This window comes from Hyla sarda, chromosome 6 (genome assembly GCF_029499605.1).
Source record: "Hyla sarda isolate aHylSar1 chromosome 6, aHylSar1.hap1, whole genome shotgun sequence".
Taxonomy (NCBI): Eukaryota; Metazoa; Chordata; class Amphibia; order Anura; family Hylidae; genus Hyla; species Hyla sarda.
Genome location: NC_079194.1, coordinates 262,593,376 through 262,881,733, shown reverse-complemented (window position 1 = coordinate 262,881,733; position 288,358 = coordinate 262,593,376). Strand labels below are relative to the sequence as shown.

Sequence of the window (288,358 nt, the reverse complement as noted above, 5' to 3'; positions counted from 1 at the left end):
CTGTGTCCCTCTAGCAGCTGATCAACCAGTTGTTGGAAAGTGGCTGGGGCATTTTTCATCCCAAAGGGCATGACACAGCACTCAAACAACCCAAAGGGAGTGATAAAGGCTGACCGCTCCTGGGCCTCTGGGGTCATAGGGATCTGCCAGTACCCTCTGCTTAAATCCATGATAGTCACATATTAAGAACCTGCTAGCTGATCAAGTAGTTCATCTATTCTGGGCATGGGGTAAGCATCAAATGTAGTCACGGCATTTAACCTTCGGTAGTCCACACAGAACCTAGTGGATTTGTCTTTTTTGGGCACCAGCACTACTTGGGAGGCCCAGGGGCTTTTTGACTTCTTAATTACCCCCAGCTCTAACATGTCCTCTATCTCTTTCTGTATATGGGCCTTTACCTCTGGGGATACCCAGTAGGCTACCTGTTTTAGTGGTGGCTGGTCCCCCGTATCAACATGGTGGGTGGCTAGAGTAGTTCGCCCTGGCCTCCCCGTAAAGGTGGCACTGAAGGGGCCTAGTACCTGATTAAGCTGCCTCCTCCTTTCATCTGAGAGCTGTGGATTGATCTCCACATCCTGAAGGGATCCCTGGCTCTTAGCTTCCTCCACTAGATCAAGTAAGGGATCACTACCCAGCTCTTCCTCTGGTGCACTACATACACTGAGTACCACCTCCTCAGGGTCATAGTATGCCTTTAGCATATAAATGTGGTACTGCCTCTGACCTTTCTCATCAAGGGCTACTACATATGTGGTGGGTTCTAGGCACTGTAAAATGGTAAAGGGACCCTCCCAGGCAGCCTGAAACTTATTCTGCCTAATGGGGTTCAGAACCATTACCTTCTGTCCCACTTCATAGACCCGGTCCCTTGCATTGCGATCATACCAGTACTTCTGCCTGGACTGTGCTGCTGTGAGGTTGTCATGTACCAGCCCAGTCAATGTCTGCATCCTGTCCCTGAATCTCAGAACATACTCCACCACAAAAGTCTCAGCGGCATGTAGCCCCCCTTCCCATTCTCCCCTAACTAAATCTAGGGGTCCCCGCACTTTGCGACCATACAATAACTCAAAGGGCGAGAAACCTGTAGACTCTTGGGGTACCTCCCTGTAAGCAAATAACAGATGGGGTAAATACTTTTCCTCTGCCCTCCGATTCTACTAATGTTTTTAGCATTTGTTTCAAGGTGCCATTGAACCTCTCGCAGAGACCATTTGTTTGGGGGTGGTATGGGCTTGCTACCAAGTGCTGTACATTCACCTTTTTACAGAGACTTTGCATGAGATTGGACATGAACTGGGTGCCCTGATCAGTGAGCATTTCTTTGGGGAACCCCACCCTGCAGAATATACTGATCAGTGCATCTGCCACCTTATCTGCCCGGACAGAGGATAAGGCAACAGCTTCAGGGTACCTAGTTGCATAATCCACCACAGTGAGAATAAATAGTTTCCCTGTGCTGCTGGGTATAGCTAGAGGTCCCACAATGTCCACTGCCACTCATTCAAAGGGTACAGATATGACTGGTAGGGGAACACGAGTAACATCCCCAGACTTACCCAGCCTCTGGCAGACACGACAAGATCTACAATAATTGGCAACAGCAGTACCCATACCCGGCCAGTAGAAATTGTGTGCCAACCTGGACTTTGTCTTGGCCACTCCCAAATGTCCTGCCAGGGGGGGGTCTCATGGGTTTACCTCAGCAGCTCTTTCCTGTACTGCCTAGGAACCACTAACTGCCTTTCTCTCTTGGAAAGGGACTCCCAGTACAAGATATCATTCTCCCAATATATCCGATGCCCATCTGTGTCAACACCTGTATGTTCAGCACGTTGTCTCAACCCTTCAAGGGAAGGGTCACTGCGCAGAGCTTCCCGGAAATGCTCATTTCCCTCCTCCCATCTCGTGGTATCAGGGAGCACATTTCCCCCAGGTGAACTAGCATCTCCACCTTCCTCTGCTGGGGCTTGCAAGTAACACAGCTTGCCCCTTGCATCACCATCCTCCCTTCCTTTTAAAGCTGCAGCCCTGGCATGCTACTGACGTGTTACCACTGCCACCATTGGTATACCTCCCTGGGGTTTACATTCCTCCCCCTCAGTTCCAGACATAGCAATACAGGCATCATACACAGGGCTATCACTCCTTCCCTCCTCCTCCTTAGGCTCACAGGATTAGGACATATCACTCACTGCTGCTCCCTCATCCTTACATGTCACCAGGGGCACACCAACCCCTCCCCCTAGCCCATTTGCACTAGGTTTTGGCATTGGCAATGCATTGTCCCCACATTTTACAATACACCCCATTCCACTTTTGGAAAAAATTACTGGTTCAGTCACAGGTAAACAATTATCAATCCCCTGCACTCCCTCCCAGTTACCACGTTTCACAATACACCCCATTCCACTTTTGGAAAACATTACTGGTTCAGTCACAGGTAAACAATTATCAATCCCCTGCACTCCCTCCCAGTTACCACGTTTCACAATACACCCCATTCCACTTTTGGAAAACATTACTGGTTCAGTCACAGGTAAACAATTATCAATCCCCTGCACTCCCTCCCAGTTACCACATTTCGCAGTGTCTCCCAAAGTCTCGCACAGTACCTCAGAATGAACAGGGCTCTCTCCTAGCCCATCCGGTGTGCAGTTAGTGTCCTCTGGAGCATAATGACAGAGCATCCGACCCAAATCATTCCCCAGCAGAACATTAACAGGGATGTCCTCAGAGACCCCCACCTCCCGCAAACCTTGGCCTGTACCCCTATCCAGGTACACACGGGCCATGGGCACAGCAGGCCGCACACCTCCAATTCCTTTTAAAGCCATGATTCTTCCAGGGATGATGTCCTCTGTATCCACCACTTCAGGCCGCACCAAGGTAAAGGAGGCTCCAGAATCTCGCAAACCCACTGTCACCCAGTCACCCACAGTTACACTCTGCAGGTTATCCGCTCTTTTCTCCACCGCTCCGGACACCAGAAGAATGGCTGTGTGTCCTCCAGCTACTGGTGTAGAATTCTTTTTGTTGGGGCAAGTTGCACTCAGGTGCCCAATATTGTTGCATCTATAACATCGGCGGGTGTCCCCCTGACCCAATGTGGCTCCTGTTGATTTTGGGAATAATGGAAAGAATTTCCCGGCTGACCTGGTGGTGCTTTGTGGTTGTGTGGCTCCCCTCCAGGTACTTGCTCCAGCTTGTGCAGATCCACGATTTGCTGCTGGCGCCCGGTTGTTGGCAAAGTCATTTCCTAGTTCTGCTGCTTCCATGGCTGTCTTGGGCTTGCGGTCCAAAATCCACTCTCTGGCTTCAAAGCTCCGTGTTTGGAGAAACTGATCCAGGACCATCAAGTCCCCCAGGGCCTCATAGGTAGTGACTTTTAGGCCCCCAGTCCATTGCCTGAATGCAGTCCTTAGCTGACCTGCATGTTGAGTGCAGCTTTCTGTGGCACTTTGTTGCAAAGTCCAAAACTTTTTCCGATAAGCCTCTGGAGTCAGATTAAAACTTGTTAGCAGGGCAGATTTTATTGCCTCATAGTCCTGGTCACTCTCAGAGGGAAGCAAAGCAAACACATCCAGAGCTTTCCCTCGCAGCCGTGGGGTTAGATATCGTCCCCACTGTTCCTTAGGTAGATGGAACTGCCGGCAAACCTTTTCAAATTCTCTCAGGAACACATCCAGATCACCATCTTTCTCCAACATGGGGAAATGTTCCAAGCGAGGTTTGTGGTCTCCTTGATCCTACACATCACTCAGTGCGGATGAAGCATCCCCTCTCAGCCTCAGAACCTCCAGTTCATGCCTCCGCTGGGCCTCTCTTTCTGCCGCCTCTCTCTCTGCAGCTCATATCTGTGCCAATCTCTCTGCTGCTCGTGCCTGTGCTTCTCTCTCTGCAGCTCGTATCTGTGCCTCTCTCTCTGCGGTTTGGTACTGGAGAAGCAGTTTGGAGTTTCATATTGGCATCCACATTCCCAAGGTGTTGTAAGGCAGTCCGCATATAAGAGCCCAAGGCTTCATGTGGAGTACTGTCCTGATGGGGAGTAATGTTGTATTCCCCAGGAGATATCAGTCCTCGGATGGCAGTTCCAGCTGTAGGACTTGGTCTCATGTCACTCAGCTCTTCTGCACGGGCATCATACTCCACAAGATCAGCAATAATTTGTTCCTTGTTCTTTCCTGCAGTAGGGATGTCCTTTTCTTGGCACATTAGCTCCAGTGCAGGCTTGGACTGCTTGCAATATGCCTCCATATTTCCGAGATGAGACAGAGGAGGTAAAACAGGAGATGGGGAGGACAGAACTGTCTTGCACTCTTTTTGTATGTCTTTTAAACCAGCACTGAGCTCTGTCTTTGGGATTTACACACAAGAAGATGTATGCAATTTCTTTTTAGTGCTAAGATTTCCTTACAGGTAAAATCCAGCAAGCACTAAAAATCTCTAAATATATCCCGACGCTGCCACCAGTTGTCACGATCACACCCTATCGGTCCAGCCAAGACGCTAGAGAGAGTGTGATGGTGCAAGGGTTAAGGCCACCAGACCTCTGAGTATCCACTACTAGTCCCAGAAAGTCACCAAATTAACCCTTAGATAAACATGTTTCACCCAGAGCTGCCTTCAGAAAGGTAAGCTCATATATTTAGAGATCAAAGACCAGAGCTGATTAATTAAACATTTAATCTGATAAAAGGTATCACAGTGCTGACTATATAAAAATACAGAAACAAATGACATACAGGTATAAAAATATATAAAAGAGTTTTGCAAGGCAAGTTCAGAAAACAAAAGGTGAAGTTCTTACAGCATGATGGTATAGCCGTCCTTGTCAGTGAGAGTCCAGTTCTTGTCAGCTTTTTGCACAGCCTCGAACACCCAACTTTGAGTTTAGCATTGTTTTAAATATCATATTTGCTTTCTTGGGATGGAGACTCCATTCCCCCCTCCCCTCTGATCCCACCAGGGGGTCTTCTCTCTTCCTGGCCCCCTTATCGTTGTGATTATATGATGGGACCAGAGTGCCCCTTACATCCTGCTGCTTCAAAAAAGCCTTTGACTTCAAAGGAGATGTAAACAAACAGCCAGATCCCCAATAAAATACAATACACAAAAGGATGCACCGTCTGAATGACCTCTGACCCATGTCTTGGATAATACATCACACACAGTCATAATTTACAATACACATATAGGATTTTAATAATCAGGCCTTGGGCCTGACAATGGGTCTCAGTCAAAACACCATTATGTTAGAAACATTGAAGTCAATGGGGCCCTTACCTTTGCATGCATATATTGGTATCCGATTTTGTCTGTATTAATGTTTGCCTATATGTGCAGTCTGTCAGCAAAATATGATATGAAAGTGGCCTTGATATTGGACCCTTAACCCTTAACCCATAAATCAGCTTGCAATCTGCTCGTGAAAAAAAGACCTTGGAATGATGCCAGATGGACCAAGATGAGATGTCAGAAAACTAAATATTTGAAGAGGATACAGATTGTATAGAAGGACAAGGATCTGAGATTTTCCAGTATGAGAGCGAGGGGGCTGCATAAATGAACTTTGGCCAAGAAAGAAATGGATGCTAAATGTGCTAATATATACAGAGATAGAGCTCAAATAACCAATCAAAATGTAACATGATGATTTTGACATCATAACTAAACCTCCCTTTTTTGTCAAATGTAAAAACAATGTACTTCCATATAATTAAATAGAACTCCTTAGGCAGTATACTGAGAAGGAGATATGATACCAACATTCTGTCTGTTGTGTATTCCTTGTGCCAGCACTCAGCAGTATATAGTGGCAGTCACTCACATTTTAATGCCTCACCTCAAGACATCCTTGACAGTTGGTGTCAGAAGTGGGAATTCCATTCCCTGGACCACACTCGAGGGAAGAGCCAAGTCTGCTGGACCGACACTTTCCCAGCCGTCCCGGGGTTGACCAGAACTGCCCAAACTAGGAGTTAAAATTTCCACAAGAACACTGTAAGTCTGCTGATTACTTTATGAAACTGTAGCTTATTGGTGTCTTTTGGGCAGGCCTGGGAGCCTGGGAAATGGCTTCTGTCGACCCGCTATGACTAGCAATAGCGACTGGGAATCTTACCCCTGTGTTTAAATCTAAGTCCACAATTTAGCAAATCGGGAAAAGTTGTGAGAGAACCAGTAAAATGTTAACATCGAAAATACACTACATAATAAGATTTCCTTTTCATTTTTTTTGGAGCTTTAGGGAATTAAAAGTGCCAGACATTTTCGATTCAGAACTTAATAAGATTTCTTTGGGATTTTAGAGCTTTAGGGAATCTTGACAGACATTTTCGATTCGGGAAAACGTTCTGCTTGGATTTAGATTTTTGAGTATCCTTAATCTACTCAGTGGATACGGTCAAGGGAATTAAAAGTGCCGTAGATTAAAAAAATTATATATATATTTTTTTTTATCTCTGGTAAATAGTGATGTATTCTCTGATAACTTTTGTGTAAATATGTACTTCTGCTAATTTAAAAAAAAAAAATTATCAGTCAAGTAACTTTTGTGTAAAATCATGCTGCTGGTAGAAACCCAGTCCAGTATCGTACTGCTCGTAACTTTTGTGTGAAAAATTGTCTGATATCAGTTGTATGTACGAGTTCAGAATTTGTATCAGAGAATAACTTTTGTGTGAAATCGTATTGCTTGCAACTTTTGGGGTATAAGACTAATCTGAGTAATTGTGCCAGTCCAGTATCTTTTTTATCAAGTGATATCTTTTGTGTATCATATTGCTGGTAGATTCCAGTCAGTATCTTTTTAGTATACTGCTGATATCATGTATCAGTCCAGTATCTCTTGTACCAGAAGATTAGTATCAGGAGACAAATGTTGGCTGTACATATACGCACCCTTTTTGTTTGTACGGAGTCCTAATCTTTGTACGGCCGATATATCCTCTGAGAGATCTTGTTAATAGGGTATTTACACGGTCCTCACTACTCCCAAAAAATTCCTTAAAAACTTTGAAATGGTTAAACTTTGATAGATGTGAACAGTCTGCATCCAGACTTAGATGAAAAGGTAGAATTGTATTTAAATGTGTTGTGTTAATTGAGCCCTAAGGTTTTATCTCTATAGAAATGGGTGACTGAGTTGTGCAAAGGAAAGAAGTTTCAAAACTGTGTCTGTGTTTTAAATTAAGTTTTTGAGTAGGATTGATTGTCTCATTATCTCCTAAAGAAAGTTCCTTGGTGGTTTTGGGATATGGTAGTTTGAGTGGACAAATGGCTGTATGCATTGTGTTAAGGAAATTGGTAGGTTTGGTCCGGGAGTGCAAGTGGTGAGACAGCTGAGGTAGGAGCAGATTGTTGTAAGTAGCTTGATAGGATTAGAAAGATGGTGTCAGAAATAGAGACTCAATGTTTTGATGGAAAAGCATGTGATTAGTGAAGGGAAAAGCAAGTGACTATTAAGGCAGTTGAAAGTTTGGAATATACTGATGGTTAATGGACAGAAGTATTCATATACAGCAGTGTTAAAGGTGTCAGTTAAGAGGATGGGAAACAGTATGTTACAGAATGCGCAGAGGAATGTAGGGTTAGCAGAGTTGAAAGTGTTCATGTAAGTGATATTATGGTACAAGAATGTAGAAGAGGCCAAAAAGTTTGTTGAAAGTGTAAAAAGTTTTAATCTTTTGTTCAGGAATGTTTGGTGCTGTCGAATGCTGATGGTGTGCTAGATCTCTGGGAAAGCTGTGTGTATGTAGTCACGTGATTATGTTCATAGAATGGTTCTTGTGATATAAAGTATGCTGTATATGCGTGATGTATATTAATGAATCAGGAATGTATGGAATATAACCAGTGAATGTTTTTTCTGTGAAGCTGTTTTGTGTTGTAATGGACCTTTTTTAGATTGGTATAGAACAAAAGAAAATCCACATGGTATTAATTGAACCTATTTAATGGTATTTTATTAATTTCCTAAATAAGTTTTGATTTTACAGATTGCACAGGATGGATGCCAAAAAATGAAATGTATCAGGAAATGCAATTAATTGTATGATTATATTACAGGAGTAACGAGAAGTTTTTAAAATAAGATAAAAAGGAAGTGCTCACTATTTAATTGATAAATATTACCTTAATATTTAAAATCAGCAAAATTTTTCCCCCCGAAAGAGCTCTATATATTTTTTATTCTTTTGCATTCTTGGTGAGAATGTGGGCCCTGTGTGTTGTATGTCAGTATTGTTACATGTTACATGTGTCTTGTATGTCTCTTGATGTAAAGTAACACAGAAGTCCAGTCAGACACTGGACATTCAAATTTTGTTGAAGACTGACCTAGCTTGAGGGAAAGCAGAGGGCCAGCCTCAAAGGGGTGGTGACTGGTGACATAGGGGATTGGGATGAGAAAGGGGGGGGGGCATCCTTGAAAGGTGGGGCCATATAGCGTGAATGACAACCTCCTCTTCTGAAATACAAAAATCACACTTGAATAAAATGTGTGTGTGTGTGTGTATATATATATATATATATATATATATATACACAATGTGATATACCTATACATTCTACATTGCATTTATTTGAATAATACCAATTTTTAAGTGAATAACCATGTAATGATAATTTTTTTTTCTCTTTCTCCTTATTCCCCTTTTGGTAGCTTTGCTACTCTCAGATTATGATTTAAATTGTTTAGAATTTATGAGGTTAAGGATTCAAGAGCCATGATAAAATATCAAAGAATCCATGGTTGATGCTGAATTATAAATATAAGCTTTTTCCAAGTAATGTAAAGATGTAGTACATAAGACAGGATATATGGTGACCACACGCAGAATGAAGTTCTACTGCAATTAACCACTCGATCTGAGCTGGTGGTTCAGTGAGAAGAATTGAAGGTATTCACTGAGATGTGTAAGATATCTGAAGGTATGACACAATGCGTATGGGTACACTTTTATTACCGCCCACAAGTATGGGCCTAGTGAAGTAAAGGTTTTCTTGAATCCTGGGACAAACCAATCTGTAGTTGGCAATTCAAGTGTTCAAAGTCCGAGAGCGGCCAGAGAAAGTGGCCATCATAAAGATCAGAGCCACATGAAGGAAACAGCCCGAGAAGCCAAGGGTACTGAATGATGAAGGGGGCTGCCAGGCTGCAGTGCTCCTGTCCTCCCACAGTTATAGTACAGAGTGTACAGGTGGATTTGTTTGTTTAAGTCTCTTGCAGGAACTGGCAATGCATGCTGAGAGAGATCAATGGAAGAAGACCGTGGTGGTACAGGGCAAAGACGGCATCTAAAAAGTTGGTAAGAAACAGTGTGTGCCAGCAGTCTTGTACCCCGTGTTAACATACGTGGCCTCATACGCTAAACAGAAGGGAGCTATGTGTGTAGTAATGTCCATATATTGGGTGGCATCAGGATTCAACAAGGCAAAATGAGAGTTTATACAGACTTAATTATCTACATCTGTTATGACGTATTCCAGAACATCTTACCTGTTTAAGAGAATATTAGTAGACAATCTAACTGCCTAAGGTGGGTGTAACACTCACATTTCCTGAAGACAGGAACCCCAGTGGATGTGGATCCGCTGGACCTGTGTGGCAGATGACTCGGACCATACCAGGGAGCGGAGTCTAAGAAGCCGCTGGTTTTCACCAGAGCCCGCCGCAAAGTAGGATGGACTTGCTGCTGCAGGCGACACCCAGGTCGCTACCCCTGGCACGGCTCGACCACACAGGCAGCTGAGGAGATGCGAGGCACAGGAGGGATAAGGCAGCTCGTAGTCTGGATAGCAAAAGGTCAGGGCAGGTGGCACAGTAGCGTAGTCTAGACATTGCAGGAGGTCAGTAGGCAGGCGGCAGAGGAGCAAGGTCGAGTCACAAAGCAAGAGATCAGATACACGGCAAGGCAATAACAGGAATGCTTTCTCTCAGGCTCAAGGCAACAAAGATCCGGCAGGAAACTGAGGAGGGTGGAGGAATTTATAAATGATTCACAGGTGGATTACACAACTGAGCGTACTGGCCCTTAAAATCTTAAAGCTCCCGTGCACGCGCCCTAGGGGATGGGGACTCACACACACCCTAGGGGATGGGGACGCGCACGCCGGAGCAGAGAAGCAGAGGCGGAGAAACTGGGGCTACAGCAGGTAAGGGGACCATGCGCTCCACACATGGGGTATTTACATACTCAGAAGAAATGGGGTTACAAATTTTGGGGGGCAGTTTCTCCCATTACCTTTTGCAAAAATGGGAAATTTGGGGAAAAAACTGCACTTTAGTGAACATTTTTTTTTTTCATTTACACCATCGATTTTAACGAAAAGTCGTCAAACACCTGTGGGGTCTTAAGGCTAACTGGACCCCTTGTTACGTGCCTTGAGGGGTGTAGTTTCCAAAATGGTATGCCATGTGGGGTTTTCTGCTGTTCTGGCACCATAGGGGCTTCCTAAATGTGACATGCCTCCCAAAACCATTTCAGTAAAATTCACTCTCCAAAATCCCATTGTTGCTCCTTCCCTTCTGAGCCCTCTACTGCGCCCTCCGAACATTTGACATACACATATTAGGTATCTCCTTACTCGAAGGAAATTGGGTTACAAATTTTGGGGGGCTTTTTCTCATATTACCACTTGTAAAAATTCAAAAACTGGGTCTACAAGAACATGCGAGTGTAAAAAATGAAGATTTTGAATTTTCTTCTTCACTTTGCTGCTATTCCTGTGAAACACCTAAAGGGTTAACACACTTACTGAATGTCATTTTGGATACTTTGAGGGGTGCAGTTTTTATAATAGGGTCATTTGTGGGGTATTTCTAATATGAAGGCCCTTCAAATCCACTTCAAAACTGAACTGGTCCCTGAAAAATTCTGATTTTGAAAATGTTGTGAAAAATTGGGAAAATGCTGCTGAACTTTGAAGCCCTCTGATGTCTTCCAAATGTAAAAACATGTCAGCTTTATGATGCAAACCTAAAGTAGACATATTAGCCCTCATTTACTAATGTCAACCCGACTTTTTTTGTCGGGTTGTGCGACCAAATTTGTGTCGCATAGCCCATGCGACACAAATTTGGCGCACAACCCGACAAAATATATCATCACTCAGATGTGTTTTTTAAACCTGTCAAAATGGGCGCGGTTATCCCAAAAAGGGGCGTGTTCCCGACAAAAAAGAAAAAACACTCGGAGTATGATGAAAAACTCACAGGAAAACCTGTGAATTTTTCTTCACTAAAACCCGACAGCTCTGTCGGGAAATTACTGAAAACCGAGTGAATCCTACCCCCATCATGGAACAGGGTCTGTTCCATGTAGTACAGGGGCTAAGGGGTTGATCACATCGGGTCTCACTTCTGAGACCCGATCCGATCAAAAGTTATTAAGCAGGGGAGCGGGCGGCATGCTCCGCTCCCCAGAGATGTACAATGTACTTTTACTTTCATTTTCAAATTACCCGCCGGGATCCTTGAATGGCCGGTACTGAAGAGCCATTCAGGGATCCCTGCGAGCTGCGGTGGGGAAAGATATATAGAATCGCTGGGGGTTTTGTATATGTCCCCACAGCTTCTATATATCTTGTCCCCTGCGTCGCCATGTCTTGTCCCCCGCTGCAGCGCATGTGTACATACATATATATATACACCCTGCACAGCGCTATCAGATACCCGTGTATATATATATATATATATATATATATATATATATATACCCCCCGCACAGCGCTATCATATACCCCCCCCCCCCCGCAGCGCATGTAGATATGTATTATATATGCCCCCCGCACAGCGCATCTATATACATATGCCTCTGAAGCGCTATCAATGACTAATGCAGTGGTCTCCAACTTGCGGACCCCCAGATGTTGCAAAACTACAACTCACAGCATACACGGTCAGCCATTGGCTGTCCGGGCATTCTGGGATTTGAAGTTTTGCAACATCTGGAGGTCTGCAGGTTGGAGACCACTGGCTAATGCTTGTCAATGATAGAGCTTCAGAGGCCTATGTATATAGAAGCGAAGTGGGGACCAGACATATAGTGTTATCTGGTACCCACTTTGCTTCTATACACAATCCTCAGCAAACGCCACAGCTGCCCCATCGCCTCCCCCATCCCCGGTGTTATAATTACCTGTTCCCAGCCCTGGTCCGCGATCATTCTGGCTTCGGCGCTGTTGCTGTGGGCTGTCACTGTGCGTGATGTCACGATGTGCGTTGGGGACGTCACTCGTCAGTGCGCCCAGTTCTGGGGAAGAAAAAGTGCGTCTTATATGGCGAAAAATACGGTATTGACAAGCAGTGCAGATTTTTAATCAGGATGTCAATTTATGCTGCAGGAGGTTAGTGCAGGTTTCCCTTTGATAGAAAGTCAGAATTAGCAAGAAATCCACATTGCACAGGACTGCAGAATATGTTGGAGCTATATAAATAAATTCCTATCAGCTACCATAGAGCCAATAAAAAAGCAACACACTTTTTGGAGAAGGAAAAAATAAACTTGGCTTTTTATTATAAATGTCTGTTTTCACTCCCACTAGTGAATGATAATACACATACGTGTCCACACATTGTCACTGTCTTGGTTGCTTGTCAGTTTTTGAAAGGCTGAACAAGCAGCAGCTGTCTCTGGTGCCTTTGCCCATTTCTCCTTTGTATCCCACAGTTCCAGTACTCTACTCCGGGCCCAGTAAATGGAAGATATTTAGACATATTGCTCAGCATATGTTTATTGAATGACAGGGACAGCGCATCTGTCCATCCTCTATAGATATACAAAGAATTTAGAGGGGTAGGTAGCTTAACAATTTAGGGGGAGGGGCCAAGCAAGAACAAGTATAAAGATAAAGACTTGTTTACTGTGCATTTTCTTTGCAACTATCGGCTACAGTATCTTAAATATTGGACTGTACTATATTTCCCAAGCTATGTTATCTGGATTTAAACATCCTTGCATAAGAGTGATGTATACATTTTAGCCTTCTATATTTAATTGTAATTGGGCAAATATATTCCATTTGCATTGTAATCTCTGAAATATATTACTAAATATTTTCCTATTGAGACAACAGAGAACATCTGCAGGTAAGCTCTCACTGTTTAAAGGGGATATGCACCATAAGGTGATTTTAGTACGTACCTGGCAGGCAGTAATGGACATGCTTAGGAAGGATCTGCACTTGTCATGTTGTGAGATTACCATAATACTGTGGCTAGCTTTTTGTGAACTGGTATTTCCTGTTTCATTTTTTTTTTTTTTTACTACAAATCCCACACATCAGTCACCCATTGAAACATAAATGAGCTGCATCCATCCGGGTGCCTACAGCTGTTGCATTAGTTGCAGGCGATCACCAAGCGATCGCTCCACCCATTGAAGTAGACAGGCTCCCTGTCATCAGCTGACTAGTGAGTCAGGTCGCGGCTGCATTGCAACCTGGGAAAAATCTAAGACAACAGTCATTTTGTATGCTGATAAAAATAAATATTGGGGTGAAAATCACAGAAGAATTGTGAGAAAACCGTCACACACAGGTAAAGACACTAAATTATGAACTATATTAACTTTACAGCCACTGTAGCATAGTCAAATAAAAAAAAATTACTTTAACTTTTGTAAATGTGTTGCCGAGTGAGGGTAATGTGTATTAACCTTTTCATGATGCCTGGGCGTGGTTGACCTATACACCACCCGAGGTAGACCAGCTTCTCCTTTGCCAGGCACGGGGCAAATAATCACTCACACGCAAGGTTATGGATAACTGGCTTGCTTTACTGAGATTGGAAAGATTGTGCAATCCGTTACAGCTCAGATTAGCATGAAGGAGATGCAGGGTAAACTTTGGGAAGCTTATCGGCTTGCTGGGACTTATAGTTGATTGTGCTGTTTATGACTGACTTGCTGTATGCAACCCACGCTAGACTTTAGTTACTTGGACTTGATTAACTTGACTGACTAGACTTGAATTGATCCCCGGACTGTAGCAAGGCTTTGACTTTCACCTGGGTACTTGGGTTAACTGTTAGTAGATGCGTGGTAGCTGGACTAGGCCTCGGGCCTCCTTCAGAATCCCCTCACAGACAGACTCCACACTTCTCTCACTGTACCTCAGCATAAGACACTGCAGAACTGAACCGTGACCTCACTATATATGGGAGCAATTTAGAGAGATCCCATTGGCCGGATAAGTCACCTGGTTCACCTTTGCATACTCCCCAAACAACAAGGTTCATGACAACAGAATTCTTACAGTAATAAGTGCATAGAAAACAGCAATACATTAACCATTGCATAGCTTTGTATAATACTGGGAAATATAGAGTGTCCTGAGGAGAGTGGGCCCAAGATGGATATTAAAGCAGCATCTGTCACACAGGATGGGCAGGAGTAAAGAAGAACACGTGATTCTGTACTGGGTCACCACATAAATGTATCTATTTCTTAACAGTACAATAATAGTCTGGTTACTTACAACATACACTTTCTATTATTTACTTCATATCTACAGTATTCTAAATAGCAACATCATTTTAAATGATGATAGGTGCAAAACACCAGTCTATTCTCTATAGATGATGGGTGAGTAGCACCAATATATTTTCTATAGGTCATGGGAGCCGAACACCAGTCTATTCTCTATAGATGATGGGTGAGTAGCACCAATATATTTTCTATAGGTCATGGGAGCCGAACACCAGTCTATTCTCTATAGATGATGGGTGAGTAGCACCAATATATTTTCTATAGGTCATGGGAGCCGAACACCAGTCTATTCTCTATAGATGATGGGTGAGTAGCACCAATATATTTTCTATAGGTCATGGGAGCCGAACACCAGTCTATTCTCTATAGATGATGGGTGAGTAGCACCAATATATTTTCTATAGGTCATGGGAGCCGAACACCAGTCTATTCTCTATAGATTATGGGTGAGTAGCACCAATATATTTTCTATAGGTTATGGGAGCCGAACACCAGTCTATTCTCTATAGATGATGGGTGAGTAGCACCAATATATTTTCTATAGGTTATAGGAGCCGAACACCAGTCTATTCTCTATAGATGATGGGTGCGTAGCACCAATATATTTTCTATAGGTTATAGGAGCCGAACACCAGTCTATTCTCTATAGATGATGGGTGCGTAGCACCAATATATTTTCTATAGGTCATGGGAGCCGAACACCAGTCTATTCTCTATAGATGATGGGTGCGTAGCACCAATATATTTTCTATAGGTCATGGGAGCCGAACACCAGTCTATTCTCTATAGATGATGGGTGAGTAACACTAATATATTTTCTATAGGTTATGGGAGCTGAACACCAGTCTATTCTCTATAGATGATGGGTGAGTAGCGCCAATATATTTTCTATAGGTTATAGGAGCCAAACACCAGTCTATTCTCTATAGATTATGGGGTCCTAGCACTGGTCTATTCTCTACAGATGCTTACATTGGACTGAAGTCATTCATGCTGTTCTAGATGCAGTTTTGTTGTGCCAGTAGTGGTTACAAAGTGAATGGAAAATTAACCCTTTAACCCCTTAATGACTGAGCAGTTTTCCAGTTTTGCACTTTCCTTTTCTACTCATCACCTTTTAAAAATCATAACCCTTTAAAATGTGCACCTAAAAATCCATATGATGGCTTATTTTTTGACCCATGAATTCTACTTTGTAATGACAGCAGTCATTTTACCCAAAAATCTACGGCAAAACGGAAAAAAATCATTGTGCGACAAAATTGAAGAAGAAAAAAAACGCCATTGTGTAACTTTTGGGGGCTTCCGTTTCTACGCAGTAATTTTTTTGGTAAAAATTACACCTTCTCTTTATTCTGTAGGTCCATACGATTAAAATGATACCCTACTTATATAAGTTTTATTTTGTCGTACTTCTGGAAAAAATCATAACTACATGCATGAAAATTTTTAAATTTTAAAATGGTCGTCTTCTGACCCCTATAACTTTTTTATTTTTCCGCGTATGTGGCGGTATGAGGGCTCATTTTTTTGCGCTGTCATCTAAACTTTGTATTGATCAGACTTTTTTTATTGCTTTTTACAAATTTTTTCATGATATAAAAAGTGACCAAAATATTTTTATTTTTATTTACACCATTTTTTTTTAAATGGTAAAAGGGGGGTGATTCAAACTTTTATTAAGGAAGGGGTTAAATGATCTTCATAAAAAATAAAAAAAATCACTTTTTTTTGCAATGTTATAGTCCACATAGGGGACTATAACACTGCACACATTGATCTTTTTTTTTTTTTTTTCATTTTCAAAACTTTATTTATCAAGTTTTACAGGTATATAAAAGTACAAAACAGGCATAGCATGTAAACAAGAGACTCCATAGGGTACAATTAGAGATGAGCGAACTTACAGTAAATTCAATTCGTCATGAACTTCTCGGCTCGGCAGTTGATGTCTTTTCCTGCATAAATTAGTTCAGCTTTCTGGTGCTCCAGTGGGCTGGAAAAGGTGGATACAGTCCTAGGAGACTCTTTCCTAGGAATGTATCCACCTTTTCCAGCCCACCGGAGCACCTGAAGGCTGAACTAATTTACGCAGGAAAAGACATCAACTGCCGAGCCGAGAAGTTTGTGACGAATCGAATTTACTGTAAGTTCGCTCATCTCTAGATACAATACAGCCCATAAAACTCGGATAAGGGAGAGAGGGCGAGAGAAGATACAGACAAGGGGAGGAAGGGGGGGGGGAGAGAGAAGGTGCACAATCCCTAAAGTAAATGCTTTGGCACTTACGTCAAAATGTACAGTAGTCAAATGGTAGAGAACAATGTCAAACCCAAGGAGCATGGTTAATGGAGCAACTGATTGACATGAACCATAGTAGGGGAACACATCCAAGCAAAAATCCTAAAGTAAGGCGGTAATTGGGCATGTCCTCACTGAACGGCCAGTTGATTACGAGCAGTATACCGTAACCATTTGTCCCACAATTGAAGAAAGTCCTGTGCCTTCCCCAATCTGCGGGCTATCAATCCTGGAGTATGTCATCCTGGCCCGCAACTGGGCAAAGTCTGGAGCGTGCTTGGATTTCCATAAAGAGGCCATAAGAAGACGAGCAGCCGTAAGAATGTGAAATGCAATAGTCCTACATTGGCTAGGGAGATCAACAATGTGATTGGAGAGTAAGGCAAAGTCTGGACCCCAGGGGATAACGATGTCCAAAACATCATGGAGTAGGTGGAGTACTCTAGACCAAAAGAATGTTAAAGCACTACACGTCCACAAAATATGAAGGAAGGTCCCCACTTGAGCACCACAGCTCCAGCAGGTAGGATTCATTCCAGGGTATATCCTAGACAGGCGTTCCGGGGTATAGTACCATCGATACAAAATTTTGCGGGCAGATTCAGCATGGTTGGTACATTTAGAGAGCTTAAATGGGAGAGAATACAGGGAGAGCCATTTGTCCTCCAAGATACCACCACCCAAGTCCCTCTCCCACATTGGTTGGAAGGGATGGGTGTCAGAGGATCGCAACAATTGTAAATGCTTATATGCTTTAGACACTCCTCCCTTATTCCCCACGGTACTTGAGAAGTACAAAGTGTAGAGCGTATCACCTATACCCGAAGGCCAAGAATGGGAAGAAATGAAGTGCCTAAGCTGAAGGAACTTGTAAAAGTCAGTATGGGGTATGTGGTACTTGGGTGCAAATGTTGAAAAGGGGAGCAGAGAGGTGGAAGAGCATATATCACCCAAGCTCCCGACCCCCCTATTCAGCCAGAGAAATCAATGTAAGGAAGAAGGTGTTGTATAACAGAGAAGAGTGTAGAGGGGAGGGTACATAGGGAGAGAACACATTGATCTTTTACATTGATCTTTGTTATCTTATAGGATAACATTGATAGGTGATTCTGACGCTTGACTGCTCATGCCTGGATCTCAGGCACTGAGCAGTCATTCGGCGATTGGACACTAGGAGGAAGGTAGGGGGACCCTCCTCTTGTCCTACAGCTGTTCGGCACGCTGCGATTTCACCGTAGCGGTCCCGAACAGCGCACTGAGCTAGCCGGGAGCAGTTTAGTTTCACTTCAGACGTGACGATCAACTTTGAACACCGCGTCTAAAGGGTTAATAGCGCGGCACCGCGATCAGTACCACGCGCTATTAGCCACGAGTCCCGGCCATTGCTAGGTGCCGGGCCCAACCCGCTATGATGCGGGTTGGGCCCGTGTTATAGAAAGGGAGCAGACTCAGGGCGTACAAGTGTGTCCTTAAGGGGTTAAGGGCGCAGGGTTTTACTGTTTTTTGCATTTTCGTTTTTTCCTCCTTACCATTTAAAAGTCATAGCCCTTTTCAATTTTGCACCTACAAACTCATATGATGGCTTGTTTTTTGCGCCACCAATTGTAATTTGTATTGACATCAGTCATTGTACAAAAAAATCTACGGCGATACCAAAAAAAAAAAAAAAAACATTTGTGGGACAAAATTGTAAAAATAAACACCATTTTGTAAATTATGGGGGTTTCTGTTTGTACGCAGTGCATTTTTTCGGCAAAAATGACACCTTATCTTTATTCTGTAAGTCCATATGGTTAAAATGATACCCTATTTATATAGGTTTGATTTTGTTTTACTTCTGGTAAAAATCATAACTACATGTTTATATTTTTATTTACATAGTTGTTTTTTTTAATGGGAAAAGGGGGGTGATTCAAACTGTTATTATGGAAGGGGTTAAGTCACATTTACTCACTTTTCCCCCCACTGTTATAGCCCCCATAGGGGCTATAACATGCAATACATTCATTGCATACACTGATCAATGCTATGCCATAGCATAGCATTGATCAGCGCTATCGGCTCTCTATTGCTCCAGCCTGGATCTCAGGCATGGGGCAATCAAAGGACGATTGGACACCGAGGAGTCTATACAGCGGTGGTCCTGATCAGCCTGACTGAGTTGCTGGGAAGCATTTTTTTTTAAAACTGATTAACTGAGGGGTTAATACTGGGCTGGGCTGGGTTCACATTACATTTTTGCCATACTGTTTTCAATCAGTTTTTCTTAAAGAACTGTTTTGAAAAGTGCATATGGTTCCGTCCATTTTTATAAAAAAAAAAAAAAATGGGAGGGGTGTTGGGTGGGGACTTTAGGATGCAAATGCGCATGTGCAAAGTAAAAACCATATACGGTTTCCCATATGGTACCGTATACATGTGCGTTTCCCATTGACGTCCATGTTAAAAAAAAAAACGTATGCGGTTGCAGTACGGTTTTTAAACCGGAGACAAAACTGTGGTCAACCACGGTTTTGAGTATGGGAAAAAAACATATTGCAAGCAAACCGTACACAACCAGATGCATCCGGGTGCATAGGGTTTTCAATTGTTTGTCTATGTATACGGTTTTCAATAAGGTTCCATAGGTTTTCTATAATGAAAACATATACCGTATATACTCGAGTATAAGCCGACCCGAGTATAAGCCGAGACCCCTAATTTCAACCCAAAATCCCAGGAAAAGTTATTGACTCGAGTATAAGCCTATAGTGGGAAATACATCATCCCCCCCTGTCATCATCCAGACCCCCGTCATTAACATCCTCATCATCATCACCGCCTGTCATCATCCAGACCCTCATCATCATCACCTGTCATCATCCCCTTGTCATCATCCCACACCCCCCCTTCATCATCCCCTTGTCATCATCCCCACCCCCCTTCATCATCCCCTTGTCATCATCCCCACCCCCCTTCATCATCATCCCACACCCCCCCTTCATCATCCCCACCCCCCTTCATCATCCCCTTGTCATCATCCCCACCCCCTTCATCATCCCCTTGTAATCATCCCACACCCCCCTTCATCATCCCCTTGTCATCATCCCACACCCCCCATCATCATCCTCTTGTCATCATCCCACCGCCCCACCTTCATCATCCTCTTGTCATCATCCGCCCGCAGTGGTCTTCAACCTGCAGACCTCCAGAGGTTTCAAAACTACAACTCCCAGCAAGCCCGGGCAGCCATCGGCTGTCCGGGCTTGCTGGGAGTTGTAGTTTTGAAACCTCCGGAGGTCCGCAGGTTGAAGACCACTGCGGCCTTCGACATCATCCAGCCCCCTCTCACCCCCTTTAGTTCTGTACAGTACTCACCTCCGCTCGGCGCTGGTCCGGTGCTGCAGGACTGTCCGGTGAGGAGGTCGTCCGGTGGGATAGTGGTTCCGGGATGCTATCTTCACTGGGGGCACCTCTTCTCCGCGCTTCGGGCCCAGAATAGAGGCGTTGCCTTGACGATGACGCAGAAGTACGTTGGCAATGAACGTACCTCTGTGTCGTTGTCAAGAAAACGTGACTATTCTGGGGCCGGGCCCGAAGCGCTTAGAAGAGGCCTCCCCGGTGAAGATAGCAGCCCGGAACCACTATCCCACCAGACGACCTCCTCACCGGACAGTCCGGCAGCACCGGACCAGCGCCGAGCGGAGGTGAGTACTGTACAGAACTAAAGGGGGTGAGAGGGGGCTGGATGATGTCGAAGGCCGCAGTAGTCTTCAACCTGCGGACCTCCGGAGGTTTCAAAACTACAACTCCCAGCAAGCCCGGACAGCCGATGGCTGCCCGGGCTTGCTGGGAGTTGTAGTTTTGAAACCTCTGGAGGTCCGCAGGTTGAAGACCACTGCGGGTGGAGAGTTCACTCGAGTATAAGCCGAGGGGGGTGTTTTCAGCACAAAAAATCGTGCTGAAAAACTCGGCTTATACTCGAGTATATACGGAATACGGTTTAGTCTCAATCGGCGACACGCCTTCTTTACCTTGAGAACTGTGAACTTATGGAGCAGTCTACCTCAGGAACTGGTCATAGCAGGAAAAATTAACAGCTTTAAAACAGGATTAGATACATTCCTGGAACAAAATAACATTAATGCTTATGAAGAAATATAAAATCCCATCCCTTCCCCAATATCGCGCCACACCCCTACCCTTCAATTCCCTGGTTGAACTTGATGGACGTATGTCTTTTTTCAACCGTACTAACTATGTAACTATGTAACCGTACTTGAAAAACTTGGTGTGAACCCACCCTTAGCCACGGGTCCCGGCCGTTGTGGGCCCAACCCGCTGTAAGGTACAGGTACGCCTTTCGTCCTGCGCCGGCTCCCGTGATATGACCCCGCGTCCAGTCAGGTTGGCAATCAACAGGGTTATAGTCTATTCAGGAAAGATCGGACAAAACAGAAAGGGGGAGGATTTGGTCTTTATGTAAAGTCCAGTCTGAAGGCCGCACTGCGGGAGGATATATGGGAGGGAAACGATAATGTGGAGTCATTATGGGTAGAAATATATGGAGATAAAAATTCTGATCGGGGTTTGCTATAAGCCACCAAACAGATGCATGGTGATAGAAAAGTCATCTCAGCTGTTCTGAACAGCTGACCGATGACACTATGCAGCTGGGGACCAATCAGAATGGTCCCCAAATGCAGATCGTTGTCATTAGTCAGTCAGTTAGTGACTGACTAATGACAAGGACTTGTGGGGTTTCAGGCTGATCGGGTCTCTGGTGACCCGATAGCCCGGAAAATAGGGATGATCGGAGCTGTCAGATACAGCTCCGATCATCCTGAGGGATAGGAGCCAGGTGGCAGCTGCCACCTCGCTCCTATCCCCTGCCATTGGTTGTTAGGACTAGCCGACCAATGGCAGGAGGGGGGCAGGAGGTTAAAGTTGAAATCCCCGCTCTACCCGCCCCTGGATGTCTGGGCAGAGCGGGGGGGGGGGGGGGGGGAAGATAGCGACAGGTGCCAGGATCGGTGATTGTGGCGGGATCGGTGTCAGGCAGCGGTGGGACTGGCGGAGGCAGTAGTAAAGATCAGCGGTAAGTGATCTTCGCAGCTGCCTTCCAGGAGTTGCCAACTACAGATCCCAGCAAGCCCAGACAGCTTTATGAATTTTTGATAATTTTTTTTTTTTTTGGAATAAAATGTGACAAGAAAGCTGCAATTTAGGCCTTTTTTTTTTTTTTTTTTTTTTTTTACGATTACGCCGTTCACTGTACAGGATAATTAACAGTATATTTTAAAAGTTCAGATTTTTTGCGCATGCGGCGTTACCAAATATGTGTGTTAATTTTTTTACGCTTTTTTGGGGGTAAAATGGGAAAAACAGACTTTAACTTTTTTATTGGGGGAGGGGATTTTTCAAAATTTTTTACTTTTTAATTTTTAATTTAAATTTTTTTACACTTTTTATGTCCCCATAGGGGACTATTCATAGCAATCAGTTGATTGCTAATACTGTTCAGTGCTATGTATAGGACATAGCACTGATCAGTATTATCGGTGATCTTCTGCTCTGGTCTGCTTGATCTCAGATCAGAGCAGAAGACCCCGGGAGATGGCCAGAGCCAGTATGTATGCTCGTAGCGGTGGATTGCCACTCCGAGCAGGCACATCTGAGGCACACTGTAGGGGGTCTATCGTCGGCGGATCCGCAGCATAAAATACGCTATGGATCTGCCCGTGTGAACGAGCCCTAAGTAAGATTTTTTCAAAACCTGTGCAGAGGAAAAGGGAAGCAGTTGCTCATAGAAACCAATCAAATAGTTTCTTCTTTTTTTTCAGAGGTCTTTTTAAAAATATAAGCAGCAGCCTGGTTGCTATGTGTAATAGCTCTACTTTTTCTCTGTACATGTTTTGGAAAATCTTACCCTATATGTTTCCAGCTACTTTATTGGGGGTTGTCCACCCAACCAGGGGCGTACCTAGAGCATTTGGCACCCGGGGCGGACCCTTTGTTTGGCACCCCCCCCCCCCACACACGCACCCCCCCTTAATTACACCCCCTCCCTCCCCTCCCCCCAGGAGCGGACTGGCAACACTCGGGGCCCCCGGACCAAAAAAAGGCAAGGGCCCCTGCTAGGCTCTGCAGCTCGTCAATCTTCTGCCACGCCCCTATTCCACCCAAATCCCACACACAATAAACTAAAATTTATATAAATAAGAAACACTTTGATGTAGGTAAATTTCCATGACCAATAATACTGGTATACAAGAAGTAAATATACACCACCACATAATAACTGGATAATACCCCCATACTGTACTGAATAATACCACTATACACAGACCAGTATACTATAAAGGATCTGTATACAATATAAGTGATTATATACAGGACCATATGGCGGTAGATATCAGCTGTACACAGGATGTGTATACCATATAAGTGATTACAGTTACATTTTGGGACTCACAATTACATCTTTTCTGATCAGCGGCGTCCTCTTTCCTTTTCTTCTCTGTCCGGATAAGACCTCCATGTGGATCTCTTAACATCTGCAGGAAAAACATGTCAGACTCTGCATATTTTCAGTGCCCTCCCCTCCTCTACACAATCTTCCCATCTATAGGCCCACAAATTGTAATGATGCCCTCCTTGGTGTCCTGCACAGTAAAAGGGCAGGTAGGTAGGTAGCCAGGTAACCCCCTCTTTCCCATCGGTATATTCAGAGTTACACCCCCCCTCTTTCCCATAGGTATATGCAGAGTTACACCCCCCCCCCTTTCCCATAGGTATATGCAGAGCTACACCCCTCCTCTTTCCCATAGGTATATGCAGAGCTACACCCCCCCCCCTCTTTCCCATAGGTATATTTAGGGCTGGGCGGTATACCAGTTCATACCGAATACCACATTTTTTGGGCTGCACGATATGGATTTTCCCCCATACCGCAATACCGGTTGGGCCCCTCCCCCCCGGGAATGTATTATCAGCCTAGCACAGCGCTGTCCCCACATCGGGGAACTAATCCTATGTTCCCCGCCAGCACTGTTCTGCTCCCCCCAATTAATGATCAGCCCAGCGGGGTACTACTCACATATGTCAAGCACTGCCCTCCTCCTCTTTGTTGGGGGCCGCTGGGTGCCGGAACTCTATACTGTACGCCAGTGGTCTCCAATCTGCAGACCTCCAGATGTTGCAAAACTACAACTCCCAGCATTCCCGGACAGCCGGCGATGGAACTCTCTGTACGCCAGTGGTCTCCAACCTGCGGACCTCTAGTTGTTGCAAAACTACAACTCCCAGCATGCCCGGACAGCCGTTGGCTGGGAGTTGTAGTTTTGCAACAGCTGGAGGTCCGCAGGTTTGAGACCACTGCTGTACGCTGTATACCTATGCCCGGGCTGCAAAAGATACAGAAAATAAACTTAACTCACCCACGTCGGCCACACGCTGGGGACTGGAACGCCGGACAGCCGTTAGCCTATCACCGGCCAGAGCGATGCCCCACCCTGGCCAGTGATAGCCTGAGCCCACTGTCATGTAAGAAGCCGGCTTCTTACATGACAGTGGGCTCCGCCTATCACTGGCAGGGTCGGGGCATCGCTCTGGCCGGTGATAGGCTGACGGCTGTCCGGCGTTCCCGTCCCCAGCGTGCGGCCGACGTGGGTGAGTTAAGTTTATTTTCTGTATCTTTTGCAGCCCGGGCATAGGTATACAGCGTACAGCAGTGGTCTCAAACCTGCGGACCTCCAGATGTTGCAAAACTACTTGTAGATTCTAGAGTTGTAGTTTTGCAACAACTGGAGGTCCGCAGGTTGGAGACCACTGGCGCACAGTGAGCTCCATCGCCGGAGGCCCCCAACAAAGAGGAGGAGGGCAGTGCTTGACATATGTGAGTAGTACCCCGCTGGGCTGATCATTAATTGGGGGGAGCAGAATAGCGCTGGCGGGTCACATGATTTTGGGGGGGGGGGAATACCGTTATATACCGTGGAACCGCCGTAATTTAAAAAAAATACAAAAATATATGCAGAGCACCCCCCCTCTCCCCCTTCCCTATAGGTAAATGCACAGCACCCCCCCTCTCCCCTATAGGTAAATGCAGAGCACCCCCCCCTCTCCCCCCCTTCCCTTTAGGTAAATGCAGAGCACCCCCCCTCTCCCCCCCTTCCCTATAGGTAAATGCAGAGCACCCCCTCCCTATAGGTAAATGCAGAGCACCCCCCCTCCCCCTTCCCTATAGGTATATGCAGAGCACCCCCCCCCTTCCCTATAGGTAAATGCAGAGCCCCCCCCCCCGTCCCTCTAGGTAAATGGAGAGCACCCCCTCTCCCCCCTTCCCTTTACGTAAATGCAGAGCACCCCCCCCTCCCCCTTCCCTATAGGTAAATGCAGAGCACCCCCCTCCCTCTCCCCCCTTCCCTATAGGTAAATGCAGAGCACCCCCCTTCCCTATAGGTAAATACAGAGCACCCCCCCTCTCCCCCCTTCCCTATAGGTAAATGCAGAGCACCCCCCCTCTCCTATAGGTAAATGCAGAGCACCCCCTCTCCCCCCCTTCCCTATAGGTAAATGCAGAGCACCCCCCCCCCCTTCCCTATAGGTAAATGCAGAGCACCCCCCCTCTCCCCCCCCCTTCCCTATAGGTAAATGCAAAGCACCCCCCCTCTCCCCCCCCCTTCCCTATAGGTAAAAGCAGAGCACCCCCCCTCTCGCCCCCCCCCCTTCCCTGTAGGTATATGCAAAGAAAAAAAAAAAAAAGGATGCTCACCTGACGTCCCACGCAGCGATCTCCTCAGCTGCAGGGCCCGCATCTTCTCCCCTCCACAGTACAGGCGCCGATGAGTGACGTCACCGGCGCCTGTACTGCGTGCTGCGTGGGGACGGAGGTCACGTCTCCTCTGTGTAGCTGCAGATGCGGCTCACACAGAGGGGACGCCTTCTCCTGTATGTGCGTGTATCGCGCATACAGGAGAATGTAGCGCTGTCAGCTGGGGATCTGGGACGAGTGTCCCGGACCTCAGCAGCGGCGGCGGCGGGTCAGTCCTCCCCTGGCACCCCCCTTGAGAGTGGCACCCGGGGAGGACCGCCCCCCCCCCCCCGCCCCCCCTTGGTACGCCACTGCACCCAACTACACTTATAAAAACCACAATCCAAAGAAAGTATATGGGGAACCACTAGGACAATGTAATTTTAAGTATAGGGTTCCCGAGTCTCCCATTAGAATTGAGCATTTATCACACATGCTCACTGCTGCTCCGTTCATAAAGAAAATGGAGTACAGCGCTTTATTATCTTCAGTCCCATAGACAACAAATAGAGCAGCAGTGCACATGCACAACCACTTCTTTATTCTGATTGGGCACTTTGAATCCCTGGCTCTGGATTTTAAACACTATTGCGGACAAGGATTGATATGAGTGAGGACAATCAAATATATTCTAATGTGCAGATTATGAAAGTAGACAGTATTCCTGTTTTACTGAGCATTTCCAGAGATATAAAGCACTGTCAGGCCTTGGTTGTAATGAAGCATTTCACAGCAGTTTCTACTTAATAAATCAGAACTGTGCAGATTTTGAGTACAAATGAACCAGCCAAAATGACAGTCAAAAGCCTGATTCATATGCAAGTGTTTAGCTCCAGATCTGCCGTTAATATCTCTATGCGGGATATGACAAATCCTGTAAATCCATGCCAATAGAGCAGTCATCTATATATTTAGTGGATATGACTGCAAAAGCCTTAGGCTGGGTTCACACTACGGTTTGTAATTACGGTTCCCGTATACGGCTTGGAGGAGGGGTGGTTGATCACGTTTTTGCCTGCGGTCGGGAAACCGCATACGGCCGAAAAAGCAGCCGACCGGAGGCTGCGGTTCACTCCGGTCGGCTCATAGACATACATTAACTACGGTTCCCGAATACGGCTGAGTGCTGGCGCCGCAATTAAGCCCCGCCCACCCCTCCTCCCAGCCGTATACGGGAACCGTAAGTACAAAACGTAGTGTGAACCTAGCCTTAGCTGCAAACATTGAAGAGATATATGGCATGGCTATTCAGACTTTTTCTGGGTTCACACTACGTTTTTGCCATACTGTTTTCAATCCGTTTTTCTAAAGAAAACCGTATGGCAAAAAAACCGGATGTAACAGTATGGAAAAAAGTAAACCGTATGCGTTTTGACTCCGGTTTAAAAACCGTACTGCAACCGCATACTTTTTTTTTTTAACATGGACGTCAATGGGAAACGCACATGTATACGGTTCCATACGGGAAAAACTTATACGTTTTTACTTTGCACATGCGCATTTGAATCCTAAAGTCCCCACCCAAGACCCCTCCCTTTAAAAATGGACAAAATTTTCAAAAACGTATGGTTTTTTTTTTCTATAAAAAACTGACGGAACTGTATGCACTTTTAAAAACAGTATACTGTTTAAAAACGCATACGGTTTACTTTTTTCCATACTGTTCCATCCGTTTTTTTTGCCATACGGTTTTCTTAAGAAAAACGGATTGAAAACAGTATGGCAAAAACGTAGTGTGAACCCAAGAAATGTACAGGATGGTTATGTTGTGATCTGTGGCCATAAGGCTACACATGGTAATATTTTGGAATGATAGGAGAAGGGGTGACTGGGAAAACCATGGGGAACATAGCCAGGGCCAATAGATCATTCTGTGTATTAATGCAGACCTATCGATATAATTTAAATGCACAAAGAATAACTAATTCAATAGAGAATGATGGAAAGTGCTATTAGCAAAACAACAGGTTATTGATGTATAGAACAACACTGAATATTTCCATTAATTTGGTTGATCTATACATTCAGTCAGTGAATCAGAACTTGGCACTAGAACAACACAAACTGTTGGCTGTGTAGTCAAAGAATATATTATCAGTAGATCAAATGTGAAGCGCAACCTGCAATAAATCTGCTACTTTAATATACTGTGGTGTCCCGGTACAGGACCTTGTCCTGTCTCTATCTTAAGCCACCTCAGTTAGATTAACTCCATTCCACAGGGCTCTTCTGCAGGGTTTACCCTTTACTCGCCTCGCATAATGCATTAAAGATATAATGTATATTGGTCAATATGTATATAATTATATACAAAGTTGTATAGTATAATGTATAGGACCTTCCGGGGTCATGTGATAATGTCATGGGATGCACCCAGAGTTCTCTGGGTTCAGGACCTACAGGCTTTGCAACCAATGGGATTAGTCCAGCCCCCCTAGTATATAAGGGGCTGCAGTCACTAAATTCTCTCTCTTAGTTCCTGGCACTGAAGCAAGCACAATTAGCATATCTCAATTCATCGTACCTAGGCCAAAGCCTAAAGAACCAGCAGCCACTAAAACCGTGAGTTACCAAAGCGGTCTACAAATTCCTAGTGACTACTATTCAACTCATAATTAGTAGCACAGTGGCCTGCTTAAAGGGGTACTCCGCCCCTAGACATCTTATCCCCTATCCAAAGGATAGGGGATAAGATGTCAGATCGCCGCGGTCCCGCTGCTGGGGACCCCGGGGATCGCCGCTGCAGCACCCCGCTATCATTGCTGCACAGAGCGAGTTCGCTCTGCACGTAATGACGGGCAATACAGGGTCCGGAACATCGTTACGCCACGGCTTCGCCCCTCATGACATCACGGCCCGCCCCCCTCAATACAAGTGTATGGGAGGGGGCGTGGTGGTCATCACGCCCCCTGCCTTAGACTTGCATTAAGGGGACGGGCCGTGATGTCATGAGGGGCGGAGCCATGACGTCACGCTGCTCCGTCCCCTGTATCGCCTGTCATTACGCACAGAGCGAACTCGCTCTGTGCAGCAATGATAGCGCGGTGCCACAGCGGCGATCCCCGGGGTCCCCAGCAGCGGGACCGCAGCGATCTGACATCTTATCCCCTATCCTTTGGATAGGGGATAAGATGTCTAGGGGCGGAGTACCCCTTTAAAGTTCAAGACTATTAGTCCCAGCAAAGCCTGTGAGTAATCTGCATCCTGGTTACCTCAGGAGAAACTGTATATTTGTAAAGACTGTTTGCTCAAGAAGTTAAGTAAAAGTTTCAGTTATCTCATAAATCCTGCTGTGGACATTCCATTTATTTTTGGGCCGGTTGGCAGCAGGGCTTTCTATACTAAGCAAACCTCACCCTGGCGTCACGACAAACCAAGGGTTAATACCACCAGACCCTGTGACATCATTGAATCACCCAGACACCACAATACCCTGGTACCTTAGGGTAGGGTCACACACAGCGCATTGGCAGTCACAAGCTGACACACAGAGCTACCGGGCCACAGCAAGGAGTTGGCTCTGCAGGGTCTCTGTGCAGAGGCGGCTCTAGAATTTGTGAGGTCTTAGGTGAAACCTGAACATGAGGCTTTCGCTGCTGCGTAGCAAGATGTCTTAGTGTAGTATGGGTTGCCAGCACCCGGGGCAAGGCAAAGTATTGAATGTAATAGTATGGCAATGCATACAGTGCATGCATTGCCACTCATCAAATAAAAATAAAATATATAATAATATATTTAAAAAAAATCCTACCTACAATAAAATTTCAAATCACTCCCCTTAATTTTTAAATGAAAAAAATTATGAATTTTTGGTCATATCAAATGGAATAAAAAGTCTAACCAATGCTAATTTGATACCACAAATAATTAAGATAATGGCACACAAATTAGCCCGCATACACTACCCTAAACTGTATATAGTGATTTGTGACACTCCTTTACATTGAATCTTATAGTATGTTACCTCCCTATAGACTGTAATTACATTACTGCTATATGTAGTGCAAAGGGGTGATAACATGTAACAATATACAGTATGTAGTGATGTGTTCCCCAGTCCCCATCCTTTGAATTCTACAGTGCACAGTAGTGTCACATATTACTATATACAGTGTATGGGTCAGGGGCGGATCCAGAGTCTAGTCTTGGGAGGGGCACTATTAGAGTATTTTGTGTTTGGAGGACAGAAAATAAGGTGTTGCTTAAGATACTTACAATATTAAATGTATCATACAGTCCTAACCTTGTTTAAGACCCATAGGCCAGGTTCACACGTCAGAATTTCCAATGCGGAATTCGTCCCATTTAATTCAACAGGATTCTGCTGCGCTGTGCTCATGGCAGAATATTCATGCCAGATGTTTCCAGCACGGAAATTCCGTTTTCTTCCTGCAGACACCGCACGGAACGCTTAGCCATCTAGGAGACGGCTGTCCGCACAGAGACTTTCCCTGCGGACAGGTAGGATATATTTAAACAGATAAATCAATATTACAAAGATCATAAGACATTTTAAGCAGTTTACGTATAATATATTAGAATGTTTACATAAACAGGAATACACATAGGACACAGGGTCACACATTTAGTGGGAGATTTATCAAAACCTGTCCAGAGGAAAAGTTCACCGGTTGCCCATAGCAACCAAGGCCTTTTTACAAATGAAAGAAGCGATCTGATTGGTTGCTATGGGCAACTCAGCAACTTTTAGACTGGAAGAAAAGGAGATTTTGTCTAAGGCAAAGGAAAGGGTTTTTTACACTGAGAACAATAAGGATGTGGAATCCTCTGCCTGCAGATGCGGTTTTATTAGTCTGCACAGACGTTTAAACAGCAACTGGATGAATATTTGCAAAAACAAAACATTAAGGGATATAGGCCCTGATTTTTTTTAGCATGTTGTGATGCCCTCGCTGTAGCATGTTGTGATGCCCGCGCTGTAGCATGTTGTGATGCCCGCGCTGTAGCATGTTGTGACGCCCGCGCTGTAGCATGTTGTGATGCCCGAGCTGCAGCATGTGGTGATGCCCGCGCTGAAGCATGTCATGATGCCCACGCTGTAGCATGTCGTGATGCCCGCGCTGTAGCATGTCGTGATGCCCACGCTGTAGCATGTCGTGACGCCCGCGCTGTAACATGTCGTGATGCCCGCGCTGTAGCATGTCGTGATGCCCGCGCTGTAGCATGTCGTGATGCCCGCGCTGTAGCATGTCGTGATGCCCGCGCTGTAGCATGTCGTGATGCCCGCGCTGTAGCATGTCGTGATGCCCGCGCTGTAGCATGTCGTGATGCCCGCGCTGTAGCATGTCGTGATGCCCGCGCTGTAGCATGTCGTGACGCCCGCGCTGTAGCATGTCGTGACGCCCGCGCTGTACCATGTCGTGACGCCCGCGCTGTAGCATGTCGTGATGCCCGCGCTGTAGCATGTCGTGATGCCCGCGCTGTAGCATGTCGTGACGCCCGCGCTGTAGCATGTCGTGACGCCCGCGCTGCAGCATGTCGTGACGCCCGCGCTGTAGCATGTCGTGATGCCCGCGCTGTAGCATGTCGTGATGCCCGCGCTGTAGCATGTCGTGATGCCCGCGCTGTAGCATGTCGTGATGCCCGCGCTGTAGCATGTTGTGATGCCCGCGCTGTAGCATGTTGTGATGCCCGCGCTGTAGCATGTTGTGATGCCCGCGCTGTAGCATGTTGTGATGCCCGCGCTGTAGCATGTTGTGACGCCCGCGCTGTAGCATGTTGTGACGCCCGCGCTGTAGCATGTTGTGACGCCCGCGCTGCAGCATGTCGTGACGCCCGCGCTGAAGCATGTCGTGACGCCCGCGCTGTAGCATGTCGTGACGCCCGCGCTGAAGCATGTCGTGATGCCCGCGCTGTAGCATGTCGTGATGCCCGCGCTGTAGCATGTCGTGATGCCCGCGCTGTAGCATGTCGTGATGCCCGCGCTGTAGCATGTCGTGATGCCCGCGCTGCCCGCGCTGTAGCATGTCGTGATGCCCGCGCTGTAGCATGTTGTGATGCCCGCGCTGTAGCATGTTGTGATGCCCGCGCTGTAGCATGTTGTGATGCCCGCGCTGTAGCATGTTGTGATGCCCGCGCTGTAGCATGTTGTGATGCCCGCGCTGTAGCATGTTGTGATGCTTGCGCTGTAGCATGTTGTGATGCCCGCGCTGTAGCATGTTGTGATGCCCGCGCTGTAGCATGTTGTGATGCTCGCGCTGTAGCACGTTGTGATGCCCGCGCTGTAGCACGTTGTGATGCCCGCGCTGTAGCACGTTGTGATGCCCATGCTGTAGCATGTTGTCATGCCCCCGCTGTAGCATGTGGTCATGCCCGCGCTGTAGCAGGTTGTGATGCCCGCGCTGTAGCATGTTGTGATGCCCGCGCTGTAGCATGTTGTGATACCCGGGCTGTAGCATGTTGCAGAATTTTTTTTCCAGTATAATTAGCAAATATACCAACTGCCACAGAATGGGAAAGTGCTAAAAAAGTTTTTACCATTTAAAACTACAGCTCCCAGTATGACCTTAAGTATGTGGTAAGGTTATGCTGGGAATTTTTGTTTCACTCATCATTACTGGAGAACTTACAAGTGACTACAGCTCTGATAGGACATAGTGAGGAGAATACACAATGATATCAGTGATTACAGGTGACGTCTTCTCTATAGTCTTTCCTTATCTAATTCAGATGGTACATAATGCCGGGTCCAGCTAAATGTTCACTCAGCAGAACTTGATACCCAGATGGTTCCTATGTCAGCGGATTCTGATCCTCTATATAAAAACAGTAATTATTATAATATCGCCAAACACTGTATCGTTTGAATATTATACCGCCACACACCGTACCCTCTGTATATAAAATCGCCAAACACCGTAACCTCTGAATATATTACTACAACACACTGTACCCTCTGAATATAATACTACCACATTCTGTGCTCTCTGAATATAACCTTGCCATGCACCCTCTGAATACAATACCGTAATGTATTGTGGCCCATAAAAACCATACTACCCCAATAATTCCTTATAATATACACTATGGCCGACATGTATAATTGTCTTTAGACTGGTTTTTGTGTCTAAAAATGGTGCAAAAGAGGCGCAAGCAGGGTTTATTTGTGCCTTTTTTGCGCTTGAGTTGCAATCCACTGATTTGGGCAATACCCATGATATGGATGGAATTTATGAACTGCACCTATTTGTGAAAAGGTGCAAAAAAGGCGCAAAACCACTGAAAAGTCTCTAAAACTACACCAGCCCAGACTTAGCTTTTTGGTGTATGTGAAGAGAAAAATTTTTGAAAATGTTACCTGCACAAAATGTTTCAAATACTCTGCTACCTTTTAATAAATGTGGCGCTCCTACACATTACCAGCAAACAAAAAAAAAGTGTAGAAAATGTTTTACTTACACCTATAATGATAAATGCCACAGCTACATCATGATTGACCCCCCCCCCCTTGTGCCTCCCCTAGCAGCAGTAGGTCACTAGCAGCTCTCATGGCCACCAGTAAGGGGCCCGAGCTCCCGCTGCACCCCCCGCCCCCTGGAGCCATCTACTCCGCCATCCTTTTTTTAAATAAATCTTCAGCCAGCAGCCCTGTCACCACGCAGGGGCCGCGCTATGCAGACTGGGAAGAGCAGACAGGAAGCTCCTCCCCCTCTCTCACTCCCCTGTATGCTGGACCTTGTGGAGCAGGCCCGCTGTGTGTATACAGGCCCGGACACCACCAGTATGGAAGACTTACCTGCCCAGTGCACACTGCTCATGCTGCCCTTTTAAAGTAAGTAACTTGCTTGGGGGAGAGGGGGAAAGTTGTAGGAGACAGTGGGAGGTAGTTCAGTGTTTCCCAACCAGGGGGCCTCCAGCTATTGCAAAACTACAACTCCCAGCATTCCTTTGGCTTTATGAGCATACTGGGAGTTGTAGTTTTGCAACAGCTAGAGGCCCCCAGGTTGGGAAACACTGATCTATCTATCTATCTATTATATATCTATCATCTATCTATCTATCTATCTATCTATCTATCTATCTATCTCATATCTATCCATCCATCCATCTATCTATATCCATCTATTTATGCATCTATCTATCTATCTTTCTCATATCTATCTATCCTCATATCTATCTCATATCTATCTATCTATCTATCTATCTATCTATCTCATATCTATCTATCTATCTATCTCATATCTATCTATCTTTCTCATATCTATCTATCTATCCTCATATCTATCTCATATCTATCTATCTATCTCATATCTATCTATCTATCTAAATCCAAAGAAGCAGCAGCGACGAGGAGGTCGCAGAAACGTTGCTCTGTATGCACTGATGCAATAAAACCACAAACTTTTTTTTGCACCGTATACCTTGTGTGCTGCTGCTTCTTTGGATTTATCTATTGGGATCCCGAACCAAGGCTCCTACACAGCGTGCACCAGCTACCTGAAGTACTATTTGGTTGTGCTGCTCTCCTGGGATATTTTTATCTATCTATCTATCTATCTCATATCTATCTATCTATCTATCTCATATCTATCTATCTATCTATCTATCTCATATCTATCTAACTCAGATAGATGAGAGATAGATAGAAAAATAGATATGAGAGATAGATAGGTAGATGGATGATATATAGATAGATACATAAATATATATATATATATATATATATATATAGATATGAGATAGATAGAAAGATAGATAAATAGATGATATATAGATAGAGAGATGATATATAGAAAGATACATAAATAGATGGATAGATAGATGATAGACAGATCGATAGATAGATGATAGATACATAGATATGATATAGATAGATAGATGATAGATAGATATGATATAGACAGATAGATAGATAGATAGATAGGAGATAGATGGATATGATATAGATAGATGCATATGATATAGATACATTTATATGATATAGATAGATAGATCAGTTTCCCAACCAGGGGGCCTCCAGCTGTTGCAAAACTACAACTCCCAGCATTCCTTTGGCTTTATGAGCATACTGGGAGTTGTAGTTTTGCAACAGCTGGAGGCCCCCCTAGTTGGGAAACACTGATCTATATCAATCATCTATCTATTATCTATCTATCTATCTATCCAAAAAAAATAAAAAATCAAGAGACCAGCAGCACACAGAAAAATTAGTGCAAAAAAGGTGGAGATTTATTGCATTATCCCAGTGTACAAAAGAAGCGACGTTTCAGCGACCTCTCGTCGCCGTTCTCAAGGAGCTTGTACACTGGGATAATGCAATAAATCTCCACATTTTTTGCACTATTTTTTCTGTGTGCTGCTGGTCTCTTGCTTTTTTCTAGTACAAGTGAACCTCTCACCAAGGTCCACACCCAGCGTGCACCATTGCATTGGTTTTCTTAATTTTGTTGTGCTGCTCTTCTGGAGTTTTTTTTTTTTTATCTATCTATCCATCTATCTCCTATCTATCTATCTATCTATCTATCTATCTATCTATCTACCTATCCATCCATTTATCTATCTCATATCTATCTATCTCCTATCTATCTATCTATATCATATCTATCTATCTATCCATCTATCTATATCCATCTATTTATGTATCTATCTATCTTTCTATTTATCTATCTATCTCATATCTATCTCAGATAGATGAGAGATAGATGAAAGATAGATAGATATGAGAGATAGATAGATAAATGATATATAGATAGATATGAGATAGATAGAAAAATAGATTAATAGATGATAGATGATAGATATGATATAGATAGATAGATGATAGATAGATATGATATAGATAGATAGGAGATAGATGGATAGATAGATAGATGATTGATAGATAGAGCAGTATTTCCCAACCAGGGGGCCTCCAGCTGTTGCAAAACTACAACTCCCAGTATGCTCATAAAGCCAAAGTTGTCGTTTTGGAATAGCTAGAGGCCCCCTGGTTGGGATACACTGATCTATCTATCTATCTATCTATCTATCTCATATCTATCTATGTATCTCATATCTATTATCTATCTATCTATATATCATCTATCTATCTCATATCTATTATCTATCTATCTATCTATCTATCTCATATCTATCATCTATCTATATATCTACAAAACTGAAGATCCAGCGGCACTCCCAGATAAGGTGCAAAAACAAAGTGTTTTATTCCCCCATGTATGTGTGACGTTTCGATAGCATCCCGCCATCTTCATCATACGTACAGTTGTACATTCTGTAGTCTCTGTGACATCACTGTGCTTCATAATAAACTGTGACATCACTGTGCTTCATAATAAACTGTGACATCACTGTGCTTCATAATAAACTGAAATCACTGTGCTTCATAATAAACTGTGACATCACTGTGCTTCATAATAAACTGTGACATCACTGTGCTTCATCCTGTAATTTGATGTCACTGTGTATAACAACCCTGTAGTGACATCACAGTTTATTATTCTTGAATGCTGACTTCACTGTGTATATTTTCCCGGTACAATGACATCACTGTATAGTTACCCTCTACTGTGACAACACTGCGTTTATTAACTCTGTAGTGGCAAAACTGTTTATTGTTCCTGTACAGAGACATTACTGTTTATATTAACTCTGAACTGTGATGTCACTGTATATATTAACTCTGAACTGTGATGTCACTGTATATATTAACTCTGAACTGTGATGTCACTGTGCATATTTACCCTGTATTGTCACTCGCAGTGCAAGGTAAATATGTACAGTGGCATTAGGGTATACAGGCTTAATATATACAGTGATGTCACAGTGCAGTGTAAGTATCAACAGTGATGTTGCAGTTCAGAGATAATATACACAGTGATGTCACAGTACAGGGATAATACACACAGTGATGTCACAGTACAGGGATAATACACACAGTGATGTCACAGTACAGGGATAATACACACAGTGATGTCACAGTACAGGGATAATACACACAGTGATGTCACAGTACAGGGATAATATACAGAGTGAGGTCACAGTACAGGGATAATATACAGAGTGATGTCACAGTACAGGGATAATATACAGAGTGATGTCACAGTACAGGGATAATACACAATGATGTCACAGTACAGAGATAATACACAGTGATGTCACAGTACAGGGATAATACACAGTGATGTCACAGTACAGGGATAATACACACAGTGATGTCACAGTACAGGGATAATATACAGAGTGATGTCACAGTACAGGGATAATATACAGAGTGATGTCACAGTGCAGGGATAATACACAGTGATGTCACATTACAGGGATAATACACACAGTGATGTCACAGTACAGGGACAATACACCGTGATGTCACAGTACAGAGATAATGCACAGTGATGTCACAGTACAGGGATAATACACAGGGATGTCACAGTACAGGGATAATACACAGAGTGATGGCACAGTACAGAGATAATACACAGTGACGTCACAGTACAGGGATAATACACAGTGATGGCACAGTACAGAGTTAATACACAGTGATGGCACAGTACAGAGATAATACACAGAGTGATGGCACAGTACAGAGATAATACACAGGGATGTCACAGTATAACTATCTCACAGCCGGACCACCATGTAATTTCAGCAGAAAATAAAGCAGGGCCTCATGTTCAAGTTTCGCCTAAGGCCTCACAAAGTCTAGAGCCGCCTCTGGTCGGCCCTACCATGGGACCCGGTGGGACCATAAGTCTCAGGTGGCACTTTTTATGGGCGGCATTTTGCTGCCCCCTTTTTTTTTTTTTTTGTGCCTAGTAGGTTCATGGTAGGGTTGGCGCCGCCGCTGCTCACTGTTCTAAAGCAGCTGTGGGGTATAATAGCGCAGCGGGCACTTTAGACAGTGAGTCTGCCTCCGGCCGACCGGGGTCTGACAAGTGACGTACTTCTGCAGACCCGCTCAGGAGGACGTCAGTGACGTCACTCGTCAGGCCGCTGCTGGAGAGGAGAAGCGCTGTGCAGGGCAGGTAAGTGTGTCTCTGTGTGTGTCTGTCTGTGTGTTTGGGTTTGGCTATGGCTACATAATGTGAGGAATCTATGTTACCTAATGTGGGGAATCTGTGCTACCTAATGTGGGGAAACTATGCTACCTAATGTGGGGAAAGTATGCTACCTAATGTGGGGAAGCTATGCTACCTAATGTGGGGAAACTGTTACCTAGTGTGGGGAATTTGTGCTACCTAATGTGGGGAAACTATGCTTCCTAATGTGGGGAAACTATGCTACCTAATGTGGGGAATCTGTGCTACCTAATGTGGGGAAACTATGCTACCTAATGTGGGGAAACTATGTTACCTAATGTGGGGAATCTGTGCTACCTATTGTGGGGAAACTATGCTACCTAATGTGGGAAAACTATGCTACCTAATTTGGGCAAACTATGCTACCTAATGTGGGGAAACTGCTACCTAATGTAGGGAATCTATGCTACCTAATGAGGGGAAACGATGCTACCTAATGTGAGGAAACTATGCTACCTAATGTGGGGAATCTATGCTACCTAATGTTGGGAATCTATGCTACCTAATGTGGGGGGCTTGATCGAGCTGCGGCATATGGGAGGCCTTAATAAATAATTAGAAACTTATACAGTAAGTGACATATGGGGGTCCACCTGAGTAAGTGACCCATGAAGGGGGGTGCTGAACAATTGATGTTTTTTTTTTGGGGGGGGGGGGGGGGGGGGGGGGGGCACAGGCACATTCTTTGCACAAGGGCCCTCTGCTGTCTGTGTCCGCCCCTGGGTAGAGAATAAGGGGTAAAGTGGAACATAGAACAAATGCAGTTATTTTTTTCTTAATTTTTTTTTAATGAAGTAAACAAGATAAAGGTAAGCAATGACTTTTCCTCAGTCTGAAGCGCGGTCCTCATCGGCAGGAAGCAGTGAGGAGGAGGAGGATGACGGAGGTTCTGATTCCATCTCTGCTTCTTTTTCGTCCCTCTCTATATATAGGCCCGTGGCCATGAAGAATAGTGTTGAGCGGCATAGGCCATATTCGAATTCGCGAATATTCGCGAATATATGGACGAATATTCGTCATATATTCGCGAATATTCGCATATTCGTTATATTCTCGTTTTATTTTTCGCATATGCGAACATTCGCGTATGCGAAAATTAACATATGTGAATATTAACATATACAAAATTAGCATGCACGACAATTCGCATATGCGAACATTAGCATATGCTAATTTTCGCATATGCTAATTTTCGCATATGCGAATTTTCACGCGCCAGTCTCACACAGTAGTATTACAGCCTTCTTTACACCACACAAGCTGGAAGCAGAGAGGGATGATCACTGTGATGTGTACTGTGAAGAAAAAGAAAAAAAAAAAACGAATTTTCGTAATTACGAATATATAGCGCTATATTCGCGAAATTCGCGAATTCGCGAATATGCGATATTCGCGAATAATATTCGAATTGCGAATATTCGCGAGCAACACTAATGAAGAAGGCCCCTCCGATGACTGCCATTATGGTGCAGGTCATGAGGGCATACTCCAGGCTGCGGTATTTCAGAAGAGGGGATTTGGCATATCCTCGTTCGTAGGTGTCAGATATCAGGCCGATGAGGTACGGGCTGCCGGCGTCACCTAGGAGGTGATAGATTGTCATCTGCACGGCCAGGGCTGAAGATTTCCTCCACGGAGTTACTACTTTTAGTATAATGTCAGATATGAGGGTGAAATTTACTGACAGAAGCGTCTCTCCGATGAAGATGAAGATGTTGGTGGCAACGAGGCTGATGTTGCCAAAAGTCAATGCCAACAGAAGAAAAGGGGCGGAGAGCATCATTGCGCATCCACACACAAGCGGGTCCGCCCGTGGGTTGGATTTGCGATATCTTTTACTTATCTCCGTCCCTGCTACAACTCCCAGAATGCCGGAAACGACTGTAACCACACCAAATATTAGGATGTCGTGATAGTCACACGGTTCAGCACGGCAAGGGTCCTTCTCTTGTAGGAGTGTTCGTGCGTGGGTCAGGTATGATGGACCCCATACACCTATGGCTCCCACTATGAAGGATACAGCCGTCGATCCCATGGTGGTTAACATGAAGCTTCGATTTTTAAATAGTTTTTTCAGATCTGTCGCCCATTTGGCAAACTTCTGGGATTTGTTGTTCTTTTTCCCGTTTGTAGTCGTTCTTGGAAGCTCCTTTGTGACCAAAATCATCAAAGCCACAGCTATGAGGCCCAGGCCAGGGGTGACCCGAAATGCCCAGTGCCAATCGCCCCTTGCTGCATCAGTCACTTTGGGCCCGATGATGTATCCTAGTCCGCAGCCTACAGGTATGACGGAGTAAAACACGTTCAGCATGCGGGTCCGCTGGTCACTTGTAAAAAGGTCTGCAATGATGGAGGGGGCGATGGTGCAGAAAGTCGCCTCTCCGGCCCCAACCAGTCCACTCGTCAGCAGGAAGAGCAGGAAGTACCCGTCAGGGATGAATGACAGGGTAAGTGTCATGATCAGCCAAACGATGACTCCTGCACAAACAGTATATTTCTTATTACAGTGGTCGCCCAAATATCCGGCAATTGGTGCGACCAGCACGTAGCTTCCAATGAACAATGTATTCAATAAGCCGGACAGACTAGCATTGGTGTCATATGCTTTCTGTATATAAGGCAGCACCCCCGCCACGCTGGATCGATTTGCATAGATGAGCAAATTAACAAAGGCGAGGATCACTACGGTGATGATGGAACGTGCGGTGGACATCACACTTAGAGATGGCAGGTTCTGCCTCAGGGATATCGCCCTTTTCTACATCCATATCACTATGGTCCTCCATTGCTTCTTCCTCCTCCTTCAGCAATGGGTCTTGTGGAGAGGCCATGGTCACAGGTCAGAGCCTGAAAACACTAGAGAGAGAGAGATAAGTGAACACATTAGACAACATGTCATCATTCCTGTCATTATACAATAGATCCTTCATACAGAGCAGAAATGTCCAGCACAGAACCACAAGATAACACTAAGACCATCGCAGCCTCAGAAGAAGACGCTTCTCTATAAGTGTTTTATATGGAGACGTCTTCCCTGAGGTTACCAATGTCTGATAACCCTGAACCTGTCCGGTCCTAGTAATATCTGATAACCCTGAACCTGTCCGGTCCTAGTAATATCTGATAACCCTGAACCTGTCTGGTCCTAGTAATATCTGATAACCCTGAACCTGTCCGGTCCTAGTAATATCTGATAACCCTGAACCTGTCCGGTCCTAGTAATATCTGATAACCCTGAACCTGTCCGTCCTAGTAATATCTGATAACCCTGAACCTGTCCGGTCCTAGTAATATCTGATAACCCTGAACCTGTCCGGTCCTAGTAATATCTGATAACCCTGAACCTGTCCGGTCCTAGTAATATCTGATAACCCTGAACCTGTCCGGTCCTAGTAATATCTGATAACCCTGAACCTGTCCGGTCCTAGTAATATCTGATAACCCTGAACCTGTCCGGTCCTAGTAATATCTGATAACCCTGAACCTGTCCGGTCCTAGTAATATCTGATAACCCTGAACCTGTCCGGTCCTAGTAATATCTGATAACCCTGAACCTGTCCGGTCCTAGTAATATCTGACAACCCTGATTCTGTCCGGTCCTAGTAATATCTGATAACCCTGAACCTGTCCGGTCCTAGTAATATCTGATAACCCTGAACTTGTCCGGTCCTAGTAGTATCTGATAACCCTAAACCTGTCCAGTCCTAGTAATATCTGACAACCCTGAATCTGTCCTAGTAATGGCGGATTATAAGGGCTTGGCTGTATGGTCACTGGGCCATGTGAACTTCATACTGTAGATACAATTGGGCTATCCTGCTATATACATTTACTAATAATGAACCTACCCCACCTCATTGGGATCTATCTGTACCCTATATGACTTTCTGCCACTAGTTGATTTGAAAATGTTCCCTTTCGGAGTACCCCGAGTATTTCTATTGTTAGTACACACAGAATTCTATTATATACTATTATATTTCTGCCCTAATCTTTCTGTCATTCTTTTACTACACCACCAAATCTTTCTCATAGACTTATATCTTTTAGAACTTCATGAATTAGGACTTTTTCTTGGGGGCTTTTTTGGGCATAATTGCATTTTAGCAGTTTTGCAAGAAAAAGCTCTGGTCATGATACTATCTGTGCGTTTTATTATGTTTAATGCCTAAGCCAAGTATTGTCACAATGCTATGAGAAATATAACTTTTGTTATTTCTTTTGGAAATTAATTTCTTGTTTTTTTTTTTTTTGCTTAAAAAAAAATTGCAAAAACAATAAAAAAAAAACTGTCAAACAAAAAGCCCTGTGTATGTATGAATAGAAGAGGCTTAGACTTACCTTGTGGTTCTCTCTTCAGACAAGGAACGGTCAAAATCTTGAATTCTCTATCACAAATAGAAACTCTCTAACAAACACTTTGCACCACAGGTTGTGAATGCAAAACACACTGAAGATACTGCAGCCGGCGCGCACCTCCTTGTACAGCTTACGGTGACATCATCACAAGCATGTGTGACATCACAGGGTTCTAAACCATCTTCAGGTATGTGTATATCTGTATAGTAAATGTGAGTAGCCATATTAGTCCAGTGATGCAGATGTAATACCTTTTTTATTGAACTAACAGAATTTTGTAGAGACAAACTTTCGGGATTCCTCCCTGATAATTTATAAAGTCCTTTGATCATTAGTCCTTGTCTATTGGACTTGATAAAGGGAGGAATCCTGAAAGCTTGTCTCTACAAAATTCTGTTAGTCCAATAAAAAAGGTATTACAAGAGACTGCAACATATTTTTTGATTTGTGTGTGTATATATATATATATATATATATAGATGTCCAAAAAAAAGCTCCATTGAGGGGCTGAAACGTCGCACTGTTTGACATGTGGAATAAATAAGTTATTTTTTGGATATTTGGAGTGCCGCACCATTTTTTGAAGTTATATATATATATATATATATATATATATATATATATATATATAGTTCCAAGCGTGAGTAGGTGCCTCCAGCTAGGGTCCGTGTCCAGGATTCTGCATACGTAGTTCCAAGGAAAATGCTGTGGCACTCAAGGTATGGTGAAAAAATGGAAAAAATGAAAACTATTTATTCATCCCAAATGTGCAAAGAGCAACGTTTCAATGGTCTCACACCATCCTTATCAAGCCACTTGATAATGATGGTGTGAGACCATTGAAACGTTGCTCTTTGCACATTTGGGATGAATTAATAGTTTTCATTTTTTCACCATACCTTGAGTGCCACAGCATATTCCTTGGAACTACGTATGCAGAATCCTGGACACGGACCCTAGCTGGAGGCAGCTACTCACGCTTTAGGAGTGTATATTAATATACACCTAGAAATACATCAAGTACATAAAAACATCTTTTAGAAAAATATTTCTCCAGGCCTGCCGAGTATATCACCGTACTTCACAGTGTCTTCTTAGATTATATATTTTAATATTTTGACCTTTTAACCCCACTAGGACCAAGGGCATCCTGGGACTTAAAGGGGTATTCCAGGCCAAAACTTTTTTTTATATATCAACTGGCTCCAGAAAGTTAAACAGATTTGTAAATTACTTCTATTAAAAAATCTTAATCCTTTCAGTACTTATGACCTTCTGAAGTTAAGGTTGTTTTTTTCTGTCTAAGTCCTTTCTGATGACACCTGTCTCGAGCAACGCCCAGTTTAGAAGCAAATCCCCATAGCAAACCTCTTCTAAACTGGGCGTTTCCCGAGACAGGTGTCATCAGAGAGCACTTAGACAGAAAATAACAACATTATCTTCAGAAGCTCATAAGTACTGAAAGGGTTGAGATTTTTTAATAGAAGTAATTTACAAATCTGTTTAACTTTCTGGAGCCAGTTGATATATATAAAAAAGTTTTTGCCTGGAATACCCCTTTAAGATTGAACCGATTATTATTGATATATGTCATGAATGCATCAACGGTCAGATGGTCGGACGACCAAATGATGACCACATCGTCTACATACCTCCCATACCATGTGAGGCATGTGGAAAATGGATTGGTGTCAGAAAAAATAAACTGCTCCTCCCACCAAAAAACAAAAAGGTTAGCCCGAGCTGGTGATGACTTTGCTCCCATTGAAGCACCCGTGCGCTGCAAATAAAAATTGTTACCAAACATAAAATAATTGTGTTTTAACACAAAATCTACCACCTCAATAATGTAATGTCTCAAATCCGCAGAATATTTACAAAATCTCATCAGTATATCCGAGATTGCTGATAATGCCAGGTTTTTCGGAATACTGGAATAGAGCGATTCAATGTCGCAAGTAAGCCACGACAGAGAATCGCTCCATGTGAATTTAGTTCTTCTGACCAGGAGTTTACTGAAAATTCAGATTGTTCAGATACCAAGGACACTAGTGGGGACTCAGAAGCGCAATATGTGAACACTCACAAGAATCGCAATGCGAGAAGACAGTCAAAAAACGAGGAAGGCGCAGTGGCAGAAAACATAGGAAGAAGAGCTTTGGAGCGTAACAAGGACAAACGGAAAAAGTAATAAAAGAGGATTTTCAAGTCATCAACATTTCTGCACAAATCATTACAGATGAAGAAACCTCGGTCCTGTGGAAAGGACTGGGTTTCTCTCCTACACATCATTTTGATGTTTATCGGACAATTTTGGATATAAATAAATTTGTGAGAACTTTAACAGTTAAGAAAAAATTTTTTGTGGAAAATGCTGATGAACCATCGGACCCACCTCAACTTTCTATAAACCCTGATTTACCACTAATGCATACGTTAGCAGAACAAATTGCTTTTAGAGATCTCTGTCTCCTTGAAAATAGTGGGATATCAATTTGTGATGAAGTGAATACTGCACATACCTTCTCCACTAAAAACCTAAATTTTTACCCCATACAGACCAGACCAGCAATTTTTGATTGGTTCCAGGACCTTTATCATGAAAGATTTGGTTAATCTACAATCAAAAGTAATGTCCTAATTTGAATAAAAAGGAGGCTGCTGCCATAAAGAAATTAAAGAAAAACAAAAATTTGACGATCCGATCCGCCGATAAAGGCGGCTCGGTAGTATGTATGGACACGGGACTGTATATCAATTTAAATGAAAATCTACTATCTGATGATAAAACTTACCTTAAACTTTGTGGGGATCCCACTGAACCTTTTAAAAAAGAACTGTTGACTCTGTTGGAGGGGAAAGCCAGATCTATTTTGACCCAAAAAGAAGTGGATTATATTTTCGTGCCTGCTCCAATTATTCCTATCTTCCACTCGCTACCCAAGCTGCATAAGGACCGATTCCCGACGTCCGATCGTGGTGGGGATCAGATCCCTTAACGAGCACCTATGCGAGTGGTTGGACTCAGTACTGCAACCTCTGGTTATGCAATGCCCAAGTTATATCAAGGACACTAAGCACTTGCTAAAAATCATGATGAATTCACATGGAGCGATTCTCTGTCGTGTCTTACTTGCGACATTGAATCGCTCTATTCCAGTATTCCGCAAAACCTGGCATTATCAGCTATCTCGGATATACTGATGAGATTTTCTAAATATTCTGTGGATTTGAGACATTACATTATTGAGGTGGTAGATTTTGTGTTAAAACACAATTATTTTATGTTTGGTAACAATTTTTATTTGCAGCGCACGGGTGCTTCAATGGGAGCAAAGTCATCACCAGCTCGGGCTAAGCTTTTTGTTTTTTGATGGGAGGAGCAGTTCATTTCCATTTTCCACATGCCTCGCATGGTATGGGAGGTATGTATCCGATGTGTTCATCATTTGGTCGTCTGACCATCTGATCGTTGATGCATTCATGACATATATCAATAATAATCGGTTCAATCTTACGTTTACCCACACATGGTGTAAAAGTGAAACCCCCTTTTTGGATGTCATATTACGTGGCAACCCTGATACAAATAAAATTGAGGTTGATCCTTACAGAAAAAAGATATCAGGCAATACCATCCAAAGGGCGAATTCATGCCATTCCAAACAAACAGTAAGAGCCATACCAGTAGGTGAACTTATACGAATTAAGCGGAACAGTTCTTCCGCCGAGGTGTACCGCAGGGAAGCTGATGCAGCATGCACACGCCTGTCGAGTCGAGGTTACCCTGGATGGCTCTTGAAAAAAGCTCGGTCGAGACTGGATCGTATGGATCAAAAATCCCTTTTTACAAGTAAGCAACCAACTGAATCACAAGATTGTCCTACATTTGTCACCACGTACAGTCCAGAATTTAATGACATCAAACGCATTGTAATTAAACACTTACCTTTGCTATCAACAGATCCCACGGTAGGGGAGATTATAAAGTCAGGTGTGAGATTTGCAGCAAGGCAGGCACCTACTCTATCCAATCTCCTTGTTCCCAGTATGGTGGACACGGCTAGTGTTACCACCCAGTGGATTAGCACCAAGGGCTTCCACAGGTGCAGTAAATCGCGGTGTGTGGTATGTCCCTTTGCCGAAAAATGCCAGAAAATAGAAGGTACGGTGGATGGCAAATGCCATGTCATTCATAACAGTACAGGGATAATACACAATGATGTCACAGTACAGAGATAATACACAGTGATGTCACAGTACAGGGATAATACACACAGTGATGTCACAGTACAGGGATAATACACACAGTGATGTCACAGTACAGGGATAATATACAGAGTGATGTCACTGTACAGGGATAATATACAGAGTGATGTCACAGTGCAGGGATAATACACAGTGATGTCACATTACAGGGATAATACACACAGTGATGTCACAGTACAGGGACAATACACAGTGATGTCACAGTACAGAGATAATGCACAGTGATGTCACAGTACAGGGATAATGCACAGTAATGTCACAGTACAGGGATAATACACAGGGATGTCACAGTACAGGGATAATACACACAGTGATGTCACAGTACAGGGATAATACACAGAGTGATGGCACAGTACAGAGATAATACACAGTGATGTCACAGTACAGGGATAATACACAGAGATGGCACAGTACAGAGTTAATACACAGTGATGGCACATTACAGGGATAATACACAGAGTGATGGCACAGTACAGAGATAATACACAGTGATGTCACAGTATAACCATCTCACAGCCGGACCACCATGTAATTTCAGCAGAAAATAAAGCAGGGCCTCATGTTCAAGTTTCGCCTAAGGCCTTACAAAGTCTAGAGCCGCCTCTGGTCGGCCCTACCATGGGACCCGGTGGGACCATAAGTCCCAGGTGGCACTTTTCACGGGCGGCATTTTGCTGCCCCCTTTTTTTTTTTTTGTGCCTAGTAGGTTCATGGTAGGGTTGGCGCCGCCGCTGCTCACTGTTCTAAAGCAGCTGCGGGGTATAATAGCGCAGCGGGCACTTTAGACAGTGAGTCTGCCTCCGGCCGATCGGGGTGTGACGAGGGACGTCGCACAAGTGACGTACTTCTGCAGACGTCAGTGACGTCACTCGTCAGGCCGCTGCCGGAGAGGAGAAGCGCTGTGCAGGGCAGGTAAGTGTGTCTCTGTGTGTGTCTGTGTCTGTCTGTGTGTTTGGGGGGGCTATGGCTACCTAATGTGAGGAATCTATGCTCCCTAATGTGGGGAAACTATGTTACCTAATGTGGGGAATCTGTGCTACCTAATGTGGGGAAACTATGCTACGTAATGTGGGGAAAGTATGCTACCTCATGTGGGGAAGCTATGCTACCTAATGTGGGGAAACTATGTTACCTAATGTGGGGAATCTGTGCTACCTAATGTGGGGAATCTGTGCTACCTAATGTGGGGAATATGTGCTACCTAATGTGGGCAAACTATGCTACCTAATGTGGGGAAACTATGTTACCTAATGTGGGGAAACTATGTTACCTGATGTGGGGAATCTGTGCTACCTAATGTGGGGAAACTATGCTCTTGAATGAGCTGCGGCATATGGGAGGCCTTAATAAATAATTAGAAACTTATACAGCAAGTGACATATGGGGGTCCACCTGAGTAAGTGACACATGGAGGGGGGGTGCTGAACAATTGATGTTTTTGGGGGGGGGGGGGGCACAGGCACATTCTTTGCACAAGGGCCCTCTGCTGTCTGTGTCCGCCCCTGGGTAGAGAATAAGGGGTAAAGTGGAATATAGAACAAATGCAGTTATTTTTTTCTTAATTTTTTTTTTTAATGAAGTAGACGAGATAAAGGTAAGCAATGACTTTTCCTCAGTCTGAAGCGCGGTCCTCATCGGCAGGAAGCAGTGAGGAGGAGGAGGATGACGGAGGTTCTGATTCCATCTCTGCTTCTTTTTCGTCCCTCTCTATATATAGGGCCGTGGCCATGAAGAAGGCCCCTCCGATTACTGCCATTATGGTGCAGGTCATGAGGGCATACTCCAGGCTGCGGTATTTCAGAAGAGGGGATTTGGCATATCCTCGTTCGTAGGTGTCAGATATCAGGCCGATGAGGTACGGGCTGCCGGCGTCTCCTAGGAGGTGATAGATTGTCATCTGCATGGCCAGGGCTGAAGATCTCCTCCACGGAGTTACTACTTTTAGTATAATGTCAGATATGAGGGTGAAATTTACTGACAGAAGCGTCTCTCCGATGAAGATGAAGATGTTGGTGGCAACGAGGCTGATGTTGCCAAAAGTCAATGCCAACAGAAGAAAAGGGGCGGAGAGCATCATTGCGCATCCACACACAAGCGGGTCCGCCCGTGGGTTGGATTTGCGATATCTTTTACTTATCTCCGTCCCTGCTACAACTCCCAGAATGCCGGAAACGACTGTAACCACACCAAATATTAGGATGTCGTGATAGTCACACGGTTCAGCACGGCAAGGGTCCTTCTCTTGTAGGAGTGTTCGTGCGTGGGTCAGGTATGACGGACCCCATACACCTATGGCTCCCACTATGAAGGATACAGCCGTCGATCCCATGGTGGTTAACATGAAGCTTCGATTTTTAAATAGTTTTTTCAGATCTGTCGCCCATTTGGCAAACTTCTGGGATTTGTTGTTCTTTTTCCCGTTTGTAGTCGTTCTTGGAAGCTCCTTTGTGACCAAAATCATCAAAGCCACAGCTATGAGGCCCAGGCCAGGGGTGACCCGAAATGCCCAGTGCCAATCGCCCCTTGCTGCATCAGTCACTTTGGGCCCGATGATGTATCCTAGTCCGCAGCCTACAGGTATGACGGAGTAAAACACGTTCAGCATGCGGGTCCGCTGGTCACTTGTAAAAAGGTCTGCAATGATGGAGGGGGCGATGGTGCAGAAAGTCGCCTCTCCGGCCCCAACCAGTCCACTCGTCAGCAGGAAGAGCAGGAAGTACCCGTCAGGGATGAATGACAGGGTAAGTGTCATACTCAGCCAAACGATGACTCCTGCGCAAACAGTATATTTCTTATTACAGTGGTCGCCCAAATATCCGGCAATTGGTGCGACCAGCACGTAGCTTCCAATGAACAATGTATTCAATAAGCCGGACAGACTAGCATTGGTGTCATATGCTTTCTGTATATAAGGCAGCACCCCCGCCACGCTGGAGCGATTTGCATAGATGAGCAAATTAACAAAGGCAAGGATCACTACGGTGATGATGGAACGTGCGGTGGACATCACACTTAGAGATGGCAGGTTCTGCCTCTCAGGGATATCGCCCTTTTCTACATCCATATCACTATGGTCCTCCATTGCTTCTTCCTCCTCCTTCAGCAATGGGTCTTGTGGAGAGGCCATGGTCACAGGTCAGAGCCTGAAAACACTAGAGAGAGAGAGAGATAAGTGAACACATTAGACAACATGTCATCATTGCTGTCATTATACAATAGATCCTTCATACAGAGCAGAAATGTCCAGCACAGAACCACAAGATAACACTGAGACCATCGCAGCCTCAGAAGAAGACGCTTCTCTATAAGTGTTTTATATGGAGACGTCTTCCCTGAGGTTACCAATGTCTGATAACCCTGAACCTGTCCGGTCCTAGTAATATCTGATAACCCTGAACCTGTCCGGTCCTAGTAATATCTGATAACCCTGAACCTGTCCGGTCCTAGTAATATCTGATAACCCTGAACCTGTCCGGTCCTAGTAATATCTGATAACCCTGAACCTGTCCGGTCCTAGTAATATCTGATAACCCTGAACCTGTCCGGTCCTAGTAATATCTGATAACCCTGAACCTGTCCGGTCCTAGTAATATCTGATAACCCTGAACCTGTCCGGTCCTAGTAATATCTGATAACCCTGAACCTGTCCGGTCCTAGTAATATCTGATAACCCTGAACCTGTCCGGTCCTAGTAATATCTGATAACCCTGAACCTGTCCGGTCCTAGTAATATCTGATAACCCTGAACCTGTCCGGTCCTAGTAATATCTGATAACCCTGAACCTGTCCGGTCCTAGTAATATCTGATAACCCTGAACCTGTCTGGTCCTAGTAATATCTGATAACCCTGAACCTGTCCGGTCCTAGTAATATCTGACAACCCTGAATCTGTTCTAGTAATGGAGGATTATAAGGGCTTGGGTGTATGGTCACTGGGCCATGTGAACTTCATACTGTAGATACACCACCAAATCTTTCTCATAGACTTATATCTTTTAGAACTTCATGAATTAGGACTCTTTTTCTTGGGGGCTTTTTTGGGCATAATTGCATTTTAGCAGTTTTGCAAGAAAAAGCTCTGGTCATGATACTATCTGTGTGTTTTATTATGTTTAATGCCTAAGCCAAGTATTGTCACAATGCTATGAGAAATATAACTTTTGTTATTTCTTTTGGAAATTAATTTCTTGGGTTTTTTTGCTAAAAAAAAAAGCAACAACAATAAAAAAAAAACTGTCAAACAAAAAGCCCTGTGTATGTATGAATAGAAGAGGCTGAGACTTACCTTGTGGTTCTCTCTTCAGACAAGGAACGGTCAAAATCTTGAATTCTCTATCGCAAATAGAAACTCTCTAACAAACACTTTGCACCACAGGTTGTGAATGCAAAACACACTGAAGAGACTGCAGCCAGCGCGCACCTCCTTGTACAGCTTACGGTGACATCATCACAAGCATGTGTGACATCACAGGGTTCTAAACCATCTTCAGGTATGTGTATATCTGTATAGTAAATGTGAGTAGCCATATTAGTCCAGTGATGCAGATTGTAATACCTTTTTTATTGGACTAACAGAATTTTGTAGAGACAAACTTTTGGGATTCCTCCCTGATAATTTATAAAGTCCTTTGATCATTAGTCCTTGTCTATTGGACTTGATAGAGGGAGGAATCCTGAAAGCATGTCTCTACAAAATTCTGTTCGTCCAATAAAAAAGGTATTACAAGAGACTGCAACATATTTTTTGATTTGTGTGTGTGTGTATATATATATATATATATATATATATATATATATATATATATATATATAGTTCCAAGCGTGAGTAGGTGCCTCCAGCTAGGGTCCGTGTCCAGGATTCTGCATTCGTAGTTCCAAGGAATATGCTGTGGCACTCAAGGTATGGCGAAAAAATGAAAACTATTAATTCATCCCAAATGTGCAAAGAGCAACGTTTCAATGGTCTCACACCATCATTATCAAGCCACTTGATAATGATGGTGTGAGACCATTGAAACGTTGCTCTTTGCACATTTGGGATGAATAAATAGTTTTCATTTTTTCAATTTTTTCACCATACCTTGAGTGCCACAGCATTTTCCTTGGAACTACGTATGCAGAATCCTGGACACGGACCCTAGCTGGAGGCAGCTACTCACGCTTTAGGAGTGCTTCTTTCTTCTTTGACATATACATATATATATATATATATATATATATATATATATATATATATATATTAATATACACCTAGAAATACATCAAGTACATAAAAACATCTTTTAGAAAAATATTTCTCCAGGCCTGCCGAGTATATCCCCGTACTTCAGTGTCGTCTTAGTTTATATATTTTAATCTTTTGATCTTTTAACCCCACTAGGACCAAGGGCATCCTGGGACTTAAAGGGGTATTCCAGGCCAAAACTTTTTTTTATATATCAACTGGCTCCAGAAAGTTAAACAGATTTGTAAATTACTTCTATTAAAAAATCTTAACCCTTTCAGTACTTATGACCTTCTGAAGTTAAGGTCTCTGATGACACCTGTCTCGGGCAACGCCCAGTTTAGAAGCAAATCCCCTTAGCAAACCTCTTCTAAACTGGGTGTTTCCCGAGACAGGTGTCAGAGAGAGCACTTAGACAGAAAATAACAACCTTATCTTCAGAAGCTCATAAGTACTGAAAGGGTTAAGATTTTTTAATAGAAGTAATTTACAAATCTGTTTAACTTTCTGGAGCCAGTTGATATATATAAAAAAGTTTTTGCCTGGAATACCCCTTTAAGATTGAACCGATTATTATTGATATATGTCATGAATGCATCAACGGTCAGATGGTCGGACGACCAAATGATGACCACATCGTCTACATACCTCCCATACCATGCGAGGCATGTGGAAAATGGATTGGTGTCAGAAAAAATAAACTGCTCCTCCCACCAAAAAACAAAAAGGTTAGCCCGAGCTGGTGATGACTTTGCTCCCATTGAAGCACCCGTGCGCTGCAAATAAAAATTGTTACCAAACATAAAATAATTGTGTTTTAACACAAAATCTACCACCTCAATAATGTAATGTCTCAAATCCACAGAATATTTACAAAATCTCATCAGTATATCCGAGATAGCTGATAATGCCAGGTTTTTCGGAATACTGGAATAGAGCGATTCAATGTCGCAAGTAAGCCACGACAGAGAATCGCTCCATGTGAATTTAGTTCTTCTGACCAGGAGTTTACTGAAAATTCAGATTGTTCAGATACCACGGACACTAGCAGGGACTCAGAACCGCAATATGTGAACACTCACAAGAATCGCAATGCGAGAAGACAGTCAAAAAACGAGGAAGGCGCGGTGGCAGAAAACATAGGAAGAAGAGCTTTGGAGCGTAACAAGGACAAACGGAAAAAGTAATAAAAGAGGATTTTCAAGTCATCAACATTTCTGCACAAATCATTACAGATGAAGAAACCTCGGTCCTGTGGAAAGGACTGGGTTTCTCTCCTACACATCATTTTGATGTTTATCGGACAATTTTGGATATAAATAAATTTATGAGAACTTTAACAGTTAAGAAACATTTTTTTGTGGAAAATGCTGATGAACCATCGGACCCACCTCAACTTTCTATAAACCCTGATTTACCACTAATGCATACGTTAGCAGAACAAATTGCTTTTAGAGATCTGTCTCCTTGAAAATAGTGGGATATCAATTTGTGATGAAGTGAATACTGCACATACCTTCTCCACTAAAAATGTTTACCTCATACAGACCAGACCAGCAATTTTTGATTGGTTCCAGGACCTCATCATGAAAGATTTGGTTAATCTACAATCAAAAGTAATGTCCTAATTTGAATAAAAAGGAGGCTGCTGCCATAAAGAAATTAAAGAAAAACAAAAATTGTATGGACACGGGACTGTATATCAATTTAAATGAAAATCTAATGATGATAAAACTTACCTTAAACTTTGTGGGGATCCCACTGAACCTTTTAAAAAAGAACTGTTGACTCTGTTGGAAGAGGGGAAAGCCAGATCTATTTTGACCCAAAAAGAAGTGGATTATATTTTCGTGAGTGCTCCAATAATTCCTATCTTCCACTTGCTACCCAAGCTGCATAAGGACCGATTCCCGCCGCCGATGCGTCCGATCGTGGCGGGGATCGGATCCCTTAACGAGCACCTATGCGAGTGGTTGGACTCAGTACTGCAACCTCTGGTTATGCAATGCCCAAGTTATATCAAGGACACTAAGCACTTGCTAAAAATCATGGATGAATTCACATGGAGCGATTCTCTGTCGTGGCTTACTTGCGACATTGAATCGCTCTATTCCAGTATTCCGCAAAACCTGGCATTATCAGCTATCTCGGATATACTGATGAGATTTTCTAAATATTCTGTGGATTTGAGACATTACATTAATGAGGTGGTAGATTTTGTGTTAAAACACAATTATTTTATGTTTGGTAACAATTTTTATTTGCAGCGCACGGGTGCTTCAATGGGAGCAAAGTCATCACCAGCTCGGGCTAAGCTTTTTGTTTTTTGGTGGGAGAAGCAGTTTATTTTTTCTGACACCAATCCATTTCCACATGCCTCGCATGGTATGGGAGGTATGTATCCGATGTGTTCATCATTTGGTCGTCTGACCATCTGACCGTTGATGCATTCATGACATATATCAATAATAATCGGTTCAATCTTACGTTTACCCACACATGGTGTAAAAGTGAAAGCCCCTTTTTGGATGTCATATTACGTGGCAACCCTGATACAAATAAAATTGAGGTTGATCCTTACAGAAAAAAGATATCAGGCAATACCATCCAAAGGGCGAATTCATGCCATTCCAAACAAACAGTAAGAGCCATACCAGTAGGTGAACTTATACGAATTAAGCGGAACAGTTCTTCCGCCGAGGTGTACCGCAGGGAAGCTGATGCAGCATGCACACGCCTGGCGGCTCGAGGTTACCCTGGTTATCCTATGGATCGAAAATCCCTTTTTACAAGTAAGCAACCAACTGAATCACAAGATTGTCCTACATTTGTCAACACGTACAGTCCAGAATTTAATGACATCAAACGCATTGTAATTAAACACTTACCTTTGCTATCAACAGATCCCACGGTAGGGGAGATTATAAAGTCAGGTGTGAGATTTGCAGCGAGGCGAGCACCTACTCTATCCAATCTCCTTGTTCCCAGTATGGTGGACATGGCTAGTGTTACCACCCAGTGGATTAGCACCAAGGGCTTCCACAAGTGCAGTAAATCGCGGTGTGTGGTATGTACCTTTGCCAGAAAATGCCAGAAAATAGAAGGTACGGTGGATGGCAAATGCCATGTCATTCACAACTTTATAAACTGTGATAGCACTTTTGTTTTATCATGTGCACACAATGTCACTTAACATATGTTGGTTCCACCAAAAGGTCCCTTAAAAAACGCATGCCAGAGCACATTAGACATGCTGCTGGCCCTTTAAGCTCGAAAATTTCTAACATATCTAAACATTTTCTAATATGTCATAATTCAGACACCACTTCCCTCAGGTTCTCAGGCATTGAGAAGGTGAACCTAAATAAACGGGGAGGTGACTATATTCGATCCCTCCACAATAGGGAAATCATGTGGATTTATCTTTTGAATTGCATTCAACCCCATGGTCTAAATAGCAAAACAGATTTAATATTACATTACTGATATGTCTCCGAATAATTTATCTGTGTTTGGTCCCATGTTTTTGTTTTGGTTTTAATCACGCGCACATGTGATGTGGACCTGTCCCTCCCCTTCCTGTGGGAATGGGGAAAATGCCCTGGAGTATATAAGGGTGCCTCATTTGAGGATCTACAGGCTATGAGTAAGGATCGATAGATCAGAAACGCGTCAGCCATGCTTGGGACCCCCCTCTGTTTGTGCAATATTTCATATTTTTGATATGTTCACGGTTTGTCTGCCACCGTGAAGGCTTTTAAGGAAGAACCCTGAATAAAGACGGACGTTTTACTTCTACTTGCTGGCTTTTTTAGTATTTTATTTTAGTGTTATCCACTGTGCCAGGGATGAAAATTATTCCAAAAGAAACTAACTCAACTGTCTATGCTCCCCCGTTGCTCCAATATTGGTGTCCCGTTCTCTGTTCGCCGCCTTCTGCTTTTCCTGCAGGTCAGTGAATCACGGTGCACTCAGTGTCATCATTGTTTCAGCACCAGTTTTACAAATCAGTGTGCCTCCAGTGTTACACCAGTGTTTACAAATAAGTGTGCCTCCAGCTGTTGCAAAACTATCTTCCAGCATGCCTTGACAGCTAAAGACTGTCCGGGAATGCTGGGAGTTGTAGTTTTGGACCACCTGGAGAGACACTGTTTTGAAAACACTGCCTTAGTCAGTATTTTCCAACCTGAGGACTTCCAGCTGTTGCAAAACTACAACTCCCAGCATTCCCCTGACAGTCTTTAGCTGTCCAGGCATGCTGGGAGTTATAGTTCTGCAACAGCTGGAGACACTCAGGTTTGGTAGGTAGGTCCTTAGTCCATTGTTTTCCAACCTGGGTGCCTCCAGCTGTTGAAAAACTCTAACTCCCAGCTTAAGACTGTCCGGGCATGCTTGGAGTTGTAGTTTTGCAACAGCTGGAGGCCCCCAGGTTGGTAAACACTAACTACGGCAGTGTTTTCAAAACATTGTCTCTCCATCTGTTGCAAAACTACAACTCCCAGCATGCTCGGACAGTCTTAAGCTGGAAGTTAGAGTTTTTGCAGCAGAAGGTGGCATTTTGGTGGGTAGTTGGGCTCTTAGTCCAGTGTTTCCCAACCTGAGTGCCTCCAGCTGTTGCAAAACTACAACTCCCAGCATGCCCAAACAGCCAAAGCCTGTTTGGAAAACACTGGACTAAGGGCCTACCTACCAAATGTAACGTGGCCACCCACCTACCAACCAAACATATACCTGCCTACCTACCAACCAAACATATTACCTACCTAGCAAATGCTTTTCCTGCCTACCTAACAAACGTATACCGTTTATACTCGAGTATAAGCCGAGTTTTTCAGCACGATTTTTCGTGCTGAAAACACCCCCCTCGGCTTATACTCAAGTGAACTCTCCGCTCTCAGTGGTCTTCAACCTGCGGACCTCCAGAGGTTTCAAAACTACAACTCCCAGCAAGCCCGGGCAGCCATCGGCATGAAGGGGGAATGATGAAGGGGGGATAATGACAGGGTGATGATGACAGGGTGATGATGATGAGGGTGTTAATGACGGGGGTCTGGATGATGACAGGGGGGGATGATGTATTTCCCACCCTAGGCTTATACTCGAGTCAATAACTTTTCCTGGGATTTTGGGGTGAAATTAGGGGCCTCGGCTTATATTCGGGTCGGCTTATACTCGAGTATATACGGTAACCTACCTACCTAGTGGCAAACCTTTTACTTGCCTTCCTACCAACTGAACTTACTACCTGCCTAAATAACTTGCAAACTTACTACTTGCCTACCTACTTAGAGAATGTTCTACTTACCTAATTTACTACTTGCAAACGTACTACCTGCTTACCTAGCAAACATATTACCTGGGTGGGGGGTGGGCAGGCATATTCTTTGCACAGGGGCCCTCTGTTGTCTGTGTCCACCCCTGGTGGGGGCACATGACAGGGGGGCATTATTTATGAGGGGCACAGGACAGGGGCTATTATAAGTGATGGGCACATGACTGGGGTATTATAAGTAAGCAGCAAATGTCAGGGGGGCATTATATGTGCATTATATGGGCACATGTCAGGGGGGGCATTATTTGTGAGGGGCACAGGACATGGGGTATTATATATGAGGGACACATGACAGGGGGTCCCTGTCATTTGCCCCCACATATAATGCCCCCTGACATGTGCCCCTCACCCATCATTTACACAACCCCCCCCCCTCCCCACACCCTTCACCTTTGTCACACGCTGCGGCTGCTCCGTTCTTGCAGCCAGTGAGAGCCGCGGGGACGTAATTTCCGGGCACCAGCGCGATGATGTGATGTCATCGCGCCGGCGTAATGCTGTGGATGGCGTCCCCGCAACTCTCACTGACTGCAGGAATGGAGCAACCGCAGCGTGGGAGAAAGGTGAAGGATTGGTGGAGCGGGACAGCTGACAGCTCCTGATCCACCATGCTATAGTACGGGAGGGGTGGCAATTGCCCCATTCCCCCCCCCCCCTGGATCCGCCACTGGTATGGGTGGGGTTACATCGCTATATACTGTATATTTATCACCCTTGTACTACATATAGCTGCGTACATGGACTCAAACACTACTATATACAGGAGTGTCACATCTATTTATAAAATATATATATTTATATGTGATCCCCCCATAGAGTGATATGTGACACTCCTGTACACTGCATAATATGGGGACGGGGTCACACATCACTACATACAGTGTGCAGGAGGATGGGGTTCACATATTGGCATATACAGGCTGCCAGATGTTACAGTTGGCAGCAGGTCTTCAGGGAGGTTCTTTCTCAGCGGCATTGGTGCAAGCACTGTCTGTGCAGGGAGTGGAGCTGCGGACAGAACAGCTTAAAGGACATCTGCAGCAAAAGAGAACTTATCCCCTAGGATAAGTTCACAGGATAGGGGATAGGTGTCTGATCGCGCTGGTCCGACCGCTGGGACCCCCGTGAACTCCCGCATGGAGGGCTCTCCTGTGCAGAGGAGGCGTGATGACGCGGCCGACACACCTCCTCCATGTAGTTCTATGGGAGAGGCGGGGACAGGGCCATTTTTTCCTATAAGTTAAAAAGGCGTCACTCAGAGGTACGCATAAGCAAACGCTGCCAGGCTGGAGCGCTGAGCGTTATAGTTACGTGTGCCCCTCACTCACGGAGCAGTGTACGGCAGTCACTGTCTGTAACCCTAACCCTAAAACAACTCTGGCGGTGCTGTGCTCCTCTATCTGTCAGGAGCGCAGCACTGTCACATTACCCACTCCTTCTCCCCAGCTGGTGTGAGGTGAGATTTCGAAAACCCATGCAAAAGTCGAACCGCTCCTCTCCTCAGCTCTCTGAAGTTTTCCGAAGCTAGAGCGGGAGGAGCGAAGGCAGAGCCCGAGATCGCACGTCTGCAGGAGATAATTAAGCCACGCCCCCTAGGTTTGAAAATCTCACCTCACTCCCCCCACTCTATATTACACAAGAAGACACAACAGGGGAAGAGCGAGGACGTACACAGCTCGGTACACAGCTCCTCCCCTCCCCTTCCCCTGCTCTGTCTCCACAGGACCTAATCTAACATCGGGAGGTTGTAAGTTTGCATGGGGGAAAACACAGAGCAGGGGAGGGGAGGGGAGAGAAGACATTCGAGCACAGCTCCTTCACCTCCCCCTGCTCTGTCTTGGGAGGACATAAGTTTGCACGGTCAAAATAAGCCACAGCAGGGGAGAGAGGACATACATGCACAGCTTCTCACCAACCTAATGACTGCTATGTGTGAAGGAGGACATACTGCTCTGCACGGGCTGGGGATAAGGGTGTGGGGGACATATTGCACTGCACGGGCTGGGGATAAGGGGGGGGACGGACATACTGCACTGCACGGGCTGGGGATAAGGGGGGGACATACTGCACTGCACGGGCTGGGGATAACGGGGAGGACATACTACACTGCATGGGCTGGGGATAAGGGGGGGGGACATACTACACTACACAGGCTGGGGATAAGGGGGGGGACATACTGCACTGCACGGGCTGGGGATAAGGAGGGAACATACTGCACTGCACGGGCTGGGGATAAGGGGGGGACATACTGCACAGGCTGGGGATAAGGGGGGGGACATACTGCACTGCACGGGCTGGGGATAAGGGGGGGGATATACTGCACAGGCTAGGGATAAGGGGGGGACATACTGCACTGCATGGGCTGGGGATAAGGGGGGGACATACTGCACTGCACGGGCTGGGGATAAGGGGGGGGGACATACTGCACTGCAGGGGCTGGGGATAAGGGGGGGACATACTGCACGGGCTGGGGATAAGGGGGGAAGCATACTGCACTGCACGGGCTGGGGATAAGGGGGGACATAATGCACTGCACGGGCTGGGGATAAGGGGGGGGAACATACTGCACTGCACGGGCTGGGGATAAGGGGGGGGAACATATTGCACTGCACGGGCTGGGGATAAGGGGGGGAACATACTGCACTGCATGGGCTGGGGATAAGGGGGGACATACTGCACTGCATGGGCTGGGGATAAGGGGGGGGGACATACTGCACTGCACGGGCTTGGGGATAAGGGGGGACATACTGCACTGCACGGGCTGGGGATAAGGGGGGATATACTGCACGGGCTGGGGATAAGGGAGGGATATACTGCATGGGCTGGGGATAAGGGAGGGGAACATACTGCACGGGCTGGGGATAAGGGGGGGACATACTGCACGGGCTGGGGATAAGGGCAGGGGACATACTGCACTGCTTGGGCTGGGGATAAGGTCAGGGGACATACTGCACTGCATGGGCTGGGGATAAGGGGGGGACATACTGCACTGCACGGGCTGGGGATAAGGGGGGGACATACTGCATGGGCTGGGGATAAGGGTTGGACATACTGCATGGGCTGGGGATAAGGGGGGGACATACTGCATGGGCTGGGGATAAGGGGGGGGGGGATAATTTCTGTGTGTGAAGGGGACATATTACACGGGCTGGGGATGTATAGACTGCAGGGGAATAAATATCATACTGGGGATGATTTCTATGTGTTAGGGGCGGACTTCCGAATGACACATGCTGGGAGTTGTAGTCCATGTTATGTGTGTGTGTGTGTGTGTGTATAAGCTAGTGGTTCCCAACTAGGGAATGCTGAGAGTTGTAGTCCCTGTTATATGTGTGTATGCTAGTGGTTCCCAACCAGGGAATGCTGGCAGTTGTAGTCGCTGTTATATGTGTGTGTGTGTGTGTGTGTGTATGCTAGTGGTTCCCAACCAGGGAATGCTGGGATTTGTAGTTTTGCAACACTTGGAGGCACCCTGGTTGGGAAACACTGGTGTATGCCCTGTATCGGTATGGTGAACTACAACTCCCAGGAGACTACAGAGTCAGCATGCTGGTGTTATAACACAGACTGAAGACTCCTGAATGACACATGCTGGGAGTTGTAGTCCCTTTTGTGTGTGTGTATACCAGTGTATCCCAACCAGGGCTGAGTTATGTTAGTGTGCTGTGTATAACGCAGGTTTCCTCGGGTTGCAAGGGGGAGGACGAACTGCACAGGCTGGTTTCTGCTATTTCATGGGGTGTTCATTAGCCCCATAAAGAGGACATATAAATGAATGGGGTTTGTACAGGACATGAACATCACTGTATGAACCCTTTGCATTTCTATGTCAGCGTTCATACAGGGACATAGAAATGCACAGGGTTCATACAGGGAAGTAGAGATGCAGGGGGTCCATACAGGGAAGCAGAAATGCACGGGGTCCATACAGGGAAGCAGAAATGCACGGGGTCCATACAGGGAAGCAGAGATGCACGGGGGTTCATACAGGGAAGCAGAGATGCACGGGGTTCATACAGGGAAGCAGAGATGCACGGGGTCGATACAGGGAAGCAGAGATGCATGGGGTCCATACAGGGAAGCAGAGATGCACGGGGTTCATACAGGAAAGCAGAGATGCACGGGGTCTATACAGGGAAGCAGAGATGCACAGGGTTCATACAGGGAAGCAGAGATGCACGGGGTCTATACAGGGGAGCAGAGATGCACGGGGTTCGTACAGGGAAGCAGAGATGCACGGGGTCTATACAGGGAAGCAGAGATGCACGGGGTCTATACAGGGAAGCAGAGATGCACGGGGTTCGTACAGGGAAGCTGAGATGCACGGGGTTCATACAGAGAAGCAGAGATGCACGGGGTTCATACAGGGAAGCAGAGATGCACGGGGTTCGTACAGCGAAGCAGAGATGCATGGGGTTCATACAGGGAAGCAAAGATGCCCGGGGTCTATACAGGGAAGCAGAGATGAACGGGGTCTATACAGGGAAGCAGAGATGCACGGGGTTCATACAGGGAAGCAGAGATGCACGGGGTCTATACAGGGAAGCAGAGATGCATAGGGTTCATACAGGGAAGCAGAGATGCATGAGGTCTATACAGGGAAGCAGAGATGCACGGGGTTCGTACAGGGAAGCAGAGATGCACGGGGTCTATACAGGGACGCAGAGATGCACGGGGTTCGTACAGGGAAGCAGAGATGCACGGGGTCCATACAGGGAAGCAGAAATGCACGGGGTCCATACAGGGAAGCAGAGATGCACGGGGGTTCATACAGGGAAGCAGAGATGCACGGGGTTCATACAGGGAAGCAGAGATGCACGGGGTCGATACAGGGAAGCAGAGATGCATGGGGTCCATACAGGGAAGCAGAGATGCACGGGGTTCATACAGGAAAGCAGAGATGCACGGGGTCTATACAGGGAAGCAGAGATGCACAGGGTTCATACAGGGAAGCAGAGATGCACGGGGTCTATACAGGGGAGCAGAGATGCACGGGGTTCGTACAGGGAAGCAGAGATGCACGGGGTCTATACAGGGAAGCAGAGATGCACGGGGTCTATACAGGGAAGCAGAGATGCACGGGGTTCGTACAGGGAAGCTGAGATGCACGGGGTTCATACAGAGAAGCAGAGATGCACGGGGTTCATACAGGGAAGCAGAGATGCACGGGGTTCGTACAGCGAAGCAGAGATGCATGGGGTTCATACAGGGAAGCAAAGATGCCCGGGGTCTATACAGGGAAGCAGAGATGAACGGGGTCTATACAGGGAAGCAGAGATGCACGGGGTTCATACAGGGAAGCAGAGATGCACGGGGTCTATACAGGGAAGCAGAGATGCATAGGGTTCATACAGGGAAGCAGAGATGCATGAGGTCTATACAGGGAAGCAGAGATGCACGGGGTTCGTACAGGGAAGCAGAGATGCACGGGGTTCGTACAGGGAAGCAGAGATGCACGGGGTCTATACAGGGACGCAGAGATGCACGGGGTTCTTACAGGGAAGCAGAGATGCACGGGGTTCGTACAGCGAAGCAGAGATGCATGGGGTTCATACAGGGAAGCAAAGATGCCCGGGGTCTATACAGGGAAGCAGAGATGAACGGGGTCTATACAGGGAAGCAGAGATGCACGGGGTTCGTACAGGGAAGCAGAGATGCACGGGGTTCGTACAGGGAAGCAGAGATGCACGGGGTTCGTACGCAGAGATGCACGGGGTTCGTACAGGGAAGCAGAGATGCACGGGGTTCGTACAGGGAAGCAGAGATGCACGGGGTTCGTACAGGGAAGCAGTATGTATTTCCTGTATGGACCCCGTGCATCTCTGCTTCCCTGTATGGACCCCCTGCATCATGTACAAAAAAGAAAGCTGCAACAGCACTTTTGATCAAAAAATAGAGGCTCTTAGCGCATTTTTTGATCAAAATATTTTTGACCCCGTGCATCTCTGCTTCCTTGTACGGACCCCATGCATCTCTTCTTCCCTGTATGGACCCCATGCATCTCTGCTTCCCTGTACAAACCCAGTGCATTTCTGCTTCCCTGTACGAACCCTGTGCATCTCTGCTTCCTTGTATAGACCCCGTGCATTTCTGCTTCCCTGTATGAACCCCATGCATTTCTACGTCCCTGTATGAACCCCGTGCATTTCTGCTTCCCTGTATGAACCCCGTGCAGCTCTGCTTCCCTGTATGGACCCCGTGCATTTCTACTTCTCTGTATGGACCCCGTGCCTTTCTGCTTCCCTGTATGGACCCCGTGCATCTCTACTTCCCTGTATGAACCCTGTGCATTTCTACGTCCCTGTATGAACGCTGACATAGAAATGCATACAGTGATGTTCATGTCCTGTACAAACCCCATGCATTTCTACGTCCTCTTTATGGGGCTAATGAACACCCCATGAAATAACACAAACCAGCCCGTGCAGTTCGTCCTCCCCCTTGCAACCCGAGGAAACCTGCGTTATACACAGCACACAAATATATATATATATATATATATATATGCATTGTTTGGCTGAGCGGCAATATGACATATTGGGCCCAGGCACCAGAAGAAAGATGAGGGGCACAAGCAACAAGACATATGTTCACCTACACGCACAAGATAGATATATATATATATATGCATAAGTTAAGATTTCTCAAAACCTGTTCAGAGGAAAAGTTGGCCTCTAAAATACAAAAGAAGCAGTTGCTCTGGGCAACTGTTAAACTTTTTCTTTGCACAGGATTTAAGAAATCTCCCCCAAATTTCTCAAATCATACCACTGCCTACACAAAGTGATTAAATATTAAATATTACCTCCATACCTCACATTTTGAGTGGAATGCAGCTTCAAAAATTCCACTTGGAAAGTCTGATACATGAAGTTAACATTGTGCTGAATGGGATTTTTGCTGACCTGTGTACAACGGCGATGTTTTGTGGCAGAAAAAAGTCTAAAATCTTGATTCCACAAAAAACATATATATTTTTTTTTGGGTTGAATCCTCTTGCAAATGCATTGCTGTCAATAGAGCTGGGCTATTTTAGAATGGCCACATAAGATGTCTGCCTGGAATTTCTCTGAGCAGATATACAGTGAATAGGGTCCTTACTGAAGAAAACACACTAAACAAAGACCAATAATACCACACACCATGACCACATATTACCACCACATAGTCACTGAATAATATCACCTTCCTGGTACTGAATAAAACACAATGCTGGTGTTTCCATCATATCTCCTATGTAAAAAGCCCCTCCGTGTCAGCTGCACTGGATTTATTAAGAATCGCTGGCCTCCCAATAAACCAGGCACATCTGTGGCTTAGCTGTTAATAGAGTTAATTATATGGAAAGGCCTGCGCAGCTGGCCTGTAATTGTGGGAGGAGCGGGATGACTATAAAACCCACGGCTCTCCCCCCTTCAATGACGCCGTGGGTTCTTCGCTTGAGGGTGTCACGTGATGTCGGCAGGAGGTGGAGTCACGTTCCCACCGGTCAGCTGACTGCACGAGTCAGCTGACAGGAAGGTCGCTTCAGCCGGCATGGTGGTGGTAAGTGGCCGTGGCTGACCGGGGGTAACGCTGGCGGTTCCCGGACTCCGGAGGTGAGCCGGAGTTCAGGGAAACCCTCGGTCAGCCCGGCCCCAGGTTATCGTATTACATATCGGCATTCGGCATTCGCCGGTAGCATTTTTACGGTTTTCGGCTGTATATGATTACTTACGGCTTGCTGCGCATGTATATGGCTACTTTGTTATGCGAACAGCCTCCTGCACAAGCATATCATTACCGCACTAGGTGAACGGCTTGCTGCGCATGTATGTGTTTTCTTATGGCTTGCTTTATTATGTGATCAGCCTCCTGTACGTGCATATCATTACCGCACTATGTGAACGGCTTGCTGCGCATGTATACGATTACTTTATTATGTGAACAGCCTCCTGCACGTGCATATCATTACCGCACTATGTGAACGGCTTGCTGCGCATGTATATGATTACTGCATTGTGTGAACAGCCTCCTGCACGTGCATATCATTACCGCACTATGTGAACGGCTTGCTGCGCATATATACGATTACTTTGTTACGTGAACAGCCTCCTGCACGTGCATATCATTACCGCACTGTGTGAACGGCTTGCTGCGCATGTATACGATTACTTTGTTATGTGAACAGCCTCCTGCACGTGCATACCATTGCCGCGCCATGTGAACGGCTTGCTGCGCATGTATATGATTACTGCATTGTGTGAACAGTCTTCTGCACATGCATATCATTACCGCATTTTGTGTTAGGCCTCTTGCACATGTATATGATTGCTGCATTGTGTGAACAGTCTCCTGCACATGCATATCATTACCGCACTATGTGATAGGCTTCTTGCACATGCATATCATTACCGCACTATGTGATAGGCTTCTTGCACATGTATATCATTACCGCACTACGTGATAGGCTTCTTGCACATGTATATCATTACCGCACTACGTGATAGGCTTCTTGCACATGTATATCATTACCGCACTATGTGTTAGGCTTCTTGCACATGTATATCATTACCGCACTATGTGAACAGTCTCCTACTTATTTTATCATTTCCGCACCACGTGAACAGTCTCCTGCACATGTATAACATTACCGCTCTATGTGAACAGTCTCCTGCACATACATATCATTACCGCTCTATGTGAACAGCCTCCTGCACATATATATCATTATCACATTTTGTAGTTCTGTGCTGCGGGGAGGATCTATATGTGTCTCCAGTATACTGAGACTTGCACACCTTTACACTCAATCGGACTCACCGCTCCGCCCCACCCTGTGGCCTTATGCTTCACCCCCACAGCTGCCAATCTGGTCAGTCTAAGGCACGCTACACCAACAGCTGCGCTCACCTCCAACCTTTGTCTCTTAACTAACTTCCTCACAGTTTTCTTTTCATTTATTTTATATTTCTGTGTTTCCGGGCGGTGTGCCTCCAGCTGTTGTGGAGCTACGATTCTCACTTATAGGAATCATGCCGTAGGGTTCATGCTGTACACATCCTGGTACCCATACACGTTGGTAGGATTCATGCCGGTAACATTTATACGCCACACACGCTTATAGGGTTCATTCGTTCTCTACGCGCTTGTAGTTTTATACCGTACACACGCTTTTAGGGTCATACTATACACCCCCTTTGTAAGGTTTATACTGCACACACGCTTGTAAGATTCATACAGTACACACTTGTAGTGTTTATGCCGTTTACTTGCCTACAGGTTTCATACTGTGCACTCGCTTGTAGGATTATATTGTACATTCACCCTTAGGGTTCATGCTGTACGCTTGCTTGTAGCATTCATACTGCACTCACACTTGCGCATATTTGGGGGGTGCATGCTTGTAGCATTTACTCTATACACACGCTTGTACATACTTGTAGCATTATGCTGCGTACACACTTATAAGATTCATGCTGTACACACGCTTGTTGGATTCTTACTTTACACGCGTTAGGATTATGCAGTACATTCGCGGTAGCTTTTATACGGTACACTCGCTTGCATAATTCATAAAGTTCATGCGGTGCATACCACTGTAGCATCCATACCGTACACTTGCTCGTAGGTTTACGTGGTATACACGCTTGTACTCGCTTGCAGGGTTCATACTACACACACTCTTGTAGGAGTCATGTTGTACACACTCATAGGATTCATACTTTGTACACGCTCATACGAGTCACACTGTACGCACGTTTATAGTATTACATGGCCCACGCTCGTAGGATTACTACTGAGTATGCACTCATAAGGTTTGTGCTGCACACCCGCTCGCAGGACCTGTATCACGCGTGTTTGTAGGGTTATATTACTCGGGTGCACGCGGGAATCAGGCTGCGTGTGCACTCGTGGCATGTGTTCTGTACATGCACTTGCGCTATTTGTGAAGTTCGTACGCCCGCAGTTTTGTGCAGCGCACATGCTCATACAGCACATGGGGTGTGGCCCTGTACGCAGGTATGTGGTTATAATAGTTACTACTTGCCGGCATATTCTCTGCCATCAGGTCGTGGTTAGCTTCAGGCATTCACTGGTGGTCTATACGCGTATATGGTTGGCCCGAGTATAGGTTCATCAAGTTGGTGGTATAGCCATGCTTAGCGGTTCACGACAGTTTCACTCGTAGTCGTTCTGCACGCATCTTTATATAGGCAGGGTGATACATAGCAGTTGTCGCTGCTGACACATATTCAGAACGACTATTACACGACGCATAGGCGGGGCTGACCCAGTAAACCGTTGCAGACGGGGTATGTCTCATTATCGTTGGTACTGACATGCCTTCTGAACGACACTGACATTACGCATAGGTGGTATTTACCTGTTAAGCCTGTCATGTTACAGAAAGGGTACGTCGCATAATTGTTATGACTGACACGCCACACATAGGTGATGTATACCCATCATGCCTGCCACGCCTGCAGGGAGTACGTTGCACGGTTGTTACTGACACGCCTTCAGAACAGCAATAACGCCACACATAGGTGATAAGATTTGTTTTATTATCCAAGTAATCACCTCATGAACCTGACACGTCTTCAGGTTGTGTTTACTTGTGTCGTCGGTTCACCTCTTTTACGATATAGTCACGTTCTCAAAAAACGGAATTCACGATGTTTTGGGTTGTAATGGTTCTCGTATGAACTTTCGCACTTACCACTGGGCACACACTTATCTAGACTCAGTTACGCATATAATTCTCGTCCGACACGTCTTCGGATACTTTCCCTCTCTCCTGGTTTAAAGAGTTTTTTTATTGTTGTCCAAGTAATCACCTCATGAACCTGACACGCTTTCAGGTCGTGATTGCTTGCGTTGTCGATGCGCTCCTTTCTCTGTGTAGTTATGTCCCAAAAAATGTACTTCATGGTGTTCTAGGTTGATATGGTACTCGTATAACGTTTCGCATTTGTCACCGGGCGCATACTCGTTCAGACCCGGTTACGCATACGATTCTCGTCCGACACGTCTTCGGATACTTTCCCTCTGTTCTGGTTTAAAGTGTCGTACATTGTTCTCCAAGTAATCACCTCATGAACTTGTCACGCTTTCAGGTTGTGATTGCTTGCGTTGTCCATGCGCTCCTTTCTATGTGTAGTCATGTCCCAAAAATGTACTTCATGGTGTTCTAGGTTGATATGATACTCGTATAACGTTTCGCACTTGTCACCGGGCGCATACTCGTCTAGGCCCGGTTACGCATACGATTCTCGTCCAACACGTCTTCGGATACTTTCCCTCTGTCCTGGTTTAAAGAGTTGTTTATTGTTGTCCAAGTAATCACCTCATGAACCTGACACGCTTTCAGGTTGTGATTGCTTGCGTTGTCGATGCGCTCCTTTCTCTGTGTAGTCATGTCCAAAAATGTACTTCATGGTGTTCTAGGTTGATATGGTACTCGTATAACGTTTCGCACTTGTCACCGGGCGCATACTCGTCTAGGCCCGGTTACGCACACGATTCTCGTCCAACACGTCTTCGGATACTTTCCCTCTGTCCTGGTTTAAAGAGTTGTTTATTGTTGTCCAAGTAATCACCTCATGAACCTGACACGTTTTCAGGTTGTGATTGCTTGCGTTGTCGGTGCATTCCTTTCTCTGTGTAGTCTCGTTCCTAAAGATGCTCTTCAGGGTGTTCTAGGTTGTTAAGGTACTTGTATAACGTTTCGCACTTGTCACCGGGCACATACTTGTCTAGGTCCAGTCACGTATACAATTCTCATCCGTCACGTCTTCGGATACTCTCTCTCTGTCCTGGTGTTAGACGGTCAGCTATGTTATAGATAAATGAGCTTGGCTAGACGGTTAGTTTGGCTGTCCCTACTACATACATTTACTTTCACATGTGCTCACGTTGAAGGAGTCCAGAATATTGCAGCAGATGCCTTGTCCGCAAATACGCGAAAAATTTATGGTACGGCGTGGAACTCGTTTTCCAAATCCAAGCACACCGAGGGCGACAAGATTTCAGTTCCCTTCCTATTAGCATATGTCGGGTTTTGCCATACCACACTGCATTTATCCCACAATACTATTAAGAGTTATCTAGCCGGTATCCAACACCATTTATCCTTGACCAATACCCGTAGTTACTCTATACTCTCTTCTCGCTTGGTGAAGTCCGCTCTGAAGGGCATCCTTGAGAAGGAAGTCCCTCGCAGCCCAGTCAGACAACCAATCACAGGCAACATGTTCAGGCAGTTGTCCGACTTGTTAGACTCCACACCATTGGGTATCCGTGATAGCCTCACATTAAAAGCGGCCATGTACCTTGCCTGTTATGGGTTTCTCAGACCGGGTGAGTGTACTACTCGGACCATTAACGCGCCCTTTCCTAAGGTCAGTCAGCTGTCACATGTCTCTGATCATTTCCAGCTGTCCCTCAGTCTGACCAAGACCTCGTCTCCGGGTCAAACTGTGATTGTCCGGTTTTCCCCACCGTGCACAAAGGGTGTCCTGCCACAGTCCTCCGTGAATTGTTGAATGCCTGTGTTAACCTATCAGCTGACGACCCTTTACTCCATTTCAGGTCCAACCCGCTAACTACTTCTCAATTCATCAAACATTTACGCATTTCGGTCAGGTCGCTGGGAGGAGTCCCGACTTCATTATCCGGTCACTCCTTCCGTATTGGCGCAGCTACAGCCAATTCTAAGCACGGGGTCCCAGCCCTCGTAATCATGAAATTAGGATGTTGGAAATGCGGATGCTACATGTAGTATTTCCCTAACCCTCGCAAAGAAATGGCTAGCGCATTCCAGTCTCTTGTGTTGTAATCTGCAATAAACAAATGTTTGTTTAAATCCGGGTTTTGCCCTCTTTTCCAGGCATATTCTTTACGCCGCAGTTATGGCACACTCCAAACTGCTTAGTTGAGGTTGATAGATTATTGGTTACAGTTGGTTGTTAGGTTAGTATTAGGGTTGTACGCATTTCAGTCATGTAGCAACGACCACAAATTACACGTAATGGGCCGTCTCTGCTGGTGCACTGCAGGCAATCACTGGACTCAATGACCGTGTATAACAAGTACATACACATGGATGCTGAGGCCATTGATTGGCTGCAGTGGTCCCATGCCGTGTAAGGTGACCTCTTTGGAGCGCTACTGTTGGGACTCTGGAGCACTGGCAGCACTGGACAGGAGCAACAAGAGTTTTTTTTTTTATGTAATCTCCCAATCCCTGCCCCTGGTAATTTTTGGTAAAGCTGGAAACCACCTTTAACATAACTGGTCAATAATCGTTATGACCTCTCACGTGAGCAGATTGTAGTGATAATGGACTGGTGTTACTATCATTATAACAAACATACCACAGTGAAATGTCAGAAGTTTGTGTTGATGGAGGTCAGGAAGATGGAAGAGAGATCCCGCGTGAAGAGGAGCTGTTGTGTGTGTGTGTGTGGGGGGGGGGGGGGGGGGGGGGGGTTGTGGGCGTGTTTAAAGGAGCCCAGCATTACAGCAGCATATGTGACAGTCTCTGCAACAAGGCTCAGTTCTAAATAAGTGCAGGCAGCTGCCACAGCCACTCTGCTTCTACCCCTGACATTGTAGCAGCCGCAAGAGGCCCCCCTGTTCGCCCCTGCCTAACGCCGGCCCTGGCTGTCTGGGCATACTAGGAGTTGTAGCTTTGCAACAGCAGGAAGCACCCTGGTTGGGAAACAGTGGCGTAATGGATGGAGGATAGCCTTTATAATGTCTGCCATACACTGCACACACAAACAGGAGTAGAGGATCTTGCTCTCCTACAGTACATTCAGAAAGTTTGCAGACCTTTTTCTTTTCTTTCTAATGTTGCGGCCTTGTGCTTAAAAAATAAATTAAATTAAATTTAAAAAAGCAAACAGTGTTTTCCCATCTGTGCTCAATACCCCATATGTGAAAAGAGAATTTACATTTTTTTTTAAATGTATTAAAAAGGAAAAACAAAGATTTTGCATGGACTTAATAAATTATCAGACCCTTTGCCATGACATTTGAATATCTCTTAATCTTTGAGATGTTTCTATAGCTTAAGTGAAGTCACCTGTGGTAGATTCAGTTGATTGGACAGGATTTGGAAAGACATAGCCCTGTCTATATAAGATCTCACAGCTGATAATGTATATCAGAGCAGAAACCAAGTCGTGAGGAGAAAAAAACTGCTTGTAGAGCTCAGAGACAGGATTTTGAACACAGACACAGATCTGAAGAAGAGTACAAACAAATTCTACTGCACTAGTTCTCAAGAGTATAGTGGCCTCCATAATTAGTCATTTTACCCAAAAATCCACTCCATTTCTACGCAGTGCATTTTTTGGTAAAAATTACACCTTAACTTTATTCTGTAGGTCCATACGGTTAAAATGATACTCTATGTATATAGGTTTGATTTTGTCTTACCTCTAGAAAAAAATCATAACTACATGCACAAAAATTAATACGTTTAAAATTGTAATTTTCTTACCCCTATAACATTCTTATTTTCATCTTTTGCGCTGTGATCTGAAGTTTTTATTGGTACCATTTTTGTTTTGATTGGACTTTTTGATCACTATTTATTCATTTTTGTTCTATAAAAAGTGACCAAAAATACACTATTTTGTACGTGTATGCCATCGACCGGGCGGTTTAATTAACTATATATTTTTATAGTTCGGACATTTCCGTTTATTTTTATTTACAAGTTGTTTTTTTTTTTTTTGTTTTTTTTAAAGGGGGATGATTCTTACTTTTATTACGGAAGGGGTTAATTCATCATTAGTAACTTTTTTTCCACTTTATTTTTTCCCACACCGCGGTGTTCCAGTTCAGCCCGACTGAGCTGCCAGGATCTTATTTTATTCAACTTTAGACGCGGCGATCAACCTTAATCGCTGCATCTAAAGGGTTAATAGCACGCGGTTCAACGATTGGTGCTTAATTAGCATTAGCTTTCATTAGCCGCCAGGACCAACCCGCTATGACCATGACCCCGCATTATAGACCGGGCGCAGGGCGTACAAGTATGCCCTGCATCCTTAAGAGGTTTAAGTGTACCTGTCAGATCCCACAAAAAAAAAAAAAAATTATATGTTACTCAGTACCTAATCCTGATCATGTATTATGAATCTATCACCTATATTTTACTTAAAAAAATAGCATATTAAACTTGCCCACTGTCTTTTTCATCTTTACAGAGGGGGATGGCATGTCCCTCTCTTGCCTGCACTGTGATGACTCCTCCCCCTCCCTCACTCTGCTGACTCACTGATCTGCTGACTCACTGATCTGGGATAAGCATAAAACCAGAGAGGAAAGGGTTACAGAGCAGGGCTGCCAGAGCCCTGCTCTGTAACCCTTTCCTCTGGTTTTATGCTGTGTATACACACACACACACACACACACACACACAATTATTATTATTGGAGATTGCCTGCACTCTATCACCAAAGCCAATATGGTAAGTGTATAACTTACATCTTCCTAAATTAGTGCAAAGGTTTAGTGCTAAAAACAGTGGTGTGCCTGCTTTTTCAAACCTACAACTCCCAGCATGCCCAGACAACCTTTGACTGTCAAGGCATGTTTGGAGTTGTAATATTGCAACAGCTGGAGGCACATGTTTGGTAAAACTGTGTTACAGCAGTGTTGCTGCAAACTGTATTCCTCCTGCAGCCTTGTCAATCAACCATCTTGTGTCCATGACCCTTGGACACGTTTATGCTACTGTGGGACTTCTCAATGTCCCAGGAGGTATGGGGACCCCTAGTGGTGGGATTTTTTTTTAAAGGCAGTTTCCTTTTAAAGAAATTACCGTATATACATATCTTAAGAATATATATATATATATATATATATATATATATATATGTGTGTGTGTGTAAAGAAAAATAATTGTTTTGCCAAGATGTACAACAATTAAAAGTTTTCTATCTGACAGTTCCCATTTAAATGGAAGATGTTTGCAACACCAGGACTTTTCCTAGTGCTGGCCACTCCACCATACTAAATAATTAGGGCAGAAGAGCCTTGGTAAAAGAGGTGACCAGAACTCAATGGTCACTGGAGCTAACGTACAAAGATTCTGTGTGCAAGGGATAAACTAAGGGGTACTCTGGTGGAAAACATTTTTTTTAAATTAAACTGGTGCCAGAAAATTATACAGATTTGTAAATTACTTCTATTAAAAAAATCTTAATCCTTCCAGTACCTATCAGCTGCTGTATACTACAGAGGAAATTGAATAGTTATTTTCTGTCTTACCACAGTGCTCTCTGCTGACACCTCTGTCTATCTTAGAAACTGTCCAGAGCAGGAACAAGTCCCCATAGCAAACCTTTCCTGCTCTGGACAGTTCCTGATGTAGACAGACATGTCAGCAGAGAGCACTGTGGTTGGACAGAAAAGAAAAACGCAACTTCCTCTATAGCATACAGCAGCTGATTAGTACTGGAAGGATTTAGAGTTTTACATTTTTACAAGTAATAAGAAGCCTCATAATGAAACATTAAAGCATACCTGGAGTTACCCTATGGCTCTGCTGCTGACCTAAAACTGGTGCATTATTTTTGTTTTAAGTGAATATGGGGCAAGTTAGTTTTGGTTTTCCGTTAGTTACATCAGCATGCAGGGCCCGCCTCCAAGCCCTGTGTGTCTGCACGTATGAGAATAGACAGTGTATTTCCTGCTGCACAGCTGCTTTTGCACAGTGTGAAATATGCATGTATGCGTAACCCTACCCTAAAAAAGAATTCTGTCTTATTGTAAACACCATTAGTTGGCCCTCACTACATACTCATTTGTTATTCAGATCAGCGGTGTGTTACAAGTCCAGCCGCACTATGTTTAAGAGTTGCTCCAGCTGTGAATGTAACTTAAAGGAGTACTCTGGCGCAAACTATTTCTCCTCCGTTGTGCCCGGGCTGAAAAAAAAAAGTTTACTTTCATTTTTTTTTCATCCCTGGCACAACGGAAGTGAAATAGTCGGTACTAGAGTACTCCTTTAAGATGTTTCCGCACTCTTATTTCCTCTGGTTACTCACAGAACAGTGTAATAATGAGATGGCAATCATAGAAGAAAAGAAGAATGCAGGGGGAGCACTTATGAGCCAGAGACACTTTAGAGGTGCAGACTTTGGGGGAGATTTATCGAAACCTGCCCAGAGGAAAAGTTGCCCATAGCAACCAATCAGCTCGCTTCTTTCATTTTTAACAAGGCCTCTGCAAAATGAAAGAAGCAAGCTGATTGGTTGCTATAAGCAAATGGGCAACTTTTCCTCTGGACAGGTTATATAAATCTCCCCCTTTGTCTTTTATTGAAGGTTGCAGTCAAATATTCATAGCGCAGGACGGGAGGGTTTGCAGCGTGTTTAAGTGAACAGCCACTTTCGCACCGAGGGCCAACGCTTCTTCAGACTAATAGTGAGATAGAGATTTATCATTGTGTGCCTGGGTGCAGTCATTCCTTTCTTCCTTTATTTCCAATGTTTTTGGCTTACGTGAGCCAAATTTATCACAGGCGCACATAAGGTGCACAGACTTTGACAAATTTTGCACAAATTTTAAAAAATTACCTCAGAACTTGCTGTAGGTTGTCATTGTTCTAAGGCAAGGCAGATGTGGTATGAATTCACATCAAACTCCAGTAGAAAAAGTCAGGAAGGCAATGATAAATCTCCCCCATAATGTTCTATGTTCTGCTAAAAGTTGCTGCCATTAAAATGTTATTCTCTATCCAAAGGATGGCGGATAACTAGGTAATCAATGAGGGTCTCACTGCTCGGACCCCCACGATCAAGAGAATGGAGATCAAGAGTGACTGGAGCAGCAATGTGCATGCTTGGCCACTGCTCCACTTACTATATTCAGAGTTCAGTAATCAGCATTGTATGAAAGTCCTATAGGGAATGAATGATCATTCTCATGATCTGAGGGGACCGCAGTGGTTGGAACCCACCAATCAACTAGTTATCCCCTATCAAGTGGATGGGGATTGATTTATAATGTTGGGATATTCCTATAAAAGGTATATTCCAGTGTTCCCAAAATATAATACTGGGCTGTACAGAAAAAAAAAAGTAGGGACTTCCGGTTCCGGCGCCATGCAGTAAGAACGTGCGGCACACCAGCTCCTCACCCCGTGCGGCTATTTCCCCGCTTACCCGCATTCTACCGGCTCCTTTGGGGCCCTCACGATCTCAGGGGACGAGGGAGTGTATGGACCGGTTCCCGCCGATGGGAAACCGCGACAGGAATCGCCACCAGCAGGAGTCCAGACAGTCGTCACGAAGCCGCAGTGGGAGATCCAGCATGGCCTCCTCCCCAGCTTCCAGCAAGGCGGGCTCGCCTGCACCCTCGCTCTCCAGCATGGCGGGAGGTGACGAGAGACCCGACGTATCGGGCATTGACTATGTGACTTTGGCGAATGCTGTGGCTGAACTAATCGTGCCCAAGGTACGTGAATCTATTGTTGCCACCATGGAGGCCACGCTCCTCGAGGTACAGCAGACTGTGACGCAACATGGCGGGCGCCTTAGTGAGGTGGAGAACCGGGTTAGCACCATTGAGGAATCAGACATTAAAACCGAATCGCACATGGCTGCGCTAAAAGGAGAGTGCAAAAGATTGTGGAACAAGGTGGAGGACCTGGAGGGCGTGGTCTGGCTGCCGGGGTGGATGGCTGCATAGCATAGGAGCTCCGATCCTGTAGCCCGAAAAAGCAACTAAACAAGCGGTCACCACGATCTTTTTTTGGTTCAAAGAGTGGGGAACCATCACCCAGCATGTCCGGCCGCAGAAAAAGGATCGCACGACAAGGGACTCTAGCTAAATTTAGCTTCACAAGAAGCAAGCAGAGGGAGCAAGATGGCGCCGACTCCGGGACATTCGCAGCAACATCGCGGCCCCGCTCTCCGGACCCACCTCGCACACAGGTTGAACTGCCTCCCCGCAGATCCACGTCAGACCCGGCGCTGCACAGCTCCTTGGCAGCAAAGAACGGGGAGAGGAACCACACAGAGGATGGCGGCCGCGAAAGTCCGGCGCTCCGTTCGGGGAGCCTGCATGGAAGAGGAGCGGGGCCTGCACTGCTGGATCCGGCCTCCCCTCCTCCAGCTGCGACACCAGAACTCGGCTCATCGCAGGAGGCAGCTTCCACATCACCCAGAGCTGAGGTACAGGGCTTGCTGGACGCTAAGGAGGGGGAGGTGGAGGAACTGGGTGCTCTTGGCTCACTGGAGGTGTCTGGAGCGCCACTGACAGACACTGCCATGAAAAATATGCTACTGATACTGAGGCAGACCTTTTTACAAGATATGCAAAAAACAATATCCCACTAAACAGCACAGTAGATTAACTCGGTGGGCGGATAGATCACCTTGAAAACAAGATGGAGGAATTCTCTGAATCTCACAACATACTAATAGACTCCCATACAGAGTTGGAGGAGGAGGTAATTATGCTAAGAGAAAAGATAGCTGACCTGGAGGACAGGAGCCGCCGCAACAACCTCAAATTGAGAGGGGTCCCGGAGTCGATACAGCCTATTTCCTGCTCGTTTGTTGGTACGAAGGGACAATAAAACTCATGTCATTCGCTCAGCGTCCGAAGGACAATCTCTCCTCTCATCATGGAACTTACCTCCAATACAAGGCAGATCATCTAGATCTACCAACTCGGCTCCCAAGTTACGAAAAGAATGGGCTGTAGCCTAGCTGAAGTTGGTGACTGACACTATTTTACTATCTGCAGGTTCGGGAGGGCTGTGTAGGTCCACTTATGGCTTCGGACTGGACTGTTGCCCTACTTCGTTTTTTGGGCTCTTCTGAGTTGGGCCAATGGCTCGTGTGTTTTTCTTATTTGATGTTTTTCTTTATGGTGAAAGTTTTTTTCTGTCTAAGTCGCTTAAATGTTGCTCATACCTTCGTTAGTGAGGCTTTGCTTCTGCACTGTAGGGGTGTGGGTGCTGGCTGGGAGACACACACCCCTTCCCGTTACCTAGGCACTCAACTTAATTATATAGATGAATTATGCTGGTCCAATGGGGATCCGCATAGGTAGTATCAATGCTAATGGGCTTAATACACCTTGTAAACGTTCATATTTCTGGAAAGAGGCACAGGCGCTTAGAAGTGATGTGATATTTGCTCAGGAAACGCACTTGCTTTCAAGGGACGCCTTTAGACTGAAGCACACAGCTTATCCTCATATTTTTCAATCTCACTACAAAACTAAGTCCAGGGGTTCCTTGATAGCAATTAAAAACACAGTAGCTTTCCAGCTGAAAGAAGTTTACACTGATACAAAAGGTAGATATGTCATTTTGAGATGCACGATTAATAATATCCCGTTAACTTTGGTCTCATTATACGCTCCTAATGCAGAACAGTTGGGTTTTCTCAATTCACTTTACAGGAGGATAATGAAACAAACGTGGGGGTCACTGATACTCGGGGGTGACTATAATTCAGTGTGGGATCCCGCTCTAGACACTACTTCACATACTAGAGCGTCTTCCTCAGTTCTGGCCAGGTGGGCATGGGAGAGGGAATTATATGACCCATGGAGAATTGAACATGGCACAGACAAATCGTTTTCTTTCTATTCAGCTGCACATAATTCTTATTCTAGAGTGGATATGTTTTTGATTGGTGCATCTTTACTAAATTCAGTTACGGGTACTACTTTAGAAACTATTCAGTGGTCGGACCACGCAGCTATATCCATAGAATTGAAAGACACTATGTCCTCCCCCCGTGCACACTCATGGCGACTTAACCCTTTTTTGCTATCACATTGTGAATATTCTGGAAGGCTTGAAAAAGATATAACTGAATATTTTCACATAAACGATACTATGGTAGACAGTCCTGTTTCCCTCTGGAACTGCCATAAAGCAGTTATTAGGGGTCTCTGTATTAAATACAGTTCCATACTAAAAAAACAAAGAGATAGTAAACTAAAAGATGTCTTGTCCCGCCTACAAATAGCGGAACGGGAGAATATTTCCTCTCCTTCCACACTAATTGCTTCTTCTCTTTTTTCTATACGGCAGGAACTTCGCAGTTTATTTTTACACACATATGAAAAAGCACACCGAAAGTTACAAGCATGTTATTATGCTCAAGATAACAAAGCAGGTAAGCTGCTAGCCCAACGACTTAAAAAACGACAAATTAAATCCCGAATACCCTTCCTAATACATCCCACTTCGCAAACTAAGTTATATACCCCGGCTGACATTGCAGATGGTTTTGCAACCTTTTATTCCCATTTATATAATTTAGGAGACCGGGCACTGCCTGAGACTGACCCAATGCCAGCTATTCAACATTATTTGGCTAAATTAAACTTGCCTTCTCTTACAGAGGGACAAATAAAGGCGATTAATGTGGAGATTAGTCATCAAGAACTGTTAGATACCATAAGATCTTTACCAGTAGGGAAAGCACCCGGACCCGATGGTTTTTCTAGCTTATATTATAAAAAATACGCTATACACTTATCCCCATATCTGCTTAAATTCTGCCAGACAGCTATGCTGACTGGGAAATTACCCAAGGAAAATTTACAGGCACTTATAACCACCCTACCAAAGCCCGGTAAATCTGTAGATGCACCGCAAAACTACCGCCCTATATCTTTATTAAATCAAGATATAAAGATCCTAGCGAAACTTTTAGCTTCTAGATTGGCTGCTGTATTACCCTCCATAATTAGCTCAGACCAAGCAGGCTTTGTAGCTGGAAGACAAACGTCGGATAACACACGTAGGCTCCTGAATGTTTTTTATAATCTAGAAATTGAGGGCACCCCGGCTTTGGTCCTAGCCCTGGACGCCGAGAAGGCATTCGACCGACTCCATTGGTCGTTTGCCTTCTCGGTCCTACAGCAGATGGGTATCGTAGGTCCTATTCTCACTGCTATTTCCTCTCTTTATTCCTGTCCCACAGCCAGAGTATTGGCAAATGGTTCCCTATCTAGGGAATTTCTGATCACAAATGGCTCGAGACAGGGCTGCCCCCTCTCCCCTCTAATATACATCCTGTCCATTGAACCCCTGGCCCAGGCCCTTAGGTTAAACGATAATATATCTGGAGTGGATATAGCTGGTGTTTCGCACCTCATTTCTTTATATGCAGAAGATGTTATACTATCCCTGACCAACCCACTGTCCTCTCTCTCGGAGGTCATGAAAACTATAGAGGAATATGGAGTGCTTTCCTATTATCATTTAAATACAAACAAGACGCAAGCACTCCCACTGAATCTTTCACCTTGTATTACGCAGTCCTTGAAGTCTGCATATAGCTTTGAATGGTGCCCAAATAGCATTAAATACCTGGGAGTCAACTTGGCTTCGCCACACTCCCTTTTATATGCTCTAAATTATGAACCACTATTAGCGGACTTGACCTCTGCGGTACATAAATACTCTTCGATGGAGATATCTTGGATGGGCCGCATAGCGGCGTTCAAGATGTTTTTTACTGCCGAAGTTACTGTATTTGTTTCGCACAATGCCAATTCACATACCAGAATATTTTTTTAGGAAGGCCACATCTATTCTCTCTAGATTTATTTGGGCCGGTAAGAAACCTCGCTTGAATGCAGCTATTATGGCCAAATCTAAATTAGCAGGAGGTTTGGGATCTCCAGATATAAAAGGATATTATGTATCCACATTGGTATCCTTCCTGCGGCATTGGTGGTCGTCCTCCCCCCCCCCCCCCCCCCTTGGGTGAAGATAGAGAGTTTATCGGTTGATCCATTTTCACTACATGACGTTTTATACACTCCAGCATGGAATGTAGAGGTCCCGACTGTCCGTAACCCTATGGTTCGCGCCTCTCTGAGAGCGTGGTCCAGTTACCTATCGAAAGTGGAAGGCCGGGTGGACATGAGCCCCTTGAGCCTACCGTTGACGTTTGTTCAAGCTTCCATACGAGATATAGACCTGTCAAACTGGATTAAAGCTAATATTAACACAATTGGACAGCTATATGAGGAGTATGGACTAATGACATTTGGGGACATACAGAAGAAGTACAATCTACCTAGCACTGATTTTTATAAATTTCTTAGAATTCGTCATTTTCTGGGATCATTGAAACCGACTCAGATCTCCATGAATCCTACCACCCTTACATATCTAGCTTCTCAGATAAAGGGGCTCTCGCCACTATATTTACTCTACACTCAAACGAACACTTGCAATAAATCTTATCCGCTTAGACTGTGGGAGAGAGACTTGAACATTGTTATACCAATTGGGGAATGGCAGAGGGCTTTCCGAGGTGTTCACAGGGCTCTGCAGTGTTCCTCACACATAGAATCAGCTTACAAAACCATTTTAAGATGGTATTTCACGCCGGACAAAGTAGCGCTAGCCTATCCGGGCTCTACTAATACATGTTGGAGAGGCTGCGACCAGAAAGGAACATTGGTCCACATTCTGTGGAAATGCCCTCTCATAAAACCATTCTGGGAGGACTGCAGAGCGCTGTTGACAGAGATTCAGAGGGCTAGAGTGCATTGGTCTCCACAGCTGGTACTCCTGTTTATAGGTGTGCATGAAATACCGCATGCAATGAGGGATTTCTTTTGTATTTTTTGTATAATAGCAAAAATAGCACTGACTAGATGCTGGAAGACTGCCTCGATACCTACACGCACAACGGTAGTAGATAGACTTAATTTGACCTATGCGTACACACTGGCCAGAGGTTCGGGATCGTTAGCTAAATTCCACATCAGATGGTCGGGTTGGGCAGCATCTGCTTACAGCATAAAAGTTGATTGAGGGAGTTTCTCTAACATAAGGGGCAGAGAGAGAGCCTCCTACGGGGGATACCAAAATAAAGATGCATATCTTTGACATAAATCATTACAAATTATAGAAATTAGCATTTAAGCCCATTGTGACGCATGTTCCTAAAAGTAGCAAAGCACGACTTGAAAATGAAGATTAAAACAGCAGTGAAGGCTTCCCATTATGTTATGATAGAGGAAAAAAGACGGACAGATTTGTTGTACACTGTTAATGTTGTATTCTGTAATTTGTGTGCACCTGGCCCCAAACAGTTGGGGGATACAGGGAGATGACAGCGTCGGAATACTTGCTGATATATATGTATGTAACACTGTGGTTACTTGTTTCTTTTATGTTTTAAAACCAATAAAAAACTATTGAAAGTAAGGTGGAGGACCTGGAGAATCGCTCCAGAAGGAGCAACCTGCGGATTATTGGGGTGCCTGAGTCGGTCCCCGCGAGTGACGCTGGGTCTCCCTAGGCCATGCAAGGTGGAGAGGGCGCATAGGCTGGGGCCGGACTTGCGGAGTGGCCTGAATCCCACGGTCCCCCTGGGCCTGCAGCACCGTAACCGCCCGCGCCAAGTGATTGTGAAATACTTGGACTTCCAAGATAAAGCGTCGATCCTGTGTGTATTTAGGCGCTGCCGGGAGGATCTCACTGTGGATGGCACCAAGCTGCTTATTTTTGGAGACTTTTCTGCAGAGGTCTCCCGCAAACAGAAGCTGTTCTCTCCCCTATGCACTTCTATGCATCGCAGGGGGATTCGGTTTGCCCTTCTGTACCCGGCCCTGCTACGTATCTTCTACCCTGACGGAACTATCAGCACTTACCGCTCTCCAGAGGATGCAACACCGGCGCTGGAGGGCTTCCTGGGCTCTTCTCCGCCTCGGGAGGCAGCCCGGAGGTCCCCTGTAGGAGACCGCTTTGGCTCATCGCAGAACAACGCCGGGACTTGCCTTGCGGGCCTCCCCACCGTTCACCTGCCCGCTTGAATGAATGACTTCATTCCGGCCACGGATACCCTGAGTGCCTCAATATGGATTAACGGAATTCACGCAAGTACTTGTTTTGCATCTGCCCTTGGCTTTTGTGACCCAGCATCGTCTTGTTATTTCTCCCAGTCCCCGATCAGGGGGGTCACATGCTGGTTTCGGTAGCTACTGAGTGTCGTTAGGGAGGGGTTGGGGAGGGGGGGATAGTTAGGGGGGGATAGTTAGGGGGAGGGGGGGATAGGGAAAAAAAAATATATATACTTGTGTTATTATTATTGTGTTATGTATTATTATATTGACAATGTTGGGGGTCTTACTCTTTACAGGCATGGTCAGTGTTCCTAAGGCTGCAGGATTTCTACCAGGATGGTGGCGGGTGATAGTTCTGTGTTAAGGGGGGGATAAGGGTCCGGAGGGGCTGAGTCTTTCACTTACTGGACGTAATGGGTAACAACTAGAGATGAGCGAACTTACAGTAAATTCGATTCATCACGAACTTCTCCGCTCGGCAGCTGATGACTTATCCTGCGTAAATTAGTTCAGCCTTTAGGTGCTCCGGTGGGCTGGAAAAGGTGGATACATTCCTAGGAAAGAGTCTCCTAGGACTGTATCCACCTTTTCCAGCCCACCGGAGCACCTGAAAGCTGAACTAATTTATGCAGGAAAACTCCAACTGCCGAGCCGAGAAGTTCGTGATGAATTGAATTTACTGTAAGTTCGCTCATCTCTAGTAACAACCTCTTTCGTTTCTTTTCCTTATGGGGGTGAGGAGGGGTGGACATAGGATGTGTAGCATGTCTCCTTGTGTATGGGAAATGGAAGTCGCCTTGGCCATAGATCACGCTCCAGGGCGGGAGGGTGATGGGCCCATTGGGCTTGGAATTGTTGTAATACTTCAGTATGTCGTGGGGGTTGGGGGGGTTTGAACGGGGGGGGGGGGGTTTGGTCCACGATTCCTCAGCTATTGCTGCTCTGTACACTTTTTTATGCGAGTTATCTCGTGGAACATTAAAGGGTTACGTTCTCCTCACAAGCGAAGCATGGTCCTTAGGCATTTGAAAAGGTTATCGCCTGACATAGTGCTCCTGCAAGAGACCCACTTGACCACGGACGACTTTGCACGGATGCGGAAATGGTGGGGGCGGAGGGCATGAGCGGTCCCCAGCGGTTGACCGCAAGGCAGGGGTGCTGATCCTTTTCAATAAGTCGCTGGCCTGTGAAATTGTCTCTGTAGTGTCGGACACGGCGGGTAGGTGCTGTTGTGTGCATGTCAAGACAGCCCTAGACGAATTAGTGATAATTAACGCCTATGGTCCGAACTCTGGACATGATTCATTCTTGGGGGAACTGGCGGGAGTGCTAGGGGTGGCGAGGCCCTCTCAGAAATTAGTAGCAGGGGATTTTAACCTGGTAATGGAATGCAGTGAAGACAGACGGAGCGCCAGGCGTCCACCCCCCCCCCCCCTCAGCGACCTTCTGACATATTGCTACTACCTTGGGATACGGGACTTGGACTGACGGACGTATGGAGATTGACCGCACACTGACGAACGAGACTATAGTCACTACTCACACTCTCATGACTCCTGGTCCAGACTTGCTTTTTGACTGATTCTCTTCTCCCTAAACTGGATTCTATTTCTTTCTCTGATCTTGTCATTTCTGACCATGCCCCACTGATTATCACCTTGACGGACTCGATGCCTAGAGGGAAGGACTTCCTCTGGAGGTTTCCATCTAGCCTAGCCAGGGACGAGCACTTTCATGCGTTATTGAAGGGGTGGTGGGCGGAGTACACTACCGACAATGCAGAGCATACGGACAACCCCCCAACTATTCTGGGACACTGTAAAGGCTGTCTTGAGGGGTCGCATCTTGTCATACACGTCCTCCCTGAAAAGACAGATACGGGATCAACTGACGATCCTGGGAGGTGAGCTGCGCAGGGCCTATACCGGCTTTCTTGCCATTCCGAGTGAGGTCAACAAACAGGCCTGGGTGGCGGCGAAGGCTTCATACGATGGCTGGGTAGAACGGCGGGAGAATCTGAAAAGGTCACACCTGGAAGCCTCCCTCTTTCAGTTTGGCAATAAACCTGGCCGCCTCCTAGCCAGATTTGCGAAGGGAGCAATGCCCTCCTCTGCGATCTTGGCTCTGAGGGATGATGGAGGGACTGTGCATAATGATCTGAAACTTATAGTAGAGATTTTAGCCAACTTCTATAAAGCTCTATACTCTGAGGCGGAGGTTGCGATGGAAGACTTTCCGTTGTGGCTCCAGGGAGGTCTGCTACCTTCTCTGTCATCTGAGGATAGGGACATGCTTAATGGGCCGATTTCAAGGGAAGAACTGGAAGGGGTGATTAAAGAGCTACAGGTGAGCAAGGCCCCGGGCCCCGATGGGTTCTCGGGAGATTTCTATAAGATCCTCTCGAGCAACATTGTCTCCACGTTGCTTGACTTATACAACTCTTACCTCTCAGGAGCCCCCATACCATCAACCTCTAATACCGCGTATATTAAGGTATTACCTGGAGGGTATAGACCGATATCGTTGATCAATGTGGACCTCAAAATAGTGTCAAAGGTAATGGCTAATAGGTTGGCAACACTGATGCCCCGATTGATTTCACATGCTCAGGTGGGGTTCACGGTTGGCAGGTCTGCAGTGACGCACGTCAGGACGGTTATTGCCGTCCTGGAGGAGATCCACCATAAGCAGAGCAGCCACTCAGCGCCCGCCATGCTCTCCATTGACGCTGAAAAAGCTTTCAATCATGTTGGGTGGGAGTGGCTGTGGACGGTTCTTCAGAAAATGGGTTTCGAGGGCCCCTTCCTATCTTATCTACGATCCCTATACGAGAGCCCAGTGGCTCCCATTCATCTCCCAGGGTTTCTATCAGCCCCCTTCCCACTGCAGAGGGGCACTTGCCAGGGGTGTCCTTTGTCACCCTTCCTCTTCAACCTGGCGATTGAGCCGCTATCTCGACGGCTGGCAATGACCGAAGAGGTGGAGGGAATCAGCGTGGGAGGACAGACTGTCTCCCACCCTCTTTTTGCAGACGTCCTGCTACTGTTCTTGGCCAACCCAGGGAGAGACTTGGACGCAGTGTTTAGGATCCTCACAGATTATGGGAGGGTCTCGGGCTTTAGAGTGAATGTGTTCAAAAATATCCTCTTGGACCTGGCCAGTACCCCTCTCCGAAGCCTGCCGGGCTCCGCACTGTCCCAGGTACAGGTGACCAGGGCATGTTTTAAATACCTAGGCATATGGGTGGGGAGATCTCCCTCATCGTTGTACTCCCTGAATCTCACTCCTTTGTTTCGTAAACTTGCCGAGGAGCTGCGGCGATGGTCATCCTTGCCCCTCCCATTTTTAGCAAGGTGCAACTTGATCAAAATGCTAAATTTTTCTAAATTGCTTTATCTGCTACAAACGATACCTGTTCTGCTGAAAACTGCTGATATCAAATGTTTGAATGCTGCCTACAGTAGATTCATTTGGAACAATAGGAGACCTCGCATCGCCCTCGGCAAGTTGATGCTGCCCAAGGAGCAGGGTGGGGTGGGCTTTCCAGATGTAAAACATTACAACCTATCGTGTTTATTAAGACACTGTATTGACTGGTTGGGAGGGGAATCCAGGTTCTCCAATGTCCATCTCGAGGCGGCTATGCCTGCGCCTTGGTCATCTGGAGGCCTGATCCATTCTCCGTTGTCTAAGCTCCCACCATATATCCGTAGTGATCTTCTTTTTAGGGACACTATAATTGCATGGAAACAGTGCAGAGATCTCATGCGACTGCCATATTCTTTGTCCAAACACATGCCACTTTGGTGCTTGATAGAATTCCCTCAGGGAAGTAACAATAGTCTGTTCAGGACTTGGCAGGCGATGGGCATAGAAACGGTGGTGCATGTGATACATCTGACTGACAGACGGTATCTGACTTTTGAGGAACTTTGTGGACGGTACAACCTACATGGGGGACACTACCATCAATACTGTCAACTGATGGCTTTCTTGAGACCACGACTTCAGGACCTGACGAGGGAGAGGGCGACGAATTCTTTTGACGACTTCATTTCTTCCTCTTCTTCCCACCACTCTCTTTCCTTGCTATACAGATACCTTACATGGAAGGGGAGTACGGGGGTGGCGCAATCTCTCTTCCGCTATTGGGAGGGCAAACTTAACCTGCCGGATTCCGTGGCGCGGATCTTGGAAGGATGGACAAATGTGAGGAAAGCAGTAGTAAATGAAGGCAGGAGGGAGACCCAGTTAAAGATCCTTCATCACGTGACGTACTGCTTCACACTGCCCAAGACCCCTGACAGACAGGACAGGTTAGAGCACTGCCCTAACTGTGGAATGTTTAGGACTGACCTACTTCATGGGTTATTAACTTGTGACAAATCCCGTCTTTTTTGGTTGGGGCTGTTCCGACTGCTGTCTGTCAAATTGGGGTAGTCTCTTCCCCTAACCCCTGAACTCATTGTGTTACACCTGGCACCGGATGGAGTGACTTTGACCCTCCTTATCCACGTTATTGTACTGGTGGCTAAGAGGTGCCTCCTGGCTCACTGGTTAGTTGCTGACATGCCATCAACGGCAGAGGTGATTTCCCAGGTTAAAAAGTATATGTACCTAGATAGGTGTGAGATCCTTCGGACCAAAGAAAAGTCGGCGAAGGCTTTCTTTAAGAAATGGCGGACATTCATATTGGCCTTCCTTGACGACACCGAAATCGTTGCACTTATGGGACCGTTTACCTCTACAGAGTGGTATCTGACTAGGGACATTTCTGGCACCCTGGGTCGATTGAGAGTTTCCTCTCCTACTAGCCACTAGAATTCCATGGTTCGCTTGTGGGGAGCTTTTGTTTTTTGATCGTACTGCCTTAATGTCATCTTTCTTGGTTACATTTTTCTGAGTGTCTCTTGGGATCATTAGTTGGACTACTATGGTGCTGAACGAATTCTGGATATACTACACACATTGGGAGGGGGGGGGGGTCTTGGTTCTCTTCAGGGGAAGTTGTGGGGAGGGGGGTGGGCATAAGGTTGGTTGGGGTTTGCACTTATTGAAAGGAGGGAGTATTATTGTAATTTTTTTGCGATGTATATTGTACTTTGCTCCCTTGGGCATGTAATGACGCAGCGGGGTATGCCCCGTTACATATTGTATAAAATTGTTAAAAACCCAATAAAACTTGTTTAATTAAAAAAAAAAAAAAAAAGTTAAAATAAACTATTTACCTACTCCCAGACCCTGCAGCATCTTCAACTCCCTAAAACAAACTACATTCAAAACTTATTTTATTTGATGCAAATTTAATTAAAGCAGCACAATGAGCACATCCATGCTAGAAATAAGATCACTGCTGCCGTTTTCCGCAAGTTTTGCTTCTTATGCTGTAAAAAAAACAATTCCATTCCTGCTCGTGGTAAAAGATGCCTTGTAAAACGATTGCGGAGGTCAATATGTAAAACTCTATGATGATTAAAAAAATATGACAATTCACATTGTTCTATGCACTGCTTATGAAAAAAAAAGTTTTTTCCTTTAAAAATACTAAAAACAAACAAACAAAAAAAATTGTATATATAGTGGCACATAGGTAACTCTAGAATTTGGGATGCCCCCAGATTGCAAGATGTCATGCAGATAAATTCATTTCAGTAGTTCATTCTATCTTCATGGAAAGAGGGCCGTTCATTGTAAGTTAGCTGTAAGTCCCCTGAAGTAGTGAAGAAGTGTATAGTCATCTGTCTTGCAGCTGCAAGAAGAGAGAAATTGTTAATATATCAAGCAATTGTTGCAAACTAGGAGTTAACATGCAAAGGGCATTTATATAGATCTGTCACTGCAGTTAGTTTCCCACAGATTTTTATAGCACAACATATTCCACAGCACTGTACAGAGATAGTTACCAGCTGAGCTGACATTTCCTGATCTCAGACACTTACCTCCTAAGTCTTTAACATTACGCTAGGGTTGTACATCAGATAAAATGTATATTGCTACTTAAACATTCTATTGACTCAGTCTACACATTTTTCTTAAGGGTACATTCACACAGGCGCATTTTCTGCTACAGATTTTCTGTACCAGATTTTGCCACCCATTAAAGTCAATGGGCAGCAAAATCTGTAGCAGAAAATACGCATGTGTAAACTTACCCTTAACCTCTTAAGGACCCATGACGTATGCATACGTCATGAGTCCCGGTCCTGCGATATAACGCGGGGTCACACGGTGACCCCGCATCATATCGCGGCGGGCCTGGAGTCATAGTGAAGCCGGGACCCGCCTCTAATAGCGCGGCACTGATCGCTGTGCCGCGCGCTATTAACCCTTTAGCCGCGCGCTCAAAGCTGAGCCGCGCGGCTAAAAACGAAAGTAAAATGTGCCGGCTAGCTCAGGGAGCTGTTCGGGATCGCCGCGGTATAATCGCGGCATCCCGAACAGCTGTAGCACAGGAGGAGGTCTTCTTACCTTCTCCTGTGCTGTCCGATCGCTGAATGAATGCTTCAAGCCTGAGATCCAGGCTTGAGCATTCAATCGCCGAAAACCCTGATTGATCCATTCCTATGGAGATGGATCAATCAGTGTTAAAGATCAGTTAATGCAATGTTATAGCCCCCTATAGGAGCTATAATATTGCATTAAAAAAGTGTAAAAAAATCATTAACCCTTTCAATTATCCCTTCCCCTAATAAAAGTTTGAATCACCCGGCATTTCCAAAAATAAAAAAAACATTATGTAAATAATAATAAAAATAAACATATGTGGTATCGCCGCGTGCGGAAATGTCCGAATTATAAAAATATACCACTTTTTAAAACGCTCGTTCAATGGCGTACGCGCAAAAAAATTCCAAAGTCCAAAATAGCGCATTTTTGATCACTTTTTATACCACAAAAAGTGAATAAAAAGTGATCAAAAAGTCTGATCAGAACAAAAATTGTACCGCTTAAAACTTCAGATGACGGCGCAAAAAATGAGTCCTCAAAGTGCCCTGAACACAGAAAAATAAAAAAGTTATAGGGGTCAAAAGATTACCATTTTAAACGTATAAATTTTCCTGCATGTATTCATGATTTTTTTCGGAAGTGATACAAATTCAAACCTATACAAGTAGGGGATCATTTTAACCGTCTGGATCTACAGAATAAAGATAAGGTATCATTTTTGACAAAAAATGTACTGCGTAAAAACAGAAGCCCCCAAAACTTACAAAATAGCGTTTTTTCATCAATTTTGTCGCACATTGATTTTTTTTCCCGTTTCACCGTAGATTTTTGGGTAAAATGACTAATGTCATTACAAAGTAGAATTAGTGATGCAAAAATTAAGCCATTAAATATAATTTTAGGTGAAAATTTGTAAGAGTTATGATTTTTTAAAGTTAAGGAGGAAAAATTGAAAATGAAAAAACGGAAAAAGCCCGGGTCCTTAAGGGGTTAAGGTCCTAAATCTTAAAGATGACTGAAATGCTAATTCAGGACTAGTGATGAGCGACATATTCGCCCATATTCGAATTCACGATATTTCGCCAATATATAGACGAATATTTGTCCTATATTCGCGAATTTCGCTTATTCTTTATATTCGCATATGTGAATATTCACATATTCGAGGAAGAAAGCAGTGAGGGGGTGGGCAACTTTACTATTGGTTGCTATGGATGTTGTTGATAACCTCTGACAAGTGTATTTGCATCATGCTAATTGGCCGACAAGTGAAAAGAAGGAATATGCAAATATTCACACATGCGAATATGCGCATATTCGAATATTCACATGTGAATATGCGCATATGCAAAAAAGAGTGAATATTCGTAATTTCGAATATATAGCGAATATATTCACAATATTCGCGATAAAAATTTGAAATGTGAATATTCGCGCCCAACACTATTCAGGAAAAGCTTGTTGAAAGCTAGGTATTTTCCTGAATTACATTTTTTTTCTGTTTAATAAGCCAAATATTCACTTTATTCTGGAGAGCTGGTAAATCTGAAGTATAACAGTATAAAAGTTTCATAGGAAATGACTTTAGGAGACTATATCTGATTGCCATAAGTTCATGCACAGTGGTGCGAAATTGCCCATCAACAAAACGGGAAGAAACAAGGAAAGATGGAACTAAAAAGTGATCCGTGAATGCTAAGTGCATGGCCAATGCAGAGAGCACGACATTTCACTGCTTTCGTCACTGGAAAGACATGTCAGAAGTAGTTACTAGGGCTGCACAATTTGGGTAAAACATCTGTGGTGTCCCGGTACCGAACCTAGTTCTGTACCATCCTTAAGTCCTCTCAGGAAGAGTCCATTAGGTCCACAGGGCTCTCCTGCAGGGCTTCCCCCAGATCAAGTGTCTCGTATAAATGCCATGTGTATTTATTCTGTTCATTTAATGTGGTTGTTCATATGTATAAAGTTGCACAAAGTGTATAGAGTGTTGGTCTTGTGACCTGCAGTCACATGACATACCCAGAGTTCCAAGGGCATAGGTAGCCCAGGCATTAGTCCAGCCCCCTAGTATATAAGGGGCTGTAGTCTGGATATTCACTCTCTTAGTTCCTGGTATTGAAGAAAGCACAAAGTCCTGTACTATCCAAATTCATCTCATCTAGGCCAAAGCCTAAAGTCCAGCAGCCACTTCTAAACCGTGAGTTACAAATATCTCTGCAAATCAAGTGACTACTACTCAGCTAAAGATATATATTACTAGCACAGTGGCTGCTGCATTTTTACCATAACTACAAGTCCAAGCAAGCCTGTGAGGTTCCCTGCGTCCCGGTTATCTCTGTGGAAACTGCATTATTGTAAAGACTGTTTCCTGCATATTGCAAAGTTCCAGTTACTTTAAAACCCTTGCTGTGGACATTCCTTCATTGCATGCCATTTTTGGTCTGGTTGTCGGCAGTGCCCTATACTAAAACAACCACATCCTCGCGTCACATCCACACAAAGGGGTTAACAACATCTTGCCCCTGGGGTTAATACCACCAGACCCTGCTGCATCCATTGCAACACCCGTGGTCACCATATCTCATATTGTGATTATTGAGTAGGCCTGCGCGATATATCACAATCCTAATCGAATTGCGATATTTGAGGATTTCGATATGCCAATATTGGCCTTGGGAAAATGATGGGATTATTACCTGTGGCTCAGGTGGCAGCAGGTCCAACCGCTCTGGTGGGTCCAATGGCGGCTGTATTCAATGATCCCCTGCGGCGCGGCCTGGGCCTTCCACTGTGTGGCAGACTGTCTCTCCTCCCAGCAATGCTGAGTGGTGGGAGGAGGTGAATTAAGCCCTCTATGAATGACGGCTGTATGTATACGCTCAGCTGTGCGGCTGGTGTATGGAGCGGGCTCAGGAGCTGAGCTCACTTGCCAGACATCACCGATCCAGGTGTGGTCCAGCATTAACTCTTTAGACACCACAATCAAAGTTGATTTGGAGTGCCGATCACATTGATCAATGCTTTGCTATAGGCTCCTAAGGCACAACATTGTTCAGTGACTGAAATCACGATTGCATCTAATAGTCCCCATGACAGTGTTTGCCAAACAGTGTGCCTCCAGCTGTTGCAAAACCCCAACTCCCAGCATCCCAGACAGCTTTTGGCTGTCCTGGCATGCTGGGAGTTGTAGTTAAGCAACAACTGTAGACGCACTGTTTGGGAAAAACTGCTCTATGAGGACTTAAAAATTGTGAGGAAAAAAATGTAAAAACAAAAGGTAATAAATGTTAATAAGCCCCTCTACTAAAACATTTAAAATCACCCCCCTTTTTCCTCCATTTTTAACCCCTTAAAGGGGTTATCCACAATAAGGTGATTTTAGTACGTACCTGCCAGACAGTAATGGACATGCTTAGGAAGGATCTGCACTTGTCTTGGGGCTAAATGGCTATGTTGTGAGATTACCTCTGTGGCTAGCTGTTTGTGAACTGGTATTTCCTGTTTGACTTTTCTTTTTTTGACTACAAATCCCACAATTCCATCTTCCTCCCTCCCACACATCAGCCACCCCACCCATTGAAACATAAATGAGCTGCATCCATTCAAATCAGTGTGGTTTTCAATCAGGGTGCCTACTACTGTTGCATTAGTTGCAGATTGATCTCTCTTACACCAAGCGAACCCTCCACCCATTGAAGCAGACAGGCTCCCTGTCATCAGCTGATTAGTGAGTCAGGTCTTGGCCGCATTGCAAACTGGGAAAAATCTGAGACAACAGTCATTTTGTATGCTGGTAAAAAATAAATATTGGAGTGAAAATCACAGAAGAATTGTGAGAAAACCATAACACACAGGTACAGACACTATATTATGTCAACACCTTCAATAAGAGTTACCTTGGCACTGCATCCATAGGAGGTTAACACCTAATGAATTACAACAGTTCCGTAAAAGCCAGCAAATGTCCACACTTGGGTGCTCACAAATTAGGCAGTCCATCACATCCAAAATCCATAACAGAAGAAGAATTGGAGCACTCAACCGGTAAGACGTTGATCACAGGAGCTTTTTTGAAAATTCATAGGGGAGCGGACATACAGAAGTGAGGGGAAGAAGGAATGGGCGACGGTCCGTTATCGCGCTGTCTGCGCTTGACGAAGACAGCGCCTGACGAAGTGCAGACAGCACGATAACGGACCGTCGCCCATTCCTTCTCCCCCGCACTTCTGTATGTCCGCTCCCCTGCATATGAATTTTCAATAAAGCTCCTGTGATCAACGTCTTACCGGGCGAGTGCTCCAATTCTTCTTCTGTTATGGATTTTGGACACTATATTATGAACTACACTAACTCTACAGCCCCTGTAGCATAGTCAAATAAGAAAAAAATCCTGGAATGCCCCTTTAACCCATTAAGGACGCAGGGTTTTTCAGTTTTTGCATTTTCGTTTTTTCCTCCTTACCTTTTAAAAATCATAACCCTTTCAATTTTCCACCTAAAAATCCATATAATAGCTTATTTTTTGCGTCACGATTTCTACTTTGCAATGACTTTAGTCATTTTACCCAAAAATCCACGGCAAAATGGAAAAAAAAATCATTGAAAAAAAGCTATTTTGTAACTTTTGGGGGCTTCCGTTTCTACGCAGTGCATATGTTGGTAAAAATGACACCTTATCATTATTCCGTAGGTCCATACGGTTAAAATGGTACCCTACTTATATAGGTTTCTTTTTTCCGTATTTCTGGAAAAAAATCATAACTACATGCAGGAAAATGTATACGTTTAAAAATGTCCTCTTCTGACCCCTATAACTTTTTTATTTTTCCACGTACAGGGCGGTATGATCATCTTTTGCGCCGTGATTTGAAGTTTTTATCGGTACCCTTTTTGTTTTGATTGGACTTTTTAATCACTTTTTATAAATTTTTTAATGGTATAAAAAGTGGCCAAAAATACGCTTTCTTGGACTTTGGAATTTTTTTTACATGTAAGTTATTGACCGTGCGGTTTAATTAATGATATATTTTTATAGTTCGGACATTTAAGCACGCGGCGATACCACATTTGTTTATTTTTATTCTTATTTACACTGGGGGTGATTCTAACTTTTATAAGGGAAGGGGTTAAAGGATCTTTATTCACACTTTTTTTTTTGCAGTATTATAGCTCCCATAGGGACGTATAACACTGCACACACTGATCTTTTACACAGATCACTGGCGTGTATTAACACGCCTGTGATCAGTGTTATCGGCGCTTGACTGCACCTGCCTGGATCTCAGGCACGGAGCAGTCATTCGCAGATCGGTGTCCTGTAAGCTGTTCGGGACGCCGCGATTTCACAGCGGCTGTCCCGAACAGCCCGACTGAGCCGGGATACTTTAACTTTCGCTTCAGATGCGGCAGTCAGCTTTCATCGCCGCGTCTGAAGGGTATTAACCCTTCAGACGCGGCGATGAAAGCTGACTGCCGCGTCTGAAGCGAAAGCGATCGGTGATTCCTGTATTAGCCGCAGGTGATGGCCGTTGATGGGTGCGTGACCCCACGGCATATTGCGGGAGCCATCAATGGGTTAAGGACCGGGCCATTTTTCATTTTTACCCTTGCGAAACCAGAAAAAAAACTGGGGGGGGGGGGGGGCTTCAGATTCTACACAGTGCAATTTTCGTAAGAATGATACCTTATCTTTATTCTGTAGGTCCATACGGTCACAAGGATACCTAATTTGTATAGGTTTTATTTTATTTTACTACTTAAAAAAAAAAAGATAACTATATGCACCAAAATTAGTATGTTTAAAATTGTCATCTCCTGAGCCCTATAACTTTTTTTTTATTTTTCCGCATACGAGGATGGATGAGGGCAAATTTTTTATGCCATGATTTGAAGTTTTTATCAGTACCATTTTTGTTTTCATGGGACTCTTTGATCACTTTTTATTAGTTTGTTTAGGGTATACAAAATTACCAAAAATACACAATTTTTGACTCTTTTTATGTATATACCATTGACCGTGCAGTTTAATTATTGTTATATTTTTATCGTTCGGACACAGTGATACCACATATGTTTATTTTTGTTTACATATTTATTTTTAAATGAGAAAAGAGAAAACTTTTATTAAGGAAGGGGTTAAATAACATTTATAAACTTTTTTTTTTACACCATTTTTTTTATCCCCATGGGGGACTATTACATGCAATCTTCTGATTGAATACACTGTTCAATGCTATCGCCGCTCTGCTGTTCCAACCTGCTGAGCAGACATGGAGCAGCGGATCTCCAATTGGACAGACATGGAGGCAGATAGGCACCCTCCCCTGTCCTCTCACCTATTTGGGACGGACGAACAGCCCGACTGAGCTGCCGGGAACTGTTTACTTTCGTTTTAGATGTGGCAATCTACTTTGATCAGCGCTTCTGAGGGGTTATTGCCAGGCATCACCGTGATCGTTGATGTCCAGCATTAGACACAGGTCCTGGCGGCTAATAGCCACCGGGACCACTCGGCTATGATGCAGGGTCAGCCCATGACCCCGCGTCATAGCAGTGGAGCAGGACCAGGGCGTACAGGTACGCCCTTGGTCCTTAAGGTGTTAAATAATGTAAACAAATATAAACAACTAACAAAAGAACTAAAGTAAAACAAATAAAAAGATCGCAACTTTTTGGTCAGTTTATATACCTAAGAAAAATTATAAAAAAGTAACCAAAAAGTCCCATCAAAAACAAAAATGGTGCAGATAAAAACCACAGATCACGGCGGAAAAAATGAGCCTCATACAGCCCCGTATATGGAAAAATAAGACATATAGCGGTCAGAAGAGGACAATTTTAATTATAGTAAGAAAAAAAAACCTCCCGACAAACCTTTTTCGGTCCTTAAAGGGTAACTTTTATTAAAACTAATTTTTGCTATTGCACTCCTTATGGTAAATAAAAAAAATTATTATATATTGTTTAAAAAAAAAAAACGTTTTCTAGGTTTTATTTGTGCTTAAAAAAGCTCAAGAGCACATTTTCCCCATCTCATACACAGACTTTGGACCGAAGCCCAAACACAGGAAGTGCAGTCTGGAGTGCTGAGGGGGGGGGGGGTGTATGCATCCTCATTCAATCATAGCTCCTCTCACACTTAACAACCATATGCTGTTGGTTGGACACAACTCCCCTCAGCACTCCAGACAGCACTTCCTGTGTTTGGGATTCGGTTCAAAATCTGTGCATGAGATGGGGGGAAATGTGCTCTTGAGCTTTTTTAAGCACAAATAAAACATAGAAAACGTCTTTTTTTTATTTTAAACAAAGTATATTTTTTATTTACCATAAGGAGTGCAATAGCAAAAAATAGTTTTAATGAGAGTTACCATTTAAGGGAATACACATACTCCCAGTGTTCCCTCCCTTGTGGCTGCGCGGCAAAATAGAGGGTGGAGACTACACTATACCAGGCCAGGCACATTAAAGGGGTGAAAACCTTTTTTCTTTTAAATCAACTGGTGGGAGAAAGTTAACCTCTTTAGGACACAGGGCGTATGGATACACCCTGCATTCCGAGTCCTTAAGGACACAGGGTCCATACACCCGTGGGAAATCCAATCCCCACCGCTAGCCGGTTGGGGACCGGAGCCGGATGCCTGTGGAAATCATTCAGCAGGCACCCCGGCACATTGCCCAGGGGGGTCCTGAGACCCCCCCCCCCCCCCCCCCCCATGTCGGCGATCTGAGAAAATCGCATGTCAATTCAGACATGCAATTTTCTCCAATTCTGGGCTGATTGGGTCTCTGGTGACCCAATCACCCGGAAAATAGGGCTGATCAGAGTTGTCAGCAACAGCCCCGATCAGCCTAAGGGATAGGAGTGAGGTCGCAGAGCTGCGATCTCCTCCTATCCCCTGCCATTAGCCAGAACCCCAACCCCCCGTTCTGCCCACCCCTGGATGTCGAGGGGATCTTGGAAGAAGATAGAGGCCATACCTGCAGGAGAAGATGCCTGGGGACTCGGGATCTTCGCTGGAGCCTGCTGGATACTGGATCAGGTAGGGAATCGTCGGTGGGGGGGGGGATTGAAAGTGAAAGTAAAACGATCTTTACTGTGGCAACCACTAGGATGGCCAAACTGCAACTCCCAGCATGCCCAGACAGCCAAAGGCTGTCTGGGCATGCTGGGAGTTGTAGTTTTGCAACATCTGGAGGGTCACAGTTTGGAGACCACTGTTACAGTGGTGCCCAAACGGTAGCCCTCCAGATGTTGCCAAACTACAACTCTCACCATGCCTCGACTGCCCAGGCATGCTGGGAGTTGTAGTTCTGTAACATCTGTCCCTTCAGATTTAGCAATTTTCATGAAAATTGCTGCTCTACTTTGAAGCCCTCTAATTTTTTCAAAAAGCAAAAATATGTCCATTTTATGATGCCAACATAAAGTGGACATATTGTATTTGTGAAGAAAAAAAAATTATTGTGAATATCCATTTTCCTTACAATTAGAGAGCTTCAAAGTTAGAAAAATGCAAAATTTTCAAAATTTTCATGACATTTTGGGATTTTTCACCAAAAAAGGATGCAAGTAACGACCAAAATTTACCACCAAAATAAAGTAGAATATGTCACGAAAAAACAATTCTCAGAATCAGAATATTCGGTAAAAGCGTTTTCGCGTTATTAATTCGTAAAGTGACGGTGGTCAGAATTGCGAAAAAGGGCTCAGTCCTTAAGGTGAAAAAGGGCTGGGTCCTTAAGGGGTTAAACATATTTGTAAATGACTTCTATTAAAAAATCTTAATCCTTCCTGTACTTATTAGCTGCTGAATACTACAGAGGAAATTCTTTTCTATTTGGAATGCTCTCTAATGACATCACGAGCACAGTTCTCTTTGCTGACGTTATTATAATAATAATAACGCTTTATTTATTGTTGTTCCTAGTGGGATTTGAACCCAAGTCCCCAGCACTGCAAGGCAGCAGTGCTAACCACTGAGCCACCATGCTGCCGTGATGTCATCAGTGTTCCAAAAAGAAAGGAATTTCTTCTATAGCATTCAGGAGCTAATAAGTACTGGAAGGATTAAGATTTTTTAATAGAAGTAATTTACAAATATGTTTAACTCTGGTGGAAAACTTTTTTTTTTTTTTTTTTAAATCAACTGGTTCCCAGAAAGTTATACAGATTTGTAAATTACTTCTATTAAAAAAAAAAAATCTTAATCCTTCCTGTTCTTATTAGCTGCTGAATACAACAGAGGAAATTCTTTTCTTTTTGGAACACAGTGCTTTCTGCTGACATCAAGAGCACAGTGCTCTTTGCTGACATCTCCATTTTAGGAACTGTCCAGAGCAGAATATGTTTGCTATGGGGAATTTCTCCTACTCTGGAAGGTTCTTAAAATGGACAGAGATGTCAGCAGAGAGCACTGTGCTTGTGATGTCAGCAGAGAGCTTTGTGTTGCAAAAAGAAAATAATTTCTTCCGTAGTATTCAGCAGCCAATAAGTACTGGAAGGATTCAGATGTTTTAATATAAGTAATTTACAAATCTGTTTAACTTTCTGGCACCAATTGATTTAAAAAAAAAAAAAAGTTTTCCACCAAAGTAACCCTTTAAATGCGGAGGAGGAATTAAGCTCATATCTCCCCATTTCATATCCAATCCCCTCCATTTTATGTTCAGAAAAAATTGAAGAGAGCAGCACAACCGATGAGGAAAACAAATGCTGTGGGTGCAAGTGGTCTCAGGGACCCCTGTCCTGGTTCAAAGGTTCAATACAAACAAGCACATTGGCATATTCAAAGCAGAGAGGTAGCTTTATTCCAGTAATACAGATACTGCTTTGAATATGCCGGTGTGCTGCATTCACCTTCACAGAGCTCACAGATCAATGAGTTCAATAGAACTATATTAATCTGTATGAGGAATCTAATGATTCCTCCTATAAGTCTAATAAAGTGTGTAAAAAATAAGTTTTAATAAAAGTTTAAAAAAAAAAAAACACACACATTAACCCTTCCATGTTAAAAGTTCAAACGACCCCCTTTTGCTATATAAAAACATGCAAACATAATAAAAAGAAACATATTTGGTATCGCTTCATGCGTAATTGTACAACCTAGTAAAATATATCATTATGTATCCCGTACGGTAAATGTAAAAAAACAAACAAAAAAAACACAATTGCAATTTTTATAATATCCCCAGAAAATAAGTTAAAAAGCGATTAAAAAGTCAGATCAATACCAAAATGGTACCGATACAAAAAACAGATTATGGCGCAAAAAATTAGCCCTCATATAGCCTGCTATGCAAAAAAATAATAATCGTTACAGGGGTAAAAAAAAATGGCAATTCAAAAAAGTTCAGATTTTTTTTTAAATTAGTAAAACATGACATAAATTATATAAAATCTGGTATCGCTGTAATCAGGCGACCTAAAGTATCAAAATAACATGTTATCTCAACCCCAAGGTAAATGGCGTAGAAAAGAAAACCAACAAATCTGCAAAATTATCTTTTACTATTTAAATTTCACTTCACCTAATATATATATACATATATATATATATATATATATATATATATATATATATATATACATATTTTTTATTTTATTTTTTTGGTCCAGGGAACATGTTATGGAACAATTAAAAGTTATGATTATAGTAGGTAGTTATGGTTATTATAGGGTGAGGATTAAAAAATTAGAGCGTAAAAGCTAAAATTGGCCCGGACAAGTGGATCGTCATGAGGGACAAGTAGATTTTGCTCCATTTTAGTCCCGTGGACAAGTAGTTTTTTATAAAATTTCCACACCCCTGATGTTTATAATTTTTTTTTTTTGGAGAAATGGGAAAAAGGGGGAGTGATTCAAACTTTTATTAGCAGAGGAGCTTATTCGTGTTTATTAACACATTTTGTTTACAATTTTTTAGTCCTCAGCAGGACTATTACATGCAATTCCGGCCAGCTCTTGCAGTCTTCTTTTCCTTTCTGCCTTCTAGCAGACCAGAGAAGTAGATTGCAGAAAACTCTGATCAGTGCTATGCCTATGCATAACACTGATAAGTATATGTCATCTAAAGATTGCAATAAATAATCCTTTGTGGGGACTAAAAAAGTGTATGTAAAAAAAAAGTGAATAAGCCCCTCCGCCAATAAAAGCACCAGAGTACCCCTTTAATTTGAGGGGGAGAGGGGCCCAACCGGTATTGCGGTATAGGAAAAATTCATATCGTGCAGGCAAAAAATTTCGGTATTCGGTATGAACCAGTATACCGCCCAGCACTAGTGGTACCAAAGAAAACTACATATCACGGTGCAAAAATTAGCTCTTATACAGCCCCGAATACAGAAAAATAAAAAAGTTATAGGCAGTCAGAATAGGACAATTTTAAAATGTACCTGTCAAGGAATGTGGGAGAAGCCTGGTTAGTGTTATGTTTAATAAAATTTGGGGATTCACAAAATGCCTACTAGGGATTAAGGGGAGTATTCAATACACACTATTATGGTGTAATGAACACTTTTCAGAATTGGTGAACTTGAAAGAGTATGTAGATTGGGAAAAGAGGGGGGTACTTAGAGTTAAAGGGATTATCCACCATAAGGGGATTTTAGTACGTACCTGGCAGACAGTAATGGACATGCTTAGGAAAAATCTGCGCTTGTCTTGGGGCTAAATGGCTATGTTGTGAGATTACCATAACACTGTGGCTAGCTTTTTGTGAACTTGTATTTCCTGTTTGACTTATGTTTTTTTTTACTACAAATCTCACAATGCCATTTTCCTCCATCTCACACATCAGCCACCCCCCCCCCCCATTGAAACAAAAGACCTGTGGTTTTCAATCAGAGTGCCTACAGCTGTTGCATTAGTTGCAGATTGATCCCTCCACCCATTGAAGCAGACAGGCTTCCTGTCACCAGCTGACTAGTGAGTCAGGTCTCTGCAGCATTGCAAGCTGGGAAAAATCCGAGACAACAGTCATTTTGTATGCTGGTAAAAATAAACAGTGGGGTGAAAATCACAGAAGAATTGCGAGAAAACAGTCACACACAGGTACAGACACTATATTATGAACTACACTAACTTTACAGCCCCTGTAGCATAGTCAAATAAAAAAAAAATCCTGGAATACCCCTTTAAGGATTTAGTGGTAGAGAATAGGCTAAAAGATTGGAGCACATTAAAAATTGAATATAACATTAATCAGAAGAGCTATTTCCTATATTTACAAACGAAGAGTGCGTATGATAGAGAGAAAAATAACACTAGATGGGGAATAGATAGACATACATTAATGGACTATATATTTGGTTTACGATCCTCAAATACAAAGGTGCTGGGTAGGGTACGTAGGGGATTGGGAAGAGCCTTTTTGGAAAAATCAGGTCCAAAAAGTAGAGATAAATGGTCCCAAGAAATAGGCCAGGTAGGAGTAGAAGAATGGGAAGAGGTCTTAACCAACATTGCACGGTCATCTTTAAACATGAACCATAGAATTTCGATGATCAAACTGGCCCATAGGCTACCATACACACCTTACCATATGTACATTCTTAGGCTGCTTTCACACTATAAAATTCATCCGTTTTAAAGATCCGTTTGATGTTCTGTTATGAAAACCCTGAAAATCTGCCATTAAACGTCCGTCACAAAATCCCATACGTCCGTTGTAAAAATACCATAGACTATAATGGGATTTTCTATTACCCGTTTTAATCCGTTATAGTCCGTTATTAATAACTGACGTTATTTTGTGACGGGAGAATGAACGGGAGAAATAGTGCATGCACTATTTCTCCCGTTACTATCTTTCGTCACAAAATAACGTCCGTTATTCGTAACTGACTATAACGGATTAAAACGGATAATGTAAAAATCCCATAGACTATAAAGGGATTATCTAACTGACCTATGGGATTTTGTAACGGACGTTTAATGGCCGATTTTCAGGGTTTTCATAACGGAACATCAAACAGATCTTTAAAACGAATGAATTTTATAGTGTGAAAGCAGCCTTACATAGGATAGGGAAGAGAGTCGATTCTAAATGTCCAAAATGTCATATGGAGGGGGCAGATCTGGGGCATATGGTGTGGGCATGCCCTATACTAAATAAGTTTTGGGCAGAGATTTATAGAATAAAGATAAAGTTTGATATTAGAACAGCTGTTCTGGGGATTGGACTAAGGGAGCAAGCAATATATGGGGTCATTATAAAATTTTTGGAATGGCAAAAATATTAGTTCTAAGAAGATGGTTTGGCCCAGAGTGTCCATCGAGTCGTGAATGGCAGAAAGCAATTGAGCAGATGAGAAGATACGAGGCTATCTATTACAGAGGGAAAAGGAATGGGCCAAGGATAGAAAACTAGTGGAAAAAATGGGAGGAGGCAACCTAGCTGGTAGTGGTAGTGGGTAGGGGTAGAGGATATTAGGGGGAGGGGCTTAGGGAAGGGAGGGGGAAGGGTTTAGGTTTTTCTACTGTTGTATGTATTGTATTGTTATGTATTATTATGATTGCAATAAAGAAAATGGTATAAATAAAAAAATGTGCCTAATGTCACCAAATAAAACTTTTAATAGTGTTCCTTGTGTAATTAGCAGACACTTTCCCATTTAAGTGCTTTTAAAATTATCAACATAAATATGTGTGAAATGTAATATAAAAAATGGCCACTAGGTGGCTCTGTTTTGTTCCCTGATACAATACATTGAGTTTGGTCTCCTCCCGACCTGGCAGGAGACCAAACTCCGGAAGTGTTTCACTGCACTGAGCTTGATTGACAGCTGCACAGCCTCACTGAAAGCTGCAAAGAGCCTCACTGAAACATGCATAGAGCCTCAATGAAAGCTACATAGAGCCTCACTGAAAGATGCATAGAGCCTCATTGAAAGATGCATAGAGCTTGAGGTCTTCTATTCATCACAGCACTGCAACGATGTGAGGGTGGAAATGCCCACTTTCTCATGGTGGGAGATTGCACACTGCATGTGAGCAAGAAGAAAGACAGACACAGCTTTTTAAAGCTCTGAATTTTTTTTTAAGGGTGGGAGGGGTGTTAGGAGTAGTTAGGGAACATAGCCTGAGTTAGTTTAGAAATGTTTATTTGGTGACAGGTACTTTTTATTTAAGCATACTAATTTTGTTAAAGTTTAATAAAATAATATTTTTTTTTAAATAGCACTATAATAAAAAAGCATGCAAAGATATCTATCATTTTAGTTGTATTGACCCAAAGAATAAATGCAAAAGGATGCCATTCTGTGGCATATTTTTGCATCAGTTATTCATCCGTAAGAGTTATGTTCACACTGCGGAATTCCCGCAGAATTCTGTGAACGAAATTCCGCACAGTGAACGTTTGCATCTGTGTGAATGGGTCTTCCGCGAGACCCATTCACACTGCAGAATTTCAGAGGCGGACAATTCCATGTTAATAACATGTTCATTCTTTGCACGGAAGTCTGCGAGCACTGCATAGCTGTCAATGGTGACGGCGCAGTGCCATGCGGTCCTACCACCGCCGCCGGCTGAATCTCCACTCGCGTAGTGTGAACATACCCTTAGTATGTAATGTCAGCAGCCTACAGACTATTATAAAACGGATATTATAAATTTAACATTGACGTCTATGTCATCCGTTTGCACTCAGTTTATAATATTCGTCCTTGAACCGTTATTACTTCAGAAGAGGTGAAATCAGCGGACTCCTGCAGTGCTGCGGGACTACTACTACTCCCATCATGAAACAGACTATTACTTCTGAGCCTGCTCAGAAGAGGTGAAATCAGCGGACTCCTGCAGTGCTGCGGGACTAATACTACTCCCATCATGAAACAGACTTGTTACCATGATGGAAGTAGTAGTTCCCCTGCCTGAGGGAGTCTGGGGGCAGCTAGGGAGGCTACATTAGTGCTTGTACTACTACCCCCATCATGGAACAGAGTCTGTACCATGTTGGGGGTAGTAGGACAGGGGCTGAGGGATTGATCACACCGGTTCTCACTTCTTAGACCCAATGCAATCAGAAGTTATTAACCAGGGGAGCGGGGGACATGCTCTGCTCCCCTGCCATGTATAGAGTGCGTTTTACTTTTATTTTTAAATACCCCACCGGGAGCCCTGAATGACTGGCACTAAGGGCCATTTAGGGCTCCCGGTGAGGTCTTTTAACTTCTACTGTGGATAATAACAAATTTATTCCCCCTAACTTTGTATATAAAATTTTTCCCCCAACTTTGTATATAAAATTTAATCTTCCCAGTGTGCATATTTAATAATTTCCCCTGCTGCCCGCTCCTCATCTTCTAGCGCAATAACAGCTTACAACTGGGACATCATTGCATTCCTGACAGAAATGAGCAGTGGGGAACAGAGGGACATTTCCCTGCTGTGCTCTGTTATTGCCCTCCATTCCCCGCTGCAGGCACCCGGCTCACAGCTGGGACATGTCAGGCCATTCCATTCCTGACAGAGATGAGCAGCGGGGAATAGACTGACATGTCCCCGCTGTGCGCTGTTATTGCACTAGAAGATGAGGAGCGGAAGCGGGGGAAATTATTGAATATGCACACAAGTTAAGGACCCATGGCATACGGGTACATCCTGACACCCTGGTACCTGTATGCCTGTGGGAATTTCGGTCCCCGTCGATCAGCAGACACCCTGTGCAAATGCCCAGGGGGGTCATCAGACCCCCCCCCATGTTGGCGATCACCGCAAATCGACTGTGAATTCACACCGGCGATTTGCGGCAATTCCGGGTGCCACCCCTCCTATCCCTGCTATTGGTCATCTAGAAGCTACAACTAATAGCAGAACGGGGGCGGGGAGCTTAACTTTCGGTTTCCCCATTCTGCCCACAGTAGGCTGGGAAGAACGGGGAAACCGACGAGGATCGGCGCCGAAGGTCCACTTACCCATCGGCAGCGGGCAGCAATCGGCGGCAGAAGAGGACGGCGATGAGGCTCCCTGGATCCTATAGAAGCCGGTGAGTTGCCTAGCAACATCTGGAGGGCTACAGTTTGAGACCACTATACAGTGGTCTCTAAACTGTAACCCTCCATATGTTGCAAAATTACAACTCCCAGCATGCCCAGACAGCTGTTTGCTGTGTGGGCATGCTGGGATTTGCAGTTTTGCAACAGCTGGAGGGCCAAAGTTTGGAGATCACTGTGCAGTGGTCTCTAAACTGTAGCCCTCCAGATGTTGCAAAACTGCAAATCCCACCATGCCCAAACAGCAAACTGCTGTCTCGGCATGCTGGGAGTTGTAGTTGCGTACCTCCAGTTGTTGCATAACTACATCTCCCAGCATGCCCTTCGGTGATCAGTACATGCTGGGAGTTGTAGTTTTGCAACAGCTGGAGGCACACTGGTTGGAAAATACTGAGTTAGGTAACAGAACCTAGTTGAAGGTTTTCCAACCAGTGTGCCTCCATCTGTTGCAAAAGTACAACCCCCAGCATGCACGATCTATCAGAGCATGCTGGGAGTTGTAGTTTTGAAACAGCTGGAGGTTTGTCCCCCTATGTGAATGTACAGGATACATTCACACGGGCGGGTTTACAGTAAGTTTCCTGCTTGAAGTTTGAGCTGCGGCAAAAAATATGCCGCAGCTCAAACTTCAAGCAGGAAACTTACTGTAAACCCGCCCGTGTGAATGTCCCCTAAAAACACTACACTGCACTACACTACCCTATAATAAAGGGTAAAACACTACATATACACCCCTTACACTGCCCCCCCCAATAAAAATGAAAAAGTATTGTATGGCAGTGTTTCCAAATCAGAGCCTCCAGCGGTTGCAAAACAACAACTCCCAGCATTTTCAGACAGCCACTGACTGTCCAGGCATGCTGGGAGTTTAGCAACAGCTGGAGGCACCCTGTTTGGGAATCAGTGGCGTAGAATACCCCTATGTCCACCCCTATGCAATCCCTAATTTAGTCCTCAAATGCACATGGCGCTCTCTCACTTCGGAGCCCTGTCGTATTTCAAGGAAACAGTTTAGGGCCACATATGGGGCATTTCCATACTCGGAAGAAATTGTACTACAAATTTTGGGGGCCTTTTTCTCCTTTTAAACCTTATGAAAAGGAAAAGTTAGGGGCTACACCAGCCTGTTAGTGTAAAAACCATGTTTATTTGAGGCCCAGTGATTTGCACATGGGTGGCTGATTTTACAGTGGTTCTGACATAAACGCAAAAAAATTAATACCCACATATGACCCATTTTGGAAACTACACCCCTCACGGAATTTAACCAGGGGTATAGTGAGCCTTAACACCCCACAGGTGTTTGATGAATTTTCATTAAAGTTGGATGGGAAAATGAAAAAGATAAATGCTGGTGTTACCCTAAAGTTTTCATTTTCACAGGGGAAAATAGGAAAAAAGCCCCCTAAAATTTGTAACCCCATTTCTTAAGAACATACCCCATATGTGGATGTAAAGCGCTCTCCTGGCGCACTACAATGCTCAGAAGAGAAGGAGCGCCATTGGGCTTTTGAAGAGAAAATTTGTCTGGAATTGAAGGCCACGTTTTTTTTACAAAGCCCCCATAGTGCCAGAACTGTTCCAAAGATCTGTCAAACGCCAGTGGGGTGTAAATGTTCACTGCACCCCTTATTAAATTCTGTGAGGGGTGTAGTTTCCAAAATGGGGCCACATGTGGGGGTCCACTGTTTTGGCACCACGGAGGGCTTTGTAAACAAACGCACATGGCCCCTGACTTCCATTCCAAACAAATTCACTTTCCAAAAGCTCAATGGCGCTCCTCCTCTTCTGAGCATTGTTGTGCGCCAGCAGAGCACTTGACGTCCAAACATGGGGTATTTCCCAATTTTTTTTCCATTTACACATCCAACTTCAACAAAAAGTCTTCAAACAACTGTGAGGTGTTAAGGCTCACTGTACCCCTTGTTACGTTCCTTGAGGGGTGTAGTTTCCAAAATAGTATGCCATGTGGGGGGTTTGCTGTTCTGGCACCATAGGGGCTTCCTAAATGTGACATGCTCCCCAAAATCCATTTCAGCAAAATTTGCTTTTGAAAAGCCAAATGTGACACCTTCTCTTCTGAGCATTGTAGTTCGCCAGCAGAGCACTTGATGTCCTCACATGGGGTATTTCCATACTCAGAAGAGATGGGGTTACACATTTTGGGGGGCATTTCTCGTGTTACCCCTTGTAAAAATGTAAAATATTGGGGAAAAAACTGCATTTTAGTGCAAAAAATTAAAATCATTTACTCATCCAAAGTCATCAAACACCTGTGAGGTGCCCCTTGTTATGTTCATTGAGGGGTGTACTTTCCAAAATAGTATGCCATTTTTTTTTACTGTTCTGGCACCATAGAGGCTTCCTAAATGCGACATGCCCCCCAAAATACATTTCAGAAAAACTCACTCTCCAAAATTCCACTGTCGCTCCTTCCCTTCTGAGCCCTCTAGTGCACCCACAGAGCACTTGACATACACATATGAGGTATTTCCGTACTCGAGAGAAATTGGGTTACACATTTTAGGAAGATTTCTCTCCTTTTTATTCCTTGTAAAAATTCAAAAACTGGGTCTACAAGAACATGCCAGTGTAAAAAAATGAAGATTTTGAATTTTCTCCTTCAATTTGCTGCTATTCCTGTGAAACACCTAAAGGGTTAACAAACCTTTTGAATGTCATTTTGAATACATTGAGGGGTGCAGTTGTTATAATGGGATTATTTATGGGGTATTTCTAATAAGAAGGCCCCTCAAATCCACTTCAAAACTGAACTGGTCCCTGAAAATTTTCAATTTTGACAATTTTGAAAAAAATTTGAAAATTGCTGCTATACTTTGGAGCCCTCTGATGTCTTCCAAAAATAAAAACATGTCAACTTTATGATGCCAACATGAAGTAGACATATTGTATATGTGAATCAATATATAATTTATTTGGAATATCCATTTTACTTATAAGCAGAGAGCTTCAAAGTTAAAAAAAAAATGCAAAATTTTCAATTTTTTCATCTAATTTTGGAATTTTTCAGCAAGAAATGCAAATATTGAAAAAAATTTACCACTACTATAAAGTAGAATATGTCACAAAATAATAATCTCTGAATCAGAATGAAAGGTAAAAGCATCCCAGAGTTATTAATGCTTAAAGTGACAGTGGTCAGATGTGCAAAAATTGGCCGGGTCCTACACTGTAAATTGGCTGGGTCCCTAAGGGGTTAAGGACGCAGCTCATTTTCATCTTAACCCCTTAAGGACGCAGGGCGTATGCATACGCCCCCATTTTCGAGTCCTTAAGGACTCAGGGCGTATGGATACGCCTTGCGTTCTTCCGGCCCATGCCGCTCGCCGGGCAGGGACCGGACTGGGATGCCTGCTGATATCGTTCAGCAGGCATCCAGGCATATCGCTCAGGGGAGTCCTGAGGTCCCCCCCATATCGGCGATCGGCGCAAATCGCGCGTCAATTCAGACGTGCGATTTGCGGTTATTCCCGGTCAATCGGGTCTCTGATGACCCGGAAAAAAAGGGTGGATGGGGCTGTCCGTGACAGCCCCATTCACCCTTACTCAGCAGGAGTGAGGTGGCACGGGTGCCGCCTTGCGATCACGTGATTGATCGGTCGGAATGACCGATCAATCACGGACCTGCTGGGGACGGCGATTGGAGCGGAGATCGGCGCCGGCGGGGGTCTCCTACCTTTCCCTGGTCCGGCGAGGGTCCCCTCAGGATCGGTGCCAGAGACAGGAGCAGCAGGATTGGCTGCAGCAGCGGTGGCGGTCTCGGGGCAAGATACAGCAGGAGGTAAGGCCTCTTCACTTCCTGCTGTTGCTTAGCAACAACTCTCGGCATGTAAAGCCAAAAGGGCATGCTGGGAGTTGTAGTTTTGCAACAGCTGGAGTTCCAACTACAACTCCCAGCATGCCCTTTGGTAGTCTGTACATGCTGGGGGTTGTAGTTTTGCAGCAGCTGGAGGCACATTTTTTCTATTAAAAAGTGCATCCAGCTGTTGCATAACTACAACTCCCAGCATGCACAGACTACCAAAGGGTATTCTAGGAGTTGTAGCAGTGTACCTCCAGCTGTTGTAAAACTGCATGCATTGACAGCCGAAGGGCATGCTGAGGGTTGTAGTTTTGCAACAGCTGGAGACACATTGGTTGTGATACAGAGTTTGTTACCTAACTCAGTGTTTTGTAACCAGTGTGGTTCCAGCTGTTACAAAAATACAACTCCCAGCATGCACTGAGAGACTGTACATGCTGAGAGTTCTAGTTTTGCAACAGCTGGAGGCCCATTGGTTGTGAAACACTGAGTTAAGTAACAAACTCTCAGTGTTTTGCAACCAAAGTGCCTCCAGCTGTTACATAACTACAACTCCCAGCATGTATGGTCTGTCAGTGCATGCTTGGAGTTGTAGTTTTGCAACAGCTGGAGGTTTGCCCCCCCCCCCCCATGTGAATGTAAAGGGTACATTCACATGTGTGGGTTTACAGCGAGTTCTACTGCAAGTTTGAAATGCGGCAAATTTTCCGCCGCAGCTCAAACTCCCAGCTCAAACTCACTGTAAACCGCCACCCGTGTGAATGTATCCTAAAAACACTACACTACACTACACAAAATGAAAAGTGAAAATGTACATACCCCAGTCCCCCCCCCCCCCCCCCCACAAATAAAAAAAGAAAATAAAAAAAGTCTTGTACGGCACTGTTTCCAAAACGGAGCCTCCAGCTGTTGAAAAACAACAGCTCACAGTATTGCCAAAGAGCCACTGACTGTCAAGGCATGCTGGGAGTTTTGCAACAGCTGGAGACACTCTGTTTGGGAAACCCTGCCGTAGGGTATTTTTGTGGTGGATTCAAATCCCCAATTTAGTCCTCAAATGCACATGGTGCTCTCTCACTTCGGAGCCCTGTCGCATTTCAAGGAAACAGTTTAGGGCCACATATGGGGTATCTCTGTACTCAGGAGAAATTGCGTTACAAATTTTGGGGGGGCATTTTCTCCTTTTACCCCTTATGAAAAGGAAAAGTTGGGGTCTACACCCGCATGTTAGTGTAAAAAAAAAAAACTAACATGCTGGTGTTGCCCCATACTTTTAATTTTCGCAAGCGGTAAATGGAAAAAAACAAAACAATTTGTAACGCAATTTCTCCTAAATACGGAAATACCCCATATGTGGGCGTAAAATGCTCTGTGGGCGCACAACAAGGCTCAGAAGTGAGAGCGCACTATGTACATTTGAGGTCTAAATTGGTGATTTGCACAGGGGTGGCTGATTTTACAGCGGTTCTGACATAAACGCAAAACAATAAATACCCACATGTGACCCTATTTTGGAAACTACACCCCTCACGGAATGTAACAAGGGGTATAGTGAGCCTTAACACCCCACAGGTGTTTGAAAAATTTTCGTTAAATTGGACTCTGCGGGTGCACTACAATGCTCAGAAGAGAAGGAGCACCGTTGGGATTTTGGCAAGAGAAGGTGTCTGAAATTGAAGGCCATGTGTTTTTACAAAGCCCCCATAGTGCCAGAACAGGGGACCCCCACCCACATGTGACCTTATTTTGGAAACTACACCCCTCACCTAATGTAATAAGGGGTGCAGTGAGCATTTACACCCCACAGGTGTGTGACAGATTTTTGGAAAAGTAGTCTGTGAAAATGAAAAATGTTATTTTTCATTTGCACAGCCCACTGTTCCAAAGATCTGTCAAACGCCAGTGGGGTGTAAATGTTCACTGCACCCCTTATTAAATTCTATGAGGGGTTTAGTTTCCAAAATGGGGTCACATGTGGGGGGGGGGGGGTCCACTGTTCTGGCACCACGGGAGGCTTTGTAAACACATATGGCCTCCCACTTCTATTCCAACCAAATTCTCTCACCGAACGCTCAATGGCACTCATCCTCTTCTGAGCATTGTAGTTCGCCCGCAGAGCACTTTACATCCACATATGGGGTATTTCCATACTCAGAGGATATGGGGTTACAAATTTTGGGAGGCTTTTTCTCCAATTACCCCTTGTAAAAATGAAAAATTTGGGGTAACACCAGCATTTTAGTGAAATTTTTTTTTCATTTTCACCTTAGCAGAAACTTTAGCAGAAATTTGTCAAGCACCTGTGGGGTGTTAAGGCTCACTGTACACCTTGTTACGTTCCTTGAGGGGTGTAGTTTCCAAAATAGTATGCCATGTGTTTTTTTTTTGTTGCTGTTCTGGCACCATAGGGGCTTCCTAAATCCGACATGCCCCCCAAAAACAATTTCCGCAAAATTTGCTTTCCAAAAGCCAAATGTGACTTTCTCTCTTCTGAGCATTGTAGTGCGCCAGCAGAACACTTGACGTCCACACATGGGTATTTCCATATTCAGAAGAGATGGGGTTACAAATTTTGGGGGTAATTTTCTCCTATAACACCTTGTAAAAATGTAACATTTGGGGGAAAACCAGCATTTTAGTGAAAAAAAAAATTCATTTACACATCCGACTTTAACGAAAAGTCGTCAAACACCTGTGGGGTGTTAAGGCTTAGTGGGCCCCTTGTTACGTTCCTTGGGGGGTGTAGTTTCCAAAATAGTTTGCCATACTAGGGGGAGGTTTCTGCTGTTCTGGCACCATAAGGGCTTCCTAAATGTGACATACCCCCCAAAAACCATTTCAGAAAAACTCACTCTCCAAAATCCCATTGTCGCTCCTTCCCTTCTGAGCCTTGTAGGGCAGACAAAGAGCCCTTGACATCCACATATGAGGTATTTCCTTACTCGAGAGAAATTGCGTTACAAATTTTGTTGGTCTTTTTCTCCTTTTTACCCCCTTGTAAAATTTCAAAAACTGGGTCTACAAGAACATGCGAGTGTAAAAAATGAAAATTTTGCATTTTCTCCTTTACCTTGCTGCTATTCCTGTGAAACACCTAAAGGGTTAACACACTTTCTGAATGTCATTTTGAATACTTTGGGGGTGCAGTTTTTATAATTGGGTAATTTATGGGATATATCTAATAAGACCACCCCTCAAATCCACTTCAAAACTGAGCTGGTCCCTGAAAAATTCCGATTTTGAAAATTTTGTGGAAAATTGCTGCTGAACTTTGAAGCCCTCTGATGTCTTCCAAGAGTAAAAACATGTCAACTTCATGATGCAAATATAAAGTAGACATATTGTATATGTGAATCAATATATACTTTATTTGCAATATCCATTTTCCTTACAAGCAGAGAGTTTCAAAGTTAGAAAAATGCTACATTTTCAAGAAATTTGGGGATTTTCACCAAGAAAGGATGCAAGTAACGATGAAAATTTACCACTATCATAAAGTAGAATATGTCACGAAAAAACTATCTCGGAATCAGAATAATCGTTAAAAGCATTCCAGAGTTATTAATACATAAAGTGACAGTGGTCAGAATTGCAAAAAAGGGCTGAGTCCTTAAGGTGAAAAAGGGCTCAGTCCTTAAGGGGTTAAGGACACAGCCCTTTTTTGCAAATCTGACCACTGTCTCTATATATTAATAGCTCTGAGATGCTTTTACCTTTCATTCTGATTCTGAGATTGTTTTTTCGTGACATATTCATAATTTTGTATTTTTTGAGCTTTGAAACTCTCTGCTTGTAAGGAAAATGGACATTCCAAAGAAATTAAATATTGATTCACAAATACAATATGTCTACTTTACGTTGGCATCGTAAGGTTGACATGTTTTAACTTTTTGAAGACATTAGTATATCAGCAATTTTCAAAATTTTCATGAAAAATTCTAAATCTGAATTCTTCAGGGACCAGTTAAGTTTGAAGTTGATTTGAGGGGCCTTTCTTTGAGAAATACCCCCCAAATGACCCCATTATAGAAACTGCATCCCTCAATGTATTCAAAATGACATTCAGAAAGTTTAACCCTTTAGGTGTTTCACAGGAACAGCAGCTAAGTGGAGGAGAGAAATGAAGATCTACATTTTTTACACTAACATGTTCATGTAGCCCAATTTATTTTTATTTTTACAAGGGTTATAAGGAGAAAAAGTCCTGCAAAATGTGTAGCCCAATTTCTCTCGAGTAAGAAAATACCTCATATATTGGCACAAAGTGCTCTGCGGGCTCGCAACATGGCTCAAAAGTGAAAGAGCAACTGTGGGATTTTGGAGGGCGAATTTTTCTGAAATGGTTTTTGGGGGACATGTTGCATTTAGCAAGCCCCCATGGTGCCAGAAAAGCAAAAGAAAAACCCCATGGCACACTATTTGGGAAACTACACCCATCCAGGAACGTAACAAGGGGTATAGTGAGCCTTAACACCTCACAGGTGTTTGACAGGTTTGCGTTGAAGCTGGACGTGAAAATTTAAATTTAGATTTTTAACACTAAAATGATGGTGTTTGTCCAAATTTTTCATTTTCACACAGGGTAATAGGAGAAAATGGACCCTAAAATTTGACCCCGCAGAGCATTTTAAATCCACATATGGGGTATTTCCATACTCTGGAGAAATTGCGTTACAAATTTTGGGGGTCTTTTTTTCCTTTTACCTCTTGTGAAAATGAAAAGTATGGGACAACACCAGTATGTTAGTGTTAATTTTTTTTTTTTTATACTAACATACTGGTGTAGACCCTAACTTTTCCATTTCATAAGGGGTAAAAGGAGAAAAATCCCCCCAAAATTTGTAACGCAATTTCTGCTGAGTATGGAAATACCCCATATATGGACGTAAAATGCTCTGTGGACGCACAACAAGGCTCAGGAGTCACCTGAGAGAGACAAGGAGACCCCGGAAAAATCTTCTAAGACCAAACCTTCTAAAAACCAAGAAATGTGCTGTATGTTTTGAGAAGTTACCTGAAGGGCACCTGAAAACCTTATGTAATTTTTACACGGCCAGGATTGTTCAGCAGGAGACTCCGTCCTTTTTGGACAAATTGAGATCTATGATCAGTCAACAGGTCCAGGCTTCTGTGGCAGCTGCCCTGCCTATGCCAACCACTTCTGATCCTCCTCCTGCAAAAAAAAAATCTAAGCCAACTTTTCATGTGGATTCAGATTCTGAGATTAATGTTTTGTCTTCTAACTTGGATTCAGAAGAAGATTTACTTCCAAAAAATTAGAAGATAAAAGATATTATTTCTCGGCTTAAGATACAGATACCCTTTTGAGTACAGTAAAAAGTACTATGAATATAGAAGATCCCCAGGTTACCCTTTCAGTACAAGGCAAAACAAAATATGTTCACTATTCCTTAAAACCTTAAAACCTTAAAAGTCTGATCTTGTATGAATGGAAAGATCCTGATAAAAAAAAGGTTCCCACTCAATAGTGAAGATACAGATTTGTGTAGTGAAGCCCCTAAAATAGATATCCAAGATATCTAGTCTATGGCTAAAGTAGTCAAAATGACATCTCTCCCATTTGAGTATTCTTCTCAATTAAAGGACTCTATGGATAGGAAGTTGGAGGGTTGCAAAAATTGGGATGCTTCTTTTGCATTATTAAACCATAATATTGCAGCCACAAGTGTTGCAAGATCTCTGTTTTTATGGCTGGGACAACTGGAAAATCATATTGAAAATAAAACACCTAGAGATCAAACTCGCCACTGCCTTTTTGGTTGATGTATCAGCTGAATCAGTAAGGATGACAGCAAAATCTGCGGCATTATCCAACTCCGCTAGAAGAGCTCTGTGGTTGAAGAATTGGCAGAGTGATTCTGTTTCAAAAACTAAACTATGTTCTATTCCCTTTGAAAGTAAATTGGTGTTTGGCTCTGTATTAGATAACATTTTGCAGCAAGCGGCAAACAAGAAATTTCCTGAAGAGAGGGGTACGAAGCCGAAAAAGGATTTTAATCGGTCCAAGAATAACTGTTTATTTTAAATTCTATCAAGCACGGGTTCAAAATAGAGTTTGTCTCTCCTCCACCTCAAACATTTTGTACAACAAATCTCAGTTCCGATTGCCTAAACAAACGGTTATTTCAGGGGGTTCAGGATTTACTAGCTCTGGGAGCAATTATTCCTGTGCCCTTCGAGGAATAAGAACAGGGCCACTATTTCGCCTTTTTCTTGTACCCAATAGTGTTGAGCGGCATAGGCCATATTCGAATTCGCGAATATTCGCGAATATATGGACGAATATTCGTCATATATTCGCGAATATTCGCATATTCGTAATATTCTCGTTTTATTTTCGCATATGTGAAAATTCGCGAATGCGAAAATTAACATATGCGAAAATTTGCATGTACAAAATTAGCATAAGGGAAAAATTGCATATGCGAAAATTCGCAATGCAACTTTTCGCATATGCGAACATTCGCACAACAGTCTCACACAGTAGTATTAGAGCCTTCTTTACACCACAAAAGCTGGAAGCAGAGAGGGATGATCACTGTGATGTGTACTGTGAAGAAAAAAAAAAAAAAAAAGAATATTCGTAATTACGAATATATAGTGCTATATTCGCGAATTCCCGAATATGCGATATTCGCGAATAAAATTCGCATTGCGAATATTCGCGAGCAACACTAGTACCCAAACCAAATGCCTCTTTCAGGACCATAATAAATCACACCTGAACCATTATATAACTGTTCCTTTAACCCCCTTAACCCCTTAAGGACAATGGACGTACTCCTACGCCCCCGTTTCCGAGTCCTTAAGGACCGAGGACGTAGGAGTACGTCCTGTCCTTTCCCGGCCCCCTGCCGCTAGCCGGAGGGGAGCCGGTGCCCGATGCCTGCTGAAATCGTTCAGCAGGCATCGCGGCATATCGCCCAGGGGGGTCATTATGACCCCCCATGTCGGCGATGGCCGCAGATCGCTGGACAATTCAGTCCAGCGATCTGCGGCGATTCCGGGTCAATCGGGTCTCCAGTGACCCGGTGACCCGGAATTACTGGCTGATCGGGGCCGTCAGAGACGGCCCCGAACAGCCAGAGCCTGCAGGAGTGAGGTGGCACTGGTGCCACCTCACGATCACCCTGATTCATCGGCCGGATTACCGGCCGACCAATCAGGGCGCCTGCTGCGGGTGTCACTCCCGCAACCCGCTCCGCCCCTCTTCCGGAGGACGTGAGCGGGTGCGGGACGTGCACCCCTGGTGCTGGGGACCCCGATCCCCGGCGTTAACGTTGGGATCGGGGCCTCAGGAGCGACGACGGCGGCGGCGGGACTGACCTGTGCGGCGATCAAGCAGCAGCAGGAGGTGAGTGACAGCCTCCTGCTGTTGCTTAGCAACAGCTCCCAGCATGCAATATGGGCATGCTGGGAGCTGTAGTTATGCAACAGGAGGAGGCAGACCACCACAACTCCCAGCATGCACTTATGGGCATGCTGGGACTTATGGTTTTGCAACAGCTGGAGGCACATTATTTCTATGGAAAAGTGTACCTTCAGCTGTTGTGTAACTACAACTCCCAGCTTGCACAAACAGCTTAAGTGCATGCTGGGAGTTGTAGTGGTGCATCTGCTGGTTGCATAACTACAACTCCCAGCATGCCCGTTGGCTGTCGGTGACTGCTGAGAGTTGTAGTTTTGCAACAGCTGAAGGCACACTGAGTTAAGTAGCAAACCAGTGTGTCTCCAGCTGTTGCATAACTACAATCCCCAGCATCCCCAGCCAAAGTAGTATGCCTCCGCCGTTGCATAACTACAACACCCAGCATGCCCTTCCGCTGTCCGTACATGCTGGGGGTTGTAGCTTTTGCAACAGCTGAAGGCACACTGGTTGCAAAACACTGAGTTTGTTACCAAACTCTGTGTTTCACAACCAGTGTGCCTCCAGCTGTTGCAAAACTACAACTCCCAGCATGCACTGATAGACTGTACATGCTGGGAGTTGTAGTTTTGCAACAGCTGGATGTTCCCCCCCCCCCCCCCCAATGTGAACGTACAGGGTACACTCACATGGGCGGAGGATTACAGTAAGTATCCGGCTGCAAGTTTGAGCTGAGGCAAATTTCCTGCCGCTGCTCAAATTGCCAGCGAGAAACTACTGTGAACCCCCCGCCCGTGCGACTGTACCCTAAAAACACTACACTACACTAACACACAATAAAATAAAAAGTAAAAAACACTACGTATACACATAACCCTACACAGCCCCCCTCCCCTCCCCAATAAAAATGAAAAATGTCTGGTACGCCACTGTTTCCAAAACGGAGCCTCCAGCTGTTGCAAAACAACTACTCCCAGTATTACCAGATAGCCACTGACTGTCCAGGCATGCTGGGACTTTTACAACAGCTGGAGGCACCCTATTTGGGAATCACTGGCGTAGAATACCCCTATGTCCACCCCTATGCAATCCCTAATTTAGGCCTCAAATGTGCATGGCACTCTCACTTTGGAGCCCTGTCGTATTTCAAGGCAACAGTTGAGGGTCACATATGGGGTATCGCCGTACTCGGGAGAAATTGTGTTACAAATTATGGGGGGTATTTTCTGCTATTACCCTTTTTAAAAATCAAAAATTTTTGGGAAACCAACATTTTAGGTAAAAATTTTTTTTTTTTTTTACATATGCAAAAGTTGTGAATCACCTGTGGGGTATTAAGGTTCACTTTACCCCTTGTTACGTTCCCCGAGGGGTCTAGTTTCCAAAATGGTATGCCATGTGTTTTTTTTTTTTGCTGTCCTGGCACCATAGGGGCTTCCTAAATGCGGCATGCCCCCAGAGCAAAATTTGCTTTCAAAAAGCCAAATGTGACTCCTTCTCTTCTGAGACCTGTAGTGCGCCAGCAGAGCACTTTTCACCCCCATATGGGGTGTTTTCTTAATCGGGAGAAATTGGGCTTCAAATTTTGGGGGGTATTTTCTGCTATTATCCTTTTTAAAAATTTAACATTTTTGGGAAACCAAGCATTTTAGGTAAAACATTTTTTTTTTTTTTTTTTTTACATATGCAAAAGTCGTGAATCACCTGTGGGGTATTAAGGTTCACTTTACCCCTTGTTACGTTCCCCGAGGGGTCTAGTTTCCAAAATGGCATGCCATGTGTTTTTTTTTTGCTGTCCTGGCACCATAGGGGCTTCCTAAAGGTGACATGCCCCCCAAAAACCATTTGACGCTCCTTCCCTTCTGAGCCCTCTACTGCGCCCGCCGAACAATTAACATAGACATATGAGGTATGTGCTTACTCGAGAGAAATTGGGTTTCAAATACAAGTAAAAATTTTCTCCTTTTTACCCCTTGCAAAAATTCAAAAATTGGGTCTACAAGAACATGCGAGTGTAAAAAAGGAAGATTGTGAATTTTCTCCTTCACTTTTCTGCTATTCCTGTGAAACACCTAAAGGGTTAATACACTTATTGAATGTCATTTTGAATACTTTGGGTGGTGTAGTTTTTATAATGGGGTCATTTATGGGGTATTTCTAATATGAAGACCCTTCAAATCCACTTCAAACCTGAACGGGTCCATGAAAAATAGCGAGTTTGAAAATTTTGTGAAAAATTTCCAAATTGCTGCTGAACTTTGAAGCCCTCTGGTGTCTTCCAAAAGTAAAAACTCATAAATTTTATGATGCAAACATAAAGTAGACATATTGTATATGTGAACCCAAAAAAAAAAATATTTTGAATATCCATTTTCCTTACAAGTAGAGAGCTTCAAAGTTAGAAAAATGCAAAATTTTCATTTTTTTCATCAAATTTTGGGATTTTTCACCAAGAAAGGATGCAAGTTACCATAAAATTTTACCACTAAGTTAAAGTAGAATATGTCACGAAAAAACAATCTCGGAATCAGAATGATAACTAAAAGCATTCCAGAGTTATTAATGTTTAAAGTGACAGTGGTCAGAATTGCAAAAAACGCTCCGGTCCTTAAGGTATAAAATGGCCTGGTCCTTAAGGGGTTAAGGACCAGGCCATTTTTCACTGTAGGACCAGAGCGATTTTTGCACATCTGACCACTTTCACTTTAAGCATTAATAACTTTTACCTTTCATTCTGATTCCGAGAATTTTTTTTTGGTGACATATTCTACTTTATGTTAGTGGTAAAATTTTGTCGATACTTGCATCATTTCTTGGTGAAAAATTCCAAGATAGATATTCCAAATAAATTATATTTTGATTCACAAACACAATGAGGGACATTTATCAATGTTTGCTTATGTATTCTTTTTTTTAGTAATTTTTTCCTTACTTTTTTTTTTTTGCTTATGTGCGACTTATTTATCAACTGGTTTCAGCCTGTTGATAATTTTCTTTCACGTAAGCAATTTTTCCTTTTTTACTTTGGAAGTAGCTTTTTCTGCTCCACGTTTTAGCTGGAGTAAATTTAGTCAATTTTTAACCCTATTGCGACTTTTTTTTGCGCAGTTGCGACTGCCGCAGTTAATAAATACCTGACTACCCGTAGTCCATTTTAAAATTATTACTACGTAGTTAATTTTTGGAAAACTTGCTTTCCTCGCTTTCCAGTCAAAATGTCGCACGAAAAATCGCGTAGTCGCAGTTGCGACAATTTTGCGACAATTATAGTAAAGAAAACCTGACTAAACCCGTTGATAAATGTCCATAAATATGTCTACTTTATGTTTGCATCATAAAGTTGACATGTTTTTACTTTTGGAAGACATCAGAGGGCTTCAAAGTATAGCAGCAATTTTCCAATTGTTCACAAAATTTTCAAAATCAGAATTTTTCAGGGACCAGTTCAGGTTTGAAGTGGATTTGAGGGGCCTTCATATTAGAAATACCCCACAAATGACCCCATTTTTAAAAACTGCACCCCTCAAAGTATTCAAAATGACACTCAGTAAGTGTGTTAACCCTTTAGGTGAATAGCAGCAAAGTGAAGGAAAAAATTCTAAATCTTCATTTTTTCACTCGCATGTTCTTGTAGACCCAGTATTTGAATTTTTACAAGGGGTTAAAGGAAAAAAATTGACTCAAAATTTGTAACCCAATTTCTCTTGAGTAAGGAAATACCTCATATGTGTATGTCAAGTGTTCGGCGGGTGCACTAGAGGGCTCAGAAGGGAAGGAGCAACAATGGGATTTTGGAGAGTGAGTTTTTCTGAAATGGTTTTTGGGGGGCATGTCACATTTAGGAAGCCCCTATAGTGCTAGGACAGCAAAAACCTCCCCACATGGCATACTATTTTGGAAACTACACCCCTTAAGGAACGTAACAAGTGGTCCTGTGAGCCTTAACACCCCACAGGTGTTTGACGACTTTTCGTTAAAGTTGGATGTGTAAATGAATTTTTTTTTCACTAAAATGATGGTTTTCCCCCAAATTTTACTTTTTTTTTTTACAAGGGGTAATAGGAGAAAATGCCCCCCAAAATTTGTAACCCCATCTCTTCTGAGTATGGAAATACCCCATGTGTGGACGTCAAGTGCACAGCGGGCGCACTACAATGCTCTGAAGAGAAGGAGTCACATTTGCAAACTTTGCTGAAATGGGGGGGCATGTTGCATTTAGGAAGCCCCTATGGTTCCAGAACAGCAAAAAAAAAACACATGGCATACTATTTTGGAAACTACACCCCTCAAGGAACATAACAAGGGGTACAGTGAGTCTTAACACCCCACAGGTGTTTGATAAATGTTCATTAAGTGGGATGTGATAAGGAAAATTTTGAATTTTTTACCCTAAAATGCTGGGGTTACCCCAAATTTTTCATTTTCACAAGTGGTAAAAGGAGAAAATGTCATGGTAAATTTGTAGATACATTTATTTGGAGTAAGGACATACCTCATATCTTGATCTAAGCAGCTCTGAGGGTGCACACCAGGTTTTGGAGGAGCAGGAGGGCAGTCAGGGTCCTTGAGCTTTTGTATTGCTGCCTATGGAGCCAGAACAGTGGGACCTCCCTCAAGGGGCATTACATGGGGTAAATAACTGGGGTACACTAAATAACTAAAATGGGGTACAGTGGGACATAAAATTATAAAACAGATTATGTTCCCAGAATGATGACCCAGAGCATAGCCAAAACTAAAAAATATGCCCACCCCAAACCCTATGCTCTGAATCATCATTCTGGGAATGTGATGTGTGTGGCCGTCCCTAACCTGTTGCCTCATTTGAGGCAACATAAAAAAGTCCCCAATGATAGTAACTCAGTGACCCATGACCCATTTTTGGAAAAAATACCCCAGAGGTCTTATCAGGTATTTTTTTTTTTTTTTTTATAAAAGAGTTTTTTGGACAATTTTAGTGGTTGAAATTTGCAATGTACTCTGGACTTGGTACATTGTGGTCAAATTATGGAAAATTAAAATGAAAAGGGAAAATTTTGTACTGCACTGAAGTGTGATACACCCTGAAGCAGTTTTTAATGCAGAGGCCCGGATGATCGGGGCAAGTGTCACAATGAGTGGTGGTGTCCTTCCGAATCCCCTTCCTGTAACACACTCTGCATCTTTTCTGGGTTCGTCCCTTCTTTGCAGTGCGGGGGACTTCACCTGGAAAGTGTTGGCCTGGGACGATCCTGGCACCTATTACTTCAGTTCCTTGGGAAGTCCAGCCTGCTCACTCCCGGTTGCCAAAGATCAGGACCTTTAGGACTTCTTCTTGGAACTGAAGGTATGTCCCTGTGTTGCCAGCGTTTTGGTACAGTACAAAAGAGTTGTACATGGCAACCTGTACCAAGTAGACTGCAACTTTTTTGTACCATACACAAGTTTTCCGCATGGTTATGTATGGCTTGAGGACTTGATCAGAAAGATCAACTCCCCCCATATACCGATTGTAGTCCAGAATACAATCGGGCTTGAGGACTGTTGTTGTGGTACCTCGCACAGGGACAGGTGAGCTGCCGTTACCATGAATAGTGGTCAGCATAAGGACATCCCTCTTATCCTTATACCTGACCAGCAACAGGTTTTCATTGGTAAGGGCACGGGACTCACCCTTAGGCATAGGTGTCTGCAGAAAATTTAGAGTGAGGCCTCTCGGATTTTTCCGCACGGTCCCACAATCAGATGTGGATCTGGCGGCAAGGTATGTGAACAGAGGGATGCTGGTGTAAAAGTTGTCCACGTACACGTGGTAACCCTTATCCAGCAACGGGTGCACAAGCTCCCAAACGAGTTTACCGCTAACACCCAGAGTGGGGGAACAATCTGGGGGTTCAATACGGGAATCTCGTCCCTCATACACTCTAAACTTGTAAGTGTACCCGGAGGTACTCTCACAAAGTTTATAGAGCTTCACGCCATACCGCGTCAGCTTCGAGGGAATATACTGGCGGAAGATGAGTCTCCCCTTCAAACTGATAAGAGACTCATCGACCGAGAGCTCCCTGAGGGGTACGTAGGCCTCCAAAAATTTGGCCCCAAAGTGATCCATGACCGACCTCACTTTGTAAAGCCGGTCATAGGTGGGATCACTTCGGGGTGGACATGCCTCATTATCTGCATAATGGAGGCATTTCCAAATGGCCTCGAACCGCCTCCGTGCCATGGCCATACTGTAAAGTGGGCTCTGGTAGAAGATGTCGCCGCTCCAGTACTGCCTGACACTTGGCTTTTTGACCAGGCCCATATGCAGCAAGAGGCCCCAAAATTTCCTCATTTCTGCTGCATCAATGGCGTACCATTCACTGGGCCTGGCCAAAACAGAATCAGGGTGGTGGGCGATGAACTGCCTGGTGTACAGATTCGTCTGCTCCACCAAGTGATTGACAAATGGTCACTGAAAAAAATAACTGAAATAGTCAATTTCAGTGAATCCAGAATTGTCAATGCGGATTCCGGAGTTGCCAACAAACTCCGGAACCCGTGGCTGATAACCCTCTGGGGGTCTCCAGACAGGTTCACCGGAAGGGGGCTCTGGTAAACTTGTCTGGGGGGGTCGGACTCCTAGTACGAGCGACATCACCACTCGCACTAGTGCCGGCCACTGGGCCACTTTCATGGGGGTGCGTGGTCTCGCCTGGCGATATCTCCGCCGCCGTACAGGGGACTCATTATCAGTACTAGATGATGAGGAGGACGATGAAGAACACAGGAATGTAGGATCTTCATCGTCCTCACTGGCAGATTCGGAGTCTGAGGCAAGAAAAGCGTATGCCTCCGCTGCCGAAAATGCCTGGCGAGCCATTGCCTTTTTTCTAAGGTGGTGGGGGGGGGAGGTGGCGGGGGGGTAGGGGGTGTGTGTGGGGGGGGACAGGGGAGTATGTAGTGTGTGTTTGGTGTTACTGTATTAAATCATGGTGTGTGATTAATGTGTGTGATTATATGGGGTAAAAAAAAAAAGCTGCTGCGGCCAAAAAAAAGGTGGGGGGGGGGGGGCAGAATAGGGCCCGGGTCACACTGAAAAAACTGCAGATGACCCTTGGGGCCCTATTAGGGGATCAGGGGGGAATTTCTTTTTAAACTTTTTTTTTACTTTCACTTTATCTTCCCTGTCTTTCCCTGTTCTATGGGGGCTTCTGATCTCCTGAGGGGGCTCCGATCTCGGCCGAGGGGGGGGGTCCCTGGCTTCCTCCTGCAGCTCTGACCGCTGACTGAACTCAGCCAGCCGCGGGAGCTGCAGGAGGATGCTGTTTTCGCCACTCTAATTCCTGCTGTTTTTCAAGGATCTAACAAATCTGCAATTTGAGTGGTCAATTCTAAATCAGAAGGGTCTCTCACATAGTTATTGGTATTAAAAAACAAGAAACCTATAACCTCTGCTATCTATTGGAAGCAATGGAAAAAATTTGTCTCTTGGTGTGGTTCCTGTCCTCTGGATCCGTTGAACCCTAATATCTCTCAAATCCTCAATTTTCTTCAAGACGGACTTGACAAAGATTTATCCATCAGTACTTTAACCCCTTAAGGACGCAGCCCTTTTTCAACTTAAGGACTGAGCCCTTTTCGCAATTCTGACCACCGTCGCTTTACGAATTAATAACTCGAAAATGCTTTTACCGAAAATTCTTATTCTGAAATTGTTTTTTCGTGACATATTCTATTTTATTTTGGTGGTAAATTTTCGGTGTTACTTGCATCCTTTTTTGGTGAAAAATCCCAAAATGTCATGGAAATTTAGAAAATTTAGCATTTTTCTAACTTTATGTAGGCATCATAAAATGGACATATTTTTGCTTTTTGAAAAAATTAGAGGGCTTCAAAGTAGAGCAGCAATTTTCAAAAATGTCATGAAAATTGCAAAATATGAAGGGACAGATGTTACAGAACTACAACTCCCAGCATGCCTGGCAACATCTGGAGGGCTACCATTTGGGCACCAGTGTAACAGTGGTCTCCAAACTGTGACCCTCCAGATGTTGCAAAACTACAACTCCCAGCATGCCCAGACAGCCTTTGGCTGTTTGGGCATGCTGGGAGTTGCAGTTTGGCCTTCCTAGTGGTTGCCACAGTAAAGATCACTTTACTTTCACTTTCATCCCCCCCCCCCCCCCCCACCATAGTTTCCCTACCTGAGCCAGGATCTCTGCAGTCTCCAGCGACAATCGGGGGTCCCCAGGCATCTTCTCCTCCAGGTACTGGCCTCCATCTTCTCCCCACATTCCCCACGACATCCAGGGGTGGGCAGAATGGGGGGTTGGCAACCCACTTTCCTGCGCTGCCATTGGTCAGAATCAGTTCTGACCAATGGCAGGGGATAGGAGGAGATCGCAGCACTGCGACCTCGCTCCTAGCCCTCAGGATGATCGGGGCTGACAGCTTCGAACATCCCTATTTTCCGGGTGATCGGGTCACCAGAGACCCGATCAGCCCGGAATAGCAGAAAATCGCATGACTGAATTGACATGCGATTTTCTGCGATCGCCAACATGGGGGGGGGGGGGGGGGTCCCAGGACCCCCCTGGGTGATGTGCCGGGATGCCTGCTAAATGATTTCAGCAGGCATCCCGGTCCGGTCCCAAACCGGCTAGCGGTGGGGACTGGAATTCCCACAGGCGTATACATATGTCCCACGTCCTTAAGGACTCGGGATGCAGGGCATATGCATACGCCCGGCATCCTGAAGAGATTAAAAGTACAAACAGCAGCCCTGGGTTGCTTTATTGACACAGGTATTGAAGACCATAAATGGATGAAAAGATTATTTAATGCTGTGGCAAGATTGAAACCCAGAATAACTAACCTCTCACCACCTTGGGATCTAAATTTAGTCCTTTCTAGTCTTACTAAAGAACCTTTTGAACCACTTCTAGATTCTTCAATAACATTTCTGACCTGGAAAGCAGTCTTCTTGACATCATCATTGACACCATCACAACAGCAAGAAGGGTGAGTGAAATTCAAGCATTATCGATTGAAGAACCTTACCTAACTGTGCTTGAAGACAGAATTATTCTGAAATTGAATCCAGCTTTCTTACCAAAAGTAGTGTTAGACTTTCATAGGTCTCAAGACATCATCCTACCTACTTTTTGTTATTCTCCAAAAACTAGAAAAGAAGAAATGTTCTATTCCTTAGATGTGAGAAGAACTATTCTTCTTTATTTACAACAAACCAAGGATTGGAGGAAAGATTTAAATATTTTGTTCAGTTTTAGGGCCCTATCAAAGGGAAGAAAGCTTAGGGCCTCTATTGCTAGATGGGTGTTTTTTGAACTATTTCTGAAGCCTATAGAAGATCAGAAAGTCAAGTTCCAGAACATCTAAAAGCTCATTCAACCAGAGCAATGGCAGTCTCCTGGGCTGAAAAGTCTTATGCCTCATTAGAGCAGATTTGCAGGGCAGCAACTTGGTCTACCCCTCACACTACACTACAAATTGGATGTAGCCTCGTCTCAAGATTTGGCCTTTGGACGGAAAGGGCTGCAAGCTGTAGTCCCTCCCTAGACATCTTTTATCTGGTATGTCTCATGTGTGGGGCTGATGTGATAATGAGGTGAAAATGTGAATTATGACATACCGATAATTCTGTTTTCTTGAATCATCACATCAGTACCCTTTAATCCCTCCCTAAGTTGCTTTGGACTTGATAAAGGGAGGAATCCCGAAAATACAAAATTCGGTCAGTCCAATAAAAAAGGTATTACAAGATACTGCAAAATTTTTTGATTTGCATCTGCATCACTGGACTAATACGGCTACTAAAATTTACTAATATATGCTTCTATGTAATTTGTAAACACTGAGGGGTTGTCTGGGGAGGGGCTTTTTAACCTCCTTTGTGCTTCCTGCTCCTTTAGGATCATTGGGGGCAATATCGTGTGTTGCTAATGTGATGATTCAAGAAAACAGAATTATCGGTAACTCATAATTCCCATTTTATGGCTCTGCATGGTAAACCATGTAAACTTAAATAAAATAAAAATACCAAACACGAAAAAATACAGATTTTTTTTAACGACATCATATAATCAGGGAAAAAAAAGTGATCAAAAAGACCCATCAAAACAACAATGGTAATAAAAACTACAAATTGCGGAGCAAAAAAGACCTCTCATACATCCTTGTATAAAGAAAAATAAAAAAGTTGTAGGGTCAGAATAGGACATTTTTAGGCATACTGATTTTATAAAGTTTTACCAGTACATAGGGAAAATTATAATAATTGGGAATTCTAGTGATCATACTGACTTGACAAATAAAGAAAAATATTTCACTGCCCAGTTTATGGAGTTATTACAAAGTACAATTGATCCTGCAAAAACTTGAGACTAGCTCTGGAGATAGAAAAATAAGTATTTGAACCCTTGGGCCATGATCAAAGAGCATAATTTCCGCTCGGAAATTCCACTGCGACAGAGTCCAATTGAGTTACATGTTTCCGCTCAGAAATGCATTAATCTATTAAGACGATGCATTTCCGAAGTGGCCCTAGTGCTGCCGAATTATGTAAGTGTGTGGAATTCATCCCATACTTTCTAGCAGTCATTCTGCATTTTTACGGCCGTGTGAATATGTCCTTTGAAGCAAAGGAGGAAAAAATAAAAATGCAACAATTTTGATTTGCTGGGTTTTTACAGGTTTAAACTGCCAAAATCTTGAGCCATTTTGGTTTAACACTGTAAGAAAAAAGCTTAAAAAAAATAAAGTATATGGTATATATATATATATAATACACACACACACACACACACACACACACACACACACACACATATATATAGTAAAGTAAACGTTGTTGTTATGTTATGCACTCCGGCCGCTCATGCTGGTCGTGAGCGCATGGTCCCGTTACCTCCTGCTACCAGTGGGGCTGGGACACACATCGCAGGACGTGCCCGCATGCAAACCCCAGTCCGTCATTCACCTGGTGCTTCTCCTGCCCCAGCCTCTGCCTCTCTGCTCTGGCGCCCGTGTCCCCGTCCCCTAGATATATTGTTATGGTTTGGACATTTACGCACGTGGCGATACGACATGTTTATTTTTATTTACACACTTTTTATATAAATGGGAAAAGGGGGTTGATTCTGATTTTTATTAGGGAAGGGGTTAAATCACATTTATTAACTTATTTTTTTAGTAGTTAGTAGTTGCCAGTGCATGGCCAATATTTGTCGGCGCTTTCGCATACCAACACTCAACCCGTGGTGTACCCCTATGGGTACGTGTACCACGGTTTTAGAACACAGGCCACTGGTTGTTGGTCTGACTCTTTTTTAGAAAAGGTGTATGATAGACAACTTTTCCCACTAAAGGAGAGCTGCACCTTATTCATCATTACGCTGCGCATTATTGATGAATAAGGTGCAAGTATAGACCAAAAAAATGGTGGAAATTTGATCTAACAGACATTTCTTGATAAATCTCCCCCATAATGATGAATCATTTATCTAATTGATATTCATTTGCATATATCATTGTGTTTGTTACTCATTTATGTTTATAACCTTATAACAAAAAAATCTGCATTATAATACCTGTGTATTATTGTATATTGCAAAACTACATCCTTAGCATTACTGTCATCCTGTCATAAAATAACTTATTGATATCTAAGGAAATAGACTCAGATGTGAATTGTATCGATTAGGCTTGTCTACAATTCACCAGGTCATAATTTTGATAATTTTTAAAAAATGTCATAATTAATTTTTTTTCATAATTCATAATTTTATGGCCATAATTCATAATTGAGTTATTACCGCATGACAGCACATATTCCTGCCCAATGTGATATCTAGGTAGTTCACTGCAGCTTAGATGTTGCCCTCAAATTCTTTCTGCCTGTATATCAAAACTGCATTATGAATATATAAACTGTAAAAATCCAATCCTTTTTCTTACTACTGATGATGACTTTAACTGGCAAATTCAGAAGTCTTACCTTTTTTTCCATGGAGAAAGTTTAATTTTTCTCACTCTCTGATTCGTTTTTGTCTTTACTTTTCCATCTTAATAAATTAAATAAGATTTCCCTGAAGCTCTTGTTTCCGGCCATCTGAGCAGCTGCGCCTGCGCTTTTAGGACGAGGTAGACCCTGGGAACAATTTATAGAGTGGAAGATTCAGAGACCTAATTGTATGAAAGTCACAGTAACATTTGACATAATATCAATAACATTTTATTGTTTTACTGATATAAATATTACTTCTCCTTCCATCCTGGCTGTGGCTATGCAACTGATAGAGCCTGCTCCAGAAGGCTCACAGAAGCACACAGATCAATGCAGTTCTATTGACTACATTGATCTATAAGCAACATCTAAGGATTCCTCCAAAAAGTCCCCAAAGGGGAACAAAGTGTAAGTTTTTTTTTATTTTAATAAAAGATTTATCCCACATACCTTAACCCCTATCAAGTCATATAAAAGTATGTAAACATAAACATATTTGGCATCACTGCGTGCGTAACTGTTTGAACTATTATATTACATTATTTATCCCGTACAATGAATGGTGTAAATATAAAGAAAAATACCAAACCTGAAAATTTCTTTTTATTTTTTTTAATAACATCACAAAAAATCAAAAAATTATGTAAAAAGCTATCAAGAAGGCTGATCAACAGATCCGGCGCAAAAAATTGAGTCCTCATATATCACCGTATATAAAAAAATTGTTATAGGTATAGGAAAAGGTACATTTTAAGCACACTTATTTTTTAACTAGTGAAATAATGTAAAACCTATATAAATTGGGTATAGTTGTAATCGTATGGACCAACAGAAGATAAAGTGTAGTTCTTACTAAATAGTGCACTGCGTAGAAACGGAAGTGCCCAAAAGTTACAAAATGGTTTATAGCCCTTAATGCAGTCACGTAGACACAGCAGTTGGCACTACAACCCTATACAATACCTTGACCTCTCCCACTGGGAGGCCTATATTCTCTGGGGTGGGATCCATCACGAAGCCCTTGTCCAAATATTTGGAATGGCTCCTGAGACCCCTTCTGCAGGAGGTACTAGCGTTGGTTAAGGGCACAAACCAATTTTTTTTATTGTTTACAGAATCTGTCTTCGCCAGAAAAAAATTTCTAGCGCCGATAGATATAGAATCGCTTTATACAAGCAATGATCAATTGGAGTTGAGTATATTAGGGAGCTTCTGATCTGTACAGATAAGCATACAGACAACATACAATTCGTTTGTGAATCCCTTACCTTCGTACTAAATGACAACTCATTTCAGTTTGATAATCAATGGTACACACAAATAGGGCGGGGGGGGGTTGGGTGTCTATGGGCATGGGTTATAGAAAGCCCTCTGCGTGTAATTCTCTCCTTCACTTCTCCAGCTATCATCCTGTTCATGTTAAAAAAGCGGTGCCTTATGGCCAATTTTTGCGGTTACGTTGCATCAATAGTTCGGATGATAGTTTTCTGTAACAGGCTGGAGAACTGAGGGAGAGACTGCCGTTAAGGGGATATCCTGACATCATAATGGATGAGGCCCTGAATAGGGCATTTTTGCAGGACAGAAAAAAACCTCCTGTATAAAAGACAGAAAAAGAATGATCCCCTAATACCGTAGCCATTCTCTTTCAAATTCAGTCCATTGGTCGATGTCATTAGAAAAACAATGAAAAATAATTGGTTCCTCATCAAGAGTGACACAGATCTGGGCAAACTGGTGCATGATAGACCTATGGTTACATTTAGAAGATGCAAAAAATACAAAAGATCTTGTTTGCAAAAGTACCTTTTCTTTTAAAAAGAAAAATGTAGACTAGTTATCTAGAGCAGGCCCAGTAGAGAATCACAGATGCAGTTCGTGCTCATGGTGCAGTTATTTTAAACCAGTACGTGAGAGTTGGTGGTTCAGAGATTTTGGTGAAGAATTTAAAGGGGTACTCCGGCCCTAATACATCTTATGCCCTATCCCTATCCAGGTGGATGCACAATGACATATTGCGGGGGACCCCAGTGGCGGGACCCCCGTGATGATACTTCTTATCCCCTATCTTTTGAATAGGGGATAAGATGTATTAGGGCCAGAGTACCCCTTTAATTACATCTAGAACCCCATGGGTGGTATATGTCACCGCTTGCAGTTGTGGAAGGTTCTATATTGTTAGTACAAAAATACCAGTTTACACCAGGTTTCGGGAACATGTGTATTCCGTGTGGTCCAAGAAGGGATCACCAAGGTTCATTGAACATATGAACTTGGTACATGGAGGAGATTGGCTTAGAGAGAGGGGTGTGATCTTTGAAAAATTCTCCTCCAAGCAGAGGCACTTTGGATTATCAGGACCAACGCACAAGGTAACCTTGAATTGATTGAAAGATTAGACTACAGCATCTTCCTATAGTACAACATTGCATATTTATGATTATGTAATCAGTTCTATCTTGTATTATGATTGATTTTAAAGTATGTTTTAACTTCTGCAAGTCACCAAGTGAGAGTACTTAAGTGGTGACACACACAAAGGGGAGTAGGGCCTGATGAAGCGAGTCTGAGCACGCGCAACGGCTGTCACCCAGTGATGACCTGACTCACAGCGTCCTTTCTACCTCCTACATCCACATGTATTTAAAGGGGTACTCCACTGAAAGAAAAAATATCTTTTAAATCAACTGGTGCCAGAAAGTTAAACAGGTTTTCAAATTACTTCTATTAAAAAATCAGCTGCTGTATACTACAGAGGATGTTCTTTTCTTTTTGAATTTGTTTGAATTTGTCTGACCACAAGTACTCTCTGCTTACACCTCTGTCCATGTCAAAACCTGTCCAGAGCAGGGTAGGAGAGCAGAGAGCACTGTGGTCAGACAGCAAGGAAATTCAAAAAGAAAATAACTTCCTGTGGAGTATACAGCAGCTGATAAGTACTGGAAATATTACAATTTTTAAATAGAAGTAATTTACAAATCTGTTTAACTTTCTGACACCAGTTGATTAAAAAAAAAATGTTTTCCAGCGGAGTACCCCTTCAATGTTTTAACCTGCAGGAATCGCTAATTTTGGTCCAAAATGTAAAATAAAAAAAAGGCTCAAAAGGTAGCATCCAGAACTGGTAAAAGAAAAAAGTACAGCTTGTCCTGCAGAAAATAAGCCCTTACACAATGGCGTTGGGCGAAAAAAAAAAAAATTATGGAACATGGTCAGAACATGGAAACACAAAAGGGAAAAAAAGGATTTTGTTGTGAAAAGAAAAAGAACATAAAAAGCTAGAAAAATTGGGTATCACCATAATCATAAGAGAAGCAAAAGATGATCCAGCACTGGGTAAAATTTGCAGCTTTATTAGGATTCGAATCCAACATACAAACTTCACACGATAAAACCGACACCCTCCCTCGTCATACGCGTTTCGAGGGAGGGTGTCGGTTTTATCGTGTCAAGTTTGTATGTTGGATTCGAATCCTAATAAAGCTGCAACTTTTACCCAGTGCTGGATCATCTTTTACTTCTCTTACGATCCTACTAGCACCGAGCCAAGTGCGGACCCGTGCAAGGGAACATTGGGGGTGAGCTGTACAACACATTTGTATTATCACCATAATCCTACCAACCCAACAGATTAAAGATAACATAATTTTTACTGCACAGTGAATGCAATAAAAAATTAAAAAAGCCTGAATTTTTCACAATATTTTAGTTTTTCCCAAAAATTGCTGCATGTGTTAATAAAGATTTACCACAAAGATAAGTACAATATGTTCCAAAAAAAAAATTAAGGAAAGTACGCAGAAGCAACTATGCAGCAAAATAAGACATGTGTGACCCTACCCTTAGGGTACTGTTCACATGGGCAGATCTTTTCTCGCAAGTTTTCTGCCGCAGATTTTAGCCACACTTTAAAGCTAACTGCTGAGATTATCCACTGCTGACAATCCACCACGACTAAAACCTGCAGTGGAGAAACTTGCAGAAGATTCGCCCTTTTAAATGTACCCTAAAACTGCACATAATGTGAACTGACCTCAACTCACTTATGAGTAATGAGTTCACCTGGGTAAACTCCAGGACTAGCAGCCTGATTCGATAACCATGTACAGAGATCAAACGCCACACTCTACCTCTCCACACAGCTAAAGGATTCATGTAGGCAGCATTAGAGAACCATTTCTATGAAGGATTTGCATTCAAAATGTGACCTATCCCTTGCCTACCACATTAGCTTCAACAGCTAAGCACAAGATATACATAAAAATCTCTACATAATCTCTAATAGCCTATGCTGAACTCAATAATAATAATAATAAAAAAAAACAATTCTAGTAGTATATCTTTAATGTTTGTCTGAAGAAGGTTCTGCCACGTTGAAAACACTTGGGAACGCACATATAGAGATCCACTCCTGACAGCTCCCCCAGTAACTGCTGATCAATGATGTCCCAGATGTGGATGATGGGATACAAATCAGGAGATGTTGCAGGCCATGGTAGCATATTTGGCCACGCAGGCTGCTAACAATTCCACATGTAAAATGTATCCTTGTGCTGTGTTGAAAAATGGCTGCTGGGACACTTACTGCTAGAATCCTAGAAATCTAGAATCCATTACCTGTAATGTTATTACTCTCCAGAAATGCATCCAGGCCCCTTTTGAACTCTTTTACCGAGTTCACCATGACCACCTCTTCAGGAAAATAATTCCAGTGTCACTGCTCTTACAGTAAAGAATCCCCGTCTGTGCTGGTGTAGAAACCTTCTTTCCTCAGAACTGTATCTATAACAAGGGGGCATCCTAAAAGTTTAGAGTATAAATATATAGGACTATAAATAGATAGTCATGGGAGAGATCTCTGTACTGTCCCCTGATATATTTATACATAGTTATTAGGTCGCCCCTAAGCCTTCTTTTTTTCTAAACTAAATAACCCTAATTCTGATCCCATTTCCCTTATTACTCGGGTTGTCCATCTTTTAACCCTCTCCAGCTCCACTACATCTTTCTTGTATATTGATGACCAGTACTGTACACAGTATTCTATATGTGGTCTGACTAGTGATAAAATTATTTCCTCATCATGGGCATTTATGCCCCTATTGATGCACCCCATGATTTTATTTGCCTTGGCAGCAGCTGCCCGACACTGGTCACTACAGCTAAATTTACTGTTAACTAAGACTCCTAAGTCCTTTTCCATCTCAGTCTTCCCAAGTGTTCTCCCATTTAATAAATAATCCCAGCCCAGATTTTTGCTCCCAATGTGCATTACCTTACATTTATCAGTGTTGAACCTTATCTGCCACTTCTCAGTCCAAACCTCCAACCTATGCAGATCCATTTGTAACAGTGCACTGTCCTCTCGTGTTAACCACTTTAGTATGTTCTGCAAAGATTTTTACTTTACTATATAATCCCTTGACAGTGTCATGAATTAAAACATTAAATAGAATAGAACCCAAAACTGACCCCTGTGGTACTCCACTAGTAACAGTCACCCAATCAGAATAAGTACTATTAATAACCACCCTCTGTTTCCTATCATTGAGACAGTTACTTACCCACTTAGGCTGGGTTCACACTACGGTTTGTCATTACAGTTCCCGTATACGGCTGGGAGGAGGGGTGGGTGGGGCTTAATCGCAGCACCCGCACTCAGCCGTAAAGGGAACCGTAGTTAATGTATTTCTATGAGCCGACCGGAGTGAACCACAGCCTCCGGTCGGCTGCTTTTTCGGCCGTATGCGGTTTCCCGACCGCAAGCAAAAACGTGGTCGACCATGTTTTTGCTTGCGGTCGGGAAACCGCATACGGCCGAAAAAGCAGCCGACCGGAGGCTGCGGTTCACTCCGGTCAGCTCATAGAAATACATTAACTACGGTTCCCTATACGGCTGAGTGCGGGTGCCGCGATTAAGCCCCGCCCACCCCTCCTCCCAGCCGTATACGGGAACCGTAATGACAAACCGTAGTGTGAACCCAGCCTTACATACATTCTCCCCCAGCCCAAACCTTCTCATTTTATGCATCAACCGTTTATGTGGCACCTGCTATGGAAAAATCAAGATATACGCCAGTTAAGCGATTCCCCCTGGTCCAGTCTGGAGCTCACCTCTTCACTAAAGCTGACAGGACCGAAGTTTGACAGGACCGAGTCATACATTTATTTTTTTATCAAGATATTCCAAAATAGCATCTCTCAAAAAAACCTCAAACAATTTACATACAAACAGGCCTATAATTCCTGAGGTCACTTTTTTATATATTGGCAATACATTTTCTATGGTTCAAAGCATATGTGCTCAGTCCGCTTACCCGTTCTGTGTAATGTCCACCACAACTGTGCTACGGACTCGCTGGTGCCGCCCCTCGGCTTCTCAGCAGTAAGCAAAAGGATATGTCCGGCACTCCAGTGCGGGCATAAAAGCTTGTCTTTATTGAATCTTTGCACAGAAATCACATACAGTAGGAATTTCTGACGCTTTTCGCACCAGATGGTGCCTAATCGTAGACTGCCCAACATTACAAAACATGCTATTAAAATACCTTGGTATGGAGTCATGGGACTCACTACGTCATAAGTTAAAACACAAGAACTTAGGAAAACCCAGAATTGAAAATCTTGACAACTCTTTTTATGTCATTGTTCACACCTGTGTTATATAAGCATCTTGCTCTTCCAGCATCTATTGAACATAATTACAAATGTTGCGGTGCAAATTAAATTGTTTCTATGATGGTAACACGGAATGAATGGGTTCTAAATTATGACAATTCACCAATATTAATAATTTGGTAGAATCAATCACCATTCTTCATGTTTTGTAAAGAAGGGATATAAATAAATGGATAATTGTTAGTCTCCCATCTTCCCGTGAACCAACAGGTAGAATACAAGATAATACATGCACAGACTCTAGATATATTTCTGCCCAATGCATAAACTGTAACCACATATAATAAATATCTATATACCCCTCAAGCAGTCTATTTTTTGTTTTATTTGTTCTCTGTCAGATATCCTATCCAAACTAATGTTAAATATTAGATTAATTATTATCGCTCATTAGGTACATGTCATGATCACATCTAATCTTCTGTTGAGGCCCTGTGGGAATCTCAATTCCAGGAGCAACATCCAATAAGTTTCTATGTTAGGCTGGGTTCACACTACGATTTGTAACTACGGTTCCCGTATACGGCTGGGAGGAGGGGTGGTCGACCACGTTTTTGCCTGCGGTCGGGAAACCGCATACGGCCGAAAAAGCAGCCGACCGGAGGCTGCGGTTCACTCAGGTCGGCTCATAGACATTCATTAAATACGGTTCCCGAATACGGCTGAGTGCGGGCGTCGCGATTAAGCCCCGCCCCCCTCCTCCCAGCCGTATACGGGAACCGTAGTTACAAATGTCTGAACCCAGCCTTATAAAGTTTCCTTCTTAAATCCTCTCCTCTAGATCCCAATCTCACTCTCTCGATGCCGGACACCCTGAGTGTCCTTGTGTCCCCTGCATGCAAGTCTCTAAAGTGTTTGGCTAGCATAGAGATACCTACTCTGTTGCCCCTAGCATCCGCAATATGTCTTCAAACACGGGTCTTCAATGAATTCATTGTACATCCAACGCACTGTTTCCCACAATCTACACAAGTGGCTAAATATACAAGTGCAGTTGTGTTACAATTTATATATTCATGTATAGGATAACTTTTATGTGTATAGCTAGAGGTTATATTGTCTCTAAGTTCCATGTGGCTGCAAGTTATACACCTGGTATGGCCACATTTCCAATTACCCACTGCCTTTAGCCAATTTTGCTCATTGAGGGGCATTTACTAATCTTTTACTATGTAGTCTGGTTTTTACCCTGTTTTTTTCTACTTCATTTTTTACTATGTGCGACAAATTTACTAAATTGTTGCACGGCGTTAATAAATTTGGTACACGTAGGCAAAAGTGGTAAATTTACTTCATGTAGTAGAAAAAATAGTCTGTTCCTTTTTCCTGCTGTCTGAATAGGTTTGGCTGCTTGGTTTCCTTCTGGATCTTTTGTTTTTGAGTTTTTTTTTTTACCTTTTTCACCACATCTAAATAATTAAATAACTAAATTGTAGTCATGGCTCAGAATAGTGGTAAACGGCGTTTAGTGTGTGTGTGTGTGTGTGTGTGTTTGTAAAATGTAGTTTGTAAAATTTTTTTAACACCTTTTTTTTTTTTTTTTTGCTACTTCTTCTACAGATCCTTGTATCCCGTGGACTCCTTCAGATTCGGTGGACTACTTCAACGACCAGTGTTTTTCTTTGCTTGATGTTAATAAAATGGTTAATGAGGGCTTGTGGAGGAGCGTTGTTTGTAATAAAAAATTTTTTTAAACCTGTTGTGTTTTTTTTTTTACTTTACTGGACAGGCTTAGTAGTGGAAGCTGTCTTACAGATGGAGTCCATTACTAAGCCGGGCTTAGCGTTAGCCACAAAAACAGCTAGCGCTAACCCCCAATTATTACCCCGGTACCCAACGCCACAGGGGTGTCGGGAAGGGCCACTCCCAACAGGCCCGGAGCATCAAAAATGGCGCTCCTGGGCCTAGGCGGTAACAGGCTGGTGTTATTTAGGCTGGGGAGGGCCAGTAACAATGGTCCTCGCCCACCCTGGTAACGTCAGGCTGTTACTGTTTGGTTGGTATTTGGCTGAGAATAAAAATAGGGGGGACCCTATGTGTTTTTTTTTAAATATTTAAATGCTGGGAGTTGTAGTCTTGCAACATCTGGAGGCACCCTGGTTGGGAAACACTGGCCTAAAACAGTGTTTCCCAACCAGGGTGCCTCCAGATGTTGCAAAACTACAACTCCCAGCATGCCTGGACAGCCAAAGCGGGGAGAAAGTATGTCGGAGCCCGGGCGGCAGTAGCTTTTCCTGCTCCATGTTGGAGCTGGAGTAAATTTAGTCAATATTTACGGCCGTTGCAACTGTTTATTGTGCAGCTGCAACTGTCGCAGTTAATAAATACCTGACCACTGCAAGTCAAAAATGCAAACTAGCGTAAATCAAGCGGGGAAAAAAAATGTGACTTTCTAGCTCTTGCTAGAGAAAGTCACGCGAAAAATAGGGTAGACGCAATTGCGACAATTTAGCGCCAAAAATAGTCAGAAAAAAATTACTAAACCCCTTAGTAAATGCCCCTCATTGTTTTTACCCTGATTTTCTGTTGAACTAGTGAATAAGCTGGGGGATAAGGTAGAGCCCAATGTAAGGCCTCGTTTGGACATGATAGCTATTCCATTGGCAACCATTTCCTTCAAAATGGGATCTCTTTCTAAAACAGGGGTATATTTTTGAATAATACCTCTGATTTGTCCAAATTGTGTACTGTATGGAGTAACAACAAATGCCTTCTTATCCTTGTTATTAACCTGAGAACCTTCCCCCTCTGTTGTCATTTAGAATAAGTTATCAAATCTTTTCTGTCCACTTTTTGTACCCTACTACAAGATTCTGATAACACCTCCAATGCATAACCCCTTTATTTTAGTCTGCTAGTGAGTTCTTTTATAGCTTGAGTACATTGCTCCTCATCTGTACTGTCCTGCACATCTCACCAAATGGTATGTTGGAAGTCACGTGTCTTGGATGGCATGAAGATGCCATAAGTGTAGAGTTAGTAGCCGTTTCTTTACGGTATGGAGCGGCCGCAATCTTGGTTCCTTTATTATACAGTGTGACACCCAAAAAATCTATTGAAGTTTTGCTATATCGTGAAGTGAAACCAAGATTGAGGTCGTTATTACCAACATAATTCACAAATTCAGTAAAACATGCCTCACTTCCCTTTCATATTATCAGAAGGTAGTCTATGAAACTACCTATCCAATAAATCTTATTAAAGAAGGGATTATCTGTAATGAAAATGAACTGTTGTTCCAAGAAAAACATGTATATGTTTGCGAATGAGGGTGATTATTTTGCCCCCATAGAAGCTCCCTTGGTCTGAAGGAAGAAATCGCCATTGAACACTAAATAATTGTGGTGTAACAAAAATTCTGTAGCGATGACAATAAACGCCTTCAGACCAGGGGAGTAACTACTCTAACTGTCCAGATGGTGAGACAATGCTTGTAATCCTTTGGATCAATGTATAGATGGATAGAGCCCTATCATATCACATGTAGCCCATGACAGATCCTCACTCCATGTAACCTTCTCCAAAATGTTAATCACAGGTTTAGTACCCTACAGAAAAGTTGGAGTTATTTTAGTAAGGGGATGCAGGTAGTGATCCACCCATTCCCCAAGGTGCTCCACAAGGGACCCTATCCCAGCCAGTGTGGGTCTGAGGGGAGGTGGAAAGGAAAAAACCCCTTGTGGACCTTGGGGGAGAAAGGAACATGGGAATGATGGGGTTAGGTACAAACAAATGTTCCTTGAATATTTTGTCTATGACACAAAGTGCCACTCCTCTCAGTACTTTTTTTAACCCCTTGCTACAAAATGCCATTTATAAACGGCGCTGTGGCATGGCAGGATTATGAAGCAAGCTTAGGAGCTGAGCTCGCAACATACCCGCACGGTCCCGGATGCTATCAGCAGCTAGGACCCGTGGCTAATGCCGGACATCGCCGTTCAGGCAGATGTCTGACATTAACTCTTTAGATGCGGCGATCAAAGTTGATCGCCGCGTCTAAAGTGAAAGCTTCCCAGCAGCTCTGTCAGGTATCCCGATCAGCTAGGATGCACGAGGAGGGTCCCTTACTTCGTGCCTGAGATCCAGGCAGGAGCAGTCAAGCAGCGATAACACTGATCAATGCCATGCTATGGCAATGCATTGATCAGTGCCTGCAATCTGTATAATGCATGTTATAGTCCCCTATGGGGGCTATAACATTGCAAAGAAAAAGTAAAAAAAAAAAGTAAATAAAGATGATTTAACCCCTCCCCTAATAAGTTTGAATCATCCACCTTTTCCCATTTAAAAAAAAAAAACTGTGTAAATAAAAATAAACATGTGGTATCACGACATGCATAAATGTCTGAACTGTAAAAAATATATTGTTAATTAAACCACACGGTCAATGGCGTATGTGCAAAAAAATTCCAAAATCCCAAATAGCTTATTTTTGATCACTTTTTATACCATAAAAACTGAATAAAAAGCGATCAAAAAGTCTGATCAAAACAAAAATGGTACCAATAAAATTACGCAAAAATTAGCCCTCATACTGCTCCGTACGCGGAAAAATAAGAAAACTTGTAGGGGTCAGAAAACTTATTCATTTTTGTGTATGTAGTTATGATTTTTTCCAGAAGACAAAATCAAACCTAAAATAGGGTATCATTTTAATTGTATGAGAATAAAAGTAAGGTGTAATTTTTACCGAAAAATTTGCTGCGTAGAAACGGAAGCCTCCAAAAGTTACAAAACTGTGTTTTTTCTTCAATTTTGACACAATTGACGCCATAGAAGTTTGGGTAAAATGACTGATGTCATAATAAAGTAGAATTGGTGGTGCAAAAATTAAGCTATCATATGGATTTTTAGGTGCAAAATTGAAATGGTTAAGATTTTTAAAAGGTAAGGAGGAAAAAACAAAAGTGCAACAACGGAAAAACGCTATGTCTTTAAGGGGTTAAACTATGCTGAAAGGCCTTAATTTCCTGTATGTAGTTTCATCTGCCAAAATCTCTCCGTTAATTTTATTATATAATCCCGAATCCAGCATAATGATATCCCCCCCCCCTTGTCTGCATTGCTCATTATAATATAATAATTATCACACAATTCTTTGAATGCAATCCTTTTCCCTTTATTTAGATTGTCAGGTATTTTTTAGTTGCCACTTTCTCATGCAACTTAAAGGGGTATTCCAGGAAAATATAATATAATATAAATATATAACTCGGGAACCGCCCAGTTTAGAAGAGGTTTGCTATGGGGATTTGCTTCTAAACTGGGCGTTTCCCGAGACAGGTGTCATCAGAGAGGACTTAGACAGAAAAGAACAACCTTAACTTCAGAAGCTCATAAGTACTGAAAGGATTAAGATTTTTTAATAGAAGTCATTTACAAATCTAAAAAATAAGGTGCAGCTCACAACAGAAGGACCGAGGCAGCTAAAGCTAAGGCAACTAATGTAAATTAATAAAAACCTATAGCTTATGCCTCTAGGACCTCACCAATGGTGCATAATGGTGTGGACAAAGATAGATGTAACAGCGTTTATTCAAAAATTGCTTTTAATTCAGATATAAAATGTAATATATATATAAATAAAATAGTAGCAAAATATCACATTACACTGGCATTAATCTAATGAAAATCTCACTGGGCCCTAGTGAGGTATCAAAAAATGTGTGAATTAATATTTAAATAAGTCCATGAATCTGCAGATAAAAAAAATATAAAAATAAAAATACCAATAAAAAAATAATTCCGTAAAAAACGTATGGATTTGTGACAAAATGATTGTAACATAAAGTCAATGAAAAAATGTATAAAAAAGTTGATGAATGAATGATACAGAGTATCTCTCACCACTGCTTCTGTCTTGATCTGTTGTAGTAGATGGGTCGCAGCCTTATATTCCTCATGAGCCCCAATGAGTGGAAGGGGGGCACAGATTGATAGATCTCCCTTAGCAGCCCCGTTGGCAAGGGGGCGCAAATAGATGTTGCGTATCGTGAGCTCCGATGGCAGGGGAGCAAGCGGCAGTTGCAGCGCTCGGGACCTCGTTCGCTTACCGGCTTAGCACAGACGGCACTAGTCTGGCACTCCGGCAGGAGTGTCAGTCGGCTCGGGTGCGACAACGGGTCTGCTGGTGATGGTATTCCGGGAGCAATGGAAGGTCTGGGATTGGCGTCCCACGTGGAGGCAGAAGATGAGGCTATGAGATGCAATGGATGGTAAGGTTGCAGCCACGTTTGGAAATCTGGCACTATTCACACAGTTATCATCAGCGTCCATATGCAAATACCTCGGCAACAGAGGAGTTAAACCTGTTCTACTCCGCCCTGCCTGGCTGTAACCTTACCATCCATTGCATCTCATAGCCTCATCTTCTGCCTCCACGTGGGACGCCAATCCCAGACCTTCCATTGCTCCCGGAATACCATAACCAGCAGACCCGTTGTCGCACCCGAGCCGACTGACACTCCTGCCAGAGTGCCAGACTAGTGCCGTCTGTGCTAAGTCGGTAAGCGAACGAGGTCCCGAGCGCTGCAACTGCCGCTTGCTCCCCTGCCATCGGAGCTCACGATACGCAACATCTATTTGCGCCCCCTTGCCAACGGGGCTGCTAAGGGAGATCTATCAATCTGTGCCCCCCTTCCACTCATTGGGGCACATGAGGAATATAAGGCTGCGACCCATCTACTACAACAGATCAAGACAGAAGCAGTGGTGAGAGATACTCCGTATCATTCATTCATCAACTTTTTTTATACATTTTTTCATTGACTTTATGTTACAATCATTTTGTCACAAATCCATACGTTTTTTACGGAATTATTTTTTTATTGGTATTTTTATTTTTATATTTTTTTATCTGCAGATTCATGGACTTATTTAAATATTAATTCACACATTTTTTGATACCTCACTAGGGCCCAGTGAGATTTTCATTAGATTAATGCCAGTGTAATGTGATATTTTGCTACTATTTTATTTATATATATATTACATTTTATATCTGAATTAAAAGCTATTTTTGAATAAACGCTGTTACATCTATCTTTGTCCACACCATTATGCACCATTGGTGAGGTCCTAGAGGCATAAGCTATAGGTTTTTATTAATTTTCATTTACAAATCTGTTTAACTTTCTGGAGCCAGTTTATATATATAAAAAAAAGTTTTTTCCCTGGATAACCTCTTTAATTAAATCCCTCTCCACCAACTCTTGGAATCTATCCAGATCCTCCGAATGGGAGGCCACGGCATAGAAACCAGTGTTGGTGGAGTGGTACGGTATATGTAAATCATCACACACCTCTTCCCCTTCATTCTGGAGTCTTGATAAATGCAGAACAGTATTTTGATCATCAAAATTAGAACAAAATTGCATTCAAAGAATTGTGTGATAATGATTACATTACAATACGCAATGCAAATAAGGGGGGGGAATATCATTGTGTTGGATTCAGGATTATATAATAAATTTAACAGAGATATTGGCAGATGAAACTGCATACAGGAAATTAACCCCTTAAGGACTCAGGGTTTTTCCATTTTTGCACTTTCGTTTTTTCCTCCTTACCTTATAAAAATCATAACCCTTTCAATTTTCCACCTAAAAATTCATATTATGGCTTATTTTTTGCGTCGCCAATTCTACTTTGCAGTGACATTAGTCATTTTACCCAAAAATGCACGGCGAAAAGGAAAAAAAAATCATTGTGCGACAAAATCGAAGAAAAAACGCAATTTTGTAACTTTTGGGGGCTTCCGTTTCTACGCAGTGCATATTTCGGTAAAAATTACACCTTATTATTCTGTAGGTCCATACGGTTAAAATGATACCCTACTTATATAGGAGGTTTGATTTTGTCGCACTTCTGGAAATAATCATAACTACATGCAGGAAAATGTATACGTATAAAAATGTCCTCTTCTGACCCCTATAACTTTTTTATTTTTCCACGTACAGGGCAGTATGAGGGCTCAATTTTTGCGCCATGATCTGAAGTTTTTATTGGTATGATTTTTGTTTTGATCGGACTTTTTGATCACTTTTTATTCATTTTTTAATGGTATAAAAAGTGACCAAAAATGCGCTTTTTTTTGACTTTGGAATTTTTTTGCACGTATGCCATTGACCGTGCGGTTTAATTAATGATATATTTTTTATAGTTCGGACATTTACGCACGCGGCGATACCACATATGTTTATTTAAAAAAAATTTTATGGGAAAAGGGGGGTGATTCAAACTTTTATTAGGGAAGGGGTTAAATGACCTTTATTAACACTTTTTTTTTTAAATTTTTCTGCAGTGTTATAGGTCCCACAGGGACCTATAACACTGCACACACTGATCTTTTACACAGATCACAGGCGTGTATTAACACGCCTGTGATCAGTGTTATCGGCGCTTGACTGCTCCTGCCTGGATCTCAGGCACGGAGCAGTCATTCGCCGATCGGACACCGAGGAGGCAGGTAAGGGCCCTCCCGGTGTCCTGTCAGCTGTTCGGGACGCCGCGATTTCACCACGGCGGTCCCGAACAGCCTGACTGAGCAGCCGGGTCACTTTCACTTTCACTTTAGAAGCGGCGGTCAGCTTTGACCGCCGCTTCTAAAGGGTTAATACCGCACATCGCCGCGATCGGCGATGTGTGGTATTAGCCACACGCGGCGCGATCCCGCTTCATATCGCGGGAGCCGGCGCAGGACGTAAATATACGTCCTGCATCGTTAAGGGGTTAAGGGGAGACCCAACTAAGACCTTTCAGCATAGTTTAAAAAAAGTACTGAGAGGAGTGGCACTTTGTGCCATAGACAAAAAATTTGAGGAGCATTTGTTTACTCTATAAAGTGGTAAACACAATACCACTTGTTACAACTGGATCTGGATAGGTTAGAGGTTTGGGCTGGGAAGTGGCAAATGAGGTTTACCACTGATAAATGTAAGGTAATGCACATGGGGAGGAAAAATCCGGGCTGGGATTATGTATTAAATGGGAGAACACTTGGGACGACTGACATAGAAAAGGACTTAGGAGTCTTAGTTAACAGTAAATTTAGCTGTAGTGACCAGTGTCGAGCAGCTGCTGCCAAGGCTCGTGAAATCATGGGGTGCATCAATAGGGGCATAGATGCCCACGACAAGGAAATAATTATACCGCTGTACAAATCACTAGTCAGACCACACATAGAATACTGTGTAAAGTACTGGGCACCAGTGTACAAGAAAGATATAGTGGAGCTGGAAAGGGTTCAAAGACAGGCAACCAGGGTAATACGGAGAATGGGAGGACTACAGTACACAGAAAGATTATCAGAATTAGGGTTATTTAGTTTAGAAAAATGAAGGCTTAGGGGCGACCTAATAACTATGTATAAATATATCAGGGGACAGTACAGAGATCTCTCCCATGATCTATTTATACCCAGGACTGTATCAATAACAAGGGGGCATCCTCTACGTCTAGAGAAAAGAAGGTTTCTACACCAGCACAGACGGGGGTTCTTTACTGTAAGAGCAGTGAAACTGTGGAATTCTCTCCTGGAGGAGGTGGTCATGGTGAACTCTGTAGAGTTCAAAATGGGTCTGGATGCATTTTTGGAGAGTAATAACATCGCTGGTTATGTATACTAGATTTATAGGGACAGAACGTTGATCCAGGGATTTATTCTGACTGCCATATTTGGAGTCAGGAAGGAATTTTTATCTCTAGTATGAGGGTTTTTTGCCTTCCTCTGGATCAACTCAGTAGGGACTCAGTAGGGATATAGGTTGAACTTGATGGACTTTGGTCTTTTTTCAACCTCATGAACTATGTTACTATGTTACCTAACCCCATCATTCCCGTGTTCCACTCACTCCCCAAGGTCAACAAGGTTTTTTTTCCACCTCCCCTCAGACCCATAGTGGCTGGGATAGGATCCCTTATGGAGTGCCTTGGGGAACAATATTGGTAAATTGTCATAATTTAGACCCCATTGATGCCGTGTTACCATCATATAATATATATAAAATTTGGAATTATTTTCAATAGATGCTGGAAGAGCAGGTGTGAACAATGACATAAAGAGTTGTCAAGATTTTCAATTCTGGGTTTTCCTAAGTTCCTGTGTTTTAACTTATGACGTAGTGAGTCACTTGACTCAATACCAAGGTATTTTTATAGCATGTTTTGTAATGTTGGGCAGTCTACGATTAAGCACCGGCTGGTGCGAAACGCGCCAGACATTCCTACTGTATGTGATTTCTGTGCAAAGATTCAATAAAGATAAGCTTTTATTCACACACTGGAGTGCCGGACGTATCATGTCACACATTTTCTGTGCACCAGTCCTAGGGAACAGTGATTTTTTTGTAGGCGGCACTGTACTTCTTTCTGGGTTAGACAGGTGACCTGTACTGGGGAGTTTATCTTATCTCGCTGTATTTTACCATCCATTTCATTTTACACATCATAACTAGAGATGTGCGAACTTTTCAAAAATTCGATTCGTCAATTTTCCGAAAAAGTTTGTTTCGATCCGAATTTTTTCGCGGTGAATCTATATTAAAAAAGGCTATTTCTAGCCTACATACAGCCTCTATATGGGTATAGAAAACTTTGCTGTGTTCTAAAACGCATATGGAGTGTGCTGGGGTAGTGAAATAATACTGTTATTCAGAATAACATGCAGATTACCGGCATCGCTTTTAGAGTCACTGCGGCACAGCAGCACAATTACAGAGCCTGGTGGTGGCATCAGTGTCAGGAGACCATATAGTGACTGAATGACATAGCGTGGAGGTGTTGGCAGCATGAGGAGACCATTAAGTAGCTGAATGGCACAGTGTGGAGGTGTTGGCAGTATGAGGACACCATATAGTGGCTGAGTGGCACAGTGTGGAGATGTTGGCAGCATGAGACCATATAGTGGCTGAATGGCACAGCGTGGAGGTGTTGGCAGCATGAGGACACCATATAGTGGCTGAATGGCACAGTGTGGAGGTGTTGGCAGCATGAGACCATATAGTGGCTGAATGACACAGCGTGGAGGTGTTGGCAGCATGAGGACACCATATAGTGGCTGAATGGCACAGTGTGGAGGTGTTGGCAGCATGAGGACAGCATATAGTGGCTGAATGACACAGCTTGGATGACGCTGAAGCATGAGTAAACCATATATTGCCTGAATGACACAGCCTGGAGTTGGCTGATGCACGAGTACACAGCAGGGCTTCACAATCCCCCCCCAAAAAACACCACAATTTTAGAAATTTTTGAAAAAGATTTTGGATAGCGGGTGCTACCTAAGAGAAAATTTGAAATTCCCAGACCCAGGCCCAGCAGCGCCATCATTTTTTTATTTGAAATTTAAAACAACCTTTGCGTGTCCCGGGCCCCAGCGTGTGGGTACGAAGGACCAAATCCAACAAGCCCCCACAGGGCTCATGTGGCCGTGAGATTTAGGCGCAACGTCTCCATTGCCCTAATCGGCCATTGTTTCCAAGACTTCTCGCCAAGGCAAACCATGTGAAGAACAGCGTGACACCGCCATGACCTGCACACATGGTATGCTGAAGGGCCACTGAGACTTGTCCGGGCAGTGGAGGCTTAAGACACAGTGGAGGATGTGGAGGCGGAGTAGCACACTGTCACAGGACCAACGGGCTGACAGAGTGTAGCAGGAAGCAGCATTGAGTACATACCAGGGCTTCAGAATCCCAAAGAAAAAACAACAATTTTTAAAAAAAATGTCAAGAATATTTCGGACAGCGGGTGCTACCTATATATTGCCTGAATGACACAGCCTGGAGTTGGCTGATGCATGAGTACACACTAGGGCTTCACAATCCCTCCAAAAAAACACAATTGTAGAAATTTATGAAGAAGACTTCTGGATAGCGGGTGCTACCTATGAGAAAATTTGAAATTCCCAGACCCAGGCCCAGCAGCGCCATCAGTAAACCATATATTGCCTGAATGACACAGGCTGGAGTTGGCTGATGCATGAGTAAGCACCAAAGCTTCACAATCCCTAATAAAAAAGACAAACATTTGTGACGAAAAATGTTAACGAAAATGTAGGACTCTGAGTGCTCTCTCTGAGTTCTGAGTTCCCTAGTTTAAATAATCCATCCTTCAGGCCATCTTCTCCCCGAGCACAGCTGCACCCTCCCCATTGAATATAATCTTTAGCTATCATCACTAAAGCGGATAGACCTCCATTCCAGCCACCATTGGCTTCTTGCTCAGTACCATGTTAGCCTTTGACAGTAGTGTTGTGAAGCCAATGGAACACCAATAGCTGGATGTTTAGCTTCTAGCCCAATGTCATGCAAGTGCTTTGTGAGGGTTGTGTAGACACTGTTTGATGCTTCGTACATGATGTCCAATTTCACTAGAAGTACAGAGTGGATCAATCTGTGCCATTCTTCTAATCAGACTGTATGTCTATGAAGAGGTACCCCTCTGTGGCCTTCCAATTAGTCGTTGTTCTCCCATCCACTGGGACATGCAATGGACAGTGCTGAAACCTTTGCCTACATGTGTAGCAATCTGCTGGCATGATAAACCAAGGTCTCACTGTTCAAGGAGTCTGTATCTCTACGTTTGCAAAAAATTTATGGTATAAAAGCCAGCTCAAAAGCCACATGGAAGCTTCTTCTCCATGCCACAGATTGGAGCTGGGTGCTTGAAAATTTGATCATTTGCAGAACTTTCCCGATTTGCATAACCTTACAGCTTGGCATTTTTAATGTTGCAACTATAATGTTGAGAAGTATAATAGACAAATATACTTCATAGATGACAGTTCCACTTTAAAGCTATAGAAGAGTTTGAATTAAGACTTACTAATAATTTGGTTTTCATGAGTCCATCATGGCAGCACCACATGAGCCCTATTAGATAGATTTTATATATATATATATATATATATATATATATATATATATATATATATATACACACACACACACACACACACACACACACACACACACATACATACACACACACACACACACACACATATTAAGGGTGGAAATAGACAGGTGATGTCGTGATGCCGAATTATCGGCAATCATAATTCTAACTTTTCAAGCCATCCCTCTCGACAGCACCACATGAGACGTACCAGATAAATGGTGTTTTAGAGAGGGACCTTGGCTTTTTTTTACCTTTATTTTGTCCTTTAAACTGGATAAAAAAGTTTGAGTCTTTCTTCAAGATTATGAACTATGTTACTAATTCAGGACAGATCTCACATCAAAGTGTGAAATTTTTCTCTATCGTTATTACAGAACACAGGAAGCACAATGGAGATTCATCAAAACTTGTGCAGAGGAAAAGACGACCAGTTGCCCATAGCAACCAATCAGATCGTTTCTTTCATTTTTGAAAAGGCCTCTGAATATAAATGAATATAAATAACAGAAGCTATCTGATTGGTTGCTATGGGTGACTGGTCAACTTTTCCTCAGAATTTCCCCCAATGTCCTGACACCTATGAAAATCTGTTGCTACATTTGGAAGGAAAGTAGAATTTAATTTTAAACTCCAAGTGGAAGAGGAGAGGGGGATGGGCACTACAACACGTATACAGCTTGCCTCATCAGTTGATTAAAAAAAAAAAAAAAAAGTTTTCCACCGGAATACCCCTTTAAATAAGGACTTGAATAGAGCCTGTATCTCACATACCCTCCTAGCTGAGGCGATAGCTACAAGAAAACAGTTTTTCAAGTAACAAGACTAATAGAGGAATCAGTTCAAAAGGTCTTGTGGGTTAAAGCAGAGAAAACTAAAATAAGATGCCAGGGAGGAGTAAGGTTAGAGATTTTCAGTTTTTGTCTAGAAATGGCTTTAATAAAACCTACAACAATTTATGTTCTGCATATGTAAAAAAAAAAAAAAAAAAAACCTAAGGCTGCGGTCTGTACTTTTAGAGTACTTATCCTCTTAAGGACCTAGCAATTCTTTGTTTTTTCCTCCTCCCCTTCTAAAAATCATAGGCCCAGATTTATCAAACTGTGTGAGAGAAAAAATTGATTTTCCCACAGCGACCAATTACAGCTCAGCTAACAGGCTCTGGTGAAGTGAAAGCTGAGCTGTGATTGGTCACTTTGGGAAAACCACTCCATTTTTTCTCTCAAAGTTTAATAAAACTGGGCTATAATGCTTAAAAATTTTCCACATACAGACCAATTGTACTTAGTAATTCACAATCATTTCATAACAATGTATGGCAAATTTAAAAAAAAAATTATGGGGTAAAATTGAAAAAAATAAAAACACGCCATTTTGTATCTTGTGGGGGCTTTCATTTCTACACAGTGTACTTTTCGGTAAAAATGACACCTTATCTATATTCTGTTAGTCCATTTGATTACAGGGATACCCAATTTATCCCCTTAAAGGGGTATTCCGCCCCTAGACATCTTATCCCCCTATCCAAAGGATAGGGGATGAGATGTCAGATCGCCGCGGTGCCGCTGCTGGGGAGCCCTGGGATCCCCGCTGCGGCACCGCGCTATCATTACAGCACAGAGCGAGTTCGCTCTGCACGTAATGATGGGCGGTACAGGGGCCGGAGCATCTTTACATCACCGCTCCGCCCCTCGTGATGTTACGGCCCGCCCCTTTCAATACAAGTCACGCCCCCTGCCATAGACTTGCATTAAGGGGACGGGCCGTGATGTCACGAGGGGCATTTTTTATTTTATTTTATTTTTTACACTTTTTGGGGGTGAAATAGGGAAAATGGGACAATTTATGTTTTTATTAGGGGAGGAGTTTTTCACTTTTTTTACTTTTATTTTTACACTTTAATAGTCGCCATAGGGGACTATTCATAGTAATCATTCGATTGCTAATACTGTTCAATGCTATGCATAGGACAGAGCACTGATCAGTGTTATCGGTGATCTTCTGCTCTGGTCTGCTCGATCTCAGACCAGAGCAGAAGACCCCTGAAAGGCAACGGAGGCAGGTGAGCGGCAGCGCTGTGGGCGATCCGATCATCCATTTAGTGACGCAATGATCTGTATTGATCACGGCATCTGAGGGGTTAATGGCGGACATCAGCCCGATCGCGGATGTCGGCTATTACTGGCGGGTCCCTGGCTGCTATTAGCAGCGGGACCTGCCCGCGCATGACCCGAGCATCGCTCCGATGCTTGCGGTTATGTATAGGACGTAAATGTATGTCCTGGTGCTTTAAGTACCAGCTCACCAGGACGTACATTTAAGTCCTGCGTCGTTAAGGGGTTATGCATTTTTTTTTCAATACTTTTTTTTTTTTATTATAACTACATGCACCCAAATTAGTATGCTTAAACTTGTCCTTTTCTGACACCTATAAAACTTTAAAAAATTTCCACATACAGGGCTATATGAGGGGTAATTTTTAGCGCTGTGGTCTGTAGTATTTATCCGTACTGTTTGTTTAGAAAATATTTTTGATTGCTTTTTATAAATTTTTTTTATGGTATATGAAGTGACCAAAAATATGCAATTTTGAGCTTTGGTAGATATATATTTTTTTTCGTGTATGCCATTGACCAAACTATTTATATAACATTATATTTTAATAGTTTGGACTTTCACACAAAGGGTGATACAACATGTTTTTTTTTTGTTTATGTTATTTTATAAAAAAAAGGGAAATTCAAACTTATATTAGGGGAGGGGCTTATTTTTTAGTCACCATAGAGTCTGGGCTTTGGTAGGGGCTGTCTGGAGCATCAGAGCTCCGATCGGACGGCAATGAGGTAGGTAAGGACTCTCCTGCTGTCCACCCACAGCTGATGGGGACCCGTGATTTCACCCTGGGTGTCCTAATCAGCTCCCTGTGCTAGCTGGCAACGTTAAATCCTGCAATTAGACGCTGCAATGAACTTTGATTGTGGCGTCTAAAGGGTTAATGATGGGCATCAGCCTGATTGGCGATGTCTGGCATTTACTGTGGGTCCTGGCTACTAACAGCAATGGGGACCCACTGGGTATGAAGCAGGTTCAGCTCATGAGCGCTCTTCAAACAGTACCTGTACACCCTTGGTCCTTATAAGGTTAAGGAAAGGCCCTTATCAAAGCCTTCTTGTAAAAAATCTAAAGTTCTTAGAATATCAGGGAATATCAGGAGGGGAAGAGCCACACCATGACAGGAACTTAAAGCTACATTTTTAAGTACAGAGAAGCAGTAGAATCTTTCTTGCTTTTCAAAAAGGTGTCTTTTTGTTCTAGGACATACCTCTCAAGAGTCATGCTGTCCGTTGTAGATGCTTTAATCCATTGTAGTAAAGAGGGCTTTGGCTCAACAGATCTATTCTCTGAGGAAGAAGAATGGGGTCCACTAGCAACAGATGTCTTAACAGGCTGCACCAACTTCTTTTGTGCCACATTGGGGCTTTGAAAATAAATCCATATCTTCTGAAGAGCTCTCATTATCAGAGAAAGTGGTGGTGGTGGTAGGGGAGAAGGGTATTCTAGGTTGAACGGTTGCTCCCCAGCCCCAAAGACTGGAATCTGTTATAGATGGGGGCAGAATCCAAGGAACAACCCGAATGAGAGTCTCCTCTTATAGTCATTTTAAAGACCATTTTACTTGGTGCGATAAGATCATTTTATTTTCCAGAGAGAAATAAGAGCGATCCCATGTCTACAGAATTTGAGTCTGAAGAGTTCTGGAGTGACTCTGGCACCATGGCACTGCCAGAATAGAGGTTATTGACCCCAGTACTGACATAGCCTCTTTTATGGTAATAGTCTTTCTTTTAAAGAGACTTTTTACTTTTTGTTGCAGAGAGGACACCTTTTCTGTGGGAAGAACATTTCTTTTAATTTTCTGAATCCAAATGTTTGAGTTTTTGATGGAGTGAGATCCGATTTGAGAAAATTTATGATCCAGCTGAGATCCTGTCGAAACAATGCAGTGTGACAAACATGATGGGAGAGAAGATGATGGGAGATAGCTATTATTAGGAGATCGTCAAAGTAAGGGAAAAAAGTAATCCCTCTTAGTCTCAGAAATGACATAACTTCTACCATCACTTTTGTGAATATATCTGGATGAGAGGGATGGCAGACTTTAGGGTCTCCATTTTAAACCTTTTGTATTTCATACATCTGTCCAAGTTTCTTAGATTTAGAAAAGTTCTAAAATAACTAGTTTTGGAACCAGGAATAGATTGGAATAATGACCTTGGCTCTGTTCTGACTGAGGAACCTGAACAACTGCCCATAAAGAAAGGAAAAATTTTATCCCTGACCAAAGATCTGTAATACAGAATCTTTGAGAAGGATGAAAGGCAAACTCTGTTCTGAACCCAAACTCCAAAGAGTTCAGGCTGAACATTTTTTTAATTTTTTTTATATATATTATATATATTCGCCCACTGACAACAGAATAGAGCAAGCCATACCCCCTCCTCAAGGATGTTATTTTTTTTATGTTAGGAAGGAGCAGAAGTTCTCTGCCCTTACCTCTCTTGGGGTAGCTCCATCTACCCGTTTATCCTTTCCCTTTGTACTGCATGTTCTTGGAAGAGGAACAAAAATTACTTTTGGGGTTGGGGTTCTTTTCCTCTGGGAAACCCCTTTTTTGTCCACTGCTTGTTCTAGGATTATATCTAGGACTGGCCCAAATACTGAGTTACCCTAGAAAGGAATAGCACGGAGTTCACTTTTGGACGTGGAATCACCCTGCCAACTTTTGAACCATAAAGCTCTTCTAATAAAGTTAGACAAAGCTGCAGACTTAGCAGCTATTCTACCTGACTCCGCAGAGGCGTCAACCAAAACAGCTGTGGCCAGTTTCCAGTTTTAGCTTTGGAATAGAAGAAAGAATATTTTTGCTTGGAATTTTATTAGATGTTTCTCCAATTCTTCCAACCCAACTAAAAGACATCTTGCAAAAGTGGTAGAAGCAATATTGGGATTAATGAATGGAGTAGCAGGCCAGGCATTTTCCGATTTATGGGTTCTTTCAGTTGAGAACTGTCCTCAAACGGTGAAGAAGTTTTTTGGGAATTTCGTTCCGAAGTTTCACTTCCTCGTCATCAAAGGGAAAACGAGAACGAAACTCTTTGGGAATTTTAAGCCTTTTTTCTGGCTCCTTTAATGCTTCAAGAAGGAGGTTTATTCATGCACACTTAAAAAAAACTGTTTCTTTTTGGCTTAAGACTCACAAACATTAAATCTTGAATGGAGGATGGTTCTGGAGAATATTCATAGCGCTTCTAACTGCACTTAATACTACATTAATATCCTCAGAGGAAAAAAATACTTCTTATCTCTCTGAAAAGTAGATTCCATAATTTCAACCTCTTCCTGAGAGTTGGAATTTAGGGAACCAATATCAAAATTAGAATCTGAGTCAGAATCCCCAATAACGGTTGTTCTACATTTTTAAATTGGAGTAGGATCCATAGAGAAAGGAAGATTCACAACAGAGGGAGGATCTATAGGTGGAGACATGTCCATAATCTGTGATTTAGGCAAAGCTGCAGCAACAGAAGCCTGAACCTATTTATTAATGATGGAGTTCCTCCAAAAAAGATGGGGACTCTTGCTGTACAATTTTATTCGTAAAAAGCTTACATAAGAGCTTAGTATAACTGTCAGGTAACAGTCCTGTACAGACTCCACATTTTTTTTAACTTTACTTCAAGTTCCTTAGTAACTTCCTTAGGTTTCTTTGAGGCCTAACCGTCTCCCTAATAGGAGAGAAGGAAACCCATAAGAATAGGTGGAAAGGAAGCAACCTGCTAGGGGTCAGCTACTCACTGAGTTGCTGGTTTCTGGACGCTCCAGAGATGCATAGCAGTAAGAAGCTGTTCTATCCATGGTGACAGAGGGATAGAATAGAGAAAGAAGCTTCTTTATATATGCTTCCTCTTCAAATTTGGTCCAGTTTCCTCCTTGTATCTCTGCTACATACCCCTGCTCCATAGGAACAGGAAACACTGAGGGGGTTGAAGGGGAGGGGCCTTTTTAACCTCCCTGTGCTTCCTCTTTCTATGTAGGCCTATGGGGGCAATCTCATGTCGTGCTGTTGTGAGGGACAACTTGAAAATCCCTGGGTGTCTTTTCTTTATAGCTAGCATTAAAGTGATCTGGGCTACCAAGGGAGAATTCTGTTATCTCCCTGCTGTCTATACATCAGTAATGTTAAAGGGGTTATCAAACAGTAAAAAACAAAAAAAAACAAAAAAAAAACAAAACATAGCTGCTTTCTCTCAGAACCAGTAACACACCTTCCTTTGTTTCAGTCATATCAATGGAACGGAGTTGTAATGCCACACACAAAAACTGAGGGGTGTGCTGTTTCTGGAAGGAAGCAGCTACTGTATGTATTTTTATTTTTAATTCTGGATAACCCCTTTCACTGTGATTTTGTGAAATTGGTCAACATGGTTGATTGCTTTCTAAAACAGCACCACTTTTGCCCTCAGGTGGTATGTTGTATTGCAACTTAATAAGTAATTGGAGATCAGTTGTAATATCTCACACACCACAAGGACAGGTGCTGTTTTTAGAAGAAATTATATTCCTGGATAACCCCTTTAAAAAGACAGGCTATTGCTCCCTGACATCCTTGTCCGGTGACATCACTGTAATCGTTATTAACTATAACATCACTTTTTATTATTTTTTTCCCTGTTCTTTAACTATGTGCAATAATCCTTTCCTATGGCATTGAAATGTAAAATTTTTATTATATAATGTTTATTATTTCCTGTTTTGTAAAATTGTAAGTGCATTATCTCTGTCCTGTGACATCACAGTATGCTTCATTCATTCATTCCCTGTGACATCACAGTGTGCTTGATCCCTGTCCTGAAACATCAATGACAATTATTTCTGTGCTGTTACTTCATACTGGTCATTACAATTGTGCTGTGAAATCACTATAAAGGGTAGGGTCACACATAGTATATATATACCGTATTTATCGGCGTATAACAAGCAATTTTTAGCCTAAAGTCTATGTGCGTGTTATACGCCGTTCACCCCCAGGAAAGGCAGGGGGAGAGGGGCCGTCGCTGCCCGCTTCTCTCCCCCTGCCTTTCCTGGGGTCTAGAGCGCTGCTGCCGGCCCTTCTCTCCCCTTGGCTATCGGCGCCGCTGCCCATTCTGTCCCCCTGACTATCAGTGCCGGCGCCCCATTGCCGGCGCCGATAGCCAGGGGGAGAGAAGCGGCGCCGACAGCCAGGGGGAGAGAAAGGGCAGCGGCACCCATTGGCGGCGCCGCTGCCCCGTTGCCTCCCCCCATCCCCGGTGGCATAATTACCTGGGTCGGGTCCGCGCTGCTGCAGGCCTCCGGCCTGCGTCCCCGGCGTCGTTGCTATGCGCTGCACGGCGCGGCGCATGACGTCAGTGCGCCGCGCCGTGCATAGCAACGACGCAGGGGACGCGCGCCGGAGGCCTGCAGCAGCGCGGACCCGACCCAGGTAATTATGCCACCGGGGATGGGGGGAGGCAACGGGGCAGCGGCGCAGGCAATGGGTGCCGCTGCCCCTTCTCTCCCCCTGGCTATTGGCGCCGGCACCGATAGTCAGGGGGACAGAACGGGCAGCGGCGCCGATAGCCAGGGGGTGAGAAGGGCCGGCAGCAGCGCTCTAGACCCCAGGAAAGGCAGGGGCAGAGAAGCGGGCAGCGATGGCCTCTCTCCCCCTGCCTTTCCTGGGGGTGTATCGGGGTATACACGTGCACACACGCACCCTCATTTTACCATGGATATTTGGGTAAAAAACTTTTTTTACCCAAATATCCTTGGTAAAATGAGGGTGCGTGTTATAGGCCGGTGCGTGGTATACCCCGATAAATACGGTGTATATATATATATATATATATATATATATATATATATATATATATATATATATGCAGGGTATTGCACACTGCACAGTGGGAAATACGCTGCATATTCTCCTATGAGCAGACAGGGTGGCAGCCCTGTGTGCGCAATGAGGTTTGGAGGCAGAGCCAGTGCATCACAATCATGTTGGTGGCTGGCCCCATCTTCAAACCGCAGCGTATTTTCCTCAGCACAAAATGCGCTGCATTACGCGTGACCCCACCCTAAAGAGATATCAATGCTTATAATCGTGGTGCTGTCACAGCACAGTATACTAGGGCTGCAACAAATTATAAATTGCACAATCGAATGGTTGCTGATAAATTAATTGATTAATTGATGAATCGGGGAAGGACAGCAAGTCAACCAAAAAAGGTTTTTTGGGGGGCGATATTTAACCCCTTAAGGACTGAGCGATTTCACGTTTTTGCATTTTTGTTTTTTCCTCCTTGCTTTTAAAAAATCATAACCCTTTTAATTTTGCACCTAAAAATCAGTATTATGGCTTATTTTTTGCGCCACCAATTCTACTTTACAGTGACAGTCATTTTACCGAAAAATCCACGGCGAAATGGAAAAAAAATTCATTGTGCGACAAACTTGAAGAAAAAATGCCATTTTGTAAATTTTGGGGGCTTCCATTTCTACGCAGTACATTTTTCGGTAAAAATGACACCTTTTCTTTATTCTGTAGGTCCATACGGTTAAAATGAAATCCTACTTGTATAGGTTTGATTTTGAATTACTTCAGAAAAAAATCATAAATACTTGAAGGAAAATGTATACGTTTAAAATTGTCATTTCTGAGCCCTATAACTTTTTTATTTTTCTGTGTTCAGGGCGCTGTGAGGGCTTATTTTTTTGCGACGTGATCTGAAGTTTTTAGCGGTACCATCTTTGTTCTGATCAGACTTTTTGATCACTTTTTATTCACTTTTTTTGTGGTATAAAAAGTGATCAAAAATGCACTATTTTGGACTTTGGATTTTTTTTTGCGCGTACGCCATTGAACGTGCGGTTTTAAAAGTGGTATATTTTTATAATTCGGACATTTCCGCACGCGGTGATACCACATGTTTATTTTTGATTACACTGTTTTAATTTGTTACTAGGAAATGCCGGGTGATTTAAACTTTTAATTCAGAAGGGAATACCTGAAAGGGTTAACTTTTTTTTTACACTTTTTTTTGCGAGCTCATAGCTCCTATAGGAACCTATGAGCTTGCAATGGCTGATTGCATACACAGATTGTTTCCTTGCCGTTGCATGGCAACAAGCTGTGTAATCGGCGGTTGATTGCTCCAGCCTATAACTCAGGCATGGAGCAATCAATCAGAGCTGGGACGCCAATGGAAGAAGGTAGGGACGGGACCTTCTTCTCTCCAGGTAGCTATATCGGGGCATTGCGATTTTACTGAGCAGCCGGGAAGCATTTACTTTCACTTTCGATGCGGCGCTCAGCCTTGAGCGCCGCATCGGAAGTGTTAATAGCGCGTGGCCAGCTGTGAATAGGCGCTGAGACCATCCCGCTATGACGGTACCCCGCGTTATAGACAGGGACCGGACTTAGGACGTACTCATACGTCCTAAGTCCTTAAGGGGTTAAAATAAAAATATGTACAGTAGGCATATAAAAACCAGAGAACATCAGAGTTCCCGGCACGAAATATGACATCACAGCATATTCGCCCACTGGGAGCCGGCTGGGGAGTTAACAGAGCGTAGTGCTGCCCACAGAAGTTAGGACATTTGTAACTCGTGTTTTGCTTAACAACTAATCATAGCTTGAATTAATCGATGACAGGATACGTCGACAACGAATCCCTTTAACGATTTTTTTTGATAATATTGATTAATCGTTGCAGCCCGACAGTACACACCTGTGAACAGGTACCTAGGATAGCCTAATGCTTTCTTTACAACATAATAGGGTACCAGCAATATAAATTTCATATTAGTGAGGTATCAAAATGCTTCTCATTTTTTAATAAATGGCTTTTGGGTTTTAAATTCTGGACTAGCCCTGTTTTACTGAGAAGATAAGGACAAGGTAAGCGGTACATCATATAGGCATTGCTTCGCATCAAGCAGCCATTACCATGAAGCTTTTGTCAAATTCATCACTCATCCTCCGAAGCTCCCGTCCATACCGAGCAGCAACCATTAGGGAAGATGGAGCAGAACGGGAACGTGAACGGAACTGGTTGAGTTCGCCAACACGGTCTGTCTCCTGGGATTCTGAAGCAGATTCTGTCCGGCTGCGGGGTTCTATTCCTGTTGAAAAAAAATTGTTAAATAAAATGATGTGCTATATATAATAACATAGTAACATAGACCCAGATTTATTAAACTGTGTGAGGAAAAAAAATGGAGTGTTTTTCCCCCAGCAACCAATCACCTCAGCTTCAAATTTACTAGAGCTTGTTAGCTGAGCTGTGGGAATATCACTCCACTTTTTCCTCTCACACAGTTTGATAAATCTGGGCCACAGTTCGTAGAGCAGTAGTTCAAAAGTTTAAAGTGTCGCCAACAAAAACTTTTGATATAATGTAGATAATACCATTATATGTATATTTGTAATATACATTGATTAAAAAATGTGTATATTTTTGGGTGAAAAAAATGCTGTCCCTGCAGCTATTGTTTATGTGTCTCTATGAGTCTAAATACAGGAAGTGAGTGCTGGTAAAGCAGGACTCTGTGCAGGCTCTTGGCTTGTCAATCAGCCTGCTTTGTGAACAAGGGGCGTGTCATAGAGTCTTAGTGCGCAGAGCCCTGCTTTTCCTAAGTGCACAGAGCCCACACTTCCTGTATATGGCCTTCTCATAGAGACACAAACAATAGCTGTAGGGACAAAAATATACACAATTTTTAACCAGTGTATATTAAAAATATACACATAATGGTATTATCTACATTACATAAAAAGCTTTGTTGACGACAGGTACACTTTAACCTATATATCTATTGTGTCCCTACGGAGTTGATCCAGAGGAAGGCAAAAAAAAAATCCTTATTAGGCTGAGGCCAATTGTCCCATACTAGGGGAAAAACACCTTCCTGACTACAAATATGGTATAATAAATCTCAAAATGAATGTTATGGCCCTATAAATCTAGTATCTATAATCTGTAATGGTATTACTGCCCAGAAACATGTCCAGGCCCCCATTGAACTCTTTTACTAAGTTCACCATTACTTACTTTGACAGAGAGTTCTATAGTCTCACTGCTTATACAGTAAAGAACCCCCATCTGTCCTGGGTATAAGTAGATCATAGGAGAGATCTCTGTACTGCCACCTGATATATGTATACATAGTTATTAGGTCTCCCCTTAGTCATCTTTTTTCTTAACTAAAAAACCCTAATTTTAATTTTGAAAGTAATCAATAAAAGAAATGAGAGTAAAATATGAATGGGAGAAAGATACATCAAGCAGAGCTACAGCAATTGTGAACCAAAGCAAGTACATATGTTCTCCATCCTGGAATATAGTGAAACAGGCCAAAACATTGGAAAATGTTGCAACCCAATAATTTGGTCTGCAGTGTATGTATATATATAAATATAAATATATATATATATATATATATATATATATATACATACACACACACACACACACACACACACAGTGGGGGGGGGGGGGGGGGGAAGTGTTTAGTCAGCCACCAACTGTGCAAGTTCTCCCACTTAAAAAGATGGGAAAGGCCTGTAATTGTCATCATAGCTATACCTCAACTATGAGAGACATAATGAGAAAAAAAAAATCCATAAAATCACATTGTCTGATTTTTAAGAATTTATTTGCAAATTATGGGGGAAAATAAGTATTTGGTCAATAACAAAAGTTCATTTCAATACTTTATTCTATACCCTTTGTTGGCAATGACAGAGTTCAAACATTTTCTGTAAGTCTTCACAAGGTTTTTGTAACAAAGCTGGATGTGGATCCTCTAACCTGTGGGGCTGATGACTCGGACCGTATCGGGAAGCGGAGTCTAAGGTGCCACTGGTCTTCACCATAGCCCGCTGCAAGGCAGGATGGGCTTGCTGCGGCAGCCGACACCCAGGTCGCTACCCCCGACATGGCTTGACCACACAGGTAGCTGGGCAAGGCGAGGTACAGAAGGTAAAGGCAAGCGGCAAAGGTGCAGAGTCAAATAACATAGTGGAAGGCCTGGATACACGAACAAGGCAAACAGGCTATAGGGAATGCTTAATCTCAGGCTAGGGGCACTGAAGATCCATCAGGGAAGTGTGGGAGGTGCAGGGACTTTCTAAGGTAGTGTCAGGTGCAAACAGTAATTTTGGGTGTGCTGGCCCTTTAAATCTCAGAGCTTCCTCGGGCACGCGCGATGGAGCCGAGACACAGGAGCAGAACCGGCAGCAGTACAGGGTGAGTGACGGGCCAGGATTCGCTGGCAGCCGGGGACAGATGCACAATGTGCTCACGGCTGGTGCAGCGGCCGGAGTGCAGGGCATAACAGTACCCCCCACCTTTGGTCTCCCCCTCTTTTTTGAGGACAAGAACTTGTGAATAAGGTCACGGTCTAGAATGTTGTCCTGTGGCTCCCCAGATCTTTCTTCTGGGCCAAATCCTTCCCAATCCACAAGGAAAAAACATTTTCCTCTGACCACCTTGGAGTCCAAAATTTCTTTGACCACATAAACATCGGAGGTACCAGAGATGGGGGTAGGAGTGATGACTTTTTTAGAGAAGCGGTTATGAATAACTGGTTTCAAGAGGGATACATGAAAAGAATTCTGGATCCAGAGAGACGAGGACAGATGGAGAGAATAAGGTTGAAATGTTTTTTGATTTTTGTAGGGACCAAAATAGCGAGGGCCCAGTTTATAACATGGAACTTTAAAACAGATGTACTTGGAAGACAACCACACTTTGTCCCCTGGAGAGAATTCTGGAGGAGGACGTCTTTTCTTGTCCACTTGTGATTTCATACGAGAGGCAGCATGCTGAAGAGAGTCAGACTCTTTTGACAGATGGAGGCTAAGTTCTGCACTTGATCATCGGCCATAGGAACTCCGGAAGTGGACAGGGGTAAGGGAGGATGAGGATGAAGTCCATAGACCACAAAGAAAGGACAAACCCCAGAGGATTCAGAATCCTTATAGTTATATGAAAACTCGGCCCAGGGTAGCAGATCGGCCCAGTCGTCTTGGCGAGCGGAAACAAAATGGCGGAGATAGTCTTTCAAGACCTGGTTTACTCTTTCGACTTGTCCATTGGATTGAGGGTGGTAACCCGAATAGAAATCTAATTTAACTTGAAGACGAGAACAGAGGGCCCTCCAAAACTTAGAGACAAATTGGACTTCTCGGTCGGAGACAATATGGGAGGGCAATCCATGCAGGCGGAAGATATGGCAGAAGAACAACTTGGCAAGCTGTGGTGCAGAGGGTAATCCCGGTAATGGCACAAAATGAGCCATTTTAGAGAATCTATCCACAACAACCCAAATGACAGTATTTCCGCCAGAAGAGGGAAGATCAGTGATAAAGTCCATTGCAATATCGGTCCAGGGCAGCTCTGGAACTGGCAAAGGATGTAGTAGACCAGCAGGCTTGGAACGGGGGGGGGGGGGGGGGGGGTCTTGTCCCAGGCACAAACTGAACAAGCTCGGATAAAGTCAACATCCTGTTTTAGAGTGGACCACCAATATTGTCGGGCAATGAGCTGAATGGATTTGTGTATTCCAGGATGACCGGCCAATAAAGAGGAATGACCCCATTTCAGGACTCTGAGTCTTAAACGAGGAGGTACATAAGGCTTCCCTTGTGGTAAATGCTGAAGACATGCTGGAGCTACTGAGATGAGACGATCAGGGGAAATAATATGTTGAAAATGGGATTCCAGGCCTTTAAAATCGGAGGATCTGGACAGAGCGTCAGCACGAAAATTCTTCTCAGCAGGACGGAAGTGGATTAAGGAGTTAAACCTGGAGAAAAACAGAGACCAACGAGCCTGTCAGGGGTTGAGCCGATGAGCAGACTAAAAACAAGTTCTTGTGATCAAAATAGATAGTAACCGGGTGTACAGAGCCTTCCAAGAGGTGACGCCATTCTTCTAATGCCAACTTAATGGCCAAGAGCTTGCGATCTCCGATGGTGTAATTTCTCTAAGCAGGGGGAAAAGGTTTTGGATAAAAATCCGCAGGTTAAAGTTCTCCCCTTAGAAGACTTCTGTATCAACACTGCACCTGCTCCAGCAGACGAAGCATCTACTTCCAAGATAAATGGCTTGCTAGGAACGGGTCTAGACAGAACAGGGGCTGAAGCTAAAGCAGACTTTAACTGTATGAAAGCTTCTTCAGCCTCAGGAGTCCAGACTCTTAGATTTGCAGTCTTCTTGGTAATCGAGATGATGGGAGCTACTAGAGTGGAGTAGTGAGGAATAAACTGTCGATAGTAATTGGCAAAGCCGAGAAAGCGCCGAATTGCTTTCAAGTCCGAAGGTTGAGGCCAGTCTAGTACTGCGGACAGCTTGTTGGGGTCCATTTGGAGGCCTTGACTGATAATAATACAGCCCAGGAATGGAAGGCAGTTTTTTTCAAAAGTACATTTCTCAAGTTTAGCATAGAGATGATTTTCTCAGAGACGCTGTAAAACTTGACGTAGGTGAGAGCGATGAGACTGGACATTGGTCGAGTAGATGAGTATGTCATCCAAGTAAACAATGACACAGGAGTACAGGAGGTCACGGAAAATATCATTAACGAACTCCTGAAAAACCGCTGGCATAAACCGAATGGCATAAAAAATACTCAAAGAGTCCATCACGAGTATTAAATGCGGTCTTCCATTTGTCCCCTTCTTGTATACGAATCAAATTATAGGCCCTACGAAGATCCAATTTAGAGAAGATTTTGGCACCTCGCAGACGATCAAACAACTCTGAGATTAAAGGAAGTGGATAGCAGTTCTTTACCGTAATTTTATTCAGACCTCGGTAGTCAATGCCTAGTCGCAGAGACCAGTATTTTTTTTTTCCACGAACAAGAAACCAGCTCCGGCAGGGGAAGAGGACTTCCTGATAAATCCCTTCTGAAGGTTCTCCTGGATATAATTAGACATGGCCTGAGTTTTGGGAACAGATAAAGGGTAGATTCTGCCCCTGGGAGGTGTGATGCCGGGTAGCAAGTCAATTGGACAATCGTAGGGGCGATGTGGTGGTAAAAATTTGGCTTGCTTTTTACAGAAGACATCAGTATAGTCCAGAAGAAAGGAAGGCAAATCGGGCATAGGACGAGATGATGGTTCCATCTTTGTGATACGTATGTGGATACAGTTATTGTTGCAATGCGGACCCCAGCAAAGAACTTCTCCAGTTTTCCAATCCAGCTGTGGAGCATGGAGTTGCAACCATGGTAGGCCAAGCAAGAGAGAAGTACAATGTGGGAGAACATAGAAGGAAAAGTTCTCCCTATGCGAGACTCCGACCTGCATAATCAATGGTTCTTTGCGATATAGCACAGTACAATCCAGTTTTTCACCATTCACTGAGGAGATGAAGAGAGGCTTTAACAGTCGGGACACAGGCAGACGATGCCTATGCACTAGAGAAGCATCAATAAAATTTGCAGAGGAACCAGAGTCCAGAAAGGCAATAACGGAGATGATCTCTTTGGAAGGTAGAAAAAGCTGGACCATCATATTTAAGCATGGAGAGGTGGTATTCACACCTAGGGAGGCCTCTCCCACAAACCCTAGGTGCGAGCGTTTCCCTGGCTGAGGATGCAGATGACAGTCTTTTAGGAAGTGATCTGCACTGGCACAGTATAGGCAGAGATCCTCAGTTTGTCTGCGATTCCTTTCCTGCGGGGTCAGGCGAGACCGATCAACCTGCATAGCCTCCACTGCGGGAGGCAAGATAGAAGGTTGCAGTGGTTGCTGAAAGGCTGGTGCCAGACGAGGAAAGCACCAATGTCATGCAGACTCCCTTTCTTGGTGTAGTTCCTCACTTTGCTCTGAGAAACGGATATCAATTTTGGATGCCAACTGTACAAGGTTATTGAGATTAGATGGCAATTCTCGGGCAGCGAGAATGTCCTTGATTTGAGTTGATTGTCCTATCTTGAAGGTGGCGCAGAGAGCTTCTTCATTCCATGCTAACTCTGATGCCTGGGTACGAAACCGAATAGCATACTCGCCCACAGAGGAGTTGCCCTGAGTAAGGCTCAGCAATGCCGACTCAGCGGAGGAAGCTCAAGCAGATTCTTCGAAGACACCTCGAAATTCCGCCAGCAACGCCTGGAGATTGGTAGTGAGAACATCAAGGCGGTCCCAAAGCGGAGTTGCCCAGGCAAAAGCCCAGTTAAAAGACTGAGGATGAAGGCCACTGTTACGCCGAGCGCTCCGGGTCCCCGCTCCTCCCCGGAGCGCTCGCAACATCCTCGCAACTGCAGCGCCCCGGTCAGATCTGCTGACCGGGTGCACTGCGATTCCTCTCCCAGCCGGGATGCGATTCGCGATGCGGGTGGCGCCCGCTCGCGATGCCCACCCCGGCTCCCGTACCTGACTCGCTCTCCGTCGGTCCTGTCCCAGCACGCGGCCCCGCTCCCTAGGGCGCGCGCGCGCCGGGTCTCTGCGATTTAAAGGGCCACTGCGCCGCTGATTGGCGCAGTTGGTTCAATTAGTGTGTTCACCTGTGCACTCCCTATTTATACCTCACTTCCCCTGCACTCCCTCGCCGGATCTTGTTGCCATTGTGCCAGTGAAAGCGTTTCCTTGTGTGTTCCTAGCCTGTGTTCCAGACCTCCTGCCGTTGCCCCTGACTACGATCCTTGCTGCCTGCCCCGACCTTCTGCTACGTCCGACCTTGCTCTTGTCTACTCCCTTGTACCGCGCCTATCTTCAGCAGTCAGAGAGGTTGAGCCGTTGCTAGTGGATACGACCTGGTTACTACCGCCGCTGCAAGACCATCCCGCTTTGTGGCGGGCTCTGGTGAATACCAGTAGTAACTTAGAACCGGTCCACTAGCACGGTCCACGCCAATCCCTCTCTGGCACAGAGGATCCACCTTCTGCCAGCCGGATCGTGACAGTAGATCCGGCCATGGATCCCGCTGAAGTTCCACTGCCAGCTGTCGCCGACATCACCACGGTGGTTGCCCAGCAGTCGCAACAGATAGCGCAACAAGGCCACCAGCTGTCTCAACTGACCGTGATGCTACAGCAACTACTACCACAGCTTCAGCAATCATCTCCTCCGCCAGCTCCTGCACCTCCTCCGCAGCGAGTGGCCGCTCCCGACCTACGACTATCCTTGCCGGATAAATTTGATGGGGACTCTAAGTTTTGCCGTGGCTTTCTTTCACAATGTTCCCTGCACTTGGAGATGATGTCGGACCAGTTTCCTACTGAAAGGTCTAAGGTGGCTTTCGTAGTCAGCCTTCTGTCTGGGAAAGCTCTGTCATGGGCCACACCGCTCTGGGACCGCAATGACCCCGTCACTGCCTCTGTACACTCCTTCTTCTCGGAAATTCGAAGTGTCTTTGAGGAACCTGCCCGAGCCTCTTCTGCTGAGACTGCCCTGCTGAACCTGGTCCAGGGTAATTCTTCCGTTGGCGAGTACGCCATCCAATTCCGTACTCTTGCTTCCGAATTATCCTGGAACAATGAGGCCCTCTGCGCGACCTTTAAAAATTAAAGATGTTCTGGCCGCACGAGAAATTCCTGCTAACCTGCATGAACTCATTCATCTAGCCACTCGCATTGACATGCGTTTTTCCGAAAGGCGTCAGGAACTCCGCCAGGATATGGACTTTGTTCGCACGAGGCGTTTTTTCTCCCCGGCTCCTCTCTCCTCTGGTCCTCTGCAATCCGTTCCTGTGCCTCCCGCCGTGGAGGCTATGCAAGTTGACCGGTCTCGCTTGACACCTCAAGAGAGGACACGACGCCGCATGGAGAATCTTTGCCTGTACTGTGCCGGTATCGAACACTTCCTGAAGGATTGTCCTATCCGTCCTCCCCGCCTGGAAAGACGTACGCTGACTCCGCACAAAGGTGAGACAGTTCTTGATGTCAACTCTGCTTCTCCACGCCTTACTGTGCCTATGCGGATATCTGCCTCTACCTTCTCCTTCTCTACTATGGCCTTCTTGGATTCCGGATCTGCAGGAAATTTTATTTTGGCCTCTCTCATCAACAGGTTCAACATCCCGGTGACCAGTCTCGCCAGACCCCTCTACATCAATTGCGTTAACAATGAAAGATTGGACTGTACCGTGCGTTACCGCACGGAACCCCTCCTAATGTGCATCGGACCTCATCACGAAAAAATTGAGTTTTTGGTCCTCTCCAATTGCACTTCCGAAATTCTCCTTGGACTACCGTGGCTTCAACGCCATTCCCCAACCCTTGATTGGTCCACAGGAGAGATCAAGAGCTGGGGTATTTCTTGTCTCAAGGACTGTCTTAAACCGGTTCCCAGTACTCCCTGCCGTGACCCTGTGGTTCCTCCTGTAACCGGTCTCCCTAAGGCTTATATGGACTATGCTGACGTATTTTGCAAAAAGCAAGCTGAGACTTTACCTCCTCACAGGCCTTATGACTGTCCGATTGACCTCCTGCCGGGCACTACTCCACCCCGGGGCAGAACTTATCCTCTGTCCGCCCCAGAGACTCTTGCTATGTCTGAATACATCCAGGAAAATTTAAAAAAGGGGTTTATCCGCAAATCCTCCTCTCCTGCCGGAGCTGGATTTTTCTTTGTGTCCAAAAAAGATGGCTCCCTACGTCCTTGCATTGACTACCGCGGACTTAATAAAATCACGGTAAAGAACCGCTACCCCCTACCTCTTATCTCAGAACTCTTTGATCGCCTTCAAGGTGCCCACATCTTTACCAAACTGGACTTAAGAGGTGCTTATAATCTCATCCGCATCAGGGAGGGGGACGAATGGAAAACCGCATTTAACACCAGAGATGGTCACTTTGAGTATCTGGTCATGCCCTTTGGCCTGTGCAACGCCCCTGCTGTCTTCCAAGACTTTGTTAATGAAATTTTTCGTGATCTTTTATATTCCTGTGTTGTTGTGTATCTGGACGATATTCTGATTTTTTCTGCCAACTTAGAAGAACACCGCCAGCATGTCCGCATGGTTCTTCAGAGACTTCGAGACAATCAACTTTATGCCAAAATGGAGAAATGTCTGTTTGAATGTCAATCTCTTCCTTTCCTAGGATACTTGGTCTCTGGCCAGGGACTACAAATGGACCCAGATAAACTCTCTGCCGTCTTAGATTGGCCACGCCCCTCCGGACTCCGTGCCATCCAACGTTTTTTGGGGTTCGCCAATTATTACAGACAATTCATTCCACATTTTTCCACTATTGTGGCTCCTATCGTGGCTTTAACCAAGAAGAATGCCAATCCTAAGTCCTGGTCTCCCCAAGCGGAAGACGCATTTAAACGGCTCAAGTCTGCCTTTTCTTCTGCTCCCGTGCTCTCCAGACCTGACCCTTCTAAACCCTTCCTATTGGAGGTTGATGCCTCCTCAGTGGGAGCTGGAGCGGTCCTTCTACAAAAAAACTCTTCCGGGCATGCTGTTACTTGTGTTTTTTTTTCTAGGACCTTCTCTCCGGCGGAGAGGAACTACTCCATCGGGGATCGAGAACTACTGGCCATTAAATTGGCACTTGAGGAATGGAGGCATCTTCTGGAGGGATCAAAATTTCCAGTTATCATTTACACCGATCACAAGAATCTCTCCTATCTCCAGTCTGCCCAACGGCTGAATCCTCGCCAGGCCAGGTGGTCGTTGTTCTTTGCCCGTTTTAATTTTGAAATTCATTTTCGCCCTGCCGACAAGAACATTAGGGCCGATGCTCTCTCTCGTTCCTCGGATGCCTCGGAAGTAGAGGTCTCTCCGCAACACATCATTCCTCCTGACTGTCTGATTTCCACTTCTCCAGCCTCCATCAGGCAAACTCCTCCAGGGAAGACCTTCGTTTCTCCACGCCAACGTCTCGGGATTCTCAAATGGGGTCACTCCTCCCACCTCGCAGGCCATGCGGGCATCAAAAAATCCTTGCAACTCATCTCTCGTTTCTATTGGTGGCCGACTCTGGAGACGGATGTTGTTGATTTTGTGCGGGCCTGTACTGTCTGTGCCCGGGATAAGACTCCTCGCCAGAAGCCTGCTGGTCTCCTTCATCCTCTGCCTGTCCCCGAACAGCCTTGGTCACTGATTGGTATGGACTTTATCACAGACTTACCCCCATCCCGTGGCAACACAGTTGTTTGGGTGGTCGTTTATCGATTTTCCAAGATGGCACATTTTATTCCTCTTCCTGGTCTTCCTTCAGCGCCTCAGTTGGCAAAACAATTTTTTGTACACATTTTTCGTCTTCACGGTTTGCCCACGCAGATCGTCTCGGATAGAGGCGTCCAATTCGTGTCAAAATTCTGGAGGGCCCTCTGTAAACAACTCAAGATTAAATTAAACTTCTCTTCTGCTTATCATCCTCAATCCAATGGGCAAGTTGAAAGAATTAACCAGGTTCTGGGTGACTATTTACGGCATTTTGTTTCCTCCCGCCAGGATGACTGGGCAGATCTTCTACCATGGGCTGAATTCTCATACAACTTCAGAGTCTCTGAATCTTCTGCTAAATCCCCATTTTTCGTGGTGTACAGCCGTCACCCTCTTCCCCCCCTCCCTACTCGCTTGCCCTCTGGTTTACCCGCTGTGGATGAAGTGACTCGTGATCTTTCCACCATATGGAAAGAGACCCAAAATTCTCTTCTACAGGCTTCATCTCGCATGAAAAGGTTTGCCGATAAGAAAAGAAGCACTCCCCCCATTTTTGCTCCCGGAGACAAGGTATGGCTCTCCGCTAAATATGTCCGCTTTCGTGTCCCCAGTTACAAACTGGGACCACGCTATCTTGGTCCTTTCAAAGTCTTGTGCCAGATTAATCCTGTCTCTTACAAACTCCTTCTTCCTCCTTCTCTTCGTATTCCCAATGCCTTCCATGTCTCTCTCCTTAAACCTCTCATCATCAACCGTTTCTCTCCCAAACTTGTCTCTCCCACTCCTGTTTCCGGCTCTTCTGACATCTTCTCCGTGAAGGAGATACTGGCCTCCAAGACGGTCAGAGGAAAAAAAAATTTTTGGGTTGATTGGGAGGGCTGTGGTCCAGAGGAGAGATCCTGGGAACCTGAGGACAACATCCTAGACAAAAGTCTGGTCCTCAGGTTCTCAGGCTCCAAGAAGAGGGGGAGACCCAAGGGGGGGGGGGTACTGTTACGCCGAGCGCTCCGGGTCCCTGCTCCTCCCCGGAGCGCTTGCAACATCCTCGCAACTGCAGCGCCCCGGTCAGATCTGCTGACCGGGTGCGCTGCGATTCCTCTCCCAGCCGGGATGCGATTCGCGATGCGGGTGGCGCCCGCTCGCGATGCGCACCCCGGCTCCCGTACCTGACTCGCTCTCCGTCGGTCCTGTCCCGGCGCGCGCGGCCCCGCTCCCTAGGGCGCGCGCGCCGGGTCTCTGCGATTTAAAGGGCCACTGCGCCGCTGATTGGCGCAGTTGGTTCAATTAGTGTGTTCACCTGTGCACTCCCTATTTATACCTCACTTCCCCTGCACTCCCTCGCCGGATCTTGTTGCCATTGTGCCAGTGAAAGCGTTTCCTTGTGTGTTCCTAGCCTGTGTTCCAGACCTCCTGCCGTTGCCCCTGACTACGATCCTTGCTGCCTGCCCCGACCTTCTGCTACGTCCGACCTTGCTCTTGTCTACTCCCTTGTACCGCGCCTATCTTCAGCAGTCAGAGAGGTTGAGCCGTTGCTAGTGGATACGACCTGGTTACTACCGCCGCTGCAAGACCATCCCGCTTTGCGGCGGGCTCTGGTGAATACCAGTAGTAACTTAGAACCGGTCCACTAGCACGGTCCACGCCAATCCCTCTCTGGCACAGAGGATCCACCTCCTGCCAGCCGCATCGTGACAGCCACCTTTGCTCATTCCGTAGTGAACAGATCCGCCAAGAGTTCTATGAACATGGAGCACTGAGTAACGAAACCACGAAAGGACTTCGGATCCCCTTCATATTTCTCGGGAAGAGACAGGCGACATCTAGAACCAGAGATGACTGCAGGAGTGGAAGGCACCACTGGAGCAGGAGGAGGCTGTGGTTGTGATGGTTACTGCTGAGCAGATAGCAACTGCTGCATCAAGGCTGATAACTGGTTCATCTGCTGTTCCTGCTTGGCCAACTGCTGTGACTGGAGCACCACGGTGTAAGAGAGATCCAGACTATCCGGCAGAGGAACCCCAGCGGGATCCATGGCCTGATCTTGCTGTAACGAAGCTGGATGTGTATCCTCTAACTTGTGTGGCTGATGACTCGGACCGTATCGGGGAGCGGAGTCTAAGGTGCCGCTGGTCTTCACTAGAGCCCGCAAGATGGGCTTGCTGCGGCAGGCGACACCCAGGTCGCTACCCCCCGACATGGCTCGACCACACAGGTTGCTGGGAAAGGTGAGGTACAGGAGGATAAGGTAGTAGCGTAGTCAACGTAGCAGAAGGTCAAGGCAGGCGGCAAAGGTGCGGAGTCAAATAACGTAGCGGAAGGGCTGGATACATGGACAAGGCAAACAGGCTAAAGGGAACACTTAATCTCAGGCTAGGGGCACTGAAGATCTGGCAGGGAAGTTTGGGAGGTGCAGGGACTTTATAAGGTAGTGTCAGGTGCAAACAGTAATTAGGAGCGGAAGCGGCAGCAGTACAGGGTGAGTGACGGGCCGGGATTCGCATGTGGGCACGTCCCACAATGCGAATCCCGGCCCTGCCGGCAGCCGGGGACAGATGCACAAATGCGCTTACAGCCGATGCAGGCGGCCGGAGCGCAGGGCATAACAGTTTTCACACACTGTTGCTGGTAGTTTGGCCCATTCCTCCATGCAGATCTCCTCTAGAGCAGTGATGTTTTGGGGCTGTCGCTGGGCAACATGGACTTTCAACTTCCTCCAAAGGTTTTCTATGGGTTGAGATCTGGAGGCTGGCTAGGCCACTCCAGGACCTTGAAATGCTTCTTACAAAGCCACTCCGTTGTTGCCCGGTGGTGAGTTTGGGATCATTGTAATGCTGAAAGAGCCGGTTTCATCTTCAATGCCCTTGCAGATGGAAGGAGGTTTTCACTCAAAATCTCACAATACATGGCCCCATTCATTCTTTCTTTTACATGGATCAGTCGTCCTGGTCCCTTTGATAAAACCAAGCCCAAAAGCATCATGTTTCCACCACCATGCTTCACAGTAGGTATGGTGCTCTTTGGATGCAACTCCGTATTCTTTCTCTTCCAAACACGACGAGTTGAGTTTTTACCAAAAAGTTCTACTATGGTTTCATCTGACCATATGACATTCTCCCAATCTTCTTCTGAATCATCCAAATGCTCTCTAGCAAACTTCAGACGGGCCTGGATATGTACTGGCTTAAGCAAGGGGACACGTCTGGCACTGCATGATTTGAGTCCTTGGCTGCATAGTGTGTTATTGATGGTAGCCTTTGTTACTTTGGTCCCACCAATCTGCAGGTCATTCACTAGGTCCCCCCATGTGGTTCTGGGATTTTTGCTCACTGTTCTTGTGGTCATTTTAACACCACAGGGTGAGATCTTGCGTGGAGCCCCAAGTCATGGGAAATTATCAGTGGTCTTGTATATCTTCCATTTTCTAATAATTTCTCCCACAGTTGATTTCTTCAAACCAAGCTGCTTGCCTATTGCAGATTCAGTCTTCCCAACCTGGTGCAGGTCTACAATTTTTTTTCTGGTGTCCTTCGACTGCTTTTGGTCTTGGCCATAGTGGAGTTTGGAGTGTGACTGAGGTTTTTGACAGGTGTCTTTTATACTGATAACAAGTTCAGACAGGTGCCATTAATATAGGTAACGAGTGGAGGACAGAGGAGGCAATTAAAGAAGAAGTTACAGGTCTGTGAGAGACAGAAATCTTGCTTGTTTGTAGGTGACCAAATACTTATTTTATCGAGGAATATGTATGGTGCAGAATCACATTTGAATGTATGAAATTTGTGTGCAGCAAATCCACATTGTGTAAATATATATACCCTAACAAGACTGTGCCAATTAATTAGACTCACACTATTGCCAACAGAAAAGAAGACAGGGGTGGACTGACAGATCTGGCACTGTCTGAGGACTCGGGCCTGAGAGGGCCTGTTGCTAGGGGGCTTTTTCTTTCCTCATTTAGTATGTGAACCCAACCCTCCATCAACTTCACCTCTCCCAACCTCCCCCCCCCCATCATTGACGTTACAAGGCCCCATTGGAAAGGAGCGCGGCGGAGTTCGCACCTCTCTGCACCATTCTTCAGGCTTGCCGTTGGCAGTGTCCATTTTTGTGAGTCCCGGGAAAGTGCTCTTCTGCAATCATTGTGTGTGCCTACAGTACTGTAAAAGATAAAGTCATAGGATGTATGTGGGCATGCTGGGTGTCGTAGTTAGTAACTACATCTTCCAGTATTCCTTGATACCGCCTATGGCTCTGCAGTGGACCAAAAACTACAACTCCCAGCAAGATGCACAATAATCTATACTATATTACTATATAGTGTAACATACTAGGATTTGTAGTTTTGGTTTGGGTCAGCTGCAGAGCCATAGGCTGTATCAGGGCATGAAATTAAACATACATTTGTGATATCACTGCACGCGTAAATGTCCGAACTATTCAAATATATTGTTAATTAAACTGCAAGGACAAAAGGCGTAAACGTAAAAATGACAGAATTGTTGATTTTTTAGGTCACGTCATATTTGAGAAAAAAAATGAATAAAGAGTCTAATCAAAACAAAAATGGTAATAGTAAAACTACAGATCACAGCACAAAAAATGAGCCCTCATACTTCACCGTATAAGGAAAAATAAAGGTTTTAGTGGGCTATGAGAATTTTAAACATATACATTTTCTTACAAAAAGTTAAAATTTTAGTTTAACCCCTTAAGGACACATGACGTACTGGTAGGTCATGTGTCCGCTCCCGATCTATAACGCGGGGCCACGGGTCGTGGCTAATAGCGCCCGGCATTGATCGCGGTGCCGCGCGCTATTAACCCTTTAGACGTGGCGTTCAAAGTTGAATGCCGTGTCTAAAGTGAAAGTGAAAGTATGCCGGTTAGCTCAGGTAGCTGTTCGGGATAGCCGCGGTGAAATCGCGGCATCCCGAACAGCTTACAGGACAGTCGGAGGGTCCCTACCTGCCTCCTCGCTGTCCGACCGCCGAATGACTGCTCAGTGCCTGAGATCCAGGCATGAGCAGTCAAGCAGCAGAATAATCGATCACTGGTTTCCTATGAGAAACCAGTGATCAATTTAAAAGATCAGTGTGTGCAGTGTTATAGGTCCCTATGGGAGCTATAACACTGCAAAAAAAAAGTTTAAAAAAAAGTGAATAAAGATCATTTAACCCCTTCCCTATTAAAAGTTTGAATCACCCCCCTTTTCCCATAAAAAAAAAAACAGTGTAAATAAAAATAAACATATATGGTATCACCGCGTGCGGAAATGTCCGAATTATAAAAATATATCGTTAATTAAACTGCACGGTCAATGGCGTACGCGCAAAAAAATTCCAAAGTCCAAAATAGTGAATTTTTGGTCATTTTTATATCATGAACAATAAGTCCTATCAATGCAAAAATGGTACCGCTAAAAACTTCAGATCACGGCGCAAAAAATGAGCTCCCATACCGCCCCATACACGGAAAAATCTAAAAGTTATAGGGGTCAGAAGATGACAGTTTTAAACGTATTAATTTTCCTGCATATAGTTATGATTTTTTCCAGAAGTACGACAAAATCAAACCTATATAAGTAGGATATCATTTTAATCGTTTGGACCTAGAGAATAAAGATAAGGTGTAATTTTTACTGAAAAATTTACTACGTAGAAACGGAAGCCCCCAAAAGTTACAAAACAGCGGGGGTTTTTTTTCAAATTTTGTCTCACTGATTTTTTTTTTCGTTTCGCCGTAGATTTTTGGGCAAAATGACTGATGTCATTACAAAGTAGAATTGGTGGTGCAAAAAAATAAGCCATCATATGGATTTTTAGGTGCAAAATTTTAAGAGTTATGATTTTTAAAGGCAAGGAGTAAAAAACGAAAATGCAAAAACGGAAAAACCCTCGGTCCTTAACCCCTTAAGGACCGGGGTTTTTTCCGTTTTTTGCATTTTCGTTTTTTGCTCCTTGCCTTTAAAAAAATCATAACTCTTTCAATTTTGCACCTAAAATTCCATACGATTGCTTATTTTTTGCGCCACCAATTCTACTTTGTAATTACATCAGTCATTTTGCCCAAAAATCTACGGTGAAATGGAAAAAAAATCATTGTGCGACAAAATTGAAAAACAAAAACGCTGTTTTGTAACTTTTGGGGGCTTCCGTTTCTACGTAGTACATTTTTCGGCAAAAATGACACCTTATCTTTATTCTGTAGGTCCATGCGATTAAAATGATACCCTACTTATATAGGTTTGATTTTGTCGTACTTCTGGAAAAAATCATAACTACATGCAGGAAAATTAATACGTTTAAAATTGTCATCTTCTGACCCCTATAAATTTTTTATTTTTCCGTGTATGGGGTGGTATGAGGGCTCATTTTTTGCGCCGTGATCTGAAGTTTTTAACGGTACCATTTTTGCATTGATAGGGCTTATTGATTCATTGATTCATTCATTTTTAAATTATATAAAAAGTGACCAAAAATGCACTATTTTGGACTTTGTTTTTTTTTTGCGCGTACGCCATTGACCGAGCGGTTTAATTAACTATATATTTTTATAATTCGGACATTCGCTGCGGCTATCCCGAACAGCCCACTGAGTTAACCGGCAGCTTTTACTTTCGCTTTTAGCCGCGTGGCTCAGCTCTGAGCACGCGGCTAAATTGTTACTAGCGCGCGGCGCCTCGATCGGCGCTGCGCGCTATTAGCGGCGGGTCCCGGCTTCACTATGACGCTGGGCCCGCCGTCATATGATGTGGGGTTACCGTGTAACCCCACGCTATATCACGGGAGCAGGACCAAGGACGTACCGGGTTAAAAAGTTAAAATTGGGTATCATTGTAATTGTAAAGCCCTACAGAATATAGATACCAAAAAAGTACACTGCATAGAAACAGAAGCACCCAAAATCCTGCCAAGGCTGCCAGCATTCAGAAAATAAAACTCGACTTACCTCCCACTACTCCCCTGATGCCTCCAGTATTGCTGTCGTGGCCTCTGCTGCAATCCACTTCCTGGTGCCAGGGATCGATGTGCCAGAATGCAGCTCAGCTAAACGTGCTGCAATCACACTGCGCTCAGCATATCACCGGCTGCAGTGATGTCTCGCCTCAGCCTGTGATAGGTTGAGTGAAGTGTGATGATCCATGCACAAGAAAAAAGAAAGAAGACCGGACCAGAGGACCGAACAGCTGTAGCGGCACTACTGGGCAACAGAGGAAGGAAGGTGATTTAAAGGGGTACTCCGGTGCTTAGACATCTTATCCCCTATCCAAAGGGGCGGCACCCGGGATCTTGCACGCGGCACCCCGTTTGTAATCAGTCTGATTACCGGCGACCACACGGCTCCGCCCCCGTGTGACATCACGCTCCACCCCTCAATGCAAGCCTACAGGAGGGGATAAGATTTCTAAGCACTGGAATACCGCTTTAAAGAGTACCTATCATAAACTAATCTATCCCTAATCCCCCCACCTAGCTGTCCCTGACACTATCCCTGTTTATATTTTCGCTCCAAACTGCTTAAAAATACCTTATCTCCTTTGAGCTTGTTTGCTCATGCTGCCGGCAGTCTGTGTTAGAGGAAGGGGGGCGTAGCCCGACAGGCCTGACGTCACATGAATCCACACTGGGCTAACTTCCGCCCTTCCTCCTCTATGCTCTATGTGCTCATAGAGGCTTAGCAGAGGGCAGGCACGGCAGCCTCCTCCTCCCTGTTATGAGCTGCACGTGCCATACACAGAGGAGAGAGATGGGAGAACAGAGCTGACATGCCCTGCATCTATAAATAAATACAAGCAATGGTGGATGCATTATCCAAATGTTTATTTATATATAAGAAAATCTAATTTTCATCACTCACTACATAAGTTACAAAATAGAAAGGGTGCAATATATAAAAGCAGACCAGTATAAATGTGTATATGATAGAAACACAGCTCTCTGTCCGGCCACTCGTGGAGCACTGGGGTTGCACGCAGTGGGATGGAGGAGAAGGGGGAGATGCGGAGGCGGGCATATTTAAATTAGGTGCACGCTCTCTGCCTGCAGCGCGGACATGATTTCCTCTGATCGGACCACTGCCTGGCCCAGCAGTGGTCCGAACATGCTGTACGTGAGGGGTCCAAAAGGCATCCTGGACCCAGTAGGGAGACACCTAGTTGCCAGGATTTCACCGGTGAAAAAGTGTTAGAAATACATTTTTTATTAAACAAATATATTAGAATTTTTTTTTGTTTTTAGTAAACTATAACATATAAAAAGTTTACTTTAATGAGAGTGCCCATTTAAAGTATTTTTTATTTTATTTTTTGCAGCTTGGGCACAACGGAGTGGAATCACTTTTTTCAGCACACTACTTTTTTAAGGGATTAAATGGAATTAATGTCTGTTACGGTGCAACATGCTCTGGATGTTCTCTGTACAACTCTAATGCTCCTCACCTATCATATACAAGGGAAGAGGCTGCAGTTAGAGACAATAAAGCTACAACAAATATTTGGAGGTATCATTCATCACAGTGTAATCTGTCAAATGTATGAGTTTTGTCACCATGTCAACTGTTTTAATGCCACCCAAAGACTTATAGAAGCAAGCGCTATTAATTTCATCCTGCTCTTAATGTCCTATATGGATCAACACTGGAAGTGCTGTATTAACCACCTCTTCTGGCATGCAGTGCGCACGAGGAAGAGTCCGTCCGGATACCGGACAACAGCATCAAAGATCTCTCCCACCCCGGGCTCACCAACAGCGGAGACCTGTGAACCTGGCAGCGGTCCCACAATCCGGCTGGAGCTACAACAGGGTAGGTGTGAGAACGCCTTAAGACCTACACTACCAGACTGGTTAAAGGTGCACAACACCATTTACATATACTCCACAGCAACTGTGGAACCAACTGAGATATCAGTATAGAATACCTATCCATGAACTTTTCATCCATACAGGAATTTCCATATATTACTAACTGTGTTGGGGCAATACCACTACCAAATTATTTTACAGGACTTATTCTATCCTTAATTAAGCGCTGAGGTGTCACTAAGGGGGGGGGGGGGGGGGAGGTGCCACTTCCTCTGATGACGTCAAGAGCACACACCGGAGAAGAGCAGAAGAAAGAAGAGGCAGTCGACCGCGCCAGAGCCTGGTGAGTATGTTTTTTACCTAAAGGGAGCTACTGTTTTCATTACCTAAAGGGCACTACTTTTGCTACTACCTGAAGGGGGCTACTGCTTTTACTACCTAAAGGAGGCTACTCCAACTGGTACCTTAACCCCTTAAGGACTGAGCCCTTTTTCACCTTAAGGACTCGGCCAATTTTTGCAAATCTGACCACTGCCACTGTAAAATATTGTGGTAACTTACATCCTTTTTTGGTGAAAAATCCCCAAATTTTATGAAAAATTTGAAAATTTTGCATTTTTCTAACTTTGAAGCTCTCTGCTTGTAAGGAAAATGGATATTCCAAATACTTTTTTTTAATTCACATATACAATATGTCTACTTTATGTTTGCATCATAAAATTGATGAGTTTTTACTTTTGGAAGACTTCAGAGGGCTTCAAAGTTCCGCAGCAATTTTCCAATTTTTCACAAAATTTTGAAACTCGCTTTTTTTCAGGGACCAGTTCAGGTTTGAAGTGGATTTGAAGGGTCTTCATATTAGAAATACCCTATAAGTTACCCCATTATAAAAACTGCACCCCCCAAAGTATTCAAAATGACATTCAGTAAGCGTTTTAACCCTTTAGGGGTTTCACAGGAATAGCAGCAAAGTGAAGGAGAAAATTCACAATCTTCATTTTTTACACTCGCATGTTCTTGTAGACCCAATTTTTGAATTTTTGCAAGGGGGTAAAAAGGAGAAAATTTTTACTTGTATTTGAAACCCAATTTCTCTCAAGTAAGCACATACCTCATATGTCTATGTTAATTGTTCGGCGGGCGCAGTAGAGGGCTCAGAAGGGAAGGAGCGTCAAATGGTTTTTAGGAAGCCCCTATGGCATACCATTTTGGAAACTAGACTGCTCGGGGAACATAACAAGCAAAAAACCCCACATGGCATACCATTTTGGAAACTAGACTGCTCGGGGAACATAACAAGGGGTAAAGTGAACCTTAATACCCCACAGGTGATTCACGACTTTTGCATATGTAAAAAAAAAAAAATTTTTTACCTAAAATGCTTGGTTTCCCAAAAGTTTTACATTTTTAAAAAGGGTAATAGCAGAAAATACCCCCCTAAATTTGAAGCCCAATTTCTCCCGATTCAGAAAACACCCCATATGGGGGTGAAAAGGGCTCTGCTGGCGCACTACAGGTCTCAGAAGAGAAGGAGTCACATTTGGCTTTTTTGAAGGAAATTTTGCTCTGGGGGCATGCCGCATTTAGGAAGCCCCTATGGTGCCAGGACAGCAAAAAAAAAAACCACATGGCATACCATTTTGGAAACATAACTAGGGGTAAAGTGAACCTTAATACCCTACAGGTGTTTCACGACTATTGCATATGTTAAAAAAATATATTTTTTTTACCTAAAATGCTTCTTTTCCCAAAAATTTTAAAATTTTAAAAAGGGTGAAAGCAGAAACTACCCCCCAAAATTTGTAACACAATTTCTCCCGAGTACGCCGATACCCCATATGTGACCCTAAACTGTTGCCTTGAAATACAACAGGTCTCCAAAGTGAGAGCACCATGCGCATTTGAGGCCTAAATTAGGGATTGCATAGGGGTGGACATAGAGGAATTCTACGCAAGTGATTCCCAAACAGGGTGCCTCCAGCTGTTGTAAAACTCCCAGAATGCCTGGACAGTCAGTGGCTATCTGGCAATACTGGGAGCAGTTGTTTTGCAACAGCTGGAGGCTCCGTTTTGGAAACCGTGGCGTACCAGACGTTTTTCATTTTTATTGGGGAGGGGACGGGGGCTGTGTAGGGGTATGTGTATATGTAGTGTTTTTTACTTTTTATTTTATTTTTTGTTAGTGTAGTGTAGTGTTTTTAGGGTACAGTCGCACGGGCGGGGGTTCACAGTAGTTTATCGCTGGCAGTTTGAGCTGTTGCAGAAAATTTGTCGCAGCTCAAACTTGCAGCCCGATACTTACTGTAAACCTCCGCCCATGTGAGTGTACCCTGTACATTCACATTGGGGGGGGGGGGGACATCCAGCCGACGAATCAGGGCGATCGTGAGGTGGCACCAGTGCCACCTCACCCCTGCAGGCTCTGGCTGTTCGGGGCCGTCAGAGACGGCCCCGATCAGCCAGTAATTCCGGGTCACCGCGTCACTGGAGACCCGATTGACCCGGAATCGCTGCAGATCAATTGTCCAGCGATCTGTGGCCATCGCCGACATGGGGGGGCATAATGATCCCCCTGGGCGATATGCCGGGATGCCTGCTGAATGATTTCAGCAGGCATCCGGCTCCGGTCCCCAACCGGCTAGCGGTGGGGACCGGAATTTCCACGGGCGTGTGGATACGCCCTGCGTCCTTAAGGACTCGGAATACAGGGCGTATCCATACGCCCTGCATCCTTAAGAGGTTAAAGGGGTACTCCGGTGAAAACCTTTTTTCTTTTAAATCAACTGGTGGCAGAAAGTTAAACATATTTGTAAATTACTTCAATTAAAAAATCTTAATCCTTGCAGTACTTATTAGCTGCTGAAGGCTACAGAGGAAATTCCTTTCTTTTTGGAACGCTGATCTCTGTCCATTTTAGCAACCATGTAGCAGATGTATGCTAAGGGCAGCATGGTGGCTCAGTGGTTAGCACTGCTGCCTTGCAGTGCTGGGGACTTGGGTTCAAATCCCACTAAGGACAACAATAAATAAAGCATTATTATTATTATAATAACGTCAGCAGAGAGAACTGTGGTCGTGATGTCATCAGAGAGCATTCCAAAAAGAAACGAATTTCCTCTGTAGTATTCAGCAGCTAATAAGTACAGGAAGGATTAAGATTTTTTAATAGAAGTAATTTACAAATGTGTTTAACTTTCTGCCACCAGTTGATTTAAAAGAAAAAAGGTTTTCACCGGAGTATCCCTTTAAGGAGACTACAGCTTTTACTACTTAAAAAGGGGCTGCAACTTTTACTACCTAAAAGGGGCTACTTCTTTTACTACCTAAAAGGGGCTACTGCTGCTACTACCTAAAGGGGGCTACTCCAACTATTACCTTAAGGAGGCTACTGCTTTTACTACCTAAAAGGGGCTATTTCTTTTACTACCTAAACGGGGCTACTGCTACTACTACTACCACCTAAAGGGGGCTACTGCTGCTACTACTACCTAAAGGAGGCTTTTACTACTACCTAGTGGGATGCTGCTACTACTACTACTACTATTATCATCTAAAGGGGGGCTGCTATTACTATATGTTGGGGCCTGCTTCTACTATATATATAGGGACATCAACTATATACAGGGGGCTACTAGCTATGCAGCAGCAGTGAAAGTCACCGGCTTCACCACAGCCATGCTGCAGCATGAGTGATGTGCCGGCAGGTCTAGGACACATTAAACTATAAGCCTGTTTTACAGACGCACCTATAGTTATATGCAGCCCTCTGCTTTTTCACAGAGCCCTGTCAATTATTCTTGTGGCTGCCCGAATACGCAGGCACCCACAAGAGGCCCAAACCCAACTTCTCTGCGCTCCGGCACATGAGTGATATCATCATCATGCGCCGGAGCACACACAAGAGGAGAAGAAGCTGTCGACTGCACCAGAGCCTGGTGAGTATGTTTTTTTTTTTAACCAAATGGGGGCTACTGTTTTTATTACCTAAAAGGGGCTACTGGTACTACTACCCGAAGGGGGCTACTGATTTTTCTACCTAAAGGTAGCTGCTGCTTTTACTACCTAAAGGAGACTACTGCTTTCACTACCTAAAGGGAGCTACTTCTTTTACTACCTAAAGGGGGCTACTGCTACTACTATCTAAAGGGGGATTCTACTACCTAGGGGGGCTGCTACTACTACTACTACTATCTAAAGGGGGACTGCTACTATATACAGGGGGCTACTATCTTCAATGGGACCCACCTACAGAGAATACCCTATATTTATAGGGGGCTGCTACTGCATACAGGTTGTAACTACCTACAGAAGGCAGCTATCTACACGGAAACTTACCTACAGGTGGCACCTAAATATTTGGGGCACTTGAAGGGACCTGTCTACCTATCTGTTTTCTTAATGGGGGGGGGGGGGGGATGGAACCTACCTACTCTTTCCCAACCCATATATCTATTCCCTCTACTGTGTGAGACACCAAGGTTTTTTTTATTACTGTTCGGAGCACTGGAAAAGTGCAGAGCCCAAAATATTTGGCAGGTTATGTGGAGACATGTTCCTTAAATCATCATGACTGTCTGGGCCAAATGGAGAAGAAAAAGGAAAGTGAACGACTCCAATTAGAAAAGACGTCACATGATATTACTGTATCATAATGTAATGATTTATTTGGTCTGCAGAGCCTGTGTATAGCTTAAAGGGGGTATACGCCAGAAAACTTCCTATCCCCTTTCCAAAGAATAGGGGAAAAGATGTCTAATTGCAGGGGTCCTGCCGTTTGGTACCCCGACGATCGCCGCTGAACCCTAGTAAGGTGTCATGTCCCCTCCCATAGACATGAATGGAGTGGGCGTGACGTGACGTCACGAATACGGAAGCTCCAAACTTCCGTGTTCCGGACGCAGGCCCAGAGATTGTGGGGGTCCCCAGCGTCGGAACCCCCGTGATCAGACCTCTTATCCCCTGTAATTTGGATAGAGGATATGATGTTTTCCAGCAGAATAACCCTTTAAATCTAACACTATATGGTCACTGTGTGGGAGAATATTTCCTCCTTGTAAACTGGTATTATTGATAATATTGGTCTCAGTATACAGGTCAGTAACAATATGATGGTGATATGTATGGTGATAATATTCCTCTGTATCTAGTGGTATAGAAGGAGAAAGGCAGTGTGTAAATGTAGCTTGTCATAATTGTCCCCCTTCCTTTTGTACTTGCTCCCAGTGTAACCCCACCCCCACAACTTGAAATCTGGAGATGCCACTGATTAAGCGCTTACAGTATTCATATTTTATTGCTATTTGTATTTTTATTTCCAAGTGGCATTAGTGTTTTTATTCCATTTTTATTTTCCTTCAAGTGGCACTATCGTTTTTTATCTATATATTACAAATTTTAGGAGCTTCTGCAAGGGCCCTGGAGTTTGCTCCTATCAAGTAACAATGATTCAATTAACTAAATATATACTTTGTATTAATATATAATTTCTAGTGAACTGATTGGTTACATTCTGTAATATAATATCATACCACACATTCATACTTCAGACCTCACTAGAGGACAGTAATATTTTCTCCTTTCTTAATATTTTGTTCAGGTTGTATAGGATACACAATCTTCCTTTTTACTAGTCCTCGTTTGGTCTTACCTTTTATATTGTTTGTGGTACCTAGTGTTCTTCGTAGTTTTGTCACCATGACGCCATTTGTTCTGAGTGAATGAGCTGTTACAGTGCAACATGATGTGCGGAGAAGCTCTGGGTTCTCTGTACAATTCTGATGCTCCTCACCTATTAACCCCTTAAGGACACAGGGTGTATCCATATGCCCCCGTTTCCAAGTCCTTAAGGACACAGGGCGTATGGATACGCCCTGCGAATTCCCGACCCCCACCGCTAGCCGGAGGGGAGTCGGTGCCGGATGCCTGCTGAAATCGTTCAGCAGGCATCCCGGCATATCGCCCAGGGGGGGTCATGATGACCCCCTCAGGTCGGCGATCGCAGCGCACCGCTCGTCAATTCAGACGAGCGATGTGCTGCGATTCCGTTCCCTGCCGCTCGCCGGGCGGGGATCGGAGCCGGATGTCTGCTGATTTCAATCAGCAGACATCCCGGCAGTGTGCCGGAGGAGGTCCGGAGGACCTCCTATACCGGCGATCGCTGCAGGGCGCCGGGGACTACTTACCGGCGTTCTGCAGCGGTTCCGGGTCATCAGGGTCACGTGTGACCCTGTGACCCGGATATAGATGGTGACTGGTGGTGTAGTATATACCACCAACTACTACAAAATTACCCAAAAGGGGGCTATGAGGCCAAAACAATATAATTAACCAAACCCCAAGGCCGTAGCCTGGGGTGCAAAACACCTCAATTTTCTCCCCCCTAAAACATAACTTTTAATAGTATATATCTAAAAAGTAACAATTCCCGAAAGTGATAATTAAAAATGCAATGTCACATGGGAGAATAATAGTTATTGGGGCAACATGGCTCCAGTGTACAGGGCTCTGCAGAAGCCCAAACTTCCCAATTGTGACACTAATTAAAACACAAAATTGCCGCCTCTACATGTTTCGCCGTCACACGGCGTTCTCAAGAGGCAATATGTGGCAACATCACTCCAAAATGGCGGCAGGGGGTATTTATAGACCATTCCCCCATCATCATCAGTCAGCGACATCTCTATCTAGCCTATCACAAATGTTCTAGTATTGCTCCAATCAAGATCCAATAAATATGATGCACTTCCCGAATGCTTCCATTTTGGAACCAATGGGAGAGCCTAGAGAGCTCCCTACCTCATCTTCCCTCATCGTTCCGATATGTCATGTGATGGAACTACGTAAGCAGACTCTTCCGCATCATAACAGTGCGCCGCGCACGCGCAATCTGTTTTTCAGTATTACCTTGTCCTCTGTCGGCCGCGGATGAGTCGGCGCATGCGCCCGCACTCAGACACTATCTCGCTTACAGGAGGCCTAGTGCGCATGCTCCTGCACTTAGATTTCAGTCTACTATCTATAGTGCAACTGCGCTTATGTGGAGAGGGGGAGCGAGGTAGAGAAACCTCTCATAGGAGTATGTATAAGAATAATACCTTAATAGTAATATAAAATAATATTATAATGACCATGGTACATCATACCTAACAACCATAATGGATCATATCTTGCAGAATATAAAAGGTACAGCACTAATATATTAAATTATTATTATTATATATTATTAATATATTAGTGCTGTACCTTTTATATTCTGCAAGATATGATCCATTATGGTTGTTAGGTATGATGTACCATGGTCATTATAATATTATTTAATATTACTATTAAGGTATTATTCTTATACATACTCCTATGAGAGGTTTCTCTACCTCGCTCCCCCTCTCCACATAAGCGCAGTTGCACTATAGATAGTAGACTGAAATCTAAGTGCAGGAGCATGCGCACTAGGCCTCCTGTAAGCGAGATAGTGTCTGAGTGCGGGCACATGCGCCGACTCATCCGCGGCCGACAGAGGACAAGGTAATACTGAAAAACAGATTGCGCGTGCGCGCCGCACTGTTATGATGCGGAAGAGTCCGCTTACGTAGTTCCATCACATAACATATCGGAATGATGAGGGAAGATGAGGTAAGGAGCTCTCTAGGCTCTCCCATTGGTTCCCAAATGGAAGCATTCGGGAAGTGCATCATATTTATTGGATCTTGATTGGAGCAATACTAGAACATTTGTGATAGGCTAGATAGAGATGTCGCTGACTGATGATGATGGGGGAATGGTCTATAAATACCCCCTGCCGCCATTTTGGAGTGATGTTGCCACATATTGCCTCTTGAGAACGCCGTGTGACGGCGAAACATGTAGAGGCGGCAATTTTGTGTTTTAATTAGTGTCACAATTGGGAAGTTTGGGCTTCTGCAGAGCCCTGTACACTGGAGCCATAAATAACTATTATTCTCCCATGTGACATTGCATTTTTAATTATCACTTTCTGGAATTGTTACTTTTTAGATATATACTATTAAAAGTTGTGTTTTAGGGGGGAGAAAATTGAGGTGTTTTGCACCCCAGGCTACGGCCTTGGGGTTTGGTTAATTGTATATACCACCAATCACCATCCGTACTGTACTGGGGGCTGGCATTGTGTCCACCCCCCTCAGTACAGTTGTGATTGGGTGGCCAAAGTGGCCACACCAATCACATAGTAATGGGAGGGGATGGTGGGGGCTAGGAGCATGTTGCTCCGTTCTGCCCGGCATTCCACTCAGATCTGGCGAGCAGGACGGAGCCCCGTACTGCCCACTATCCCCTCAGCAAAAAAAAAGTGCCCCTTGCCCCCTTTCTGTGGCCCCTTGGCACAGAAATCCCCCAGGGTTAGCTTTAGATTAGGTAGGGACAGGTTAGGGTTAAAAAAAAAAGTTATTTTTTGTTTTTTTTCAGTGTACATCAGTGGGTGTCCGGGGGTCCGTAGCACCTTTAGCTGCGTGGCCCCGGCCCTGCTGGGTCACTGCGGTCTGCTGCCAGCGTTTTTTTTGGCGCAGATCTTTTTTTATCCCCTAAGCATGTGTGCGGACCCTCTTAGTTATAAAAGAGTGGTCCGCCACCGTTTGTTAAAGCCCACCCACCGCAGTCGCATTTTCTAGCGTTTTTTTGCACCCATAGGCGTTCCGTTCCACCAGTAGCAGGCGTGTACCGTACCTGTGTGTGAAGCCTGTCCCACCACTGTTAGTGATTTATCACTGATCAGCGGGTTTTTTGGGTTCAGGTGGGTGCATTTTTTCGGGGTTAAGCGTTTTTTTTATTTTATTTTTCGGGGGTCTGTGAAAAAGCCACCAGCCACTGTTCTGGGCTGAGTGGCCGGACCCCCACTGACTTCTGCGCCCCCTGCCGCCACAAGCGCTAATCAGTGCGCACACCACTGATTAGATAAACACTTTTTTTGGCGCAGGGCTTTTTGGCGCTAGAAGTCCCCCTTTTTTTTTTTTTTTTTTTTTTTTAAAGTCCCCTTTTTATTTCATATTTTTTTCTGTTAGGGCGGGTTAGTTTAGTTAGGTTAGGGCGGGTTAGGGAGGTAGTCTCGCACCACACCACACACAGCACATACACATAGTTCCCCCCCCCCCCCCCCCCCACACACACACCCGTATCCCCATTAGAGTAGGGAAATGGCCCACAGAGCGTTTTCGGCGGAGGAGGCATATGCCATAATTGCCTCCGACGATGAAGACCCCACCTTCCTTATTTCATCGTCCTCCTTATCTAGTTCAGATGATGAGCCACCAAGGCGGCGAACTCGCCGCCGTGCGGCGCCGCAAACCTCCTCTGCCCTTGACCCTGTGCCCCATGCTAGTATGAGTCCCCCTGGCGCTCATACTAGTGAAGCCTCCCAGCCAAGATCACTGGTACATCGTACCGGAGAACTTGCCTGGACTCAGCCAGCGGACCACGAGCCCGTGATTCCTGAGTTTGTTGGCGACTCAGGAATCAAAATTAACATTGTCGGGTTCACTGAAATTGACTTTTTCGGTAATTTTTTCAGTGATGACTTTGTTAATTTGATGGTTACACAGACGAATCTGTATGCCCAACAGTTCGTCGCCGCTAACCCGGGCTCATTTTTAGCTAGACCCGGCGGCTGGACTCCAGTCGATGCAGCCGAAATGAGGACCTTTTGGGTTCTTGCGCTGCATATGGGTCTAGTTAAAAAACCCAGTGTCAGACAATATTGGAGTGGGGACGTCCTTTACCAAACACCCCTCTACAGTATGGCCATGACACGTTCCCGGTTCGAGGCCATTCGGAGATGTTTGCATTATGCTGATAATGCGGCATGTCCCCCCCCCGAACTGATCCCGCGTATGACCGCCTGTATAAAATCAGGCCGGTCATCAATCACTTCGGGGTCAGATTTTGGGAGGCCTATGTCCCGGGGCGGGAGGTCGCTATTGATGAGTCGCTCATCAGCTTCAAGGGGAGACTCAGCTTCCGGCAATACATCCCTACCAAGCGAGCGCGGTATGGCGTGAAGATGTATAAACTTTGCGGGAGTACCTCCGGGTACACTTGCAAGTTTATAGTGTATGAGGGACGAGATTCCCGTTTTGAACCCCCAGAATGTCCCCCCACTCTGGTTGTTAGCGGGAAAATCGTTTGGGGCCTTTTGCACCCATTGCTAGATAAAGGTTACCACCTTTACGTGGATAACTTTTATACTAGTATCCCTCTCTTCACATCCCTCGCCGACAGATCCACGGTCGCTTGTGGGACAGTCCGGAAGAATCAAAGAGGCCTATCGCCCCATCCCCTACATGCTCCTATACCCCGGGGTGAGTCCCGTGCCTTTTCCCATGAGAACCTGTTGTTGGTCCGGTATAAGGACAAGAGGGATGTCCTTATGCTCACCACAATTCATGGGAATGGCAGCACCCCTGTCCCTGTGCGAGGTACCGCGGGACCGGTCCTCAAGCCCGATTGTATTCTGGACTACAATCGGTATATGGGAGGAGTTGATCTTTCTGATCAAGTCCTCAAACCATATAATGCCATGCGGAAAACACGTGTATGGTATAAAAAAGTTGCAGTCTACATGTTACAGGTTGCCATGTACAACTCTTTTATACTGTACAAGTACGCTGGCAACACAGGGACATACCTGGAGTTCCAAGTGGTAGTTCTAAAGGCCCTCATCTTTGGTGACCGCCAAAGAGCGGGTCAGAGCACCTCTGGAACTTCAGTGCCCCGGATCGTCCCCGGCCAACACTTTCCAGGTGAGGTCCCCCACACTGGAAAGAAGGGACGATCTCAAAAAAAATGCAGAGAGTGTCACAAGAGGGGGATTCGGAAGGACACCACCACTCAGTGTGACACTTGCCCCGATCATCCGGGCCTCTGCTTTAAAAACTGCTTCAGGGAGTATCACACTTCCATGGAGTACTACATTTTTAATCCTTTTCCCTGATTTTAATTCCCCAGAATTTGGCTCCAATGTACCAGTCCAGGGTACATGGTCTTCCAAATTTTATACCAAAATACCCTACCCCCAAAAAAATCTAACCCAAAACCTCTTTCCCAATGCCCCTCATAATATCTTTGTCCCCCAAAAAATGGGTCATGGAACACAGAGTCAACAGCATTGGAGATTTGCAGTTGCCTCAAATGCGCAACGCTTTCTCCCTCCCTGAGCAGGTTGCGCATTTGAGGTAACAGAATAGGGACGGCCCCACACATCCCCTTCCCAGAATGATGATTCAGAGTATAGGGTTTGGGGCGGGCATTATTTTTACTTTTGGCTGTACTCTGGGTCATCATTCTGGGAAAATAATTGGCATATCAGTTCTAAAATTGCAATTTTCTTCCCCCCATAGTACTCTTCATCCATTCCTGGAAAATAAATGAAGGGAACACCCGTCTGTTCCAAATCTCCATTTCACCCTATACACTCCTTCCCTAGGGGGTGTACTGTTTGTAATAGGCTCACATGTGGGTGCTCCTTTCTTGTATTTTCCTCCGAATGTATGTAACTGTTAGGTCCGTAACAAACATCCGCCTCAAATGCGAAGAGTTCTCGCTGAGCTCGGTCGTATTTCCAGGTGACAATTCGGAGTCACATGTTAGTTGTTCCCAGAAAAATGAAGCAGAGCATAGGTTGAAAATTGCAATTTTCAAAAGCTACCCTTCATCTATTCCTGGAAAATAAATTTAGGAAACACCTGTGCTTTCAAAATGTCCTCTTTACCCCATACCCATTCCTCAGGGTGGGTACTTTCTCTAATGGTGCCACATGTGGGTGTTTCATTTTTGTATTTTCCTCGGAATGTATGTAACCGTCAGCTACTGCTATGCCATAGGCCACAAATACAAACTGACCTCTATGACTTCTGAGCCTTGTTGTGCGCCCGTTCAGCACGTTACCCCATATGTGGATGTATTTTTATAGTTGGGAAAAAGCCCTCCAAAATTTGTAACCCAATTCCTCATATTACCCCTTGTGAAAATGTAAAAAATTGGGTAACCCCAGCATTTTAGTGTAAAAAAAAAAAATCTAATTTTCCAATTTATGGCCAACTTTTCAAAAAACCTGTGAGGTGTTATTTCCCACTGTACCCCTTGTTACGGTCATTGAGGGGTGTAGTTTCTAAAATGGTGTCACATGTGGGTTTATTTTTGCTTTTGGGGGCTTTATAAATGCACATGACCCCCGACTTCAATTTCAACAAAATTTTCACTCCTTCTATTCTGAGCATTGCAGTGCGTCCACAGAGCAATTTACATCCACATATGGGGTATTTTTTTTTCTCAGACAAAATTGTTCTACAAATTTTGGGGGCCTTTTGCCCTATTACCCAAGGTGAAAATGAAACATTTGGGGTAACACTATCAATATAGTGCAAAAAAAATCAAATTTTTCACTTTTACGGCCCACTGTTCAAAAAACCTGTGAGGTGTAAGTACTCACTGTAACACTTACGTTCCCGGAGGAGTCTAGATTCCAAAATGTGATGCCATGTGTTTTTTTTTTTTTTTGCTGTCCTGGCACCATAGGGGTTTCCTAAATGTGGCATGCCCCCAGAGCAAAACAGCCAAACAGCCAAAATGGGACTCCTTCTCTTCTGAGACCTGTAGTGCGCCAGCAGAGCATTTTTCACCCCCATATGGGGTGTTTTCTGAATCAGGAGAAATTGGGCTTCAAATTTTGGGGGGGTATTTTCTGCTTTAACCCTTTTTTTTTTTACATAAAAGTCGTGAAACCCCTGTGGGGTATTAAGGTTCACTTTACCCATTGTTACGTTCCCCAAGGGGTCTAGTTTCCAAAATAGTATGCCATGTGGTTTTTTTTTTGCTGTCCTGGCACCATAGGGGCTTCCTAAATGCGGCATGCCCCCAGAGCAAAATTTGCTTCCAAAAAGCCAAATGTGACTACTCCTCTTCTGAGACCTGTAGTGCGCCAGCAGAGCACTTTTCACCCCCATATGGGGTGTTTTCTGAATCGGGAGAAATTGGGCTTAAAATTTTGGGGGGTATTTTCTGCTATTACCCTTCTTAAAAATGTAACATTTTTGGGAAAACAAGCATTTTAGGTAAATTTTTTTTTTTTTTTTTTTTTTTACATTTGCAAAAGTCGTGAAACACCTGTGGGGTATTAAGGCTCACTTAATTCCTTGTTACGTTCCTCAAGGGGTCTAGTTTCCAAAATGGTATGCCATGTGTTTTTTTTTTTTTGCTGTTTTGGCACCCTAGGAGCTTCCTAAAGGTGACATGCCCCCAAAAACCATTTCAGAAAAATGTTCTCTCCAAAATCCCCTTGTCGCTCCTTCCCTTCTGAGCCCTCTACTGCGCCCGCCGAACACTTTACATAGACATATGAGGTATGTGCTTACTCGAAAGAAATTGGGTTACAAATACAAGTAAAAAATTTCTCCTTTTACCCCTTGGAAAAATAAAAAAAATTGGGTCTACATGCGAGTGTAAAAAATGAAGATTTGGAATTTTCTCCTTCACTTTGCTGCTATTCCTGTGAAAACACTGACTGAATGTCATTTTGAATACTTTTGGGGGTGTAGTTTTTATAATGGGGTCATTTATGGGGTATTTCTAATATGAAGACCCTTCAAATCCACTTCAAAACTAAACTGATCCCTGAAAAATATCGAATTTGAAAATTTTGTGAAAAATTGGAAAATTGCTGCTGAACTTTGAAGCCCTCTGGTGTCTTCCAAAAGTAAAAACATGTCAATTTTGATGCAAACATAAAGTAAACATATTGTATATGTGAACCAAAAAGAAATTTTATTTGAATATCCATTTTCCTTACAAGCAGAGAGCTTCAAAATTAGAAAAATGCTAAATTTTCAATTTTTTCATCAAATTTGGGGATTTTTCACCAAGTAAGGATGCAAGTTGCCACAAAAATTTACCACTATGTTAAAGTAGAATATGTCATGAAAAAACAATCTCGGAATCAGAATGAAAAGTAAAAGCATTCCAGAGTTATTAATGTTTAAAGTGACAGTGGTCAGATGTCCAAAAAATTCTCTGGTCCTTAAGGTGAAAAAGGGCTCAGTCCTTAAAGGAGTAGTCCAGTGGTGACTCAGTGGTGAACAACTTATCCCCTATCTTAAGGATAGGGGATAAGTTGCAGATCGCGGGGGGTCTGACCGCTGGGGCCCCCTGCGATCTCCTGTACGGAGCCCCGAGAGCCCGCGGGAAGGGGGCGTGTCGACCTCCGCACGAAGCGGCGGCCGACATGCCCCCTCAATACAACTCTATTACAGCGCCGAAGCAATGCCTTCGGCAATCTCCGGCTCTGCCATAGAGTTGTATTGAGGGGGCGTGTCGGCCGCCGCTTCGTGCGGGGGTCGACACCCACTATCTGGCCGGAGAGCCGGGGCCCTGTACAGAGAGATTGCAGGGGGCCTCAGCGGTCGGACCCCCCGCGATCTCAAACTTATCCCCTATCCTTAGGATAGGGGATACGTTTTTCACCACTGGACTACCCCTTTAACCCCTTAAGGACGCAGGACGTAAATGTATGTCCTGGTGAGGTGGTACTTAACGCACCAGGACGTACATTTACGTCCTGTGCATAACCGCGGGCATCGGAGCAATGCCCGTGTCATGCGCGGCTGATCCCGGCTGCTGATCGCAGCCAGGGACCCGCCGGCAATGGCCGACGCCCGCGATCTCGCGGGCGTCCGCCATTAACCCCTCAGGTGCCGGGATCAATACAGATCCCGGCATCTGCGGCAGTGCGCGATTTGAATGAATGATCGGATCGCCCGCAGCGCTGCTGCGGGGATCCGATCATTCATAACGCCGCACGGAGGTCCCCTCTCCTTCCTCCATCCGGCTCCCGGCGTCTCCTGCTCTGGTCTGTGATCGAGCAGACCAGAGCAGAAGATCACCGAAAACACTGATCTGTTCTATGTCCTATACATAGAACAGATCAGTATTAGCAATCATGGTATTGCTATGAATAGTCCCCTATGGGGACTATTCAAGTGTAAAAAAAAATGTAAAAAAATGTAAAAGTTAAAGTTAAAAAAAAGTGAAAAATCCCCTCCCCAATAAAAAAGTTAAACGTCCGTTTTTTCCTATTTTACCCCCAAAAAGCGTAATTTTTTTTATAGACATATTTGGTATCACCGCGTGCGTAAATGTCCGAACTATTAAAATAAAATGTTAATGATCCCGTACGGTGAACGGCGTGAACGAAAAAAAAAAAAAAAGTCCAAAATTCCTACTTTTTTAATACATTTTATTAAAAAAATGTATAAAAAATGTATTAAAAGTTTTTTATATGCAAATGTGGTATAAAAAAAAGTACAGATTATGGCGCCAAAAATTAGCCTGCATACCGCCGCTTATACGGAAAAATAAAAAAGTTATAGGTCATCAAAATAAAGGGATTATAAACGTACTAATTTGGTTAAAAAGTTTGTGATTTTTTTTAAGCACAACAATAATATAAAAGTATGTAATAATGGGTATCATTTTAATCGTATTGACCCTCAGAATAAAGAACACACATCATTTTTACCGTAAATTGTACGGCGTGAAAACAAAACCTTCCAAAATTAGCAAAATTGCGTTTTTCGTTTTAATTTCCCCACAAAAATAGTGTTTTTTGGTTGCGCCATACATTTTATGATATAATGAGTGATGTCATTACAAAGGACAACTGGTCGCGCAAAAAACAAGCCCTCATACTAGTCTGTGGATGAAAATATAAGAGTTATGATTTTTAGAAGGCAAGGAGGAAAAAATGAAAACGTAAAAATTTAATTGTCTGAGTCCTTAAGGCCAAAATGGGTCCTTAAGGGGTTAAGGGGTTAATTGTAGACCTGGGTGAGAAGCAGCAGAGTCAGTATAGAGGATATAATAGATTATTATCTCTGATAGTATTTGTTCTCTACACAGCTCTGCTGCTCTGCCACCTACCACAAACACCCGTAGTCACATACAGAGAGAAAGCCTACAGTCATACACAGTAAAGTTGCAGCAGACATTTGGAGGTATCATGCACGACAGTGTAACCTGTCAAATGTTTATTTTGAGTTTTGTCACCATGACACCATCTGTTCTGAGTGAATGAGTTGTTATGGTACAATATGATGTGCAGAGCAGCTCTGATTGTTCTCTGTACAACTTTGATGCTACTTACCTAATAATAATAGACCCGGGTGAGAAGCACCTGAGTCAGGGACAGTAAAGCTGCAGCAGACATTTAGAAGTATCATTCATGACAGTGTAAGGCTATATTCACACCACATTTGTCTCCTGCAGTGTGAAGCCCATTATTTTAGGATTGTGAATAGTGGGAGAAAAAACAGTGCTTGCACCGTCTTTTTCTCCCCCTATTCTCTCTGAAAATAGTGGCGCCCGACGGACCCCATTGACTATAATGGAGTCCATTGGGACCCGTTATTGCCGTTATGACCCGTCAAAATGATGGCTGTCAAACTCCAAAAAAATAAAAAAATGTTTGACGGCCGTTATTCACAGGTCATAATGGTAGTGTGAAAGGTGCCTTACCTGTTTAATGTGAAGTGAAAGTACTACAGCTTTCAGTTTGTATTTGTAAAACAATTTATATAATTCTTTTTTATTATCACATGCATATCTTTTCGAACTCCTAGAGGATGTTACAGAACTTTGAAGTAAGCTCGGGAGCTGTGCCTGCTTCAAATCCGGTGAGTAATAGATGCTGGAAGCTGGTGGGGTGCGCTATGACGTAGGACGCTAAGGTGCATCCTCCCTCCTCCCTCCATGCTGAACTCTTCTATGATGCCCGTGATGTCTGGGATGACTGTCTGCTCTGCTGACTAGATGCCTCCACTGGGGGTCTGTGCGGCGAAGGCAGTGCGGCGGTCAAGTGATGATGGGTCAGGCGACCCGGGCCGGTCAGGCACTATGGTGGAGTGCCAATCTGTGACCGGAGCTTGGCATTCTCCTGTTGTGCGGGAGAGGGGGGGGGGATATGACTGCGGAAGCGCTGCGGTGGCGCTCGGAGCGGGAACGGTGAGAACCGGTGATTAGGGGATTGTATGAATTTTGCTGCCAGTGTTCAGAAACTCAATCAGTTGCGGGGGGGGGGGGGGGCGGGGCTGAGCAGAAAGTCCCGCCTCCCCAGGAATAAAAGCGGCGTCCTCCCGGTTCTCCCTTGACAGCTTACTTCTATCTAGCACCCCAGGAAAGCTCTTTTCTGGTATGGCATATGGACGCCAAGGTATGTTTTTTGAATAATCTACCTACTTCTGCCCCTGTGGTCACCTGGAAGACTAAAGAATAAACTGGAGAATAAAAGAAAAGGGGACAGAAGGTGCATTCAGAGGAGGGGAATTAAGTGAAAGGAAGAGGGTGAATAACAAGGAAAGTAGAAGCTGAAAGCAAAATAAAACAAAACCAGAGAAGGTCAGGAGGCGGCAGCCCTCCTAAAGTTACAGAATGTAAACACAAAAACTGACAAATTTCTGAAAACATCACTGGCACTATCTAAGAGTCGCAATACTAGAGCATCACCGGTGGTGGGGGAGGAGGAAATAGTCCAAGATGATGATACCGAGTCTTTGCAAGTATGGCAATCCATTTTGAATGAGGTTCGAGACAGTAAATGCACTTTAAAAGCATTTACATCTCAGATGGGCTCCCTCACTACAGAGGTAACCTTGATAAGTGACGATATGAATAAAATCAGGCAGAGGCTCCTGGACTTGGAACACACTGTTCCCTCTCTCCAGCAAGAAATGGCAGTAATTAAAAATATCTCTAAAGAGCTACAAGAAAAACAAGTTATTATGAATGAAAAGCTAGTTGACATGGAGGACAGGTCAAGACGCAATAATGTCAGAGTTATCGGTCTCCCCGAGGGGCAAGAAAAAGGAGACTTAAGAGCCTTTAGTCTCCAATGGTTTATCGATCAGTTTGGCACAGAAACTTTTTCAGCAAATTTGGCAATTGAGCGAGCCCATAGGGTTCCAGCCAAGCCACCACCTCCTAATATGCCCCCAAGATCGGTCTTAGTTAAATTATTGAGCTCACATTATAGAGACCAACTTCTCAGGAAATTGAGAGAAAGGGGAGATAGTAAATAATAAAAAATAATAATAAAACTTCCATCTACCCGGACTTTGCTAAGGAGACACAGAAACGAAGGGCTTCCTTTTTCATTATTGTTTCCATCTAAATTGAGACTGGTCTACAAGGATAAAGTTTTTTTCTCAATACGGCACAAGAAACCTCTGCTAGGTTGGATAGTGAAGGGCCGTAATATTGTGTGACCGCATGTCTAGAGTTAGAAGGGTTACTGTAATATATGATTCGAGGTGAAGGGTGGGGGGGTCGGTCCGAGGGGGCGAGGGAGGGATTGGCGAGGATACAGGTTAGTGGAATGATATTCTACTTTCAAGGTAGTGGGGTGGGGGAAGAGGTGGCTTTGGAGGAACGGGTGTTTTTTTTTACATCTATTTGGTGGATGCGCATTCTAGTATGGAATGTTAGAAAGCTAGGGGATCGGGCCAAAAGATGTGCGATCTTTGATTGCATAGCTAGATCTCTGCCAGCAATGGTTTGTCTCTCAGAGACACACACTAGTCCAGAAACAAAGTATAAAATAAAGAGAAATAAATAAAGAGAAGGAATATCACTCACATTTTCAAGTTATTCAGCAGGGGTTCCCCTTTATGTTTATAAGTCCATAACTTACACTGAGTAAAAAGTAATGATTGACTCAAGGGGTAGGTTTATATTTATAGATACAGTTCTGGAACAATTACATGAACAATTACGTGTTTCCCCAAAAATAAGACACTGGTCTTATATTTTATATATGGCCTCCAGATGCCAGGGGTGGGACTCAGTTCCATCCTGTCGATTGATGCTATGAAGGTTTTCGACAGGGTGGAGTGGAGGTTCCTTTGGAGGGCTCTGAATGAGTTTGGGATAGGAGGTAATTTCTTGGAATGGGTGCAAATGCTCTACGACCAACCTTTTGCTCGAGTCATGATCAATGGGAGGCAAACTGAACAATTTAATTTGAATAGAGGGACTAGACAGTACTGCCCTCTCTCTCCTCTGTTGTTCTTGTTTTATATAGAACCCCTGGCAATTGGAGTTAGGGGGACAGAGGAGATAAAGGGATTTGGTATCCAAGGGAAGAAAAGCAAACTCCTACTTTATGCTGATGATTTGCTTCTTCTGCTCCACAACTCGGAAAAATCTATTCCTAGGGTGACTCAAGTAATTGAAGATTTTGGCGCCATCTCTGGACTAAAAGTAAACTGGCCACAGTCCAGCCTGCTACCTTTTGAGACGGTTGGTGAGATTGATGGGGGGGGGCGAAGGTGTTGGATCCAGGCAATGACATTGAATATTTGGGTATCAAAGTTGGAATCCATCTGAATCAATTCCCCCCCCAAAAAAATTTATATCTTCTCCTTAATTAAATTAAGAACAAAATTGGCATCTGGCGTAGGCTCCCAGCTGCAATGTCAGATAGAGTTGCAATCATTAAAATTCTTCTTCTTCCACAAATTCTTTTTGTGTTAAATGCACCAGTGGGGATCACCGATAGGTGGTTCCAAGCACTTATTTCGTCACTAAATTCCCTACTATGGGGTAGGAACCGCACAGGAATAAAGTACACGTCTATGACACTAAAGGAACAAGAGGGGGGTTGGGCACTACCAGATTTCTTTTGGTATGTTCTTTCATTAACCCCTTAAGGACTGAGACCCTTTTTCACCTTAAAGGGGTACTCTGGTAAAAAACTTTAAAAAAAAACACAACTGGTGCCAGAAAGTTAAACAGATTTGTAAATTACTTCTATTAAAAAATCTTAATCCTTCCTGTACTTATTAGCTGCTGAATACTACAGCGGAAATTATTTTCTTTTTGAAACACAGCGCTGTCTGCTGACATCATGAGCACAGTGCTGTCTGCTGAAATCTCTGTCCATTTTAGGAACTGTCCAGAACAGCATATGTTTGCTGTGGGGATTTCCTTTTACACTGGACAGTTCCTAAAATGGACAGAGATGTCAGCAGAGAGCACTGTGCTCATGATGTCAGCAGACAGCTCTGTGTTTCAAACGGAAAAGAATTTCCACTGTAGTATTCAGCAATTAATAAGTAAAGGAAGGAATAAGATTTTTTAAATAGAAGTAATTTACAAATCTGTTTAACTTTCTGGCACCAGTTGATTTAAAAACAAAAAAAAAAAGTTTTTCACCGGAGTACCCCTTTAAGGACTCAGCCCTTTTTTGCAATTCTGACCACTGTCACTTTATGCATTAATAACTCTGGGATGCTTTTACCGATTATTCTGATTCCAGACAGTTTTTTCATGGCATATTCAACTTTAACACAGTGGTACATTTTAATCGTTACTTGCATTCTTTCTTGGTGAAAAATGCTAAAATTTCATGAAAATTTTAAAAATCTAGCATTTTTTCTAACTTTGAAACTCTCTGCTTGTAAGGAAAAAGGATATTTCATATAAATTAAATATTGATTCACATATACAATAAGTCTACTTTATATTTGCATCATGAAGTTGACATGTTTTTACTTTTGGAAGACATCAGAGGGCTTCAAAGTTCAGAAGCAATTTTCCTTCAAAATCAGAATTTTTCAGGGACCAGTTCAGTTTTGAAGTGGATTTGAGGGGTCTTCTTATGAGCAATACCCCATAAATGACCCCATTATAAAAATTGCACCCCTCAAAGTATTCAAACTGACATTCAGAAAGTGTGTTAACCCAGGAATAGCAGCAAGGTAAAGGAGAAGATTCAAAATCTTCATTTTTTTACACTCTTGTAAAGAGTTCTTGTAGACCCAGTTTTTGTAGACCCAGTTTTTGAAATTTTACAAGGGGTAAAAAGGAGAAAAAGCCCCCCAAAATTTGTAACCCAATTTCTCTCGAGCAAGTAAATACCTCATACGTGGATGTCAAGTGCTCTGTGGGTGCACTACAAGGCTCAGAAGGGAAGGAGCGACAATGGGATTTTGGAGAGTGAGTTTTTCTGAAATGGTTTTTGGGGGGTATGTCACATTTAGGAAGCCCCTATGGTGCCAGAACAGCAAAAAAAAAAAAATAAATAATAAAAAAAAAACACATTGCATACTATTTTGGAAACTACACCCCCCAAGGAACGTAACAAGGGGTCCGCTGAGCCTTAACACCCCACATGTGTTTGAGGACTTTTCGTTAAAGTCGGATGTGTAAATAAATTTTTTCACTAAAATGCTGGTTTTCCCCCAAATTTTACATTTTTACAAGGGGTTATAGTAGAAAATGACCCCCACAATTTGTAACCCCATCTCTTCTGAGTAAGGAAATACCCCATGTGTGGACGTCAAGTGCTCTGCTGGCGCACTACAATGCTCAGAAGAGAAGAAGTCACATTTGGCTTTTGGAAAGCAAATTTTGCTGAAATTGTTTTTGGGGGCCAAGTCGCATATAGGAAGCACCTATGGTGCCAGAACAGAAAAAAAAAAAAACACATGGCATACTATTTTGGAAACTACACCCCTCAAGGAACGTAACAAGAGGTACAGTGAGTCTTAACACCCCACAGGTGCTTGACAAATTTCTGCTAAAGTTGGACGTGAAAGTGAAAAATTTGATTTTTTTCACTAAAATGCTGGTGTTACCACACATTTTTCATTTTCACAAGGGGTAATTGGAGAAAAAGCCTCCAAAATTTGTAACCCCATTTCTTCTGAGTATGGAAATACCCCATATGTGGATGTAAAGTGCTCTTCGGGTGAACTACAATGCTCAGAAGAGGAGTGCCATTGAGCTTTTGGTGAGAGAACTTGGTTGGAACAGAAGTGGGAGGCCATGTGTGTTTACAAAGTCCCCCTGTGATGCCAGAACAGTGGACCCCCCCCAGATGTGACCCCATTTTGGAAACTATACCCCTCACATAATTTAATAAGGGGTGCAGTGAGTATTTACATCTCACTGGCATTTGACAGATCTTTGGAACAGTGGGCTTTGTAAATGAAAGATTACATTTTTCATTTTCACGGACCACTGTTCCAAAAATTTGTCAGACACCTGTGGGACATAAATACTCACTGTACCCCTTATTACATTCCGTGAGGGGTGTAGTTTCCAAAATGGGAGTCACATGTGGAGGGGGGATGCCACTGTTCTGGCACTATCAATTTCAGACACCTTCTCTTGCCAAAAGCCCAATGTCGCTCCTTCTCTTCTGAGCATTGTAGTTCGCCAGCAGAGCACTTTATATCCACATACGGGGTATATTCTTACTCAGAAGAAATGGGGTTACAAACTTTGGGGGGCTTTTTTCCTATTCTCCCTTGTGAAAATGAAAAATGTAGGGTAACACCAGCATTTTAGTGAAAATTATTATTATTTTTTTTTTTTCATTTTCACATCCAACTTTAATGAAAATTTGTCAAACACCGGTGGGGTGTTAAGGCTCACTATACCCCTTGTTACATTCCGTGAGGGGTGTAGTTTCCAAAATGGTGGGTATTTATTGTTTTGCGTTTATGTCAGAACCGCCGTAAAATCAGCCACCCCTGTGCAAATCACCAATTTAGACCTCAAATGTACATGGCACGCTTTCACTTCTGAGCCAAGTTGTGTGCCGACAGAGCACTTTACGCCCACATATGGGGTATTTCTGTACTCAGAAGAAATGACGTTACACATTTTGGGGGTCTTTTTAACCGCTTGTGAAAAGTAAAAGAATGGGGCAACACCAGCATGTTAGTGTAAACATTTTTTTTTTTTTTACACTAACATGCTGGTGTAGACCTCAACTTTACCTTTTCATAAGGGGTAAAAGGAGAAAGAGCCCCCCAAAATTAACGCAATTTCTCCCAAGTACGGAAATACCCCATACGTGGCCCTGAAGGGGGAAATACCCCATACGTCTCCGAAGCGAGAGAGCACCATGCGCATTTGAGGGCAAAATTGGGGATTTGAATCAGTCACAAAAATACCCCACGGCAGTGTTTCCCAAACAGGGTGTCTCCAGCTGTTGCAAAACTCCCAGCATGCCATGACAGTCAGTGGCTGTCCGGCAATACTGTTTTTCAACAACTGGAGGCTCCGTTTTGGAAACAGTGCCGTACAAGACTTTTGTAGTCTGTGCATGTTGGGAGTTGTAGTTATGCAACAGCTGGATGCACACTTTTTCATAGAAAAAAATTTATGCTGGGAGTTGTAGTTGGAACTCTAGCTGTTGCAAAACTATAACTCCCAGCATGCTCTTTGGCTTTGCATGCCGAGAGTTGTTGTTAAGCAACAGCAGGAGGTGAACAGGCCTATCCTCCTGCTGTATCCTGCCGTCGGGACCGCCGCCACTGCCGCCGCCACCGATCCTGCTGCTCCTGTCGCCGCCACTGATCCTGAGGGGCCCCCCGTCGGACCAGAGCAGGGTAGGAGACCCCCGCCGGTGCCGATCTCTGCTCCAATCGCCATCCCGATCACTGCCCAGCAGGTCTGTGATTGGTCGGTCGTTCCGACCGATCAATCATGTGATCGTGAGGCGGCACCCGTGCCACCTCACTCCTGCTGGGTAAGGGTGAATGGGGCTGTCTCGGACAGCCCCATTCAACCTTTTCCGGGTCACCAGAGACCCGATTGACCCGGAATAGCTGCAAATCGCAGGTGTGAATTGACCGTCGATTTGCGGCGATCGCCGATATGGGGGGACCTCAGGACCCCCCTGGGCGATATGCCAGGATGCCTGCTGAACGATATCAGCAGGCATCCCGGTCCAGTCCTTGCCCGGCGAGCGGCAGGGACCGGAAGAACGCAGGGCATACCCATACGCCCTGAGTCCTTAAGGACTTGGGAGCGGGGGCGTATGAATACGCCCTGCATCATTAAGGGGTTAAAGTTGCAAGACATTATGAGGTGGAAGGGGAGTGAGATATTACTCAATTTTCTCTTAATCTCTAAATATCATATTTGAGTTATTAGAGGCAGGTTTTCTGTCTACTCACTTGGTTAGAGTTTGGAGGGAATTTAAAACATTTTGTAAAATCAAAAGGCCTATTTCTAAAATTTACAATATGCTTGGATCAGAGATCTCAAGGAAATTTCAGGATCGAATAAGGGGGTAGGTGGGAGAAGGATTTAGGTAGCATATGACATGGATTCATGGCAAAAGGCTATTGTTAATTTTAACTCATCATTCTAATGCAAATCCCACAATATGGTTCAGATAAAATTACACCCCACAGGGCCTCTGTCGTATGGGAGTTAGGCGGAATGCAGATTGTCCAAAATGCTGAATAAAGGAGTCGGATTTTATGCATCTCGTCTGGAACTGCCCCAAGATGCAGGCCTTTTGGGAGGGGGTTATTGAACTTATTCAAAAGAAATTAAAAATTGTTATAGGGAGGGATCTTAGAAAGATTTTGTCTGGAGAGGTTGATAGGATAGCCTATAAGAAAACTTTAATTAGATTGTTCTCACATGCTAAATTAATTTTAGTTAGAAAATGGTTGGACGTATACCCCCCACAGGTGCAACACTGGCTGGTTCTAGTTAAAAAAATAATTAGCTATGAATTAATTTCGGCAAAATCTTCTAAGAAAAAACTCAGAGCACAATCTGATCTGGGGCCATTGGAAGGGGCAAGCTTGAAAGAGAGAGGGACCCTCTAGAGGAAGGTCGAGTGAGGTCCCCCCTAATATTTTATTTTACTTCATATTACATATGTTAGTTTTTTCTTGCTCTGAGGTCTGGTGAGGGGGGAGTGTGGGGTTCTGAATTTGTTATTAATTGATGTTTTATTGTTATGTATATGTTGTTAGAATTATATGATATTGGAAAATAAAAAGAAGTACTTATTAAAAATATAAAATAGATGCTGGAACTCACCACTAATGCCAGACATCGGCGTGATGCCTGGCATTATTTAGAAGTCAATCGTGGCATCTAAAAAACTGCACAAAAATAGGTGCGATCCATTTGTCATGCCTTAAATAATTATTTTTTGGCTTCTCCATATATTTTGTAGTAAAATGAGTGATGTAATTGTAAAGTACAATTAGTCTCACATGAAACAAGCCCTTATGTGGCCCTGTAGGTGAAAAATGTAAAGAGTTATTGCTATTAAAATGTAAGAAGGCAAAGAGGAAAAATTGCTGCGTCCTCAAGTGGTCAATTATGACTATAGTGTCTGTGAGGAGATCTCTGGAAGGCGTGGCCACATAACGTTTCGAACTCCCCTAAAGCCTCCAACTGAATGAAAGCTGGCCTCACCTTTAAAAGTCTAAGTGAGATTCCCAGCCGTCAGCATCAGCCAATGAGGAAACAGACACCTCCACCAGCATCAGCCTCCTCATTGTTTGAGGATGTTGAGCTACCTGTCGCCCACGCGCACAGGGGCCCCCATAAGTTGTCAGGCCACCCTGTCTCTAAAGCTTAGACTAAAGCTCATCTATGCCTACTATTAAAGAGATAGAAAGCAGCAAGCAAGCAAGCAAAACAGTGTTACCTTTGCCCCTTCTCAGGTTAGGAGAACTCTGATATCCTTTTGCGCCTCTACTGGGCATAGGATCTGTTCCTGGGAGAGCTGCACCTTGTTCATTTGGTGGGAACTCACTTATGGAAAATATAGATGGAGGAGAGTCTGCCATCTGCAATATTAAGAAGATATTACGTGAATTATAATATGTGAAGTCTACCTTCAAATAAAAATAGAAACTTGAAACGTGTGAAAAATGAACAAACAAAAGAAGTCCTGGTATATGAAGGGGTTAAACATGAGACCACTTATTTCAGGTTACCAAGGAAAACCGTGTTATTGAGCTAAAAATAGTCACCCTTTAGATGCATTATTGTAAAATGAAAAATGTTGTGTTCTGATCACCAGTATTCACTAAGCCAAATAAGTGTTAACTGTATATAGTGACATACATGAGAGGGGACCCCATTATGTAGTTGGGACAGTAAGGTTTGGTGCTCGTTTCCTTCTTTTTATGACCCGACAACCCACCCATTTTTTTTTGCTTAACCCCTTAATGACCACAGACGTATATTTACATCCGTGGCCGGCTCCTGATCTGTGAAGCGCGCACAGAAGCTGAGCGCACTTCATATCGCCGATCGGGGTGATGTCCAGCATTAACCCTTTAGACGCCACGATCAAAGTTGATTGCGGCATCTGAAACAGGAAAATATGCTGCCGGTTAGCTCAGCGGAGCTGTTCAGGCCTGCCACGGTGGAGTCGCGGCGTCCAGAACAGCTGAGAGGACAGCGGAAGGCTCCCTACCTGCCTCCATGCTGTCCGATCGGCGTTTGATTGCTCCAAGCCTGAGATACAGGCTTGAGCAATGAAGTGCAGATAACACTGATCAATGCAATGCTATGGCAATGCATTGAACAGTGCTGGCAATCAGTGTATTGCATGTTATAGCCCCCTATGGCGGCTATAACATTGCAAAAAAAAAAAAGTGTAAAAGAGTTAATAAATGTGATTAAACCCATTCCCTAATAAAAGTCAGAATCACCCCCCTTTTCCCATTTAAAAAAAAAACTGTAAAAAAAATAAAAATGTGGTATTGCCACATGCGTAAATGTCAGAACTATAAAAATATATCATTAATTAAACCACACGGTCAATGGCGTACACGTAAAAAAATTCCAAAATAGTTCATTTTTGGTCACCTTTTATACCATAAAAAGATTAATTAAAAGCAATCAAAAAGTCTGATCAAAACAGCCCTCATATCGCCCCATACATGGAAAAATTAAAAAGTTATAGGGGTCAGAAGAGAACAATTTTAAACATATACATTTTCATGCATGTAGTTATGATTTTTTCCAGAAGTACGACAAAATAAAACCTATATGTAGGGTATCATTTTAACCAAAATGGACCTACAGAATAAAGATAAGGTGTCATTTTTACAGAAAAATGTACTGGGTAGAAACAGAAGCCCCAAAAAGTTACAAAATGGTGTATTTTCTTCAATTTTGTCACACAAATTTTTTGGGGGGGATTTGGATTTTTATTTGCAAAATTGGATTTTTAGTTGCAAAATTGAAAGGGTTATAACTTTTAAATGGTAAGGAGGAAAAAACGAAAGTGCAAAAATGGAAAAACGCTTGGTCCTTAAGGGGTTAAAGAAAGCTCCTATGGAGAGGGAAGTCCCACAAAGGTTGTCGCCACTCTTGACTGTATATCACCAATTTATATGTAATAAGCAATCTATTACATAATCGGATCATATGTAATTACATAACGGCTTTCATTAGCTTAAAAGAGTTCCTTCAGGTTACGGGTTTTCCAGGATTTTTTTTATGTCATAATACAAGACTATCCTTAGATCATCAATATATGATTGCTTTAACTCCTGGCACCTCCATTGTTAAAGAGGAAATTCAGTGCTTAATTTAACCCCTAGGAGAACTGGAGATATTTTTGCCCAACCGGTCGGACCCAACTCCCCCAACCCCCGTCCGACCGCTTGGGCGATGTATTTCCAGTTCTCTTATAGACATGCATGGAGGGGGCAGCTCCATGCATGGATAGGCAGCTCCGTGCATGGGGGGAGCCAGGGTGCCAGGCAGGAGATCGCAAGGGTTCCGGTGGTCACACCTTACCCCCCAATAAGATACTTATCCCCTATCTACCGAAGTTCCCCTTTAACCTGTTAAGGACGAAGGGCTTACAGGTACGCCCTTGTGTCCTGTTACTTAAGGACCAAGGACATACCTGTACGCACTGAATCCTTAAGCAGCTTTGAAGCAAGCGAGCTCACTGTTTTTGCCGGGCATTTAACCCTTTAGAAGCTGTGATCAATGCCAATCACGGTGTCTAAAGTGAAAGATGCCAGCCGCTCAGTGGAGCTCACAGAACCCCTGTGATGTGATTGCGGGGGTTCTGTCAGCCAAAATGGAGGAGGAAGGTCCCCTTACTTGCCTCCTGCTGCTCGATCGCCGATTCAATGATGTAGCCTGGCTTAGCCAGGCTAGATCTGTGGATTGCCCATATTACTGTGTAACGCTATGTCATGGGCATAGCTTTGTACAATAGATGTAATCTAACGATTGGATATAAAAGTCCACTATGGGGACTTAAAGTGTGAAATAAAAAAAAAAGTTTCTTAAATTACATAAAACTCCTGCCCCCTAATGAAAAATCAAGTCCCCCTTATTTTCTCATTTTACAAAAAAAAGAAGAAAAAAAAACTAACATGTTTGGTATCGCCAAACTATTAACCCCTTAAGGACCGAGGGTTTTTGCATTTTCATTTTTTCCTCCTTGCCTTTAAAAAATCATAACTATTTCAATTTTGCACCTAAAAATCCATATGATGGCTTATTTTTTGCGCCACCAATTCTACTTTGTAATGACGTCAGTCATTTTGCCCAATAATCTACGGCGAAACAGGAAAAAAAATCATTGCGAGACAAAATTGAAAAAAAAACGCAGTTTTGTAACTTTTGGGGGCTTCCGTTTCTACGCAGTGCATTTTCGGTAAAAATGATACCTTATGTTTATTCTGTAGGTCCATACGGTTAAAATGATACCCTACTTATATAGGTTTGATATTGTCGTACTTCTGGAAAAAATCATAACTACATGCAGGAAAATGAATACGTTTAAAATTGTCATCTTCTGACCCCCATAACTTTTTTATTTTTCCGCGAATGGGGCAGTATGAGGGCTCATTTTTTGCGCCGTGATCTGAAGTTTTTAGCGGTACCATTTTTGCATTGATAGGACTTATTGACTTTTATTCTTTTTTTTCATGATATAAAAAGTGACCAAAAATGCACTATTTTGGACTTTGGAATTTTTTTTGCGCGTACGCCATTAACCGTGCGGTTTAATATAACACTGCACACACTGATCTTTTAAATTGATCACTGGTTTCTCATAGGAAAGCAGTGATCGATGATTCTGCCGCTTGACTGCTCATGCCTGGATCTCAGGCACTGAGCAGTCATTTGGCGATCGGACAGCGAGGAGGCAGGTAGGGATCCTCCAGCTGTCCTGTAAGCTGTTCGGGATGCCGCGATTTCGCCGCGGCTATCCCGAACAGCTCCCTGAGCTAACCGGCATGCTTTCACTTTCCCTTTAGACACGGCGTTCAACTTTGTTAATAGCGTTAATAGGTTAATAGCGCGCGGCACCGCGATCAATGCCACGCGCTATTAGCCACGGGTCCCGGGCCCGACCCGCTATGATGCGGGGCCACGCCGCGGCCACGCGTTATAGATCGGGAGCGGACTCATGACGTACCGGTACGTCATGGGTCCTTAAGGGGTTAAAATATAATGTTTATGATCCCACATGGTAAATGGCGTAAATGTTAAAAAAATACCTAACAACAGAAATATTGATTTTTAATCACATATATAGGAAGAAAATTATAAATAGCTATCAAAAAGCCCCATTAATTTTATATATATATTTTTTTAAATAGTACAGATAAAAAATTACAGATCAAGAAGCAAAATATGAGCCCTTATACATACCTGTATACTTGGAAAAATAAAAAAATTATAGGTGTCAGGAGATTACAATTTTATTCATACCAATTTTGTTGAAAAAAAGTTAGCTTTTTTATATTACAATAATAAAAAATAATATAAATTGGGTATTGTTTTAATTCCATTAACCTACATGACAAATGTAATGTATAATTTTTTACCATAAAGTGCACTGTTTAAAAACCAAACCCCACCAAAGTTGCAAAATTGCAGTTTTCTTATAAATTTCTGCCCGGAAATAATATTATTTTGGCTGCGCCAAACATTTAATGGTAAAATGAAAGCTGTCATTACAAAGTACAATTGTTCGCTCAAAAAATACAAGCCCACATATGGGTCAGTAGGTGAAAAAAATAGAGTTATGGATTTTAAAAGGAGAGGAGGAAAAAACAAAAATGCTAAAATTTTAGTTGTCCCGCTCCTTAAATGAGTAATCTGCTGAAATGTATCTCTAGTCCATTGTGCCCGGGCTGCAAAAAATAAAATAAGAAATAAAAAAAAAAGCAAACAAACTTTAACTCACCTTCCTCCATTCCCGCACCTACAGCCGTTTGGTCCTCTGGTCTGGTCTTCTTCCTTCTTCCGTCGCTGCAGCTGGTGATAGGCTGAGCGCAGTGTGATGATCCATGTGATGCATGATTTCAAGAAGGAAGAAGACTGGACCAGAGGACCAAACAGCTGTAGTGGTGCTACGGGGGAACGGAGGAAGGCGAGTTAAAGTTTTTTTCTTTTTGCAGCCAGGCACAACGGTCTAGACATACTTTTCAGTAGACTACTCCTTTAAGGCCAAAATGGGCTTGGTCCTTAAGGGGTTAAGCTGATGAGTGATGTGACCCCTTCACTTCCTACCAAGCACAGCTTTTGTATACAAAAAATGCTTAAAGTCACTTTAGCTTTTGTCTCCTAGACAAAGTATGTGCCAAAGCACACGTTGGGTGAAGTCACTCCCACGCTCTCTGTATTGCCTGGTATGTGGATGTGATTTTGTACTCAAAATATCTCTCTGCCTTTTGTTATATATGCATTTGTACTTTATTGAGTATATCTCATGTCATGTGTGCTTGGATTCAATAATATGTAATTATGCTACATGTATACCGAGCATGGGGTGTCGTCCCCCCCCCCCCAAGTTTAGGACCCTTTTGGTTGTAATATGTTTGTTTGCAACACTGCACTAACAAACGATGAAGAGGCAGCAGCACTAACAAGCGATGAAGAGGCAGCAGCACTAACAAGCGATGAAGAGGCAGCAGCACTAACAGATGCAGCAGCCCCTTTAATCACTGATCAATGATAGTGCCATGAGTCCAATCTTGATCGATTGAATACTGATGGCCTAAGGACTGGCCATCTATTTTATGTCCTATCCTTAGCAAGCATGAAATATCAGCTCAGTATAACAGATAACTGCAGGGGCCACAGTGCCTGAGCAAGCTACGTTGTTAGGGTCATATGTTTTATAGTGGCTCTGTCAGGTAATGCAGCCAGGTCATATTAACTTGACAGCATGGTGTTGTGTTTGGTAAACAATAAAGAGGCCACAGCTCTTACCTGACCATGATTGCTATAAGAACAGGCCATCAATGATAAAGTCCTGGAAAACCCCTATAAAATAGAAACTGGCAAGCAGCCAGAACCAGCATTCCTAGAAACTTTGTGTTGTGTAGTCATGTGCCCAGGACCAGATTCGAGGCTCACACATGCGACCATACAGTACAATCTCTGAGGTGCACCATGCCTTAAACCCTTAAAGAGGTATTACGGCTTTATACATCTTATCCCCTATCCAAAGATCACTAGAAAGATCCCTGTACTGTCCCTTCATATATTTGTACATTGTGATCAGATCGCACCTAAGATGTCTTTTTTCTAAACGAAATAGCCCCAAGCCTGATAGCCTGTCTTGGTCCTGTAATCCTCCCATACCATCAATTATCTTTGTCGCCCTCCTCTGCACCCTCTCCAGTTCAGCCATGTCCTTCTTATATACAGGTGTCTAGAACTGGACACAATCCTCCATATGTGGTCTGACTAGTGATTTATATAGAGGCAAAACTATGTCCTTGTCACGTGCCTCTATGCCTCTCTTGATACATCCCATGACTTTGTTTGCCTTGGCAGCCGCTGCCTGGCACTGATCACTAAAGTAAAGTTTACCATCCACCAGTACCCCCAATTCTTTTTCAGGTGGAAGTTTTACCTAATGTCTTATTATTTAGCACATAACTGTACATTTTGTTTATATGGCCCATGTGCATAACCTTACATTTATCCCAAGCCTCCAGCATCCCCAGATCCCTCTCTAATATTATGTTATCATCCTCTGTGGTAACCTTTACCCAGTTTGGTATCATCTGCAAATATAGAAATTCTACTTTGTAATCCCTCTACAGGGTCATTAAAAGACATATTGAAAAGAAGTGGAACCAGTACTGACCCCTGTGGTACCCCACTAGTAACTGTCACCCAACCAGAGTTCCATTGATACTCACCCTCTGCTTCCTGTCACTGAGGCAGTTGCTAACCCATTTACATATGTCCTCCCCCAGTCCCAGCATCCTCATTTTATGTACTAACCTTTTGTATGGCACAGTATCAAACGCCTTAGAAAAGGTGATACATAACCACAGCTTCACCCCAATCCAATCTATAACTGACCTCCTCATAGAAGCTGATCAGATTAGTCTGACAGGATTGATCCCGCATAAACCCATGTTGATACTGTGTCAGAAGGCTGTTTTTATTAAACTATTCCAGAATACAATCTCTCATCAAACCCTCAAAATTCATACCCACAACAGATGTTAAACTTAGAGGCCTATAGTTCCTCGGATGCATTTGAATATTGGTATCACATTTGCTAAGCACCAGTCCTGTGGAACAATTCTGTTATTATAGAATCTTTAAATATAAGAAATAAGGGTCTGTCTAGCATGGTATTTGATTCTTGAAAAACTCTGGGATGGATGCAATCTGGGCCTGGTGATAATTTTTTTTTTATGTTACTAAGGCGGCACTCCACTTTTTCTTGTTTTAAATAGGTGAGATTTGCTGGAGAATTGACTTTGTTCCCTCCCCTGTTATCTGACATTGGATTTTCCTTTTTAAATACAGTAGAGAAGAAGTCATTTTTAGCACGTTTATTCCCGTAGGGCAGTGATGTCCAAACTGTGGCCCTCCAGATGTTGCAAAACTACAAATCCCAGCATGCTCAGACAGCAAACAGCTGTCTAGGCATGCTGAGAGTTGTAGTTTTGCAACACCTGGAGGGCCACCGTTTGGACATCACTGCTGTAGGGTATATGTAATTCACAATATCTATTTAGTAAGCTCTTAAAAGTGTCCCATTCAGCTTGTGTACTTTTATTACTGATGGCAGTGTCCCAATCTATGTCGCTGAGGTCCTCTCTTAGTTGTTGAAAATTGGCCTTCCTGAAACTTAATGTTTTTGTAGCCCCACTAGTAGACATCCTCCTATAGAATAAACAAAACCCCTGGCATGACTCGACCACACAGGCAGCTGAGGTGATGCGAGGTACAAAAGGGATAGGCAAGATGTGGTCTGGATAGCAGGAGGTCAGGGCTGGCGGCACAGGTGCGTAGAAAAGGATGTAGCAGGAGGTCAATAGGCAGGTGGCAAGGAGCAAGGTCAGGTCACGGAATGCAAGGGTCTGGAACACGGCAAGGCTAAACAACAAACGCTTTCTCTAAGGCAACAAAGATCTGGCAGGGAGTGATGGGAGGTGCAGATATTTAAAAAAACACAGTGCAGGTGCATGTACTAATTAAGGGTGCTGGCGCACACGCTAAGAGACGAGGGCGTGCGTGCCGGTGCTGCAAGAAGACAGAAGGGATGGAGGAGGGCGGAGGTAAGTGACGGGCTGGGATTCGCATGCGGGCGCTGGCCAGAGCACAGACCATGACAACACCCCCCCCCCCCTTTGGTCTCCCCCTCTTTTTACAGTTCAAAAAGTTCCTGAGAAGGTCACAGTCGAAGACATTTTCCTCCAGCTCCCAAGATCTTTCCTCTGGACCATAACCTTCCCAGTCAACCAGGAAGAATTGTCTCCCTCTCATGGTCTTAGTGGCTAAGATTTCCTTGACTTTGAAAACATCTGTGGAACCAGAGATAGGTGTGGGAAAAATAATTTTTTGTGAAAACCGGTTGATGATAAAAGGCTTGAGAAGGGATACATGGAAAGAATTGGGAATACGAAGAGAAGAAGGTAAACAGAGTTTATAAGAGACCGGACTGATTTTTTGCAAGACCTCGAACGGGCCCAGGAAACGAGGACCCAACTTGTTACTAGGAATCTTGAAACAAATGAATTTGGAGGATAACCACACTTTATCACCAGGAGAGAAAGACGGAGGAGGTCTTCTTTTTCAGCCTGAGCTTTCATACAAGAATAGGCAAGAAACAAAGACTACTGAGTTTGCTGCCAAATGGAAGAGAAGTCTGGAACAAGTTTATGAACAGCAGGCACATTGGAGGAAACAGGAACTGGAAGAGGAGAACGAAGATTATGTCCGTAAACAACAAAAAATTTAGAGATCTTGGAGGACTCTGAATCCTTATGATTATAGGAAAATTCAGCCCAAGGTAGAAGGTCGACCCAATTGTCCTGACAAGCAGAAACAAAATGACGGAGATAAGACTACAGAACTTGATTTACCTGCTCCACCTATTCACATACTAGCAGGCTCAGCTTCATGCAAAAGAGGGGTGCTGCTGTGTGTGCCCAACACAAACCAATACAAAAAACAAAAAAAGCACACCCGACTAGTTCAACAAATCTTTATTAGTTACAAAAAACATAGATAAAAACAAAACAAAGATACCAATCAAATAGATCCCATAATCCAAAAAAATTGATATGTTGTAGTACTTAAGTACTACAACATATCTCTAATATACTTTAATTTAAAAAAGTGGCAGATCGGTAATAAAGTCCATAGCAATGTGGGACCAGGGAGTCTCCGGAATGAGCAAAGGCTGTAGTAGTCCCGCAGGTTTCTGCCGAAGGATTTTGTCACGTGTACAGGTAACACAGGAACAGACAAAATCAGGGACATCGCGTTCAAGATGCGACCACAGTAATGCCGGGAGATTAGTAGTAAGGTCTTACGAATTCCAGGATGACCTGCCAACAAAGAAGAATGACCCCATTTCAGGGTTTTGCATCTCAATTTGGCAGGCACAAAAGGATTTCCCAGGAGGAATATGCTAAAGATCGGCTGCTGAGATCAATCGCTATGGAGGGATAATGTGCCTTGGTGTGGAGTCCGTTCCCATGACATCGGAAGATCTGGAAAGAGCATCGGCTCTGATGCTTTAGTTATCTGGGTGGAAATGAATGAAGAAATTAAAACAGACCATCTAGCTTGGTGAGGGTTCAACCGCTGAGCAGATTGGAGATATAGGAGGTTCGTATGATCTGAATAGATGCTGACTGGATGGGGTGAACCTTCTAATAAGTGACGCCACTCTTCCAAGGCTAACTTAATAGCAAGGAGTTCCCAATCTCCAATAGAGTAGTTCCTTTCTGCAGGTGAGAAAGTCTTAGAAAAGAAACTACAGGTTACAATCTTGCCTTTGGAGTTTTTCTGGGTTAGAACAGCACCGGCTCCTACAGATGAAGCATATACCTCCAAAGCAAATGGTTTCTCCGGATCTGGTCTAGTAAGCACGGGAGCAGAGGCAAATGCAGACTTTAAGCAAGAGAAGGCCTCTTCGGCTTCAGGAGGCCAAGACTTGGGGTTAGAGCTCTTCTTAGTGAGAGCTACAATCGGAGTGACCAAAGAAGAGAAATGTGGAATAAACTGATGATAAATTGGCAAATCCCAGGAAGCGGTGAATAGCTCGAAGTCCAGTAGGGCAAAGCCAACCCAATACTGCAGTCAGTTTGTCAGGATCCATCTGGAGACCTTGGTGAGTAACTATGTAACAGAGGAACAGAAGATCTCTCAAATAAGCATTTCTCCATTTTAGCATATAGAAGATTCTCACGGAGGCGCTGAAGAACCAGACGGACATGTGAGCGATACTTCTCCAAATTAGGTGAGAAGATCAGAATGTCTTCCAGATATACAACAACACAGGTATAGAGGAGGTCTCGGAAGATATCATTGACAAATTCTTGAAAGACAGCTGGAGCATTACAGAGACCGAAAGGCATTACAAGATACTGAAAATATCCATCTCGAGTATTGAAAGCCGTCTTCCATTTGTCTCCTTCGTGGATATGGATAAGATTATATGCTCCTGCAAGTCCAATTTTGTGAAGACTTTGGCACCACATAAATGATCAAAAAGCTCAGAGATCAGAGGAAGAGGATAACTATTTTTTATCGTGATCTTGTTAAGGCCCCTGTAGTCTATACATGGACGAAGAAGAAACCTGTTCCGGCAGGAAAAGAGGACTTCCAGATAAATCCATTTGGGAGGTTCTCTTGGATATATTTTGCCATGGCTTGAGTCTCTGGAACAGAGAATGGATAGATTCTTCGACCAGGAGGCACAGTTTCAGGCTGTAAGTCAATGGGGCAATCCTACGTGTGATGTGGTGGTAAGACCTCGGCCTGCTTTTCGTAGAATACATCTGAATAATCTTGATATGGGAGAGGCAGAACTGGCATAGGATGACGAGAAGAGACGGCTTTTGATTGGACTGGCACAAGATAGTGATTACGACAAAATTGTCCCCAGCGTGTGATTTCTCCCGATCTCCAGTCAAGTTGCGAAGAATGCCGTTGGAGCCAAGGAAGACCAAGAAGAAGCTCCGAAGTACAATGAGAAAGCACATAGAATAACATTTTCTCCTTATGCAAGATTCCCATTTGCAGTGCAGACGAGAGGCTCTGTGTGGAATAGCATGTTACAGTCCAGTTTCTGTCCATTAACTGAATAAATAAACAAGGGCTTAGCAAGCCGGGTCACAGGTAGATGATATTTATGGACCAAGGAGGCATCAATAAAGTCGCCAACGGAACTTGAGTCCAAAAATGCAGATGCAATAAATGAAGACTTGGCGGAAACGTAGATTTGAACAGAAATGGTCAAATCAGGAGAGGTAGTATTCACACCTAGGGACGCCTCTCCCATGTGTCCTAGGTCCAAGCATTTCCCGGACGCTGTGGACATATAGAACAGTCTTTGAGAAAGTGCTCCGGACTGGCACAATTTATTTACAAATTCTCATTGCGTCGTCGGGATCTTTCCAGCTGCATTAAGCGAGTACGGTCCACTTGCATAGCCTCTTTGGCAAAAGGCAAAGAAGACTGTAGAGATGGACGTTGGAACACAGGTGCCAAGTGAGGAAATCGCCATGTTCAGGCAGGTTCTCTTTCCATGCAAATTTCTTCCTGCCTCTCGACAAAACGCACATCAATACGTGAGGCTAAATGGATTAGTTCACACAGGGTAGATGGAGGATCTCGGGCATTAGCATACATGTTTTCTTTCCTCTGATCACTTATAACTGTTCTTACGCTCCACCCCTGTGTTATTACCTATCCCCAATCTTAATAAATAGGATTTTACCTCTCCATAACAAAAGTTTGAAGAACCCTCCTTTTCCCATTAAAAAAAATTTGAACAAAAATAAACATATGTTGTATTGCCGCACATGTAAATGTCTGAACTATAAAAATATAACATTCATCAAACTGCATGGGCAATGGCGTATACGTAAAAAAAAAAAAAAAAGTCCAGAATTGCATATTTTTGGTCACTTTGTATACCCGAAAAAAAAAAATTTATAAAAAGCAATCAAGAAGTACCATCACAACAAAAAATTATACCAATATGAACTGCAGATAATGGCACCAAAAATTTGCCTCACACGTCGCTGTATACAGAAAAATAAAAAAGTTATAGGGATCAGTAGAGGACACTTTTAAACTTACAAATTTTTGTACAAAAAATTTTAACCATACAAAATCATTGAAACCGCATGGATCTACAAATTAAAGATAAGTTGTCTTGTTTACCGAAAAGTGCTCTGCATAGAAGCAGAAGCCCCAAAAGTTACAAAATGGCATCCGTTTTTTTTTTTTTTTCAATTTTGCCCCATAATTTTTTTTCCTGTTGATTTTGTGTTGAAATGATTGATGTAGTTACAAAGTAAAATTGGTGGCGCAAAAAACAAGCCCTCAATAGGTCTGTAGGTGAAAAATTGAGTAAGTTGTTATTTTTAGAAGGTGAGGAGGAAGAATACAAAAAAGTGGAAAAAAAAATGAATCCTTAAAGGGGTGTTCCAGGAAAAAACTTTTTTTTATATATATCAACTGGCTCCAGAAAGTTAAACAGATTTGTAAATTATTTCTATTAAAAAAATCTTAATCCTTTCAGTACTTATGAGCTTCTGAAGTTAAGGTTGTTCTTTTCTGTCTAAGTGCTGTCTGATGACACCTGTCTCGGGAAACGCCCAGTTTAGAAGAGGTTTGCTATGGGGACTTGCTTCTAAACTGGGCGTTTCCCGAGACAGGTGTCATCAGAGAGGACTTAGACAGAAAAGAACAACCTTAACTTCAGAAGATCATAAGTACTGAAAAGATTAAGATTTTTTAATAGAAGTAATTTACAAATCTGTTTAACTTTCTGGAGCCAGTTGATATATATAAAAAAAGATTTTTCCTGGAATACCCCTTTAACTCCTTGGGGACGGAGGGCGTACCTATACCCCCGTGGCCCCGCATCATAGCAGGTCGGGCGCTATTAACCCTTTAGACGTGGGGTTCAAAGTTGAATGCCGCGTCTAAAGTGAAAGTAAAGCACTGCCGGTTAGCTCAGGGTGTTGTTCAGGATGTCCGCTGTGAAATAGTGGCATCCCGAACAGCTGTAAAGACAGCAGGAGGGTCCCCTACCTTCCTCCATGCTGTCTGATCGTCGAATGACTGCTCAGTGCCTGAGATCCAGGCATGAGAAGTCAAGCGGCAGAATTATTGATCAATGGTTTCCTATGGTTTCCACTGTTTATATCATGAAAAAATGAATAAAAAGTGATCAAAAAGTCCAATCAATACATAAATGGTACCGCTAAAAACTTCAGATCACGGCGCCAAAAATTAGCCCTCATACCGCCCCATACGCAGAAAAAAATCAAAAAGTTATTGTCAGAAGTTGACAATTTTAAACGTATACATTTTCCTGCATGTAGTTATGATTTTTTCCAGAAGTACGACAAAATCAAACCTATATAAGTAGGATATCATTTTAATCGTATGGACCTACAGAATAAAGATAACAGGGGTGTGGAAATTTTATAAAAAAAACTACTTGTCCACAGGACTAAATGGAGCAAAATCTACTTGTCCCTCATGACAATCCGCTTGTCCTGGCCAATTTTCGCTTTTACACGCTCATTTTTTCCTCCTCGCCCTATAATAGCCATAAATACCTACTATAATGATACCTTTTTAATTTTTCAATAACATTCTCTGATCCCCCCCCCCCAAAAAAAAATACATATATATATATATATATATATATATATATATATATATATATAGTGAAGTGAAATTGAAATAGTAAAAGATAATTTAGCAGATTTGGTGGTTTTCTTTTCTACGCCATTTACCTTGTGGTTGAGATAACATGTTAGTTTCACACTTTCACACTGATTACAGCAATACCAGATTTGTATAGTTTACGTCATGTTTTACTAATTTAAAAAAAAATTCAGAACTTTTACGAATTTTTTTTTAATTGTCATTTTTGACCCCTGTAGCTTTTTTTCCCCCCGCATACCAGGCTGTATGAGGGCTTATTTTTTGTGCCGTAATCTGTTTTTTGTATCTGTACCATTTTAGTATTGATCTGACTTTTTAATCGCTTTTTAACTTTTTTTTCTGGGATATTATAAAAATTGCAATTCTCTGGTTTGGTATTTTTTTTTTTACATTTACCGTACGGGATACATAACGTTATATTTTAATAGGTCGTACAATTACACACGCAGCGATACTAAATATGTTTATTTTTATTATGTTTGCATGTTTTTATATAGGAAAAAGGGGTGATTTGAACTTTTAACATGGAAGAAGTTAAGGTGTGTCTTTTAAACTTTTATTAAAATTATACATATATATATATATATATATATATATATTTACACACTTTATTAGACTTTTAGGAGGAATCATTAGATTCCTCATACAGATGAATAGAGTTCTATTGAACTCATTGATCTGTGTGCTCTGCGCTCCATTGATAGAGCCTGGTCCAGACAGGCTCTATCAATGACCGAGCCGGGACAGCAGGGAACAGAGGTAAGCCCTCCGGCTACCTCTATAGTGGATCCCCACTAGCCCACCTGGGAGCATTCACATGTCCCTTTAGATGCCGCTGTCAGCTTTTACAGCGGCGATCTAATGGGTTAATAGCCAGCCACGGTGATTGCCGCATGCTGGCTATTAGCGGCAGCCCCCAACTACTGAAAACAGCCCGCTCCATACAGATTACTGAGCGCCGCATGCTGGCTATTAGCGGTGGTGTGAGGTGGAAGCTTGCGCCCCGTGCAGACTTGCGTCCGCTCCTCCCCTCAGCTCTCCGAAGGTTTCCGAAGCTTAAGCTGGGGGGAGCGAGGGCAGAGGACGCAGGTCTGCACGGGGAGAAAGAAGCCACGCCCCCTCATCTCCCCCCGCACGCCTGCATGGCAGAAAGAAGGCAGAGCAGGGGAGAGATGACGTACACAGCTTCTCATCTCCCCTCCCCCTGCACTGCCTTCAGAGGACGCAAGTTTTTACAGCCGGAGGCTGCAGAGTACGGAGCGGGCAGGAGTTGGGAGCCCGCTCCATACATACTGCAGAGCTCCGCAGCTCTTGTCAGGTCCGGCCCTGCTTCCCTGAAGCCGGGCTAAGGGCTGGAAAAATGCACCTGCCCGGCGCCTGGAACTTGCATGTCCCCCAAAATGGCATGTTTTCTTCAATTTTGCCGCACAATGATTTTTTTTTTTCCATTTCGCCATAGCTTTTTGGGTAAAATGACTAATGTCATTACAAAGTAGAATTGGTGTTGCAAAAAATAAGCCATCATATGAATTTTTAGCTTTGAAAGGATTATGATTTTTTAAAGTTAAAGGAGGAAAAAACAAAAGTGCAAAAACTGGAAAACCCTCCGCCCCAAGGGGTTAAGGGGTTAAAGTGCACCTCTACAGTTATAGGCACTATTATAAAATATGGGTCTCATGCTGGAGGTAGGTGCTATAGAAACCTAATTCACAATTATAAGCGGCAGGGAGAATAGGTGCTCGGAAAAGGTATTAAAGGGGTATTCCAGAAAAAAACTTTTTTATATATATCAACTGGTTCCAGAAAGTTAAACAGATTTGTAAATTACTTCTATTAAAAAAATCTTAATCCTTTCAGTACTTATGAGTTTCTGAAGTTAAGGTTGTTCTTTTCTGTCTAAGTAATCTCTGATGACACGTATCTCGGGAAACGCCCAGTTTAGAAGCAAATTCCCATAGCAAACCTCTTCTAAACTGGGCGGTTCCCGAGACACGTGTCATCAGAGATTACTTAGACAGAAAAGAACAACCTAAACTTCAGAAGCGCATAAGTACTGAAAGGATTAAGATTTTTTAATAGAAGTAATTTACAAATCTGTTTAACTTTCTGGAGCTATTGATATATATAAAAAAAAGTTTTTTCCTGCATAGCCCCTTTAAGATACCAAATTCAAAATGATAGTTATTTAGAAAAAAAATGTGCACTGTGCTGCCCTACACTAATGTCACATAAATGTGCCTAAAACTGTAGACGTACACTTTAAGACTTCTATGGTTCCCAGCTGTACCTCCATATCACTCTGTTTCATACAGAGGCATACAAATATCTTTGTATTAGAGTCTGTTTAAATGGGCCAAGTTCTATGGGACGTCATGACACATCTGAAATAAAGTGGCATACTAAAGCTTTTTTTTCCCACTTTTCTAAGCACTTAGGCTAGGTTCACACCACAGAATTTCAGACCAGAATTCTGCTTAGGAATTTTAGTTGGAAATTCCTGTGCAGAAGAATCCTGTTGCTGGCAATGGGATTCTGCTGCAAAGTGCACATTTCGGAATTTTAGCAGCAGATATTCCTCCCACTAAAATAATGAACTTGCAGTCTATGGGGACGTCAATGTCCACACAGTACTAGTCATCGCTGTCCGCACTTGGAAGCTCATAGCATTCTAAGGGTGAACCTAGCCTTATTCCTCTCTAGAAAGGACTGCACTGTCCGACTCATCTCTTTATCTGTCATCACAATACGTCATATGGTGAACTGCTTTATCTACCGTATAGTACGATCTAGTAGTACAGTGCAGGCTGGTGAATGGTTTACTTCATCATATACCATTGTCTGGTGGTTGTATCTATTGTACAGTGTATACAGGTTAATAGTCTCATCAATATAGCATAGCACAGAGTAGTCAATTGTTTCTTCCATTGTATATTGCTGTCCTGCAGTTGTATCTATAGTACAGGGTGGGCCATTTATATGGATACATGGATACCTTAATAAAATGGGAATGGTTGGTGATATTAACTTCCTGTTTGTGGCACATTAGTATATGTGAGGGGAGAAACTTTTCAAGATGGGTGATGACCATGGCGGCCATTTTGAATCCAACTTTAGTTTTTTTCAATAGCAAGAGGGTCATGTGACACATCAAACTTATTGGGAATTTCACAAGAAAAACAATGATGTTTTAACGTAACTTTATTCTTTCATGAGTTATTTACAAGTTTCTGACCACTTATAAAATGTGTTCAATGTGCTGCCCATTGTATTGGATTGTCAATGCAACCTTCTTCTCCCACTCTTTACACACTGATAGCAACACCGCAGGAGAAATGCTAGCACAGGCTTCCAGTATCCGTAGTTTCAGGTGCTGCAGAATGGCCAAAACAAAAATTGGAACAGGACCCTCAGTTTACGCAGAAGATTTTGTTCAGTGATGAGGCAAACTTTTATGTCAATGGTGAAGTTAACAAACAAAACCACCGCTATTGGTCTGACACTAACCCATATTGGATGGATCCCTCCAAGACTGGTGGAACACAAAAATTGATGGTATGGTGTGGTATATGGGGTACAAAGATAGTGGGGCCATTCTTCATCAATGGAAACCTCAAGGCCACTGGATATGCAAAATTGCTACATGATGATGTGTTTCCCTCTTTATGCACTGAAGCTGGCATGTTCCCTGAGTTTTTCTAGCAAGATGGTGCACCACCACATTATGGGTGTCAGGTCAGAGCATTCCAAGATCAACAGTTTCCTGGAAAGTGGATTGGTCGTCGTGAGCCAGTTGAATGGCCCCCAAGGTCTCCTGATCTGACCCCCTTAGACTTTTATCTTTGGGGTCATCTGAAGGCAATTGTCTATGCTGTGAAGATACGAAATGTGCAGCACCTGAAACTACGTATACTGGAAGCCTGTGCTAGCATTTCACCTGCGGTGTTGCTATCAGTGTGTGAAGAGTGGGAGAAGAGGGTTGCATTGACAATCCAACACAATGGGCAGCACATTGAACACATTTTATAAGTGGTCAGAAACTTGTAAATAACTCATGAAAGAATAAAGTTACGTTAAAACCATCATCATCATCATTGTTTTTCTTGTGAAATCCCCAATAAGTTTGGTGTGTCACATGACCCTCTTCCTATTGAAAATACAAAAGTTGGATTCAAAATGGCAGACTTCAAAATGGCCGACTTCACCCATCTTGAAAAGTTTCCCCCCTCACATCTACTAATGTGCCACAAACAGGAAGTTAATATCACCCTATACATTAAAAACGGCTATTTCTGGCCTACAGAGAGCCTCAATAGGGGTGTAGAACACTTTGCTTTGTTCTAACATGCAAATGGAGTGTGCTGGGTAGTGAAATAATACTGTTATTCAGTACAACATGCAGATTACAGGCATCGCTATTAGAATCACTGCCGCAGGGGGCGTGGCCTGCATGGGGAGCTGAACGGCTGCACTGCTGCTGAGCTCCCGCTCACCCTCTCTCTTTTCCCCTGATTAATCCCCCCTGATCCACGGTATCTCTCCCCTGACGGTACCACGGAGATCACCGTACGCTGGGACTGTCGGTGGTGTGGCTTGTAGTCTGCTCCGGTGGCAGCTGTGCGGAGCTGGTGGCGGAAGTCATCTGGAGAGCTCCTGGAATCGCTGGTGAGGTGCCCAGGGGTGTCCCCACTGCTGTTTGAGTTCCCGGAGGGCCCTGGATTGCTGAGCTGCGGCCGCCATTGCTGTCCTTCATGGGCGGGACCTCGTCTTGGACTTTGTTTCCGGGGCAACCCCCGCTCTCCTGGCGGTTGGGACGGCCTGATATAGCTGTGAGTACCAGCTGAAGTCTTGTACACCATACCTGATATAGCAGTGTAAAAGAAGAGAAAAGAGGAAAGGCGCTCCCTGTGTAATAAAGCCAGCACGAGGGTAGAGAGGAGAATTAATGCAATATCCGTGCTCACCCTGCTAAGTTGTGTGAGGACATACACAACTATGCTGAATGCATGTGATTTTTAAGGATCACAATCCTGTTGTCTGCAGCCTTCCTGGAGGATATATGGAATGAAACAAGACTTCAGGGAGAAACCAGGATTTTCGGCGCTGACCAAAGAGAAGGTATCGGAGCCCAGGTAAAGGAAGGAGGTTTATTAGCAACGCGTTTCACCGCGTTTGCGCGGCTTCATCAGGCTCAGCCTGATGAAGCCGCGCAAGTGCGGTGAAACGCGTTGCTAATAAACCTCCTTCCTTTACCTGGGCTCCGATACCTTCTCTTTGGTCAGCGCCGAAAATCCTGGTTTCTCCCTGAAGTCTTGTTTCATTGATATAGCAGTGTGTACCAGCTGAAGTATTGTGCACTTTGGCCCTTTGGAGCTACCTCTGCAAATCTTGCTGGGAACTGAGGTGGGCTGACAGTGGAGCACCGGTTTGGCTGGTGTTCTTTTAACTATCTAGGTGCTGGACTGTGGTGCTGTCCCTGAAGGGGGCTCTGATACCCCTGTTAACCTCCTCTGTGCTGATCTGTGCTGCTCCTGTGGGGATTCTGCTACTACTGTTAACTACCTCTGTGCTCGACAGTGCTTCTGTTACTGTGGGAGCTCCGGTACAACTGTTAACTCCCTCAGTGCTGAACTGTGCTGCTGTTATTGCGAGGGATCTGGTATTATTCTTAACCCCCTCTGTGCTGGACAGTGCTGCTGTTCCCGAGAGAGCTCTGGACTACTTTTAACTCTTTCTATGCTGGACTGTGCTGCTGTTACTGTAGGGGCTCTGCTACTCTTAGGTGGCCCCATACTGCTGCTGCTGCATTCACTGCCGTGGAATCTCTTGCTATCTTGTGTACCACTATGGGAGGCTCCAGGGGCAGATCCAAACGCAACAAGTCGGGCGTTGGGGTGCTTCTTCCTCCTTTGGATTATGATGCTTCTTCAGGTGATGGCTAGTGGTTGCTCCCAGAGGGACTCTGTGACCCAGACTCCTTTGTCTGCTACGGTGGCGGCTAATGCTGCTAAAACATCACGTCAGTTCTCCAGATCTGAGGAGCCTTCGGGCAGTGCCTTGCCTTCACTTCTCCCCTCGCCGGATAAGGTGCCATATGATGGGGCTCTCCTGGATTTACGGAGATTCTCTCTACTATAACTTCCTGTCATACATCCATGATCTCTAAGGTGGACGAGCTTCAACAAGAATTTGTCATTCTACGCCATGAGACTCAAAAGCTAAGAGAACACACCAAAGAGGTGGAAAATAGAGTTTCTACGGTCGAGGACACACTTAGTCCTATCCCTCAACAGATCTCTGATTTACAGCGGCAGCTCAGGGGTGTGGTGGATAGAGCTGACGACTTTGAAAACCGTCTGAGATGCAACAATGTTCGGCTGTGTAAGAGGGCGCGTGAAAGAGGAGTTACAAAAACTGTGATTATCTGTTGTGCGGAGTGAATCTGTGGAGTGGGTGCGACTGCCTATAGTCTACATTCATATTTTGGGTAAGTTTTTCTCTTTTGCACATAGTGGGATAACTGTTAGAGTTTAAACACCCTTTTTCATTTTTTTTTTTTTTTTCTCTGTTCCACCTCTAGGGGGAGGAGGAGTAGATTGGGCACAGGTGTATAAATCTTAGCTTGGGACTCTTATTGAGAGCTTGCTCTTCTGAGTGTTGCTGTGTAACAGGGGGCGTGAAAGAGGAGTTACAAAAACAGGAGTTTGAAAGCAGGAGGTTGAGATCGCTGTGAGTGTTAATTTCTGAACCCACAAGGTCTACAAAAAATTTTAAGTGTCATTTTGACTGTCTGTTTTTTCCTATACATTTGTGAAATCCCCATAACTAGATGGCCTCCATGTTGGAAAATGCAGTCCAATGTACATCCTGTTCAATGTATGCGATCCTTGAACAACAGTTTGAGGGTGCATATTGTTGTGCGAGATGTGTGCTAGTTGTCCGTTTGGAAGCCCAGATCCTGGATCTAGAGGGGCGACTGGCAACAATGAGAAGCATTAACAACATGGAGAGGAGTCTCGTGCTCACTGAGCAGGCACTCTCGGGAATAGAGGTGGGGGAGGACAGTGGGACGGAGTTGCAGGACAGTCAGGCAGTTAGCTGGGTTACAGTTAGAAAGAGGGGTAGGGGAAAAAGTGTCAGGGAGGCTAGTCCTGAACTGGCACACCCCAACAAGTTTGCCCGCTTGGCAGATGAGGGGGATGCCATTACAGAGCTAGCAGAACTGCAGCAGGATACCGCCTCTGACCGCCAGGGGGGTGTCTGCTCCAGTAAGGAGGGAGGGAGGAGTACAGGGCAGGCCAGACAGGTACTAGTGGTGGGGGACTCAATTATTAGGGGGACAGACAGGGCAATCTGTCACAAAGACCGGGATCGCCGAACAGTGTGTTGTCTGCCTGGCGCACGAGTTCGGCACATCGCGGATCGGGTTGACAGGTTGCTGGGCGGGGCTGGAGAGGACCCAGCAGTCATGGTACATATTGGCACCAATGACAAAGTAAGAGGTAGGTGGAGTGTCCTTAAAAATGATTTCAGGGACTTAGGCCGCAAGCTTAAGGCAAGGACCTCCAAGGTAGTCTTTTCTGAAATACTACCAGTACCACGAGCCGCACCAGAGAGGCAGCGGGAGATCAGGGAGGTAAACAAGTGGATCAGAAGCTGGTGTAGGAAGGAAGGGTTTGGGTTCATGGAGAACTGGGCTGACTTCGCTGTCGGTTACCGGCTCTACCGTAGGGACGGGCTGCACCTCAATGGGGAGGGTGCAGCTTTGCTTGGGGAGAAGATGGCTAGAAGGGTGGAGGAGTGTTTAAACTAGGGACTTGGGGGGAGGGAACCTACAGCAAAGAGGGGGAAGATAGTGTAGATAGAGAGGTGGGAATTATAAATGTACCTGGGGGTGGACCGGAGGGAGGGGTTAGAATAGTTAATAGGAATAGGCTTCATAGGAAAATAAAACTTACACCCTTGAATCCCATTAACCCCAATAACATAAAGGATGGAAATGTAAAGTGTATGTTCACAAATGCCAGAAGCCTAGCAAATAAAATGGGGGAGCTTGAGGCCTTGATACTGGAGGAACATATTGATATAGTTGGGGTCACTGAGACATGGCTGGACTCCTCGCATGACTGGGCTGTCAATCTGCAGGGGTTAACATTGTTTCGCAAGGATAGAATGAACAGAAAAGGTGGTGGAGTCTGTCTGTATGTAAGAAGTGGTATGAAAGTCAGTGTGAACGATGCCATAGTGTGTGATGATTTTGAGGAGGTGGAATCACTGTGGGTAGAATTACAAAAGGAGGGAAATACTGAAAAAATAATATTTGGGGTAATCTACAGACCCCCTAATATCACTGAAGAGATAGATGTTCGGCTTCATAAACAAATAGAGAGGGCCGCCCGGGCAGGTACAGTGGTAATAATGGGAGATTTTAACTATCCAGATATAGATTGGGGTCCGGGGTTGGCTAAAACTACAAAGGGGCGACAATTCCTAAATTTATTGCAGGATAATTTTATGGGCCAGTTTGTGGAGGACCCAACAAGAAGTGATGCCTTGTTGGATCTGATCATTTCCAACAACGCAGAGCTGATTGGTAATGTAACTGTGCGGGAAAACCTTGGTAATAGCGACCACAATATAGTTACTTTTGACTTAAAATGTAGAAAACAAAGACAGGCGGGGAAGGCAAAAACATATAACTTTAAAAAGGCAAACTTCCCTGGGCTGAGGGCTGCACTACAGGACATAGACTGGGGGGAGGTGTTCTCAAATACTGATACAGAAGGTAAATGGGACATCTTTAAATCAACTCTAAATAACTATACAGCTAAATATATACCAAAGGGGAACAAATATAAACGATTAAAATTAAATCCTACATGGCTGACACATGATGTTAAAAGAGCAATAAACAACAAAAAAATTGCCTTCAAAAAATACAAATCTGATGGGTCAGCGATAACATTTAAACAGTACAAAGAGCTTAATAAAATCTGTAAAAATGTAATAAAAACAGCAAAAATTCAAAATGAGAGACAGGTGGCCAAAGAAAGCAAAACTAATCCTAAATATTTTTTTAGATATATAAATGCAAAAAAAAAAAGGACAGAGCATGTAGGACCCCTTAATAATGATAATGGGGAGGTTGTCACAGGCGATCAAGAGAAGGCGGAGCTACTGAATGGGTTCTTTAGTTCTGTATATACTAGGGAAAAAGGAGCTGACATTGGCCAGGTCAGTGCTGGTAACACATCATGTAATGTACTGAACTGGCTTAATGTAGAGATGGTACAAGGTAAGTTAAGTGATATAAATGTAAGCAAATCCCCAGGGCCGGATGGACTACACCCAAGAGTTCTTAGAGAGGTAAGTTCAGTAATATCTGTACCCCTGTTCATGATATTTAGAGATTCTATGGTGTCTGGTATTGTGCCAAGGGACTGGCGCAAGGCGAATGTGGTGCCAATCTTCAAGAAGGGCTCTAGGTCTTCCCCAGGAAACTATAGACCGGTAAGTTTAACATGCATTGTGGGTAAATTGTTTGAAGGACTTATAAGGGATTACATACAGGAATACATAGGGGATAATTGTATTATAAGTGATAGCCAGCATGGGTTTACTAAGGATAGAAGTTGTCAAACCAATCTAATTTGCTTTTATGAAGAGGTGAGTAGAAGCCTTGACAGAGGAATGGCTGTGGATATAGTGTTTCTGGATTTTGCCAAAGCATTTGATACTGTCCCTCACAGACGTCTGACAGGTAAGTTAAGGTCCTTGGGCTTGGAAACTTTAGTTTGTAACTGGATTGAACACTGGCTCATGGATCGTACCCAGAGAGTGGTGGTCAATGATTCGTACTCTGATTGGTCCCCGGTAATTAGTGGTGTACCCCAAGGTTCAGTACTGGGCCCGCTGTTGTTTAATTTATTTATCAATGATATAGAGGATGGTATTAACAGCTCTGTTTCTATCTTTGCAGATGACACCAAGCTTTGTAGCACGGTACAGTCTATAGAGGATGTGCATAAGTTACAGGATGACTTGGATAGACTAAGTGTCTGGGCATCCACTTGGCAAATGAGGTTCAATGTGGATAAATGTAAAGTTATGCATCTGGGTACTAATAACCTGCATGCATCGTATGTCTTAGGGGGGATTAAACTGGCAGAGTCACTGGTAGAGAAGGATCTGGGTGTACTTGTAGATCACAGACTACAGAATAGCATGCAATGTCAGGCTGCTGCTTCCAAAGCCGGCAGGATATTGTCATGTATAAAAAGAGGCATGGACTCAAGGGACAGGGACATAATACTCCCCCTTTATAAAGCATTGGTACGGCCTCACCTGGAATATGCTGTTCAGTTTTGGGCACCTGTCCATAAAAGGGACACTGCGGAGTTGGAGAGGGTGCAGAGACGCGCGACTAAACTAATATGGGGCATGGAACATCTTAGCTATGAGGAGCGATTGAGGGAGTTACAATTGTTTAGTCTTGAGAAGAGACGTTTAAGGGGGGATATGATAAACGTATATAAGTATATTAATGGCCCATACAAAAAATATGGAGAAAAACTGTTCCAGGTTAAACCCCCCCAAAGGACGAGGGGACACTCCCTCCGTCTGGAGAAGAAAAAGTTTAGTCTCAAGGGGCGACACGCCTTCTTTACCGTGAGGACTGTGAATTTATGGAACGGTCTACCTCAGGAACTGGTCACAGTAGGAACAATTAACAGCTTTAAAATAGGATTAGATACATTTATGGAACAAAATAACATTAATGCTTATGAAGAAATATAAAATCCCATCCCTTCCCCAATATCGCGCCACACCCCTACCCCTTAATTCCCTGGTTGAACTTGATGGACATATGTCTTTTTTCGACCGTACTAACTATGTAACTATGTAGTAGGCCTTCTCGAAAAGGCGGAGGGTAATTATCCTGTGGCATTCTTGGAGTCCTCGGTGAAAAAGCTGTTACCTGCTTCTCTGTGGAGAGGGCCCATCGGGTCCCTGCCAGACCTCCTGTGCCAGGGGGGCCTCCACGCCCATTCCTGGTGAGGATTCTTCACTTTAGAGACCGGGACGCTATCCTGAGAGCCGTGAGGATCAAGAGAGAGGTGCTCTTTGGTGACAGCAGGGTCTCCTTCTACCCGGACTTCTCAGTGGAATTGAGAAAACAACACACCCAGTTCACGGAAGTCAGGGCCATGCTCCGCTCCAAGGGTATCGCTATGCCATGCTGTACCCGGCTCGGCTCCGGGTGGTGGATGGAAGCACCACCAAATTCTTCACCTCTCCTGTGGAGGTGCTGCAGTGGGCGGAGGCCGCACCTAGAGTGGCTCAGCTGCCGGACTATTGTTCCTGATGGACTGCTGACTCTCTTAGTTGGTTAAGCTAGCCGCTAGGATGTGAGTGGTAGCTGGCCGAGGTTCGTGCTTCCCTCTAGGAATTCACTGGATAGTGGGTCAGGGGGTTCTGTTAGTTGTTACTGGGGTGGGCAGGAAGAGGTGGTCGGTGGATTGTGTGGAGTTTTTGCACTCGCCTGCTACATATTTCTAGTTTGGGGTACAGGTCTGCACTGCTTGAGTTAGTGTTAGACAGGGTTTGTTTTTCTGGGGATGCTCTGCTGTTTTCATCTGTTTTTGCTGTTTGGTTGTGTACTGTCTTTCTTGTCTGTCTATGTTGTCTTGGGTGTGCGTGGGAGCTCCTCTAGTTGCTGGGTTCTTGTATGCTGGGGTAGGCCTAGTTAGTGCTTTTTTCAGGCTTCATGATGGGGTCCCTTAAGATTTTAAGCTGGAATGTCTGTGGCCTCAATTCCAAGTTTAGAATTGCGACATTCCCCGCATATAGTTTGTTTGCAGGAAAATCACCTCACGTGTCAAAAGGTCCTGGCTCTGAAGAGGGCATGGGTTGCGAAGGGTTATCACTCGTCCTATTCATTTCTGGCTAGAGGGGTTTCTGCCCTTGTCTCTAAGTCCCTCTCTTTACTAATCTATCAGGTTTCCTGTGACCACTTTGGTAGGTATGTGATCTTGCATTGTGAGTTGTCCTCCTTTTGTTTTACCTTAGTCTCATTGTATGTGCCTCCTCACTTTCATGTGACCCTCTTAGAATCGATTGTAGATAAGTTGACTTCCCTACTGACCCTGTTCTTTTTATAGGAGACTTCAATGTGGTTCCTGATCCCCGGCTCAATCGCACCAATTCTGCGGACCCCGGATCCTCTGCATTAGCTTCTTGGCGTCTGGGGTTGGGTCTTACTGACCTTTGGAGATGGAAATACCCGGATGACTCAGTCTTCTCCTACTACTCCTCGGTGCATAGGACCTTCTCCTGAATCGATCTCGCCTTTGCCTCGGCTGACCTGCTGCCAGTGGTGAGTGAGGTGTACTATACTAGTAGAGGAATCTCAGATCATTCTGCCCTAATAGTCTCCTTGTCCCTAGGTCCTAAGCCTTTCTCTCGGTTGTGGAGGATGCACCCTGGTTGGCTTCAGGCGGTCGGAATTTCTTCTGCCTTGGAGACTGCTCACTCTGACTATTGGGCCCATAATGCCTCCCATCCGGATTTCCTCATCCAGTGGGTCGCTTTTAAAGCCACGGTTAGGGGTGCATTTATGGCAGGGGTTGCAGGCAGGAGTGCGCTATTGGGGGCTCGGGAGCAGGCACTGCAGTCAGAAATAGGGGTTCTTGAGGCAGCGGTGGTGAGGGGCCCTACTCCGGAGGCTGAGAGGGAGTGGGCTAGGGCACAGAGGTCGCTTTTAATTGTCCAGAAGGATAGGGTCCACTTGAAACAGGCTGCGAGGGAGGCAGCTATATTTGAATTTGTGGACAAAAATGCTAAACTCCTGGACTACCTGTCCCTGTGGCTTCCATTCCCTGTGTTCGTGCTCGAGACGGGTCCCTTAGCTCTGACCCGTCGGTCATTAATGAGGTATTTCTTTCCTTCTACAGCTCCTTAAATTCCTCCTCCTCTGGGGTGACCCCTGAGATGATCCTGTCCTTTCTGAGAGGTCTTCCCTGTTACGCCGAGCGCTCCGGGTCCCTGCTCCTCCCCGAAGCGCTCGCGGCGTTTCTCTCCCTGCAGCGCACCGGTCAGACCCGCTGACCGGGAGCGCTGCACTGACATTGCCGGCGGGGATGCGATTCGCATAGCGGGACGCGCCCGCTCGCGAATCGCATCCCAAGTCACATACCTGTCCCGGTCCCCGACTGTCATGCTCTGGCGCGCGCGGCTCCACTCTCTAGGGCGCGCGCGCCAGCTCTCTGAGATTTAAAGGGCCAGTGCACCAATGATGGTGCCTGGCCCAATCTCCCTGATTACCTTGCACCTGTTCCATGCCCTACTTATACCTCACTTCCCCTGCACTCCCTCGCCGGATCTTGTTGCCTTAGTGCCTTGAGAAAGCTATTACTGTGTTTACCCATACTGTGTTCCTGACCTCCTGCTATTGCCATATTGACTACGAACCTTGCCGCCTGCCCCGACCTTCTGCTACGTCTGACCTTGTCTCTGCCTAGTCCTTCTGTCCCACGCCTTCTCAGCAGTCAGCGAGGTTGAGCCGTTGCTAGTGGATACGACCTGGTTGCTACCGCCGCAGCAAGACCATCCCGCTTTGCGGCGGGCTCTGGTGAATACCAGTAGCATCTTAGAACCGGTCCACCGGCACGGTCCACGCCAATCCCTCGCTGACACAGAGGATCCACAACCAGCTAGCCGAATCGTGACATTCCCCTTGTCCCGCTGACCTCACGCCAGTCCTCAGGACTGGAAGACCCACTTACAGCTGAAGAAATCTCCAGGGCTATTAAAGACTTGCCCTCTGGGAAGACTCTGGGACTAGATGGCTTGGTGGGGGACTGGTATAGGCTGAATGAGGAGAAACGAATCCCCATCCTCCTTAATTTGTATATGGTGTCCTTTGAATCTGGGGCCTTGCCTGATTCTATGAGGGAGGCTCTGATTGTAGTACTGCCTGAGCCAGGGAAGGATCTGACCTTGCTGGACTCTTATCGCCCTATTTCCTTCCTCAATGTGGATATAAAAATTTTAGCGAAGGTCCTAGCAAACAGACTCTGGGGGGTCATTTCTTCTATAGTTCACCCTGACCAGACTGGGTTCATGCCGGGGAGGGAGACTGATGTAAATGTAAAACGACTTCAGCTCAACATCTCCGCAGCAGAGGAAAGTGTCTCCCCTGGTTATGTGGTTAGTCTTGATATCTAGAAGGCCTTTGATTCCGTTGAGTGGCACTATATTTGGGGCATGATGCGAATCCTCCGCTTCGGACCTGTTTTTCGGAAATGGGTTTGACTGTTGTATGATTCCCCCAGGGCCCAGGTACGTACTAATTTGGAGATCTCTGAGTCGTTCGCCTTGGGTAGGGGCACTAGGCAGGGGTGCCCCCTGTCACCTTTTTTGTTTGCTTTAGTTATGGAGCCCCTGGCTGTGGCTGTTCGCTCCTCTGCTACGATTAGGGGGGTTACTAGGGGTTCCCTGACTGAGAAGGTATCTCTATATGCTGATGACACCTTAGTATACTTAGATGACATTGGGGACTCATTGAGCGCTCTGTTCTGCCTGTTGGAGAGATATGGGGAGGTCTGGTCTGCGGGTTAATTGGGCTAAGTCGTCTCTAATGCCCTTGTCCCGTTCAGGGATTTTGCCCTCTGTCCTTCCTAACGGGTTACAGGCGATGACCCGCTTTCGTTATTTGGGAGTGGAGGTGTCCCCTAGCAATTCTGAGTTTATGGCCCTTAATTTAGATCCCCTCCTCGACACAACACTCACTCGCTTACAGGCGTGGGACTCCCTGCCTTTGTCCTTGGCTGGTAGGATTGATATATTCAAAATGATCTCTGTCCCCAAGTTTCTTTACCTGTTTCACTTATCCCCTATTATTCCTCCCAAGAGTTTTTTTTCGTTGAACTTAACCGGGCTCTGAGATCCTTCTACTGGCAGAATAAACCCCCGAGGTTGGGACAGGCTCTGCTCCATAAACCTAAGCAGCTCCCCCCCCCCCCCCCCCCGGACTAGACGCCCCTAATATGCATAACTATTTTTTAGCTTCACAGCTGGTGTATGCAGCCTGGTGGCACGACCTGGACCTTTCTAATGCTTGTACGGCTTTGGCGGGGGCTCTCCTGGGTTCTTATGAGACGCTGACTAATACTTTATACAGGTATATTCCCTGTTTATCTTTACCGACCCCTATTAAGATGGTGGCTGCGGTCTGGTCGATGGTTACCAGTCGCTTTCCTCAGCCGGTTGTCTCCCCAAGGGAACCCCTGTGGGGTAATCCACATTTGGAACACCTACAGGGGTTGGAGGCAGCTGGATTTTTGGAGCTCCCGGGTAAGTCAAATTTGCCATGCACTTGTTTGGAGATGACTGTGTCTTTCCTTCCTTTGCTAAGCTTAGAGAACGTTTCAATGTCCCTCAGGATGCCCATTTCCGGTATCTTCAGTTGCGACATGCGGTCTCTTCGCAGTTTGGCTCCCCGGAGGTTACCCCTGTTATTACTGATCTGAAGTTGCTCCTGGGGACCGCCGACCTGGCTAAGCCACTTACACAGTTATTCTTGATTGCAGTAGGTCCGCATCCGTTTGCTGTGGCACAGGTGAAGTGGGTTGATGATATTCCTTCTCTGTCTGAGGATATGTGGAGGGAAGTTGTCAAAACGTATTACCCTACGGTAGTTAGCGCCCGGGATATGCTCATTCAATCCAGGTTTATCCTTCGCTTGTACTATACCCCTGTTAGACTGCATCGGATGGGGGTCTCTGGGTCGGAGGTCTGTTTTAGGTGTGGGAGAGAGAGAGGGACCTTTCTACATGCGATTTGGACTTGCTCTTGTGTTATGCCATTCTGGAGGGAGGTGATGACTTTCTTGTCGGATCACTTAGAATTCCCCTTTGTTTTTACGCCGGAGGTGTGTCTGCTGGGGGTTATCAATAGGTTGGAGAAGGGCTCCTCTAGACGTATATTGGTCCACTTCCTCTTGTTTTGTGCTCGCAAAGTTGTAGTGATGGCCTGGAAGGATGTGTCCTCACCCCCTCTGGCTCGATGGATAGCTCTAGTAAATAAATATGTCTCCTTATACCACACTCTTTATGTCAGTAGGAAATGTCCGAAAAAATTTGACAAAGTTTGGGTTCCATGGATGTTGCTAGATGTCTCCACGGATCCTCGGGGTGCCTCTCTGATTTAAAATGGCTATATGGGTGCTGAGGAGCTCATAAGGTATGGCTGGTTATGTGTGTGTGAATAAAATTGTCTGTGGTGTTGTCCTCGTGTGGCAAAATGACACAGCTTGGATGTGGCCGAAGCATGAGGAGACCATATAGTGGATGAATGACACAGCGTGGAGTTCTTGGCAGCATGAGGAGACCATATAGTGGCTAAATGACACAGCGTGGAGGTGTTGGCACCATGAGGAGACCATATAGTTGCTGAATGACTGGAGCGGGCAGCAGCATGAGTAGACGCTAGGGCTTCACAATCCCTAAGATTAAAAGATGAATTTTTAAATTGAAGATTTATGGTAGCTAGTGCTACCATAAAAATTCCTAGGCTAGGCCCAGCAGTATCAGTAAACCATATATTGGCTGAATGACACAGCCCGGAGGTGGCTGAATCATGAGAAGACCCTATAGTGGTTGAATGGCACAGCCTGGAGGTGGCTGAAGCATGAATAGACCCTATAGTGACTGAATTGCACAGCCTGGAGGTGGCTGAAGCATGAGGAGACCATATAGTATCTGAATGGCACAGCCTGGAGTTGGCTGAAGCATGAAGAGAGACCATATATTGTCTGAATGACACAGCCTGAAGTTGGCAGAAGCATGAGGAGACCATATAGTGTCTGAATGGCACAGCCTGGAGTTGGCTGAAGCATGAGGAGACCATTACATTACATTTATTTTTAAATTTAAGATTTTGAAATAGAAATTGAGGATTTTTAAATTTTAATTTTAACTTCCAAGTTTTAGTGTCCCGGGCCCTGGCGTGTGGGTACAAAGGACCAAATCTAACAAGGAGTCACATGTCACATGGCAGCACAATGACAGAGCCTGGAGGTGGCATCAGTATGAGGAGACCATATAGTGTCTGAATGGCTCAGCCTGGAGTTGGCTGAAGCATGAGGAGACCATATAGTTGCAGAATGGCACAGGCTGGAGGTGGCTGAAGCATGAGGACACCATATAGTAGCTGAATGGCACAGTCTGGAGGTGGCTGAAGCATGAGGAGACCATTGAAATTTAATATTTTGAAATTGAAATGTAATATTTTTAAATAACATTTTTAGCTAACACTCCCAAGTTTTAGTGTCCAGGGCCCCGATGTGTGGTTACAAAGGACCAAATCTAACAAGGAGTCACACATCACATGGCGGCACAATGACAGAGCCTGGGAGGTGATAGCATTAGCATTAGGAGACCAAAGAGCAGCACAATGACAGAGCCTTGAAGTGGCAGCAGCAGCATGAGGGTCATGCCAACTGAGGGTTGAGTCTGAGGAACCCACCAACTGTTGACTGGGGGTGTCGCATGTCACTTGGGAGGAAGTGGATGACCGAGGGAACTGATCAATCACAGCTGCTGGGTTGCTGGTTGAGACACGACTGCTAGCTGACACCAGGAGCTCAGACCTCTAGCTCCGACTCCGGCTGCCACACGCCCCTACTCTGCTGCGACCTCTGCCTGTGCCTAATGAATTTAGGCCTCTGCCACTCCACTGAGCACATCCTGGCAATACTCTGCCTGACATATTTATTGCGTATATGAGGGGGTTACAATACACTTCACTATGCTTAAAACAGTATTTGTCTTGAACAGCAGCGGGTGTGTACTATTGGCTGTCATTTCACAGTATATAGGCCCTTGACAGATTAACAGGTACAAAATAGCACACTACTTAGATGTAGGTATGTGGTATGCACTTATGAGGGCAGAAAAATGCGCTACAGTACACTTAAAAAAGTATCTGAGTACAACACCAGACTGTGAGTACTTTTGCCTGGACTTTCACAGTATATAGGCCCTTGACAGATTAACAGGTACAAAATAGTACACTACTTAGATGTACTTATGTGTTATGCAATTATGAGGGCAGAAAAATGTGCTACAGTACGCTTAAAAACACATATTTTTGTAAAACACCAGCCGGTGATTACTTTTCCCTGGCCTTTCACAATATGTAGGCCCATGAGAGTTTAATAGGTACTAAATAGTGGGGAAGAAAAGGTCACGTAAGGACAGGATGTGAGGTCGTCAGCTCCTGGGCGCCTGTGGCTCCCTCGCTCGGGCCCGCTGCTCGGGCCTGCCGCTCCCCCCCTCCTCCTCCCCCCCACCGGTGATGAGCCGTACGCCGTGACCTGAAGCTGATGGTTGAGGCGCCTCCCCTACGAGCCCTATACGGAACTTGGATGCCGCCTCTGTTAGCCCGGAATTTGCTGGTACGATACCTGGTGGGATGGTTGAGAAGGACCCTACCCGATCCACTGACTCCATTCCCCAACGTCCACCTAGCCAGCGCAGTCCTCCGAGATCATAGAGCACAGTGTACAGAGCCGTTCCCAAACAGTAACTGTAGGGACGAGTGGTGAGGTGGGAACACGGTGTACGGAGCAAAGCAGTCGGCTGGGGCAAGCCAGTGGCAGCATTAGTTCACAAGTCCAGAACCATCTGCAGCATGAGGGAAAAGGAGCTGCACATCATATATGACTGCTGCAAAGAATCTGGCAAGAGGTAGAGTGTCAGCGTAATCTCTCCAGAAACAAAAAGGTATGGGAATGTACTACACCTCAGATATGGGTTGGAAAGGCTGGAGGACTAAGCAACAGAGATTAACTGGCCCCTATATAATGTAATTACAGGGGAGCCTTCTGCAGAAACATGCCACCTAAAGTTAATCAGAGGAAATCTGGCGGGGGCAGAATGGAGAAGGCACAGTGCACCAGGATGGATAAATATTTAAAATCCCTTTATGAGGCAATTAAAACAAGGACTCAAAAACTAACAAGTCAGGATACGGAGCATAGTATTGGCTCCCGTTATACATTGCTGCAAGTGGAAGAGAATCTGGAAGAGACATAGTGTTGCTCGCGAATATTCGCAATGCGAATTTTATTCGCGAATATCGCATATTCGCGAATATAGCACTATATATTCGTAATTACGAATATTCATTTTTTTTTTTGTAATTTTTTTTTTTCACAGTAAACATCACAGTGATCATCCCTCTCTGCTTCCAGCTTGTGTGGTGTAAAGAAGGCTCTAATACTACTGTGTGAGACAGGCGTGCAAATTTTCGCATATGCGAAAATTAGCATATGCAAATGTTTGCATTTGCAAATTTTCGCTTATGGTAATGTTGGTTTATGCTAATTTCCGCATATGCTAATTTTCGCATACACGAATTTTTCGCATATGCGAAAATAAACCGCAAATATTACGAATATGCGAAATATCGCGAATTCGAATATGGCCTATGCCGCTCAACACTAAAGAGACAGAAAGAGATGGGCTAAACCCCCAGGTGTTGAGCCAAATCCTGGCAGGTGTGGATAGATGCAATAAGGCCCTGGAGGACTTAACAGTAAAATTTGGCTCCATGAGTATGGACGTAACCCTAATCAGAGAGGACACAAACTAAATTAAAGATAGAGTAAAACATATTGAGAAAGCTGTCCCACGGATAGAGAAGGAAGTGGGGGAAATAAAGAAAGAAAGAGAAGTCATGTTAGAAGATAACAAAATGCTGAAGGAAAAAGTAATAGACTTGGAAGACCGATCGCGTCGTAATAATCTCCGGATAGTAGGTCTCCCTGAAGGGGAAGAGACGGAAAAACCAGTACAATTTGTGGAGAGATGGCTAAGAAATATTTTTGGAAGTGAGGAACTCTCTACGCTCTTCCATGTGGAGCGTGCGTATAGGGTTCCTGCAAAAAAAACACCTCCCGGTCTGCCCCCAAGAACACTGATCAAGATGTTATGTTCACAGGATAGGCTCTTGAGACTGTCCAGGGAAAAAGGAGCAATTATGGTTGGGAACGCAAAGGTCTATCTCTATCCAGACTTTTCCAGGGCTACTCAACAGAAAAGAATGGCCTTCTCTGTGGTAAAAAGATGCTGCACCAAGCGGGCATCCAATTCGCAGGACCCTCTTTTTTGATTCAGGGGCGGAAGTTTTTAAATGGTTGGGAGGATAGGGTTTCTGTTATAACTGTTCTTCCTTTTTTTGTCTGAGGGCGGCTGGGGGCGGCGGTGTGGGGAGTATGTGAAGTTAGGAGATTCACGTTGAAGATGTGGATCAACATTGAGAGGGGGGATGGGAAAGGGGGTTTAGTGGGGGGAGGGGGGGGGGGGTAAAACCAGCCGCTTCACTTCTCCAGATAGGTGGGTTCTTGGTAGGAAGAAAAGGAAAGACGGAAAGGGAATGTCGGTGAGGAAGGAAAATGAGATAATAGTTTGGAATATACGAGGGATTAAGGAAAGGGGAAAACGTGTTGCAATGTTTGATAGAATTAACAATTATGTCCCCGCAATTGTCTGTATAATCGAGACTCATCTTACAAAAGATACAGAAGGTTTACTTTCACGAAGATGGGCGAAGGAGTATTCCATTCACATTTTCAAATTACTCCTCGGGGGTCTCGTTTATAATACATAAGGGGATGGATATTCAAGTGCTAAGGTCTGTAATAGATGGGAGAGGAAGATTTATATTCTTACAAACTATCTGGGAGGGGGAAAAAATGGTCCTTGCATTTGTATATATTCCCCCGCCCTTCACAGTAGAGGTTTTTGGGAAATTAATAGAGGTATGGATAATTATGGCTTATATCTTATATACTGGGGGACCTAATGGAGTGATGGATAGAGAATTGGATTGGCAGGGGGAAAAATTACCAGATAGAGAAACTCAGTTGAAAGGATGGTGTTTAGAGATGGGATGACTGGATGCGTGGCGCGAATTACATCCATACGAGAAAGTATACCCATGTTTTAATGCCACGCATAAAACAGCTTAGAGAATAGACTATGTCTTGGTGAATTAAGATGCAACGGGGGAAATTAGGGATATATCATATGAGCCTAGATGCTTGTCAGATCACACTATGATAGTATGCTCAGTGCGTAGGAGGGTAAAAAAGATAGGTCTAGCGAGAAGTATGTACATCAACCCACATTGGTTGACAATAGATGAGGTGGTATGTGGAATTAAAGAGGAAATCAATCATTTCTGGGAAATTAATTAAGGTTCTGCGGACTTACTTATTGTATGGGATATACGTTAAAATCCTTCCTTAGAGGAATACTCTGCAGAAATATAGCAAGATTCAAAAAGAAATGTAAACTGAAAGAAAGGGAGATAAGGGAAAAAATAAAAAAGTGGAACGGGAATATGTGAATTGCCCCTCTGTAGAAAATTGGGAAAAATTAAGATCAGTACATGATTTATATTAAAAAAAAATTGTGATGGAAAAGGTACAGCATGCACTTTTTTTTTTTAGGGGCCATAGATCATATTCAGAGACGGTGAAGCCATACAAAATACTGACAGGTATGATTAAAAATCAGAAAAATAACAATAAAAGCATTTATGTATTGAAAAATTGTGAAGGAGGGGGGATAAGAGACCCCTCAGAAATAGAAAAAAAATAGTGGTTGAGTATTATCAAAAACTATACACTAGGGAGGGACAGAAATTGGAGAGTGACACCCAGGAAAATGAAAAAAAAATTAAGCTACCAGCTTCGGGGGAAGAGGAAAATAGGGAGCTGGACAGAGATGTCGGCCTGGAGGAAATTAGAACGGCACTAAATTCTTTCCCGCGAAATTCGGCACCAGGGTCAAATGGTATGGTATCTGAAATCTACAAAACATTTGGGGACCCACTACTCTCATTCTTACATGAAGTATTTAATGAATCCTTAGAGAGAGGTGTGATGCCCCCATCAATGTCAGAAGCAATAATTACCCTGATCCCAAAAAAAGGAAAGGACAATGTAGAAATGGACTCGTTCAGGCCAATATCTCTGTTAAACACAGATCAAAAGATCTAAGCAAAAGTGGGGGCTAGGCGTCTGCAAGGAGTGATTGGTAGACTGATAGGTGAGGAACAGAAAGGGTTTATCCCAGATAGAAACATTTATAGTAATATCAGAAGAGTTTATTTGAATATGCAACGTGCAAGAGAGGGGGGGGGACCCACTCCATCCTGTCATTAGATGCGCAAAAAGCGTTTGACAGGGTGGAGTGGGGTTTCCTTTTTGGAGTAATACAGTGTATGAATTTGGGGGAAGAATTCCTGAAAACAGTGAAAATGCTGTATAATGTGCCAAGGGCAAGGATCAATTTAAATAATATACTCACGAGAAGTACGGTGGAAATGCAGAAGGAAACTAGGCAGGGTTGCCCCCTATCCCCAATGTTATTCGCTCTATTTGTAGAACCCCTAGCACAGAAATTTAGGGAGACAAACGCTGGGGACAGTGGCTTGCAACCCCCCCACTGCCCACCTTTACCCCCTACCTAAACTTTTTTGATTGATAGTATGTCTGGTCCTCCATATACTCTATGGAAATGGGCTTGAACGATATTTTCATCTCGCTACCTGCTGCCCTCCGGCTTCACCTATGTTGTCACCGGTAGGATTGATTGGCGCCATTCCTATTACTGCCCTGTTACATTTACTAAGACTGTTTATGTAATGCTCACAGCTACTAGTAGTGGTTACGGCTACCGATAATCTCTGGTAGACATTAAATCTGGCTTATGTACAACTGAGTTGATGTGTACAATTTCACTTTTTGGTACTATAAATCTTTGTTTTTGTTTTATTCCTTCTTTTCTTCCTGCTCTTCCTTCTTTCTTTTTATCTCTCTCACTTTTTTTTCTCTTCTTAACTGGTTTGTTTTAGACTGATTTGGAGATGTATGTCCCCATGTTGTGGGCTACACATTGCTGTTTTAGGCTCATTATTACTGAATGCTTGTACCTTAGGGAGACAGAGATTTTTGAGGCATTTGGCATTAATGGGAAATATGAGAGAATGCTACTTTATGCCCATGACATAATTCTATTTATTAAGGATTCCGAAAATAAAACTTCAAGGATTATTGGTATTGTTGAAGAGTTTGGTCTCCTTTCAGGTTTTAAGATAAACTGGAGCAAATCTGCACTTTCTGTCACTTGAGGAAGGAAGAATAGTAGATATAGAAGGGATCCCCACAATACAGAGGGGAGGTAGCTTTGAATATTTGGGGATACAAATCTCCCGGGAGATCAAAGATTTTGTCCATCTAAATATAATACCTTTGAAAAAGAAAATTAGAGAGAAAATTATAGTTTGGAATAAACTACCTGTTAGCATGGCAGACAGGATACTGTTGGCAAAAATGATATTGCTCTGCATGTGATCCGAGCCGCTCCATTGTGGATTAATGACAAATGGTTTAAGAAATTACAGAAAGAAATTAACGATTTGGTATGGGGTCAAAAACATATACGTATGAGAACGGAAATGTTGAGTCCATCAATTAAAGCTGGTGGTTTGGGTATTCTTGTATTGAAATGGTATTACATAGCTGCACAAATGGAGTCTATGGAGAAGGAAGCTGAAGCTTTAAAAAAGTTCTTCCGGAAGGGAGAACTCACTGAGGTGAGATTGTTTGATTTAGTGGAAGGAGGTAGATTGAAGCACGAAGATATTAATAAATAACATGTATTGATTGTTTAATAAGACATGGGAGTGTTTGAGGAAAATATTAGTTATAAAGGGAAGTCTAATATACACCTGAGTGTGGGAAAATTGTAATTTCCCTGAATTAAATAAACTACGTGAATATGTTAATTGGGAACAATATGGGGTGAATAGAGTAATAGAATTAGTCACTGATAAATTAATAATTGCGTGGGACACATTGGTAGAGAAATATAAAATTAAAAGAAGTAAAGGTTTTGAATATGCACAAGTGTGTAATGCTTGGGAGAAGGAAGGAGGAGGGAATTAGGGGAGTGTATTATGATTATTTGTAATAATTCTTTGACATGTTGGACTGTTTTGTGATATGGGAAAAAAAGAAGAAAAATTTATAAAGATATAAAAAAAAAAAAAATAGGTACAATAGTACTCTACTTAGATGTAGGTACTTGGTATGCACTTATGAGGGCAGTAAAATGCGATGCAGTACGCTTAAAAATACATATTCCTAAATTCCTTTAGAATCATAAAATGTCAGAATACCACCTGACATTCAAAATAAGAAAATAATAGATATGTTCTCTGAAGAAAAAGGATCCTTCATTTAGATGACAATATGAGTATTGTGTGTTCCAGTGACATTAGCTCATCGGAGGAACAGGAAAACCTGATACAACCTAATTCTGCAACTGAAGAACCTCAACAAAGACTGAACGACTTAAAGCCTACTGGAACTGAGGAACTTCAAAATGGTAAATCTACCACCTGGGATGGTGAGTCAATTCCAACAGCCGGTGGTCAGTATCCACAGTTCCCTGTTTCTGCTAATCCTTGGCAATATTCCTTTTATTACTGGTATCAAAATGGCAATAATGCTGGGAGAGTAACTCAAGGATACCCGCATGCTTCCTACAATACACAGTCAACCAATCCTTATAATCAGTCAATTGCATTTGCAGTGCCAAAGTCCTATATTACAAACCAGCCTTACTCTGATTTCAATGGACAGATTCAAGCACAAATGTATTCAGTTTCTGGCCCCTTTGTTGCCAATTTGCCATACAATTATGCAGATCCATCCTCTTCTTCAAATCAGAATCCAGTGCCAAATCCATACTCTTATAGTTCTACTGGAAATACAGGCTGGCCATGGAGTTCTTGGCAATAATAAAGAAAACACGATGAAAGATGAAACAAGGTGAAAAGAGGAAACAAGACAATGATCTCTGGATTCAATATCTAAATTTATAATTGCAAAAACTTTGCAGTTGACTACTTGCAGTAGTACTATTTATGCCAATGACATTTGTAGTTTTTGGCACATTTCTTAAAGGGGTACTTAAAGGGGTTTCTCTCTGGTGTCTTGCGCCCCTCTTGTTGTCTTTCATTTACTTTCAGTTCCCAAGTCTCTATTTGTTGTTTGTCTTTTATTTCCGTTTTGCATATGGTCCTGAAACTACAGCTCCCGGCATGCCTTGTAGCCTGTTTTCTAATTTTCCCTCCTGCTTATGTTGTTTTGTTTTTCCGCCCAGTTTTGGTTTTGTCCTCACTAGTTTTACCTACCTTTTCAATTTTGCCCGCCCTTTTCCTGCCCAGCTATTTTGTATGTTCAGCCTTCTGGGTGTATGTTTTCCTTAGTACGAGACTAGAACATAATGTAGGGTAGAATCGAAGCAAACAACAGAACAATGTGCAGGCGCAAGTACCAGACACCCAGTGAAACACACACCAATCACATGTGAGAAGCGAATAATGTAGGCACACAAGGACTAGCCTGATTGGACGAGCCACCACTGAGTCACAGAAACATTCCAACCAAATTACGCATGCACCAGACATACATGGCAATTGGAGTGGCCAGCGAGGACGAAGATGGGAGAGGACTAAACTCCCAACCAATCTGGAAAGATCAACAAATGCCAAATATGAATATTCACTACTTGTCCACAAGATTTAAAAAACATGGCCGCGAGTTTGGAAGACAACAAGACCCAGCACAAAACACTACTGAAGTTCCGGCCAAAATAAAAGGTCAGTAGAAAACACACATGTTGGGGGGGAAAAAAAAAACACATGTCAATTACAAAAGGGCTTAAATAACAAGCATGCTAGACAAACAAAGAAATGGGACACTGGAGTACCCCTTTAACTGTGCTAACTTTTTTGTATGTTTTTGCATTATATTATCTAAAGGTAAGATGTCTCGCCAGTATTTCATTTTTATAAGCAAAATACTTATTATATATTTTTCAATTTTTTATACGAGTTTTCTCAGAGCACTTGCTTAAAGTGTCTATAACTATTTTATATATTTGTTTGTTAGGAGTCACAAAATATGATTGTGTTGTTTTGTAATTGATATTTATATTTGAAAGATTTTGGGATTTAAATAATTGTTATGTGTTTGCTATCTTGTATTAGAAAACTGAATTGACACTTTTCAGCTCTTAAAGGGGTACTCCGCCCCAGACATCTTATCCCCTATCCAAAGGATAGGGGATAAGATGTTAGATCACCACGGTCCCGCTGCTGGGGACCCCGGGGATCGCTGCTGCAGCACCCCGCTATCATTACTGCGCAGAGCAAGTTTGCTCTGTGCGTAATGACGGGCGATACAGGGGCTGGAGCAGCGTGACGTCATGGCTCCGCCCCTCATGACATCAAGGCCCGTCTCCTTAATGCAAGTCTATGGCAGGGGGCGTGATGACCGCCACGCCCCCTCCAATAGACTTGTATTGACGGGGGCGGGCCTTGACATCACGAGGGGAGGAGCCGTGACGTAACGATGCACCGGTCCCTGTATTGCCCGTCATTATGTGCAGAGCGACGTCGCTCTGCGCAGTAATGATAGCGGGGTGCTGCAGCAGCGATCCCCGGGGATCTGACATCCCCGGGGATCTGACATCTTATCCTCTATCCTTTGTATAGGGGATAAGAAGTCTAGGGGCAGAGTACCCCTTTAAGTGAAAAATGAAGTCAGCACCCTTATCTGTTGAGCAGCGATTAAAAAAGTTAAATAGTTAGTTTAAGAAAACATGCCCTTTGAAAAAGTTTGGGGGGTTTGGTGTTCCCCAACAAAGGGAAGAAAAAACAACAACTTATTTTTGCACAACACCAGCAGTATGCTGTGTAATAAACCCAAAAAATTGCACTCCCTCACAGACTATTAGCAATGAACTGCTGGGTATGTATTATACTGTCTACAGTAGTAGACATTATAACCAGCAGACCATTTGTTCTGAAACGAAGAGGGCAGAAAAATGAGGTACAGTACGCTTAAAAAAATTAATTTTAGTAATACACCAGCCGGTGATTACTTTTGCCTGGACTTTTACAGTATTTAGGCCCTTGACAGATTAACAGGTACAAAATAGTACACTACTTATGTCACGATTCGGCTGGCTGGAGGTGGATTCTCTGTGCCAGAGAGGGATTGGCGTGGACCGTGTCGGTGGACCGGTTCTAAGTTGCTACTGGTATTCACCAGAGCCCGCCGCAAAGCGGGATGGTCTTGCAGCGGCGGTAGCAACCAGGTCGTATCCACCGGCAATGGCTCAACCTCTCTGACTGCTGAGATAAGCGCGGTAGACAAGAGCAAGGTCGGACGTAGCAAAAGGTCAGGGCAGGCAGCAAGGATCGTAGTCAGGGGCAACGGCAGGATGTCTGGAACACAGGCTAGGAACACACAAGGAAACGCTTTCACTGGCACAATGGCAACAAGATCAGGCAAGGGAGTGCAGGGGAAGTGAGGTATAAGTAGGGAAGTGCACAGGTGAAGCTACTGATTAAAACCTCATGCGCCAATCAGTGGCGCACCGGCCCTTTAAATCGCAAAGACCCGGCGCGCGCGCGCCCTAAGGAGCGGGGGCCGCGCGCGCCGGGACAGCACAGATGGGGAACGGGTCTGGTAAGCGAGTCGGGATGCGCATGGCGAGCGGGCGCGTCCCGCATCGTGAATCGCATCCCGGCTGGGAACATTATCGCAGCGCACCCGGTCGGCAGGTCTGACCGGGGCGCTGCGAATAGGAGAACGCTGTGAGCGCTCCAGGGAGGAGCGGGGACCCGGAGCGCTCGGCATAACAGTACCCCCTTGGGTCTCCCCCTCTTTTTGGAACCTGAGGATAAGATTCTTGTCCAGGATGTTGTCCTCAGGTTCCCATGATCTCTCCTCTGGGCCGCAATTCTCCCAATCAACCCAAAAATTTTTTTTTACCTCTGACCGTCTTGGATGCCAGAATTTCTTTCACCGAAAAAACGTCTGAGGACCCGGAAACTGGAGTGGGAGAAACAACTTTGGGAGAGAAGCGGTTAAGGATGAGTGGTTTAAGGAGAGAGACATGGAAAGCATTGGGAATACGGAGAGAAGGAGGAAGAAGGAGTTTGTAAGAGACAGGGTTGATTTGGCACTTGATTTTGAAAGGACCAAGATAACAAGGTCCCAGTTTATAACTGGGGACACGAAAGCGGACATACTTGGCGGAGAGCCATACTTTGTCTTCGGGAGAAAAAATGGGGGGAATTCTTCTTTTCCTATCGGCATGTTTTTTCATCCGGGATGAAGCCTGTAAGAGAGAATTTTGAGTCTCTTTCCATATGGTGGAGACGTCCCGAGTCACCTCATCAACAGCGGGTAAACCAGAGGGCATGGGAGTGGGAAGGGGGGGAAGAGGGTGACGGCCGTACACCACGAAGAATGGGGATTTAGCGGAAGATTCAGAGACTCTGAAATTGTACGAGAATTCGGACCATGGTAGAAGATCTGCCCAGTCATCCTGGCGGGAGGAAACAAAATGTCGCAAATAGTCACCCAGAACCTGATTAATTCTTTCTACTTGCCCATTGGATTGGGGATGATAAGAAGATGAGAAGTTTAATTTGATTTTGAGCTGATTACAGACGGCCCTCCATAATTTAGACACAAATTGAACGCCTCTATCCGAGACGATATGCGTGGGCAGCCCGTGAAGGCGAAAAATGTGTATAAAAAATTGTTTCGCCAACTGAGGCGCAGAAGGAAGACCTGGAAGAGGGATAAAATGTGCCATCTTGGAGAATCGATCAACGACCACCCAAATAACTGTGTTGCCATGGGATAAAGGTAAGTCAGTAATAAAGTCCATACCAATCTGAGACCATGGTTGTTCAGGAACAGGCAGAGGATGGAGGAGACCAGCAGGCTTCTGGCGAGGGGTCTTGTCCCGGGGACAGACTGTACAAGCCCGCACAAAATCAACAACATCAGCTTCCAGGGTAGGCCACCAATAAAATCGAGAGATGAGCTGGATGGATTTTTTGATGCCAGCATGGCCTGCGAGGTGTGAGGAGTGTCCCCACTTGAGAATCCTGAGCCGCTGGCGTGGAGAGACGAAGGTCTTCCCTGGAGGAGTTTGTCTGATGGAAGCTGGAGAAGTGGAGATCAGACAGTCCGGAGGAATAATGTGTTGCGGGGAAGCTTCCACTTCAGAGGCATCCGATGAACGAGAGAGGGCATCAGCCCTAATGTTCTTGTCAGCAGGGCGAAAATGAATTTCAAAGTTAAAACGGGCAAAGAACAACAACCACCTAGCCTGGCGAGGGTTCAGCCGTTGGGCAGACTGAAGATAAGAGAGATTCTTGTGATCAATGTATATAATAACTGGATATTTGGATCCCTCCAGCAGGTGACTCCATTCCTCAAGCGACAATTTTATGGCCAGTAGTTCTCGATCACCAATGGAGTAGTTTTTCTCCGCCGGAGAGAAGGTCCTAGAAAAAAAACCACAAGTAACAGCATGCCCGGAAGAATTTTTTTTGTAGGAGTACTGCTCCAGCTCCCACCGAGGAGGCGTCTACCTCCAGCGAGAAGGGCTTAGATGGATCAGGTCTGGAGAGCACGGGAGCAGAAGAAAAGGCAGTCTTGAGATGATTGAATGCGTCTTCCGTTTTTCTTGGTTAGGGCCACGATAGGAGCCACAATAGTGGAAAAGTGCGGAATAAATTGTCTGTAATAATTGGCAAACCCCAAAAAACTTTGGATAGCACGGAGTCCGGAGGGGCGTGGCCAATCCAATACGGCTGATAGTTTATCTGGGTCCATTTGTAGTCCCTGGCCAGAGACTAAGTATCCTAGGAAGGGAAGAGATTGACATTCAAAGAGACATTTTTCCATTTTGGCATATAATTGATTGTCCCGAAGTCTCTGAAGAACCATGCGGACATGCTGGCGGTGTTCTTCTAGGTTAGCAGAAAAAAATCAGAATATCGTCTAGGTAAACCACAACACAGGTGTATAGAAGATCACGAAAAATGTCATTTACAAAGTCTTGGAAGACGACAGGGGCGTTGCAAAGCCCAAAGTGCATAACCAGAAATTCAAAGTGTCCATCTCTGGTGTTAAATGCGGTCTTCCACTCGTCCCCCTCCCTGATGCGGATGAGATTATATGCACCTCTTAAGTCCAGCTTGGTAAAGATGTGGGCGCCTCGTGGGCGATCAAAGAGTTCCGAGATAAGAGGTAGGGGATAGCGGTTTTTTACAGTGATTTTATTAAGTCCGCGGTAATCAATGCAAGGGCGTAAGGAGCCATCTTTTTTGGAAACGAAAAAAAATCCATCTCCGGCATGGGAGGAAGACTTGCGGATAAACCCCTTTTTTAAATTCTCTTGGATGTACTCCGACATGGCTTGTGTTTCCGGAGCAGACAGAGGATAGATTCTGCCCCGGGGTGGAGTAGTACCAGGGAGGAGGTCAATAGGACAGTCATAAGGCCTGTGAGGAGGCAAAGTCTCTGCTTGTTTTTTGCAAAAAACATCAGCATAATCCAGATAGGCCTTGGGGAGACCAGATATCGGAGGAACCACAGGGTCTTGACTGACAGTACAGGGAGCAGGCTTAAGACAGTCCTTGTGGCAAGAAGTACCGCAGTTCTTGATTTCCCCGGTGGTCCAATCGAGGGTTGGGGAATGGCGTTGAAGCCACGGTAATCCAAGAAGAATTTCCGAAGTGCAGTTAGAGAGGATCAGAAATTAAATTTTTTCGTGATGGGGTCCGATGCACATTAAGAGGGGTTCCGTGCGGTAACGCACAGTACAGTCCAATCTTTCATTATTAACAGAGGCGATGTAGAGGGGTCTGGCGAGACTGGTCACCGGGATGTTGAACCTGTTGATGAAAGAGGCCAAAATAAAATTTCCTGCAGATCCGGAATCCAAGAAGGCCATAGCTGAGAAGGAGAAGGTAGAAGAAGAAATTCGCACAGGCACAGTAAGACGTGGAGAAGCAGAGTTCACATCAAGAGCTGTCTCACCTTTGTGCGGAGTCAGCGTGCGTCTTTCCTGACGTGGAGGTCGGATAGGACAATCCTTCAAGAAATGTTCGGTACTGGCACAGTACAGGCAAAGGTTCTCCACGCGGCGTCGTGTCCTCTCTTGAGATGTCAAGCGAGACCGGTCAACTTGCATGGCCTCCACGGCGGAAGGCACAGGAACGGATTGCAGTGGACCAGAGGAGAGAGGAGCCGGGGAGAGAAACCGCCTCGTGCAAACAAAGTCCATATCTTGGCGGAGCTCCTGACGCCTTTCGGAAAAACGCATGTCAATACGGGTGGCAAGATGAATAATTTCAAGCAGGTTAGCAGGGATTTCTCGTGCGGCCAGCACATCTTTGATGTTACTGTATAGGCCTTTTTTAAAGGTCGCGCAGAGGGCCTCGTTATTCCAGGACAATTCGGAGGCGAGAGTACGGAATTGGATGGCGTACTCGTAAACAGAAGAATTACCCTGGACCAGGTTCAGCAGGGCAGTCTCGGCAGAAGAGGCTCGGGCAGGTTCCTCGAAGACACTTCGAATCTCCGTGAAGAAAGAATGTACAGAGGCAGTGACAGGATCATTGCGGTCCCAGAGTGGTGTGGCCCATGACAGGGCTTTCCCAGACAGAAGGCTGACTACGAAAGCCACCTTTGACCTTTCAGTTGGAAACTGGTCCGACATCATCTCCAAATGCAGGGAACATTGTGAAAGAAAACCACGGCAAAATTTAGAGTCCCCATCAAATTTGTCCGGCAAAGATAAACAGAGGCTGGATGCGGCCACTCGCTGCGGAGGAGGTGCAGGAGCTGGCGGAGGAGATGATTGTTGAAGCTGTGGTAGTAGCTGCTGTAGCATCACGGTCAGTTGAGACAGCTGGTGGCCTTGTTGCGCTATCTGTTGCGACTGCTGGGCGACCACCGTGGTGAGGTCAGCGACAACTGGCAGCGGGACCTCAGCGGGATCCATGGCTGGATCTACTGTCACGATTCGGCTGGCTGGAGGTGGATCCTCTGTGCCAGAGAGGGATTGGCGTGGACCGTGTCGGTGGACCGGTTCTAAGTTGCTACTGGTATTCACCAGAGCCCGCCGCAAAGCGGGATGGTCTTGCAGCGGCGGTAGCAACCAGGTCGTATCCACCGGCAACGGCTCAACCTCTCTGACTGCTGAGATAAGCGCGGTACAATGGAGTAGACAAGAGCAAGGTCGGACGTAGCAGAAGGTCAGGGCAGGCAGCATGGATCGTAGTCAGGGGCAATGGCAGGAGGTCTGGAATACAGGCTAGGAATACACAAGGAAACGCTTTCACTGGCACAATGGCAACAAGATCCGGCAAGGGAGTGCAGGGGAAGTGAGGTATAAGTAGGGAAGTGCACAGGTGAAGGTACTGATTAAAACCTCATGCGCCAATCAGTGGCGCACCGCCCCTTTAAATCGCAAAGACCCGGCGCGCGCGCCCCTCAAGGAGCGGGGCCGCGTGCGCCAGGACAGCACAGACGGGGAGCGGGTCTGGTAAGCGAGTCGGGATGCGCATCGCAAGCGGGCGCGTCCCGCATCGTGAATCGCATCCCGGCTGGGAACATTATCGCAGCGCACCCGGTCGGCAGGTCTGACCGGGGCGCTGCGAATAGGAGAACGCTGTGAGCGCTCCGGAGAGGAGCGGGGACCCGGAGCGCTCGGCATAACAACTTAGATGTACGTATGTGGTATGCACTTATGAGGGCAGAAAAATGCGGTACAGTACGTTTAAAAAAAAACTTATTTTAGTAAAACACCAGCCAGTGATAATTTTTGCCTGGACTTTCACAGTATCTAGGCCCTTGGCAGATTAACAGGTACAAAATAGTATACCACTTAGATGTAGGTATGCGGTATGCACTTATGAGGGCAGAAAAATGTGCTACTGTACAGCCGGTGATTACTTTTGGTTGGATATGGCTACCAAATATATAGGATGACATCACAGGGGTGACTGGCTGCTGATAGGCTGCATCCTGCATGTGATTCAGGGCCATCCCACCTATCTGCCTTCCCACCTTATGAGCGTTCCATGCACCATATACTGACATGTGGATCCACAATTTTAGATGCCCTGGAGCCTGGACCACAGTAAATGGAGTTTAATGAAGCGATTTGCGTGATAGAATCGCTGTGATATCCGCATTCGTTGCAGCTTGAATTTTTCATGAAATTCATAACGAATTCGGGTTCGTCAGCTTCGATTCACTTATCTCTAGTAGTGTCTATAGTATGTACTGTCTGGCAGGTGTATCTATAGTACAATACAGGCTGGTGAATCATCTCATCTATAGTATAGAACTGTCTGGTGACTGTATCTATAGTACTGTACAGGCTGGTGAATAATCTCATCTATAGTGTATTACTGTCTGGTGGTTGTTTCTATGATACAGTATAGACAGGTGAATCTTGTTGTCTATAGCATTGTACAGGGGGGTTAATTTTTTCTTCAATTGTATATTACTGTCTGGCAGTTGTATCTATAGTACAGTACAGGCTGGTGAATCATTTCATCTATAGTATGGTACTGTCTGGTGTTTGTACCTATAGTCAGGGGCGGACTGACCGGCTTGTCCGATCGGACACCGTCCGAGGGCACGGATGGGTTAAGGGCCCACCGCCGCTACTGAGAAACCGGGACACTCGTCCCAGATCCCCAGAAGACCGCGCTGCCTTCTCCAGTATGTGCGATACATGCACATACAGGAGAAGGCGTCCCCTCTGTCTGAGCCGCATCTGCAGCTAACACAGAGGAGACTTGACCTCCACGCAGAACGCAGAATGACTTCACTCATCACTCATCGTCGCCTGTACTGTGGAGGGGAGAAGATGCGGGCCCCTGCTGCTGAGGGGATCGCTGCATGGGATCTCAGGTGAGCATCACTTTTTTTAACCCTGCCTATACCTATGGGGAAGAGGGGGGTTACTCTGCCTATACTTATGGGGAAAGGGGGGGGGTAACTCTGCCTATACCTATGGGGAAAGGGGGGGACTCTGCCTATAATTATGGGGAAAAGGGGGGAACTCTGCCTATACCTATGGGGAAAGGGGGTAACTCTGCCTATACTTATGGGGAAAGGGGGAGGGGAACTCTGCCTATACCTATGGGGAAAGGGGGGGGAACTGTCTATACTTATGGGGAAAGGGGGGGAACTCTGCCTATACTTATGGGGAAAGGGGGGGGAACTCTGCCTATACCTATGGGGAAAGGGGGGAGAACTCTGCCTATACCTATGGGGAAGAGGGGGGTGGGTAGCTCTTCCTATACTTATGGGGAAAGGGGGAGGGGGTAACTCTGCCTATACCTATAGGGAAAGGGGGTAACTCTGCCTATACTTATGGGGAAAGGGGGGGACTCTGCCTATACCTATGGGGAAAGGGGGGGACTTTGCCTGTACCTATGGGCAAAAGGGGGGGGGACTCTGCCTATACCTATGGGGAAGAGGGGGTGGGTAACTCTTTCTATACTTATGGGGAAAGGGGGAGGGAGGGGGTAACTCTGCCTATACCTATGGGGAAAGGGGGGTAACTCTGCCTATACCTATGAGGAAGAGAGGGGGTAACTCTTCCTATACTTATGGGGAAAGGGGGAGGTGGGGGGTGAACTCTGCCTATACCTATGGGGAAAGGGGGGGGGAACTCTGCCTATACCTATGGGGAAGGGGGGGAACTCTGCCTTTACCTATGGGGAAAAGGGGGGGGGAACTCTGCCTATACCTATGGGGAAGAGGGGGGGGTGGGTGGGTAACTCTTCCTATACTTATGGGGAAAGGGGGAGGGGGGTAACTCTGCCTATACCTATGGGGAAGAGGGGGTGTGGGGGGGGGTAACTCTGCCTTTACCTATGGGGAAAAGGAGCGGGGGGGAACTCTGCCTTTTAGTGCTGGGTGGTATACCGGTTCATACTGAATACCGAATTTTTTTTCCTGCACGATATGAATTTTTCCCATACCGCAATACCGTTTGGGCCCCCTCCAATGAATGAATTATCAGCTGCAGCGTGCTGTTCCCCATCGGGGAACTATTCAAATGTGACCCGCAGGCCCTGTTCTGCTTCTCTCTCCCCCCCCAATGATTTATCAGCCCAGCACTGCGCTATCCCCCACATCGGGGAACCAATCATATGTCACCCGCAAGCGCTACTCTCCTCGTCCTCCTGTGAGTTGCCGGCCGGCTTCTAACATGACAGTGCGCTCAGCCTATCACTTTCCGAGGTGGGACATCACTTCGGCCGGTGATAGGCTGACGGCTCTGTGACATTCCTATCCCCAGCATGAGGCTGATACCGGAGCAACGGGGGAATGTAGGAAGTGAGTTAGTTTATTTTGTTTATTTTTGCAGCCCGGGCACAGGAATATGTAGTACAGTACCAGTGACGGCAGCCCGCAACTCACAGGAATACGAGGAGAGCAGTGCTTGCGGGTAACAAAGATAATTCCCAGATGTGAGAGACAGCGCAGCGCTGGGCTGATAAACCAAGGGGGGGGGGGGGGCGGGGGAGAGAAGCAGCACCCACGGGTCACATGATGGGGAGGGAGGGAAATACCGTTAAATACCGTGGAACCGCCATAACTTACAAAAATACAGTGATACACATTTTTGGTCATACCGCCCAGCTCTACTACCTTTACCTATGGGGAACAGGCAACTCTGCCTATACCTATGGGGAAAGGGAGGGGGGGGGGTAACTCCGCCTATACCAATGGGGAAGAGGGGGGGGGGTAACTCTACCTATACCTATGGGGAAAAGGGTTTTTTACTCTGCCTATACCTATGGGGAATGGGGGTTTAACCCTGCCTATACTTACGGGGAAAGGGGGGGGGAGGGGACTCTGCTGCCTATACCTAAGGAGAAAGGGGGGTTAACTCTGCTCCTATACCTATGGGAAAGGGGGGTTAAGTCTGCTGCCTATACCTATGGGGAAGGGTGGGGGGCTAACTCTGCTGCCTATACCTTTGGGGAAGGGGAGGGGTAAACTCTGCTGTATATATCTACAGGGAAGGGGGGTTAACTCTGTTGCCTATACCTACAGGGAAGGGGGGTTAACTCTGCTGCCTATACCTACGGGGAAGGGGGGGCTACCTAACTTTATACCTGGATGCCTAACTACGTACCTATATAGCAGGCTATCTACCTACCTACATACCCAGCTACCTAACTATGTACATACCTAGAAAAAAACAGAAAAGGAGCACTCCATGATGTAATATCGCCAAATCAAAGTAAGACACTAAAAGATAGTAGCGCTTACCAGAACAAGTTGTGCATGAGCCAGCACAACTTGGGTGACGGTATGTAACAATGGTCCACTGCTGCCGTGCCACCGGTGTAGCAATTGCAAGACAGAAACCTCAAAGGAAAATGGACTTCAGGCGCTGAAGGACCAGACAACGTGGAGACAGTAAAACATTTATTCCCAGTATGCAACGCGTTTCGCGCATGTGCGCTTCATCAGGCAACAATGAAGCGCACATGCCTGATGAAGCGCACATGCGCGAAACGCGTTGCATACTGGGAATAAATGTTTTACTGTCTCCACGTTGTCTGGTCCTTCAGCGCCTGAAGTCCACTTTCCTTGGAGGTTTTTGTCTTGCAATATGTACGTACCTGGCCTTCATACATGGCTGCCTAGCTAGCCCCCTACCTACCTGGCTTATCACCTACCTACATATCTGGCTGCTGAAGAGGACGCTGCTGATTAGAAAAGACGTAATTGTGAGTCCCAAAATGTAACTGTAATTACTTCTATGGTGTACAGATCCTGTGTTCAGCTGATATCTACCGCCATATGGTCCTGTAGATAATCACTTATATTGTATACAGATCCTTTATAGTATACTGGTCTGTGTATAATGGTTTTATTCAGTACAGTATGGCGTTATTATCCAGTTATTGTGTGGTGGTATACATTTACTCTTTGTATACCAGTATTATTAGTCATGAAAATCTACCTACGTTAAAGTGTTTCTTACATATATCAATTTTTGTTTATTGTGTGTGGGATTTGGGTGGAATAGCGGCGTGTCTGGTGGTTGTATCTATAGTATTGTACTGTCTGGTGGTTGTATCTATAGTATTGTGCTGTCTGGTGGTTGTATCTATAGTACAGTACAGGCTGATGAATCACCTCATCTATATTATTGTACTGTCTGGAAGTTGTATATATAGTATTGCACTGTCTTGTGGTTGTATCTATAGCATGGTACTGTTTGGCAGGTGTATCTATAGTACAGTGCAGGCTGGTGAATGATCTCATCTATAGTATTGTACTGTCTGGTGGTTGTATCTATAGTACAGTACAGGCTGGTGAATCACCTCATCTATATTATTGTACTGTCTGGAAGTTGTATATATATAGTATTGCACTGTCTTGTGGTTGTATCTATAGCATGGTACTGTTTGGCAGGTGTATCTATAGTACAGTGCAGGCTGGTGGATGATCTCATCTATAGTACTGTACTGTATGGCGGTTGTATCTATAGCATGATACTGTTTGGCAGGTGTATCTATAGTACAGTGCAGGCTGGTGAATGATCTCATATATAGTATTGTACTGTCTGGTGGTTGTATCTATAGTATGGTACTGTCTGGCAGTTGTATCTATAGTACAGTATAGGCTGGTGAATCATCTCATCTATACTATTGTACTGTCTGTTGGTTGTATCTATAGTATGGTAATGTCTGGCAGTTGTATCTATAGTACAGTATAGGCTGGTCAATCATCTATAGAATTATACTGTCTGGCAGTTGTGTCTATAGTACAGTATAGGCTGGTGAATCATCTCATCTATAGTATTGTACTGTCTGACAGTTGTATCTATAGTATAGTACAGGCTGGTGAATCGTCTCATCTATAGTATTGTACTGTCTGGTGGTTGTATCTATAGTATGGTACTGTGTGGCGGTTGAATCTATAGTATTGTACTGTCTGGCGGTTGTATCTATAGTATTGTGCTGTCTGGCAGTTGTATTTATAGTATTGTGCTGTCTGGCGGTTGTATCTATAGTATGGTACTGTTTGGCAGGTGTATCTATAGTACAGTACAGGCTGGTGAATGATGTCATATATAGTATTGTACTGTCTGGTGGTTGTATCTATAGTATGGTACTGTGTGGCAGTTGTATCTATAGTACAGTATAGGCTGGTGAATAATCTATAGTATTGTACTGTCTGATGGTTGTATCTATAGTATGGTACTGTTTGGCAGGTGTATCTATAGTACAGTACAGGCTGGTGAATGATGTCATATATAGTATTGTACTGTCTGGTGGTTTTATCTATAGTATGGTACTGTCTGGCAGTTGTATCTATAGTACAGTATAGGTTGGTAAATCATATGATGTCATATATAGTATTGTTCTGTCTGGTGGTTTTATCTATAGTATGGTACTGTCTGGCAGTTGTATCTATAGTACAGTATAGGTTGGTGAATCATCTATAGTATTGCACTGTCTGGTGGTTGTATCTATAGTATGGTACTGTCTGGTGGTTGTATCTATAGTACAGTACAGGCTGGTGAATCATGTCATCTATAGTGTAGTACTGTCTGGCAGTTGTATCTATAGTACAGAAAAGGATCGTGAATCATTTCATCTATAGTATTGTACTGTCTGGTGGTCGTATCTATAGCAAGGGTCGGCAACCCCTGGCACGTGTGCCACTCAAGAGCTGGCTCAAGGCTGAGAGGCGCTCACTCTGCTAATAGGGATTCATCCAGCACACTTGTCCGGATCCCCGGGTGAGCAAGTGCCGCTTTAAACTGTTTGTGCGTTAAGCCTCCTCTCAGTGTGCGCCGCAGGACCCATGGCTTCACTGAGAGGGGACCTGTGAACTCTGCCCCCACGCAGTGCATGCGCCAATGACGTCACTCCTCGGCACCTGCACTGTAGAGGGAGAACGCAGCCAGCCTGTGCTGCCCAGAAGATCCCTGCGTGGGAAATAGGTGAGTAAAAATGTTATTTTTTATTATTCATCCTGGCATTTGCAGAGCAGAAGAGGCAAGGTGACGGGAGGGGGGGATGGGGGGTTTGCAAACTGATGATGATGATGAGGTGAGTGGGGTGCAAAGTGATGATGGGTGGTGCAAAGTGATGATGGGTGGTGCAAAGTGATGATGATGAGGGGGGGTGCAAAGTGATGATGATGAGGGAGGGTGCAAAGTGATGATGAGGGGAGTGGGGATGCAAAGTGATGATGATGAGGGGAGTGGGGGTGCAAAGTGATGATGATGAGGAAAGGGGTAGTGATTCTGGCGTCTGTATTATGGTGGGGTCTGATTCTGGGGTTTGTATTATGGTGGGGTCTGATTCTGGGGTCTGTATTATGAAGGAGTCTGATTCTGGGGTCTGTATTATGGTGGAGTCTGATTCTGGGGTCTGTATTATGGTGGGGTCTGATTCTGGGGTTTGTATTATGGTGGGGTCTGATTCTAAGGTCTGTATTATGATGGGGTCTGATTCTGAGGTCTGTATTATGGTGGGGTCTGATTCTGGGGTCTGTATTATGAAGGGGTCTAATTCCGAGGTCTGAATTATGGTGGAGTCTTATTCTGGGGTCTGTATTATGGTGGGGTCTGATTCTGAGGTCTGTATTGTGGTGGGGACTGATTTTGGGGTCTGTATTATGGTGGGTGGTGATTCTGGGGTCTGTATTATGGTGGGTGGTGATTGTGGGGTCTGTATTATGGTGGGTGGGGATTCTGGGATCTGCATTATGGTGGGTGGTGATTCTGGGGTCTGTATTATGGTGGGCGGTGATTCTGGGGTCTGTATTGTGGTGGGTGGTGATTCTGGGGTCTGTATTATGGTGGTTGGTGAATGGGGTCTGTATTATGGTGGGTGGTGATTCTGGGGTCTGTATTATGGTGGGTGGTAATTGTGGGGTCTGTATTATAGTGGGTGGGGATTCTGGGATCTGCATTATGGTGGGTGGTGATTCTGGGGTCTGTATTATGGTGGGTGGTGATTCTGGGGTCTGTATTATGGTGGGTGGTGATTCTGGGGTCTGTATTATGGTGGGTGGTGATTCTGGGGTCTGTATTGTGGTGGGTGGTGATTCTGGGGTCTGTATTATGGTGGTTGGTGACTGGGGTCTGTATTATGGTGGTTGGTGACTGGGGTCTGTATTATGGTGGGTGGTGACTGGGGTCTGTATTATGGTGGATGGTGATTTTCACCAAAGTATAAAGTGCAGAATTCAGTGCAGTTTATTCCATTTCAAACAGTGTTACAGAGCAGGCTACGTTCCTACGCCTCCCATGCAGGTCGCTGAAACGTAGCCTTCTCTGTTACACTGTTTGAAATGGAATAAACTGCGCTGAATTCTGCACTTCTGGGGACTGCACTGAAAAAATGCATAAACTAAGATGTTTGTCCTGCAGATGCTGCAGTGATGGGTTCTGGCTGGAAGAAGTCATCAAGGTGGTCTGAGCCAGAGGGAGAACAGAAGGAATGAGTACGCCGCCGACCGTAAAAGATGTGAATTGTGAGTCAGTTAATGTAACTGTATGTTTATTATTGCACAACTCGACTGGGGTCTAATCCTGGGGTCTGTATTATGTAAAAGGGGGGGGGGAGGAGAAGAGGGTCTGTATTATGGTGGGTGGTGATTCTGGGGTCTGTATTATGGTGGGTGGTGATTCTGGGGTCTGAATTATGGCGGGTGGGGATTCTGGGGTCTGAATTATGGTGGGTGGTGATTCTGATGTCTGTATTATGGTGGGGTCTGATTCTGAGGTCTGTATTATGGTGGGGTCTGATTCTGAGGTCTGTATTATGGTAGGGTCTTATTCTGGGGTCTGTATTATGGTGGGTGGTGATTCTGGAGTCGGTATTATTGTGGGTGGTCATTTTGGGGTCTGTATTATGGTGGTAGGTGATTCTGGGGTCTGTATTATGGTGGGTCGTGATTCTGGGGTCTGTATTATGATGGGGTCTGATTCTGAGGTCTGTATTATGGTGGGTGGTGATTCTGGGGTCTGCATTATGGTGGGTGGTGATTCTGAGGTATGTATTATGATGGGTTTTGTATGATTTAAAGGGGGGAGAGGGTCTTTATTGTGGTGGGTGGTGATTCTGGGGTCTGTATTATGGTGGGTGGTGATTCTGGGGTCTGTATTATGGTGGGTGGTAATTCTGGGGTCTGTAATATGGTGGGTGGTGACTAGGGTCTGTAATATGGTGGGTGGTGATTCTGGGGTCTGTATTATGGTGGGAGGTGATTCTGGGGTCTGTATTATTGTGGGTGGTGATTCTTGGGTCTGTATTATGATGGGTGGTTATTTTGGGGTCTGTATTATGATGGAGTCTGATTATGGGGTCTGTATTATGGTGGGTGGTAATTCTGGGGTCTGTAATATGGTGGGTGGTGACTAGGGTCTGTAATATGGTGGGTGGTGATTCTGGGGTCTGTATTATGGTGGGAGGTGATTCTGGCATCTGTATTATTGTGGGTGGTGATTCTGGGGTCTGTATTATGGTGGGTGGTGATTCTGGGGTCTGTATTATGATGGGGTTTGCATTATGTAATGGGGGGTGGAGGATGAAAGTCTGTATTGTGGTGGGTACTGATTCTGAGGTCTGTATTATGGTGGGTGATGATTCTGGGGTCTGTATTATGATGGGGTCTGATTCTGGGGTCTGTAATATGGTGGGTGGTGATTCTGGGGACTGTATTATGGTGGGTGGTGATTCTGGGGTCTGTATTATGATGGGGTCTGATTCTGGGGTCTGTAATATGGTGGGTGGTGATTCTGGGGACTGTATTATGGTGGGTGGTGATTCTGGGGACTGTATTATGGTAGGGTCTGATTCTGGGGTCTGTATTATGGTGGGTGGTGATTCTAGGGTCTGTATTATGGTGGGTGGTGATTCTGGGGATTGTATTATGGTGGTAGGTGACTGGGGTCTGTATTATGGTGGATGTTGATTTTGGGGGTCTGTATTTTGTTTGGTGGTGATTCTGGAGTCTGTATCACGGTGGGTGGTGATTCTGGGGTCTGTATTATGGTGGGTATTTATTCTGGGGTCTGTTTTATGGTGCAGATTGATTCTAGGGATTGTATTGTGGTGGGGACTGCTTCTGGGGTCTGTTTTATAAAGGTCTGAGTTAACGGGGTACTCTACTGGAAAACATTTTCTTTTAAATCAACTGGTACCAGAAAGTTAGACAGATTTGTAAATTACTTCTATTAAAAAAAATCTTAATCCTTCCGGTACTTATCAGCAGAGGAAGTTCTTTTCTTTTTGAATTTCCTTTCTGTCTGACCACATTGCTCTCTGCTTACACTTCTTTCATTGCCAGGAACTCTCCAGAGCAGGAGGTTTGCTATGGGGATTTGCTCCTGCTGTAGTCAGACAGAAAATAAATTAAAAAAGAAAAGAACTTCCTGTGGAGCATATAGCAGCTGATAGTACTGGAAGGATTAAAATTTTGATATAGAAGTTATTTACAAATCTGTTTAACTTTCTGGCACCAGTTGATTTAAAAAAAATTTTTTTTTTTAGCGGAGTACCCTTTTAAAATGGTTGTTCTCACTGTAAGGTCCTTGCAGCGAGAATATATAGGGACAATTCTGAAAACCCCCCACTCTTTGACAAGCCACACCCCTACAAAACTACAGTACAGGCTGGTGAATCATCTCATCTAAAGTATAGTAGCCTGGTGGTTGTATCTATAGCATAGTACTGTCTGGTGGTTGTATCTATAGTATAGTACAGGCTGGTGAATCGTCTCATCTATAGCATAGTACTGTCTGGTGGTTGTATCTATAGTATAGCACTGTCTGGTGGTTGTAGCTATAGTACAGTACAGGCTGGCGAATTGTCTCTTCTATAGCTTTTTACTGTCTGGTGGATGTATCTATAGTATAGTAGTATTGTACTGTCTCTTGGTTGTATCTATAGTATACTACTGTCTGGTGGTTGTATCTATAGCATAGTGCTGTCTGGTGGTTGTAGCTATAGTACAGTACAGGCTGGTGAATTGTCTCTTCTATAGCTTTGTACTGTCTGGTGGATGTATCTATAGTATAGTAGTATAGTACTGTCTGGCGGTTGTATCTATAGTATAGTACTGTCTGGTGGTTGTATCGTACTGTCTGGTGGTTGTATCAATAGGATAGTACTGTCTGGGAGGTGGTTGTATCTATAGTATAGTATAGGCTAGTGAATCGTCCATCTATAGCATAATACTGTCTGGCGGTTTTATCTATGATACAGTATAGACATGTGAATTGTCTTGTCTATAACATAGTACAGGGTGAATTGTTTTTTCCATAGTATAATATTTCCTGGCAGTTGTATCGATAGTAAAGTACAGGCTGGCAAATCGGCTCATTTATAGAATAGTACTGTCTGGTGGTTGTATCTATAGCATAGTACTGTCTGGTGGTTGTAGCTATAGGATAGCACTGTCTGGTGGTTGTAGCTATAGGATAGTACTGTCTGGTGGTTGTATCTTAGTACAGCACAGGCTGGTGAATCGTCTCTTCTATAGCATTGTACTATCTGGCGGATGTATCTATAATATAGTAGTATAGTACTGTCTGGCGGTTGTATTTATAGGATAGTACTGTCTGGTGGTTGTATCTATAGTATAGTACTGTCTGGTGGTTGTATCTATAGCATAGTACTGTCTGGTGGTTGTATCTATAGCATAGTACTGTCTGGTGGTTGTATCTATAGCATAGTACTGTCTGGTGGTTGTATCTTAGTACAGTACAGGCTGGTGAATCGTCTCTTCTATAGCATTGTACTGTCTGGCGGTTGTATCTATAGGATAGTACTGTCTGGTGGTTGTAGCTATAGTACAGTACAGGCTGGTGAATCGTCTCTTCTATAGCTTTGTACTGTCTGGCGGATGTATCTATAGTATAGTATTATAGCACTGTCTGGTGGTTGTATCTATAGTATGGTACTGTCTGGTGGTTGTATCTATAGTATGGTACTGTCTGGTGGTTGTATCTATAGTATGGTACTGTCTGGTGGTTGTATCTATAGTATGGTACTGTCTGGTGGTTGTATCTATAGTATAGTACTGTCTGGTGGTTGTATCTATAGCATAGTGCTGTCTGGTGGTTGTAGCTATAGTACGGTACAGGCTGGTGAATTGTCTCTTCTATAGCTTTGCACTGTCTGGTGGATGTATCTATAGTATAGTAGTATTGTACTGTCTGGTGGTTGTATCTATAGTATAGTACTGTCTGGTGGTTGTATCTATAGCATAGTGCTGTCTGGTGGTTGTAGCTATAGTACAGTACAGGCTGGTGAATTGTCTCTTCTATAGCTTTGTACTGTCTGGTGGATGTATCTATAGTATAGTAGTATAGTACTGTCTGGCGGTTGTATCTATAGTATAGTACTGTCTGGTGGTTGTATCGTACTGTCTGGTGGTTGTATCAATAGGATAGTACTGTCTGGTGGTTGTATCTATAGTATAGTATAGGCTAGTGAATCGTCCATCTATAGCATAGTACTGTCTGGCGGTTTTATCTATGATACAGTATAGACATGTGAATTGTCTTGTATATAACATAGAACAGGGTGAATTGTTTTTTCCATAGTATAATATTTCCTGGCAGTTGTATCGATAGTAAAGTACAGGCTGGTAAATCGGCTCATTTATAGTATAGTACTGTCTGGTGGTTGTATCTATAGCATAGTACTGTCTGGTGGTTGTAGCTATAGGATAGCACTGTCTGGTGGTTGTAGCTATAGGATAGTACTGTCTGGTGGTTGTATCTTAGTACAGCACAGGCTGGTGAATCGTCTCTTCTATAGCATTGTACTATCTGGCGGATGTATCTATAATATAGTAGTATAGTACTGTCTGGCGGTTGTATTTATAGGATAGTACTGTCTGGTGGTTGTATCTATAGTATAGTACTGTCTGGTGGTTGTATCTATAGCATAGTACTGTCTGGTGGTTGTATCTATAGCATAGTACTGTCTGGTGGTTGTATCTATAGCATAGTACTGTCTGGTGGTTGTATCTTAGTACAGTACAGGCTGGTGAATCGTCTCTTCTATAGCATTGTACTGTCTGGCGGTTGTATCTATAGGATAGTACTGTCTGGTGGTTGTAGCTATAGTACAGTACAGGCTGGTGAATCGTCTCTTCTATAGCTTTGTACTGTCTGGCGGATGTATCTATAGTATAGTATTATAGCACTGTCTGGTGGTTGTATCTATAGTATTGTACTGTCTGGTGGTTGTATCTATAGTATGGTACTGTCTGGTGGTTGTATCTATAGTATGGTACTGTCTGGTGGTTGTATCTATAGTATGGTACTGTCTGGTGGTTGTATCTATAGTATGGTACTGTCTGGGGGTTGTATCTATAGTATGGTACTGTCTGGTGGTTGTATCTATAGTATGGTACTGTCTGGTGGTTGTATCTATAGTATGGTACTGTCTGGTGGTTGTATCTATAGTATGGTACTGTCTGGTGGTTGTATCTATAGTATTGTACTGTCTGGTGGTTGTATCTATAGTATAGTACAGGCTAGTGAATCGTCCATCTATAGCATAGTACTGTCTGGTGGTTTTGTCTATGATACAGTATAGACATGTGAATTGTCTTGTTTATAACATAGTACAGGGGGGTGAATTGTTTCTTCCATAGTATATTATTGCCTGGCAGTTGTGTCTATAGTACAGTACAGGCTGGTGAATTGCCTCATCTTCAGCATAGTACTGTCTGGTGGTTGCATCTATGGTACATTACTTTATATGTATCCTATAGCAGTGTACAGCACAGTATTCTATTGTATCTATAGAATAAATATGGCCAGTGAGTGCTCAAGTCTCCTTATGTTATGTGTCAGCTGTCCCTCCACTCTAGACCCCCATACACCATCCACACCACCGAGTTACCTCTTCAGTATGCAGAGCCTCTCCTCAGACACCGCAGCCCCGGTTACTGCTTCTTTAGCTGTCGCTTTCCTCGCCCCTCCCCCTCTCCATGTTTACTTTAAACTTTCCTTCCGGGTTTCTCGCAGTCTCCGACCCTGTCTCTGTTTCCCAGGTAATCATTTACTGCCTCAACCAATCACAGCACTGTTCCGTATCAAGCGCCACCCCCAAATCCTGTGTATAGATCCCACGTGACCTGTAAACTCGGTAACCATGATAACAAAATAGCTTCCGGAGTACATAGGGTTAAAGGAGTTCATGTGACCTGGTAACTAACAGGAAGGAGAGGAAGGAGGGGAAGGAAGGGAAGGAAGGGAAGGAGGGGAGGGAGGAGGATTATTGTTTTGTTGAAATGCTGGTGTGGACCCCAACTTTTCCTTTTCATATGGGGTAAAAGGAAAAAAAGCCCCCCAAAATTAGTAAAGCAATTGCTCCCGAGTATGGAAATACCCTATATGTGGCCCTAAACTGTTTCCTTGAAATACAACAGGGCCCTGAAGTGAGAGAGCGCCATGTGCATTTGAGGCCTAAATTAGAGATTTATATAGGGGGGGACTAGGATGCAAGCGTTACAATTGGCTCCGTTATCAAATATATTCTACGCCAGTGATTTCCAAACAGGGGGCCTCCAGCTGTTGTTAAACTCCCAGCATGCCTGGACAGTCAATGGCTGTCCGGAAATGCTGGGAGCTGTTGTTTTGCAACAGCTGGAGGCTTCGTTTTGGAAACACTGTTGTACGATACGTTTTTCATTTTTATTGGGGGGAAGGGGGGACAGTGTAAGGGGGTATATATGTAGTGTCTTACCCTTTATTTTGTGTTAGTGTAGTGTTTTTAGGGTACATTCACATGGGTGGGGGATTAAAGTGAGTTTGAGCTGCGGCGGAAAATTTGCCACAGCTCAAACTTGAAGCAGGAAACTCACTGTAAACCTGCCCATGTGAATGTACCCTGTACATTCACATGGGGGGCAAACCTCCACTTGTTGCAAAACTGACAGACCGTGCATGCTGGGAGCTGTACTTTTGCAACAGCTGGAGGCACACTGGTTGGAAAGCTTTAAGTTAGGTTCTGTTACCTAACTCAGTTTTTTCCAACCAGTGTGCCTCCAGCTGTTGCAAAACTACAACTCCCAGCATGTACTGATCGCCAAAGGGCATGCTGGGAGTTGTAGTTATGCAACAGCTAGAGGCATGCGTCTACAACTTATAGCATGTCGAGACAGCCTTTTGCTGTTCATGCATGCTAGGAGTTGTAGTTTAGAAAAATTTTGAGGGCTACGATTTAGAGACCACCGCACAGTGATCTCCAAACTGTGGCCCTCCAGATGTTTCAAAACTACAAATCCCAGCATGCCCAAACAGCCAACTGCTGCGTGAGCATGCTGGGAGTTGTAGTTTTGCAACATCTGGAGGGCCACAGTTTAGAGACCACTGCACAGTGATCTCCAAACTGTATCCCTCTAAATCTTGCTAAACTGCAAATCCCAGCATGTCCAAACAGCAAACAGCTGTCTGGGCATGCTGGGAGTTGTAGTTTTGCAACATCTGGAGGGCTACAGTTTGGAGGCCACTGCATAGTGGTCTCCAAACTGTTGCCCTGCAGATGTTGCTAGGCAACTACTCACCTCCTGCAGCAGGATCGCCGCACGTCGCGCAAGCTGGAGGATCGCCACGCGGTAAGGGACCTCCACTGCCGCTCACACCATAGTTCCCCCGCACTGCCCGGACTACCGTGGGTGGGCAGAGCAGGGAAACCGAACTTTAACCCCCCCCCCCCCCGCCCCCGCCCTGCTACTGGTCGGTCAGAAGCAAATACCAATAGCTGACCGACCAATAGCAGGGATAGGCAGCAACTCTGTCGCTCTACATGCTAAATCCATAGATGGGTTGATTCCCTCGCCCGGGACATACTCTTTCACAGGCCTGACAGCTGGAGGAGGCGGCGGCGATGGGAGTATTGGTAGATCTTCTTTTGAGTCATAACTTGATTCGATTCTGCTGAATGACTTGTGGCTCATACCCAGGTTTTTTCACTTCGTAGACATCAGACTCAGGATAGGGTATGGCCGTCACCATGTACGGTTCTTTCTCCCAGATAGAATCTAGCTTGTTGGTCCTTGGAAACTTCTGTAGCCAGACTTTATTGCCCAATTGAAGTGGTTTGGCAGAAGCATGACGGATATAGTCCTCTTATTGTCTCTGTTTAGCCACGTCCATCTTTTTGCTCACAATATCTTGGTTGGGTTCTCTGATCCTTCTCTTTGAAATCCCTCAAGGTGAAGGGGTCTCCATTGTAGGTAGAGAGGACAGGGTTCCCCATGAATACTGGTGCATACGCTGGAACACCAGGACTGTTGATGTTGACTGCTGGCAGGGCGGGCATGGACCCGACTGTTGGGGCAGGGGATGACCTTGTTGATGGAGATGGAGGGATGCTGCCGCCTGATTGATCTGGAGAGCTGGGTTTCGACATCCTGTTGATTTTTGAGTGCGCTGTCGCTTTAAGAGAAATAAGATGCGTTCCCCTTTAAGATGCTTGCTGAAGCGCTGCAGTGGCTTTGACTTGACTGATGGGGGTACTGTAATGGATGCTCCCCCTCTATTTTGCAGGCACCCGGTTGTGAATAGCCTTGCGACCAGGCTTGCGGGCACTAACTGGTTAATACTGACAGCTGCTGGCACCGGAGACTTAATACTGACAATTGTTGGTGTTTGCAGAGTCTGCGCTGCAGCGTGTGCTTGACAGATAACAGCAGAATCAAGCGCAGCCGCCGGAGCTTTCAATATGGCTGCGCCCATTGAACTTCCGGTTTTGGTCTGGTCGGCAAAATCTTCCCTTGTGCAACACAGGGCGGTTCTTTGGTTCCTCATTGCTGTACTGAAGAGGCGTCACCGCTGGGGACTGACAGGGCAGAGGTGCGACCGCTCGCGCGGGAAACGCCGGACCAAGTTAACCCTTTCAGGTACCGACTCTCTGCAGTTCACAATGGCAAATAACAGTCCTTTCTTCACCTCCCCCTCTATTTCACAAGAGCCTCGGGTAAAACACTTTCCACTGACAGAGTCCCGTACATATTCTGGCGCAAATATTATTCCCATCGGCATGTGATTTTCTGACAATACTGGACACAGTTCAGACTGGGGGAGGACTTGTCGCATAAGGCGCACACCCGTATCATATTCATAGGACGCCAAAAGTTGTGGTATGGGTGTGATGCAGGGCAGATGGAATTACCCTAGGGAAAGATGGCATTAACCCCTTGTATTCGTGACCCCAGGGCGTGGTTTATCCTCAATACTACCCTAAGATATACCGCTGGATCCTGGGCTAGGCACGCAGGCAATAATGACTCCGACGCCAAGTTACGGACAACGGTAGCTTTACTGAGTGACAGATGGTACAGTCTATACAGGGTAGCCGGGCCCACAGAGGTGACCAGTGACTTCAGAGACCTTAACCACTTAGGGACCAAGGGTGTACAAGTACGCCTTCGCTCCCTGGTCCTTAAGGACCAAGGGCGTACCTGTACACCCGTGGGAATTTCGGTCCCCGCTGCGCAGGCACGCAGGGGGGTCCACAGACCCCACCCTATGTCGGCAATCGCAGCAAATCGCCAGTGAATTCACACCGGCGATTTGCGGCAATTCTGGGTCATATGCGTCTCCAATGACACGGTGACCCGGAAAATTAGGGGGATCGAGGTTTTACAAGACACCCACGATCCCCCTGAAGGGATAGGAGTGAGGTGGCAGGGGTGCCACCCCTCCTATCCCTGCTATTGGTCGTTCAGAAGCGACGACCAATAGCAGATCGGGAGCGGGGGGGTTAACGTTCGGTTCCCTGCTCTCTGCCCACCCACTGTTGTCCGGGCAGAACAAGGGAACCGACGGGGACCGGCGCCGAAGGTTGACTTACCTATCGGCAGCGGGCAGCGATCGGCAGCAGCAGAGGACACCGATGCGGCTCTCTGGATCCTACGGAAGGTGGTGAGTTGACTAGCAACATCTGGAGGGCTACAGTTTGGAGACCACTATACAGTGGTCTCTAAACTGTAGCCCTCCAGATATTGCAAAACTACAACTCCCAGCATGCCCAGACAGTTTTTTGCTGTTGGGGCATGCAGGGATTTGCAGTTTTGCAACAGCTGGAGGGCTACAGTTTGGAGATCACTGTACAATGGTCTCTAAACTGTGGCCTTCTAGATCTTGCAAAAATACAACTCCTAGCATGCTCAGCAGTTTGCTGTCTGGGCATGCTGGGATTTGTAGTTTTGCAACATCTGAAGGGCCACAGTTTGGAGAGCACTGTGCAGGGGTCTCTAAACTGTAGCACTCCAGATGTTGCAAAACTGCAAATCCCAGCATGCCCAAACAGCAAACAGCAGGCTTGGCATGCTGGGAGTTGTGGTTGCGTACCTCCAGCTGTTGCATAACTACATCTCCCAGCATGCCCTTTGTTGATCAGTACATGCTGGGAGTTGTAGTTTTGAAACAGCTGGAGGTTTCACATGGGCGGGCTTACAGTGAGTTTCCTGCTTCAAGTTTGAGCTGCGGCAAATTTTTAGCAGCAGCGCAAACTCCTAACAGGAAACTTACTGTAACCCCCACCAATGTGAATGTACCCTAAAAACACTACACTACACTAACACAAAATAAAGGGTAAAACGCTACATATACACCCTTTCCACTGTCCCCCAATAAAAATGAAAAATGTATTGTACGGCAGTGTTTCCAAAACGGAGCCTCAAGCTGTTGCAAAACAACAACTCCCAGCATTTCTGGACAGCCACTGACTGTTCAGGCAAGCTGGGAGTTTAGCAACAGCTGGAGGCGCCCTGTTTGGGAATCACTGGCGTAGATTACCCCTATGTACACCCCTATGCAATCCCTAATTTAGTCATCAAATGCTCATGGCGCTCTCTCACTTCGGAGCCCTGTCGTATTTCAAGGAAACAGTTTAGGGCCACATATGAGGTATTTCCGTACTCGGGAGAAATTGCGTTACAAATTTTGTGGGGGCTTTTTCTCCTTTTACCTCTTATGAAAAGGAAAAGTTGGGGTCTACACCAGCCTGTTAGTGTAAAAATGTTTTTATTTGGAATGCCAGGTGAAATACAGTGTGATAAGGTAAACTCCCCAGTACAGGTCACCTGTCTAACCCAGGAAGAAGTATAGTGCCGCCTACAAAAAATCAAAATAGACAAATGATCAGGTCCAGATGGCTTTCACCCCCGTGTTCTAAAGGAATTAAGTAATGTAATACACAGACCCCTATTTTTAATATTCAGGGACTCTATGGTAACAGGGACTGTTCCCCAGGACTGGCGCATGGCAAATGTGGTGCCAATATTTAAAAAGGGGACAAAAGGTGACCCCGGGAATTATAGACCTGTTAGTTTAGGCTCTGTTGTATGTAAATTGTTTGAGGGGTTTTCTAAGAGATGCTATTTTGGAATATCTTGATAAAAATAAATGTATGACTCCATATCAGCATGGCTTTGTGAGGGATCGATCCTGTCAAACTAACCTGATCAGCTTTTATGAGGAAGTGAGCTCCAGACTGGACCAGGGGGAATCGCTGGATGTCGTATATCTGGATTTTTCCAAAGCATTTGATACAGTGCCACATAAATGGTTGGTGTATAAAATGAGAAGGTTTGGGCTGGGGGAGAATGTGTGTAAGTTGGTAAGTAACTGGCTCAGTGATAGGAAACAGAGGGTGGTTATTAATGGTACTTTATTCTGATTGGGTGACTGTTACTAGTGGGGTACCACAGGGGTCAGTCTTGGGTCCTGTCCTATTTAATATATTCATTAATTACCTTGTAGAGGGGTTGAATAGTGAAGTAGCAATCTTTGCAGATGATACTAAACACTGTAAAGTGGTAAACACAATAGAGGACAGTGCACTGTTACAAATGGATCTGGATAGGTTGGAGATTTGGGCTGGGAAGTGGCAGATGAGGTTCAACACTGATAAATGTAAGGTAATGCACATGGGGAGGAAAAATCCAGGCTGGGATTATGTATTAAATGGGAGCACACTTGGGCGACTGACGTGGAAAAGGACTTGGGAGTCTTAGTTAACAGTAAATTTAGCTGTAGTGACCAGTGTCTGGCAGCTGCTGCCAAGGCAAATAAAATCGTGGGGTGCATCAATAGGGACATAGATGCCCACGACAAGGAAATAATTCCACAGACCACACATAGAATACTATGTACAGTACTGGGCACCAGTGTACAAGAAAGATGTAGTGGAGCTGGAAAGGGTTCAAAGACGGGCAACCAGAGTAATACGGGGAATGGTAGGATTACAGTACCCAGAAAGATTATCAGAATTAGGGTTATTTAGTTTAGAAAAAAGAAGGCATAGGAGCAACCTAATAACTATGTATAAATATATCAGGGGACAGTGCAGAGATCTTTCCCGTGATCTATTCATACCCAGGACTGTATCTATAACAAGGGGGCATCCTCTACATATAGAGGAAAGAAGGTTTCTACACCAGCACAGACAGGGGGTTCTTTACTGTAAGTGCAGTGAGTCTGTAGAATTCTCTGCCTGAAGAGGTGTACATGGGGAACTCTGTAAAATAATTTAAAAGGGGTCTGGATGCATTTATGGAGAATAACAACATTGCTGGTTATGTATATTAGATTTATAGGGACAGAACGTTGATCCAGGGATTTATTCTGACTGCCATAATTGGAGTCGGGAAGGAATTTTTACCTCTAGTATGAGGGTTTTTGCCTTCCTCTGGATCAACTGAGTAGGGACTCATTAGGGTTATAGGTTGAACTTGATCGACTCTGGTCTTTTTTCAACCTTATGAACTATGTTACCATGTTACTAACGTGCTGTGCTGCCCCATAGTTTTTATTTCCACAAACGGTAAAAGGGGAAAAAAAAACTCAAAATCTGTAACCCAATTTCTCCTTAGTACGGAAATACCCCATATGTGGGCGTAAAATGCTCTGCGGACGCACAAGGCTCAGGAGTGAGAGCGCACTAATGAGGCCTAAATTGGTGATTAGCCTTTGCTAAAATGCTATATGTTATTGCTAAATATTGCAGAACAACTTTGCTTTCCTTATTTTAAGACATTTCAGCTTGCTCTTTGCAAGACTAGAATCTTGAGATGGAGACTATGGATACAGGAAGTCTAAACATTGGGCTTTGTGGAAAGATGGAGAAATCTCAAGCTAGAAGTCTTGCAACATAAATGTCTTATGCTACCCCACGCCCAAATGACCAATCAGCATATAGAACGATGCATAATTTTACTTTCCACCCTCCCTTTTTGTCAGTTTGTAAAAACTAATGTGATTTCCATATAATAAACAGAACTCCCTGGGATACCGAGGAGGGAACTCATACCAACCTGGCCTGGTGTGAATTTTCTTACCTCAACACTCGGAAAAAATATTACAGCGGTAGTCACTCACAGATTAAGGCCGCACATTAACCCATCCTTAACATTTGGTGGCAGCAGTGGGATGGCCGGAACCACACTCGAGGGAAGATACGAATCCAGTGGAGTGACACTTTGAGCCGCCCGAGGCAACCTATTATTACCCAAACTAGGGGCCTGATCAACCCCATGAAAACACGGTAAGTCAGCTGATTTTTATGAATCTGCAGTCTTGCTTGTGTTTTTGGGAGTCTGGACAGCCTTAGTCGACCCTCTAGGGTTTAACTCTTAGCGACAGAGATATTCCTGCTGTGTTGTTCTCTTGTTCTGTTTTTTTTAGTCGCTTGTGATTGACTGCCGCTTTAAATAGGTTCGGAAGGCAAAAGCAGATATTTTTTTTCTTTCCTCCCTTTTGCCTGTCACAGACTTGCAGGCTTTTAAAAAAAAGAAAAAATTCATCTTACACTGAGCGGTGAGTTCTTATCAGCTGATGCTGAAGACAGTGTACCGAAGCAAGGTCAGATTCGGCTCCTAATGCCAACATTAAAAATCATGGCAAGGAGAAATTAACTGTGTAAGACTCGGTGGGTTTCTTGAGTCTTTAAAAATCCAGGTTTTTTTTCTGGTTTATTAGGATTTAATTAAATTTTTGATCTTTTAATCTAATGGATTCGGTCGAGGAAGCAAGTGTAGATTTTTTATTATTCTAGGTTCTCTAATAGCTTTGCTGTACGTGGGCTCGATAACTTTTTCTGGATGTCAGGCAAGCTGATAGCTTCAGAAGATAGTATTGGCCAGTAACTTTTTTCTGTTTCAGAGGTCGGCATTACTGATAGCTTTGGCTGTACTTGAGCAAGGATATATATATAGGTATTTGGATCAGTAATGCATAAGAGTAGCAGATTATAGTAGCATCATACACACTGTGGTTGTCACGCCGACACCCCCTTTTTGTTTGGTGTTTAGTATCAATTGTTTGGCCAATCCACTGTGAGTTTTTGTTTATAGGGTAATTTGCAACCCCCTCTCTACCTGAGACTTTAAAAGAGTTTTGAAATTGTTCAGTTTTTGCACTGATAGACTTTTAGCCAAAGAAAGCAAAACTAATTGGCCAAAGAAAGCAAAACTAATCCTAAATATTTTTTTAGATATATAAATGCAAAAAAACCTAGGACAGAGCATGTAGGACCCCTTAATAATGATAATGGGGAGGTTGTCACAGGCGATCAAGAGAAGGCGGAGCTACTGAATGGGTTCTTTAGTTCTGTATACACTATGGAAGAAGGAGCTGACATTGGCCAGGTCAGTGCTGGTAACACATCATGTAATGTACTGAACTGGCTTAATGTAGAGATGGTACAAGGTAAGTTAAGTGATATAAATGTAAGCAAATCCCCAGGGCCGGATGGACTACACCCAAGAGTTCTTAGAGAGGTAAGTTCAGTAATATCTGTACCCCTGTTCATGATATTTAGAGATTCTCTGGTGTCTGGTATTGTGCCAAGGGACTGGCGCAAGGCGAATGTGGTGCCAATCTTCAAAAAGGGCTCTAGGTCTTCCCCAGGAAACTATAGACCGGTAAGTTTAACGTGCATTGTGGGTAAATTGTTTGAAGGACTTATAAGGGATTACATACAGGAATACATAGGGGATAATTGTATTATAAGTGATAGCCAGCATGGGTTTACTAAGGATAGAAGTTGTCAAACCAATCTAATTTGCTTTTATGAAGAGGTGAGTAGAAGCCTTGACAGAGGAATGGCTGTGGATATAGTGTTTCTGGATTTTGCTAAAGCGTTTGATACTGTCCCTCATAGACGTCTGACAGGTAAGTTAAGGTCTTTGGGTTTGGAAATTTTAGTTTGTAACTGGATTGAACACTGGCTCATGGATCGTACCCAGAGAGTGGTGGTCAATGATTCGTACTCTGATTGGTCCCCGGTTATTAGTGGTGTACCCCAAGGTTCAGTACTGGGACCGCTGTTGTTTAATTTATTTATCAATGATATAGAGGATGGTATTAACAGCTCTGTTTCTATCTTTGCAGATGACACCAAGCTTTGTAGCACGGTACAGTCTATAGAGGATGTGCATAAGTTACAAAGATGACTTGGATAGACTAAGTGTCTGGGCATCCACTTGGCAAATGAGGTTCAATGTGGATAAATGTAAAGTTATGCATCTGGGTACTAATAACCTGCATGCATCGTATGTCTTAGGGGGGATTAAACTGGCAGAGTCACTGGTAGAGAAGGATCTGGGTGTACTTGTAGATCACAGACTACAGAATAGCATGCAATGTCAGGCTGCTGCTTCCAAAGCCGGCAGGATATTGTCATGTATCAAAAGAGGCATGGACTCAAGGGACAGGGACATAATACTCCCCCTTTATAAAGCATTGGTACGGCCTCACCTGGAATATGCTGTTCAGTTTTGGTCACCTGTCCATAAAAGGGACACTGCGGAGTTGGAAAGGGTGCAGAGACGCGCGACTAAACTAATATGGGGCATGGAACATCTTAGCTATGAGGAGCGATTAAAGGAGTTACAATTGTTTAGTCTTGAGAAGAGACGTTTAAGGGGGGATATGATAAACGTATATAAGTATATTAATGGCCCATACAAAAAATATGGAGAAAAACTGTTCCAGGTTAAACCCCCCCAAAGGACGAGGGGGCACTCCCTCCGTCTGGAGAAGAAAAAGTTTAGTCTCAAGGGGCGACATGCCTTCTTTACCGTGAGGACTGTGAATTTATGGTCTACCTCAGGAACTGGTCACAGCTGGAACAATTTACAGCTTTAAAACAGGATTAGATACATTCCTGGAACAAAATAACATTAATGCTTATGAAGAAATATAAAATCTCATCCCTTCCCAATATCGCGCCCTACCCCTTAATTCCCTGGTTGAACTTGATGGACATATGTCTTTTTTCGACCGTACTAACTATGTAACTATGTAACTTTGCCGTCTTTGTTTAAAAGTCAGACTGCTTCTGTCCCTGGATATTTAGAGGCAGGGACAGATCTACTTTCCTCTAGACGTTGTTTTGCAATAGTTATGCACCGTGAAGGGGAAAAGCATCTTGAAAAAATGAAGAAACTTATGTCTATATGTGGCATTCATGAGAAGGGCAGATTACACCCAGACTTATGGGCTGACGCCATTAAGCACCACTTAGTATAAACACCATTCGAGTTAGGTTAAAACATAGCTTTTACTGATATTAGTAAAAAATAATAATAATGAGGGGTACACACATGAATTGGGGGCATACGGAAAAAAGGGGTACAGGTGAAACCCTATTCTTAAAGTCCCTAATCAATTCTACTCCTAATGTAAGTGTGGAAATAGAAAAAGAACAATATATAGTATATAGTACAATACAATCTTAAAATTGTGGTAGGTTTCTTTTACCTACGCGTTTCGCCCTTCTTAATGAAGGGGGGACTCATCAGGGACAAGAGAACCACAAAGAACAAATTATATAAATGGGTGTACCTAATAAGACATACACAATAAAGTAATCAATAGTATGATAAAGGGTGACAGAAGCAAGCAGGCTGTTACGCCGAGCGCTCCGGGTCCCCGCTCCTCCCCGGAGCGCTCGCTTCACTCTCCCCGCGGCAGCGCTCCGGTCACGTCCTCTGACCCGGGGCGCTGCGATTCCGCTGCCAGCCGGGATGCGATTCGCGATGCGGGTAGCGCCCGCTCGCGATGCGCACCCCGGCTCCCCTACCTGACTCGCTCTCCGTCTGTTCTGTCCCGGCGCGCGCGGCCCCGCTCCCTAGGGCGCGCGCGCGCCGGGTCTCTGCGATTTAAAGGGCCACTGCGCCGCTGATTGGCGCAGTGGTTCCAATTAGTGTGTTCACCTGTGCACTTCCCTATATCACCTCACTTCCCCTGCACTCCCTTGCCGGATCTTGTTGCCTTAGTGCCAGTGAAAGCGTTCCTTGTGTGTTCCTTGCCTGTGTTTCCAGACCTTCTGCTGTTGCCCCTGACTACGATCCTTGCTGCCTGCCCCGACCTTCTGCTACGTCCGACCTTGCTTTTGCCTACTCCCTTGTACCGCGCCTATCTTCAGCAGCCAGAGAGGTGAGCCGTTGCTAGTGGATACGACCTGGTCACTACCGCCGCAGCAAGACCATCCCGCTTTGCGGCGGGCTCTGGTGAAAACCAGTAGTGGCTTAGAACCGGTCCACTAGCACGGTCCACGCCAATCCCTCTCTGGCACAGAGGATCCACTACCTGCCAGCCGGCATCGTGACAGTAGATCCGGCCATGGATCCCGCTGAAGTTCCTCTGCCAGTTGTCGCTGACCTCACCACGGTGGTCGCCCAGCAGTCACAACAGATAGCGCAACAAGGCCAACAGCTGTCTCAACTGACCGTTATGCTACAACAGTTACTACCACAGCTTCAGCAGTCATCTCCTCCGCCAGCTCCTGCACCTCCTCCGCAGCGAGTGGCCGCTCCTGGGATAAGCTTATCCTTGCCGGATAAATTTGATGGGGACTCTAAGTTTTGCCGTGGCTTTCTTTCCCAATGTTCCCTGCATCTGGAGATGATGTCGGACCTGTTTCCCACTGAAAGGTCTAAGGTGGCTTTCGTAGTCAGCCTTCTGTCCGGAAAAGCCCTGTCATGGGCCACACCGCTCTGGGACCGCAATGACCCCGTCACTGCCTCTGTACACTCCTTCTTCTCGGAAATCCGAAGTGTCTTTGAGGAACCTGCCCGAGCCTCTTCTGCTGAGACTGCCCTGTTGAACCTGGTCCAGGGTAATTCTTCCGTTGGCGAGTATGCCGTACAATTCCGTACTCTTGCTTCAGAATTGTCCTGGAATAATGAGGCCCTCTGCGCGACCTTCAAAAAAGGCCTATCCAGCAACATTAAAGATGTTCTGGCCGCACGAGAAATTCCTGCTAATCTACATGAACTTATTCACCTAGCCACTCGCATTGACATGCGTTTTTCCGAAAGGCGTCAGGAACTCCGCCAAGATATGGACTCTGTTCGCACGAGGCGTTTCTTCTCCTCGGCTCCCCTCTCCTCTGGTCCCCTGCAATCTGTTCCTGTGCCTCCCGCCGTGGAGGCTATGCAGGTCGACCGGTCTCGCCTGACACCTCAAGAGAGGACACGACGCCGTATGGAGAACCTCTGCCTGTACTGTGCTAGTACCGAACACTTCCTGAGAGATTGTCCTATCCGTCCTCCCCGCCTGGAAAGACGTACGCTGACTCCGCACAAAGGTGAGACAGTCCTTGATGTCTACTCTGCTTCTCCACGTCTTACTGTGCCTGTGCGGATGTCTGCCTCTGCCTTCTCCTTCTCTACAGTGGCCTTCTTGGACTCTGGATCTGCAGGAAATTTTATTTTGGCCTCTCTCGTCAACAGGTTCAACATCCCGGTGACCAGTCTCGCCAGACCCCTCTACATCAATTGTGTAAATAATGGAAGATTGGACTGTACCATACGTTTCCGCACGGAGCCCCTTCTTATGAGCATCGGATCTCATCATGAGAGGATTGAACTTTTGGTCCTCCCCAATTGCACCTCGGAAATTCTCCTTGGACTTCCCTGGCTTCAACTTCATTCCCCTACCCTGGATTGGTCCACTGGGGAGATCAAGAGTTGGGGGTCCTCTTGTTCCAAGAACTGTCTAAAACCGGTTCCCAGTAACCCTTGCCGTAACTCTGTGGTTCCTCCAGTAACCGGTCTCCCTAAGGCCTATATGGACTTCGCGGATGTTTTCTGCAAAAAACAAGCTGAGACTCTACCTCCTCACAGGCCTTATGATTGCCCTATCGACCTCCTCCCGGGCACTACTCCACCCCGGGGCAGAATTTATCCTCTCTCTGCCCCAGAGACTCTTGCCATGTCCGAATACGTCCAGGAGAATCTAAAAAAGGGCTTTATCCGTAAATCCTCCTCTCCTGCCGGAGCCGGATTTTTCTTTGTGTCCAAAAAAGATGGCTCCCTACGTCCTTGCATTGACTACCGCGGTCTTAATAAAATCACGGTTAAGAACCGCTACCCCTTACCCCTCATCTCTGAACTCTTTGATCGCCTCCAAGGTGCCCACATCTTCACTAAATTGGACTTAAGAGGCGCCTATAACCTCATCCGCATCAGAGAGGGGGACGAGTGGAAAACGGCATTTAACACCAGAGATGGACACTTTGAGTATCTGGTCATGCCCTTTGGACTGTGCAACGCCCCTGCCGTCTTCCAAGACTTTGTCAATGAAATTTTTCGTGATCTGTTATACTCTTGTGTTGTTGTATATCTGGACGATATCCTAATTTTTTCTGCCAATCTAGAAGAACACCGCCAGCATGTCCGTATGGTTCTTCAGAGACTTCGTGACAACCAACTCTATGCCAAAATTGAGAAATGTCTGTTTGAATGCCAATCTCTTCCTTTTCTAGGATATTTGGTCTCTGGCCAGGGACTACAGATGGATCCAGACAAACTCTCTGCCGTCTTAGATTGGCCACGCCCCTCCGGACTCCGTGCTATCCAACGCTTTTTGGGGTTCGCCAATTATTACAGGCAATTTATTCCACATTTTTCTACCATTGTGGCTCCTATCGTGGCTTTAACCAAAAAAAATGCTGATCCCAAGTCCTGGCCTCCTCAAGCAGAAGACGCCTTTAAACGACTCAAGTCTGCCTTTTCTTCGGCTCCCGTCCTCTCCAGACCTGACCCTTCCAAACCCTTCCTATTGGAGGTTGATGCCTCCTCAGTGGGAGCTGGAGCTGTTCTTCTACAAAAAAATTCTTCCGGGCATGCTGTCACTTGTGGTTTTTTCTCTAGGACCTTCTCTCCAGCGGAGAGGAACTACTCCATCGGGGATCGAGAGCTTCTAGCCATTAAATTAGCACTTGAGGAATGGAGGCATCTGCTGGAGGGATCAAGTTCTCCTGTTATTATCTACACCGACCACAAGAACCTCTCCTACCTCCAGTCTGCCCAACGGCTGAATCCTCGCCAGGCCCGGTGGTCTCTGTTCTTTGCCCGATTTAATTTTGAGATTCACTTTCGTCCTGCCGATAAGAACATTAGGGCCGATGCTCTCTCTCGTTCCTCGGATGCCTCAGAAGTTGAACTCTCTCCGCAACACATCATTCCACCTGACTGCCTGATCTCCACTTCTCCTGCCTCCATCAGGCAGACTCCTCCAGGAAAGACCTTTGTTTCTCCTCGCCAACGCCTCGGAATCCTCAAATGGGGTCACTCCTCCCATCTCGCAGGTCATGCGGGTATCAAGAAATCTGTGCAACTCATCTCCCGCTTCTATTGGTGGCCGACTCTGGAGACGGATGTTGTGGACTTTGTGCGAGCCTGCACTATCTGTGCCCGGGATAAGACTCCTCGCCAGAAGCCCGCTGGTTTTCTTCATCCTCTGCCTGTCCCCGAACAGCCTTGGTCTCTGATTGGTATGGATTTTATTACTGATTTACCCCCTTCCCGTGGCAACACTGTTATTTGGGTGGTCGTTGATCGATTCTCCAAAATGGCACATTTCATCCCTCTTCCTGGTCTTCCTTCTGCGCCTCAGTTGGCTAAACAATTTTTTGTACACATTTTTCGTCTTCACGGGTTGCCTACGCAGATTGTCTCGGATAGAGGCGTCCAATTCGTGTCTAAATTCTGGAGGGCTCTCTGTAAACAACTCAAGATTAAATTAAATTTTTCTTCTGCATATCATCCCCAGTCCAATGGACAAGTAGAAAGGATTAACCAGATCTTGGGTGATTATTTGCGACATTTTGTTTCCTCCCGCCAGGATGACTGGGCAGATCTCCTCCCATGGGCCGAATTCTCGTATAACTTCAGGGTCTCTGAGTCTTCCTCCAAATCCCCATTTTTCGTGGTGTACGGCCGTCACCCTCTTCCCCCCCTCCCTACTCCCTTGCCCTCTGGTCTGCCCGCTGTGGATGAAATTTCTCGTGACCTTTCCATCATATGGAGAGAGACCCAAAATTCTCTCTTACAGGCTTCATCACGCATGAAGAAGTTCGCGGATAAGAAAAGAAGAGCTCCCCCCGTTTTTTCCCCTGGAGACAAGGTATGGCTCTCCGCTAAATATGTCCGCTTCCGTGTCCCTAGCTACAAGTTGGGACCACGCTTTCTTGGTCCTTTCAAAATTTTGTGTCAAATTAATCCTGTCTCTTATAAACTTCTTCTTCCTCCCTCTCTTCGTATCCCTAATGCCTTTCACGTCTCTCTTCTCAAACCACTCATCCTCAACCGTTTTTCTCCCAAATCTGTTCCTCCCACTCCTGTTTCCGGCTCCTCGGACATCTTCTCGGTCAAAGAAATTTTAGCTGCCAAAAAGGTCAGAGGGAAAAAATTTTTTTTAGTGGACTGGGAGGGTTGTGGTCCTGAAGAGAGATCCTGGGAACCTGAGGACAACATCCTAGACAAAAGTCTGCTCCTCAGGTTCTCAGGCTCTAAGAAGAGGGGGAGACCCAAGGGGGGGGGTACTGTTACGCCGAGCGCTCCGGGTCCCCGCTCCTCCCCGGAGCGCTCGCTTCACTCTCCCCGCGGCAGCGCTCCGGTCACGTCCTCTGACCCGGGGCGCTGCGATTCCGCTGCCAGCCGGGATGCGATTCGCGATGCGGGTAGCGCCCGCTCGCGATGCGCACCCCGGCTCCCCTACCTGACTCGCTCTCCGTCTGTTCTGTCCCGGCGCGCGCGGCCCCGCTCCCTAGGGCGCGCGCGCGCCGGGTCTCTGCGATTTAAAGGGCCACTGCGCCGCTGATTGGCGCAGTGGTTCCAATTAGTGTGTTCACCTGTGCACTTCCCTATATCACCTCACTTCCCCTGCACTCCCTTGCCGGATCTTGTTGCCTTAGTGCCAGTGAAAGCGTTCCTTGTGTGTTCCTTGCCTGTGTTTCCAGACCTTCTGCCGTTGCCCCTGACTACGATCCTTGCTGCCTGCCCCGACCTTCTGCTACGTCCGACCTTGCTTTTGCCTACTCCCTTGTACCGCGCCTATCTTCAGCAGCCAGAGAGGTGAGCCGTTGCTAGTGGATACGACCTGGTCACTACCGCCGCAGCAAGACCATCCCGCTTTGCGGCGGGCTCTGGTGAAAACCAGTAGTGGCTTAGAACCGGTCCACTAGCACGGTCCACGCCAATCCCTCTCTGGCACAGAGGATCCACTACCTGCCAGCCGGCATCGTGACACAGGCGTCTCAGAGAGGAAGTCTGTGTCAGTCTTAGTCAGAGATCTGTCTTTAAAGATATGGTCAAATTTACATAATAGATAGTGCAGATATAATGAACATATACATCCAATAAGTAATACAGATGCATTAATGATAAACGTCCACTACAGAAATTGATGGCTTCAGAGGGTATTGCACAGATAGTAGCCTGTATTGTGCATATATAAGGTAACAGCCGCACCAAAATTGGATTTTGCACAACAGGCTGCCAGATATATTATTCAAATAACCACATACATGACCACAGATTCCTGGATAGTAGGCCAGAATGCAGTTAAATATGTGGCACATCCAGTGGGAACAGATGTACTTTAGTCTAAGGCTCTGGGATATTTATGGTAGGAGAAACTACACCTAATGATGGTGGTAGAATTGTGCCCTTTGGCGGTGTGGTATCCCGCACTGATAATATTGCCGTGTAGAGGATCTGGATGTGCCACGAGGACGCCGCCAACTAACTCGAATGGTGTTTATACTAAGTGGTGCTTGAAACTCAATTCTTATCACCAAGAGTTCTATATCGTTTCAAGGTTGTGGTATCTATTATCCATACCATAAGTTGTGTTTTTCTGACGCCATTAAGCAGCATTAGGGAATATTGGAGGATAATGATTTGTTGGCTGCTGCCCTAGCTTGGTATCGTACATCATGTTCCATAACAAAAGGAGAATATGTGGAGGAGGAAACCAGAGATGGGAAGAGACATTTTACGGCTTGATAATGATGATGATCCTAGCTGTTGGTTGTGTCCCTGTTGTGGTCAGCAATACCTGCCCTCAGTAGAAGACTGTGTTTCCTGTTGCCAAGCCTGGCCTGTAAATGCTCCACCATGTACTGCCACAGCACCTCCGTATACTGGAAAAATGGAAACCTCCTCCCCCCATAAAATGCACCCAGCCTAATGTATTCTATTCAACCTCTGTATAGTGGTGGCCATGTTACTACAGTAACTTCCTGTATTGGCAGCCATATTGGAGTGCCAGGAAGTGTGTCTCACCCCACTTCCTGTACTGGCAGCCATTTTGGAGGCCCAGGAAGTGTGGCAAAATCCATTTCCTGTGCTGTCATCCAGTGCACCCAAACAGAACTTGCCAGTTGCTGGAAGGTTTCCAAATGGGACTTCCTCTAGTGCTGAAGCACTTGATCTCTTTCCAGGTATGACACAGGATGGGAGTTATTTTGTATGTAATGACCAGATCACTGGCCTATGCCCAATTCAAACCCACACACTCCCGGATCAGGCCTCACCGGAAAGATGTGTATTTCATTCTGCTAATAATTGCTGTGCCTCACTAAGAAGTCAGACCTCTGTACCCAGGGAAGACAGTCCTCCAGCCCAAGATGAACCCCATGCACAGTTTCAGTCTCCTACCAATGATAATCATCATCATCAGTCTCATAACACTGATCATCATCATCAGTTCCCAGGGAAGAGACCACTTTCACCTGTTAATACAATCACACCTACTGTGGTGCAATTTCATGAGCCTCCCATTACCTCCAACAGTAACATGTACCAAACCATTATATCAAATATGGTGTCTGAATCTTTTCAACTGGCCCTTGGAACAAAGATCTGGAATAACACCCTACTCCGGATTGGCATGGGTTCCATGGAAACCCAGCAAGTGCAAGCTATAGTTATCCCTGCAAATCCGTATCTTCAGCATAATGATGGCCTTTCTGCTGCCTTAGTGCATGCAGGGGGGACTAGTATACAGCATGACTCTGATCTGTTGGTACTACAACAAGGGCCCATTTCAACCTCCCAAGTGGCCATAACAGGCGCTGGGACACTGCCTTGCAACATGATAATACATGTTGTTGGTCCCAAATATTCCTCTGCCCAACATGATGCCTGCATAAGGCAGCTTCAGTCCACAATACACCACATTCTTGATCTATGGATATTACGAGTGAACTTGCCAAACCTTCCATCTGAATTTGTTGGTATTATTTTTATGTTCCCTTTCCTATCCACACTTATATAGTAAGGGCCCATTTTAGGTAGTTTAGGTATTCACCTGTATCCGTATTCCCCTTCCCCCTTATCTCGGTGACCTATACAGTAACCATGATGATTTTTTGAGACATATTCTGTATTTTAAATGATTATTTAGTAAAAGTTACATTTTATCCGACCTAATTGGTGTGTTCCTTATGTAATATCCATGAAAATAATTCTTCACCAAGGGTAATCCATATCATAATTTTGGGTACAAGGGGCCCTATCTATCAATCCCCTAAGTATTTTTGTACATTCTTGATCTAGCTGGAGAGAAGGAAATTTCCTCTCTGGCCATTCCACCCATCAGTTCTGGATTCTTTGGATTTCCTCCTAATATCTGTGCCAATGCAGTAGTGTCCAGTATTGAGAATCACAAGCCAATACCAACATTGCAAGAAATCAGGCTCCTCTCTAAAACATACAAAACAGTCCAAGCTCTGGTGGATGCTGTCAACTTGCTCAAGAAACCTAACCTCTTGGGTAAACACCCAATGCCACATGATGATTCACATAACCTACAACATGGATTACCCAGATCCACGCCATCATGCCATCCAAACTCTTTTCCATACAGTCTGATGATTCCAGAGATCTCCTGCATAGTTTTGGTGAATTCAGTCCTTCGCAAACTATGTCAATACCACTTACTAGGGATGTCCCTATACCATTTTTTTAAGACCGAGTACGAGTATCGATACTTTAATACTAGTACTCGCCGATACCAAGTACAAGTACTTATATTTTAAAGGGAATCTGACAGCAGGGTGATGCGGTCTCTGGCACTGCTTACCGTATGATATGTGGGTCCTTGTTGTGTACAATGGAGGCGGCTGCTGTAGTATGAGCCAAGATTTCTCTCTTCTCCATTGGACAGAACAGGGAATATTGGAGGCGAAACCTCATGGTGAGCAGCGGTAGAAACCGGGTGACCTGACCTGCACTATCTACCTATAAATTCATGTTAGTGCAGGTGACTCTTCTGTAGGATTGTCTTTAATAGTAGGTAGTATCCCCTTGCATACATTAGCAGCAGCCCCCCCTGTAGACAGCTGCCCCCCTTGTAGACAGCAGCCCCCTTGTAGACATAAGTAGCAGCCCCCCTTTAGACAGTGGGCCCCCATTTAAACAGCAGCAGCCCCCCTTTAGACAGCAGCAGGGCCCCCCTTTAGACAGCAACAGGGCCCCCCCATTTAGACAGCAGCAGGGCCCCCCCTTTAGAGAGCAGCATGGCCCCCCTTTAGACAGCAGCAGGGTCCCCCTTTAGACAGCAGCAGGGCCCCCCTTTAGACAGCAGCAGGGCCCCCCCTTTAGACAACAGAAGCCCCCCCATTTAGACAGCAGCAGGTCCCCCCCTTTAGACAGCAGCAGGCCCCCCCCCTTTAGACAGCAGCAGGCACCCCCCTATTAGACAGCAGCAGGGCCCCCCGTTTAGACAGCAGCAGGACCCCCCCCCCCCGTTTAGATAGCAGTAGGGCCCCCCCTTTAGACAGCAGCAGGGCCCCCCTTTAGACAGCATCAGCCCCCCCTTTAGACTGCAGCAGGGACCCCCTTTAGACTGCAGCAGGGCCCCCCCTTCAGACAGCAGCAGGCCCCCCCCCTTTAGACAGCAGCAGCCCCCCTTTAGACAGCAGCAACAGGCACCCCCTATTACACAGCAGCAGGCACCTCCCCTATTAGACAGCAGCAGGGCCCCCCCTTTAGACAGCAGCAGGCCCCCCCTTTAGAAAGCAGCAGCCCCCCACCCTTTAGACAGGAGCAGGGCCCCCCCTTTAAACAGCAGCAGGGGACCCCCCTTTAGACAGCAGCAGGGGACCCCCCTTTAGACAGCAGCAGGGCCCCCCCCTTTAAACAACAGTAGGGCCCACTTTAGACAGCAGCAGGCACCCCCCCTATTAGACAGCAGCAGGGCCCCCCCCTTTAGACAGCAGCAGGGCCCCCCCTTTAGACAGCAGCAGCACCCCCCCTGTAGACAACAGTAGGACCCCCCCTTTATACAGCAGCAGGGCTCCCCCTTTAGACAGCAGCAGGGCCCCCCTTTAGACAGCAGCAGGCCCCCCCCCCTATTAGACAGCAGCAGGCACCCCCTCTTTAGACAGCAGCAGGCCCACGCTTTAAACAGCAGCAGGGCCCCCTCTTTAAACAGCAGCAGGGCCCCCCTTTAGACAGCAGCAGGCCTCCCCTTTAGACAGCAGCAGCCCCCCTTTAGACAGCAGCAGGCACCCCCCTATTAGACAGCAACAGGCAACCCCCCCCTATTAGACAGCAGCAGGGCCCCCCTTTTAGACAGCAGCAGACCCCCCCCCCCCCGTTTAGACAGAAGCAGGCCCCCCCTTAGACAGCAGCAGCCCCCCCTTTAGACAGCAGCAGGGCCCCCCCTTTAGACAGCAGCAGTCACCCCCCCTATTAGACAGCAGCAGGGCCCCCTTTAGACAGCAGCAGGCCCCCCCCCGTTTAGACAGCAGCAGGGACCCCCCCCCCCTGTTTAGACAGCAGCAGGCCCCCCCTTTAGACAGCAGCAGGCCCCCCTTTAGACAGCAGCAGCCCCCCCCTTTAGACAGCAGCAGGGCCCCCTCCTTTAGACAGCAGCAGGGCCCCCCTTTAGACAGCAGCAGGGCCCACCCTTTAGACAGCAGCAGGGCCCCCCTTTAAACAACAGCAGGGGCCCCCTTTAGACAGCAGCAGGGCCCCCTCTTTAGACAGCAGCAGGCACCCCCCCTTTAGACAGCAGCAGGCACCCCCCTATTAGACAGCAGCAGGCACCTCCCCTATTAGACAGCAGCAGGGCCCCCCCTTTAGACAGCAGCAGGGCCCCCCTTTAGACAGCAGTAGGGCCCTCCTTTAGACAGCAACAGCGCCCCCCCTTCAGACAACAGCAGCCCCCCCCTTTAAACAGAAGCAGGGCCCCCTGTTTAGACAGCAGCAGGGCCCCCCGTTTAGACAGCAGCAGGGCCCCCCCCCATTTAGACAGCAGCAGGGCCCCCCGCTTAGACATTAGTAGCAGCCCCCTCCTTGCAGACAGCTCACCTCCTCTGTCGGGTGCTGGTGCTGCCGCTCTGCTGCCCCGTTCTCCCGTCCTCCAGGGGGAGGAGGTGGAGTGATGTGTGTGTCACATGCTCCTCCATAGGACGACACGATGCGGACTGGAGGACGGGAGAACAGGGCAGCAGAGCAGCACCAAGTGTCGGGCATGGTATCGGGGACATTAAACGAGTCCCCAATACCATGCAAATGGCTGGTATCGGCCCCGACCACTTACCTATGGTGGTATTAAAGGGTCTGAAAAACTTCTTTCAGAAACTCTTTATAAATATGTTCCATTTACCTCGGTGCAAGTAAATAATCTAACCCAACTCCCTGACCCAGAGAAACAGCCAATGCCTTTCTACAGAAGAATCAATCAAATCCAACAAACCTATTCATCGGTATTGAAGGATTTATATAATCTAGTCTCTATCAGAACTGGAGACGCCTTCTGGCCTATCATTTCCGCCAGCCTTGATAGTTCTGCTATTGTGGACGAGGAGACATACTCTTCTGGAATAGAATTCTGCCGACAACTACAAGCCTGGGCCAGAGACAGACTAGCTTCAAGCTCCACCAATTTCTCTGATGCCAATTTCTCTCAGGAACCTCCACGATGCTGAAGAAAGACTTACGGACACTAGGCCTGAATATGTGACACTTGAATCCCCATAACTAGATGGCCTCCATGTTAGAAAATGCAGTCCAATGTACATCCTGTTCAATGTATGCAATCCTTGAACAACAGTTTGAGGGTGCATATTGTTGTGCGAGATGTGTGCTAGTTGTCTGTTTGGAAGCCCAGATCCTGCATCTAGAGGGGCGACTGGCAACAATGAGAAGCATGAACAACATGGAGAGGAGTCTCGTGCTCACTGAGCAGGCACTCTCGGGAATAGAGGTGGGGGAGGACAGTGGGACGGAGTTGCAGGACAGTCAGGCAGTTAGCTGGGTTACAGTTAGAAAGAGGGGTAGGGGAAAAAGTGTCAGGGAAGCTAGTCCTGAACTGGCACACCCCAACAAGTTTGCCCGCTTGGCAGATGAGGGGGATGCCATTACAGAGCTAGCAGAACTGCAGCAGGATACCGCCTCTGACCGCCAGGGGGGTGTCTGCTCCAGTAAGGAGGGAGGGAGGAGTACAGGGCAGGCCAGACAGGTACTAGTGGTGGGGGACTCAATTTTTAGGGGGACAGACAGGGCAATCTGTCACAAAGACCGGGATCGCCGAACAGTGTGTTGTCTGCCTGGCGCACGAGTTCGGCACATCGCGGATCGGGTTGACAGGTTGCTGGGCGAGGCTGGAGAGGACCCAGCAGTCATGGTACATATTGGCACCAATGACAAAGTAAGAGGTAGGTGGAGTGTCCTTAAAAATGATTTCAGGGACTTAGGCCGCAAGCTTAAGGCAAGGACCTCCAAGGTAGTATTTTCTGAAATACTACCAGTACCACGAGCCACACCAGAGAGGCAGCGGGAGATCAGGGAGGTAAACAAGTGGCTCAGAAGCTGGTGTAGGAAGGAAGGGTTTGGGTTCATGGAGAACTGGGCTGACTTCGCTGTCGGTTACCGGCTCTACTATAGGGACGGGCTGCACCTCAATGGGGAGGGTGCAGCTTTGCTTGGGGAGAAGATGGCTAGAAGGGTGGAGGAGTGTTTAAACTAGGGACTTGGGGGGAGGGAACCTACAGCAAAGAGGGGGAAGATAGTGTAGATAGAGAGGTGGGAATTATAAATGTACCTGGGGCTGGAGCGGAGGGAGGGGTTAGAATAGTTAATAGGAATAGGCTTCATAGGAAAATAAAACTTACACCCTTGAATCCCATTAACCCCAATAACATAAAGGATGGAAATGTAAAGTGTATGTTCACAAATGCCAGAAGCCTAGCAAATAAAATGGGGGAGCTTGAGGCCTTGATACTGGAGGAACATATTGATATAGTTGGGGTCACTGAGACATGGCTGGACTCCTCGCATGACTGGGCTGTCAATCTGCAGGGGTTTATATTGTTTCGCAAGAATAGAATGAACAGAAAAGGTGGTGAAGTCTGTCTGTATGTAAAAAGTGGTATGAAAGTCAGTGTGAACGATGCCATAGTGTGTGATGATTTTGAGGAGGTGGAATCACTGTGGGTAGAATTACAAAAGGAGGGAAATACTGAAAAAATAATATTTGGGGTAATCTACAGACCCCCTAATATCACTGAAGAGATAGAAGTTCGGCTTCATAAACAAATAGAGAGGGCCACCCGGGCAGGTACAGTGGTAATAATGGGAGATTTCAACTATCCAGATATAGATTGGGGTCCGGGGTTGGCTAAAACTACAAAGGGGCGACAATTCCTAAATTTATTGCAGGATAATTTTATGGGCCAGTTTGTGGAGGACCCAACAAGAAGTGATGCCTTGTTGGATCTGATCATTTCCAACAACACAGAGCTGGTTGGTAATGTAACTGTGCGGGAAAACCTTGGTAATAGCGACCACAATATACCGTATATACTCGAGTATAAGCCGACCCGAGTATAAGCCGAGACCCCTAATTTCAACCCAAAATCCCAGGAAAAGTTATTGACTCGAGTATAAGCCTAGGGTGGGAAATACCTCATCCCCCCCTGTCATCATCCAGACCCGTCATTAACATCCTCATCATCATCCCCTTGTCATCATCCCACACATCCCCCCTTCATCATCCCCTTATTATCCCACACATCCCCCCTTCATCATCCCCTTGTCATCATCCCACACATCCCCCCTTCATCATCCCCTTATCATCCCACACATCCCCCCTTCATCATCCCCTTATCATCCCACACATCCCCCCTTCATCATCCCCTTATCATCCCACACATCCCCCCTTCATCATCCCCTTATAATCATCCCACACCCCCCCCCTTCATCATCCCCACACCCCCCCCCTTCATCATCCTCTTCTCATCATTCGCCCTCAGTGGTCTTCAACCTGCGGACCTCCAGAGGTTTCAAAACTACAACTCCCAGCAAGCCCGGGCAGCCATCGGCTGTCCGGGCTTGCTGGGAGTTGTAGTTTTGAAACCTCCGGAGGTCGGCAGGTTGAAGACCACTGCGGCCTTCAACATCATCCAGCCCCCTCTCACCCCCTTTAGTTCTGAGTACTCACCTCCGCTCGGCGCTGGTCCGGTCCTGCAGGGCTGTCCGGTGAGGAGGTGGTCCGGTGAGGAGGTGGTCCGGGCTGCTATCTTCACCGGGGGGCGCCTCTTCTCCGCGCTTCCGGCCCGGAATAGAGGCGTTGCCTTGACAATGACGCAGAAGTACGTTGGCAATGAACGCACCTCTGCGTCGTTGTCACGGCAACGTGACTATTCTGAGGCCGGGCCCGAAGCGCTTAGAAGAGGCGCCCCCGGTGAAGATAGCAGCCCGGAACCACTATGCCACCGGACCACCTCCTCTCCGGACAGCCCTGCAGGACCGGACCAGCGCCGAGCGGAGGTGAGTACTCAGAACTAAAGGGGGTGAGAGGGGGCTGGATGATGTTGAAGGCCGCAGTGGTCTTCAACCTGCGGACCTCCGGAGGTTTCAAAACTACAACTCCCAGCAAGCCCGGACAGCCGATGGCTGCCCGGGCTTGCTGGGAGTTGTAGTTTTGAAACCTCTGGAGGTCCGCAGGTTGAAGACCACTGCGGGTGGGGGAGTTCACTCGAGTATAAGCCGAGGGGGGTGTTTTCAGCACGAAAAATCGTGCTGAAAAACTCGGCTTATACTCGAGTATATACGGTAGTTACTTTTGTAGAAAATGTAGAATGTAGAAAACAAAGACAGGCGGGGAAGGCAAAAACATATAACTTTAAAAAGGCAAACTTCCCTGGGCTGAGGGCTGCACTACAGGACATAGACTGGGGGGAGGTGTTGTCAAATACTGATACAGAAGGTAAATGGGACATCTTTAAATCAACTCTAAATAACTATACATCTAAATATATACCAAAGGGGAACAAATATAAACGATTAAAACTAAATCCTACATGGCTGACACATGATGTTAAAAGAGCAATAAACAACAAAAATAGCCTTCAAAAAATACAAATCTGATGGGTCAGTGATAACATTTAAACAGTACAAAGAGCTTAATAAAATCTGTAAAAATGTAATAAAAACAGCAAAAATTCAAAACGAGAGACAGGTGGCCAAAGAAAGCAAAACTAATCCTAAATATTTTTTTAGATATATAAATGCAAAAAAACCAAGGACAGAGCATGTAGGACCCCTTAATAATGATAATGGGGAGGTTGTCACAGGCGATCAAGAGAAACCGGAGCTACTGAATGGGTTCTTTAGTTCTGTATACACTATGGAAAAAGGAGCTGACATTGGCCATGTCAGTGCTGGTAACACATCATGTAATGTACTGAACTGGCTTAATGTAGAGATGGTACAAGGTAAGTTAAGTGATATAAATGTAAGCAAATCCCCAGGGCCGGATGGACTACACCCAAGAGTTCTTAGAGAGGTAAGTTCAGTAATATCTGTACCCCTGTTCATGATATTTAGAGATTCTCTGGTGTCTGGTATTGTGCCAAGGGACTGGCGCAAGGCGAATGTGGTGCCAATCTTCAAAAAGGGCTCTAGGTCTTCCCCAGGAAACTATAGACCGGTAAGTTTAACCATCAAACGATGAAGCTTTATTGAAGATTCATGTAATACAAACACAGTATAGAAACATAGGTAAGAACAAAGGATCCGCAGATCCAACAATAAACAAACATTCCAGGTTTGCATAGTCAGATAGTAATATAAAATCCACGGAGCGGATTACCCGCATCAAATACAAAGAACATGAAAGGACTCGTGGCATTCAGGTGAGTAGTGACATCATTTAAACAAAACATACATACTCCCCCCAACCCCCCCCCCCCCCCCCCCCCCGGCAGACCCCGGCAGGCCTCAATAAAGCGTAAAGGTATGGGACATGTTGGGACAGTATGAGGAGGCTAACCATGGTTCCCACAGAGTATTAAAGCCCTCTACCCGATCTTCCCGTATGGCCGACAACTTTTCATTGAGCATGATAGTATTAATTCTGTCTATCACTATAGAAAAGTGTAAATCTGCTTTCTGCCACTGCGTCGCAATATGGATGCGGGACGCCATAAGGACATGTTGGGAGAACTTGAATGTACGAAATACCATTTGGGAGGGTTTATGGCTCAACAGACAAAAAGCAGGGGTGCGTGGGATCCGAGCCTCCAATATGGAGGAGAGCATGTCCAGAACCTGCGACCAGAATGACTGCACCACTGGACAGGTCCACCATGTATGGTGCATTGTACCCCTGGACTGACAGCCCCTAAAACACAAAGGTGAGATTAAAGGATAGATGGCATGTAGGAGTGCATGGACTTTATACGTGCGGTGAAGTATTTTCAACGATGTCTCCATCAGGGATACCTGCCAACTGCCCCTAGTTATAGCCGTACAGCACTCTCTCCACTGTGACATCGTTAGAGACATATTGGTATCCCTCTCCTAATCCAACATAAATTTCAACTTCGACTCTGCCGGGGGAGAATTAAGGTGGGCATACAGGAGGGAAAGTAAACCCGTCGCAGCAGGAGTGTACAACATATGTCTCTCAAAGGAAGTAGCAGTGACGGGCGTGCGATGTGGGATACAAGAGTTATAGTAAGAGAGAATCTGGCGGGCCCTAAAAAACTCTGACAAGGGTAACTCGTAGTGTTGGCGCAAAGAATCCAGAGTATGCAATGATTGACCCCTCAGGAAATGGTGCATACAGAATAAGCCCTTCCCATGCCACCACCGAAAGGAGAGGGGAGTACAGCCAGGAAGAAAGGAAGAGTTAGAAAGAAATGGAAGCAAAGGAGACGGAGTAGACTGCAGG

General features: G+C 44.5%; 2 protein-coding genes and 1 long non-coding RNA gene across 4 annotated transcripts; 1 reads left to right on the top strand and 2 right to left on the bottom strand.

The window, feature by feature from the left end:
- Positions 1-47,846: 47,846 nt before the first annotated feature.
- Positions 47,847-50,654, bottom strand: LOC130277006 (protein spinster homolog 1-like). The gene is made up of 2 exons (XM_056527163.1): positions 50,542-50,654; positions 47,847-49,408 (listed from the first exon to the last, which is right to left on the bottom strand). Exon 2 carries the CDS (start codon positions 49,381-49,383, stop codon positions 47,869-47,871), a length of 1,515 nt encoding a protein of 504 aa, XP_056383138.1. The 5' UTR covers positions 49,384-49,408; positions 50,542-50,654; the 3' UTR covers positions 47,847-47,868.
- Positions 50,632-135,673, top strand: LOC130277009 (uncharacterized). The gene is made up of 2 exons (XR_008845331.1): positions 50,632-50,746; positions 135,539-135,673. It is a non-coding gene; the product is annotated as an uncharacterized LOC130277009 (long non-coding RNA).
- BAD (BCL2 associated agonist of cell death) lies at positions 86,924-278,187 on the bottom strand. 2 transcript variants are annotated; one of them, XM_056527165.1, is made up of 5 exons: positions 278,169-278,187; positions 201,367-201,508; positions 156,903-157,078; positions 127,292-127,444; positions 86,924-87,401 (listed from the first exon to the last, which is right to left on the bottom strand). In XM_056527165.1, the coding sequence occupies exons 2-4, from the start codon at positions 201,506-201,508 to the stop codon at positions 127,313-127,315; spliced, it is 450 nt and encodes a 149-aa protein (XP_056383140.1). In that variant the 5' UTR covers positions 278,169-278,187; the 3' UTR covers positions 86,924-87,401; positions 127,292-127,312. The 2 variants fall into 2 exon arrangements, with proteins under 2 accessions (XP_056383140.1, XP_056383139.1); XM_056527164.1 differs by lacking the exon at positions 278,169-278,187 and adding an exon at positions 260,769-260,920.
- Between the last annotated feature and the right edge of the window lie 10,171 nt (positions 278,188-288,358).

Excerpts from the sequence above, each read along its gene's own strand:
- LOC130277006 (XM_056527163.1), bottom strand. The coding sequence starts at position 49,383 with ATGGCCTCTCCACAAGACCCATTGCTGAAGGAGGAGGAAGAAGCAATG.
- BAD (XM_056527165.1), bottom strand. The coding sequence starts at position 201,508 with ATGGCAGACTCTCCTCCATCTATATTTTCCATAAGTGAGTTCCCACCA. Across the intron at positions 157,079-201,366 it reads TAACCTGAGAAGGGGCAAAG|GAATAGAACCCCGCAGCCGG; the intron begins GTAACACTGTTT and ends TTTTTTCAACAG. Across the intron at positions 127,445-156,902 it reads AATTTGACAAAAGCTTCATG|GGTCTACCTCGTCCTAAAAG; the intron begins GTAATGGCTGCT and ends AATTGTTCCCAG.